The following is a 222,630-nucleotide window of genomic DNA, read 5'->3' on the forward strand; positions in this document are numbered from 1 at the left end:
CAGACCGGATCTCTTAAAAAAAAGAAAGAGCTGGGTATGGTGGCAAACCTATAGTTGGCTACTCTAGGCAGAGATGAAGGATGGCTTGAGCTTAGGAGGTTGAGGCTGCAGTGAGTGGTGATTGCACCACTGTAATCCAGCCTGGGCAACAGCAATACTGCTGTGTAAACATAAAAAATTAAAGACTTAGGGCTAGGTGCTGATTTCTGGCAAGTTCCAGGTGGGAGACTGGCAGGCAGAATTATAGTCCTCCAAGAGAATTCAAACTCTAATTTCTGGGACTATGAATCTGTTACTTTACAAGGCAAAAGAGCCTTGTGGACAGGTTTCTAATCAGTTGACTTTAAAATAGGGAGGTTATCGTGGGTTTATCTGGGTTGGCCTGATGGAATCACCCTTAAAATCTAAAGAGCAAGACAGAGGGGAGAGGAGACATTTGAAGCTTATGAAAGACTCAGTGTGCCTGGATGGGATGCTGTTGCCTTGAGGATGAAGGGAACTGCAAGGAACTAAGTTCTGCTGACAATTTGAATGAGCTTGAAAATGAATTCTTCCCCAGGGCCTTCCAGAAAGGAACACAATTTGCTGACACCTTTATTCCCACCTTGTGAGACACCGAGCAGAGAATCCATGCGGTAATGTGTTATGCAGCATAGAAAACTAATACAGGACACTGACCTGCATTGCAACACCAGAATTGTGTCCTAGCTGGAGGCTGGCCTGCAATGAGAACTGCATGTGGCCACAGTTTCTCGGCAGGCATGCCAGGCATGGCACTTCACCCCTCTCCTCTGACTGTTACCACTCAGTTCTAACATCCCCTGAGAGCCCTTCCTCAACTTCTCCAGGCCAACAGGTGGCTTCCTTTCTGTGCTCACCACACCCTTCATGAAAACAGTTACTTGGTGCTTCCTTTGATCTATGTGCACATGTTGCCTGCTTCCCACCAGGCCACAAGCACCTGTGGGAGGAAGGGAACTGGAAACATTTGTCTTTGAATCCCAAGCCCCGGGCAGACAGCAGGCATATGGTGGCTGAAATGGTAAAGTGAAATTTCTACCAGTGTGTAATCAAAGGTCCTTGTCTACAAGGTATCTTAATTACCTTTTTAAAAAAAGAAATTCAGTAGTTGTGGGGGAACTGGTGGTTTTTGTTACATAGATAAGTTCTTTAGTGGTGATATCTGAGATTTTGGTGCACACATCATCCGAGCAGTGTACGTTGTGCCCAATACGTAGTTTTTTTATCCTTAACCACCCTTCCCCCATTTCTCCGGTGTCCCCAAAGTCCAATATGTAATTCTTATGCCTTTGAATCCTCGTAGCTTAGCTTCCACTTATAAGTGAGAATATACAATATTTGGTTTTCCATTCCTGAGTTACTACACTTAGAATAATGGTTTTGAACTCCATGAGGTTGTGAATGCCATTATTTCATTCATTCTTATCACTGAGTAGTATTCCATGGTGTATATGTATATATATGTACATATATACACCACGTTTTCTTTTTCCACTCATTGGTGGATGGGCATTTAGGCTGGTTCCAAATTGTTGCAATTGTGAGTTGTGCTGCTATAAACATGAGTGTGCAATATCTATTTCGTATAATGACTTCTTTTCCTCTGGATAGATACCCAGTGGTGGGATTACTGGATCAAATGGTAGTTGTACTTTTAGTTCTTTAAAAAATCTCCACAGTGTTTTCTATAGTGGTTGTACTAGTTTACATTCCCAACAGCAGTGTAAAAGTGTTCGCTTTCCACCACATCCACATCAACATCTATTGTTTTTTGATTTTTAAATTATGGCCATTCTTGCAAGAGTAGGTGGTATCTCATTGTGGTTGTAATTTGCATTTCCCTGATAGTGATGCTGAGCATTTTTTCATGTGTGTGTTGGCCATTTGTATATCTTCTTTTGAGAATTGTCTATTAATTTCCTTTGCCCACTTTTTGATGGGATTATTTGTTTTTTTCTTGCTGATTTGTTTGAGTTCCTTGTAGATTCTAAATATTAGTCCTTTGTGAGATGCATAGTTTGAGAATATTTTCTCCCTCTCTGTGGGTTGTCTGTTTACTCTGCTGATTATTTCTTTTGCTATGCAGAAACTTGTAACTTGATTAGGTCCAATGTATTTATTTTTGTTTTTGTTGCATTTGCTTTTGGGTTCTTGGTAGTTAACGAACTCTTTGCCTAAACCAATGTCTAGGGGAGTTTTACTGATGTTATCTTCTGGAATGTTTATGATTTTGGGTCTTAGATTTTAAGTCTTTTTTCTTTTCTTTTCTTTTTTTTTTTGAGACAGAATCTCACTCTGTCACCCAGGCTGCAGTGCAGTAGAGCAATCTCTGCTCACTGCAACTCCCAACTCTCAGGTTCTCATGCCTGAGCCTCCCTAGTAGCTGGGATTACAGGCACCCATCACCATGCCTGACTAATTTTTTGTATTTGTGGTAGAGACAGGATTTCACCATGTTGGCCAGGCTGGTCTTGAACTCCTGACCTCATGTGATCTGGCCACCTTGGCCTCCCAAAGTGCTGGGATTACAGTTGTGATCCCCCATGCTCGGCCTAGATTTAAGTCTTTGATCCATCTTGAGTTGATTTTTGTATAAGTTGAGAGATGAGGATTCAGTTTTACCCTTCTACATGTGGCTTCCCAGTTATCCCTGCACCATTTGTTGAATACGGTGTCCTTTCCCCACTTTATGTTTTTGTTTGCTTTGTCAAAGATCAGTTAACTGTAAGTATTTGGCTTTATTTCTGGGTTCTCTATTCTGTTCCATTGGTCTACTTGCCTGTTTTTATACCAGTACCATACTGTTTTGGTAACTACAGCCTTGTAGTATAAAGTCAGGTGATGTGATGCCTCCAGATGTGTTCTTTTTGCTTAGTCTTGCTTTGGCTATGTAGGGTCTTTTTTGGTTCCATTTGAATTTTAGGATTGCTTTTTAAAGCTCCATGAAAAATGCTGATGGTATTTTGATGGGAATTGCATCAAATCCATCGACTGCTTTTGGCACCATGATCATTTTCACAGTATCGAGTCTACCCATCCATGAGCATGGAATGTGCTTCCATTTGTTTGTGTTGTCAGTGATTTCTTTCTGTCTTGCAGTTTTCCTTGTAGAGATATTTCGCCTCCTTGGTTCAGTATATTCCAAAGTATTTTATTTTATTTTATTTTTTGCAGCTGTTGTAAAAGGGATTGAGTTCTTGATTTGTTTCTCAGTCTTGTTGTTGGTGTATAGCAGTGCTACTGATTTGTGTACATTGATTTTGTATCCTAAAACTTTATTGAATTCATTTATCAGATCTATGAGCTTTTTGGGTGAGTCTTTAGGCTTTTCTAGGCATATAATTATATCATCGGTGAACAGCAACAGTTTGACGTCCTCTTTACTAATTTAGATGCCCTTTATTTCTTTCTGTTGTCTGACTGCTTTGGCTAGAACTTCCAGCACTACGTTGGATAAAAGTTGTGAAAGTGGGCATCTTTGTCTTGTTCCAGTTCTCAGGAAGAAAGCTTTCAACTTTTCCCCATTCAGTATCATGTTGGCTGTGGGTTTGTCATAGATGGCTTTTATTACCTTGAGGTATGTCTCTTGTATACCAGTTTTGCTGGATTTTATCAAATGCTTTTTCTGCATTGATTGAGATGATCATATGATTTTTGTTTTTAATGCTGTTGATGTGATGTGTCACATTTATTGACTTGTGAATGTTAAACCATCCTTGCATTTCTGGTATGAAACCCACTTGATCCTATTGTATTACCTTTTTGATATGCTGTTGGATTCAGTTAGCTAGTATTTTGTTGAGTATTTTTGCATCTGTGTTCATCAGGGATCTTAGTCTGTAGTTTTCTTTTATTGTTATGTCCTTTCCCAGTTTTGGAATTAGGATGATACTGGCTTCATAGAATGATTTATGGAGGAGTCCCTCTTTTTCTATCTTTTGGAATAGTTTCAGTAAGATTGGTATCAATTCTTCTTTGAATGTCTAATAGAATTCACCTGTGAGTCCATCTGGTTCTGGACATTTTTTTGTTGGCAATTTTTTTTATTATTGTTTCAATCTTGCTAATTATTGGTCTGTTCAGAGTTTCTATTTTTTCGTGATTTAATATGGGAGGAATTTATCCATCTCTTCCAGATTTTCTAATTTGTGTGCATAAAAGTGTTCATAGTAGCCTTGAATGATCTTTTGTATTTCTGGGGTATTGGCTGTAATATCTCCAGTTTCATTTCTAATTGAGCTTATTTGGATCTTCTGTCTTCTTGGTTAATCTCAGTAATGGTCTATCAATTGTGTTTTATCTTTTCAAAGAGACTGCTTTTTGTTTCATTTATGTTTTGTGTTTTTAATTTTAATTTCATTTCGTTCTGCTCTGATCTTTGTTATTTACTTTTTTTCTGCTGAGTTTGGATTTGGTTTATTTTTGTTTCTCTAGTTCCTTGAAGTATGATGTTAAATTGCCTACTTGTGCTCTTTCAGGCTTTTTGATGTAAGCATTTAATGCTTTAAACTTTCCTCTTAGCACCACTTTTGCTGTATCCCAGAGGTTTTGATAAGTTGTTTCACTGTCATTGTTCAACTCAAAGAATTTTTAAATTTCCATCCTGATTTCATTGTTGACCCAAACATCATTCAAGAGCAAATTATTTAATTTCCATGTATTTTTATAGTTTTAGGGGGCTCCTTTTGGAGTCGTTTCCAGTTTTATTCCACTGTGGTCTGAGAGAATACTTTATATAATTTCAATTTCCTTAAGTTAACTGACTTGCTTTGTGACCTATCATATGGTCTATTTTGGAAAATTTTCTATGTGCTGAAGAAAAGAGTGTATATTTTGCAGTTGTTGGGTAGAATCTTCTGTAAATATTTGTTAAGTCCATTTGATCCAGAGTTAGTTAAAGTCCATTGTTTCTTTATTGACTTTCTGTCTTGATGACCTGTCTAGCACTGTCAATGGAGTATTGAAGTCCCCCACTATTACTATGTTGCCTTCTATTTCATTTCTTAGGTCTACTAGTAATTATTTTATAAATTTGGGCGCTTCAGTGTTCGGTGCATATGTATTTATGATTGTAATATTTTCCCATTTAACTATTTCTTTTATCATTATATAATGTGCCTATTGTCTTTTTTTTACTGTTGTTGCTTTGAAGTGTGTTTTGTCTGATATAAGAATAGATACTCCTGCTCACTTTTGGTTTCCATTTGCGTGGAATATCTTTTCCCACCTCTTTACCTTAAATTTATGTGAGTCCTTATACATTTAAGTGAGTCTCTCAAAGACAGCACACACTTAGTTGGTGGATTTTTATTCATTCTGCCATTCTGTGTCTTTTAAGTGGAGCATTTAGGCCATTTACATTCAACATTAGTATTGAGATGTGAGGTACTGTTCTATTCATCATGCTAGTTGTTGCCTTAATAATTTTTTTTCATCGTGTTATATAGGCCCTGTGAGATTTATGCTTTAAGGAGGTTCTATTTTGATGTATTTCAATGTCTTGTTTCAAGGTTTAGAACTCCTTTTAGCATTTCTGGTAGTGCTGGCTTAGTAGTGGCAAATTCTCTCAGCATTTGTTTGGTTGAAAAATACTTTTCTTTTTTCATTTATGATGTTTAGTTTTGCTGGATACAAAATTCTTGACTGACAATTATTTTGTTTCAGGAGGCTAAAGGTGGGACCCCAATCTCTTTTGGGTTGTAAGGTTTCTGCTGAGAAGTCTTCTGTTAATCTGATAGGTTTTCCTTTATAGGTTATCTGGTGCTATTGTCTCACAGCTCTTAAGATTGTTTCCTCTGTCTTGGCTTTAGATAACCTGATGACTATGTGCCTAGGTTATGGTCTTTTTGCAATGAATTTCCCAGGTGTTCTTTGAGCTTCTTGTATTTGGATGTCTAGATCTCTGTCAATGCTAGGGAAGTTTTCCTCAATTATTCCCTCAAATTAGTTTTCCAAAATTTTAGGTTTCTCTTCTTCCTCAGGAACACCAATCATTCTTAGGTTTGGCCATTTAACATAATCCCAAGTTTCACGGAGGCTTTGTTCATTTTTTAAAATTATTTTTCCTTTGTCTTTGTCTGATTGGGTTAATTTGAAAGCTTTGTCTTTGAGCCCTGAAGTTCTTTTTTATACTTGTTCAAGTCTATAGTTAAAATGTTCCATTGCATTTTGTGTTTCTCTAGGTGTCTTTCATTTCCAGAAATTGTGATTGTTTTTTCTTTATGATATCTATTTTTCTGGATAAATTTTAATTCATATCCTGTATTTTTTTATTTCTTTATTTTATTTATTTATTTATTTATTTTGGGTCACTCTGTCACCCAGGCTGGAGTGCAGTGGTGCAACCTCGGCTCACTGCAACCTCCACCTCCTGGATTCAAGCAATTCTCCTGCCTCAGCCTCTCGAGTAGCTGGGATTACAGGTGCCCACCACCACACCCGGCTAATTTTTGTATTTTTAGTAGAGACGGGGTTTCACCGTGTTAGCCAGGATGGTCTTGATCTCCTGATCTTGTGATCCACCCGCCTCGGCCTCCAAAAGTGCTGGGATGACAGGCTCGAGCCACCACACCTGGCCTTCAATTTCTTTATGTTTGTTTTCACCTTTCTCTAGTATCTCTTTGAATAGCTTAATAATTGACCTTCTGAATTATTTATCTGACAATTTAAAGATTTCTTCTTGGTTTGGATCCATTGCTGGCGAGCCAGTATGATCTTTTGAGGGTGTTCTAGAACGCTGTTTTGTCATATTACCAGAATTACTTTTCTTCCCTCTCAATTGGGTAGACTAATACAGTGGGGAGATCTGAAAGTCAAGGCCTGCTGTTCAGATTCTCTTGTCCCACTGGGTAACCCCTTGATGTAGTGCTCTCCCCTTTCTTCTAGGAATGGGGCTTCCTGAGAGCTGGACTGCAGTGATTGTTATTTCTCTTCTGGGTCTAGCTACCAGTGAGGATACCAGGCTCTGGACTGGTCCTGGGGGATGTCTGCAAAGATTCCTGTGATGTGATCTGTCTTCAGGTCTCCAAGCCATGGATACCAGCACCTGCTCTGGTAGAGGTGGCAGGGAAGTGAAGTAGACTCTGTGAGCGTCCTTGGTTATAGATAGGTTTAGTGTGCTGGCTTTCTTGAATGCTGGTTGTCATAACAGTGAAATTGTCACGTGGACATCTTCAGGACCTCTGTTTAGCCAGGATGTTGCAGGCAGTAGAATTAGGTGTTGTCTTCTCCTTCCTAAGATCAGCATTATTCTGTCATGAGTTGCTGTAATGGCTTGAGTTGGTTGGCCTCCAGCGACGAGGTGGCACTTTCAAGAGAGCACCAGCTGCCATAGTAGTAGGGGGCTCTAAGCTTGTCCTAAGGTGGCCAGGGTAAGCATTTTGGTTTCTCAGGTGATGGGCATGGCCATAAAGCTCCCAAGAGGTTCTGTGTTTTGTGCTGGGCTACCAGGGTGGCTAGGGAAATACCATCAAGTGGGGGCAGGGTTAGGTGGGTCTGGGGTCAGACTCTCCTTGGACAGGGCTTGCAGTAGCCACTGTGGGGAATGAAGGAGTGGTTCTTAGGCTAATGGAGTACTGTTCTAGAGTGGATCTTGGCCCTCTGCTGTGTTATATAGTTTGCCAGGAAAGCATTGGATAGCCCTTAATACGAGGCCTCGCCCAGTTCCCAAGCAGTTGGCGAGGTCAGTCTCACTCCCACAGTGCTCCTGCTCAGGCCGTGAGCTACCCTGCTGAGAAAGCAAGCGTGGCTTAAGGACCTCACCCCTCCCTGTCTACCCACTCTGCCAGCAGCAGCTCCTGCACTCCTGCACTCGCTTGCTTGTATCCACAGCAGCTCTCGCTCATCCTCCAGACTCTGCTCGAGAAAGTTTGTGCCCGGTCAAAACCACTACCAATTTCAGTTAGAGCTTCCTTTGCCCTGCAACTCCTCTCCAGTTCCACTGGCTGCCTTCCCTGAGTGGCTGTGTGAGATACAGTCAGGGATGGCTTCCCAGGGCTCAAGCTGGAGACTGGGAGTCCATTCAAGGCACTTCCCACTACTACTTTCATACTTTTATTTTTCTTACATCTCCCTAAACTCATTTCATCTCTGGTTAAGGTTAAATCCTTCTCCTATGATCTGGATTTTTAGATTCCCCAGTGGGGATGTGTGTTCAAAGGTAGGTTCCCCCCTTCTTACACTTTGGGAACTCACAGTTTTTCTCCTGTTCCACAGAATTTACAGTGGTGTACATCTTCTTTCAAAGGATCCGTGAATTCTTTTGGTTTTCCCAGTACATTCCTATGATAGTTCTTGGAGCACAACAGGGTCACAGTGTGAGTCTCCACATGGTGTTTTGTCCATCCATGTGGGAGCTACACATTAGCACTGCCTCCTATCTGCCATCTTCCCCTGATCTCAACAATTACCTTTTATAACTGTTTATTGCGTGGATTACCAGAAAACTCTCTGGTGCTCTTGAGAAAGGACAAATATTCTAGGTCTATCCTAAGTGGTGACTTAAGGAATGATTGTTTTATGGCAAGATCTTTTAAAATGGCTTTATTTTTTTAAAAAGATAAATATGTTCATTGTAAAGAGTTGAAACTACTAATCAAAGTTAATCACTTGCACACACTTAAACACACTTGTATGCAGCTCTGTGGAGATGGGATTACATCCTACACCACAGACACTGCTGACCTCTGACCTACTATCCACACCCTTCCCACCCAAGATCCCAGACTTGGGTCAGGCATTCATCTCATCTCTCTCTTTAGAGGAGGATCCTGCTTAGTCCAGGCCAATCCACACAGGGCATTTTCCTGGCAACAGTTACCTATCTAAGGGAAGTACATGACTTAGTTGGCTCAGCCTGACTAAAAAGAGCCATGAGCTTAGGGAGAGAGGTTTTCTTCTTCTCTTCCCTCCCCTTTTCCTATGAATGTAATTTTTAAAAAACCACATATTCCTAACAGCTTCTCCAGCCACCTTGGGTGAAGATGACACTGTGGATGGCAGAGGAGGAAGATACAAACAGCCAGGTCTCTGATGGCCTCTTCGAGAGACTACTTTTTGGTACCTGCATTCTTGGAACCATTTGGACCAACCTTCAGACTTAGAATTATGTGAGCTATATTGTATGACCCAGGAGACAGAATGAGGTGATCTGTACAGCCAATAGGAAAAGATCTACAAAATATCAGATAAGGATGGGAAGATAGTACCCTGCAGAGTTTGATTTATGCAGAATTTTAAAGGATCCATATACTTACATTTTCTGATAAATGCATAAAATATTTTCCTGGAAAGATCCATAAGTAAACTGTAATCAGTGCTTACCTTTGAGAATACAGCAGGAAGTAGAGGCATGAAGGGAAAGGGACTTTTTCTTCTCATTTTGTACTTGTCTATAAGTTTTTTTTGTTTTGTTTTGTTTTGTTTGTTTGTTTTGAGACGGAGTTGCGCTCTGTTGCCCCGGCTGGAGTGCAGTGGCCCGATCTGGGCTCACGGCAAGCTCCGCCTCCCAGGTTCATGCCATTTTCTTGCTTCAGCCTCCCTAGTAGCTGGAACTACAGGATAAGGTTTCATTTTTAACTGTATGCCTACATTACTTTTATGTGTTTGCAGAAAGTAAAATCAACAGAGATGTGGTGATAGAATCTAATAGCAATTTTGTCATTTTCATGAACAAATATTTTATGCAATGGAAAATATTAAAACTCTGGGAATAAAGCGTGTTAATGCCTGTTCCTGGTTGCATATCTGCCAGTGGGGAGAATGCATCCTTGCAGGGTGAGGAGTCAGCCTTAGAAAGCAAGGCCTTTAGGAACCAGTTACCACTAAGCATACCTTATAACAACTCTTTGAGGTGCTGGTTTAGTCTGCTCAGGCTGCCATAACCAAGTACTCCCGGCCAAGTGGCTTAAACAGTAGAAATGTGTTTCCTTACAGTTCTGGAAGCCAAAATTCTGAGATCAGGATGTGGCAGGGTTGGTTTACAGTAAGGGCTCTCTGCTTGGCTGGTAGCTGGCCATCTCCTCTCTGTGTCTTCACACGGTGCTCCCTCTGTGTGTATCTGTGTCCAAGTTTCCTCTTCTAATAAGGACAGTCCTATTGGATCAGGGCCTGCTCTAAGGACCTCATTTTACTTGGATTACCTCTTTAAAGACCCTACCATATTCTGTGATACTGGGGGTTAGGACTTCAACATATGAATTTTGAGGAGATACAATTCAGCCCATAACAAGTACTGATTACAACATCCACATTAGAGCTTAGGAAATGCAGGCTCAGAGAGGAGCATTGAAATTTCAAGCACACAGCTTGAAAATGGCAGCACTGGGATTGCAAACCCAGACCTACTAGCACAGAGGCATCTCCACTCTACTCTGCAGCTACTAGGTAGTTTCAGCTGGGAAAATGAACAAAGTCCATATTCAGCCTGAGAATTCCACCCAATTCTATTTGCCAGTTATCCCCTAGATTCCACAGGATTTTGTGGAATTCTTTTTAAAACACTGCAATGTGACAATCAAGAGGTAGGGGCAAAGTCAACAGTGGTGGTTGAAAATAGAGGCCAAACCTTCTCCAATGCCTTCACAAGGCAGGGCACGCAGGAGCCCTGCTGTCTTTGGCTCCATCTCCTTCCCCTTCCCCTCACTCACTCCACTCCACTCCAGCCTCAATGGCTTCCTTTATGCTCCTCAAACATTCCCCAGGGCCTTTGCTCTAGCTATTCCCTTAGCCTGGATGATGCATTCCCCAGACACCCAAGTGTTTGCTCAGATCGTACCTTCTTAGGGAGGCAGACCCTGATCCCCACCCTACTGAACTCTTCAGCCCACCGCTGCCCTTCTGCTCCCCTCCCCCTTGATCTTTTACTTCCTTGCATTGCCCTTATCACCTTCTGCCACACGATATGATTCTTTATATCTTCCATTTATTCTTAACTATCTGTGTACTCCTGATAGAACACAATCTCCACAAGGGTGGAGATCTTTAATTTGTGCACAGGTATTTCCCAAGCACCTAAAATAGTGTCCAGAAAACAGAAGGTTTTCAAAAACTGTTTGTTGGATGAGACTTTCTGTAAGTGGTGTGGAATGGTTTCCATTAAGAGAAGACTGGTGGGAAAAAGTGGAACCTTCACATAATGGAGTACTGTTCAGCCATAAAAAGAAATGGAGTCTGTCTCTGGATACTATGAAGTGATGGCCAGGATATATTCAGTGAAAAAGCAAGGTAGAGACAAATGTGTATAGCATATTGCTATTCATCTAAGAGAGAATATGAATATGTAAACATATTTGCTTATATGAAAATACCAAAGGCAGGACATACTAGAAACTTCTTTCAAAGTTATCTTTGGGAGAATGAGGAAAAGGACTCACCCTTAATGCTCAGACTGTAGTCCTTAAATAGCCTATTTTACAAGAAGAAGCAGAGATCCTTGGAGAAATGGATGATTCCAGGTCTGGAGAAGGAAATACACAAATAAACCTAAAACATCTTGTCATACCAGGAACCAAGGAGGCTGTCTGAGACTGCTAGCAGCATGTCCGAAGGGCTCAGGGACAAAATTAAAGAGCTTCTGCTAGCCAGAATAAGGCCATTTCTCCACCAATAAGGATAATAATGGCAAAACATTGAAACACATTAAGTATGCTAAAAGTCTGTGCATTTCTAATGATACAGATGTATAACTAGAGAATGCTTAGAAAATCACTTCATTATTTAGAAAACTGGTAAGCAGAGGGGAAGATTCAAGCATCTTGAAAGGTGGGATACTGCTTTTCTGAGTCAAACTATATTCAGGGTAACCAAACTGTAGATAATGGAAAGCTTCTCTTTATTGAAGTATTCCAGCTGAGAAATGAAAAAGAAATGTACAATTAAAATATAACCACAAGCAATCCCTGATGAGTTAGTGGATATGGGCAATGACCATCAGTGACTACTAACATCACACAAAAAAGAAAAATGTCTTTTTCTTCCAATGCGAGAACACACTAACACCTAAGACACACTTTTGCCAAAAATTAGAACTTGAATCTATCCAGGTCTCCAGTTCTAATGCTGAGTTTTGAGGAATACAGGCAACCAAGGAATGTGCTAAATGACACCAGAGGGATGTAATTAATAAAATCCAGATTGCGGAAAACTCTAGAGGACAAACCATCTATTTTCAACAAACAAAGAAACAAAGGGGAGTGGAGAGAAATCTATAGATCAAAAGAAATTTTTAAAAAATTTTTTGAGACAGGGTCTCACTCTGTCACCCAGAATGGAGTGCAATGGTCCAGTCATAGCTCACTGCAACTTCGAACTCCTAGGCTCAAGCCATCCTCGCACCTCAGCCTCCAGAGTAGCTGGGACTACAGGCATGTGCCACCATGCCCGGCTAGTTTTTAAAATTTTTTTTGTAGAGACGGAGTTTCACTCTGTTGCCCAGGCTCATCTTGAATTCCTGGCCTCAAGTAATCCTCCTGCCTCAGCCTCCCAAAGTGCTTGGATTACAAGCGTGAGCCAGCCTCAAAAGAGACTTAAAAGACATATTGGCCAATTGGCCAATTTCAATTTGGATCCTAGTTTGAACAAAAAAATTGTTAAAAAAATTATGTGACAGAGAAAATTGAACTAACTGGATATTTGATAATTTTAAAGGATTATTACATTTTTAGATGTGATAATGATGTTGTTATTACATTTTATAAAGAAGTCTTACTTTTTAGAGATGATCATATCTTTTTAGAGATGTTTATGCATAAAATGATGAGGAGTGAGGGGGCATACAAATGGAACATGGTTGACTATGAGTTAATCAGTGTGAAGCTGTATGACAGTGGCATGAGAGTTTATTATATTTTTCTTTCTACTTTTGTATATATTTTAAATTATCCATAATATATTTTTAAAATGTACAACTCTTTCCAATTTGACTCTTTAAATTTAGCAGCATTAATATTGAGAGTTACTTTAAGATATCCCCTAAAATTCCTGGGATTTTCATGGTCACACATCAGGTACCCAATAGCTACATGTTCCTGTCTCTAAAATATGGTGAAAAACATCTGACCTGTTTGGAGGCATCACCCAGTTGTTTGGAGGCAAACTTGTGCACAGTAGTGATCTCCTCGGTTCACTCTGAGTCATCAATTCTGGAGCTCTCAGTTTGTGGAGAAATTTTCTAGAAACTGGAGAGAGAGGGGTAAAATAATAGGAGACATACAATAAAGCCAATGACACCATAATGGGGCTGTCAGGAGGCAGAAAGGGAGAAGAGCAAAAAGAAACAAACAACATAAACATACGGATACATAATAAGTAAGAGTTACATCAGCGTTTCCCAAACCTGGCTGCCAGGTAGAATCATTTGCAGCACTTGTTTAAAGTTTAGATGCCCAAATCCTGTCTCTGAAAATGCTGACTTAGGTCTGGTGTTGGGTCCTCTGCACTGTATTTTGAAACAAGTCCACAGGTGGTTTCCATTCCTGGTAGAGTGGGGGAGCCACTGATCTGCACTGCTAATTACAAACAATTCACCAGGCTTTCTGGGGGGCTTACAGTGGCTGTAGTCTTCAAACCTGGTATTTTCAAAATCCATTACCTCAGCATGGGAAAAAAGACTAGAAAAATAAAGCCCTGGTGAGCAGGGAATTAGATTTTTAGAAGTGTATTGAAACTCAAAAGTTGAAATACATTTGATTCTCATTATTCTGGTTATAAAGTGACCACAAACAGTGAATTAGCAAATACTGAACCATTGCTCCTAGAGGACATACAGGTTTGGGTTCCTGCAAGTCTCTGGTCACAGTATTTTCATCAATCAGTCAATATACAACGTTGTTTTATGTGCCAAATTAACCGACGCAGAGCTCTAAATTATGCAGCTCAACTTCGTGTGAAATACAGGACAACAATCAGGTCTTTGGGGTGGAGGTGGGAGGATGTATTGCTGTGCATTCAAGCAGTAAAAACATGTGACACTCAAATTAGGAGGATATGAGGAGAGTTTAATCAAAGGACTACTTACAAAGGTGGGGGTGGGGGGTGAAATGTAGCGGGTCCAGAACAATCTCTAGGGCTGGGGAGGCAGAGCTAGCACCACCCTCTCAGCCCTGTCCTCAGGCCCCAGGGAGAAGGGGGAGGAGCAACTCCTGCCTGGAGGAGAAGGGAGTATGGAGAGACACTGCCCTCAGAGGGGCAAGTGCAAAGTGAAAATGTGAGCCCTTCTGTCCAAAAAGCAGGCAAAACGTGACATTAAAGCATAAATTTTTTTGTTGTTCCTCAGGTAAGTCTCCCCACTTCTCCCCTCTCCTTTTTCTCTTTTATCCTTTTCTCTTCCTCTCTCCTTGTCACGTTGCTATTTATTTGCTATTTAATGTTACAGTCCCTCTTCCCTCTGGCATGGGGATAGTGCATATCTTAGGGGACAGTGCAGACCCTCAAAGATGTCTATGGGCCCCACCCTGCATCTCAATCCATACTGCTTAGCCTTATTCTTTCCCAACCATTCATTTTAAGTCTCAGCTTTTTGGGAGACTGAGGCAGGATAATTGCTTGAACCTGGGAGGCAGAGGTTGCAGTGAGCTGAGATGGAGCCACTGCACTCCAGCCTGGGCGAAAGAGCTCAGAAAAAGAAAAAAAATTACTAGTATGCTTAATGAAGATTTGTTCAGGTTTAAATGAGCAGTTAAGGCCAGGCGTGGTGGTTCAAGCCTATAATCCCAGTGCTTTGAGAGGTCAAAGGGGGAGGATCACTTGAGGCCAGGAGTTTAAGACTAGCCTGGGCAACACAGTATGACCCTGTCTCTACAAAAAATTTAAAATTTAGCAGGGTGTGGTGGTGTACACCTGTAGTCTCAACTACCCAAGAGGCTGAGACAGAAGGATCACTTGAGCCCAGGAGTCCAAGGCTATAGTGACTTATAATTGCCACTGCCTATCAACCTGGGCAACAGAGCAAGACCCTGTCTCTAAAAAAAGTAAAATAAAATAAAATAATTAAACGAGCCATTAAGATATAAATGATTTATGCATGCTGTGATTTAGTCTATGGATTTATTCTAAAATTGCTAAAATGTCACCATGTAGTGACCATGAAAAACCCTTCAAAAAATCAATGAATCCAGGAGCTGTTTTTTTGAAAAAATTAACAAAATAAATAGTCTGCTAGCTGGACAAATAAGGAAGAAAAGACAGAATAACCAAATTGACACAATAAAAAATGATGAAGGAGATATCACCATTGATCCCACAGAAATACAAACTACTCTCAGAAAATACTGTAAACACCTCTACGCAAATAAACTAGAAAATCTAGAAGAAATGAATAAATTCCTGGAAACAAACACCCTCCCAAGACTAAATCAGGAAGAAATTGAATCCCTGAATACACTAATAACAAGTTCTGAAATTAAGGCAGTAATTAATAGCCTACCAACCAAAAAAAGCCTAGGACCAGATGGATTCACAGCCAAATTCTACCAGAGGTACAAAGAGGAGCTGGTACCATTTATCCTGTAACTATTCCAAACAATTGAAAAGGAGGGACTCCTCCCTAACTCATCTTGTGAGGCCAGCATCATCCTGATACCCAAACCTGGCACAGACACAACAAAAAAAGAAAACTTCAAGCCAATATCCCTGACGAACATTGATGTGAAAATCCTCAATAAAATACTGGCAAACTGAATCCAGTAGCACATTAAAAAGTTTATTCACTATGATCAAGTTGGCTTCATCCCTTGGATGCAAGGTTGGTTCAACATATGTAAATCAATAAATGTAATCCATCACATAAACAGAATCAATGACAAAAACCACATGATTATCTCAATAGATGTAGAAAAGGCCTTTGATAAAATTCAACATCACTTCATGTTAAAAACTCTCAATAAACTAGGTATTGATGGAACATATCTCAAAATAATAAGAGCTATTTATGACAAACCCATAGCCAATATTATACTAAATGGGCAAAAGCTGGAAGCATTCCCTTTACAAACCACCACAAGGCAAGGATGCCCTCTGTTACCACTCCTATTCAACATAGTATTGGAAGTTCTGGCCAGGGCAATCAGGCAAGAGAAAGAAATAAAGGGTATTCACATAGAAAGAGAAGAAGTCAGATTGTCTCCATTTGCAGATGACATGATTCTATATATAGAAAACTCCATCGTCTCAGCCCCAAAACTCCTTAAGCTGATAAGCAAGTTCAGCAAAGTCTGATGATACAAAATCAATGTCCAAAAATCACAAGCATTCCTACACACCAACAATAGATAAGCAGAGAGCCAAATTATGAATGAATTCCCATTAACAACTGCTGCAAAGGGAATAAAATACCTAGGAATACAGCTTACAAGGGACCTGAAGGACCTTTTCAAGGAGAAATACAAACCACTGCTCAAGGAAATAAGAGAGGACACAAACAAATGGAAAAACATTTCACGCTCATGGATAGGAAGAATTAATATTGTGGAAATGGCCATACTGCCCAGAGTAATTTATAGATTCAATGCTATTCCCATCAAGCTACCATTGACTTTCTTCACAGAATTAGAAAAACACGACTTTAAATTTCATATGGAACCAAAAAAGAGCCCTTATAGCCAAGACAATCCTAAACAAAAAGAACAAAGCTGGAGGCATCATGCTACCTGACTTCAAACTATACTACAAGGCTGCAGTAACCAAAACAGCATAATACTGGTACCCAAAACAGGCATATAGACCAATGGAACAGAACAGAGAACTCAGAAGTAGCACCACGCATCTACAACCATCTGATCTTTGACAAACCTGACAAAAACAATCAATGAGGAAAAGATTCCCTGTTTGATAAATGGTGCTGGGAAAACTGGCTAGCCATATGCAGAAAACTGAAACTGGATCCCTTCCTTAAACTTATACAAAAATTACCTCAAGATAGATTAAAGACTTAAATGTAAAATCCACAACCATAAAAACCCTTAAAGAAAACCTAGGCTATACCATTCAGGACATAGGCATGGCCAAAGGCTTCATGATGAAAACACCAAAAGCAGTGGCAACAAAAGCCTAAATTGACAAATGGGATCTAATTAAACTAAAGAGCTTCTGCACAGCATAAAAAAAAGAAACTACCATCAGAGTGAACAGGCAACCTACAGAACAGGAGAAAAATTTTGAAATCTACCCATCTGACAAAGGTCTAATATCCAGAATCTACAAACATTCTTAAATTTACAAGAAAAAAACAACCCCATCAGAAAGTTGGCAAAGGATGTGAACACTTCTCAGAAGACATTTATGCAGCCGACAAACATATGAAAAAAAAACTTGTCATCACTGATCATTAGAGAAATGCAAATCAAAACCACAATGAGATAACATCTCACTCCAGTCAGAATGGCAATTATTAAAAAGTCAAGAAACAATAGATGCTGGCGAGGCTGTGGAAAAATAAGAATGCTTTTACACTGTTGGTGGAAATGTAAATTAGTTTAACCATTGTGGAAGACATTGTGGTGATTCCTCAAGGATCTAGAACCAGAAATACCATTTGACCCAGCAATCCCATTACTGGGTGTAAACCCAAAGGAATATAAATCATTCTACTATAAAGACACATGCATACGTATGTTTATTGTAGCATTATTTACAATAGCAAAGACATGGAACCAACTCAAATGCCCATCAGTGATAGACTGGATAAAGAAAATATGGTACATATACACCATGGAATACTATGCAGCCATAAAAAGAATGAGTTCTTGTCTTTTGCAGAGACATGGATGAAGCTGGAAACCATCATCCTTAGCAAACTAACACAGGAATGGAAAATCAAACACCACATGTTCTCACTCATAAGTGGGAGTTGAACAATGAGAACACATGGACACAGGGAGGAGAACATCACACACCAGGGCCTGTCGAGGGGTGGAGGGCAAGAGGAGGGAAAGTATTAGGACAAATACATAATGCATGCACGGCTTAAAACCTAGATGACAGGTTGATAGGTACAGCAAACCACCATGGCATATGTATACCTATGTAACAAACCTGCACATTCTGCACATGTATCTGGAACTTAAAGTAAAATAAAATAAAAAATTTTTTAAAAATTGCTAAAATATCACCATGTCATGCAGTGTCAGAATATATACACACACACACACAATCACACTATATATATTATACTACATATATACACACACAGTATATATACTATACTATATGTAGTTTGTGTACACATAGATAAATATACATAAATATATATGTTGAGTGTGTGTAGATGTATATACACACACAGCACAAATATACATGATTGTAATATGTAATAAGAATGAGGTAGTATTACATGATTCCTAATAACAGAGATAATGCTTTTAAGTGTCAGTAAAGAGTAATATTGCTCTCTTCAGTTAATGGCCCTTTTATTTTGAGGACCAGGCTTTTCTTTTCCCTGATGTTTCTATTTAATATTCTTTTTTTCTCTCAAGAAATATTCTTTCTTCCTTTACTGTCCCTAACAGACCAAATACTATCTCCCTGCCATAGACATGTACTGTCAATGCATGCTATAATTTGACATCCTGAATTACAGACACATGGTATTTAAAGTGCATGTATACTTTATAAAGAGAGTAGATGTTACTCAAAACTTTCTACATTACTTATTTCAAAAAACTATACTTTAGTCCAAATTTAGAACTATTTAGTAATTAAAATTTTCAATCCAGTTAATAGGAATAATTCTGTGGTTTTATCTTTCTGTAATTAACTCAAAGAATAAATAGGTCATATTCTAGTATTTTCTGAAATATTTAAGACTGATCTCAAAACTAATTTCTAAGATGATTCTCCTTGTTACTAAATAAGTAAAAGTTTACATTTACTTATTTTGTATGTATTTTTGAAGCCAACTACTGTAGAAAATCAGCAATCTATTAGAAAATTTCATTATTTTATTTGCTAATGAACTTATTTGAAAATTTCACTTTTTGAATAAATAATATTTAATTTTTAATTTTTCTTTATTTTTTATTTTTTAAATACTAGAATTGACATTCTGAACGTATTTTTAATTTTTTTCTTTATTTTCTAAAATATTAGCATAAATGACTTAAAAATTAGTATTTTGTGCAACCATAAAATTACAATCATTTGCTTCTAAATAGTCAAACTTTTCAGATTAGTAAAAATTATTTGAAAACAAATTTGTGGATAATAAAAATTAGCTAGAACTGTGACTGTATGGTGTAGTTACCACACAGTTTATTATGCAGCAAAAATGTATGCTTGAGATTTCTGAACTTTGCTAATTTTTCTGCTGTTTTCCAACTGACCAAAATGATGTTAGGAATGCAACTTTGTAAATGGGTGCTAATTGATAATAGGAATAATTTTGTAATGGACTATAAAGGATGTTAATAATGAAGCCATATGTTTATGTCTGGATTTAAAACTTTTAAACTATTATTTGCTAAGTCATTTTGCTTTACCTTGAAGAACATAAACTGTTGTTTCAGTTATTCAAACTAACAAGATCTTATTTACGGCAAGAAATAGTTCATTAAGATGTTGTGCTGTAATACGGGAAAATGTAAATCCTTTTCACAGTTTATTTCAATGTGAAATAAAATTTAATTCTGATAAAAAAGGGAAAAAGTGTAATGCTTTCCCCCTAAGATTGAGAACAAGGCAAGGATTTCCACTCACTCCACATTGTACTGGAGGCTTAGCAAGTGCGATAAGGTGAGAGAGGAAAACATTTTACAGATTAGAAAGGAAGAAACAAAACTGTCTTTATTCATAGACAACATGATTGTCTACATAGAATGCTCCAAAGAATCTAGAGAAACAATACCAGAAGTTTAGCAATATCAGAGTATATAAAAGCAATATACAAAAATTAAATGTATTTCTATATGCTAGCAATAAAAATTATAAATTACAAATTACAATGTAAAAAACACTACCATTTATGGTGGCATCAAAAATCATTACATATTTAGAGAAAATCTAAGTGAAAATTTTTTATGAAGAACACTACAGAACATTAATGAAGAAAAATAAGTAAATAAATAAATATAGAAAGATACTTTGTTTATGGATCAGAACACTCAGTATCATTACGATATCAGTTCTCCCCCAATTTATCTGTAAATTCAATACAATTATAATCAAAATCTCAGCAGGCTTTTTGAAATAGAAATTGATGATTTAATAAATAATTCTAAAGCTTATACATAAAAGCAAAGGATCTAGAGTAGCTAAAACAATTATGGAAAAGAAGGCTGAGGTTGAGGAATCATGGTATCTAATTTCAACTTACTACAAAGCTGCTCCAATCAGGGCAGTATGCTATTGGTGTAAAGACAGACATAATGGTCAACTTACTTTTGACAAGGCTACCAAAACCCATCCAATGGTGAAAGGATAGTCTTTTCAACAAATGGTGCTGGGACAACTAAGAGAAAAGGCAACCTGTCCACCTTAGGTAGACTTAGGAAGTTGTTGACTCAACAAATCTGAGACTTGTCTTCAAGCCTGAGAAAACACATTGGGTGATTGGTTTCTAAGTGCCCACTAGTCCCATCTTATTATTAGTTATTTTTGTCTCTCTCATAGCTCAGTGTCTGTTATCTAGTGTTACAAATGTTTATTGATCAAAGACAAAACAAGATGAATATGTTGATTGATACGTAACAGAAAATCAAACCACTGAAAATAAAAACCATCTTTAAGAAGAATCAGGAAGAGTGGTAAAGCTCTGGAGAATTCCTAGATTATTTTCTGCAACTCTGACTGATGGAGGATTATAAAGGGGGATTGAGAAAAAAAAAATTCTATCCTCCTAGAAAGGAATTATTATTATCTGACCATGGCAACAAATAACGACCAAAGCCAGTTTTAAACCCATCCTAATCAATCATGACAACTTCACATCAGTAAATACACTTCCTGAAATCAGCCAATTAGCAACAGTTTTTCACTCTATTCAGTGAACAAGCTTCTGAAAGTTAGCCAGCCATCAATGGTGTTACTTGCTTTCACAGTTAAGCATTAAAAAACAACAACAACAAAAAACACCCTAAACACTCCTGGGTTTTTTGTTTTTTGTTTTGAGACAGCGTCTCACTCCGTCACCCAGGCTGGAGTGCAGTGGCAGGATCTCAACTCACTGCAACCTCTGCCTCCCAGGTTCAAGCGATTCTCATGCCTCAGCCTCCCAAGTAGCTGGGGTTACAGGCATGCACCACCATGCCCTGCTAATTTTTGTATTTTTTTTTTTTTGTAGAGACAGGGTTTCACCATGTTAACCAGTCTGGTCTTGAATTCCTGACCTCAAGTGATCGGCCTACCTTGGCCTCCCAAAGTGCTGGGATTACAGGCATGAGCTGTCGCACTCAGCCAACATTCCTGTTTTTGAAAATCCTCCAATCCCTGAACTCTGTATTACAAGACCAACTCTGCATTGCTGAGAGAGACTGTGCTTTACAGGTACAGCTGTAACTTTGCTTACAAAGTAATCAATTCAGCTTTTTTATTTCTGATATTAAGAAGTGGCCTCTTCCTTCAACATAATTACAATTTTATATCATTTGTCTGGACATTGTATTATTGATGGTATTTGTTAAATTTTTTAAAAATATGATTTTTGTGATTCCTCATTCTAAATAAGTATTTTTGGTCTAAAAATAATTGTCTTATTGTACAAGTACTTATTGAGCACATACTATAAGGAAACATGTTAAACAGAAACAAAAATGGTCCCTGCTCTCATGAAATTTACAGTCTAGTGGAGAAGGGCAGACATTAATCAAATAGGCATACCAAAATATATAAAATGTATAACTGTGTCCACCCATGAAAGATTATAAGCTATAGGAACTGCCTGCCCACCATAAATAACTATTTAAGAATTCACAAACTTCATTGAACAACTAATTTCAGACATGGTGCAACAGGTAGCACAGAACTATGATCCCCAAAGGAAAGAAAACAAATGAATTCAGTCCTGTGATTGCTCCGGTTTACTGCCTGGAGAGAGTTTCCAGGCCACCGTGCAGGGACAGCAAAAGCAAACAGAGCCCCACTGAGTGGAGGAGATGGAGATTGGCACCCTGGGAGGCACAGGTGGCTAGAATTTACAGGCAAAGTATAGGAAATAAAGTTGCCGAACAGAGAGAGAATAATGCCTCAGTGACCTGTGGGATATCAGTCTAAGATGCACGTAATTGAAGTCAGAGAAAAAAGGGAGACATAAAATATTTGAAGGAATGATGGCCAAAAGTTTTCTAAATTTGGTAAAAACTATAAGCCCATGGATATAGGAGACTCAACAAATCTGAAACAGAATAAACTTCGTAAAACCATACTAAAATATATCATGACCAATTGCTCACACATCCTTATAAAGTCTTAAAAACAGCTATTGGGAAAAAGATACATTATATACAGATAAGAATTTCAACAGACTTCTTTTCCAAAACTACATAAGCCAGAACAATGGAACATCTTTAAAGTGCTAAAAGAAAAAAACTATCAACCATAAATGTTCCATGGTGAGCAAGTCTATGCAAACTTAACCCCAAAGCCCAGGAAGCTGAGAGGTGAAAGAAGAAGGCTGACACATCCGGCTTATCAGAAAGAAATATTTAAGGGGGACTTACAAACAGAAGTGATATCCTTTGGCAGCCATGAGAAGGGATAGTGGATCCCTGAGCCCCTATCCCCCAGGTCCAGGGATTATATACCACAGGGAAGGAATGTGTAACAATTGAAATCAACCCCTCAGAGAGAGGCAAGAATGAACAGTAGAAAAAGTAGAAATCTCAGAGGCATTCCCAGAACAAGGGTTAATCAGAAGTCAGTATGGTAGAGTAGCGTCCAAGATGGAGTTGCTTTATCATCTACACCTGTGGAGGAAAAGTTAAATATTAAATTTGAACTCAATTGAGCATGGACACAAACAATGGTCACCAAGTCCTAGAACAGGTTGTGTGAGCCCCTTGAGGCATTCATCCAGTGCTGTTTCAGAGAAATATCTATTTCAATCTGTTCCTATACGTTAGTTATTGAAAAACAATAGACAATCATAAAACCAAGTTGACCTTTTTGTGTTCCTTGAGCCCAGTCATGAAGGGCCCTCGTGACTTGTTACAAAAAGAGCTAGGGTCTCAGACCGTGCCTTAGCTTCATGAGACCTCTCCTCATCTGTGCATGGATGAGTGGCCGACTTTGGAGCCCAGGCTGTTGCTTCCTGGTCTGGTGGTGAATCCTCCATAGTCTGGTGAGTGTAGTGTCCAACTCTGGGGCCCAGGCTGTTGCTTCTCAGTCTGGCAATGAATCCTCCATAGTCTGGTGAGTGTATATATACATATATATATATATGTATCATTTTCCTTCTCCCCTTCCCATTGCAATTTGCTTATTATATCAATTTGCTTATTATATCATTTGCTTATTATATCTGCATTGCCATTTATATGGGATAAAGGTTGTTTACCATTAAAGGTATTGTGCATGTGTCTTTTCTTCTCCCCTCACGTGTTTCCCACACAGAACAACTCGAAATCTACCCAACATCACCTACCACAGGCTATACTACTATTGTCTCTTATGTGAACTACTGGAATGGTGTCCCAACTGGCCTCCCTGCTTCCATCCTTGGTGACTTCCAATCCATTCTCCAGCTGAAATCAAATTAATGTTTTTACTATGTAAACAGGATTATGCAATTCTCCTGCTTAAGAAAAAAAAAGGCTGCTGATTTCACTGTGAATAAAATCCAAAGCCATTGACATGGCCTGCAAGCCTCTGTCTACTTGTTCTACCTTTCTTCCACTCCTATTCTTCTAACTCTTGCTGATTCCGCATTTTTTAAACATATAATTTTGTTTGAGACAGGGTTTTACTGTCACCCAGGCTGGAATGCACTGATGAGATCATGGCTCACTGCAGCCTCGACCTCCCAATCTCAAGCAATCCTCCCACCTCAGCCTCTCACATAGCTAGGAATACAGACATGCACCACCACACTTGGCTAATTTTTTTATTTTTTGTAGAGACAGGGTCTCACTATGTTGTCCAGCCTTGTTTCAAACTCCTGGAGGCAAGTGGTTTTCCTGCCTGGGCCACTCAAAGTGCTGAGATTACCAGTGTAAGCCACTGCACCCAGCCTGATTCAGCTTTTTGCAGCCACAGAATATTCACAAATGCATTCTCTCAGCCCACAAAAATCCCTTCCCTCTCATTTCTATTTCTGTTTCTCACTTAAGGTCTTAGCTATAGGAGGCCTCCCCTGACCATTTCCACCCTCCCAGTCTCAGTTAGGTTCCTCTGTGCACCCTCATGGTACACAGACATGGCACACAGTACTTTTTATCAGAACACTCTTCAGTGTTTGTACCACTGTGTTTATTTGTGTGAGTATTTGATTGTTGTCATTCTCTCTCCTAGAGAGTAAGATCCTTGAGACTGGCTCAGCATGGAACATCTGGCACACAGTATGCACTGAGGAAATACTTGTTGGAATAATCAGTGAATCATAGATGAAAACTTAACCTTGGAATTAATTATGAGACTGGTGGGTGTGTTACTTAGAAGGATTTTCCTGTTCTTCCTGAAAGGGTTATAGAAGGCTATTGTACACTGTGTCTTCAGAATTACAGAATGGAGAGGCAGACTTGAAGTGCTTGTTCCTGTGAAAAAGAAGGATCAAAGCTCGAGGCTCAGCCTTCCCTTATGGAACCCTTTGTGTTCTTGCCCTGCACTGGGAGAAAATTATCCACATTTGGAAATCACGCACCTAGCCCATCTACTTAGTATTCCTGCCTACTTCCTCTAAGTCTCAGCCTTGTGGGGTGTGTGTTTGCTGGTACTTGTGGGGGCAGGTGAAGAACTTGAGCATATCACCCAACCCTGCAGGGATTTCCCTTCCCATTCCCAACAGCTCAGAGGAAGAGAATGGGAGACAAAGGACCTGGTGACTAGACCCCCAAGACACTGGGCTGTCTGCTTGTGTCTCGGGTGGAACAGGCCCAGCGAGAGTCTTTAGGGCCAGAACTCAAGAATTTATTGAGGTGAGTGCTCCATTTTAGTCATGGCAAAGCTATACCTTTTATGGGGGCTAAATTAAAAATATAAAGTGATCATTTTGTTGTTTATGGTCTGGGAGTTGCAGAGGAAACTGATTTCTTTTATACACTTTAAATGAACTTATTTACAATCAATAAAGATCTAACACTATAAATGATAAAATCTTTCCCCTTGGCAAGCCCTTCAAACAGCAAACTCAACAGTAGCAGCTAATGTATCTTTCAAAAGGCATTCTTGCAATCAATTAACTTACTATGCTTGACTATTCAGCCTGTTAATCCAAATTTAAGCATTACCTCAAAGCTGGTTTACCATTGTGAAGTCCACTAAAATGCTCCATTGAAACAATTCACTCAGGGGAAAAACACAAAGTGGCAAGCTGGGGACACAGTGGCTCTTTAAGAGGGATTTTAACATTTATGTCCCTGCCTTCTCCCCAGTAGCTGTATTCTCCCCAGTGGCCAGAGTTTCCTTCTGCTTCAACAAAGTCATGTCTATAGTCTCTTCCAGTTCTGTGTGTCTAAGGTTTTCCCATACTCAAGACTCTGGTATACATGATCTAGCTTATTTTTAGTCTAAAGACATCTTAGGGATGAGGCCAGAATTCCAAGTGAGGTTCAAATTTGCAGTAACACCAGTGGCCCAAGTATGCATCTTGAGGCTGCCAAAAGTGGCTCTTTAAAATGTCTTAGAGCTGTTGAGTAACACTAAACTCCTTATTTTACAAATGAGTCAAGTGAGACACAGAGAAATTTAGTCTCTTCTCAATTTGTGACTTATCTTTCAAGATACATTTCAGCCATCCACTCAGAAGCCTTCCCTGACCACTCTCCACTGTCATCAACACCAAATATTTACTGAGTGTCTGTTATATGCCAGCCCTTGTTCTAGGCACTTGGGATTCACCAGTATACAATGGAGACAAAAATCCCTGCCCTGGAGCAGCTTACATTCTAGCATGGGAAACAGGCAGTAAACAGTGAGTATAATAAATGTTGAAGGCAGTAAGTTCTGGAGGAGAACAGAACAGGGTCATGGGGATCAGGAGTGCCTGAGTGGGAGATGGTTGAGTTTGTGATTTTTAAATAGTTGAGTAGGCTTCGTTGAGAAGGTGACATTTGGCACAAACTTAAAGGAGGTGAGGAAGTTATCCATGCAAGGATCTGGGGAAGAGTATGCCAAGCAGGAGGACCACACATGCAAATGCTATTACGCAGAACCATGCCTGGGGAGTTCAAGACACAGTGAGCAAACGACAGCTTCAGGGGTGGAAGGGAAACAGGCTTACGGAACACTTGGGATGACCATAGGGGCTTTGACCACTGCAGAGTTCTAGCAGAAGAGTGTGTCAAAGTCAAAACATGGAGACAAATCTCTGAAATTTGGAAATCTTATTTGGAAAGAAAGAATTGCAACTTGGGACATACATGCAGACTGGGTGGTCTTCGGTATGTCTGCAGAACAAAGAGAAGCTTAGAGGTTTCATTGTAAAAAGAGAAATGTTATGTTTTGCTCTCAGGAAGTTCATTGGCACTAGTAAGGTTTTGAGGAGCTGACAAGTTTTGATTGGTAAGTGACAGCAATGGGTTAAACTATTCTTAGAGTTTTGGGAGATTGTTTCAGTAGCTATAGATAGGACTGGTTTCAGGTTATAGCAGGTAGTTTCAGCAGCCAGGCTTGCAGAGAATTTTTACATTCTTGGAGCAATGTTTCGTGTCCTAAGTGCCTTACCCTCTGCCCTCTCAAATCTATTTTAATTGGGTATGACAAGAATGACCCAAATGGTATGATCAACTTTCACAAGTGACATGATTCAACTTTTTCTGATTTCAAAGGCCCATTCTGGCTGCTGTATTGAGAAGAGAATGTGGTGGACAGATATAGAAGCATGGAAACCTGATAGGGCTATTGCAATCACTCAGAAAAGAGGCGATGGCAGCTTGGACCTGTTGGTAGCAGTAGAGTGGTAAGAAGCGATTTCATTCTGGCTATGTTTTAAAAATAGAACCAATAGGATTGGCTGAGAGATTGGATGGATTTTAAGAGAAAGAATGTCTCTGAGGGTTTTGTTTTGTTTTGCTTTCACAAACTAAAATGATGAGGATTTTTTTTTTCTTTTTTTAAGTCTAAGCAACATGCTTACACACATATTCCAAGTCATCACACTGTGTCATAAATTTCTTTTCTACCTCTTCTACTTTGTGCTAAGCTAAGGGCAGACCTTGTGTTGTATTCACCTTTACATTCCCAATGCCTACTGCAGCGTTCAATAAATATTTGTTGAGTAAATGAACATTAAGTGTGGCAGATGTGAATTCACATTGGACCCAACACTGTCCTTATCATCTCCCTCCTAAGATACGTTTTGCCTCAAGTATGAAAGTCCATTTGCTGATCTCTGCAGAGAGGCTGAGTTCAGGCTCCACTTGCTGACCTTCCTTTCAGGACTTTATTCATTTTCTATTACTGTGTGTGATATTGTGAATGTGTGTGTGTGTGTGTGTGTGTGTGTGTGTGTGTGTGTATGGTCTTCATTCTTGTTTCCTGGCATACAGCTCCTAAAATCCTTGGAATCTCAAGTGATTGATAAGAATGACTTTTGTATGCTAATAAGATGACTGCAGGTCCCTAGGACAGGGACTGGCCACAGGAAATGCCAGGGCATGATTAGACTTTCAGCCCTACTCTCCAGCTTCCAGGGAGGAGAAAGGGCCTGAAGGTTAATTTGATCACCAATGGCCAATGATGTAATCAGTTATGCCTATGTAATGAAGCTTCCGTAAAAACCAAAAGGATTGGGTTTGATTGAGCTTCTGGATAGCTAAACATGTGGAAGTTCCTGGAGGATGGTGGTCCTAAACAGGGTATGGAAGCTCCATGCCCTTTCCTATATGCCTTACACTATCCATCTATTCCACCTGGCTGTTTAACTGTATCCTTTGTAATATCCTTTATAATAAGTGGGTAAAAGTAAGTAAAGTGTTTATCTGAGTTCTCTGAGCAGTTCTAGAAAATTAATCAAGCCTAAGGAGGGGGTTGTTGGAATTTCTGATTTATAGCCAGTTCTTCAGAGGTATAGGTGACAACCTGCTATTTGTGACTGGCATTGGAAGTAGGAAGAAGTCTTATGGGACTGAGCCCTCAACCTATGGAGGCTGATGCTACATCCAGGTAGGTAAGTGTCAAAATTAAATTGAATTAGAGGACACCCAGTTGTTGTCTGCTGCAGAATTCATTGGTGTATAGGAAAAAGGTCTCCCTCACCCCAACTCTGGTGTCAGAGTATTGAATGTATTGTTTAGTGAACAGAGGTGGTCTGTATTGAGAGTTAAGGTGGGAAAAACACTCTGTTTTGTCCCATATCTTACACCATGTAACAGATTACCACAAATGTAGTCACTTAAAACAATACACATTTATTATCTCACATTTTCCATGGATCGGGAATCCAAGCACAATTAAGCTGGGTCCTCTGTTATAATCTCACAAGACTGCAATCAATGTGTAAGGCTGTGTTTTCATCTGGAGGCTCAAATGGGGAAGAATCTGCTTCCAAGCTCATTCAGGTTGTGGGCAGAGTTCACTTCCTTGTGGTTTTGGGACTGAGGGTTCCAGATTTTTGCTGGCTGTTGGCTGGAGGCTTTTCCTAGAGGCCACTGCAGTTCTTTGTTCTGTGAGCTTCTCCAGCACGTCCACTTCATCAAGCCACAGGAGAGTCTTTAACTTGCTAAAAAATGTTATATACACAGTGACATGTTTTGGCTGTGTGCCCACCCAAATCTTGAATTGTAGCTCCCATAATTCCCACATGTCATGGGAGGGACCCAGTGGGAGGTAATTGAATCATGAGGGTGGGTCTTTCCCGTGCTGTTCTCGTGGTAGTGAATATGTCCCATGAGATCTGATGGTTTTATAAAGGGAAGTTCCCCTGCACAGGCTCTCTTGCCTGCTGCCATGTAAGATGTGCCTTTGCCCCTCCTTTGCCTTCTGCCATGATCGTGAGGCCTCCCCAGCCATGTGGAACTGTGAGTCAATTAAACTTCTTTCCTTTATAAATTACTCAGTCTCATGTATGTCTTTATGAGCAGTGTGAGAACACATTAATATACGTAGTAATCACAGGAGTGACATCCTCATCCCCTTTACTTTATTATATTAGTTAGAAGCAAGTCACAGGTCACACCCACACTCAAGGGGAGGGGATTACACAAAGGCCTGAACACTAGGAGGTGGAAGTCATGGTGGGGGGGTGTCAAAATGACTTTCATCATTAGAAATGTGTTTGTTTGTTTCCTATCCCAACAATTTTGACCCCACGTTAGTTCTGGTACAGCATGGCCCCCAGACCTGGGTTGTCCAATATGGTAGCCACTGGTCCCATATATGGCTAGTGTGACTGAAGAACTGAGTTTATAATTTTTTAAAAATTTTAATGAATTTAAATTTAATCTAAAAATTGGTACTCCATTCGGTTATTGGAAAAATGTTTGTGTTTTTAGAACAGCTTGGGTATATGAATCTACTTTTTCAACTGTACATTTTATGAAATCTAGACACTGATAGGTATCTCCATTGAAAATTCAGTGTTCAAATTGAGATGTGCCTTTCGCTGTAAAATACAGACCAGTTTTCAAAGACTTGGTATGAAAAAAATAAAGCAGCTCCTTAATAATTTAAAAACGAGTTACATGTTGAAATGATAACATCCCCTATATGTTGGGATAAGTAAATATATTATTAAAAACAATTCCATGTTTTTGTTTTTATTTTTTAAAAAACAGGTTACCAGAAAATTTAAAGTTACGCCAGTCACTCCCATTCTATTGCTGAGAGAAAATACAGAGCGGTGAAGAGCTTACAGTCGGGTGAGCAAGATACGCCCCCAATGTTAGCTGATGATGTAAGGCATCAACAAGAAATGTTGTGGGGGTTCAGGAAAGTGGAAGGTGGGGTCGTCCAAAGGCTGGGAAAGTCTTCAGTTGAAGGCGAGACAGATGGGACTATTAGTGAGTTTCGAGAGAACCAACGCCTCGCCGCCTTCGCTTCATTTTTGTCTCACGCCCGACCCTTGAACGCGCGGCGCCTTTTGACCCCGCCGCCGCGCCGTAGACCGCGCTGCACGCCGGCGGCAGCCATGGCGGATGTGTCAGAGAGGACACTGCAGTTGTCCGTGCTAGTAGCCTTCGCTTCTGGAGTACTCCTGGGCTGGCAGGCGAACCGACTGCGGAGGCGCTACTTGGACTGGAGGAAAAGGAGGCTGCAGGACAAGCTGGCGGCGACGCAGAAGAAGCTGGACCTGGCCTGAGACTCTGCGCCTTCCGCCCCATTCTATCCCCCTCATGGCCACCTTGCCATGTCCGCGCCGGAGCCCCGGTCCGCCGGCGCCCAGAACCAGGCTTGCCACACAGTCCCCGCCTGCCATGGCCGGCTCTTCCTGGAGTGTTGGTGAGCAGTACACATAGTGACATTGCAAAGGGAGACTTTGGGGTCGGGCGGATATCTTAGGATCAACTCTGGCTAGGTCGCAGAAGACAGGACTTGTTCCCACAGACACCAGAAGGTGGAAGTTTTGTCTTCCCTGATAACTTGCTCTTCGGTATCTTGGTTTGGTTCACTGGGTGTTTAATGAGAATGTCTTACCAACGTGCTATGTCGTCGTTCATCCTGACAACATTAAACATCAGTATAGAAAATACTGGAAAGAACAAAAGAAAAAAAGAACCAGGGAGGTGATCTTGCCACCCCCAATTCTTTTCAGTAACATCCTTGTTAGCACATCTTCGCCTTGGCGATTGTAAACTCCAAACTGAATTCTTAGGTTGTTGGCAGCCTGGTAAAGTGGAAAGAGCAGTGGCCTGGAAGTCAGGAACCTTGCATCCGGTCTTAGCTCTTCAGAAGAGCTGTGCATGATAAATTTTCAGGACCTCAGTTTTCTTGTCTTAAACCAGATCTTATGGTTCATGGTTTAATACCACAGTACGGCTTGAAGTTTCAGATTGTGTATTTCTAATTTTTTTCTCTTTTCTGTTTCTAACAGCTTGTTGAAGATGCATATAGACTACCGGAAAGAAATGACTTCTTCTTGCACTTTATGAATCAATTTTATTTTTAAAATAAAAAAATTAAACATCTTTGAACCTTTTATTTTTTCATAAGGGGAAGTATCATGTTTTTCATGCACCTTACTGCATCAAGAGATCTGCATTTTCAAAACTGACTTACTAGTGTTTTTGAGCAGATGTGTTATGTAACTCGTGCCCCTTCTTTGGTACAGGCACAAAGCAGACTTGGCCGTGGGACCATTATGGGTTCTTTTACCGAACTTTTTGGAAAGCAGGGGGCTGTGTAAACATAACTGAGGTAAGGGTGCTATATGTAAGACCTTTGAACTTCCAAGAGTAACAGTGTATTCCTTGGCCCTGCTCAGGCCTATAATCCCAGCACTTTAGGAGGTTGAGGTGGGAGGACCACTTGAGCCCAGGAGTTGGAGACCAGCCAGGGCAACATGGGGAGACCCAGTCTCTACAAATAACTTACAAATTAGCTGGCCGTGATGGCACACACCTGTGAGTCCAGCTAATTTGTAAACCAGAGGCTGAGGCAGGAGGATCACCTGAGCCTAGGAGGTTAAGATTGCAGTGAGCTGTGATCTCACCACTGCACTCCAGCCTGGATGACAGAGCGAGACCCTGTCTCAACCCAAAACGAAACAGTGTGTTCCAAGTACAGAGTATAAGTTTTTTCTTTTTTCTTTTTTCTTCGAGACAGAATTTCACTCTTGTTGTCCAGGCTGGAGTGCAATGGCACAATCTCGGCTCACTGCAACCTCTGCCTCCTCGGTTCAGGCAATTCTCCTGTCTCAGCCTCCCAAGTAGCTGGGACTACAGGCATGTGCCACTATGCCTGGCTAATTTTTGTGTTTTTAGTAGAGATGGGGTTTCATCATGCTGGTCAGGCTGGTCTCGAACTCCTGACCTCAGGTGATCTACCGGCCTTGGCCTCTGAAAGTGCTGGGATTACAGGCATGAGCCACTGTGCATGGCCAGTGTATAAGTTTTTATTGGCAAAAATCTCTTTTACGTGTCATTATGGAATACACATGAAGGAGAAACCCTCCTGAACAGAGCTTAGTGATAAATCCTACCTATATCTAAAAATCAAGAGTGAGTGCCTGGTTCCTTTGATTTGCAAGGAGTGTTTCTAGAACACCACCCTTGCTCATTCCTACAAAGATTAATTCCGTGTCTCAACCTCATGTTAACATAGGAAAGTTGTTTCCACATGAAGCACCCGCCACCGTCCCCCCATTTTAGTGGGGCTATTATGCCTTATTACCTCCAACTTTGTTTTCATTCTGCGAATGTAGTAGTCAAGGACTGAAATGGTTCCTGGAGCTCAGTCCCATCTGGGCTGCAGTTTGCTGAAGCTTCCTAGTGTCCGCCCCTAATTGAGGCTCCAAGAGTTGAGACTCTTTGAGACAAGGTAGGTTTCTTGAGGGACATATTACCCCCAAACTGTTGGAATGTGCCTGGTTAAGCATCTGGATTGTGACTGGCCTAGTTCTGCCTGTTTGGACCCATTCTTGTGCCATGTTCCTGGTGGACCTGGTCCTTCCAATGTTGATTCTTTCTTTCTCATTGCTTATGTACAGCACCCTGACACAGTCATGCCCCTCTCCTGTCTCTCCTCTAGGTATCCCTGCCTCTGGGCATGTGCTACTTCCGAGTCCTGTCCATATCCTTATGGGATTTTTAGCCACTCTGTGCTGCTCCTAATTTTCTAGTTTTCTGCTTACTACCTTTTTACACTGTGACTGTACTCCCCAGTTCTGTAGTGGGCAGTTACCTTTGACGTTACCTCTGTCACTTTTTCTACCTTTGCTCTACTTAAATGTGGTAGTTTTTCCGCCCCCCAAAATACTGTGGAGATAGTACTTTTCCTACGTTAGCCAAAACTGGAAATGGAAAGTTGGGAGCCAGGAGTCAGTGCCAGTCATAACTTGGAAATGACACACTGTTGACTCCTTGAATCTATATTCCCCCACCTCCATTTTTCACTGCCATTTAGTCATGGCATCTACATGTCTTGGCCCACTTTTACTACCCTACCCTGCCTCCTTTTCTCCCCCAATATGGGCTTCCCAGACCACCTGTTCTATTCCACATTGCTTCAGCCATACTCCGGACCTTATCGTCAACAGGCTTGGACTTTTTTATATTGTACTTGTCTGTTTAGTCTCGGGGTAACCCCACCTCATTAGGACAGCTTACATCCTCTACATCTCCTATAGAACTGCCCACTCTGGAGACTATTAGTTGTCTCACCCTTCCAGTTAACCTCATAAGTCATCCTGGGCTCCCTGGTCAGATTAGACTCCATCCCTGCTTGTACATTTACCTTCACCACGGCTTTTGCTCTTTTGAGCCACTGAACTTGAAAGAAAGACTTCACCTTTCTCACTTGGCTCACTACAAATTCGTTCTAATGTGACTGCATCTGTCTCATTTCTTAGCACCTGAGTTCCTGAAACTCCCAGTTTTCTTGATGCCTTTCATTCCTAGTAGATCAACCATATGAGAAGATAAAGGATGTTAGCTGGGAATTCCTTCGTCTTTCTCAATAGTTTTGTCTAGAGCAGTAGTTTTCAACAGGGCTACACATTATAATCATCTAGGGAGCTTTAAAAATACTAATTCTTGCATGCCACTGTCCAGACATTTTGATTCATGTCATTTGGAATATGGCCTGGGTATTAGAATTTTTAGTTCTTCAGGTGATTGTGATGGTCACCTGAGGTTGAAAACTACTGTTTTTGAAGCTCTGTCTCATTAGGTTTCCTTTACCAGGAGAGAAGACACACGGGCCCTTTCCAAGGCTGTCTCGTCTTTGGCCTCTGCAGAATTCTGCATCTCCCTCAGGACCTTCCTTGTTCTCCAGTACATCATCTCTCTTGCGTCTGCAGTCTCTGCCTGCTTTCTATTTACAAATGCATATTTTTTCTTTTTTTTTTTTTTTTTTTTTTTTGAGACGGAGTCTCACTCTGTCCCCCAGGCTGGAGTGCAGTGGTGTGATGTTGGCTCACTGCAACCTGTGCCTCCCGGGTTCAAGCGATTCTTGTGCCTCAGCCTCCCCGAGTAGCTGGGATTACAGGTGCCTGCCACCATGCCTGGCTAAGAAATGCATGGATTTTGACTTAAAATTTATTTTAGTTGATGTTATCATTTGCCAATATTTTCTTTCCAAATATTTTGCCCATTGGTCTGCTGTGATCTGCCCTCTGCACCTTCCAGAAACATTAATATCTATGGCTCTTCTGAATCCTCACATTTTACCTTGAGGGTATTTGATGAGGCCACTTTGTCCCTTGAAATTCTCCTTCCCTTGCTTCTCTAATACAAAAGTTTATTGAGTTTCCAAACTGCTACTATTGCTGCCTTTCTCAAGTTCCTCAAACTTTTGCCTTGGTTCTCTGCCCTGTCCTCTCCTGTGATTACCCTAGCCATTCTCTTGGCTTAACTAGCACATCCAAGCAGAGCCCCCTCCCTCTGATCCTTTCCTTCAATTCCAGCTTCACTCTTTCAGCTGTCTAGTGGACATATTCAATGCATGACCTTACTGTAGAGCTCAGTGTATTTAATCATAAGCTGTTCATTTGGCGGGGAATTCTGTACACCAGGTAGCACTTCTGTGGTAAGTGGTTGGTACAATTTTCATGTTTCTAGTCTATTACTGTAGCTTGGAAGCTCTTTGAGAGCAGTATTAAACATCTTGTACCACAGGCCTAAACAGTGCCTTGCACCAAGGTATATATTTGTCATTTTTATTTGAGGTGGATTGTTTTCTTTTCTTTTCTTTCTTTCTTTTTTTTTTTTTTTTTTTTTTTGAGACACAGTCTCACTCTGTTGCCCAGGCTGGAGTGCACTGGCGTATCTCAGCTCACTGGAACCTTCACCTCCCAGGTTCAAGTGATTCTCCTGCCTCAGCCTCCTGAGTAGCTGGGATTATAGGCATGTGCCACCACACTTGGCTAATTTTTGTATTTTTAGTAGAGACAGGGTTTCGCCATGTTGGCCAGGCTGGTCTCAAACTCCTGACCGCAGGTGATCCACCCACCTCGGCTCCCCAAAGTGTTGGGATTATAGGTGTGGGCCACCGTGCCCAGCCTGAATTTTCTTTTAAGGCCCTAAAACTGCACACTTTCTCTATTCTCTTTGCTATAATCTTTTTATTGATTCCAAGTCATCTTGTTCTACTGGTTCTGTCTACATTATGAGTCTCTTGGAAGCTGTTAAATTCTTTTTCAGTATCACCTGTGAGGAAGCAATTCAAAATTGTTACTCATTTTAACACACTGATAGAAATCATGATGAGTTTTATGAAGTAGCTTGCTCTCAGGAGAAACATTGGCCATGGTTTGCTTTAGTTTCTTTTGGCTACCTCACTGCAGATCTCTCTTGTTTTAGGTTATGTTGTTTTTTATAATGGCATCAAGGTATAACTACAGAGGAGCAATGACTAGTATTAATGTGACTGTCCTGAATATGACAGTTATTAGTGAAAAATCATTAGCTGAGTAATATCATTTATAGCACACTGAATACCTCAGTGCTACTTCTCAAACTGGAATGTGCACATGAAACACTGGGATATTGTTGAAATACAGATTCTGATTGTCCTAGGACTGTGGTGGGGCTGAAAATGTGAAAATGTGCATTTCTAACAAGGTCCCAGGTGGTGATGATGCTGATCTAGGAATCGCAAGTAATGAATACTTGTAACCGAAACAATATGGTGCAAAAATGTATAAAGTCAAACATCTTCACACCTGAGGTGAATGAGTAATACACTTTTTTTGCACCTTTCCTTATTGTTCATATATTCACACATATTTAGGGGGGTTTATTAGTTTATTTTTACCAACAGAATTAAACTGTATCCATGATGCTATTAACTTTTCCATTTAAAATGTGGAAATCCCTATAAATAAGTAGATGCAGAATAATTTTTTCTAATTTATTTATAGACTGAGAATTTCATAAGTAATAGCTGTATTTTAGAGCAATTTTTTTCGTTTTGCTCATCTCATCACCTGTAATTATTGATTTAATGATCCACTTAGAAATATTTTATAGCATTTGTATTGATTTAATGATCCACTTAGAAATATTTTATAGCATTTTCTCATTTGTTGTAAAGATTTTTAATGGAAATCCTATGTTAGGCTATTTAAGTGAACTAATTATCATGAGCCATAATAGAGAAATTAATTCAAAATAAGACATGAATTACAACAAAACAGACAATACCAAATCTTGCCAAGGACATAAAGAACAAAAACTCATACACTGCTGATAGGGTATAAATTAGTACAACCATTTTGGGAAACCAGGTAGTAGTATCTACTAAAGCTGACGTATAACATGCCTGTGACTCAGCAGTGTTATGTGTTTGCCAGAAGACTTGCACCAGGATGTTCTTAGCAGCGCTATTTATACTAGCCCTAAGCTGGAAACTGCCCACTTACCCAGCAACAGTAGAATCAATGAGTATGTTAGGGTATATCATATGTGAAATATCAGCAATGAGAATGAACAGACTACAGACACACACAGTATAGATGCATCTCACAAATGTGATATTTAAAGGACAGGAGAAGCCACCACACCGTGCATAATTTCATTGTATAGTACAATAAAAGGCAACACAAGTTTGTGCTCTTATAAGTTAGGATATTGTTCACCTTTGGTGTGTGGTGGAGAAGTGAGAGGGTTGAGAGGTTGGGGGTAGGCAGGGACTAGAAAGACAGGAAGAGTGTGAGTGGGCAGATAATGTTCTGTTTCATAATCTGGGTGCTGTTATGGGGTGGAGGGTTTTCAGAGCTGCACACAAAGTCTGTAGACTTTTCTCTGTATGTATTATACTTGAAGAAAAAAGTACATAAATAATGGTTCATCCTGGCCTGTGGCTGTTCTGAAGAACATTCATTTGTATTAATGGGGTCCATCATTTGGAAGGTGAGCCCCAAGCATCATCATTCTTATTCAAGTTCAATTTTGGTGTAGTGGAGTTTTGGAATTGGATTCATGGGATGCAGTCCCATATGGGGGAAACATGACAACCTTCCTGAGAGTTGATGTAAACTGGGAATCATAATGAGAACTAATAATTTGCTCATAGATTTGCTGTAGAACAATTACCATCCTTACAGAATTCAGAATTGACAACGTGCAATATTAGAATGAAATGAAACTTCAGTAGCCTAAATGGCAAAGAATTAAAAACTGCCTTTTGAAGTGACAGTATGGAACAGAACCATATATTCCATAGGAAAGCTATCCTTGGAGTTAATGAAAGAGTTTAAGATACTAAAATTGTATCTTAACATTAGCTTACAAAATTGGTATCAGAAAGCAAATGCCATAAAACAGGTTTCCCAGCAAGAAGGTGGTGTTATTATTGATGTATTGTGGGGAATGTAGTTTCAGACGCCGGGGGACGTTCCCCTATCCTTAGGAATTGCCGAGGAAAAGTGACTCCCCCGGCTGTGATCTGCCTGGTGGCGTGGGATGACCACCGCAAGAGAACATTTTGACCCTTCCCGGGACCGGCCCGGGCGGGGCGGGGCTGGGAGGCGGGCGCACATCGATGGCGTCACCTTCTGGCGCCGCCGGTTGGTTTCCCTGGCAACTGGAGCAATCAGAGCACCGCAGCGAGGGAGATGCTGGCGAGACGACAGCGAGATCCTCTCCAGGCCCTGCGGCGCCGCAATCAGGAGCTGAAGCAACAGGTATGGTCAGGCTGTGCAGAGGGCCCTGGGGCGGGCGACAGGCGGACGCAGCTGCGCGCACTGCGCCTTCCCACCGTGACCCCACCTAATCCTGGGAGCTTGCCCCCAACCTACTTACCTTCCCAGGTTGTAACGCCCCCTTACCCATAACATTCCAGCACCCAACCCCGATTCAAACCCCTCCTGATCCCAACTCAACCCCCAGCCAAAGGCGAAACCTCCCAAAATTCATGACCATCAACTAAGCGCCCCCTCCTCCGACCCTCACTCCCACCTAACGTCTCAACCTCCTACCCTAACAACTCACTAACCCACCTTATCTCCCAATCTAAATTTAGTGGTGTAACCATTTCCAACCCAACTCTGAGCCTAGCTCCTCTCCTCCACTTTCCAAGCCCATTTCCTTTCAGCCTTCCTCAAGTGGAGATTATTATTGCCTCCGTGAACTCAAGCGAAATAGGTGTCAAGGAATAGTCTTAATATGCAAGAACATTAAGATCTGATGAATGAGCAAAGGAGGTGAACGAGAGAGGAAATACAAGTAACTCATAAACATACGAGGAATGTTAACTTCAAAGATACTCAAGTAATTGCAAAGCACATAAGGTATCACAAAAATTTTAAAAATCACAACACTCTGTCTTGAGGAAGGTGTGATGAAGCAGGCACATTCACTGCTCCCGTGTATAAGGTGCTTGTACAGCATTTCAGGAAAGCAGCTTGACAAGGTGTAACATATGTGTATGCACCTAGGCTCAAAAATTACATTTCCAGGGATCTACTATGTGTAATAATTAGAAAGTAGGACAGAGATTGATGTATAAAAGTATTCATCACATTGTTACTTATATAATATACACAGAACAGCATAGAAGGGAACAGGCTAATATGGTATTTCTGTGTGACAGGATGCTGATGATTATTATGATTTTCTTTATTCTTTTTCATATTTATAAAAATTTTTAGGCCAGGTGTGGTGGCTCATGCTAGTAGTACCAGCTACTTGGGAGGCTGAGACAGGAGGATCACCTGAGCCCAGGAGTTCGAGACTAGCCTGGGCAACATAACAAGACTTGGTCTCAAAAAAAAAAAAAACTTTTTAAAAATACACTGAGTTCTTATTAAAAATAAGAAAAAAGTAAATAGCAACCAGTGGGTTTATTTTCTGACATTTTAATTTCACTTTAATTTTTTTCATGTGATCTATTACCAAGTATTTTTCCACTGAGTAAAATTATTTTATAATCTGAGGCCGGTAAGAGATTCACTGATGCTCCTATTTTATCCATTTTTGTTCTCTTGTTTAAAGTAAAAAGGATTTGGAAGGTAAATATTTAGGTGACTGTGTATTGGAATCACAGTGGTGCAACAAAAGCTAAATACTCTTCTGGTAGAAATAAAAAATAAAACTTGATGGGGCATTGACTTATGCTGAACTTCGGTGGATCTTAATATGGTTCTGTGTCTTATTTTTAAATGTCAACTTTTATTTTAGATTCAGGGGGTACATGTGCAGGTCTGTCACATGGGAACACTGTGTTATGCTGAGGTTTGGGGTACAGATGAGCCTATCACACAAGCAGTGAGCATAGTACCCAATAGGCAGTCTTTCAGTCTTCATTCCTCTTCCCTCCCCCACCCCACTCCAGCAGTCACCAGTGTCCATTGCTCCCATCTTTATGTCCATGTGTACTCAACGAGTGAGAACATATGGTATTTGGTTTTCTGTTCCTATGCTAATTCACTTAGGACAATGGCCTCCAGCTCCATCCATGTTGCTGCAAAGGACATGATTTCATTCTTTTTTATGGTTGCATATTTTTCATAGTGTATATGTACCACATTTTCTTTATCCAGTCCACCATTGGTGGGCATCTATGTTGATTCCATGTCTTTGCTATTGTGAATAGTGCTGTAGGGAACATACACATGCATGTGACATTTTGGTAGAATCATTTCTTTTTTGGGGGTATATACACGGAAATGGGATTTCTGGGTCAAATGGTAGTTCTGTTTTACGTTGTTTGGGAAATCTCCAAACTGCTTTCCACAGTGGCTGAACTAATTTTCATGCCCACCAACAGTGTATATGTGTACTCTTTTCTTGTCAGCCTCACCAGAATCTGTCATTTCTTGATTTTTTAATAATAGCCATTTTGACCAGTGTGAGATGGTACCTCATTGTAGTTTTAATTTGCATTTCTCTGATGATTAGTCATGATGAGTTAATTTTAAATTTAGTGGGACATAAGGAGAACCAGGAAAAGTTTTAGAAGGAAACTATAAAAATGATTATTAAAACAAACCATTAGAAAGATTATTCTCCCTGGAGAAATATTGGCTCTGGAGCCTTTTGATACCTTGACTATCTGGAAAGTTTGTTTTGATAGTATTAGCTAATTCTTCCCTGTCTTCACAGAGGACACCTGAAGCTGAATATGGAACAGATTTTCTATTCGGTGTCTGTAGGACAAGTAATCAACAGCCCCTCTGAGTCAGGCCTGTGATGACTGGCTTTATCACTAGGTGTGTGAATTTTGTAAATAACACTCAGATGGATGCCAAATTGCAAGAGTAGAGAAGAAACTAATGGAATTTTCTCTTTTTTCATCCACTTTATCTTCTCTACGTAATCTATAGAAAACAGACCAAAGAAGTATGTGCCTTTTTGGAGAGTATATTGACAAAGTTACATATAGCGTTAGTAAACAAACTACTAAGTCAAGAGAAACAAAGTCATGATACATTCAATACAATGGATACCACTCAGTAATGAGAAGGAATGAACTAATGGTACACACAACAATATGGAAGTATCTCAAAAACATGCTTTGTGGAAAGGTTACACAAGAGTGCTTACTGTATGAGTCCATTTATATAAAATTTCAAGAACAGGCAAAACTAATTTATGTTGGAAAAATATCAAAACAGGTTTGTCTGTGGAGGAATAAGGAGGGGATTTACTGGCAAGGGCATGAGGGAACTTACTAGGGTGATGGTAGTTTTCTACATCTTGATAAGAATTTTGGTTACACAGATGTATGCATTTGTCGAAACTCAGCAAATATATGCCTCGTATTTGTGCATTTCACTATATACATATTTTACATCAACTATTGAACTTTAGTTAGTGACATCCATAGTCCATTATTTAGGGAGAAATGTATTGATAACTGCAACTTACTTTGAAAGGCATAAGGTGGGTTGATGGATAGATCAAATAAGTGTAGTATAATGTTAATGTTTTTTCTAGGTAGCGGGTATATGGGTTTTCACTGTAAAATTTTTAAAACTTTGTTGTATGTTTAAAAGTGTTCATTATAAAATATTGGATAAAAAAAGAAGTTTTCTTTCCTAAGGCGATATGGTATTTAATAATGTGATATTTTAAATGGTCTCCATAGGTTGATAGTTTGCTTTCTGAGAGCCAACTGAAAGAAGCTCTAGAACCCAATAAAAGACAACATATTTATCAAAGGTAAAGTATGCTAAATTATATAAGCTTTACAGGAACCGCACTTACATTTCAATGCATAGTATTTAAGGCATAGAGATTGGTCCTTTGGAATCAAATGGAAGAATCACATAGTGTTGTAAGTTGAATGTAGAAGAAACCAACCTAAACCTGATGGTTGCGGACTTGCTATTGTGACAGCAACTATAAAAACTGCTTAATGTAAACATAGGTGACTTGGGCAGGATTACCCTAAATCCTTAGCCTATGTAGCCCAGATCCTGCGACCTGGTCAGAAACCTCTGTCTATAAGCAATTAGTACTTCATTGGGATGTCAACTTTAACTCCCATGAGAAGACAACACTGTTTTCTAGGTGGGTGTTTTTTGTTTTGTATTTGTTTTTACTTAAAAAAAAATCCTTGGGAGAGTTTAAATAGACGTGATGAACTACATCAAATTTAGACTATTAATTCATAACATTTGTATTAAGTTTAGGACATCATTAAGATAATCTTTGTTTTTGAGATATTTAAGGATTTTATTACATTCCAAAGAACATGAGATTCATTCTATTAATTTAAGTGAATTGTAATTGTTTGGAGAAGTTTTACTTAAGTCAGGCATTCAGAGTGCTTAAAGGCAAAACAAATGAATTTTGAAATGTCAAATGAATTTAATTTATAATAGTAGGATTGATTAAGCGATTTAGTTCAAGTTGAATTAACAGTAATGAAAGAAAAGCAAAGGTTATTGTTCTTGCTTTACTAGATTTAAAAACAGAGTAAGATTTATAGACTGAATTTGAAGGCCGAGGGAAAACTACGTTTTTAAATTTTATGTTAGTAAACTAAAAATCATAATTATTATTATTTTATTTTTTGAGACTAAATTTCACTGTGTCACCCAGGCTGGAGTGCAGTGGCGCAATCTCGGCTCATTGCAACCTGCACCTCCCAGGTTCAAGCGATTCTTCCGCCTCAGGCTCTTGAGTAGTTGGGATTACAGTCGTGCCCCACCACACCTGGCTGGATTTTGTATTTTGAGTAGAGATGGGTTTCATCACGTTGGCCAGGCTGGTTTTGAACTCCTGACCTCAAGGGATCCCCCAGCCTTGGCCTCCCAAAGTGCTGGGATTATAGGTGTGAGCCACTGTGCCCAGCCTAATAATTGTTATGTTTTATTTTTTTTGAGATAGAGTCTCTCTCTGTCGCCCAGGCTGGAGTGCAGTGGCGTGATCTCGGCTCACTGCAAGCTCCACCTCCCAGGTTCAAGCAATTCTCCTGCCTCAGCCTCCCGAGTAGCTGGGATTACAGGTGTGTGCCACCATGCCTGGCTAATTTTTTGTATTTTTAGTAGAGACGGGGTTTCACCGTGCTAGCCAGGATGGTCTCAATCTCCTGACCTCATGCCCCCTGCTTTGGCCTCCCAAAGTGCTGGGATTATAGGCGTGAGCCACCACGCCCGGCCCCTAATAATTATTTTTAAGCCCAAGTAACCATAGTCTTCTCTGTGCATGAAAAGAAGATTGTTACTGTCATTTAAAAACTCACTTTGACATTTGCATATCTGAAAATGTCATTTAGGTATCATTTTTATCTGCTCAGTGCTCTGAGTCTTTTCAGTTTGAAAACTCATGTCTCATGAGCTCTGGGAGATTTTATTTTACAAAAAGATTATTTCGTTAATTCCATTTGTCTGTTTCTTCCTGAAACACCTTTGAGTCAGGTATTGAATATCCTGGACTGATCCTCTATATCCCATAACTTCCTGTTAATAGTTTCTGTTTCTTTATCTGTTTGTATGGGAGATGTTTTTTTGGGGAGATGTGGGGGGTCTCACTCTGTCGTCCAGGCTGTAATGAAGTGGCACAATCATGGCTCACTGCACCTTCTGCCTCCCAGGCTCAAGGGATGCCCCTCTCCCCCGCCATGAGCTACCATGCTAGCAATTCTCTTGACTTTAACACTTTTCTTTATTACCTATTTCAACAGCCATATTGTTTTATTTCAGCAGTCATATTGGTTTTTTGTTTTTTTTAAGATGGAGTCTCACTCTGTCATGATCTTGGCTCACTGCAACCTCTGCCTCCTGGGTTCAAGCGATTCTCCTGCCTTAGCCTTCTGAGTAGCTGGGATTACAGGCTCACGCCATCACACTCGGCTAATTTTTTGTATTTTTAGTAGAGACGGAGTTTCACCATGTTGGCCAGGCTGCTCTCAAACTCCTGACCTCAGGTGATCCACCCATCATGGCCTCCCAAAGTGCTGGGATTACGTGAGCCACCGTGCCTGGCCATCATCAGTCATGTTGTTAATTTACAAGTGTTTTCTCTTGTTCTCGAATTGTTCTTTTTTCATAGCATCATGTTCCTGTTTTCATATTGATTGCCTTCTTACTACTTCCATGACTAGGAGGCTTTTTTTTTTTTCCTTAAGTTCTCTTCTGTTCTCTGAATTGTCTTTGCTTTCTCTGGGCTCAGATTCCTTTTAATTAGTTAATTAATTAATTTATATTTGGTTATTCTTAAATTTTATCTTCACGTTGCCGGTTTTCTTTATTAGGTCTGGCTTATCTATTTTTATTGAACAATGAGGGACTAGGTTGATTATTCCAGAGAGCTCTCATGGGCTTTTCTACTGTTAGATAGAGAGGGGTCCTTCCTGCTAGTACCATCCCCTGAATAAGAATGAAATTCTGTATGTTGACAGGGCTTATCAGAGGCTGGGAAGTAGCTTTTAGTCTGAGGAGCCCCCAGTGCCAGAATAGGGCGGGCTCTAACCCTGGTGTATGGGAAACTTCTTTAGCAGTCATGATTCTCTTCAGGTCATTTGTTAATTGTTTTTGTTTGTTTTTTTGTTTTTAGGGAAGAATCCCCTGGTAAGGAGGGAGAGCAGAGAGGGGAAAAGGGAGCTAACTGGCTCAGGTTTTCTGTAAATAGACTTAAAAGAAAGAGCCCCAACTAAATCTAAACGTAATCAGTATCATTACTCTTCCCTTGACTAATATAAAGACCTTAGATTGCTTTAACATTGATTTCCCTCCTCAAAGCTTAGATGTATGCATATGATTTAATTTACACAATATAACACAATAATATTAGATAATGTATAAAGTAAACCCCAGCCACTGTGCATGTCTTTTCATCAGCAGAATTTCATAATGTGTCCCTCTATGATTTAGTTTAGTTAACCTTTGGTCCTTTATGTCTGCTGACTCAAGTCCTGGAGTTTTCGGCCTGGCAGATTATCTCCCTCTTATGCTTGTGTTGCGTCTTCCACCCTTTATAGGAGAACATGCTTCCAGCCTTTTCCCATGGAGCAGAAATTTGTTGAAATCTCTTGCTGGCTAGTTGTCCCTCTTTCCTTCTTTGCAGTGTTCAGAGTTTGTTACCTTTTCAAACGTTTTAATCATTTTTTGTGGGGTTTCAGGAGCCAGTGAAGATGATTGTGTGCTTAGTTTTTATCCTGAACCAGGAGTCTTAAAATATCAACTGTTTGAGGATTTTAATAATTACATAGTTATAAAGGAGGTAATTGTAATAAGTAATTTATTTTCTTGGTACATTATATTAAAATAGTTTTCCACTCTGGGCTTTAAGCGAAATTTCTGAGTCTAAGTTTCAGTAGAGATTTTTTTGGTCAAGTAACATGACACCTGCCAAAATAAGCGGCTTTACTGTCAGTCTCATTTGACAAAAGCCTGCAGCTAGGTTCTCTCAGGGTGGATTCATGGCTTGTGATATCCTCAAAGACCAGCCTTTGATGTCATTCCACTCTGCCATCCTTTGCTTGTTGGTGATGTCTCTCCTCATGGTTACAAAGTCCATACCCTCAGTCTCTCCTCATGGTTACAAAGTCCATACCCTCAGTATCAAAGAGCAGATGTAGGAGAGATTCTTTTCATGCCTGGTAAGGGAGGATAAAATGGGAGGCAATCCCAATATACGTGTTTTATGTCACACTGGCAGCCCTGGGCCCCCTGCTCACCCTGCCTGCAGTGGAGGCTGAGAACATAGGTGCCAGTGGGAAGCTGACAGCCAGCAAAGAGGAAGGGTGGGAAAGGGGCTTTTGGGGAGGTTGCTAGTAGGGTCAGCCCCAGTTTGATGTTTCCCCTTCTCTTTTGCTACCCTTTTGACAAAGGACTTTTGTTCCCTTTAAAACGTTTTTTTATTTATTACTGTTTTTTATTTTTTTCTTTAAGTTCAGGGATACATGTATGGCATTGTGCAGGTTTGTTACATAGGTAAACATGTGCCATACTGGTTTACTGGACAGATCATCCCATCACCTAGGTATTAAGCCCTGCATTCCATTAATTATTCTTCCTGATGCTCTCCCTCCTCTAATACCTCCTTCCTACAGGCCCCAGTGTATGTTGTTACCCTCCTTGTGTCCATGTGTTCTCATCATTCAGCTCCCACTTATAAGTGAGAACATGCGGAGTTTGGTTTTCTGTTCCTGCATTAGTTTGCTGAGGATAATGACTTCCAACTGTAACCATGTCCCTCCAAAGGACATGATTTTGTTCCTTTTTATGGCTGCACAGTATTCTATGAGTGAGAACATGCAGTGTTTGGTTTTCTGTCCTTGTGATAATTTGCTCAGAATGATGGTTTCCAGCTTCATCCATGTCCCTTCAAAGGACATGAACTCATCATTTTTTATGGCTGCATAGTATTCCATGGTGTATATGTACCACATTTTCTTAATCCAGTCTATCATTGTTGGACATTTGGGTTGGTTCCAAGTCTTTGCTATTGTGAATAGTGCCACAATAAACATATGTGTGCATGGGTCTTTATAGCAGCATGATTTATAATCCTTTGGGTATATACCCAGTAATGGGACGGTTGGGTCAAATGGTATTTCTAGTTCTAGATTCCTGAGGAATCGCCACACTGACTTCCACAATGGTTGAACTAGTTTACAGTCCCACCAACAGTGTAAAAGTTTCCTATTTCTCCACATCCTCTCCAGCACTTGTTGTTTCCTGACTTTTTAATGATCGCCATTCTAACTGGTGTGAGATGGTATCTCATTGTGGTTTTGATTTGCATTTCCCTGATGGCCAGTGATGATGAGCATTTTTTCATGTGTTTTTTGGCTGCATAAATGTCTTCTTTTGAGAAGTGTCTGTTCATATCCTTCGCCCACTTTTTGATGGGGTTGTTTGTTTTTTTCTTGTAAATTTGTTTGAGTTCATTGTAGATTCTGTATATTAGCCCTTTGTCAGATGAGTAGATTGCAACAATTTTCTCCCATTCTGTAGGTTGCCTGTTCACTCTGATGGTAGTTTCTTTTGCTGTGCAGAAGCTCTTTAGTTGAATTAGATCCCATTTGTCAATTTTGGCTTTTGTTGCCATTGCTTTTGGTGTTTTAGACATGAAGTCCTTGCCCATGCCTATGTCCTGAATGGTAATGCCTAGGTTTTCTTCTAGGGTTTTTATGGTTTTAGGTCTAACATTTAAGTCTTTAATCCATCTTGAATTAATTTTTGTATAAGGTGTAAGGAAGGCATCCAGTTTCAACTTTCTACATATGGCTAGCCGGTTTTCCCAGCACCATTTATTAAATAGGGAATCCTTTCCCCATTTCTTGTTTTTGTCAGGTTTGTCAAAGATCAGATAGTTGCAGATATATGGCATTATTTCTGAGGGCTCTGTTCTATTCCATAGGTCTATATCTCTGTTTTGGTACCAGTACCATGCTGTTTTGGTTACTGTAGCCTTGTAGTACAGTTTGAAGTTAGGTAGCGTGATGCCTCCAGCTTTGTTCTTTTGGCTTAGGATTGACTTGGTAATGTGGGCTCTTTTTTGGTTCCATATGAACTTAAAGTAGTTTTTTCCAATTCTGTAAAGAAAGTCATTGGTAGCTTGATGGGGATGGCATTGAATCTATAAATTACCTTGGGCAGTATGGTCATTTTCACGATATTGATACTTCCTACCCATGAGCATGGAATGTTCTTCCATTTGTTTGTATCCTCTTTTATTTCCTTGAGCAGTGGTTTGTAGTTCTCCTTGAAGAGGACCTTCATATCCCTTGTAAGTTGGATTCCTAGGTATTTTATTCTCTTTGAAGCAATTGTGAATGGGAGTTCACTCATGATTTGGCTCTCTGTCTGTTATTGGTATATAAGAATGCTTGTGATTTTTGCACATTGACTTTGTATCCTGAGACTTTGCTGAAGTTGCCTATCAGCTTAAGGAGATTATAGGCTGAGACAATGGGGTTTTCTAGATATACAATCATGTCATCTGCAAACAGGGACAATTTGACTTCCTCTTTTCCTAACTGAATACCCTTTATTTCCTTCTCCTGCCTGATTGCCCTGGCCAGAACTTCCAACACTATGTTGAATAGGAGTGGTGAGAGAGGGCATCCCTGTCTTGTGCCAGTTTTCAAAGGGAATGCTTCCAGTTTTTGCCCATTCAGTATGATATTGGCTGTGGGTTTGTCTTAGATAGCTGTTATTATTTTGAGATACGTCCCATCAATACCTAATTTCTTGAGAGTTTTTAGCATGAAGGGTTGTTAAATTTTGTCAAAGGCCTTTTCTGCATCTATTGAGATAATCATGTGGTTTTTGTCGTTGGTTCTGTTTATATGCTGGATTATGTTTATTGACTTGTGTATGTTGAACCAGCCCTGCATCCCAGGGATGAAGCCCACTTGATCATGGTGGATAGGCTTTTTGATGTGCTGCTGGATTCGGTTTGCCAGTATTTTATTGAGGATTTTTGCATCGAGGTTCATCAGGGATACTGGTCTAAAATTCTCTTTTTTTGTTGTGTCTCTGCCAGGCTTTGGTATCAGGATGATGCTGGCCTCATAAAATGAGTTAGGGAGGATTCCCTCTTTTTCTATTGATTGGAATAGTTTCAGAAGGAATGGTACCAGCTCCTCCTTGTACCTCTGGTAGAATTTGGCTGTGAATCCATCTGGTCCTGGACTTTTTTTGGTTGGTAAGCTATTAATTATTGCCTCAATTTCAGAGCCTGTTATTGGTCTATTCAGAGATTCAGCTTCTTCCTGGTTTAGTCTTGGGAGGGTGTATTTGTCGAGGAATTTATCCATTTCTTCTAGATTTTCTAGTTTATTTGCATAGAGGTGTTTATAGTATTCTCTGATGGTAGTTTGTATTTCTGTGGGATCGGTGGTGATATCCCCTTTATCATTTTTTATTGCGTCTATTTGATTCTTCTCTCTTTTTTTCTTTATTAGTCTTGCTAGTGGTTTATCAATTTTGTTGATCTTTTCAAAAAACCAGCTCCTGGATTCACTAATTTTTTGAAGGGTTTTTTTGTCTCTATCTCCTTCAGTTCTGCTCTGATCTTAGTTATTTCTTGCCTTCTGCTAGCTTTTGAATGTGTTTCCTCTTGGTTCTCCAGTTCTTTTAATTGTGATATTAGGGTGTCAATTTTATTTCTTTCCTGCTTTCTCTTGTGGGCATTTAGTGCTATAAATTTCCCTCTACACACTGCTTTAAATGTGTCCCAGAGATTCTGGTATGTTGTGTCTTTGTTCTCGTTGGTTTCAAAGGACATCTTTATTTCTGCCTTCATTTCGTTATGTATCCAGTAGTCATTCCGGAGCAGGTTGTTCAGTTTCCATGTGGTTTAGTGGTTTTGAGTGAGTTTCTTAATCCTGAGTTCTAGTTTGATTGCACTGTGGTCTGAGAGACAGTTTGTTATAATTTCTGTTCTTTTACATTTGCTGAGGAGTGCTTTACTTCCAACTATGTGGTCAATTTTGGAATAGGTGTGGTGTGGTGCTGAGAAGAATGTATATTCTGTTTATTTGGGTTGGAGAGTTCTGTAGATGTCTATTAGGTCCGCTTGGTGCAGAGCTGAGTTCAATTCCTGGATATCCTCATTAACTTTCTGTCCCGTCGATCTGTCTAATGTTGACAGTGGGGTGTTAAAGTCTCCCATTATTATTGTGTGGGAGTCTAAGTCTCTTTCTAGGTCTCTAAGGACTTGCTTTATGAATCTGGGTGCTCCTGTATTGGGTGCATATATATTTAGGATAGTTACCTCTTCTTGTTGAATTGATCCCTTTACCATTATGTAATGGCCTTCTTTGTCTCTTTTGATCTTTGTTGGTTTAAAGTCTGTTTTATCAGAGACTAGGATTGCAACCCCTGCCTTTTTTTTGTTTTCCATTTGCTTGGCAGATCTTCCTCCATCCCTTTATTTTGAGCCTATGTGTGTCTCTGTACATGAGATGGGTTTCCTGAATACAACACACTGATGGGCCTTGACTCTTTATCCAATTTTCCAATCTGTGTCTTTTAATTGGAGCATTTAGCCCATTTACATTTAAGGTTAATATTGTCATGTGTGAATTTGATCCTGTCATTATGATGTTAGCTGGTTATTTTGCTCATTAGTTGATGCAGTTTCTTCCTAGCCTCGATGGTCTTTACAATCTGGCATGTTTTTGCAGTGGCTGGTACCAGTTGTTCCTTTCCATGTTTAGTGCTTCCTTCAGGAGCTCTTTTAGGGCAGGCCTGGTGGTGACAAAATCTCTCAGCATCTGCTTGTCTGTAAAGGATTTTATTTCTCCTTCACATATGAAGCTTATTTTGGCTGGATATGAAATTCGGGGTTGAAAATTCTTTTCTTTAAGAATGTTGAATATTGGCCGCCATTCTCTTCTGGCTTGTAGAGTTTCTGCTGAGAGGTCAGCTGTTAGTCTGATGGGCTTCCCTTTGTGGGTAACCCGAGCTTTCTCTCTGGCTGCCCTTAACATTTTTTCCTTCATTTCAACTTTCGTGAATCTGACAATTATGTGTCTTGGAGTTGCTCTTCTCGAGGAGTATCTTTGTGGCGTTTTCTGTATTTCCTGAATTTGAATGTTGGCCTGCATTGCTAGATTGGGGAAGTTCTCCTGGATAATATCTTGCCTAGTGTTTTTCAACTTGGTTCAATTCTCCCCGTCACTTTCAGGTACACCAATCAGATGTAAATTTGGTCTTTTCACATAGTCCCATATTTCTTGGAGGCTTTGTTTGTTTCTTTTTATTCTTTTTTCTCTAAACTTCTCTACTTGCTTTATTTCATTCATTTGATCTTCCATCACTGATACCCTTTCTTCCAGTTGATCGAATCAGCTACTGAAGCTTGTGCATTCGTCACGTAGTTCTTGTGCCATGGTTTTCAGCTCCATCAGGTCCTTTAAGGACTTCTCTGCATTGGTTATTCTAGTTAGCCATTCGTCTAATCTTTTTTCAAGGTTTTTAACTTGTTTTCCACGGGTTCGAACTTCCTCCTTTAGCTCGGAGAAGTTTGATCGTCTGAAGCCTTCTTCTCTCAACTCATGAAAGTCATTCTCTGTCCAGCTTTGTTCTGTTGCTGGTGAGGAGCTGCAATCCTTTGAAGGAGGAGAGGCGCTCTGATTTTTAGAATTTCAGTTTTTCTGCTCTGTTTTTTCCCCATCTTTGTGGTTTTATCTACCTTTGGTCTTTGATGATGGTGATGTACAGATGGGGTTTTGGTGTGGATGTCCTTTCTGTTTGTTAGTTTTCCTTCTAACAGTCAGGACCCTCAGCTGCAGGTCTGTTGGAGTTTGCCGGAGGTCCACTCCAGACGCTGTTTGCCTGGGTATCAGCAGCAGAGGCTGCAGAACAGCGAATATAGGTGAACAGCAAATGTTGGTGCCTGATCATTCCTCTGGAAGTTTTGTCTCAGAGGAGTACCCGGCTGTATGAGGTTTCAGTCTGTCCCTACTGGGGGGTGCCTCCCAGTTAGGCTACTCGGGGGTCAGGGACCCACTTGAGGAGGCAGTCTGTCCGTTCTCAGATGTCAAGCTGCATGCTGGGAGAACCACTACTGTCTTCCAAGCTGTCAGACAGGGACATTTAAGTCTGCAGAGGTTTCTGCTGCCTTTTGTTTGGCTATGCCCTGTCCCCAGAGGTGGAATCTAAAGAGGCAGGCAGGCCTCCTTGAGCTGCGGTAGGCTCCACCCAGTTTGAGCTTCCAGGCTGCTTTGTTTACCTACTCAAGCCTCGGCAATGGCTGGCGCCCCTCCCCCAGCCTCGCTGCTGCCTTGCAGTTTGATCTCAGACTGCTGTGCTAGCAATTAGCGAGGCTCTCTGGGCGTAGGACCCTCTGAGCCATGTGCGCGATATAATCTCCTGGTGTGCCGTTTGCTAAGACTGTGGGAAAAGCGCAGTATTAGGGTGGGGGTGACCCGATTTTCCAGGTGCTGTCTGTCATCCCTTTCCTTGGCTAGGAAAGGGAATTCCCTTGTCCCTTGTGCTTCCTGGGTGAGGCAATGCCTCGCCCTGCTTCAGCTCATGCTCGGTGTGCTGCACCCACTTTCCTGCACCCACTGTCTGACAGTCCCTAGTGAGATGAACCCAGCACCTCAGTTGGAAATGCAGAAATCATTCATCTTCTGCGTCGCTCACTCTGGGAGCTGTAGACTGGAGTTGTTCATATTCGGCCATCTTGGAACCGCCCCAAGTGTTCCTTTTTCTCTGCAATTTTGCCAACATCTGTTTTTTTGACTTTTTAATAATCACCATTCTGACTGGCATGAGATGGTACTTCACTGTGATTTTGATTTGCATTTCTCTAATGATCAGTGATGTTGAACTTTTTTTCATGTTTCTTGGCTGAATGTGTGTCTTTTGAGAAGTGTCACTTCATGTCCTTTGCTCACTTTTTAATGGGGTTGTTTTTTTCTTATAAATTTGCTTATTTTTAGACTCTGGATATTAGACATTCATCAGATGGATAGATTGTAAACATTTTCCCCCATTCTGTAGGTTGTCTGTTCATTCTGATGATAGTGAGAGGTGACAGCATGCTGGCAGTCCTCACAGCCCTCGCTCACTCTTGGCGCCTCCTCTGCCTGGGCTCCCACTTTGGCGGCACTTGAGGAGCCCTTCAGCCTGCCGCTGCCCTGTGGGAGCCCCTTTCTGGGCTGGCCAAGGCCGGAGCCAGCTCCCTCAGCTTGCGAGGAGGTGTGGAGGGAGAGGCGCGGGTGGGAACCGGGCCTGCACATGGTGCTTGTGGGCCAGCGTGAGTTCCAGGTGGGCGTGGGCTCCATGGACTCTGCACTTGGAGCGGCCAGCCGGCCAGCCCCACCGGCCCTGGGCAGTGAGGGGCTTAGCACCTGGGCCAGCAGCTGCTGTGCTCAATTTCTCACCCAGCCTTAGCTGCCTTCCCATGGGGCAGGGCTCGGGACCTTCAGCCCGCCATGCCTGAGCCTCCCCGCCCTCTGTGGGCTCCTGTGCGGCCCGAGCCTCCCTGACAAGTGCCGCCCCCTGCTCCACAGTGCCCAGTCCCATCGACCACCCAAGGGCTGAGGAGTGCGGGCGCACGGTGCGGGACTGGCAGGCAGCTCCACCTGCAGCCCTCGTGCGGGATCCGCTGGGTGAAGCCAGCTGGGCTCCTGAGTCTGGTGGGGATGTGGAGAACCTTTATGTCTAGCTAAGGGATTGTACATACACCAATCAGCACTCTATATCTAGCTCAAGGTTTGTAAACACACCAATCAGCCCCCTGTGTCTAGCTCAGTGTTTGTGAATGCACCAATTGACACTCTGTATCTAGCTACTCTGGTGGAGCCTTGGAGAACCTTTATGTCTAGCTCAGGGATTGTAAACACACCAATCGGCACTCTGTATCTAGCTCAAGGTTTGTAAACACACCAATCAGCACCCTGTGTCTAGCTCAGGGTTTGTGAATGCACCCATCGACACTCTATATCTAGCTACTCTGGTGGGGACTTGGAGAACCTTTGTGTGGACACTCTTTATCTAGCTAATCTAGTGGGGACCTGGAGAACCTTTGTGTCTAGCTCAGGGATTGTAAACGCACCAGTCAGCAACCTGTCAGAACAGACCACTCGGCTCTCTGTAAAATGGACCAATCAGCAGGATGTAGGTGGGGCCAGATAAGAGAATAAAAGCAGGCTGCCGGAGCCAGCAATGGCAACCCGCTTGGGTCCCCTTCCACACTGTGGAAGCTTTGTTCTTTCGCTGTTTGCAATAAATCTTGCTACTGCTCACTCTTTGGGTCCACACTGCCTTTATGAGCTGTAACACTCACCGCGAAGGTCTGCAGCTTCACTCCTGAAGTCAGTGAGACCATGAGCCCACTGGGAGGAACGAACAACTCCAGACGTGCCGCCTTAAGAGCTGTAACACTCACCGTGAAGGTCTGCAGCTTCACTCCTGAGCCAGCGAGACCACGAACCCACCAGAAGGAAGAAACTCCAAACACATCCGAACGTCAGAAGGAACAAACTCTGGACACGCCGCCTTTAAGAACTATAACACTCACTGCGAGGGTCCACGGCTTCATTCTTGAAGTCAGTGAGACCAAGAACCCACCAATTCTGGACACAATAGTTTCTTTTGCTGTGCAAAAGTTCTTTAGTTTGATGAGATCCTATTTGTCAAGTTTTGCTTTTGTTGCAATTGCTTTTGGCTTTTTGTTGTCATGAAATATTTGCCTGTGCCTATGTCCTGAATGCTATTGCTTGGATTTTCTTCTAGAGTTTTTATAGTTTTGGGTTTTACATTTAAGTCTTTAATCCATCTTGAATTAATTTTTGTATATGGTGTATGGAAGGGGTTCTAGTTTCAATTTTCTGCGTATAGCTAGCCAGCTCTTCCAGCATCATTTATTAAATAGGGGGCCCTTTCCCCATTGCTTGTTTTTGTCAGGTTTGTCAAAGATCAGATGGTTGTAGGTGTGCAAGTCTTATTTCTGAGTTCTCTATTCTGTTCCATTGGCCTATGTGTCTGTTCTTGTACCAGTACCATGCTGTTTTAGTTACTGTAGCCTTGTAATATAGTTTGAAGTTAGGTGGTGTGATGCCTCCAGCTTTGTTCTTTTTGCTTAGGGTTGTATTGGCTATTTGGGCTCTTCTTTTGTTCCATATAAATTTTAAAATAGTTTTTTCTAATTCTGTGAAGAATGTCAATGGAAGTTTAATGGGAATAGCATTGAATCTATACATTATTTGGGGCAGTATGTCCATTTTCACGATATGATTCTTCCTGTCCACAAGCATGGAATGTTTCTCCATTTTTTTGTGTCATCTCTGATTTCTGGAGCAGTGTTTGTAGTTATCCTTGAGAAGGTCCCTCTCACTTTCTTTGTTAGCTGTATTCCTAGGTATTTTATTCTTTTTGTAGCAGTTGTGAATGTGAGTTCAGGATTTAGCTCTCTGCCTGCCTGTTGTTGGTATATAGGAATGCTAGCAATTTTTGCACATTGATTTTGTATCCTGAGACTTTGCTGAGGTTGCTTATCAGCTTAAGAAGTTTCTGGGCCAAGACAATGGGTTTTCTAGATATAGGATCATGTCATCTGCAAACAGGGATAATTTGAGTTCCTCTCTTCCTATTTGAATACTCCTTATTTCTTTCTCTTGCCTGACTTCCCAGGCCAGAACTTCCAACACTGCATTGAATAGGAGCAATGAGGGAGGGCATCCTTGTCTTGTGCCTGTTTTCAAAGGGAATGCTTCAAGCATTTGCCCATTCAGTATGATATTGGCTGTCGGTTTGTCATATATGGCTCTGATTATTTTGAGGTATATTCTTTCAATATCTAGTTTATTGAAAGTTCTTAACATGAAAAGATGTTGAATTTTATTGAAAGCCTTTTCTGCATTTATTGAGATAGTCATTTTTTTTTGTCTTAAGTTCTGTTTATGTGATGAATCACATTTATTGATTTGTATATGTTGAACCAAACTTTCATCCTGGGGATGAAGCCAACTTGATCATGGTAGATAAGCTTTTTGATGTGCTGCTGGATTCGGTTTGCCAGTATTTTGTTGCGGATTTTTGTATTGATGTTCATGAAGGATATTGGCTTTAAGTTTTCTGTTTTTGCTGTATCTCTGCCAGGTTTTGGTATCGGGAGGATGCTGGATACAATCAGTTAGGGAGGAGTCCCTCCTTTTCAGTTGTTTGGAATAATTTCAGTAGAAATGGTTCCCACTCTTCTTTTTACCTTTGGTACAATTCAGCTGTGAATTCATCTGGTCCTGGGAGTGTTTTGGTTGGTAAGCTATTTGGTAAAACTGCCTCCATTTTAGAACTCATTATTGATCTGTTCAGGGATTCAATTTCTTCCTGGTTCAGTCTTGGGAGGGTGTATGTGTCCAAGAACTCATCCATTTCTTCTAGATTTTCTAGTTCATGTGCATAGAGGTGTTTATAGTATTCTCTGCTGATTGTTTGTATTTCTGTGGGGTCAGTGGTGATATCCCCCTTATAATTTCTGATTGTGTTTATTTGATTCTTCTCTCTTTTCTTTATTAGTCTAGCTAGTGGTGTATCTATTTTATTAATTTTTTTCAAAAAACCAGCTCCTGAATTTGTTCTTTGTAGGGTTTTTCATGTCTCTATCTCCTTCAGTTCAGCTCTGATCTTGGTTATTTCTTGTCTTCTGCTAGCTTTAGGGTTTGTTTGCTCTTGGTTCTCTAGTTCTTTTAGTTGAGATGTTAGGTTGTTAACTTGAGATCTTTCTAGCTTTTTGATGTGGGCATTTAGTGATATAAATTTTCCTCTTAACACTGCTTTAGCTGCATTTCAGAGATTCTGATACGTTGTCTCTTTGTTCTCATTAGTTTCAAAGAACTTCTTGATTTCTGCTTTAATTTCATTATTTACCTGAGTCATTCAGGGACAGGTGGTTATTTTCCTTGTAGTTGTGTGATTTTGACTGAATTTCTTTCTTTCTTTCTTTCTTTTTTTTTAAATGTGTTTATCAGAATGACTTTATTTCAGTACACTGAGCCCCATCAGGCAGTGTGGTTTGTGCAAGGCTGTGCGAGGGACAGGCTTGGGCTAAGAGAAGGGAGGTGAGTTGTTAAGTGCACTGCAGTCTGTGGGGTGCTACATCGCTTTCACACACACCTGCTGCTTTGGCCCATACCTGGCAGGGGCCTTTGGTCATAGGACAGCATGGGGGAGACTACTGCATGGAGTCTGGGATTGGGGTGGGTCATGGTGTCACAGGTGAGGGTGCCGGTGAAGACAGGCTGGCCCCAGCTTTGCACCACCTGGGCTAAAGGCCTTTGGACTACTCCTAGGAGTCAGGCCTGGTTCCATTAGCTCCTGGCACTCTGGTCTGGCCCTCTCCCTCCTTAACCAAGCAGGTCCAAGGTCAAGAGTGGCCCAAGATCAGCCAAGAGGGGGCCATCCCACCTCTACAGCTTAGTTGCCTGGTCAGCTATAGTGGCAAAAGGCAACATGGTTAATTGCAGCTTTCTCCAGTCCTAAGGACACTGGCTCTCCAACACCCCTTTCTTGTTTAGGGGCCTCTGCCAAAGAAAAATTCTACCTCCTGTTTCAGAAAATCTAACCAGCAACCAGCCTGTTGATTCTATGGCAGTGAGCAAGAGAAAGAGGGAGAAAGAGGCTGGTGGGAGTGTCTTTGAGTATAGCTTCCAATTTCAAATGGTCCTGCAACCTGTGGACACTGTCCGCTTACCATCAGCAGGGAGAGGCGGGGCCCTGGAGGCTAGGCTAAGCTTAGGTGCTGTAAACTTTAGTGTGGCAGGGCAGGAGGCAGTGAGCTCCCTCTCTCCATCCCCTTACTGAACAAACACTTCAATAAATAAAACTGTTTGAAGATGGCATTGCAACAAGAACGGATGGAAAGCAAGGACCTGGAATCAGCAGGCACCTTAAACTCTCCCAAGGCCCCTGGAAGGGGAATGGGCTGGGAACATTATCTCTGCAGCCATTCAGGGGGAGTACTACTCCTGCCCTCCTCCAGTGGCTGGTGTGGTCCTGTTCCCTGGTGAACATGAGGGCTTCCTGCTCTCTCCTGACTTTCCAGTCTCTGTATTAGCTCTTGGGATGCTTTTCTAGCCTCCCAAACCAAAATGGCAACAAAACCAGACAGAGCTCAACCCCAGCCCCAGTCCTCAGTGCCCAGTCAGGGGGCATTGATAGCGGAGTGACCAGCAAGGGGAGGCAGCAGCTGCCTGGGGCCTCAGGGCACCCTGGTGGGTGGGAGTGAGGGTGGGGCCAGTCCAGCCTAGGATGGGCAGCAGCAAGGTCTCCCAGGGGGTGGTTTATCTCCCTCTGTCTCCCCGTGGTAGTAAACGGAGTTCCCTGCAGCCAGTCAGAGGCCCACCTGAGGAGGGAGTGCGGCCTCTGCCAGTGTTCTTCCCTGTCAGGAGCCAGTTAATGGTCACCCCCAGGCCTCAGGCCGTCACCATCGTGGGTAGTTCCTCATCCTTTCTGGGCCTGGGGTCCCTGGGCCACATGGCACTTGCATGTGCTCACACACTTGTATACACACATGCACTCACACACACAGGCAATTCCTCACAAACACTCTGACTCAAGAAAGCGAGTTTTAAAGTGGAGTTAACTTCAGAGAGAGGTGAAGATGATATCCCAACATTAGAAGGTTTTCCTGTGGATAGATCAGGCACTGTCTTCCTCATATTCCTTCTTGGAGACCCACGTCTTCTTAAAGGTGTCCATGGAGGCAAGGATAGAGCCCCCAATCCACGTGGAATACAGTCTCTCCTGAGGTGCAAATATCCTGATCTTCACTTCACTCAGTAGCCTGTCACCAAAACCTTTGAACAAGGTAGAGCCTCCCAAGAGGACGATGTTGGAGAAAAGCGTGAACTGCAGGTCCATGTCTGACTTCTGGATGGCGAACACCAGGACCTTGTGGATGCCTTCACTCTCCTCCCTGATCAAGTCTGGCCTGAAGAGCAGCTCAGGGGCCCGGAATTGGGAAGGACCAATCTCAATGGTGCTGCCATCAGGCAGGTAGTACTGAGCCTTCTCTGTCTCTAGTGTCTCTTCCTTCTGGGGGTTTATGGATAGGTAGGAGGGTCTTTCTTTTATGGCCTTGACAATCTCAAACTCAAAGGATGAGTGGAAATCTCAAACGATGAGTGGAAATCATAGCCCTCCTTATGCAGGTAGAGGTGCAGGAAGCGAGAGATGTTCCGGCTTGCGATGTCAATTCGCATGATGGAGTGGGGCATGGCAAAGCCCTGATAGATGGGCACAGCATGGGTGATGCCATCCCCAGAATCCAGCACCACCCCCGTGGTCCTGCCTGTGGCATAAAGGCTGAGCACAGCTTACATGGAAATGAAAATAGCAGGCACATTGAAGCTCTTGAAGAAAACGTTGGCAGCTCATTCCTGGTGTCTTTGTGGGTTTAAAGGTGCCTCAGTGAGGAGCACGAGATGCTCCTCTGAGAAAGTCTGCAGCTGGTCCTTAGAATAGACATATTGCCAGATGTGTTCCATGTCATTCCAGTCCTTGACAATGCCATGCTCCGTGAGATAGCAGATCGAGAGCAGCCCTTGGTGCTCCTTGGCTTTGAAGCCAATGAAGATGTCACCTTCCAGGGCTCCTGCCATGATACGAATATGCATGGGTAGGCCCACATACTTTGGAAAGCAGTATTTGTGGATCTGATCACCAGCAAAACCAGCTTTAATCACACCAGATTCATTGTCGATCATGACAGGCTGGTTGGTGATTGTATCGTAAGACTCCACGGCAGAGGAATCTCTCCTGGGGAAGGAACTACCAGTTGGGTCTGCCGCTAGTGCCATTCATGAATTTCTTAATCTTGAGTTCTAATTTGATTGCATTTTGGTCTGTTATAATTTCAGTTCTTTTTCATTTGCTGAGGAATATTTTATTTCCGATTACTTGATCAATTTTAGAGTAAGTGCCATGTGGTGATGAGTAGAATGCATATTTTGTTGTTTTTGGGTGGAGAGTTCTGTAGATATCTATTAGGTTCACTTGATCCAGAGCTGAGTTCAGGTCCTGAATATCTTTATCAATCTTCTGTGTGGATGACCTGCCTAATATTGTCAGTGGGGTATTAAAGTCTCCCACTATTATTGTATGGGAGTCCAAGTCACTTTGAAAATCATAAGAACTTGCTGTATGAATCTGGGTTGCCGAGACCAGCTTGGTCATGGAGACCCTAACCCAGCGGCGCTAGAGGAATTAAAGACACACACACAGAAATATAGTGTGTGGAGTGGGAAATCAGGGGTCTCACAGCTTTCAGAGCTGAGAGCGTTGAACAGAGATTTACCCACATATTTATTGACAGCAAGCCAGTGATAAGCATTGTTTCTATAGATTATAGATTTACTAAAAGTATTCCTTACGGGAAATAAAGGGATGGGCCGAAATAAAGGGGAGGTTCTGGCTAGTTATCTGCAACAGGAACATGTCCTTAAGGCACAGATCGCTCATGCTATTGTTTGTGGTTCAGGAACGCCTTTAAGCAGTTTTCTGCCCTGGGTGGGCCAGGTGTTCCTTGCCCTCATTCTGGTAAACCCACAACCTTCACCATGTGCATCATGGCCATCATGAACATGTCACAGTGCTGCAGAGATTTTGTTTATGGCCAGTTTTGGGGCCAGTTTATGGCCAGATTTGGGGGTCTCTTCCCAACATGGGTGCTCTTTTTTTGGGTGCATATGTATTTAGGATAGCTCTTCTTGTTGAATTGAACCTTTTACCATTGTGTAATGCCCTTCTTTGTCTTTTTTTTATCTTTATTGGCTTAAAGTCTGTTTTGTCAGAAGCTAGAATTGCAACCCCTGCTTTTTTCTGTTTTCCATTTGCTTGGTAAATTTTCCTCCATCCCTTTATTTTGAACCTATGTGGTCTTTGCAAATGACGTGGATCTCTTGAAGACAGCATACCGATGGATCTTGACTCTTTATCCAGCTTGCCATTCTGTGTCTTTTTAATGGGGGCATTTAACCCACTTACATTTAAGGTTAGTATTGTTTTGTGTGAGTTTGATCCTATCATCATTATTCTAGCTGGTTATTTTGCAGATTTGTTTATGTGGTTGCTTCATAGTGTCACTGGTCTGTGTACTTCAGTGTGTTTTTATAGTGGGTGGTATCAATTTCTCCTTTCCATATTTAGTCCTTCCTTCAGGAGCTCTTGCAGGGCAGGCCTGGTGGTGACAAATTCCCTAAGCATTTGCTTGGTCTGAAAAGGATCTTATTTCTCTTTCACGTATGAAGCTTAGTTTGGCCGGATATGAAATTCTGGGTTGGAAATTTCTTTTCTTTAAGAATGATGAATATTGGTCCCCAGTCTCTGCTGGCTTATAGGGTTTGGGTTTCCACTGAGAGGTATGCTGTTAGTCTGATGAGCTTCCTTTTGTAGGTGAGCTGGCCTTTCTCTCTGGCTGCCTTTAACTTTTTTTTTTTTCATTTTGACCTTGAAGAATCATGATTATGTGTGTTGGGGTTGATCTTCTCATGGAGTACCTTACTGGGGTTCTCTGGATTTCCTGAATTTGAATGTTGGCTTGTCTTGCTAGGTTGGGGGAATTCTTCTGTATGATATTCTAAAGTATGTTTTTCAACGTGGTTCCATTTTTCCTGTCTTTTTTAGGTACCCCAATAAGTCATAGGTTTGGTCTCTATACATAATCCCATATTTCTCTAAGGTTTTGTTCATTCATTTTCATTCTTTTTTCCCTATTCTTGTCTGCCTGTCTTAATTCAGAAACATAATCTTCAAGCTCTGAGATTCTTTCCTCTGCCTTGTCTATTCTGCTATTGATACTTGTGATTGCATTATAAAGTTCTTGTGTTTTTCAGCTCCATCAGGTCAGTTATGTTCCTCTCTTAATTGGCTGTTCTGGCTATCAGCTCCTGTATTGGTTTATCATGATTCTTAGCTTCTTTGCAGTGGGTTTCAACATACTCCTTTAACTCAACAAAGTTTTTTATTACCCACTTTCTGAAGCCTCCTTCTGTAAGTTCAGCCATCTCAGCATCATCCCACTTCTGTGCCCTTGCTGGAGTGGTGTTGTGGTCATTTGGAGCAGAAGAGGCACTCTGGCTTTTTGAGTTTTCAGCGTTTTGTGTCAATTATTTCTCATCTTTGTGGGCTTATTTGCCTTTGATCTTTGAGGTTGCTGACCTTTAAATAGGATTTTTGTTGGGTTTTTATTGTTGATGTTGTTGTTGTTGTTTTCTGTTTGTTTTTCTTTTAACAGTCAGGACACACTCTACTGTAGTGTTGCTGTGGTTTGCTGTACCCCAGACCCTAATTGCCTCAGTTTTTCCCATACCTGGAAGTATCACCAGTGAAGGCTGCAAAACAGCAAATATGGCAGCCAGCTCCTTCCTCTGGAAGCTCTGTCCCAGGAGAGTACTGATTTGTTGCCAGCCCAAACGCACTTTGTAGGAGGTGGCTGGAAACCCCTTTTGGGAGGTCTCACCCAGTCAGGTGGAATGGGATTACAGACCCACTTAAAGAAGCAGTCTGGCTGCTTTTTGGTAGAGCACATATGATGCATTAGGAGGGGACTCTTTCTTCTGGACCATTTGTATTCTCCAAAGCCAGCAGGCTAGAATGGCTAAGTCTACTGAACCCCAGAGATAGCAGCCACCCCTGCCCCGGTAACTTGGAACTGCCTCAGAAAGATTCCAGACTGCTTTGGTTGGCTGGCTGGAATTCCAAGCGAGTGGGTCTTAACTTGTGAGTTGCCATGGAAGTGGGGGCCATGGAAGTGGGGCCCACGGAACAATGCTGCTTGGCTCCCTGGATTCAGCTCCCTTTCTAGGGATATATACAGATGGATATCCCCCCTTGCTGGGGATCTTGGGGCCAGAGTATATAAAATTCCTGGGTCACTGTATGTGCCTGAGCAGCTGCTCTGCCGTGACACCACACAGTTCTGTGTATTGGACCCAAGGTCCTGGTGGCATGAACTCAGGAGATCTCCTGATCTGTGGGTTGCAGAGATCCGTGGGAGAAACATGGTTTTCTGGGCAGGGTTGCATGGTCACTCACCACTTCTCTTGGTTGGGGATGGGGGTTCCTTTGGCTGCATGCCACTCCAAGGTTGGCTCTTGTTCCCCTTGTTCCCCGGCTTTTCTACATTCTCATGGGTCAAGGTGTTTGCCTTGTCAGTCTCAATGTGAGAACCTGGATATTTCAGTTTAAAGTGCTGAATTCACTTGCCCTTCTTCATTCCTCTCAGTGAGTGCCATAGACCACAGCTGCTTCTAATTGGCCATCTTGGATCAACGTTGTTATTCCCTTTTTCACTGCTTATTTCATTTCACTCACATCTATAAGCAAAAAAAAAAAAAAAAAGACTCAAACGGCATAAAAAAGTAACTTTTGTAGGTTATTGTTTAGTAAAGCATTTGAATTAAAAAAATCTCATCATGAGCTATAGCTCATATTTGGTCATTTTTTGTACTTCTCATTTGGGTATCTAAGACTTAATGCTGAATTGAGGCATCTGTGGAATAAATAAAACTCTGGACCTGTCTGGACAAGCCAAGCTCAAAGCAGGAGTGTGCTGTGGTGGGAATAGGCCAACTGTGGAATCCTAAACTGCCTTCATATTGTTGCTGTACCATTGAGCAGCTATGTGGACTTGGTACACATAGCTTGAGAAGCTATGTAGAACTTCTCTTTCTTTAAGTGGAGTGAGGGTTGTTATGAGGCTTAAATGAGGTAATGTTTGTAAACTGCTTAACATGGTTGGCACACAGTAAACTTTAGGTACTATTATCAGTTTTGTCTCTGAGGCTAGTTCCTAGGTTTATGGAGTTGTAGAGCTGGAGAAGCATTTTAAAGTCCAGCGTTCTTCCTTATTTTAGAGAGAGGAAACTGATGCCCAGAGACACTGAAGGTTTCTGAGGCTTGGTTATCATGTCTATGTGTTTTACAGCTTGGCTATGAGGATCATCTGAGCTAATAGGTGGAAAAGCATTCATATGTCAGTTTTTTAGTATTGTTCATACAGTGGCTAATTGCCTTGCCTGCTCAACGACTGAATGATTTTATAAAATAGCTTTCTGGTTCTGATAATAGAAAAATCAATATATTTTCTTTTTTTTCTTAATTTAGATGTATCCAGTTAAAGCAGGCAATAGATGAAAATAAAAATGCTCTTCAAAAATTAAGCAAAGTAAGTATTGAGGTTAATCACATTATTAAAACATCTCTTCCTATACAAGTATTTTTATTAAGTGGAAGTTAATTCAAGTTGGTAAGTTCCTGGGTTTACGTTAGTGATATAGTCTAACTGCAGCCAGTGCTGGCTTGCCAAACAGGCTTGCTAAGTCTGTGCTTGGGAGCAAAGCAAAATCCAGGGCTCCAACTACCGAAAAATGTTCAGCTTTGATGAACTCACCTGCTATTAAGGATTCAGACAATCCTGGAAGGAGCTATTTTTATTTTTGCATTTTGTGAGTTGTTTTACAGTTTAGAATTATTTTTATTTTAATTTCTTTGTGGGGAAATAATGCATAATCTGGCCCTGAGGGTAAGTGGTAAAGAAGCTTCTTGTATCAAATGGCAGCTCTGATATCAATGTCTCTGCAGAAACAAGAGGAACAGGAATTTAACCTTGACAGTCCCTTCAGGATTTTTTTTTTTTTTTCCACATGAGCCTTGGCTACAGCTAGATGTCCAGGTCCAGAGACTCATGGAGTCTTTAAAGTGGAAGGTACCTGAAAGTCAGCTCTCCAGCTGTATATTACTCCCCTTTACTGCATCTGAGATATGTGGTCACTGAAGAGCTCATCCAAATTTCTCCAGTGACACAAAACTTTTCAACTTAGACTGTTTGAAAACCTAATTATTCCTGTTTCACAGGTGAGGAAATTGAAGCTCTCAGTGGTGAAGCATCCATGCCTCTTCTGTCAATAAGTGGCAGAACTTGGGATTGGTGCCTGTCTCATTGACTTTAAAGCCAATCTTCTGTCAGAACATATCTCTTACTGACTATGGAAGGTCTATAATACTTAGCAAGAAAATAAAAGAGAAACCTAAAACAAGTGGTATAATTTTATTTTTTCATTTGGTTTGCATTCCAACACAATTGCCTGTTTCTTTTAAATCTAATTTATTTCCCTAAGATAGGTGTAATGTCACACTGATATTTACTTTGTTATATAGCACTTATTGGAATTTTTTGTTGTTCTTTTGAAATTAGGAAACTGAAATTAATTTTTTAGTGAAATAGACCTATATTCTCTCATAGGCTGATGAATCTGCACCTGTTGCAAACTACAATCAGAGAAAAGAAGAGGAGCATACTCTTTTGGACAAGCTTACCCAACAACTGCAGGGTCTTGCTGTGACAATAAGCAGAGAAAATATAACTGAGTATGCTTCCTTTCTACCTTTCTTTTTTAAAGATATATCACCAATAGCTTTAATGTTTAACTCAAAGACATATAGCAGTATAGATATAAACAAATGACACTAACAATAGAATCAGTCAACATTTATTTATTGTGTATAATAGAAGGTGTTAGATCCCATGAGAGATGGAAAGAAGTGTAAGTCATAGTCTCTGCCCTCAGGCAATTTATAATTTAGTTGAAACAAAACAGAGATCTGAAAAGCTAAATGAACAAATGTTAGAAAATAAAGATGATATATTTAATGTCAATGTTGATGTGTAAAAGGGAAATGATTTGGAATGTCTACTTGCATTGTTCTCCCTTTCATAAACATTCTTTAAAAATTTGAAGCAAAGACTGAGTGTGGTGACTCATACCTGTAATCCCAGCATTTTGGAAGGCTGAGGCAGGAGGATCACTTGAGGCCAGGAGTTCAAGACCAGCCTGGGCAATACAGTGGACCCCATCTCTACAAAAAAACCCAAACTAGTCAGGCTTGGTGGCACGTACCTATAGTCCTAGCTACTTGGGAGGCTGAGGCAAGGAGGATTGCTTGAGCCCAGAAGTTCCAGGCTGCAGTGAGCTATAATCACCTCAGTGCACAGCCTGGGCAACGGAGTGAGACACTGTCTCTATTAAAAAAAAAAAAATTGAAGTAGGGACATGCATTGTTTGTCTGCCAGAGTGTATGTTAATAATAGCTTCTGAAAGTTGTAAAGAAGACTTACATATACAAGTTGAGTATTCCTTATCTGAAATGCTTGGGATCAGAAGTATCTTCAGTTTTGGATTGTTTTGGATTTTGGAATATTTGCATTGTACTTACTTGTTGAGCATCCCTAATCTGGAAATCTACATTTTGAAAGACTCCAATGAGCATTTCCTTGGAGTGTTATTTTGATGCTCCAAAAGTTTCAGATTTAGGAGTATTTTGGATTTTGGATTTTCTGATTAGGGATACCCAACCTGTACGAACAAACCCAATTTGTGGGAAGCAAAAGAAAAAAATCAGTTATTCAGACTATTTCAGTGTTGTTCTCCAACCTTTATACTGTATCCTGGGAAAAAATGCTGAAGGTGGTAGATGCAAGGATCTAGAATTTCCACCGATTCTTAGTACTGAGAATGGCAGAGTAGTTGGTATTGGACTTACCTTCCCACCATAAATGACTATAAAGTCTGGACAAAATATACAAAGCATCTGTTTGAAGCCATTGAGCATCTACCAAGCAGGGTTGATATTCTTGATATAGGGAGACACATGAAGCAAATCCTACGTTCACCTAGACCTTTTCCCTGGGAATAATTTATGAGCTGTGGTGGAGGAAGGTAGATTCCAAGCAGGGAATAGTAGTCTTACTCGACTGAGGAGACAGAGATCACACTTTGGAGCTGCTCAGTTCACTGAGAGTTGTGGAGCAAGGTGCCATAGAGAGAAGGGAGCTGCACAGAAACAACTCCAGCAATCTGAAAGGTCTCCTGGGCTGTATAGGGCATGATGCCTGCAAGGCCTGGCAGAAAGTACCTGCTGGGAGACTGAGAGCTTAATGGATTCTGGTAATCATATAGTCCTGGAAAAACACTGGAGTTTGTACCTAGTTCTAGGAAAGAGACTTGGGAAATGTTTCAGGCATTTAGTAGAGGACACAGAAGGCCCAGGCCCTGGGAGTAAAGAAAACACCCTGAGAGTAACAACCATGATCTAGGAATAAAGACAAAGCTGAAGTAGGTCTTCTCTAAAAGAGCCTAAAAGCAGACCTTATCAGGAACAAGATAATTTAACTGTGTAACATTAAAATAATTTAAAATTTCTTAGAGGAATATAACATAATCCAAAGTCTGTAAGTGAGTCGTGTAATGTGTCCATCACAGCAACCAGTATAAAAAAAATCAGAAATGCAAAAAAGCAGGGGAAAATACATGATCAATAAGTGACAAGATGGTCACTAAAAACAGACCCAGATATGATCCAGATATAGAGTTAGCTGACAAGGACTTCTAAATAAAATGATTAATACAGTAAAGAAAATAGAAGAAAAGATGAATGAAATGGGAAATGGGTGTATTTAATTCAAATATAGAAAAATCAAATGAACATTCTATAACTAAAAAATACAATATTTGATAAAGTAATGACTGAGAACTTCCAAAATCTGATTCAACGTATAGACTCAAAAATCTGGGAAATATATTAAAATCAAGAGAATAAATAATCAGTAGCTCGGAGATGTGAGAATTAGCAAATAACCATAAAACAACAATTTTTAATATGTTAAATAATTTATAGGAAAAGATTGATAAGATGAATAGAGCGAAATCTTAAGCAGAGAAATGGGAACTAATAAAGACCAAAATGAAAATTCTGGAACTAAAAAAATACAATATGTGAAATAAAATTGCTGAGTGGTTTAATAGAAGATTGGATACAACAGAAGAAGGGATCAGTGAACCCAAAGACAGCTTAAAAGTTTTTCAAATTGATACACAAAAATAAAAAAATGCAAAGAACAAAACAGAATGTAAGAGAGAGGTGGGACACTGTTAAAAGTTGTAACAGATTTGTAATTGAAGTCTCAGAATAAGAGGGAGAATGAAGCACAAGAAATATTTAAAGAGATAGTGACTGAAAACATTTAAAAATTATGATCTAAGAGAGATATCAATCCACTGATCCAAGAATCTCAGGGAACCCCAAACAGAATCAATATAAAGAAACCCACACACAGGTACCTCAAACTACCGAAAACCAAAGATAAATAGGAAATCTTAAAAGCTGCCAAGGGAAAAAAGGAAACATGTAGAGACAAATGACAGAATTACAGTTGACATCTTATGAGAAAAAATACAGGTCAGAAGACAATGCAGTAACAGTAACATCTTGAAAACGTTGAAAGAAGAAACCATCAACTCAGAATTCTGTATCCAGCAAAAGTATAAAAAATTAAAGTGAAATAAAGACATTTTCAGGCAAACAAAAGCTGAGAAAATTTGTCAACTGATCTGCAGTATAAGAAATGTTAAAGGAAGTTCTTCAGGCTAGCAGACAATGATCCCACATTGAAATTTGGATCTTCAAAAAGGATTGAAGAAGATGGGTACGTGGGTACATATAAAAGCCTATTTTTTCTTTTCTATGTGCCTTTGAAAGACACTCAATTATGTAAAGCAAAAGATATATTTGGGGATTTATAATATCCAGTTGATTCTCATTATTTACAGTAGTTATGTTCTATAAAGTTGCCAGGAACACTCGATTAGTAAATGCTAAACCATTGCTCCTGGGGAAATGCAGACTTAAGACTCCTGTGAGCCTCTGGTCACAATGTTTTTGTCAACTGAGTAACATACAACCTTGTGTTACTGTTTAAAGACACCTTATTTCATATATTTTATTGATTCATTAACATTGAATTCACACCAACAGCACTATCACTGATGCATGAACAAGTCTTATCTAACACACTTATTTTCTCCAGAGGTACATTATAGCCTTCTTGTGCTTAGGAATACCACATGGCTCTTCAGCGCTATGTTTGGGAGCCATTTTAAACAACAAAATCACCAAAAAAAAAAAAAAAAAAAAAAGCACAAAAATGCAAAAACTGTGGCACTAAATAGACTGCAAAAAAGGGACACTTTCCTGTATGAGAGCTGAAAAAAAAAGGCAGGTGTCACCATATTCAACTTCAGTTGGGAATGTGTATGCCAGACAACTCAAATTTTTTGCTGCTTTGTGTATGTCCACAAATGACCACAAAAGCACTGTGAGTATTAATTAGGAGGTTACAAATAAAGTTTAGTGAGCCAATGAATTCATAAATACAGAATCTGCATGTTACAAGGACTGACTATATGTAGAAGGAAAATGTGACAGTAGCACAGCATAGCACAAAGGCTGGCAGGTAAATGGAATTATTTATCTTAAAGTTATTTTATCTTTGGTGAAATGTGATATTTAAATTAGACTATGATAAGTTAGGGATGCATATTGTAATACCTAAAACAATCACTAACAAAATAATACAAAGAAGTGTAGCTTGTGAAACAACACAATAAAATGGAATACTAAACGTGATTTGATTAACCCAAAAAAGGCAAGAAAGGAGAAATAAACAGATGAGACAAATAGAAACCAAATAGTAATGTGGTTTCAATGCAGCCATTTGAATAGTTACATTAAATGTAAATGGAGTAACACTCCAATTACAACAAAGATTGTCAGATTGAATTTTTTTAACCCAAATATATACTATTTAGAAGAGATAGACTTTAGTATGCAGTTATAGAGAGAGTGAAAGTAAAGAACTGGAAAAAGGTATTCCATGTTCTACAACAAAGATATTATTTGTTTTATAACCAAAACAAAGGTGATACGGTTACAATAATATCAGATATTTAAGGCTAAAAGTAATTTACTATTTAAGAAAGGACATTTCATAATGATAAAAGAAAGGGTCGATTCAGTAGGAAAAAAAATCTTCCTAAATGAGTATGCATTTAATAATATGGGTTCAAATGTAAAAGCAAAAGTTGCCAGAACTAAAACAGAGCTAGATAATTCACAATCCTTAGCCACCTTGATCTAATTACATGTATAGTCAAGCCTTTCTTAGTGATAGGGATATGTTCTGAGAAATGAGTCATTAAGTGATTTCATCATTGTACAAACATCATAGAATGTACTTGCACAAACCTAGAAGGTGTAGGTTACCATACACTTGGGTTATATAGTTATAGTATAGCATGTTGCTCCTAGGCTACAAACCTGTACAGCATGTTACTGTGCTTAATACTGTACACAATTGTAACACAATGGTGTATTTGTGTATCTAAACATATCCAAAAATAGGAAATGTACAGTAAAAATATGGTATTATATGTATGGGACCATCATTGTATATGTGGCCCATTGTTGACTGAAACATTGTTGTGCAGCACGTGACTATATATGTGTAGAACACAGCACCTAAGTATGTATTATGTAAATACATATTCTTTTCAGTGCATCTGTAACATTAACCAAAATGAACCATATTGGACCATAAAGTAATTGTCACCAAATTTCAAAAGTTTGAAATTATGTAGAATATATATATATTTTCTTTGATGACTTGGAATGACATTAAAACCCAATGACAGAAAAATAATTAGAAATCACTGCATGTGGCCAGGTGCGGTGGCTCACGCCTGTGCTGAGGCGGGCGAATCATGAGGTCAAGAGATAGAGACCATCTGGCCAACATGGTGAAACCCCATCTCTACTAAAAATACAAAAATGAGCTGGGCATGGTGGTGCACACCTGTAGTCCCAGCTACTCGGGAGTCGGAGGCAGGAGAATCGCTTGAACCCGGGAGGCGGAGATTGCAGTGAGCCAAGATCATACCACTGCACTCCAGCCTGGTGACAGAATGAGACACCGTCTCAAAAAAAAAAAAAGAAAAAGAAAAAAAAGAAATTACTACATGTTTGCAAATTGTCACACACTTCTATATAAACTGTGAGTCAAAGAAAATATAACAGTGGCAATTAGAAAATATTTGGAATGATAATAAAATGACTGGGTTGCAACCAGCATAGTGCTTAAAGGGAAAATTTCTATCTTTTGTTTGTTTGTTTTGGAGACAGGGTCTCCGTTACCCAGACTGGAGTATAGTGGTGCAATCTTGGCTCACTGCAACGTCCACCTCCCAGGCTCTAGTGATCCTCTCCACCTCCGCCTCCCTGAGTAGCTGAGACTACAGGCGTGTGCCACTACGCTTGGCAAATTTTTTAAATTTTTTGTAGAGGCAGGGTCTCACTATATTGCTCAGGCTGGTCTTGAACTCATGGGCTCATGCAATCCTCCCACCTCAGCCTCCCAAAGTTCTGGGATTACAAGTGTGAGCCGCCACACCTGGCCAGAAATTTATATCTTTAAATGTATAGTTTGAAAAAAAAGTTGAAAATCAATTACTAAAACATCCAACTTTAGGGGCCAGGAAAAGGACAACAAACCCAAGGAGAGCAGGAAGGAAATAATAAAAATAAAAGCAGAAAACAGCGAACAATAAACAGACATACAGTAGGCAATATCAACAAAGCCAAACTGGTTTTTGGAAAATTAATTAAATGGATAAGCTGCTAGCATTACTGATCAAGAAAAGAGAGAGAGAAAAAAAATCAATACAGATTCCACAAGCATTAAAAAGATACTATGAAAAGACTATGAACAACTTATGTGAATAAGTTTGAAATTTAGATAAAATTAGTTTCTTTAAAAAGAAAATGTACTAAAATTGACACAAGATGAATAGAAAATCTTAAAAGTTCTACTAAAATATTCACTAAAGAAGTTGAATCTGTAATTAAAAGTCTTTCCACAGATTAAACTCTCAGGTGGCTTTACTGGTGAATTTATTGTAAACATTTAAGAAAGAAATAGTGCCAATATTAAAAAATCATTCCAGAGAACAAAGAAGAAACACTTTCAAATCATTTTATAAGCTTTCAATAACACTGATATCAAAACATGACAAGAACACTAGAAGAAAATTGCAAGGCCCTCATGAACACATGCACAAACTCAGTATAAAATATTAGCAAGTAAAATCTAGAGGCATTTCAAAAGGGTAATACATCATGACCAAGTGGAATTTGTTCCAGAGTGTGAGGTTGGCTTAACATTAAAAAAATCAATCATTGAAATTCACTACATTAATGAAGGGGAAAAACCGTATCAAATTCACATTATTTTCGGCAACATTTTAGAATAATTGACCCATATAAAATGTGTGCAAAATATCTCCTAAAGAAGGAAAGAGACACGTTGAAAATCAATATGACATTTTATGGATTTTTTAGTCTTGTGGTATAAAAATGGTTGTTACATCCCTGTTTATGTTTTAGATCATTGTGGTATAAGAGTGTCCTACCATTATTTTAAACAAAGTTCAGCTAATATTCCTTTTTATTCCAGAGAAAATCTTGTATTTGACTAGTTTTATAGTTAATGATGTTCATTTGCGTTAGTCTAAGTATTGTTTTCCCATTTTAAAGATAAGCTTCTCTCATGTAAGCTTTAGGAGGGCAAAGATCTTGGTTTTGTTCATTGTTATAGCCCAAGCACATAGTGTCTGTCACACAGTAGGTGCCCCCCAAAATTTAAACTTTGCTGAATGTTGAATGAATAAATAAAATTCAGAAAGATTTAGTGACGTGCCCAAGCTAACATTATTTGGCATTTCTCTCTTCCTCACCCTCAGATTCACCTCCTTCTCTTCATCCCTGTGCTGTTTTCTTAGTTCATAGTGTTGTCACTTCTCACTTTCAACAGCCACCCTCACCTTTAGCCTTTCTTCTAATCTGTTCCCCACATTATATCTTTGTCTCCTTTCTAAAGTGGGAATCATATCATGTCCTTCCCCTACTCATTTTTAGGGACGACTTTAAAGGTAAAGCTTACCTGGGCTACTTTCTGTGTACCTCTTTTCAGCCTCAACTCTCACTCATTTTCCTCAAGCCTTGCCCTACCATTCATGAGCTACTTGATGTTTCCTAATCTTAAATCTCCTTTCTCCTCTCCCTGCCCTTCCTTTCTACTCCCATTTTACCTGATTAATTCCATATCATCTCTCAAGACCTAATTATAGCCTTTTATGATTCCCATTCATGCAACCTGGGTTAGGTGTCCCTCTTGTGTGATTGATTTCTTAGTATCCTGTGTATACCTCTACTCTAGTACCTATTGCACTATTTTATAATTCTCCATTTTCTAGATTGTCTCACTGCAAGCTCCTTGAGGATGGGGACTCATGTCTGGTTTACCTTTGTGTCCACTGTGTATCTCTCTGACACGGAACTTGACCTACAGCATCAGTGTCATCATCATAACTGACTTTTATGGAAAGCTTGCTATGGGCAAGCACTGTTCTAAACACTTTGCAAGTAGTAACTCATCTTAATCCTCATGACAATCTTAGAAGGCAGGTTCTATTATTATCTCCACTTTACCAGTGAGAAATGGAGAGCTTAAAAGAAGCCTACTCAAGGTCACCCAGCAAAGAGGGAATAGAGCCAGAATTTAAATTTAGCAGAGCCTATGCTCTAAGTACTTCATAATAATGCTTCAACAGCATTTTCTGAATGGATGAATCCAAGACTTGAATTCGGAGTCTCCTGGCCTCAAGTCCAGTGATGCTCTGCCATCTCACATACATGACTCAGCTCCCTCTCCGCCTCAGTCTCTCCAGGCACACCGTCTTAGCTAGATGGTAGAAACTGTTCTTTGTATTTTCCCTTATTTCTTTTATTTGCCAGCTCCAGATATGGGATATTCATGTATATATAGAAGTTACACTCATGGCTGGTCTGTTCTTGTATATTATTTCAAGTAGTCATACTCAGAAACACTTTTTGTAGAGTTGGGGCACCTACTGAAGAAGAGGAAGAAAGTGAAAGTGAAGATAGTGAAGACAGTGGTAGGGAGGAAGAAGATGCAGAGGAGGAAGAGGAAGAGAAAGAGGAAAATGAATCTCACAAACGGTCAACCAGTGAAGAACACATCGCTGTTGGAGATTTTACTGCTCAGCAAGTTGGAGATCTTACATTTAAGGTAGGTAGAATAAGACTGAAACCTAACCTAAGGGTCGATGTCCATACCTAACAGAATAAGAAAAGTCTGCCTGTACGCCTGTATTACAGATTCTTAAAATGAAGTTTTATAACAATCTATTTAAATAAGTAATAATTACGATTTACAAGCAGTAGTAATATGAGATTGTGTTACTAAAGTTACCTCTTCTAAAGATTTTTGAAAGTAGCTTTAATGTTGAGAATTCCTAATTTAGGGGTAAAATTTTATAATTTGTTATTGAATGTCATGTATAAATTCATTCAAGTGAGTTAGGCAATGTCCATAGGTGGAGGTAGAAGGGAGCACTTCCTGCCGTTTTGTAGCAGTCTTTCCTGTTAGCTTAGATGTGAGAGGGGCTTACATCCATGCTTGCTTGGCCTGGGCATAAATAAGTGGCAGGTGGGACAGAACAATAAAGTTGTGATTTTTAAAGTTGTGATTTTGAGCCTGTGTTTTCTGCTAGAGAAATGAGCCAAAGAAATTTAAGTGAATATATGAATTTTAGTTCTTATATTAAACTTCAAAGTTTAGTAACTGATTAATAATAAAATACATAAGAATATTATGCAAATAATTATATGGTTTGATTTATAGATTTTTTTTTCAAATTCTCCTGGAAAATGGTATCAATATTAGACAATAATGTATATTTTAATTAAGTGTTTGCTTTTGTAGTGTCCTTAGTGGTGGAAATGCTTTTGTCTTCAAAGATGAATTTTATTTTTATAAATGAGTGAGTGTTATTCAAAACATATCTGGTGAATTAAGTGGGTAATTGTATTCAGTAAATACTATTTTTGCTCAAAAACAGGGTTTAACTTTAATGGAATTGATATTCTTTGGGAATTTATATGCTGCTTCTGAAAGACACTTTTCCAGAGATATTAAAACATTCAAAAATATTTTATGCAGTAATTGAATTTTTGGAATAAGTATGGGGCCTTAAAAATGATTGTGAAAAATGGTTCCCATTTGCATAAATGGCTCAAGTGTATGTTAGGTAACCAAAAGGAATGATTCATTAAACTATGTCACATTTATGGTTTTAGGTGAGTTAGGCAGAATACATAGGGGTCGGGTGATAGGGAAGCTTTTGATAAACCTTAGGATAAATATTGGATTAAAAAAAGATTTTGCCTTTTTTTCAGCACATATTTTGAATCATTGGTATTGATATATACTCATGATTATTGAATTTTATTTAAAATGGTTTACTTTGTTTTGCTTTAAGAAAGGGGAAATTCTCCTTGTAATTGAAAAAAAACCTGATGGTTGGTGGATAGCTAAGGATGCCAAAGGAAATGAAGGTCTTGTTCCCAGAACCTACCTAGAGGTTAGTCTTGGTTTATGCCTTCCTTTTCTAAGACTTTTTTTTTTTCGCTTTTAATAAAACATTTAGCTGTGTTCTTTTGTCAGTTGACTAGTGAATGACTTGAGATATAGAATTTGCTTTAATTTTGGAGGGACAGGACCTGGGAAAAACATTGTGTATTAATGGTCCTGGGGACCTGTGAAGTGCTCTTACGCATGTGAGCCCTGGAACGTGATCTCACAGTGAGGGGATGCTTTGTGGATTAATGCTGATCATAACAAATAATAGGTGTCTATTGTTTATTGTAAAACATAACTGCAGTTAACTTTGTGTTAACTTCCACAAATATGTGATCCCCTTACTAAAATGTGAACATACTATACATGTGTGTTTGTAGCTTGTATTTTCTTATTTCATAAAATAACATGGTAATTTTGTGTGCCAAGATATATAGATTTCTGTCTGGATCAGCACTGTCCAGTAGAACTATGATGCAAACCACATATGTAATTTAAATTTTTCAGTAGCCACATTGAGATATCTTTTTGCTGATGCCACTTCTGACACCAAGTATGTGGTTTTTCTCTGACACCAAATATGTGTTATTACATCAGTTCTTCTACACCAACCGGTGTCAGCAATTCAATTCGATTCTGATGCTAATGCCTGGAGCTAGCACAGACCCCCACAGGTTAAAGGCTCAGTCCCACAAGATTGCTGCTCACTTCCGTTGCCAGTCACAAGTCCCAAGAGCCACCCATACTTCTGACTGACTGGCTATACATTCACGAGTTCCCATACCATCACCTCAGGGGTTCAGTAATTTACTAGAATGATTCACAGAACTCAGGAAAACACTTTCCTTGCATTTACCAGTTTATTATAAAGGATACAACTCAGGAACAGCCATAGAGTGAGGTATTGGTTGGGGGTGGCTGGCATGCACTCTCTGGGCCTTCCACCTTCCCAGCACTTCGCTGTGTTCACCATCCTGTAAGTTCCTGGAACCCCATCATTTAGGGGTTTTTCTGAAGGTTTCATTAGCCGTGTTTAACTAAATCATTAGCAATTGGTGATTAACTCAGTCTCCAGCTCCTCTCCCCTCTTTGAAGGTTGGAGGGTGGGGCTGAAAGTTCTAACCTCTAATACCTGGGTTGGTTTTTCTGGTAACCTGTCCCCTTCCTGAAGCTGTTTAGGTGCCCACCTAGAATTACCTCATTAGCATAAACTCAGGAGTGACTGAAGGGGACTCTTGATGAGTAAGAAAACATACTCCTATCATTCAGGAAATTCCAAGGGTTTCAGGAGCTCTGTGCCAGGAATCAGTGACAAAGAACAAATACATGTTTTTCATTACACACATTTTTAAAAAGTAAAAAGAAACAGGTAGAATTATTTTTAATAATATATTTTATATTATCCAGTATATCAAAAATACTATTTTGACATATCAATATTTTAAAATATTGAGTTGTTTTGCTTTTTTAACATTAAGTTCAAAATCCAATGTGTGTTTTACATTTACAGCACTTCTCAGTTTGGATTAATTTCAAGAGCTCACTAGCTACATGTGGCCAAAGGGCTATTGTATTACATAGGGCAGGTCTAGATCATCTTTTTCAATGGCAGCAAGTCTTCTAATCTCATTTAGATGGTCATTTAAGTTGTTTCCAACCTATAATCACTATCGATTATGTTGCAAAGAACATGGGATTAGCATCCGCTGTCAGTTTCAAAAAGATCCCCCCAAAAAGTAGCTTAAATAAGGTAGAAGCCTATTTCTCTCAAGCATAAAAGTGTGGAGAAAAGCAATCAATAATTGGTTAAGATCCTATCCAATATTTTATCCTGTTTCTGATGTGAGGCTGCTCTGCCTAGAGTTATCTCTTTAGTTTTAAGTCAGCTGCTGGATCTTTTAAGGATTCCAAGGAGCAAAAGGGGAAAGAATTCAAAAGGCATAAGCTGCTGCCTTTTTAAGAAGGTTTCTTGGAAGTTACACAAAAAAACTTTCAACTGTTGCTCATTGACCAGCATTTAGTTCTCTGGCAACAGTTAGCTGCAAGGAAGTCTTGGGAAATGTAGTCTTTTAACTGGATCATTGTTAAATCAGGGATTTTGTTTGAAAAAGGAGGTGGGGAATAGGTGGTAGCCAGCCAGCAACTTGTGTTGTCATCAAGCCTGCGTGCATCTTTGCACACTTGCCCGATTATCCCCTTAGATAAATTCCTAGATGTTCATCACTGGTTCAAAGGGTTTATAGCTTTATATTTTGATTTATTTTTCCAATTTGCCTTTTAGAAAAGTTATGCCAATTTGTACTCCCACCTCTAACAATCAGTGAGTGCTGTTTCCTCACACAATTGCCAGTGATGGCTGTTAGCAATCTTTGAAATTTTTGCCAATATGACCAGCAAAAAAAGTGTCATTAGTGGTTTAATGTGCATTTACTGTACTCCTAATGAGGTTAAGCATCATCTCATATGCTTTATGACCATTTGTATATCTTCTTTGCGAATGGCACTTTCGGTTTTCTTTATTGATACATAATATTTTATGTATTTGTGTGAGTGCTTTTTACTTGTATGGAGTGTGTAATAATCAAGTCAGGGTATTTGAGATTTCCATCACCTTGAGTGCTTATCATTTTTATGTGTTGGTACCTTTTCAGTTCTTTTGGATATTTTTTTCTAAGGGATTTAAAAAACTCTTTCATTGATTTCTAAGAGCTTTTGTAATATTTTAATAATCAGGATATTAATCCTTAGATATTTGTGTGAGCTATTTTCTTTTTTTCCCCTCAGGATATGCTTAAGTTATGTGTTAGATATTTTCTTTGTTGACTTTAGGTCATGTTTGTTTATTATGTAGCTAAATCTGTCAGTGTTTCCACTTATGATTTTTGATTTTGTATCATGATTGGAAAGGGCTTCCCCATCTCTAGATTATTTTCTTCTAATGCTTTTATATTTCTTTTATTTTTATCTTTACGTCTTTTCTTTTTTATTTAAGTAAATTCCATCTGGAATTTATTTTGATTAAACTTGCTGTCTATCTCAGTTCTTATTTTTTCAAATAGCAAAGTTATTAACCATGTGTTGAAAATTTATTTCCCACTGAGTTTTATATGCTCATCATATATACTAAATTCCCATCTATGCTCAAGATTTTCTGAAAGTACTGATGCTTTTGTTTTTTGTTTTTAAACAGAAAAGCTTGTTTTTGTTTTTACTGGAGGGTTAGGTGGCAGTACTGGTATTTTTATTGGTTGTTTTTTGCATTAGTTAAAAAGCACCTCACATTTCAATGGTTTTTTAGCCTTATAGTGAAGAAGAAGAAGGCCAAGAATCAAGTGAAGAGGGCAGTGAAGAAGATGTAGAGGCGGTGGATGAAACAGCAGATGGAGCAGAAGTTAAGCAAAGGTACAAAAGTGGGAAAGGATATCAAAGTAGGTTTAGGAAACATTTTATTTGTTTATTTTTATTATTATAACTAATTCAATGCTTTCTTGAAATGGAGACAACTTGTACCTGGAGAGCTTTTCATACTATTGTCTGCTTAAAGATCATTACTATTTTAATTTTGTAATTATTTTTAATACATTTAGTTCTACCTTGTTTTCATCTGGAAACTGTTAGATTTTCAAAACTTACTGATGATTATAAACTGTGATTAAAGAAGTTCCCTAATTGAGTGAATAGGCATAACCTGACCTGACTCACTTTGCTATTTTGTCTCCCCAGAACTGATTCCCACTGGAGTGCTGTTCAAAAAGCGATTTCAGAGGTGGGTATCTTCTGTCTTATTAATGATGTCTTGTTTTGTTACCTAATAGTTCTGATGCGAAATAGGATGGAGACTGTGGAAGATAGCAATGGATCTGAAACAGGGTTCAGGGCATGGAATGTACAGAGCAGAGGACGTATATTTCTGGTTTCTAAGCCTGTGCTCCAAGTAACATTTCTCATTAGTTTTTTTTTTTTTTTTTTTTTGTACAAAAAGAATAGATAATTCATGGTGTCACTTGAGGACTTGGAAACATTCTCATTGATCCTGCTTTCCTATCATTTGAGTGGAAACAGATGTTAAATTTTATTTACTATTCGAAAAATCCTGAAAGCCTTTAATAAAAAGTAAGAAATTGGCCAGGCATGGTGATTCACACTGGTAATCCCAACATTTTGGGAAGCTGAAGCAGGAGGATCACTTGAGGCCAGGAATTCAAGACCAGCTTGAGCAACATAGTGAGACCCTATCCTACAAAAAATAAGAAAAATTAGCCAGGTGTGGTGGCTCATGCCTGTAGTCCCAGCTACTCGGGAGGCTGAGGTGGGAGGATTGCATGAGTTTGGGAAGTCAAGGCTGTAGTGAGCTGTGATTGTGCCACTGCACTCCAGAGCATGAGTGACAGGGCAAGACCCTGTCTTAAAAAAAAAAGTAATTAATTACATTTTTTTAAAGGAGAAATGATCCATAATTCTGTCATTAAAAAAAAAATTACAGGCCGGGCACAGTGGCTCATGGGCACAGTGGCTCACACCTGTAATCCCAGCACTTTGGGAGGCCAAGGCGGGTGGATCACCTGGGGTCAAGAGTTCAAGACCAGCCTAGTCAACACAGCGAAACCTCACCTCGACTAAAAATACAAAAATTAGCTGGGCGTGGTAGCGCATGTCTGTAGTCCCAGCTCCTGGGGAGGCTGAGGCAGGAGAATTGCTTGAACCTGGGAGGCGGAGGTTGCAGTGAGCCGAGAATACTCCACTGTACTCCAGCCTGGGCGACAGAGTGAGACTCCGTCTCAAAAAACAAAAAAGTAATTACATAGCCAAATGAAAATTCTCCTCCTCAAACTCATAAGTAATCACCATTAACAATTTAGTACGTGTCCTTCCTGACCTTTTTCGTTATTTATTACTTATAAGTACATCCTTGTATGTGTGAGGGTGTGTGTCTATGAGTAGTGTGTATGTGTATACAAAAAAAATCCATTAATTCTTCAGTGCATGTGATTTGCCAATAGACATTAACTTACCTGTGAAATGGAAGCGCAGGGTGGAGCAGGACAGGAGCAGGGACATTTTGATAAGGGTATACTTGAAGCAGCTGCTCCGGAACACACAGCTCTGCACGCTGGGCACTGTATGGGGCTTAGGTCCTTAGGAGAGGCCAGGGTGCTGTGATGGCATCCTCTCAGGAATTTGGGGCCAAATCGTATTATTCTTCCACTAAAGTCTGTATGTTTATATTTTTCTTTTTTGGGTTAGAGTTACTCTAGTGATAAAGTATTATAGAGATGCAGAAACATGACTGAAAACAAATCCATTTTGATGTTACTGTCTTCAGCAGATAAACACTGTTGATGTGTTAACTACGATGGGAGCTATTCCTGCAGGGTTCAGGCCTTCCACGCTCTCACAGCTTCTGGAGGAAGGTAATGCGTGCCTATCAGCCACTGCACTCTTTCAGCAAAGCAGTCAAGATCCACGTCTAATTTTTCTATCACAGGCAAAACACATTGTTGAAGAAGATGTTGAATCTCACATCTCTTTGGTGCTCATCTTTTCCTCATCCTTCCTATGACAGTGAGGAAAGATCCCTGATCCTATCAGAGGCCAGCCTGTTTACCAGTGCTCTGGGTTCCAGCCCCTTTCTTTTTTTCAAAAATGTGACTCCTTTAATTTTCAGCCCTTTCCTGTGTCTTTAGCTGGCCCACCTTCCCCACACTGGTTCATTCCCTCATCTGTGCTATCAGCACACCTAATTCTCCCCACCTTTAAGGATCAGCCCCTTGAATCCTATCCCATTCTAGCCAAAACCTCCTTTTCTCTGATCTTCTTCCAAGCAAGGCTTTTCCAAAGAATTATCTCCATTTGGAATTTTCATTTTCCTTACTCATTCTTGGCTTTCCCTGTGTTTGGCAACTTTTGTCTATAAGCTCATTTTAAAGAGGATTCATGCTGGGGGACAAGGGGTGTCCTGTATACCCTGAGTTGTTGAGTTGTCATGGAAGGGCTGCTTTGAGGATGCCTTTGCTGGGAAGGTTCTTCCCAGTACTCCCTAAATTCCCATCTTTTCATCCTTCAGGTCTCGCGGTAAATTCTGCCTTCCCAGAGATGCCTTCCTTGAGTAATGTGGGTTTCCCTTACTCCCATTCATGTGAACACCCTTTATAGCTCTATGTCCCCTAATAATTATTTTATTTATTTGCTTGTCTACTTATTTTCTAAGAAAATTTTCCTCCCATTCAACTGTAAACTATGGAGGGCAGGGGACATATCTCTGATTTATCTTTGTATTTCTAGAACCTGGTGTAGTATCTGGCAAGAGTAGAAACTCAAAAATTATTTCTCGAATGGATAAATGATGTTATTAAAAGTATTATTCATGACTAAAGCATGGAGGAAGAGCATAAAATGCTTTTGTGTTAAGAAGTAAAACTAACGACTGTGTTTTTTCTGAAGTCTCCAAAAAGTGCTCATAGATTTCTGCATTTTACAAAAATATTTGAATGAATCCTTGTCATCATGGGGCATATTATTGGCCTAAAAGTCTTTCTTAAAGGTGCTTTAAGATGATCTTTTATGTGTTTGTATCTGTAAGTTTTGTACTGCTGTTTTTATCCATAAATCTATATTGGTGCTTCTATTTTGGAAAGCAAGTTCTTAGTAAGCAGTGTGGCATTTTGGAAGTGCCTGTACTCTAGTTCATAGCATAACATTATGGATTTTTGATTTGGGGTTTCCTTCTTTGTAAGAAAATGAAGAAAAAATGATTTTTTCAGGGAATCAATTTCGAGCAAATTACTTCTTACAACCAGAGCTCATGCCGTCACAACTGGCCTTCAGAGATCTGATGTGGGATGCTACAGAAGGCACTGTAAGTATAGTTACTATCAGTAAAAGTGTAACTCTTCCAGATTTTGTCATAGTTGCAATTAGACAAACAACATGTTAATTGACTAATGAATTATAAAAAACAAAAAAATTGTTTATGATAATTTTGAAAATAGCGATATTTTTATAACTAAGGCAGAATTTGGACTTGCTACCTTGACTTTATCTTGTTTCTCTTCTCCATTGCACTCTTCTCTCATTGTTAGAAAGGAAATAATACTAGGTTTCTATCTTAATCATTCTTTGCCTCAATTTCTTCATCTGTAAAGATGGAGTAATAGTAATGCTTACAACATAAAGTTATTTTGATAATTATGTGTGTGAAGGGTTTTGAATAATGCCTGGCATATGAAAAGAACTCAATAGATGTTAGCCATTATTATCATTTATAGTAGTAGTAGCAGTAGTAGTAGTATTTTTGAGACAGGGTCTCCCTCTGTCACCCAGGCTAGAGGGCAGTGGTGTGATCATGGCTCACTGTAACCTCAAATTCCTGGGCTCAAGCGACCCTCCCACTTCAGCTTCCTGAGTAGCTGGGGCCACAGGCCTACGCCACCATGCCCAGGTAATTTTTGTATTTTTTGTAAAGATGGGGTTTTGCCACGTTGCCAGGCTGGTCTCAAACTCCTGAGCTCAAGCAATCTGCCCTTCTATCCCTCCCAAAGTGCTAGGATTACAAGTGTGAGCCACCAGTCCCAGTCTAATATAAGTTATTTAAATGAAAAGGCTTATGACCGTAAAGCAGAATGTAAAGCTTAATGAATTGAAGCTGTTCTTAAAAAATAAAAAATCAGAATGCCAATTTATTTACTCACAATCTGAATTATACCTATGAAGCAGATCTGAATAAATATATCAGATAGTGCATTCTCTCTGTTAAAACACCTGTTAAGAAACTAAGGAACTATGTAGATAATTGCTTGGAATAAAAAATAGTGGGATAATCTTAATGCCAGGTGGTATTGGTTTTATGCTGTGTTAGCCTTCTGCACTTACCCACATTCTGTAGGAGTGAACCGGGACTGGAATACAGTGATTCTATAGTCATAGATCATATACATTTTGCCTGCCAATATTTATTGTTCCTTTCATCACAGCTTTTAAGTATTTAAGAAAAATGCAAATATTTCAAATGTAACTCTATGAAAAATTTACCTAAAATGACTGATTTAATTTTCAATGAACAGAGTATTGAAACTTTTATTGTATATGTGTAAATTTTTTCTTTTTTAAAAATTCTGTATACATTTTCATAAGCCGAATTCACAAAAGACAGATTTGTGTTAGAAATCATAAAAATAAACTTTTTTATAACTAATTTTTCTTTCAGATTAGGTCGAGACCAAGTCGTATTTCATTGATTCTGACATTATGGAGCTGTAAAATGATTCCTCTTCCAGGAATGAGCATACAGGTTCTCAGCAGACATGTACGCCTCTGTCTATTTGATGGTAATAAGGTAAGCTTACTGAGAAGTAAATCAATTCATACTAGGATTATGGAGAAACATTCCCTTAGATTCTTTTCCATTCAACTCCTCCCCAATTCCCAAGAGAGTATTTTTTACCTAGTACCAAAGAAAAATTTGAATGACTCTTTGAAAAATTCATTTTTTAAATGAGATACAGGTTAAACAGTACTTAGATGGAAATTTATAGTTTTAATTGTGTATATTAAAAAAAGATAAAAGATTTAAAGTCAGTGATCTAAGCTAGCAAATCAAGAGGCTAGAAAAAGAAGAGTGAGTTAAACCTGAAGAAAGTAGAAAGTGGGAAATAATACAGATAAGAGTAGAAATTAATGAAATAGAAAACAGATGAACCAAAGAGAAAATTTTAAAAAAGACAAAAGTTGATTCTTTGAAAACATTAATAAAACTGAAAGATGCATAGTGAGACTATTAAGACTTTTTTAAAAAGTAAAAGAAAACAAACTATTAACATCTGACATGGAAATAGAGACATTATCAGAGATCCTTCAGACATTAAGAGGCCAATAAGGAGATATTATAAACAGCTTTATACCAGTAAATTTGACAACATTGATGAAATAGATAAATTCCTGGAGAACCATAATTTACTGAAACTGGCATAAGAAGAAATAGAAAATGTGAATAACCTCTGGTAAAGATATTAAACCTATAATTAAAAAAAATCTTGCCACAAAGAAAACTTCAGGCCTAGGTGGCTTCACCTGTGAATTTCTTCAAACATTTAAAGAAGAAATAATACCAATCTTATACAAATTCTTCCAAGGAACAGATGAAGGAGAAATGCTTCCCAACTTATTTCATAAGGCCAGAAAAAACATGACCCCAGAATATGACAAGACATTACAAGAAAGGAAAATTACCAGACAGTATCCTTCATAGATAATAGAAAGTAAAATTCTAAACAAAATATTATTAAATTGAATCTAGCAATATATAAAAAGGACATTATGTCATAACCAATTGGGGTTTATTTCAGGAATTCAAATGTACATTCCTGGGTAATCACATTTAACACTTGAAAATCAATCATTATAATTTGCCATAAGAAAAATCATACGATCATCTTAAGAGGTAAGGAAAAAACATTTGACAAATTTCAACACCCATTTATGATTTTTAAAAAATTATCTACAAACTAGGAATAGAAGGGAGAGTCCTCAAATTGGCAAAATGCAACAAGAAAAAACCTAAAACTAGCATTATCTTACTTAACAGTGAAATACTGAACACTTTTTTTCTAAGACCAGGAACAAGTCAAAGATATCCAAGAAATAAAAAGATAACTCAGTTTTCTAAAGGGACAAAAGACTTGAATAGCCTCTTCAAAAAAGAAGTATCAAAAACCACTAGAAGTATAAAAAGATAGTCAACATGTAAGAAGTCATCAGGGAAATGCAAATGAAAACCACAGTGAGAGAGACTGACCTATATGTTATATATAAGAAGCCCACCTTAAATATTATGCTATAGGTAGCTTAAGAGAAAAAAAGGATGGGAAAAGATATACCATTCAAAGTAGACTTCAGGCACTACATAGTGATAAAAGAGATCGTTCACCAAGAAGACATAGTAATCCTAAGTGGGTACATACCTAACATCTGAAATTTAACATACAAGAAATAAAAATGGTTAGAACTGAAAAGAGAAACAGACAAAGTCACAATTATAGTTGGGGCCTCTATTATAGTTGGGGAGTTTAACACTTCTCTCTCAGTAATATAGGACAAGCAGACAGAAAATTAGTAAGGATGTAAGAGAACTGTATAACATATCAACAAACTGGATTAGATTGATATTCACATAACACTTCACCTCAAAATAGTAAAATATACTTTCTCTTAAGTACATATGGAATAGTCACCAATATAGACAGTCCTGGGTCAGAAAACAAACCTAGACAAATTGAAAAGAATTGGAATCATACAATATATGGTCCTTAATTACATGGAATTAAATTTGAAATCAGTAACAGGAAGATAAATGGAAAAATACTTAAATACTTGGAAATTTAAAAACTACTTCTAAATAATCAAAGGGTTAAAAGGAAATTTCATGGGAAATTAGAAAATATTTTGAACTGAACAAAAAATGAAAATGCAACATATCATAATTTGTGGAATGTTAGCTAAAGCATTGCTTAGAGGGACATTTATAGCACTAGATGCTTATGTTAGAAAAGAATTCTCAAATCTACAGTCAAAGCTCCTTCCTGAGAAGACAGTGCTGCTTGAGCTGATAACGGTCAATGTGAAATTAAATGAGTTAATGTAGGGGAAGTTATCAGAATGATGTTATACATGGAAAGAACATAGTTCTTTCAAAGAGTGTCTGGATGAGAGGTGGTGATGATAACTTAGAGAGGTGGAGGTGGAGATGAGAGATGTGGATAGAGATATCTGGGAGTAAAAATCAACGAAGCTTGGTGATGGACTGGATATGGAGGAGAGAGGAGGAGTGGGGTATAGGCATGACACCTAGTCTCTGACTTCCGCATCTGGATGGATGGTGGCAACATTCAGTGAGATGGGGAACACTGGAAGAGGACCACGTTTGGAGGAGCTGACATGGGCTTGGTTTTGCACATGCTGAGTATACTGCTAACCCCCAGCATGAAGAAAATGCCTTTATTTCATCTGAACTTGGGGTAAAGAAATGAACTTATGTTATGACGGTAATCCTCCCTCACTTCCATAATACATTCTGCACAAAATCACTGCCACAAATGAGCCAGTAGGTGTCCTCAGTGACCAAGAGCTGAATTGGTTTCTGTTTCATACATCTGGTTTGATACTTTTTCCTGTACCTCTCTGTGTTCTCATATATAAGAACATAAAAAGGAATGGAATTTTATTTTCAATAATATATCAAAATAATGAAATTTACTTTATGAAAGAAATTTATGTGAGATTTCCAAATTGAGAGTTATGGAACATATTTAATAGCTGCACAGATACTCGTGCTATTTATGTAAGAGTGCTTCTTTAATAAATCTAAACCTAGTTATGAATAAAAAGCATTGGGCTGGGCGCAGTGGCTCACGCCTGTAATCCCCGCACTTTGGGAGGCCGAGGTGGGCAGAGCACATGGTCAAGAGATCTAGACCATCCTGGCCAACATGATGAAACCGCGTCTCTACTAAAAATACAAAAATTAGCTGGACGTGGTGGCGTGTGCCTGTAGTCCCAGCTACTTGGGAGGCTGAGGCAGGAGAATCACTTGAACCCAGGAGGCAGAGGTTGCAGTGAGCCAAGATTGCGCCACTGCACTCCAGCCTGGCGACAGAGCGAAACTCTGTCTCAAAAAAAAAAAAACCAAAAACCAAAACACATACACACACACAAAACCAAAGGCATTGTTGCCAAAACTAACTAATGAGACACAACTTCCAGTAATGTTTGAGTCAGCTCCTCTTGGACCACCCCACCCAGAGAGGGTAATTGTAAACTCTGGGCAAAGTAAAAAGCAACTACCTGAAGGCACTGCAGAGCATTCAGAAGCAGGCAGACACTGGAGAGGAGCCTCAAGCCTTTAGTCCACTGATTTATTTTTTTTCTCTTTGTTTTCTCTCTTTTTTGTTTGTCTCTTTTCTTTTTCCTATCTTCCTGTATTAGTTTGTTCTCACGCTGCTGATAAAGACATACCCAAGAAAGGGCAACTTACAAAAGAAAGGTTTATTGGACTTACAGTTCCGCGTGGCTGAGGAGGCCTCACAATCATGGCAGAAGGTGAAAGGCACATCTCACATGGTGGCAGACAAGAGAACAGAGATTGTGCAGGGAAAACTCCCATTTTTAAAACCATCAGATCTCATGAGAATCATTCACCATCATGAGAACAGTGCAAGAAAGACCTGCCCCCATGGTGGCATGTGCCTGTAATCCCAGCTACTCAGGAGGCTGAGGCAGGAGAATTGCTTGAACCGGGACCTGGGAGGTGGAGGTTGCAGTGAGCCGAGATCATGTCACTACACTCCAGCCTGGACTACAGACTGAGACTCTTGTCTCAAAAAACAAAAAAAAGAAAGACCTGCCCCCATAATTCAATCACTTCCTACTGGTTTCCTCCCACGACATGTGAGAATTGAGGGAGTTACAAGTCAAGATGAGATCTGGGTGGGGACACAGCCAAACCATATCATTCCTCCCCTAGTCCCTCCCAAATCTCATGTCCTCACATTCCAAACCTATCATGCCTTCTCAACAGTCCCCCAAAGTCTTAACTCATTTCAGCATTAACTCAAAGTTCACAGTCCCAACATCTCATCTAAGATAAGGCAAGTCTCTTCTGCCTATGAGCCTGTAAAATCGAAAGAAAGCTAGTTATTTTCCAGATACAATGGAGGTACAGGCATTGGGTAAATGCAGCCATTCCAAATGGGATAAACTGGCCAAAACAAAGAGGCTACAGGCCCCATGCAAGTCCAAAATCCAGCTGGACAGTCAAATTTTAAAGCTCCAAAATGATCTCCTTTGACTCCATGTCTCACATCCAGGTCATGCTGATGTAAGAGGTGGGTTCACATGGTCTTGGGCAGCTCAGCCCCTGTTGTTTTGCAGGGTATAACCCCACTCCTGGCTGCTTTCATGGGCTGGCGCTGAGTGTCTGCAGCTTTTCTAGCAGCACGGTGCAAGCTGTTGGTGGAGCTACTGTTCTGGGTTCTGGAAGATGGTGGCCCTCTTCTCACAGCTCCACTAGGTGGTGCCCCAGGAGGGACTCTGTGTGAGGGAGCTCCAACCCCACATTTCCCTTTCGCACTTCCCTAGCAGAGATTCTCCATGAGAGCCCCGCCCCTGCAGCAAACTTATGCCTGGACATTCAGACATATCATACATCCTCTTGAAATCTAGGCAGAGGTTCCCAAACCTCAATTCTTGACTTCTGGGCACCTGCAGGCTCAATACCACATGGAAGCTGCCAAGAGTTTGGGCTTGCACCCTCTGAAGCCACAGCCTGAGCTTATCTTGGCCCCTTTTAGTCACAGCTGGAGTGGCTGGGACACAGGGCACCAAGTCCCTAGACTACACACAGCATGGGGACCCTCGGCCTGGCCCATGAAACCATTTTTTCCTCCTAGGCCTCCTGGCCTGTGACGGGAGGGGCTGCTGTGAAGACCTCTGACATCCTCTGGAGACATTTTTCACATTGTCTTGGGGAGTAACATTTGGCTTCTTGTTACCTATGCGAATTTCTGCAGCTGGCTTGAATTTCTCCTCAGAAAATGTGATTTTCTTTTCTATCGCATTGTCAGGTTGCAAACTTTCCAAACCTTTATGCTCCACTTCCCTTATGAAACAATGCCTTTAACAGCACCCAAGTCATGTCTTGAGTGCTTTGCTACTTAGAAATTTCTTCCAACAGATACCCTAAATCATCTCTCTGAAGTTCAGAGTTCCACAAATCTCTAGGGCAGGGGCAAAATGCCACCAGTCTCTTCACTAAAACATAACAAGAGTCACCTTTTCTCCAGTGCCCAACAAGTTCCTCATCTCCATCAGAGACTACCTCAGCCCGGACCTTATTGTTCATATCACTATCAGCATTTTTGTCAAAAAGCCATTCAGCAAGTTTCTAGGGGATTCCAAACTTTCCCACATTTTCCTATCTTCTTCTGAGCCCTCCAAACTGTTCCAACCTCTGCCTGTTACCCAGTTCCAAAGTTGCTTCCATATTTTTGGATATCTTTTCAGCAACACCCTACTCCTGGTCCCAATTTACTGTATTAGTTCATTCTCATGCTGCTGATAAAGACATACCTGAGACTGGGCAATTTACAAAAGAAAGAGGTTTACTGGACTTACAGTTCCACGTGTCTGAGGAGGCCTCACAATCATGGCAGAAGGTGAATGGCACCTCTCAAATGGTGGCAGACAAGAGAAGAGTGCTTGTGCAGGGAAAACTCCCATTTTTAAAATCATCAGATCTCATGAGACTCATTCACTATCACGAGAACAGCACAGGAAAGACCCATCCCCATAATTCAATCACCACCCACTGGATTCTCCCATGACATGTGAGAATTGTGGGAGTTACAATTCAAGATGAGATTTGGGTGGGGATACAGTGAAACCTATCACTTCCTGTGTGTCACTTGAGCATTTTTTTTTTTTTTTTTGAGATGGAGTTTTGCTTTTGTCACCCAGGCTGGAGTGCAATGGCGCAATCTCAGTTCACTGCAACCTCTGCCTCCTGTGTTTAAGCACTTCTCCTGCCTCACCCTCTCTAGTAGCTGAGATTACAGGTGCTCACTACCACACCCAGCTAATTTTTTTGTATTTTTAGTAGAGATGGGGTTTCACCATGTTGGCCAGGCTAGTCTTGAACTACTGACCTCAGGTGATCCACCTGCCTTGGCCTCCCAAAGTGCTGAGATTACAGTTGTGAGCTACCGCACCCGCCCCACTTGAACATTTTTTAGAACTCCATTCTGAGTTATCTGTAGTGTTGATGAGTGTATCTTTTTGGCTAGTTTCCTTAGTGGTTGCTTCTAGGTATTAAGTTTATACATGCATAGCTTACCACAGTCTACTAGTGTTAACATTCCAGTTGGAGTGATGTATAAAACCTTACCTTCCTTTAGTTCTTTACTTTCCCTAGCTTGTAATATAGTTGTCTTAAATATTTCCTCTACATACATTAAGAATCGTATCACACAGCACCAAACATAATTTGGAAAACCTGAAAGAAGATCCATAGTATTTACCTATATTTTTACTATTTCCATTGTTTATTCTTTCTTCCTGATGCTCTAAGAGTCTTCTTTTTATCATGTCCTATTTAGAGAATCTCCTTTAACCATTCTTTTAGGGTAGGTCTGCTGGTGACAGATTTTTAGACTTTATCTGAGATTGTCCCTGTTTCCTCTTCATTCCAAAAGGATATTTTAATTAGATAGAGAATTCTGAGTTGACAGTTATTTTTGTTTGACACTTGAAAACTATTGTGTCATTTCCTTCTGTTCTCCGTGGCTTCTAATGAGAAATTCATCGTCATTCAAATTGTTTTTTTCCTGTTGGCTAACCTAAATGCTGTTTCTTACTGTTTTCAAGGTATTTTCGTTGTGTTTCAGTTTTCAGAAGTTTACGGTGTATCTGGCATGAATTTCTTTGGTTTACCCTGCTTGGGGTTTGCTCAGCTTCTTCAATCTATAGGTTTATGTCTTTTGCCAAATTTGGGGATTTTTTTCAGCCATTATTTTCTCAAATACCTTTGCAACTCCAATTATTTCTTCCAGTGCCGTTTCCCTCTATCTAGTAGTGTTGTGGTTTTTATTAACAGTACATCACCCTCCTCTCCCAACCCCAGTTCAGAACCAGATCTTGACGTAGAGTTTAGAGTTCTTGATCTAAGATGATGTCAGATATGTCACTGATCCATTAAAAGGCCCACTTGTTGACATGGTTCTGCTTCTGGTGTCATGGCTATGTCTTTGTCCTCCTACTTGCTTAGGCTCACTACTTTTTATGAGAAGCAGGGGCAACCTTTTTTTTTTTTTTTTTTTTAACCCTACTGGCTTCCAGCAACAATAAAGCAATATCTATTTCTCTATCATGGGGTGATATATAGCATACAAATCCAGCCCCTTGCTACCCCATGCTCCTTCTGGACTCAGAGCCCAGGAAACCTCTAGTTTTTGTCTCACTTTACTCTTCTATCTTCTATTTGTGGTCCATTGACATATTTATCTTACTTTTGGGTATTACTCTGTCTTTTTAACTATCACTGCTTCATTGCTTCATATATGGAGCAGAATGGTTGTGTTGAAGCATAAACTGGTTGAGAAGTTCTTGTACATTCTTAAAAAAAAAAATAGAGCCAAGGTTTCACTATACTGCCCAAGCTGGTCCCGAACTCCTGAGCTCAAGCAATCTCCCTGCCGTAGCCTCCCAAGTAGTTAGACTACAGGCACGAGCCACTGCACCCAGCCCCTCTTGCGTTTTTAATGCAGTTTGCTGAACGAAATCTCTGTAAATTATTTTGACTCTTCAGTTCTTCATTCTTTGGGTCTGGTTTTGCACAGAAAGCAGTGTGAGTCTAAGCCAGTCATTCACCCTCTGTGGCTGCAGTTTTCTGAAATGCATAGTGAGATGGTTGGACTAAGTCCTTTTTAGTTCTTAGAGTCAATATGTCAGGAAAGATATAAAATTATCAAACAGAAGAAGTTACTCTTGATTCCAAACTTCAAAATTAGGATTCTCCAAATTGAAAAGATAAAAGCAGAGGTAGTATAGGATTTCAATTTTGATTATAGCAAAGGACTTCTTGGCCATTAGAAGTAGAAAACATTTCTTGAAAAACGAAGAAGAACGTTAGAATAACATGCAGTCTTACAGTAATCACAAGGTGGTAATTATAAGGAGTTTGTATTCCAAGAGTCCCGGTGGTAAATATACATAATTTCAGGAAAAGTTTAAACATGTATGTATTAGTAATCGAAGGAAGTGGGATTTTGTTAATGTGGAAAACAATCCAGCTGCCCATAAAATACTCCTATATTCCTACTACTAGGGATGTGGAATACAGTGAGTGGAATTTGACCTAATATAACACATTTGGGATTATTTTAAATTATTATTTTAAAGCTTTGTTTTGGAAGTGTTATAATAAAATATTTTCATCTAAAATAAAAATTAACTATTATCCATTCCTTTGGAAGATGTCAATTTTGGCCATAACATTTTAGAATTTGAATTCTTCATTCCATAAATCCCTTTGTATTTCATTGTTTTATGTAAGTTTTATGATGAACTTCTTGCATAGAGCATTTTATAAGAGATTGAATTTCAAGAAAAATATAATTTATGGGCCTAGAGATCTTGAGGAAAAATATAACTGTATCTGAACTATTAGGACTGTCTGTCTTAGTGACAGAGTAATGAACTGCATGTGAAATGCTTGTATGGGTCACATCTTTTTTTTTTTTTTTTTTTTTTTCTTGAGACTGAATCTTGCTCCATGGCTCAGGCTGGAGTGCAGTGGTGTGGTATCAGCTCACTGCAACCTCTATCTCCCAGGTTCCAGCGATTCTCCTGCCTCAGCCTCCTGAGTAGCTGGAATTACAGGCACACACCACCACACCCAGCTGATTTTTGTGTTTTTAGTAGAGACAGAGTTTCATCATGTTGGCCAGGCTGGTCTCAAACTCCCAAATTCATGTAATCCACCTGCCTCAACCTCCCAAAGTGCTGGGATTACAGTCGTGAGCCACTGTGCTCAACTGGGTCACATCTTTTCTTTTAAAAGACCATTTTTTTGCTGGGTGCGATGGCTCACACCTGTAATCCCAGCACTTTGGGAGGCCGAGGCAGGCAGATCACCTCAGGTCAGGAGTTCGAGACCAGCCTGGCCAACATGGTGAAACCCCGTCTCTACTAAAAATACAAAAATTAGCTGGGCGTGGTGACAGGGACCTGTAATCTCAGCTACTTGGGAGGCTGAGGCAGGAGAATCACTTGTACCTGGGAGGCGGAGGTTGCAGTGAGCCTAGATCATGCCACTGCATTCCAGCCTGGGCGACAGAGCGAGACTCCTTCTCTAAACCAATAAATAAATAAAAGGCCATTTTTACCTAAAATTTCAATTACTTTTCTGGCAAACCTATCTCAGATATTAAGGAATTCACTTAATATAATTTATTACTAGCATAGGACTCCAACTCTGAATTCATTTATGTCATACCTGATATAAAAAGAAAAACATTACAGAATTGCATGAAGTAAAAAGTGAAAGTTCTCCCCTTGCCATCTTCCTCACTTAGTGTAGCCACTGTTAACTCTTTGGGACATGGAAATGGTGACGTTTCAAAGAGCTTTTTACATGATTTCAAAAGGGAAAATCTCATTTCAGGTTCTGAGCAACATTCATACAGTCAGAGCCACATGGCAGCCTAAAAAGCCCAAAACATGGACCTTTTCTCCCCAGGTAAGTAATCTGCTGAATGAGTGGAGTGAGTGAATTTCAAAGTAGAACATATTCATATTTCTATAAATAGCACAGAGTATGTGGGAACAGATATAAATCTTTAGATTCTTTGGTGTTCTTTGAGGACATTGATAAAAATTACTCATGTTTCTGACTCACCAATGTTAGTAATTCCTATGAATCATCCCATTCAATCAGTTTCAGGGTTCATTTTTAGAAAATTCTCATTTGATGAAAAATGAAAACATAAAGATAACATTTAGGAAGTGGGGTGTTTTTCAAAGATGAAATCTTCCAACTGTGCTAATAAAAGCTGTGCTTTCTTCAGATAAAGTCAGGGATGACACCTAAGGGACTGCTACATTACACCCACATACTGTCAAGACTGGAATGGCATTAGGTGGGTTTAAACCACTGAGTCAGCATTGCATAGACGTAGGGAGGACAGAGATGTCTTCGTGTTGTTTTTATAGTATCAATTGTCTATATTTTATTTTACATTACTTTCGTCTACCGCCAAGGTCTCATTAATTTAGTATTTACTTCCTTCCCACAGCTAACTCCCTTGTATAACTGCATCCTGAAAACCCTTAGTTACCTTTCCTCTTATTGCATCAAAAGATCTTAAGGCAAGATGGAGGTTCAGTGAGAGGGCTCAGGGTGTGGATGAGGCCAGCCACCTCAACTGTGTGCTGTGCCTGTCCAGACTTGTCGAGAGCACACCTCCTAAAAGTCCATCTTGATCTTCTTAGCACCCTTCCCCTGGTGAGAAGCATGGCCTCTCTTTTGGCACAGTACTTCACAATTCTGTTATTGCGTCTCTGTGTATGTGAAGAGTTTAGGGTAGAATTTTTTAATGTTTCTCCTGGGGTAGAAGGAAGAACTGTTGGGAGTATGTGTTATTCTGTTGAATGAAATTAAACATCAGTTATGTGCAAGCATTTTTTCCTAGGCATGTGGAAACTTTTTCATGCCAGTGAAGTTCCTATTCCAGCAAAATTAGTAGGGGAAAATACATACATGAAGAATAACAATATCGTCTACTTATGGAACCCTAACTGTGTGCTAGGCCCTGTGCCAGGCTCTTATGTACATTACCTTATTTAATCAGAGTAGCCATGTGGGGCAAGTACTGTTGGTAACTACCACTCAGGCAGATTGTAATGGCTTTGGAGCTCCAAGTGCTTTGGAAGCACACAGGAGGGTAAAGTTAATTCTAGTCCTTTGGCTCAGGGAAAGTTTTCTAGAAGAGAAACTAGATCTTGAAGGTTGGATAGATTTTACAGTCAAGAAGGGAGGGATACAGTTGTCGAGGGAGAGTGAATTGAATGAAAGAGAAGAGAAATGAAAATTCACAAGGCACACATTAGGAAAGTTGAGCAAATATGTGTATTCAGTCTTTAATTTTTGTTGTGTTTATGAAGAACAGTGGTTAATATAAATATCTTATAATGTCTATAAACTATTATTTGTAACACCTCTGGAGACCTAGGCACAGTACTATTAGCCTCTACTCTAAGCAAAAAATAAGCAAAGGTAAAGGTATTTTCCCTTTAAAAGTGAAGTTAAATTTTTAAAATTTGTAATCATTGGCATTGATGAATTCAGTCCGTCTGCTTTTTGTTTTTCTTAAAAGGCTTTTATTATAATGCAAAGGCGTAAACTATTTACTAACAAATAGGGCTGAAACCCTGTGTTAGGCCGTTCTTGCATTGCTATAAAGAAATGCATGAGGCTGGTTAATTTATAAAGAAAAGAGGTTTAATTGGCCCCTGGTTCTGCAGACTGTACAGGAAGCATGGCACAGGCATCTGCTCAGCTTCTAGGGAGGCCTCAGGAAGCTTCCAATCATGGCAGAAGGTGAAGGGAGAGCAGGCATCTCACGTGACAGTGCAGGAGCAAGAAGGAGGAAGGAGGTGCCACACACTTTTAAAAAAACTGATCTCCTGAGAACGAACTCACTGTGGTGAGGACAGTACCAAACCATGAGGGATCTGCCCTCATGACCCAAACACCTCCCACCAGGCCTCACCTTCAACACTGGGATTACAATTCAACATGAAATTTGGTGGAGACATTTATTCAAACCATATCAAAACCCCTTCCCATTTTTTATTTTTATCAATAACTTTAATTTCTTTATCATTTCAGGTTACTCGCATCTTGCCATGTTTGCTTGATGGTGATTGCTTTATCAGGTCTAATTCTGCATCTCCAGATCTTGGAATATTATTTGAACTTGGAATTTCTTATATTCGCAATGTATGTCCGTTGAAAGATAAGGCTTTCTAATGTATCAGTTAAAAGGGAAGGTTAAAAAATGTGTCTATTGACAAGGAAATCCTTGAAGTCTTTATGTGTAATTGAATTTTAATCCCTTGAGGAATGAGAATGCCAGTGATTCTAATTTTATGTGTGCTGATTTGTTTTCGTAGCATTTAAAATAATAGTACTTATTCACATTTATAGCTTGAGTGAACTCCAGTGCTTTTAAAGAATAAAAATTCAAAAAGGATGGGACTTTGCAGAAAGTGATAAAAGATGCTCACTGGCATCCCAGCGCCATGGTTCACCTCTGTCTTCCAGGGGCAGAGTATACTTAGCCTTGTAACTGAGGTTTCTAATTAAGGGACTTAGCAGAGTAGTGACTTTTATAAAGTGAGTTTAACTTATGTCATATAAACTACTGAACCAGTGGGTGGGGCTCTGTGCTAGTAATTAAATGTTTCCACATACTAATAATAGCTTGATAGGTATAGTATATATAGTTGACCTCATGGTAACCCAGAGAGCATTACAGAGATGTTACATTAATGGTATTACACTGTCCATTCATTTGTTTAAGGCAAATTCATCCATATGTATTGTGGAGGGGGTAGGACTGGGGAAAGGAGCAGGCCCCCCAAAGGAAGCCTTAGGGGCCTCTAGCAACTGACAGTGGGGGTAAAATTCCAAGCAGAAAAGCCCTTGAATGATTAATATCTGCATTCTATCTGTCAGTGAAACAAAAGTTCATCATCCCATGTAGTACTGATATGATTTGAGATCACTCCACAGAATGCTTATATCAGTCAAGAGACAATGGCAGCAGTTGCCACATCATTGGTTTAAGGGATTTTCGAGAGCAATTTTGACAAAATATGATTATCACTTGATATACTACCTTTAATATCTGACCCGCAGGCAAAATGAGATTCTACTGTGTTTCATTTTATTTTCTTGTGAAGAACTTTTTAGTTCTAAAGGTGAATACTAATTTTGTTCCTTTAAAAGGACTTGGTATGTGCTTATAAATTTGACTAGTTCAGACCTTAAGTTTCATATACTTGTCTTATTTCCTAGTCAACTGGTGAAAGAGGAGAGTTAAGCTGTGGCTGGGTGTTTCTTAAACTTTTCGATGCCAGTGGAGTTCCTATTCCAGCAAAGTAAGTTGGCTATATATTCCTAACGAATGAATACTTCTGTAAAAATTCATTTTTTAGACTCTTGATACCTCAGGTTTGTTCTATGAGAATGCCAATAACTTTTGGGGAGAGGGCTTTTTATGTTGACTTTAGTGTTGTTTAGGCAGTGTATGAAAACAGCATGCACAGTCTCATCCTAAGGAGGAAGAAATGACTCCTAGAGAAGAGGTGTTTTAAAAGATGTTTGCACTAGCTGTCTGCTGAGAATATTCTTTCAGTAATTTCCTATGGTATTAACACATTTCACCATGCTGAAAACAGAGCCTAGTTGTCTTCAAAGAGTGGGAAAGTTAAGTCCAGAGTCCAGAGGTCCTCTGTGAGTCTCTACCCTTCCTCTGTAGGTGGGACATTGAAATCACAGTGGCAACCACGGTAAATGATTTAAACTTTAAGATGAAAAGGCAGACTGGAAGCAAATACTGCAATATGTACAGAAGAGTTAGAAGACCATTATCCCTAATATAAAAGGAACTCTCAAAAATTAATAAGAAAAAGATCATCTAAATTTTAAAATGGAGGAAAAGAAAGATCTAAATCTAGGATATAAACAAGAAATTCAAGAAGGGACACAAATGGGCAGGCAGTAGGATGGTGATTAAGATCCCAAATTTGGATTATAAAATTTTGGGCTCCAGTCCCAGCTCTACCCATGTAACTGTAGGTGGATTTCTTAACATCTCCAAGTCTGAATTTCACCTATCTTTAATCTGGAAGATTGTAATAATTCCTACTCCAAAGGCTTGTTGTGAGGATTAATTTAGATAATGCGCCTTATGTAGCCTCCTGCCACATTGGCAGAGGTAGAAGTCCTGACTCTACAAGTCCTTTGACATCATCCTAGAGGGTGCATTACCTGGGGTGCCAGGTTTCTTGTGATTGTTATTTGCTTTTTTGTTTTTGTCTTTTAATATGCTCAGGGTTTTTAGTTGTGCTTAGTGGAAGAAATAAGGAATTGTATATCTATTCCATCTTTCTGAAAGTGAAGTCACAGCTATTTTTTTAAATGAGGTAGAGCTCTGTGTATTAATATAGACACATTTTCAGTGTATTAGTATATGGAAAAAGTTGCAGAATATTTTGAATACTGTGACTCCACTTTTGTTCATTAAAAACTATTTGTGGGCCAGGTGAGGTGGCTCACAATGCCTGTAATCTCAGCACTTTGGGAGGCCTTGGCGGGAGGATCACCTGAGCCTAGGAGTTATAGACCAGCCTGGGCAACATGGTGAGACCCTGTCTCTACAAAAATAAAAAAATTAGCCAAGCATGGTGGCACACGCCTGTAATCCCAGCTACTCAGGAGGCTGAGCTGGGAGGATTGCTTGAGGCTGAGAGGTCGAGACTGCAGTGAGCAGTTTTCATGCCACTGCGCTCTAGCCTGGGTGACAGAGCGAGATTCTGCCTCCAAAAAGCAAAAACAAAACAAAGCAAAACTGTTCTCAGAAGTTGCCTCTGAGGAGCAGAATTGAGGAGGTGGTGCATTACAATTAAAGGGCTCTTTTACCTTCTTCTTTCTACACTTAGTATGTGACTTCAAAAGAAAAGCATGTAGAGTGTTAGTTTTGAAGCATGTGTTAGTTTTGAAATTCACCGTGTTTATACATTTGTTTGCATTTGCATAGAAAAGATAGGGCAGGAGATTAACCAAACCAGAGAAGGCGGCATGGGGAGGGATTTTTCACTTTTTACTTATCATTCCTCTGCCATTCAAACTTTTTATAATAATCTACACGTTACTTTTATATTTTAAAAATAATATAAGTTCATAGTGGCCTCATTTCAAATAATGATTTAACACATTTGAAAAATACATTAAAAAACAATCACTTGTCATTAATGTAAGTCATTAAGGTCTGAACACGTTAATGACGAATTAATTTTTCTCATTTTCAAGGAAAAATGTATTTTCTACAGTGTATAGTTAGGAAAGATAATTTTCTGCAGCTTATAATTAGGAAAGAAAGACTGTTTATTTGCCCAGATAGTACCTCATGGAGGGATCAACAATTATTCTTTTCATTTACCAACGAGGCATAAATGAAATGTCTGAGTATATTAGTGCTAAAAAATACTTAACTACTGACTCCAGTGTTTTCTACATGCCCACAGCTTATATCTGTCATTGTATGTTATTCTTTTATAGAACTTATGAGCTTTTCTTGAATGGTGGTACTCCTTATGAAAAAGGTATTGAAGTGGACCCTTCAATATCCAGAAGAGGTATGGCTCTCATGTGTTGTCTTCCTTTCCTTAAAGATTAAACAAATAGAAGCATCTGAGAGGTAGCTACATTCTAATAAGCATAGTGCTTTTTACTTGAATTCACACTTTTAAAAATATGTCATTTGATATAAAAATTTTAGTCATTTTTAAGTACTTATTTTCTTGGTAACACATATGAGACTCTAAGAAATCATGAAGAATGAAATCATGAAGAATGAGAACTAATGCATTAGTTCCTTTTCATTGACCACTGAACTGATACTTGTGACTAATACAGAGACTGCCTATTGCTGGGTCAAAGGATGCAGACATTTGAAACAGTAATATGCATGCCAAATTGCCCTCTAGAAATATTGAGCATCTTTTACTATGTTCATTAACCAGGCACTGTGCTAGATAATGGGAGAATGAAGAGCAAGACAGATAGGTCATTGCCTCATGGGGCTCAGAGCCTGACAGATTTGGAATTCCATTTCCACTCCTCAGCCACCCCTCTATTTGTTTGGTGATTCAAGACATGCCACCTCTGCTGACCCCACAACGCCAGTCCTGCCTTCTTGGAACAGAAAGGAGTTTGGGGTCTGGGATGCAGTTGGTTCTACCTGGAGTCAGACATGCTGTTTTCCTTTGTAATCTGGCAGCAATAATGCTGTAACTCATCTGATTTAGCAAACAATCCTGTGCCCTTAGGGAGGTCTCTCAGCTCATTTAGGGTATATGGATGACTCTTGCCTTTCATTCAATTCAGCACTACTGGGTGGTATATTTTCATGAAATACTTGTTTTATTATACTCACTGTCTCAAGTACTTAAAGTTTCGTGAGTTACTTTTGATTTTTCTTAAAAGCACACGGCAGTGTTTTCTACCAGATGATGACAATGAGAAGGCAGCCTCAACTTCTAGTGAAATTGAGATCCTTGAACAGAAGATCAAGAAATGTACTAAGGTTGGTACCTGCTTTTACCTGTCCAGTGAATTTGGGATCATTCAGCACTTGGAGACCATCTCTGCTTTTGGCTTTTCCTCATATTTAGTCATCTTTTGTTATAATATTTTTGTCCTCTTTAATTCTTCCCCCAAAGGTCAGTAGGGAAATGGGTAACAAAGCTGAAATTAGCTTACTCTTCTATTTACTAGTTAGCTCTTCTAACCAAATCTGTTATTTGAGCTAAGTAGTAAATAGAAGACTTGACTAAATGGGGCTTACCAATGCATGATTCTACCCTCAGGGAACTTTTTTAAATGTCAAGTTTATTGAGATATAATTTACATGCAGTAAAATTTACTCTTTTTAGTTTATAATTCTTTGTGTTTTGACAAATGTATACTGTCATGTAATTACCACTACAATCAAGATAGAGAACTTTCCCTCACTCTAAAAAGTTATCTCATGCCCCTTTGTAGTCAGCTCTGTAGCCCCAGCCTCAGGCAGTCACACCTATTTTCTTTCTCAGCAGTTTTGCTTTGTCCAAAATGTCATACAAATGGAATCATAACACTCGGGAGCCTTTTGAGTCTGGCTTCTTTCACTTAGCCTAGTGCATTTGAGACTTACCCATGCCATTGCATGTGCCAGTAATTTGTTCCTTTTTGTTCTAAATAGTACAGACTGTCCCTGACTTACTCAAGATTTTTCAACTTTACCATGGTGCAAAAGCAAAACCTGTTCAGTAGACACTATACTTCAGTACAGATTCAATGAATTACATGAGATATTTATACTTTATTACAAAATAGGCTTTGTATTAGATGATTTTGCCCAACTGTAGGTTAATGTGTTATGAGCATGTTTAAGGTAGGCCTGTCTAAGCTCTGATGTTCAGTAGACTAGTTGTAGGCTGGGCATGGTGGCTCACACCTATAATTGCAGCTCTTAGGGAGGTGGAGGTGGTAGAATCGCTTGAGGCCAGGAGTTCAAGACCAGCCTGGGCAACATGGCAAGACCCCATCTCTACCAAAAAAAAAATTAGCTGGGTATGGTGATGCACACCTGTAGTCCCAGCTACTTGGGAGGCTTAGGTGGGAGGATTGCTTGAGGATTGCTTGAGCCCAAGAGGTTGAGGCTGCAGTGAGCTGTGATGGTGCCACTGCACCCCAGCCTGGGCAGCAGAGTGAGACCCTGATTAAAAAAAAAAAAAGTCTAAGTGTATTAAATGCATTTTCAACTTATGATATTATCTTCAACTTATGACATTTTCAATTTATGATGGGTTTCTGGGGCTACAACCCACCATAAGTTGAGGAGCATCTGAATTCCCTTTGATAGATATACTACAATGTGTTTATTCATTCACAAACTGATGGGCATTTGGGTTCTTTCTAGGTTTGGGCAATTATAAATAAAGCTGCTTTAAACATTTGTGTACAAATTTTCTGCATGTGGATATATGTCTTCATCTCTCATGGGTATAAATACCTAGGAGTGAGATTACTGGGACATATGGAGTTTAACTTTATAAGAAACTACCAAACTGTTTTCATTTTTCTTTTTCTTTTTTTTTTTTTTTTTTTTTTTTTGAGACAGAGTCTGGCTCTGTCCCCCAGGCTGGAGTGCAGTGGCACCATCTCGGCTCACTGCAAGCTCCGCCTCCCGGGTTCACGCCATTTTCCTGCCTCAGCCTCCCGAGTAGCTGGGACTACAGGTGCCCGCCACCACGCCCTGCTAATTTTTTTGTATTTTTAGTAGAGACAGGGTTTCACCATGTTGGCCAGGATGGTCTCGAACTCCTGACCTCGTGATCCGCCCACCTCGGCCTCCCAAAGTGCTAGGATTACAGGCTTGAGCCACCGCATCCGGCCCTACCAAACTGTTTTCAAAATGACTGTACCACTTTGCACTCTCATTAGCAATGTATGAGAGTTCCAGTTACTCTATATTCTTGACAGCACTTGATATGATCAGTTTTTCTGTTTTGGCCATTCTAATAAATGAGAATAGTGGTTTCTCATGGTGTTTTAAATATACATTTTCCTCAGGGAGTTTGTAAACTAATAAAATCTCAGATCTATCAGTTTCTCATTCAGTACCCTCCTAGACTAGTCATTTAACATCTCTATCAGGGTCTTAATGTCTACATCTTTAAAATGGACATAATAATAATAATATCAACCCCATAAAGGTGTAATGAGGTTTAATGGAAAGAAAATATATAAAACAGCCAGTATTTACAGTGTGTGGCACATGGTAACTAACACAATAGTGTTAGCTATAATTATTTACTACTATAATTATCTTATATATAGATAAATGTAAACATAAAGCCAGGTAGATGGTGCTATATCATAAAATTTGTTCAAATGAAGATGTGTAGCTGGTAAAATCAGGGGGCATTTGAAATCACCTTTGAAGGATTGGGAAGATGCAGAGGAAAGGAGCTCCACAGAGGAGGCACAAGGCCAAGAGGGGGAAGGAAGAGCATGGCATGGGACAGAGACTGTTGCAGCTGAACTGTCCCACCATGACCTGCTCATTGCTCACAGATTATTAAGAAGTAGGGAAGTCAGTGAAGACTTGGCATGCTCCTGTGAATGGTTTTTCTCATTCCAGATCATAGTCTTAGCTTAAATATCCCTTGTTCTTACCACTACTACTGAAATTTATTTTATAATTATAGTGTTAACAGTTCAATCTTTCAATAGCCATTAATAATGTGTTCATGGGTATTATTTACTCTCTTAGCTTTTTTCCCCCTTGGATGTTCATAGAGCCTGTAAATCCTCTTTTTTGGCCAGCCTTTCCTTGGAAAATTGTTATTTTTCAAGATTAGAAAGAAAGCAGCACAGTAGTAGTCTTTGTGAAAGAAAACCCAAATCTTGTTTGGCCTCATTCTTCCTACATCTTTGGCCTCCCCACTCCTCATCTTGTTGATAAGCTTCCAAGAGTCAGAAGCACTCCCATGTGTATATTTTAAGTACAGCTCTTAATAGTGTTTCTTTGGCCCCCAAATACTGGTTTTCAGACACTTTGTATGACCTCAAGATCAAATTGGACTGTGTGGTGCAGAAGTTAGCAAGGCAGCCCCTTCTTCTTAAGCAGTGAATGCTCTACTGTATGCTGGGTTCTTAAAGGTCCTGTGTCCTTGTGCTCCATACCTCAGGACTGCGTCATTTGTTTCATTACAGTACAGAATAGGCACCCGAAAAATGTTTGTGAAATAATTTCAAAGCAGAGCTCTCCCTGCTAGTGTGAAAGTACACTCCTCAGGACTTCCGCTCAGCTTCCACCTGTCCCTGGCCTCCCTCTGCCTTGTCTTGGTGTGTGCTCTTCCACAGAGAGACTTGAGTGCTGGCTTGAAATTGCCTCTCCACTTTGCATGACCCCAAAATATACATTCCTGGGAATTTCAAACGTGAGTTGGGACACACTGCTGGTGCAACTCCAGGCTGGCTCGCACAGAAACCAGCTTATGGGCAGTGAAACCTGGGCCTTGCAGCAGGGCTGGGGGCCGTAGTCAGGGGGCGGGGTGGGGCTGTGCTGTGGGTTCAAGGTAAGAGACTAGGCACCAGCCTGGGCCCTTTTGGACGTCACTGAGCCTGTGCATCCTGGATGTGGAGACTGAAGCAGGACTGATCCATTTCAACATCCTCTCTCCTCCCCTGACCCGAAACCTTCGGTAGGTGGGAGAACAAGACGGGTAATGTCACCAATAGTCCTCCTCCTCTCCTTCAAAGGCACGCCCCGCCTCTATCCTCACCCTCCCTTCTTTACAAACTTCACCTTTGTTTATGCAAACTTCTCAGCTCAAAGGAGAAAGGACAGGGGCTCTTTCCATTATGCCAAAGGACATGAGACAGTGGAGACAAGGCCAAGGGCAGAAAGCCTAGTTAGAGTTTGCATTAGTGCCCATTTTTACCCAGTGCCCTTGCTGTTTGGCTTTACACTGCCCTCTCTGACTCAGCCAGCAGTCCTACACATGTATATCTTTTGGATATCAGGAATCCTGTGAAAATGTGAATTATTTGGTGTAGACCACTGGCACCAGAGTCCTGCTCACGGGGCTTGGCAGTCTTCTTTTGTGGAGTAGGTTGTGATCATGGCGACCTTGTCAACATAAGAAAAAGAGAGCAAATAGATGCTTCAGTTTCACCAAGATTTGTCTTTTGGAGCTGTTTTTCAAAAGGGTTTAACTTGATGTGATTTGACCAAAAGCATGTGTATAAACCCCTGAGGAGGGAAAGCCCTGAATTTGACTTCAGATTTTCAGTGCATGAGTTCTAAATATCAAGAAACCCTGATCTGGAGAAGTAGGTTGCGTGTGTGTGTGTGTGTGTGTGTGTGTGTGTGTGTGTGTGTGTGTAAATTTGCTATAAATTCATTATCCTTTTTTTTTGATGCATTCCATCTTTTTTTCTCCTTTACTTTCATTATATCGTTGCTAAAAATAAATAAGGTAATAATGTTAGTTGCTTGAATGCTTGAGACCCATTCATTGTGTTCATTGCCAGAGTTTGCTGGTCTACATGTGAATTCAGGAGGAAGTATATTTTTACTTACTTAATTCAGCTAACCTTTAGCAGCCCAGAACTTTCTATTCGTCTTAAGTTTGGGAAAATCAGATGCTTTCTCTAAAGAAGATCTAATAAAGGGCAAGCAGCATTGCTTCATGTTGTGAGAAAGTGCCAGAAGGAAAGGAGTGCCCACACTGGGTGGACCCATGCCTGCCAGGCAAAGCAGGCAGGTCTACGAGAAAAGGAGAGGGCCAAGCAGAAGGAAGGAAGTTCCCACCCCTTTCCCTGGCAAAACCTTGGCTGTTCTTCATCATGAGCCCTGAGTTTGGGCATGCAGCTGAAACACTGTGCAATGGGACCGTGGACCAAAGGGCAGAACATGAGCATGTTGTTCATGCTCAGGTCGTTCTGCCCCTTGCTCATGAACATGTCCATGGTCCCAGAACAACCCAGAATCAGAGCCTGATCCCTGAGAAAGCATGTGGTGACGCTGAGGCAGCTGAAATGGTCCCCTGCATCCCGTCTTTAAAATGTAGGTCAAATGTATACAAGATCAGAATTTAGCCAGGTTGAAAAAAGACAGTTTAAAAAAGACAGTTTCTAACCTTATGTATCACATGCTGTATATCAAGATAACTGTGCTAAGAGAACCTGTATTATATTTTTAGATGTTTCTAGAAATTCAGGATTTAAAGAGTGGTCAAGGATACTTCTTTAATTCCATGAAACTTTTTTTTCTTTTTTTTTATTATAAGTTTTAGGGTACATGTGCAGAACGTGCAGGTTTGTTACATATGTGTACGTGTGCCATGATGGTGTGCTGCACCCATTAACTCATCATTTAGCATTAGGTATATCTCCTAATGCTATCCCTCCCCCACCCCACCCCACAACAGGCCCCGGTGTATGATGTTCCCCGTCCTGTGTCCATGTGTTCTCATTGTTCAATTCCCACCTATGAGTGAGAACATGCGGTGTTTGGTTTTTTGTCTTGCGATAGTTTGCTGAGAATGATGGTTTCCAGCTTCATCCATGTCCCTACAAAGGACATGAACTCATCATTTTTTATGGCTGCATAGTATTGCATGGTGTATATGTGCCACATTTTCTTAATCCAGTCTATCATTGTTGGACATTTGGGTTGGTTCCAAGTCTTTGCTATTGTGAATAGTGCCGCAATAAACATACATATGCATGTGTCTTTATAGCAGCATGATTTATAATCCTTTGGGTATATACCCAGTAATGGGATGGCTGGGTCAAATGGTATTTCTAGTTCTAGATCCCTGAGGAATCGCCACACTGACTTCCACAATGGTTGAACTAGTTTACAGTCCCACCAACAGTGTAAAAGTGTTCCTATTTCTCCACATCCTCTCCAGCACCTGTTGTTTCCTGACTTTTTAATGATGACTGTTCTACCTGGTGTGAGATGGTATCTCATTGTGGTTTTGATTTGCATTTCTCTGATGGCCAGTGATGATGAGCATTTTTCCATGTGTCTTTTGGCTGCATAAATGTCTTCTTTTGAGAAGTGTCTGTTCATATCCTTCACCCACTTTTTGATGGGGTTGTTTGTTTTTTTCTTGTAAATTTGTTTGAGTTCACTGTAGATTCTGTATATTAGCCCTTTGTCAGATGAGTAGATTGCAACAATTTTCTCCCATTCTGTAGGTTGCCTGTTCACTCTGATGGTAGTTTCTTTTGCTGTGCAGGAGCTCTTTAGTTTAATTAGATCCCATTTGTTAATTTTGGCTTTTGTTGCCATTGCTTTTGGTGTTTTAGACATGAAGTCCTTGCCCATGCCTATGTCCTGAATGAGATTGCCTAGGTTTTCTTCTAGGGTTTTTATGGTTTTAGGTCTAACATTTAAGTCTTTAATCCATCTTGAATTAATTTTTGTATAAGGTGTAAGGAAGGCATCCAGTTTCAGCTTTCTACATATGGCTAGCCAGTTTTCCCAGCACCATTTATTAAATAGGGAATCCTTTCCCCATTTCTTGTTTTTGTCAGGTTTGTCAAAGATCAGATGGTTGTAGATATGCGGCATTATTTCTGAGGGCTCTGTTCTGTTCCATTGGTCTATATCTCTGTTTTGGTACCAGTACCATGCTGTTTTGGTTACTGTAGCCTTGTAGTATAGTTTGAAGTCAGGTAGCATGATGCCTCCAGCTTTGTTCTTTTGGCTTAGGATTGACTTGGCAATGCGGGCTCTTTTTTGGTTCCATGTGAACTTTAAAGTAGTTTTTTCTAATTCTGTGAAGAAAGTCATTGGTAGCTTGATGGGGATGGCATTGAATCTATAAATTACCTTGGGCGGTATAGTCATTTTCACAATATTGATTCTTCCTACCCATGAGCATGGAATGTTCTTCCATTTGTTTGTATCCTCTTTTGTTTCATTGAGCAGTGGTTTGTAGTTCTCCTTGAAGAGGTCCTTCACATCCCTTGTAAGTTGGATTCCTAGGTATTTTATTCTCTTTGAAGCAATTGTGAATGGGAGTTCACTCATGATTTGGCTCTCTGTTTGTCTGTTATTGGTGTATAAGAATGCTTGTGATTTTTGCACGTGGATTTTGTACCCTAAGACTTTGCTGAAGTTGCCTATCAGCTTAAGGAGATTTTGGGCTGAGACAGTGGGGTTTTCTAAATATACAATCATGTCATCTGCAAACAGGGACAATTTGACTTCCTCTTTTCCTAATTGAATACCCTTTATTTCCTTCTCCTGCCTGATTGCCCTGGCCGGAACTTCCAACACTATGTTGAATAGGAGTGGTGAGAGAGGACATCCCTGTCTTGTGCCAGTTTTCAAAGGGAATGCTTCCAGTTTTTGTCCATTCATTATGATATTGGCTGTGGGTTTGTCATAGATAGCTGTTATTATTTTGAGATACGTCCCATCAGTACCTAATTTATTGAGAGTTTTTAGCATGAAGGGATGTTGAATTTTGTCAAAGGCCTTTTCTGCATCTATTGAGATAATCATGTGGTTTTTGTCATTGGTTCTGTTTATATGCTGGATTACATTTATTGATTTGCATATGTTGAACCAGTCTTGCATCCCAGGGATGAAGCCCACTTGATCATGGTGGATAAGCTTTTTGTTGCATTCCATGAAGGTTAATTACTCGTGGAATCCATTGCTGTCACCTCATCACAGTGGTCACATTCATTCTGTTCTCTTCCAACAGGCTGGAAGCCTGAATATTACCTCTGTGATAATTTTCCCTTCTAAAAATCTAATCTTAGGAATTAAGATAAAGGATTAATTTACAAAAAGTAAGATCTCTTTTTAAATCTTTGGTGATTTTTCTCAGCCCAAAGACATCTTCCTTTTGATAGAAGACAACATATCATTTGTAAGGTTTTTGAGATTTTCTATATGGTCCTTCCTCATGCTTAATGACAGAGTTTATATATTTCTAAAAATAGTAGTAGAAATATATATTAGAATGATCTAAGATATTTTCTTGAGTACTTTCAAAGGTTAAATCTTGTGCATGATACATTCCCAGTATTTACTATACATCATGTGTGAGGGTCTTAAAGAACTCACTTTTCATGTTTCCAGATTATTATTTTGAAATCTAAATTTTGAAATTTTTTATATTTTTAAATTTCTGACTATTTTTTGATGCTATTGTAAATTGTTTTGTTGGTTTCCTTCTCAAATTGTGCATTGTTAGTGTATAGAAGTATGATTTTTACGTGTTGATTTTGTATTCTGCAACTTTGCTAGTCATTTATTCTGAAGGTATTTTTCATGGAGTATTTAGGGTTTTCTACATATATTCTACATATTTCTACATCATTTTGTCTGCAAACAAAGACATTTTTCTTTTTTTAGAAAAATATTTCCATTACTGTGTTGAGTAAAAGTGGCAGGAGCAGGATCCTTGTCTTGTTCCTTGTCTTAGAGGAAAAGCTTTCAGTGTTTCACCATTGAGTATGATGTTAGCTGTGGGCTTTTCATATATGGCCTTTATTATGTTGCAGTAGTTTCTTTCTATTCCTAGTTTGTTGAGTGTTTTTATCATGAAAGGGTGTCAAATTTTATGCTTTTTCAGCATCAATTGAGAAAATAATGTGGGTTTTTCCCCTTAATTCTGTTAATGTAGCACATTATGTTGATTGATTTTTGGATGTTGAGCCATCCTTGCATTTCATTAATAAATTTGACTTGGTCATAGTGTACAAGCTTTTTAATGTGCTGTTGAATTCACTTTGCTAGTATTTTGTTGAGGATTTTGCATCAATATTCAGGAATATTGGCCTGTAGTTTTTTTTTTTTTTTTTTTTTTTCTTGTAGTATTGTTGGCTTTTTTACTAGGGTAATTCTGACCTCATAATGAGTTTGATAGTGTTTTTTCCTCTTCATTTTTTGGAAAAGTTTGAGGAAAATTGGTGTTAATTCTTCTTTAAAGGTTTGGTAGAATTGTCCAGTGAAGCCATCTGATGCTGGGCTTTTCTTTATCAGGAGATTTTTTAAATTACTGATTCAATCTCCTTACTTGTTATTGAGATTTTCTATTTCTTTGTGATTCAGCCTTAGTAGGTTGTGTATTTCTAGAAATGTGCCTGTTTCATTTAGGTCATCCAACTTGTTGGCATACAACTATTTATAGTACTCTCTTACACATTTTTTATTTCTGTAAAATCAATAGTAATATCCCCTCTTTCATTTCTGATTTTAGTTGAGTGTTCCTTAGTCATTCTCACTAGAGGTTTGTCAATTTTGTTCATCTTTTCAAAGAACAGAGTCTTGCTTTCATTGATTTTCTCTATTGTTTTTCTATTCTTTATTTTGTCTGTATCTGACCTAATCTTTATTATTTCTTCCTTCTGCTAGTTTTGTTCTTCTAGTTCCTTAGGGTGTAAAGTTAGGTTGTTGACTTGAGCTCTTCCTTCTTTTTTAATGTTAAGTATTTATAGCTATAAGTTTCCCTCTTAGGACTGTTTTCACTGTATCTTGTAAATTTTGGTATGTTGTGTTTTCATTTCATTTCTCAAGATATTTTCTAGTTTCTCTTGAGATTTCTTCTTTGAGCCATTGGTTGTTTGAGTATGTTGTTTAATTTCCACATATTTATGTGTTTTCCAGTTTTCCTTCTGCTTTTGATTTCTAGTTTCATTTCATTATGATTGAAAAAAGATATTTTGTATGATTTCAATCTTTTTAAATTTATTAAGACTTACTTTGTGACTCAACATATGGTCTTTCCTGGAGAATATCTCATGCGCACTTGAGAAAAATGTGTATTCTGCTGTTGCTGGGTAGAGTGTTTTGTAAATGTCAGCTAGATCCAATTAGTCTACAGTGTTATTGATCTTCTGTTTCATTGTTCTATACCTTATCGAAAGTAGGATATTGAAATCTTCTCTATTATTATAGATCTATGTATTGCTCCCTTCAATTCTGTCAGTGTTTGCTTCATATATTTAGGAGCACTGATGTTTGGTGCATATATGTTTATAATTGTTATATATTCTGAATTGACTGTTTTATGATTGTACAATATCCTTTGTCTCTTGTAACTTTTGAGGGGCTTGAAGTCTATTTTGTCTGATATTAGTATGGCTAAACATGTTCTCTTTTAGTTGCTATTTGCATGAAATTTTTTTTCTGTTCTTTCACTTTCTACCCATGAGTGTCCTAAGTCTACCGTGAGTCTCTTATAGATAACATATAATTAAATCGTGTTTTTTTAGTGCATCCTGCCAATCTGTATCTTTTGATTGAGGAGTCTAATTTATTTACATTTAAAGTGATTACTAATAGAGAAGGACTTACTTTTGCCATTTTATTACTCATTTGCTGCTTATCTTATAGCTTTTTTTGTTCTTAATTTCCTCCCTCACTGATTTTCTTTGTGTTTGATTTTTCATAGTGACAAATTTTGATTCCCTTTTACTTTCCATTTGAAAATATTCTATAGTTATTTTCTTTGTGGTTACCATGGTATTACATATAACATCCTAAAGTTATAACAATCTATTTTAAACTAATACCAACTTAACTTGGTATTGCATACAACATCCTAAGGTTATAGCAGTCTATCTTAAACTGATACCAATTTAACTTCGATGTTGAATTATTTTCTGTTTTTTAGCCCTTACTGTATACCAGACACTACATTAAGCACTCCATACTTATTTCATTTGTTGTTGTTGTTTTGTTTTGAGACAGAGTCTTGCTGTGTCACCCAGGTTGGAGTGCAGTGGCACAATCTCGGCTCATGGCAACATCCACCACCCAGGCTCAAGGGATTCTTCTGCCTTGGCCTCTGAGTAGCTGGGATTACAGGTGCCCGCCACCACACCTGGCTAATTTTTGTATTTTCAGCAGAGATATGGTTTCACCATGTTGGCCAGGCTGGTCTCAAACTCCTGACCTCAAGTGATTCACCTGTCTCGGCCTCCCAAAGTGTTAGGATTACAGGTGTGAGCCACCATGCCCAGCCCACACTTACTTCATTTTAATCCTTTTAGTAACCTTCTGAAATGCAAGTATTACTATTGGTATCCAATAAATGAGGAAACCAAAGCACAAGGAGATGAATTAATTAATTTAAAGTCACATAGCTAAGAAGTGACAAAGTCAGGACTTATTCCAGGTCTGTCACACCCTCCCATGTTCCACTCAGTACTGTGAACAGCCTGAATTATTTCTTCTGCATTCACCAAATCAGGCATGGCAGCCACATGCCTTTGTTAAAGCTTGTAGCTGACTAGTCCCCTTCTTTCCAAAACATAATTAGTGGCTTCCCTTTTTTATTTGACATTTAACATAGGTATATATGCTAACATGGAAGCACAAAAATGGCAACACAGGGTTGAGACTCGAAAGTGTAAACAAATATAAAAAGTTATCTGAAATTTAATGTGGCCTACTTGTAGTAGAAATTTTTCTTTAAATAGTTAAAAATGTGTTCCAGTAATGAAGCAAAATTTGGGACTGTTTATTAAAGTAATATACATCAAAACATTATAAGTTGGATTGTAGGGGATTGTCTAATGAATACATTTTTTTCTTCTTTAATAGTCTACTGCCAGAAACATTAATTGGAAATATGTGTTCTATTCACTTGTTGATATTTTATCGACAAATTCTTGGAGATGTGCTCCTGAAAGACAGGATGAGCTTGCAAAGTACTGGTAAGTGGGCTTTGCCACTTCCTTATGTGCAGTAATGCTTCATACTCTGAGTAAAGGTAACCTATACCATCTTGTATCTTCTGTTTCTGGTTGTGACTTTTGGAATAAAATATTTAGAACAGCATTGATGTTAATACATTACTTATGGGACATCTTCAGATCCAAAGCATTGAGCTTTGTGAACTCAACACATATTCAGTTCTTTCAAACATATGTATTTTCACATTTCAAATTCTAGAGTTTTGAGATCCCAAGAGTCAGATATAGTCATATTTTCCCTTAATGTCTCTGAGTAATCTGTTTTTTCCCATGTGTTTGGTATGCACATAATCATTTTGAAGAGAAACCAAAATCAACCAAAATAGCTGGTTCTTAGTGCATGAAGTATAAGTATCAAATGGATTAGTTTAAATTGGTGAATCCAGATATGGAGTATTTGGGTGTCCTATGTACTGTCTTTATTCTTGCAACTTTTTTGTACATTTGAAATTTTTACCAAGTAAAATGTTAAAAAATAAGTTTAAAAATCAATGAGTCACCATACATGATTGAACCTGCAAAGATAAATGCATGTGTTATAGTAATTGCCTTCAAAAAGAAAAGCAGTTTAATTTTATTGGCTCTTCTTTCAGTTCAATAAATCAGTAACCAGATATGTACTGAGTACCTGGTATGTGCCAGATATTATGCTAGGCCCAGTGATGAATGAGACAGGCATAGGCGTCCCAGGCCTCAAACACATAATTTCATGAATAATCCTTTCCACCCTTTTGAAATAAGTGCTGTGAAGGAAAATACACAATGAGAACATGCACTGGGAAGACTTGATTAATGTGTAGGGTAAGGAAAGGCTTCTTTGAGTGAGTAATATTTAACAAAAGATGTGAGAGAGGAATTAGACCTATGAGGGAAGTGTGTGGGGAAGGATTCTTTCTGGGTAGAGGGGCCAGCATGTCTGAAGACCCAAGGAAAGAAGACATGCATGTGTTGGAGGGCTTGAAATTGAGGCAGGCCAGTATGGATGGAGCAGAGTGAGTGAGAGGCTTAGCACTTGTGGACAAATAACATTCATAGGCAGGAGTCCTCTCCTAGGGACTTATCACCTGGATAGATAGGTAGAAGTGGAACTCAAAGGCAGAGAAGCGCAGAAAGTTCTCAAGGAATCATTATAACTCTAAGGGGGAGGACGGGTAAGCCTTTTAATCACCATTGCCTTTGAATTCATTTTCATGACTCTTGAGAAACTTCCTGAATGATGTGACCTCTTAAAGAGGATAAGGCTTGTTAGTTTTCCCAATAGGTAAGAAGTTTACTCAGAATTGTTGACTTCATTTGAGTTTAATCATTAGAATAAAATATCCTAATAATATCTAAAGAATGAATTTTTCTCTACTGAGGACACCAGATTACAGAATACCTTGCCCTTGCCATTTCAAAAGTGTCTGCTATGGTTTCAGTGTGTCCCACCTAAAATTCATATGTTACCAATGTAATGGTATTGAAAAGTGGGGCCTTTGAGTGGTGATTAGGCCATGAGGGCTGTTGCCTTATGAATGGGATTAGAGACTCTTACAGAAGGGCTTGACAAGGGAATTTGTCTCACCCTTTTGCCTTCAGCCACATGATGGCACAGTGTTCCTCCCCTCTGGAGGATGTTGTAAGAAGGCCCTTACCAGACACTAAACGCCATTACCTTGATCTTGGATTTCCCAGCCTCTAGAACTTGGAGAAATAATTTTATTTTGTTTATGTTACCCAGTCTCAGGTATTCCACTACAGCAGTGCAAACAGACTAAGACATGTCTTTCCTGATGTGCTTCTTTGCACAGATTTTTCATGTGCTGTTATCTATTGTGAAATGTCAATATTCTCCCCCACTGTGTTTGGTCATATGGCCAGAATCCTCAATTCCTAATTCTTCCAGTTTCACCTACCACTGTCTGCTGGCTCCAGACACAAGTTTGGGTCCTTCCCTGAGCACTGGTGGCCTGGAATCAGACCTGAGCAGCAGGCCCTCTGCCTCCTTTCCCCCCAATGCTTCCTAGTTTCTGCTCAGTCTCCCAAGAGCAGGGCTACCTGTAAGGGGAAGATTCCTTTTACCATGCCACAGCCATAAGGAAGAAAGAGAAGTTGAAGAAAAACACAGAACAAAATTTTCTAGTCTTATTCTGTTCAGAGCCTCCTTGCCCTTACTCTAAAAGCTCCATTAATTTGGTACAGGAACTCACCAGGATATGGGTATAGGGGCAAATGAAGGTTGAAGGGACAGCTTTGAGCTCTCCTAGAAGTCAAAGTGTGTAGAATGTGTTATCAACAAATCATTTGGCACAATAATTTTCATCTGAATATTTTTGTGTCTATTGCAATAAAATCCATTGAGTGAAGTTTGCATAAAATTCTTTCCGTTGTTTTGCATTTCAGATTTAATTAGCCATCCCATGCTGGCCACCTTCCCCATGCTCTTGGAGCAGCCTGATGTGATGGATGCTCTCAGGGTGGGTAGCATGCATTGCAATGGAAACCTGCTGGCTTATGGAAGCAGTTACACACTCTGTGTTAATGAGTTCTGTCATCTGGTCTAGGCCCTTTTTTTTTGTTACTAGGATGATGTCTCCCAATCCCTATCCATTTTCTAGGTAACTCAGTCCTCATCTTTCCCATCTTAGCATAAATTCCCAAGGGCTGCCTTCCCTGACCCAGGGAGCAGGTGGAGTGCCTGCTATGTACACTATTGCAATCTTTGCCCATTTTCTCCTTGACTTAGGATGGCCACTGATTGTGTCCTAAGAGCAAAAATCCAAAATGGTCTGTAAGATAAATCAATTGAATTTCCAGGGGAGAATCAGGGCTTGCACATCATCTTTAATTCCATGTGTGCTGTTTGCTGTCTGAAATAACTGTTGAGTATTACGTTAAATCGTATGAAATCTCCAATTTTCAGCCATTTTTGGCCTAAGTGGCAGTTTCATATGGTTTAGCCTAATACATCAGGGTCAATAAGTAGAAGAGCTGCATGCGTGCAAGGCAGATACACAGGTAACATCACAAGTGCCATGGGGGAGGTATAACCCAGGACCTTGAAGATTTAAAGAAGGCAGCAAAGAAGGATCCAAATTCTGTTTCATTAGAGAGGTCCTGCATGAGAGAGCCTAATAAAGGCCAGGGCCAAGAGGATTTTGACCTGCTGAGATGGGGGTGAAGACGTTGCAGGTAGAAGGGTTAGCATGAGCGGACGTTTGAGGCAGGAAGGAATAGAGCTGACAGTCCAGCTTGGCATGTCAGATGCAAGTAAGGGAGTGGTTGGTAGATGGGCAAGGTAAGCCTGAGTCTCGGTGTGGGGCTGAGGGCGGTGGTAGGTGGTGGGTAACCCAGGAAGGTTTCTTCTTTAGGCAAACTCTGCCAAGTGCAAAGAGGCAGAACATGTGCAGGAGGGAGGTGAGCATATTAGGGGGTGACTCCTGCTGATAAAAACTAGGCCATATGCACCTGACAGCAGAAACAGAAGGAGGACTCAGTCATCTACAAAGATTCTTATTAGACTTTGAAACCAATTCATATGCTAGCTTGGCTGGGTTGGGGGGTGTCAATAGTAATAATGACATTTTCAACAGAGATGTTTAAGAAAATGTTCATGGTACATATGATCTCCTGTAATTTTAGATAAGTTCGTCTGGCACTATAGCTAGATAATGCAGAATTTCTCTTTCTTCTCCTATAAAGTCACTAGTATCATAATAATTATTCATTACACAGAACATATATACACTGATTCTTCAACAAAGATTCCACAGGAGCCTACTATGTATTAATATAAGGCACTGTGCTGGCCACAGGAATATTTCCCTAGGTGTGTAACAGGAATCTGCACCTTGTTCTTAGGAGGAAACTTAGGATCCCTAATCTAGTCTAAAATCTGCATTTCCCTGATGAGCAGACAGCTTGGAGATGTGCAGTGACCTGGCTGGCCATGGAGCTCAGCCATGACCCAGCCGGGGCTGTCCCTGCGGGTCAGCTCTGGGTGCACCTAGAATGTGCCACGGGCTGCTTGAAAGCATGAGGGTAAAGTTGTGCACATATGTTATTTAGCAAAAAGGCCCCATTTGAGCCATAATAAGTATAAATATATATACATTTATATACCTGCCTGTGAAAAGATCTGGAAGAATATATTCCAGAGAGGTATTGGTGAATATCTCTGGATCTTGGATTATTTTATCTACATTTTCTTAATTTTTTCACATTGAATTATTTGTGTAATGATAATTTTAAAAAAGAAAGTGGTGGTTGTTTCTACGCTCATGAGACTTCTTCTCTCCGTGGCATAGTGTATTACTTAGGAGAAGCTTGGCTGTGCTGTGGTGGTTAGCACAGGTTTATTTCTTACCCATGGTATGTATCCAGCATGGATCAGTGGAAGATGCTGCTCCACAGTCACCCAAGGGTACAGGCTGGTGGAGCCTCCACTGTCTCACAGCACCGTCTGGAACAAGTAGCTGCCTCTGTTGCCAGTTTCCCTGCAGAAGAGGGAGAATGGAGAATTGTTCTTGGGCTTTCACTGCCTTTGCTTCAAAGGGGCCTGGGCCACTTCTGCTCACATTGCATTGGCCAAAACCAGTCCCACGGTCCATTTAACTTCAAAGGAGGTATAGTCTTCTTTTTGTTCCGGAAGAAAGGAAGTGGATCTTGGTGAGGTAATAGTGACCTTTAGCACCTTTGCTATTCCCAAGTGAGTTACTCTAAGTGAAACATCCTACTATTTGCTGGTGGCTGAATGAAAAATAAGGTGGGACATTGACATGTGACTAACAAAAATAGACAAATTTTACCAGACACGAAGTCTACATTTGCTAAGTGATACTCACGTTAAACCATATTATTAGGTTGGTGCAAGAGAACTGTGGTTTTTGCCATAAAAGTAGTAGCAAAAACCACAATTACTTTTGCACCAACTGAATAAAATTTAAAATGTACAGCGTGTGAGCCTCCTAGAGTTTACTTACCTAGCACAGTTCAGTTTGTGGATGACATTTTAATAATAAGAAGAATGGCACTTGGCCTGTTTAGTAAAACACTCTGGTTCTGTAAGGGTCCTCTTCAAACTCCTAAGGACCCATAGCACAGCAGTTAATAGGGTGGAGGACCATAGTCCCCTCATGTGGTAATAGGTATGAACATTCCAAAATGTTCTCATGAGTGGCATAGTCTGTTATCTCCTGCTGAGAAACGCTCTATCAATGCATCATTTATTTTATGGAGAATCTCTTTATTGGTGCCATATGTTATATTCATCCCAGGGCCTCCCTGCTGAGAAAGGTCTGATGCTTTCAGGTTACTCATGATATCAGGTGCCAACAGGAGGATACCTACTGACATGCACAGAACCCAGACCCTGGAACAGGCAGCCGTGAGACTGGTCATATTCCACCCACGCGTTCAGTTTGCCAGGAAATGGCACAGTGAAAGTCTTAAATTCATACTTCTGTGGGACTAATTGAACTCTGGGGTTTTTATTTATTTGAGGAAATTTCTGTGAAGCCTTGTGGACATATTAGAAATATTTACTTACAAAATCGTACTTCAGTCTGTCTCATTCTGACCATTGTCATCATCATGACAGAGAGAATTGTAGAAAAGTTTGGTATTTGGCAGTGTTTTCTATTTTCATTACTGTCTTACTTGGAAAGCTTAATACTATTTTATTATTCAGGTGCTGTGGTTGTATAGTTTTCATGGATGTGTTAGTGTTTCACTGATTCTATTCTTAAGTTAGTTTTGATTTATAATTATCATGGGCTTCTACGGCATTTTTCACAGATACATCTGCCTGGTCATTCTGGTGCTGGGTCATTTGCAATAGATTCCTAATTACAGATTCACTTCTTGCTTGTATAGAATCTGTACAGCATTTTTAACCCTGTCCATAGGTTTATTTACAGAGTAAATTTGCATAAGTGTTGCAAGGACTTGTTACTACTTGGACTAACATAATATTTCTGTTGGCTCTTTAGAGTTCGTGGGCTGAAAAAGAAAGTACATTAAAAAGATCAGAGAAGGTAATATGATTTTCCACACTGAACTTCATATTTGCAGTACCTGGTGTTTGCTTGCCTATTCTAATAATGTCTCTTTTTTAGCAAAAGTAGCCATAGTCATAATCCCTCTTAACCAGGGAAACTGTTTCATTATGGCTGCAAAAACACATTCTAAGAGGGTCACGCATGATCGTTAGCTAATGTGAGAAGGAACACTTGTTCAAGACAGCCATTTCAGATTACTGAGTTTTATTTAAATAAAGGGGAAGTTTCTAAGCCAAAGTCTCTCAGTTGTGTATCAAATTTCTTTTATTTTTAAAAAACTTCTCTAGCTCTCAAAGCCTGTATCACAAAGAGAAGGGGGAAAAAAATGGCCTGAGCTGTACCATATATTGAAAACAATGCATTGCTCCTGCTTACATTGCTATAAAATCATGGTAATTACCAATCCGAACTTGCTTTAATCAGTGAGTAGTGGTTTGACTGCTCTCATCCAGGATTTGGCAAATGGGAAGGGCTAGATGGAAAATCTTCTTGGCTTTTCAGGTCTTATGGTCTCTGTCACACTACTCAGCTCTGGTGTTGTAACACAAAAGCAGCCACAGACAATATGTAAATGACCAAATGTGACTGTTTTCCTATAAAACTTTATTTATGAAAAGAGGTGAGAGTCCACATTTGTCCCACAGTCCATACTTTACCAGTCCTGATCTAAAGTATTCATTATCTACAAGGAAAATGAAGTAACAAATGAGCTGAAAACCCTAAAAATTAGGAAACAATTTATACATTGTATCCTTATTTCAGCCTCCATTTGATCAGTACCATCTACATACATATGACTTTGCCAAAACTGCCAGGCTTAGTGCTATTCTAGTACAGCAGCCTTGGGCCTGTAGACATTGCTCTTATGTGGACATGTGTGGTGGGATGGGTGATATCTCTGTGTAGACTCTGCTGCCTGTGGACAGCTCTGCCCTCAACTTGCTGTGCTCTCTGAGATTCCCACCATGGCCTGTGGGCCTCGGGGCTTGACATGGGTACAGCTGATACTGCACCATTCTTATCTGGGAAGGGTCTGACATCCTCTTCACCAAAGGACCCCTCGACCTCCATCCCAGGCATTGCTGGAAATAAGCCAACAACTCTGGATCCTATGCAGAACACCTGCTACAATTATCTTAGATAACATGACAGTTACCTCTGATATGCTGTCAGTAAGTAGGTTCAGCTGACTTGGCATTGTTTTAGTTATATTTACCCCTAACCACACTGGTGTCACCAAAATTAGACTGCAATACCTTGACAGAATGTGTGAGACACCCTCCATGGAGCTTAGGAGACACCCTGGTGTCATGGAGCCACGTAGAGGCTCTCAGGGAGAACTGCTCCACTGTACTCTGTGTAACTCTGCTCACTTCCACTTCTGAAGTGCCATGTCCTGCCTGAGCAGCTGGCTCAGAGCCGATACCTGCCAGGCACTAATGGCACCCTCCATCCTACCTCTTAGGTGGCTTTTAGTTAATAGAGTTCACAGAATTTAACACTTTAAAAATAACAATGTTATTTGTGGGGGTGGTGTTTCCCCAGAGAGACAAAGAGTTCCTGAAGTCCACGTTTCTCCTGGTTTACCATGACTGCGTGCTCCCACTTCTCCACTCCACACGCCTACCCCCATTCAGGTGGGCAGAAGAAGAGACTGAGACTGCACGGTGGAGAGTTATCACTGACTTCCTTAAGCAAAACCAAGAAAACCAGGGCGCCCTCCAAGCTCTGCTGTCACCAGACGGAGTTCATGAACCTTTTGACGTTTCAGAGCAGACCTATGACTTCTTGGGTGAAATGAGAAAGAATGCAGTGTGACAGTGGCGGCCTCTAGCCCTCAGCTTCCCACGGAATCAGATGGATCCTCCACGATTACGTGAATAAAATGATGGAACCAAAAATCACTGTCACTTTACAACTTAGGTTTTACTCTTTTCTTTCTACAGACCATATTAAAACCATAAAATAAATTTTTATAAGGAATACTGTTATATCTAAATTTAAACAGTATTTATTTTTTCAAAAACAGCTACTTAAGTTAATGGTATAGATTTCTATAAAAGCAAGATTTTGTCAAAAACTAAATTTATGATTATTCAAGAAAGTGAAAAAAAACAACCTACAGAATGGGAAAACATATTTGCAAATCATCTAACTGATAAAGGTCTAGTATCCAAAATATTTAAATTTATGAGTGTTAATAAAATTTATCTTGTTCAATGAAGAGGAAGTTAAAGTGATCCATTTGAGAAAGTTGTATCACTTAATTCAGTCTGATACTTGAATGTGATTTACCCCTAATTAAGTACAAAAACAGAGTCGCTTTTGCCTTTTCAAATCAAGAAAATAAGTGCTCTGTCAAAAGAACAAAAAGAAACTTTCAGGCACTGGAGAGTGGAGTTGATTCACCCTTTCAGGTTTTGTTGCATTTCAGATAAACTTGTGACTGCTGGTAAAATGTCCCAAGCCTTTCCTTTTAGTGATAAATAGTAGCAGCCTGCGTTAATTGAGCACCTACTGTGTGTCTGAGCATTTCTCATTAGCCCAGTTAATCCTCACACCTACTGTAGGAGATAGGTACTGTTTTTTTTTATTACTGCCGAAGAAACAGGCCAGATAAGTGAAGTAATTTGCCTAAGGTCACAGCTAATAAGTGGCACAGCTAATATTCCAAGTAAAGATACCATGTATAATTTTCTACAACCTAAGATGTTCTGCCTTATCGGTGTGAACCTTTTAGGATTCCATGTGAAAATAAAATATGAGGAAAAGTTTAACCTAAATAATTAGAATCCCATTAGAGGTACTTTTTTTTTGATGGCATGCTGCCTTAAAAGAGCCATTTATTTTTAGAGATCTGTCATATTATGAAAGTTCTGGGCTATCTTAGCTAACTTATCCTAAACCCTTAACCTAAATTTAACTTGAGCCCCAGTCTTAGAAATTAACATGGTATGAAAGTGTTTCCAGGCCAGGCGCGGTGCCTCACGCCTGTAATCCGAACACTTTGGGAGGCCGAGGTGGGTGGATCACCTGAGGTCAGGAGTTTGAGACCAGCCTGGCCAACACTATCTCTACTAAAAACACAAAATTAGCTGGGCGTGGTAGTGCGTGCCTGTAATCCCAACTACTTGGGAGGCTGAGGTAGAAGAATTGTTTGAACCTGGGAGGTGGAGGTTGCAGTGAGCCAAGATCGCGCCATTGCACTCCAGCCTAGGCAACAAGAGTGAAACTCCATCTCAAAAAAAAAAAAAAAGAAAGTGTTCCCAGCCACAAATGTGACAAGTGAGAACTGGGCCTTGGAAAAGAGATTTCATTCTCCAGGAACTCATTTCAGGAGATCTCTCCCTGTGCGTGCCCTTCTGCCCTCAACCACACAATACAAGGCTGAGTGTGGCAAACACCTTCCTTTTGCCCATCAGCTGCCTGGGCACACTTACAAAGTGGTGCCCCCACTTCTCCAGCACCGCGGCCCTCCCCAGCTCCTGCTCCCAGGGAGAGGGCTTTGCCTTTCAAATGGAGGCGGTAAGTGTGCACAGAGACTTTTTCCTACTCTGTTACTGAGTTGCCTCCTCTTACTCTTAGTCCCCTGCAGTCCTGTTTTTGAAAGAACATGAGCCCATATCACTCCTCACTGTGAAAGTCATTTCTCTGTAGAAATGACTTTTAATTTCTAAGCTCCACCTTTTTATTTTTTATTTTTATTTATTTATTGAGGCATTTATTTATTATTGATTTATAATTTCTAAGCTCCACCTTTTTATTTTATTTTTATTTATTTATTTTTGAGGCATTTATTTATTATTTTTTATTATTTACTTATTTTTATTTATTTATTTATTTCTGTCACCTAGGCTGTAGTGCAGTGGTGCAGTCACAGTTCACTACAGCCTCAACTTCCCCGGGCTTAGGTGATCTCCTACCTCAGCCTCCTGAGTAGCTGAGAGCACACACACGTGCCATCATGCTTGGCTAATTTTTGTGTTTTTTATTGTAGAAACAGGGTCTCACTATGTTGCCCAGGGTGGTCTCGAACTCTTGGACTCAAGCAATTCTCCTGCCTCAGTCTCCCAAAGTGCTGGGATTTCAGAGCCACCATGCTTGGCCATCTTTTTATTTATTTATTTTAACCACTTGGCTTATTCTTAGCGTTAAGCCAGGGGTGGGGCATTTTGAGTGAAAGAAAATGCTAGTGAATTTCTTTCAGTGCATGTACAACATGAAGGAAGAGAAGGCTTTTTATTAGAATGCATTTTCCAAGACTGTCTTCCACGTTCACTTGAGAATGTGTCATGAGCTGACAAATATGGACAACTTCATAGTTTCTGACACATTAGGAAATCATAGGGACACCAGAGAAAAAGCTTAAGTGAAGCTTAGGCCAGAAAGTGAGGTACATAACGGAAGGGAGAGACCCAGGGGTGTGGGCATTTCTGCCATTAAGAGACTCCACCTTCTCTTCAATCAGTGGAATCTTTTTTTTTTTTTTTTTTTCAAACAACAAAATCTCTGTGACTTTAAATGCCACTTACTGGCTTCCACAACGGAAAAGGTTGTCAAGGAGCCAAAAACATCCTGGAAATGAGTCCTCGTGGGTCTGTCTCAAGGAGTGTGACTTTAGCAACTCACTGAATTAATTGTAAGAGTCGTGGTGGTGGGGGGCGGGCAGCAGCAGGGTGAACGGCAGGCCTTTGCCGAGTGACCACACGTGTGGTGCCTACCTCCAAGGCCGGGGGGACTCACCACACCCGAACCGTGGGAGGGCGGCCGGGGCGGGGAGTCTGAACTGTGAACTACATGGCCCACTCCTCCCCACCCTCCCAACCTCTTAATTGGTTGAGTGTCATATCCATCAGGTCTGCAGAGGTGAAAAATGTTGCAACTCGCTTGCCTGGGTGCTTGGAATGAAAGTCTAGGGGCAGAGGCAGATATTAAAGAGCAGGTATAGTCTCTGTCTTCAGTGTTTGTGATCTAATGCGCAAGGCCAGAGCAACTCACATAAAACCAGTTGACATACATAACCCTGTGTACAAATGGAGCAAGTTTGACTTGCCAACCCAGTAGCAGTTGGGAAACTATCAGTTTAACAGAGGAAGCCAGCAGTGTCCTCTGCCAGTTGAGGGCTTTGTCAGTTTACAGTATTATAGGATATCCTTTGCTGTGAACTGCCTCAGCTTCTTCTTGTGTGAAGCATTCTAAGTTGGGAGGCTTTCTTGGGGTGTGGAGGTGATCAAAGACAGCTGTCACCTAGCTGCTGTGATCTGTTTCCTCAAAACAAAGAGGCAGAGAAAGAACCTTACTTAGGGCACTTTGCATCTAAGTGTTACAATTATCCATTCATCATTTACTCAACAAGTGTTGAGCACCTGCCATGTTCCAGGCACAGCACTGGGCTTTGAAGATACAGTGAGAACAGTCCTGGCAAGATCTCTGTCCTTACAATGCATGAGGTGGACAGTAATCAGCCAAACACAAAAATTAATTCCAACAGTACAATGGTTGGGGCTGTTAGTGGCCCCGTGGCAGGCATGAAGTCAATGGTAAGTGTACAGGCATTCCTTCCTATCCTCACTCTCCCTCTCCCAACCCCACTGTCTGTTGTTGGGGACCAGTTAGATTCAAATACATTTTCAAATGAATCCCTCACTATTTGAACTCCCACATTTACTCTCTGAAACTCAAGGACACATGGATTTGGTAATACTGTATCCCTCAAAACTCAAACTTGCTCTCTGAATTCTGATATTTGAATGCAGTAACCAAGTCAATTTGGATAAAGAGGGATGGGTATAAAGATGAGTGAATGGGCCAGGCACAGTTGCTCACACCTTTGGGAGGCCAAGGCAGGCAGGGTGCTTGAGCCCTGGCATGCAAGACTAGCCTAGGCAACATGATAAGACCCCATCTATACAAAAATTAGCCGGGTATGGTGGTGCAGGTCTGTAGTTCCAGCTACTCAGGAGGCTGAGTTGGAGGATGACTTGAGCCCAGGAGGTTAAGCCTGCAGTGAGCTGTGATCATGCCACTGCACTCCAGCCTGGGCAACAGGGAAACCTTGTCTCAGAAAAATAGTAAGTGAATGGCAAGTGAAAGGCTCTAGGCTATACTGTCTCATAGGCAGGAAAATGGAGGTTGAGGATGTTCTGCTCAGTGATGACTGATACTGAATGAGGCGTGCAGGTCTGTGTGCAGCAATATAAAACAGAACTCATTAATGGAATACAGCTCACATTTGGGACTTTGATAGTGTGCCTGTCATTTAGCCCTTTTCTGATACTCTGTAAGACAGACTGGACCTTAACCTGCTCATTTGCATCTGACTTTGCCAGCAAAGATTAACTTTGCAGAACTGTGTCCTTTCGAAGAGGCCATTTTGGGGAATAAAAAGGTCTCCATGCTTTCTGAGCTCTTCTCCAGGTAGGAATCTCTGGATGACCCAGACATTATCCCATTGAGTCCTTCCTCTTTCCGGGCAACTGTTCTGTACTTGCCCAACTCCAGAGACACAAGAAGCCAGACTCAATTCTGCCTCATGGCTACGAACATTAATCACAGCATCTTCCTGAGTCTATCAGTGTGTGCATTCTATCTACCCCATTTGAGAGTTAAAGAGACCTTGATTTGTAGAAATAATAGTTGCAATCTAGTTGTGTCTAGCAGGCGAGAGCCAGTGGGACATGTGTGTTCTTGCAGCAGAAAAGGGGAGAGCTCTGCTCCTATTTCTACAGTGGGAGGCTACTATAGTGGACATCTGGTGTTTCTGCTGCTCAGCCTCCATATACTTCTCTCTTGGTAACGTCACCTCCACCTTGAGTGGCATTGTTCAAGTCACTGGATGAAGTCTCACCCGAAGCCATTATTACCTCTTAGCTTCTCACTTCCTAAGGTAATACGTTCCTTTCATCACTAAAGCCAGTTGGAATGGGTTTTTCTAACTTTTGTTATTGAAAGAATCCCAATGGATACAACTGTCTATTCTTTCCCCCAAGTATCTCTGGATTTCTTCTGGCTTGTCTCTTCTTTTTCATGCAACTAGTAAATTGTTTCTGAAATATAGATAAAGCAATTTCTTAGTGGGAAATAATAAAGAGGAGTCAAAAAAAAGAGATAAGCAGTTGTCTCCAAAGTCTTTATGACTGTTTTCATGACTGTTTCAATCATTTAAAAACATTTATTGAGTACCTTTTGTGTATCAGACAGTATTCAAGATGGTGGACATGGCTGTGGTTCACCACATGAACAAAGTTTTGGCTCTCCTTAAGCCCACATCCTAGAGAGGGACAGGGGCAGGGAGACAAACAATAGGCAAATTAATCAATCAGGGAAATCTTGGGTAGTGAAAAGTGCTTGCAGAGTTAAGCAGGATGTTGCTATTTGGGCTCTGGTCAAGTAGAGAAGGATACTCCTCCTCTTCCTTTCATGAAATGCAATTAACAGCCCTGGACAGAATGCATGGAGAAGCTAACTGAGGATTCTAAAAAAAAAAAAAGGAGCAGGAATATTTGGGAAGGAAACCAGAATTCAAAACACTACTAAGCTGTTGGTGAGTTTCCCATTTTCTTTCCCCTGGTACCTGTCAGCCAGCGTCAGAGACCACCTGAAACCCAGAACTGTACACAGGATGCAGACAAAGACATCTCCAAAAGAATCCATGTTTCTGGTCTGAGGAATGGGAAAGAGAGCCCCAAACAGTCAGAGAGAGTGTAGAAAATCTCTGTTTTTTGTTTGTTTGTTTGTTTATTCTTTCCTTCCTTAGCCCCTGTGCAATCTCGTGACAGTGGTGGTGGCAATGGAAGTAGCAGCCAGGCAGGTACCTGGAACTCTGAGAAAGGGGAACCTTTGTCTCTGACCAGAGGAACCATGATCCTAAAAGCATAGGGGGAATAATTTTCACATTTGTGTTTCACACACACACACACACACACACACACACACACATTGCTTTGGTCCTGAAGATAGACCCAGTCAGAAGAAATGCACAGCAGAGAAGGAAAATGAAAACCCTGGTCTTTAGCCAGAAGACCAAGGCATATCTTCATTTCTTAATATACTAATTGCTTCAGAAGGTGGAAATGGCTCAGGGCCTCTCAACTTAAGAGACTAAGGCGTTATGGGTTGTATTATTTTCTCCATTTCATAGATATGAGCCTAAGAAGGTTGTTTTTCTTCTTAAACTTTTCCTACTATGCCATGTTGTCCATGGGCAAGTCAAAGGTATCCTACAGCCTGTAAGAGTGGCACAGTGCTTATTTGCAACCTTTAAGAGAGGTGGCAAGATGTGGGATTCATGGAGAAATCCCTCCTTTGCTTGGATTAATCCTGTAAACAAGGTGGTGTAGGTGAGACTGGGGTTGGCAGGTGGGATTAGTGTCTCCCTTACTTCCTAGTTTCCATAGCCTGGGAAAAAGGGATGATGAGTCTGGTTTGAGATCCACTGGGGGGTTCATTGCCTTTCTTTGCAATGCCTTTGGTCTTAGCTTCATTTGTCCAAACTCCTCTCTCCCTTGGCTCTCCCCAGACCAGGCAAAGGCCAAGCTGGCTGGTCTCCCCACCTGTGGCCCTGAGGGCAGGACCTGGCATTCACCGTTTCTGCTAATGAAATCAAGACATGGCCTCTTCTAATTACTCCAGCCCTCACACAATCTTCCCCACATGCTCTCCACACCAGGGAGCAGCAGGGGGCAGGAAGAAGGGACCCTAACCCGGAGCATCCTGAGCAGACTCTTTCAGGGCGGGTCGGGAAAATGAAGGTTCACCAATTCAAAGGTGGAGGGGAAAATGGTTCAGCCTTTGGGACTTGTATTTGGTGTGAAAGGAGTTGCTTGCCTCTGGGTCACAGCCCTGCATTCAGCTCCCCTACTTGCCTAGGAGTCAGGAAGAAACTTCTTGGCCTCAAGCCCAGTTAGGGGCAAGGCACTGGCTGGAAGGAAGGCCAGGGAAGGAAGGAGGTTGTCCACCAGACGCAGCAGCCAGCCAGCCCAGCCCTTCTCTGGTGCCTGCTGGTGTGGTCCTCTCCCAGAGACTGGGGGGCCTTCATCTGCCCCATGAGGAAAAGAGGAGTGGAGGACCATGGAAAGGGATCCAGAAAAAGAAGGAAACACCAAGTCCCAGGGGCATGAGCTGGAAGGGAGGGCTGCTCCTCCCAGGGGAGGCTGGGGACTGAGAGCTGTCCCCAAGAGTGGAAAAGGAGGGAGCTGGGCAAGACCCAGCGTTGTTAGTAACCAGCTCTGTGGCCTTGACTTGACCTCACTGATTCTCAGTCTCCTCACTTGGAACAGGGCAAAACAGCCACGTGCAGGCCGTGGTGGGCACCCGGGCTGTCTGCAGATAGCTTGGCTCATTGTTGGTCCTCAGTACACAGCCCTCGTAGCCAAGCAGCTTGAGCCTACACTCTGGGCCCAGGGGAGTGGCTGTCGCTGGCATCCCCTGGAATAACATGCTCCAGGGGTCAAAGATTCCTTAGTTGGAAAGGTCTAGGAAGAGACTCCCGCTCTGCTCCCTCCTGCACCAGCGCTGTGCCCCCCGCCGGCCAGGCAGAGCCATCCGATGCCGCTGGGCCGCTCACTGAGGAGGTGTTGGCTGCAGCGAGTGGAAGGACCTGCTCGGCTGGAACGTTTTTTTTTTTTTTTTTCCCCTCCCAGGCGACGTCCGATGGGTGTGTCGGGCAGGAGGTGATATTTGACAGGCTGCGCGCGGGCGAGCTGCCGCGGAGTAGCCAGCAGGGGCTGACAGCATGGCCTCGCCCGACCCGCCCGTCACCAGCTACGCCCCGTCCGACGTGCCCTCGGGGGTCGCGCTGTTCCTCACCATCCCTTTCGCCTTCTTCCTGCCCGAGCTGGTGAGTGCGGCACCCCCCGGCCACCTGCAGAGAGGGAGGGGGAAACCGGCCTCGGACCCAGACCGGACCGCGCCGAGAGAAGGGGGAGCAAGCACAGGGGCTGCGGTGGCTGCCAGTCTCCCACCGGGCGCACAGCGGGGTGCAGCTGTACTCAAGAGGCAGATCCCACTCTGTGCCCCGTCTTATGCCGCCAAGGGGGCTCCTCCCTCCAAAATAAAACCCACTTGAGTGTGGAGGCCTGGGGGGACGTTGCTGAAATATCCAGGATTCCCAGGAAGATGTTGGAAATGAATTTTAATGACATGGCTTCTTTTGTCCGACTATTTGTGCCTTTCTGGTTTGAAGTGAGGAGACTGTGTTTCCCTCTGAGAGCAGGTCTTCCAGTGTTTTCTTAATTGTCATGTCCGCCGACTTTGAACTTTGACTTTTGTGGGGTCTCCCACACAAGGTAGCTGTGGCAACATCTGCCATAAAACAGTCGTGTGAGGCACCCTGGTTGCAAATGAGAACCTGTCGCTGTGTTACTCTCTGGGGCGCCCTACGACTGAGTCGTGGCCCTGATCCCTGGGGATCCTGCCTGCTCCCATCTGCAGAGCTGTGCGTATGCAGTGTTCCGCACTGCACAAGTCCCCTCGGAACTGGCTGGTACCACATCCTCTTCACAGAGGAGCACACTCAAGTCTGGGGTCCAGTCAAGGCAAAGGAGTGTTTTCTTTTTCCAGCACCTTCTGAAATATCTAGCTTGTGGGTGATATTTTCTTACCTGCCCTGAATTTGGCAGTGCTGTCCCTGAGCAGGGGGGAAAAGATAGAAAGTGCATCAACTTTTTAGCCCTTCTCATTCTCGTCTTCTGCTTGCAAAGTTGGGCCCCCTCAAGCCACTTTTAGGCAAACTGGCGAACGGGTAGCCATTGATGGCGACCAGAAAGAGAATCAGGCAGGGTGGGCCTAGGATCTGAGTGGCTCCAGCTGAAACCCCACCTAAGAGGCAGGTTTCTGCCAAGGCTACCATCCCCAGCATAGCGTGGGCATCCTGCCAGACTGATGACATAACCGTGCTCTGATGAGTCCTACGTGCCAGGCCCTGGGTGTGCCCCTCACCTTGGAGCAGCTGCATGGGTGGCTGGGGTACTGGTTGACTCTGCCTCTTTTTATTGAGCCTGTGGTTCATGTCAGTCCTGCAAGCCCCTGGTGACAGGGCACTGCCTCCTGGTGGTTTCCTGTCTGCTGGGGAGAGACTCATGAGCATTTCCTCCCAACAATTGGATGGTGGCCTCAGCAAGGAGGGACCATCTGAACTCTCCAGGCCAAGGAGGGGTCCAGGCCCGCCACCAAGAGTTGGACCTCAAAGAACAGGCATTTACAGGCTGGGGGGAAAGAGAGGGAAAGGCCTAGAGGCCAGGGGAGAAGTCCTGGAAGGAGGCTAGAGGCACGGAGTTTCTGGAACCAGGACAGCACCCAGGGTGAGAACCATGAGAGGTCATGTTGGCCGCACCTGCCCTGCTCCTGCCAGTGAAACTCCTGGAAGAGCAAAGTGCACGCTGGTGTTGGGCTCTGGGGCCTTACGTGTTGTGGGGGGTGAGGGGCTCAATGACAATCAAAATTGACATTGGCCCAATTTTCTTCATTTATTTGTACTGTTAAGTAACGTGAGATTTACAGTAAAGCTGCAATAATAGTAGAGAAAGTTCTGTGTACTCTTCCCTCAGCTGCTGGTAATGCCTGCATCTTCCATGGTACAACTCTTGAAATCAGGAAACTAACACTGATACTGTGCTATCAAGTACTCTATAAACCTTACTCCAGTTTTGCTAATTTTCTCACTAATGTCCTTTTTCTGGTCCAGGATCCCACATGGCACTTAGTTGCCATATCTCCTTCATCTCCTTTAATTTGGGAAAATCTGGGTCCTTATCTTGACACTTCTGAAGAGTACTGATTAGGTTTTTTTCTTTTTTTGTGCTTTTGAAAAATTTATTTTTCCATAAATTATTGGGGTACAGGTGGTATTTGGTTACATTAGTAAGTTCTTTAGTGGTGATTTGTAAGATTTTGGTGCACTCATCATCCATGTATACACTGCACTACATTTGTAGTCTTTTTTTTTTTTTTGAGACAGAGTCTCACTGTCATCCAGGCTGGAGTGCAGTGGCGCGATCTTGGCTCGCTGCAAGCTCCACCTCCCGGGTTCATGCCATTCTCCTGCCTCAGCCTCCCGAGTAGCTGGGACTACAGGTGCCCGCCACCATGCCCAGCTAATTTTTTTTTGTATTTTTAGTAGAGACGGGGTTTCACTGTGTTAGCCAGGATGGTCTCGATCTCCTGACCTCGTGATCCGCCTGCCTCGGCCTCCCAAAGTGCTGAGATTACAGGCGTAAGCCACCGTGCCTGGCCCATATTTGTAGTCTTTTATCCCTCACTCCTCTCCCACTCTTCTCCCCAAGTCCCCAAAGTCCATTGTATCATTCTTATGCCTTTGTGTCCTTATAGCTTAGCTCCCACATATCAGTGAGAACATATGATGTTTGGTTTTCCATTCCTGAGTTACATCACTTAGAATAATAGTCTCCGAGCTCATCCAGGTCAGTGCAAATGCTGTTAATTCATTCCTTTTTGTGGCTGCATAGTATTCCATCATATATATGTATACATTTATATATATATATATACATATATATATCTCACAGTTTCTTTATCTACCCATTGATTGATGGGCATTTGGGTTGGTTACACAATTTTGCAATTGTGAATTGTGCTGCTATAAACATGTGTGTGCAAGTATCTTTTTTGAATAATGACTTCTTTTCCTCTGGATTGATACCGAGTAGTGTGATTGCTGGATCAAATGGTAGTTCTACTTTTAGTTCTTTAAGGAAACTCCACAATGTTTTCCATAGTGGATGTACTAGTTTACATTCCCACCAGAAGGGTAGAAGTGTTTCCTTTCACCACATCCACACCAACGTCTACTGTTTTTTGATTTTTTGATTATGGCCATTCTTGCAGGAGTAAGGTGGTTTCACAATGTGGTTTTAATTTCCATTTCCCTGATCATTAGTGATGTTGAGCATTTTTTCATGTTTGTTGGCCATTTGTATATCTTCTTTTGAGAATTGTCTATTCATGTCCTTGGCCCACTTTTTGATGGGATTGTTTGTTTTTTCTTACTGATTTGTTTGACTTGCTTGTAGATTCTGAATATTAGCCCTTTGTCAGATGTACAGATTGCGAAGATTTTCTCCCACTCTGTGGGTTATCTGTTTACTCTGCTGTCTGTTCCTTTTGCTGTGCAAAAGCTCTGTAGTTTAATTAGGTCTCAGCTATTTATCTTTGCTTTCATTGCATTTGCTCTTGGGTTCTTGGTCATGAAATCCTTGCCTAAGCCAATGTCTAGAAGGGTTTTGCCAATGTTATCTTCTAGAATTTTTGTAATTTCAGGTCTTAAGTTTAAGTCCTTAATCCATCTTGAGTTGGTTTTTGTATAAGGTGAGAGACGAGGATCCAGTTTCAATCCCCTACTTGTGGGTAGCCAATTATCCCAGCACCATTTATTGAAAAGGATGTCCTTTCCCCACATTATGTTTTTGTTTGCTTTGTCAAAGATCAGTTGGCTGTAAGTATTCGGATTTATTTCTGGGTTCTCTATTCTGTTCCGTTGGTCTATGTGCCTATTTTTATACCAGTATCATGCTGTTTTGGTGACTATGGCCTTATAGTATGGTTTGAAATCAGGTAGTGTGATGCCTCCAGATTTGTTCTTTTTGCTTAGTCTTGCTTTGGCTATGTGGGCTCTTTTTTGTTCCATATGAATTTTAGAATTTTTTTTTCTAATTCTGTGAAGAATGATGGTGGTATTCTGATGGGGATTGCATTGAATTTTTAGATTGCTTTTGGCAATATGGTTATTTTCACATCATTGATTCTACCCATCCATGAGCATGAGATGTGTTTCCCTTTGTTTGTGTCATCTGTGATTTCTTTCAGCAGTGTTTTATAGTTTTCCTTGTAGAGGTATTTCAACTCCTTTGTTAGGTATATTCCTAAGTATTTTATTATTACTATTATTATTTTTTGCAGCTATCATGAAAGGGGTTGAGCTCTTGATTTGATTCTCTGCTTGGTCGCTGTTGGTGTATAGAAAAGCTACTGATTTGTGTATGTTAATCTTGTATCCAGAAACTTTTGCTGAATTCTTTTATCAGTTCTAGGAGCTTTCTGGAAGAGTCCTTAGAGTTTTCAAGTTAAACGATCATATCGTCAGCGAACAGTGACAGTTTGACTTCCTCTTTACTGATTTGGATGCCCTTTATTTCTTTCTCTTGTCTGATTGCTCTGGCTAGGACTTCCAGTACTATGTTGAAGAGGAGTGGTGAGAGTGGGCATCCTTGTCTCGTTCCAGTTCTCAGAGGGAATGCTTTCAACTTTTCGCCATTCAGTATTACGTTGGCTGTGGGTTTGTCATACATGGCTTTTATTACATTAAGGTATGTCCCTTGTATGCCGATTTTGCTGAGAGTTTTGACAATAAAGCAATGCTGGATTTTGTCAAATGCTTTTTCTGCATCTATTGAAATGATCATGTGATTTTTGTTTTAAATTCTGTTTATGTGGTGTATCACATTTATTGACTTGCATATGTTAAACCATCCTTGCATCTCTGGTATGAAACTCACTTGATCATGGTGGGTTATCTTTTTGATACATTGTTGGATTCAGTTAGCTAGTATTTTGTTAAGGATTTTAGCATCTATGTTCATCAAAGATATCAGTCTGTAGTTTTCTTTTTTGGTTACGTCCTTTCCTGGTTTTGATATTAGGGTGATGCTGGCTTCATAGAATGAATTAGGGAGGGTTCCTTCATTCTCTATCTTGTGGAGTAATGTCAAAAGGATTGGTACCAATTCTTTTTTGAATGTCTGGTAGAATTCTGGTGCGAATCCATCCGTTCTTGGACTTTTTGTATTGGTAATTTTTAAATTACCATTTCAATCTTGCAGCTTGTTATTGATCTGTTTAGTGTATCTAATTCTTCCTGATTTAAGCTAGGAGGGTTGTATTTTTCCAGGAATTTATCCATCTCCTCTAGGTTTTCTAGTTTATGTGTGTAAAGGTGTTCCTAGCAGCCTTGAATGATCTTTTGCATTTTGGTGGTGTCAGTTGTAATATCTCCTGTTTCGTTTCTTAGTGAGGTTATTTGGATTTTCTCTCTTCTTGGTTAATCTTGCTAATGGTCTATTAATTTTATTTATCTTTTCAAAGAAACAGCTTTTTATTTCATTTATCTTTCATGGGTTTTTTTGGTTTCAATTTCATTTAGTTCTGCTCTGATCTTGGTTATTTCCTTTCTTCTGCGGGTTAGGATTTGGTTTGTTCTTGATTCTCTAGTTCCTTGAGGTGTGACCTTAGATTTTCTGTTTGTGCTCTTTCAGACTTTTTGATGTAGGTGTTTAGGGCTATGAACTTTCCTCTTAACACTGCCTTTGCTATATACCAGAGGTTTTGATAAGTTGTGTCATTATTGTCATTCAGTTTGAAGAATTTTTAAATTTCCTTCTTGATTTTGTTTTTGACTCAATGCTTTCAGAAGCAGGTTATTTAATTTCCATGTATTTGAATGGTTTTGAAGATTCCTTTTGGAGTTGATTTCCAGTTTTATTCTACTGTGGTCTGACAGAGTGCTTGATATAATTTCAATTGTCTTAAATTTATCAAGTCTCATTTTATGGTCTATCATATGGTCTATCTTGGAGAAAGTCCCATGTGCTGTTGTATAGAATGTGTATTCTGCAGTTGTTGGATGAAATGTTCTGTCAGTTGTAATATCTCCTGTTTCATTTCTGTTAAGTCCGTTTGTTCCAAGGTAGTTTAAATCCATTGTTTCTTCATTGACTTTCTGTCATGATGGCCTGTCTAGTGCTGTCAGTGGAGTATTGAAGTCCCCCACTATTATTGTGTTGCTGTCTATCTCATTTCTTAGGTCTATTAGTAATTGTTTTATAAATTTGGGAGCTCCAGTGTTAGCAGCATATATGTTTAGGATTGTGTAATTTTTCCGTTGGACAAGGCCTTTTACCGTTATATACTGTCCCTCTTTGTCTCTTTTAACTGATAATGCTTTAAAGTTTGTTTTATCTGATATAAGAATAGCTACCCCTGCTTGCTTTTGGTGTCCATTTGCATGAAGTACCTTTTCCCACCCTTTTACTTTAAGTTTATTTGAGTCCTTATGTGTTAGGTGAGTCTCCTGAAGGCAGCAGATGGTTGGTGAGTTCTTATCCATTCTGTGGTTTTGTGTCTTTTAAGTGGATCATTTAGGCCATTTACATTCAATGGTAGTATTGGAATGTGAGGTACCATTGCATTCATCACGCTCTTTGTTGCCTGTCTACTTTGGTTTTGTTTTTGCTTTTTAACTTGTATTTTTGTTTTATAGGTCCTTTGTGATTTATGCTTTAAAGAGGTTCTGTTTTGATGTGTTTCCAGGATTTGTTTCAAGACTTAGAGCTTCTTTTAGCAGTTGTTGTAGTGGTGTTTTGGTAATGGCAAATTATCTCAGCATTTGTTTGTCTGAAAACGACTATATCCTTCCTCCATATATGATGCTTAGTTTTGCTAGATATGAAATTCTTGGCTGATAATTGTTTTGTTTGAGGAGGCTGAAGATAGGTCCACAGTCTCTTCTAGGTTGTAGGGTTTCTGCTGAGAAATCTGCTGCTAATCTGATAGCTTTTCCTTTATAGATTACCTGGTGCTTTTGTCTCCCAGCTCTTAAGAGACTTTTCTTCGTCTTAACTTTGGATAACCTGATGACAATGTGCCTAGGCAAAGATCTTTTTGTGATGAATTTCCCAGATGTTCTTTGTGCTTCTTATATTTGGCTGTCTAGGTCTCTCACAAGGTCAGGAAAGTTTTCCTTGATCATTCCTCCAAATATATTTTCCAGGCTTTTAGAATTTTCTTCTTCCTCAGGTACGCCAATTATTCTTAGGCTTGGTCGTTTAACATAAACCCAGACTTCTTGGAGGCTTTGCTCATATTTTCTTTTTTTTTTTTTTCTTTGTCTTTGTTGGATTGGGTTAATAATTCAAAGACCTTGTCTTTGAGCTCTGAATTTCTTTCTTCCACTTGTTAAATTCAATTGCTGAGATTTCCCAGAGTATTTCACATTTCTAAAAGTGTGTCCAAAGTTTCCTGAATTTTTGACTGTTTTTTCTTTAAGCTATCTATTTCCATGAATATTTCTCCCTTCACTTCTTGTATCATTTTTTGGACTTCCTTTGCATTGGGCTTCACATTTTTCTGGTCCCTCCCTGATTAGCTTAATAAGTAATCTCTTGAATTCTTTTTCAGGTGAATCAGGGATTTCTTCTTGGTTTGGATCCATTACTGGTGAACTAGTGTGATTTTGGGGGGTATTGAAGAGCCTTGTTTCATCATATTACCAGGGCTGGTTTTCTGGTTCCTTCTCATTTGCATAGGCTCTGTCAGAGTGAAGGTCTAGGGCTGAAGGCTGTTCAGATTCTTTTGTCCTACAGGGTGTTCCCTTGATGTAGTATTCTTCCCCTTTTCCTATGGATGTGGCTTCCTGTGAGCCAAACTGCAGTGATTGTTGTCTCTCTTCTGGATCTAGCCACCCAGCGAATTTACCTGGCTCTGGGCTGGTACTCTGGATTGTCTGCACAGAGTACTGTGATGTGGACTGTCTATGGGTCTCTCGGCCATGGATACCAGTGCCTGTTCTGGTGGAGGTGGCAGAGGGTGCAGTGGACTCTGTGAGGGTCCTTAGCTTTGGTGGTTTAATGGTCTATTTTTGTGCTGGTTGGCCCCCTGCCAGGAGGTGACACTTTCCACAAAGCAGCAGCTGTAGTAGTATGGAGAGGGACCAGTGTTGGGTGGAGCCCTAGAACTCCCAAGATTATATGCCCTTTGTCTTCCACCAGAGTGGATAGGGAAGGACCATCAGATAGGGGCAGGGCCAGGCATGTCTGAGCTCAGACTTCCTTGGGTGGGTCTTGCTGTTGCTGCTGTGAGGGGTGAAGGTGAGATTCCCAAGTTACTGGAGTTGTGCACTTAGGAAGATTATGGCTGCTTCTGCTGGGTCATGCAGGTTGTCAGGGAAGTGGGGGAAAGCTGGCAGTCACAGGCCTCACCCAGCTCCCACACAAACCAAATGGCCAGTCTCACTCCCTCTGTGTACCCCCCAGCAGCCCCAAGTCTGTTTCTAGGTGGAGGGCAAGATGGGTTTGAAAACTTGCCCCAGGCTATCCTCCTCCCAAAGCAAGAGAAAAGGGCTTTAGTTCTTCCCCCACCTGTAAAGTCTGCACACTCGATTCGTGACCTCCCCTGAGTTCTGGCCAGGTCCCCTGAGTTCTGGCCAGGAGGCATCTCTCCCCATTCAAATTGTTACAAAGTTCAGCTAGAGAAGTCCTTCTCCCTGTGGAGTTTTACCCCTGCTCCTCTGGCCACCCTCCCAATGAATCCCTGTGGTGCCAGGCAGGAATGGGCTGCTTGGGGGCCCAATGAGCTCCCAGGGCCTTTCTGCTGCTTCCTCTACCCTGTATTTTGCTCGGCTCTCCAACTTGACTCAGCTCCAGGTAAAGTTGGAAATTTCTCCTGCAAACAGACCTTCAGCTTCTCCAGTGGTGGGGTGCGTTTGGAAGAGGAGGGTCTCACTTTCCTACTTCCTCATTTGGGTCACTCACAGTATTCGAGGTGTCTCCCGGGTCCTGCAGGAGCAGTCTGCTTCCTTCAGAGGGTCTGTGGGGCTCATTACTGGTCTGTTCTTGCAGTCGATCTGTAGCTAAAATTCACAATGCAAGCCTTCGCATGCTGCTCTGTCTGGAGCTGCAATCTAATCCTGCTGCCCATCCGCCATGATCCCATCTGCCTTCTGATTAGTTATTTTTGTACAAGGTCTTTTAATTTGATCTTCTCTGATGTTTCCTCATTATAACTTCATTTATTTTTAATTCAGGAGTAATCCTATTCATTACTGATAACTGAGAAAGTTCAGAAATAAATATGATCCATATGTGTGCACATACTCATATATGTGTACACACCTATTTAATGGGGTTATTCTGTACCTGCTGTTCTGTACCTGGTTTTCCCTTAAATAAGCATTCCTAGCACAGAACTAGAATCACATGTGCCTTATATGTGGGGTGAGGAATGGGAGGTAAATGGGAGAGAGGGAGAATGTTGAGGTGGGTGGGTGATTCTGATCCCATTGAACAGAAGACATGCTGGCTGGAGAGGTGAGTACAGAATCAGCCTAGCACAGTCTCCTCTTCTGCCTTGGTCTCTTGGGGGTGCAGCTGCTGCTGCCCACTGGGGCTGACCCCAGAGCACCAGGCCTTGGGGGCCCAGCAGATTCTGTCTCAGGGCCTAAGACCTCACGGACAGGCCTGTTTTTCTAAGGATGTGAGTACAGAGAGTGGGTTGTAAAACCAGGCCAGCAAAGGGACAAAGAACTCGAAATCCAGTAATGGGATTCTGATGCTATCCACGGTGGGGGCAGCCCAGGGAGGACCTTTCCCTCCAGCTGCTGCTGACGAGATACCCCAAGGACTTGAGAGCAGGCCCGTGCTGCAGACTTTCCATATGAACAAGAGGCCAGATGTGCCAGGAAAGCATAGTCAGATGGGCTCAGACAAGGCCCCGGCTCCTCTCCCAGCTTCCCTAGGCCCCAAGCCACCCTGCTGGCCAGTCCAGATCCCCTGTTTCTTGGTGATGACAGACAGGGATGGGCCAGGCCCTGGGGAGTCTGCAGTTTCTCTACCACCTCTGCTCCCCTGAGCTTGCTCTCATGGATCATTGCCTGAAATGGTTTATTTTCAAGTCTTTGCCAGTAAAGTTCACATTTTTAAACTTATTTTGTAGTAATTATAGATTCATAGGAAGTTGCAACGATAGTTCAGAGAGGCCTCCTGTCCCGGTCCCCAGCTTCCCCCGGTGGCTGCATCTTTCCTAACAGTAGTACAGTATCAGAGCCCAGAAGCTGCCCTTGGTACTTGGGGGCTCCACTTTTCTCACGTGTGTAGATTCAGGGAATCCCCACTGCATCAAGGCACAGGGCTGCCACTCACCACAAAGAGCTCCCTCGTGCTACCCTTTCAGAGTGCACCCCCTACCCTGCCCTCCCTCACCCCCTCCTGAACAAACCCCTGAAAACCACAAATTTCATTCCTACAATTTTGTTATTTCCAGAAAGTTATATAAATACATGAAATCACACAGTATATGGGTCTTTGAGGTTGGCTTCTTCCACTCAGCCTAATGCTCTTGAGCACCATCCAAGCTGTGGCCTATGTCAATAGCTCCTTCCTTCTTACTGCTAAGTAGCGTTCCGTGGTCTGGCTTTGCCGTCATTTGTTTAACCATCCACCTATTGAGAAACAGTTTGCCTGTTTCCAGTTCTTGGCTATTCCAAATAAAGCTGCTGTGAAAACTTGTGTGCAGGCTTTTGTGTGGGGGTAATGCTCAGTTCTCCAGGGAAAATGCCCCCGTATGATTGCTGGGTGGTGTAGTAAGTGTACGCTTTATTAAGAAACTGGCAAACTATTTTCCAGAGTGGCTGGAGAATAACTTCTGTGTTTTACATCCCCACTAGTGATTGATGAAACTTTATCAGTAAAGTTCATGTTTTATGTAGTTTACTGGTGAATTTAGATTTCTTATTTAAAGACAATATTAATTTTGAAACATAATCTCCAAGTGCAAAAAAGGTTTGAATGGGTGAATTTTAAGATGAGAACAGACATCCATTTATTTTCTCTCTCCTTCATGTAGCAAGTGTGTGTGCCTCGGGGGAGCCTGGGGTGGGTGCGGCTCACACCCATGCCCTGCTCTGGAGCCAGCTGTCTGCGGGTGCTGGGGGCTGACCATGCCATTACCTGTATGATACGAGGTGACTCATCAGCTTTTTTATAAGCTGAATTTTATAAGCCGAAGGGTGGAAGCTGCAAGCTCACCCAGGGTGACTGTGAACAAGGAAATGCTTTATGAATATGACTCCAATAAATTATTTTAACTGTCAACCTTGTCACTAGTTGACTTATGAGATTTTTGACTAGTTTAAAACAAACAGCTAAGATTTCTAGAGGTTCAGAAAGTTAAAAGGGGAGACCATGCAAACTCTTTGTTTGATGTTAGATGTTTTCCTTTCAGCTGCTTAACTCGCCAGCACATTAGTCAGAGATAAATCCTCTGAGCCCTTAGAAGTTCATCCTGAGCTCTTCCAGTTCGGCAAGTTCATTGTATGTCTTACCCAAATGGCCAGTGCCACCTTCATTCCAACCTGCTGCTGCTTCTACTCTGTTTATATGGAAGAGCCTGTCTGAAGCTCACTGAAGCCAGGGGCCTCCCGGGAGCCCCCTAGGGCCAACTCTGTGCGGACTGAAAGTGAATGGGTGGGGCTGGGAGAAGAAATTAGGGCTCCTCTTAGGCCTGACCTTAGGGCAGGCATCTTCCCCTTCCTTCTAACTGTGCCTTAGAAGTTGAGTTTTCCAGGAGGAGAAATCATCTCCCTTGCTTTCCTCTGCTCCCCTGTCAGTTCTCCATACTTCCAGGAGCAGCAAAGTTAACTCAATTTGCCCCAGTTTATTTTATAATTTTCTTTTCATGCTTCAGCCTTTCTGTCTCTGTCCCTTCACTCCCCTCACTGCCATGTGGCCTCTTCCTGTCCTTGGTCTAGCTCCCACAGGGCTGCACCCTTCTCTTCTGTTCTCCTGCAGGACATGGGAGCCACCAACCTCTGTGCCCCGTGGGACCATGGGGTCCCGTTGGAATAATGGCCAAGGATGTCCCCTGGAAAACAAGGATGGGAGAACATGAGGAAAGGGAAGGCCTTGGGCTGGGGAAGAGCAAGGCCTCCCAGGAGAGAAGATGAAAAGGGCCATGCGACAGGAGTTGGATGTGAACCTCCCCACACTGCCTGTGGCCACCTTGGCCCCTTGGCCAGGCCCAGCCCCTACTCTGGGAGGCCACTGTGTATTCAGGTTCAGTAAAATAGAGTCAGTCAGGATGGGGCCTAAAGTCTGGCTCTGCTTCTTCATTGCTGTGAGACCCTGGGCAGATTACTTCATCACTCTCAGCCGCAGTTTCGCCAACAATGGAAAGAGTAACAATAAAGAGAAACAAGGATCCTATAAGACAGCTGTGGGGTTTGAATGTGGACTTCATAGGAAATGTCAGGACATGGTGAGTGAGTGCTCCATAATGCCAGCCCATACTACTTTAGCGTTGGCGGTCATTGGACCTCTTACTAGAAAGCGCATTGTAAGACAAGTAACAATTGTAAGTCAACAAGTGTTTATTGAAACACTACTGCCACTCTAGCCCCATGCTCTGCTCTTAGGGGCATACAAAAATAAGACAGTCATTGAGGGGATAAGGTAAGGCATGAGCCTCTCTTAAAGGAGTGGTGCAACTAACACACTGAAGATGCAACGAGCACTCCAGGACAGGAGACAGGTGAAAAGCAGGGGCTGCACAGCCACAGCTGCCCAGAGGCCCTGGGAGCCAGGTGGTGTCAGGACAAGATGATTCAAGGAGGAGCTTGACATTCTTGGAGGGCTTGGATTGATGGGTGACGCATTTTCTTGTTCAGATTAGGACTGCCTAGGACCAGGAAGTTAACAAATATATAAAGTCAGGGTACAAGAAAGACTTAAATCTCCCACTGAAATTCCAAGTATTCATTCAAGCTGAGCACCTACTCTCTCTCTGCCAAGCACTGGCGATACAAAATAAACAAGACAGACATGGCCCCTGCCTATGGAGCCTGATGCGTAATGAGGGCGATGGGGAACAGCCAAGGAAATCTGTGCCTGTCACGGTCCAGTAGGAAACAGAAAGCATGATAGGTGCTTCACACAGAGGGGATTCAATACAAGGACTTGTTGACACAGTCATTGGAAGGCTTGATGAACAGAAAGGGGCCACTGAACAATCCAGAGAATAATAAGTGCTCACAGTGCCTGCTGCCCACCCCCAGAATCAGGGACAGAGGGGCAGCGATGCTGATGCTCAAACCTATAGATGAAGCTGTCTCTGTCTTGCCAGTGCTCAGACCAGTGTGGGGGTGCTGGGAGACAGTGGTCACCCTAAAGAAAGGGCACTGGGACCCTCATCTCCAGCTGCTGCTGCTGATTCTGGAGAGACAATGGCAAGGCCTGGAAAAGGCAGCAGGAAGCCCCCACTTCTCTCCTAACATCCCAGCCTCCCTCCAAGTCCTCCCCTGCCAGAACCTAGCAAGGAATCAGCCACCGAGGGAGCCCAAACCACACAGCAGAGAGATGCTGGGAACCACCTGGCCTGGCCCCGCATCCCTGGCCACTCCGGCCCCCGTCTGAACTTCCAGCCCTGGTCTTTCCCTGGCCGTCCAGCAGGACCATGAGCAGCCGTCCCTGAACCAGTGGTCTCTTTCAACTTGGCCAAGACAGGCAACCAAGCACACTGTCAGAAGGCCAGCCCACCCGGAGGGGTCCACAGAATTGACGGCTGCCCTGAAGGAGCCACCGGCTGCTGGCATGGAGTCTAACAGAGAGGCCCCGGGCAGTCTGACCCACTGGACCCAGGGCGAGCCCTAGATAAGGAGCCTTGCCAGTAGAAGTGCTGGCTGTCTCCGCGCCATTCCCAGGAGCTGTCTCCCTGGAGAACTTTCCCCTGGGCGGGGCAGATCTGTGGGAGTCAGGAGAGGCTCCTAGAGTGTTGTCCAGATTGGCAACACTCAGGGCAAAGGGCCCTAGTGCGGAGGAGCTCCAGGACCCTGGCCTTTGCCCCCTCATCTCTTTCCAGCCCCTCCCCTGCCTCGTCCATCCCTGCCAGCCAGCCCCTAGCCTCGGGCCCTCTTTACCTGCTGAAGAGACCAGCCTGTCCCTCAGTCACCACCTGGTCAAGCTCCCCCATCTCAGCCAGAATGGATGGCTGCTCAGGCCCCACACAGGCCCCACCCCATCGGACAGGGCCAGCCCTCGTACCACGTTCCACAGCACTAACTCCCCATGGCACCACTTCCTGTCCCCTGGCCACAAACTGTCCCTAGAAGATACCAGCGGGGTCCCAGAGTACAGTCTCAGTGGGATCCCCATCCAGAGGGGCCGGATGTCATGAGTCTGGGACTCCAGAGTCTTTGGACCTCTTTCAAAGAAGACTGGATTCTTTGAGCTTCACTTTTCTACTTCAGCACTATTCACAGATACCCCCACCAGCCTCCCTCCAACACTGCCCATCTGGACTCTTTCTGCCCCAGTGATGTTGGGGGAGGTATGGAGGGGGATGTGTATTTATTTGAGCACCATCCTCTCTGACAGCACATTTTTTAGTAGTCTGTCCTACGTACCAGGGCGGTGGGGCATCTCAGGATGACAAGGGGTGCCGGTGGGGTCAGGGAGGAGGCAGGGTGGTGGGAAAAGCCTTCCCAGGGAATCCTGAGGGACGGTTGCTCCCTACCCTACTGGGAGAATTTCTGGGGCCTGGGAGGTGATGGAGCAGGAAATAGGTGAGGATGAAACAAGTACACGTCTGTCTCCATTTGGTTCAGGCTCCTGGCAGGAATGCCGGTCTGTGGCTGGGCCACAGTGGAAGGCCCAGAAGGCGGCAGGCGATGCCACTTTCATGGGCGTCTGTCCCAGGAATCTGAGGCTGTGAGCAGCTAGTGAGTGGTGTGTCCAGCAGCCCCCTCCTCCTTTCTCAAGTGAGTCAGTGACATGTACCAAGCACTTGCTTTATGCCAGGCTCCATGCTGTACTCCAGGGACAGAGACCTCAGGGCACACAGTCCTGCCTCCAGGAGCTCAGAGTTTCAACAGGAGGCAGGGAAGAGAAGAGAGACAATGACAGTGGAGAGTGATCCTAGGGGAGGTATGCTGGGGGGCTTGGTAGTCAAGGGTGGCTTCCTGGAGGAGGTGACATGGTCTGGTCCCTGCCTTTCAGGGTCTAGTCATAGATAGACTGGGGATCAGCTGGGGAGAGCCAAGCAGGCAATCCATCAACCAGAACTAAGTGACCCGGTGCCTAATGAAGGGCAGGTTATTAGTCACAAAATGTCTGTGGGCTCTTGAGGAGAAAGGAGGGTATGGGGACTTCCCCTTAGCCTGAGTCCAGGGATCATCAGGCAACTTCTTGGGGGGAACATGGGCAGGAACATGAAGTTAATCAATGTACAGGGAGAGTGAGAAAGAGGACACTGGGGCAGGGGGCCAGGGAGAGTGGGGAAGCCCAGCCACCGGGCCGCGGTGGAAGCAAGATGCCTTCCCCTTGCTGCTTTACAGCATTTCTGTGCTTTTCTAAGGTACACAGGTAGTCAAAAGGGAAAATACGCCCCCCAAATGCTGTGTTTAATTTTGTCCTCTTCCTTTTTTTTAAGAGACAAGAAGGAAAAGGGCTTTAGACTTTGGATGGAAAAGAATGTTCTCATTAGTCAATTTTATGTGACATTGCAAATCTGTGCTGTTTGGTCAGTAAAAAGTGAAGGCAGTCAGTCTGAATGGGCGGACGTGGTGCTGGGGGAGGAGGAAGCAGGAATGGGGATGCCTGGCCCTGACTCAGGGCCCCTCCCAGACTGCACTTCCTGCCACTCTGGTGCGCCCATCCCAGGGAGGCCGGGCCCGCTGCCAGCCCCATTCAGTGAGTGCTTATGAGTACCAAGGACACCCTTACATGACTCACTCAGCCAGGAGCAGCTGCAGACGCGAGTTCCCACCAGTGCTGGATGGAAGTTCCTGCCAACACTGTTATCCAGTGGGAGATGAGACCTGGCCCTCACTGGAGGCCTTAGGGGCCTGGGCTGGCAATTTCCTGCTAGCCTTAAAGCCACAGAAAAAGAAAATTCTCCCTCCATGAGTCAGGACGCAGTGACTCAGGGTTTGGAAGTGTGCTAGGTTGAACTGCAGAGTGTGGAACTTTCGTGCAATGCTACTTGTTTTCAGGGTGCTCTTGGGGTGCTGGAGACAGACCTGCCACACCCCTACTGGGTAACTGAGGATGCCCCTCTGCCTTTTAAAGCCAGCATCCTCCTGTATTCAAAGCACAAAGGAGATAAGGATGGCTGCTCAGGCTTCATGAGGCTGCAGGGCCAGTGACACGGGGGTGGGAGCTGCCTCATGGGCTGTAAGCAGCACCCAGGTGGACTCTGGGTCTCTGAGCCACCCACAGGGAGACTTGCAGTCAGGTGAGCCCTGCCCAGGAGCACCCAGCACAGCCTGGCTGGGTCCCTGACCTCCAACTGTGGCACTTGGGGTAGGAGCATGCGTGTGGAAGACCCTAGCTCGGGTACAGGGAGTTCCAGCCCCACAGAGGTAGGGCACTCCAGGGCTCCTCCCACTCTCCCTGACAGCGGGCCTGTCATCTCACCACATTTCCCTTCACCTTCCTCAGCGGCTCCCACTCCCACCCAGACCCCCGCATGGCCCCTCAGGCCCTGGGATGGGGCTCCTGCTGCAGCCGCCCGGCTGGGGCCTGTGCTGGGCTGTGGCCTACCCATGGGACAGTGCTGTGAAGGGGAGGAATGGTCCAGGGGTGGGCAGGAAGGAAGGCACGCTGGAGCAAGGGCTTCCACAAACTCATCCATAAAAAGAGAGAGATTTCCATCGCAACCTGGTACACTACAGGCGGGTGTGGGTGTGTGTGTAAGTGAAACAAAAGATCCAGGAAACAGTATTTCCCTTTCCTGTACACAATACGCTCCTAAACTTTACATCCTAGTCTGCTTAAGTTCTTTTTTTTTGGGGGAGGGGGGGGACAGAGTCTTGCTCTGTCACCCAGGCTGGAGTACAGTGGTACAAGTATAGTTCACTGCAGCCTCGAACTCCCAAGCCCAAAGGATCCTCCCCGCACTCAGCCTTCCAAGTAGCTAGGACTACAGGTGTGATCGGTTAATTTTTTGAAACGTTTTCTAGAGACAGGATCTCATTTTGTTGCCTAGGCTGGCCTCAAATGCCTAGCCTCAAGCAATCCTCCCACCTCAGCTTCCCAAAGTGCTGGGATTACAGGTGTGAGCCATTATGCCCTGTCGGCTTCAGTTCTTAATGCTGGTTGATAATCCACTAAATGGAGTCACAATCCATGAATGAGTCTCACTCATAGTTTGCCAGTCCCAGGACTGGGGGAAGTGGTGGAGGCTTGGGGAGCCTGGCATAAAGGTGAGGGTGGGTGTCCTGAGTTTGGCCTGGGAGTCAGGTGAGGCAGTGGAGTGTTTGAAGAGAGGGTGAGGGGTATGGGCGACCCGCACAGACTTGAATCCCAGGGGCTCCTCAGCAGTGCTGTGAAAGGGCTGTCGCTGGCTGGGACTGGCCTTAACAGAAGGGAAATGCACTATCTCGTGTCCTGCGATCTGGGTCAGCAGCTCGGTCATGTCATCTGGGATGCAGGCTCCTTTCCTCTTTCTCCTCCTCCATTTCATAGCTCCAGGTTCACCACTGCACAGTAATGGCCAGAGCAAGAAAGGGACCATTGTGCCCTGTGCCCCCTTCCTTCTTAGGCACCAGGTAGACTTTCCCTCTGTCTCGTTGACCAGGACTAAGTCAAGTATGTATCCCTAGTAGGGAATGTGATGAGCCTAATGGCATGAGCAGTGACATCCCCTTACTGGTGAGATCCCAGTTGGGGAGCTCACTCCACAGAAACAGTTTATAATGAGAGAACTCTCTCTGCAACAAGGTATTTGCTAGAACACTCTACATACCCTGACTAGGGCCTAATTGAGTAAATGAGGTTTTATCAACTTGATGGAAGATAATTTTGACACTGAAAACACAGTGGACCCTCATAACTCCTGGATTCTGTATTTGCAAATCCACCTACTTGCTAAGATGTATTTGTAACCCCCAAATTAATACACTTGGCACTTTCACAGTCATTGACATGCTCAGAGCAGCTAAAAACTTGAGTTGCCAGGCACGCACACACATTCCCAGCTGAGGTCAAGCAAGGTGACGCTCTGCCTTCCTGTTTGAGTTCTTGTGCTGTAAGGTGTCCTTTTCGAGATCCCCTTAGTGCTCCATGTTCAGAACCAAACTCCCACTCATTTTGCGTGAACAGAACCAAACTCCCAAGGGATGCTACGGTGGCAGGAACATGCGCACAACTGTTTGACAGAGCTGTGACTCTTGAGGCATTTTGCATGGCAACTGCCTGATGGGGTCTGAAGCACAGCCCTAGGGTAGGCCTTGTCTTGTTTTTCCTTTTTTTTTGAGACAGGGTCTTTCTCTGTCACCCATGCTGAAGTGCAGTGGCACAATCAAGGCTGTCTGCCTCCCGGGCTCAAGTGATCCTCCCATCTCAGCCCCCCGAGTAGCTGAGACTACGGTAGCATGTGCCACCGTGTCTGGCTAATGTTTGTATTTTTTTAGAGACAGGGTTTTGCCATGTTGCCCAGGCTGCTTTTGAACACTTGGGCTCAAGTGATCTCCACCTTGGCCTCCCAAAGTGCTGGGATTACAGGTGTGAGCCACTGCACCCAGCTGTTTTTTCCTTTTCAGGAGTGTGCATCAAAGAGCTATTTGGACACTCGTGGTCATAGCAGCATTATTCACAATAGCCAAAAGGTGGAAGTAACCCAAATGTGTATAAGCAAATGAGTGGATAAACCAACTGTGACACACATATGCAATGGAATATTATTCAGCCTTGAAAAAGAAGGAAATTCTGACACATGCTACAACACAGATGAACTTTGAGGACATTATGCTAAGCAAGAAAGGCAGTCACAAAAGGACAAATACAGCATGATTCCATTCATATCAGGTACCCAGAGTAGACGGAAAGTAGAACGGTGGTTGCCAGGGACTGCGGGGAGGGAAGAGTGGGGAGTTGTTGTTTAATGGGTACAGAGTTTCAAATCTGCAAGATGGAAAGCACTCTGGAGATGGATGGTGGTGATGGGTGCACAACAGTGTGAATGAACATGAATGCCACTGAACTGTACACTTAAAAATGGTTAAGATGGTGGATTTTGTTATATGTATTTAACCACAATTTTTAAAAAGAGAGAGAGGTATCTAGTAGGCGAGAGAGCCTGGACTTAAACAGCATGCACTCTGCATACGTGAATGCGAGGGACGATCCTTTCCTTCATCCTGAAATATCACAATGGCAGAGGGAGCCTTCGGGACATCCAGGTTCCCGCCGTGGGCAACGCCCGCATGTGTCCTTTGCAGAGCCCATTCCTGCCTGGCCCGTGGTGGGACCAGGAGACCCCGGCTTACCTGTGTGCTGATGACAAGAGCCGCACCCATCTTGACTGGGGTCTTTTCCTCTCAGCCTGAAGTTTTTTAGGCTTTATGAAGCCTGTGGTCACCTGAGTGCCAGGGAAGAGAAGGAGAGGCAAAGCTGTCATAAAAATTAAGAGACGCATTAAGAAAAGGAATTTGGGGTTGGCAGTACGTGAAACCTGCCATGCTGAAGCAATGCCCAGCTATGCAGAAAAACCTGCCACCGGGTACCCACCCCTGGCACTCCTCCCTCCTTCTCAGCTCCTTGTCTGCCCCACCCCAAACCCACACCTCCCAGCCACAGCCCAGAGCCCTGGCCACACAGACCTGAGACCATGTATCTTTTTGACATATCCTTCACGGTTCCCAGGGCGTCATTACTCAGGCAGTGTCTGTCTCAGAACCTCAGTGTGTGATCCCGGCCCCTGCAGCAGCCCGTCTCCCACCCATGAGGGGCTTCCAGCTGCTCTGTGCAGGTGAGCAGATCCACTCTCCCCAAAGGCCATCCTCCTTATCTCTTCCCATTCAGAATTCTCCGTGAGACTCCAGTGCCCACGCGACTTTCTTTTCTTTTTAAATTTACATATTATTTGTTTGGGGTTAGTTTAAACGTGAACAGGGTCCTACATTCAAAACTGTCTCCAAGCCAAGAGGTTCTGCTTCCCCGAGACCAAGGCACTGACTGGCTGATTGGGTCTCATTCTGGAAATATTCTGTTCACCCACAGCAAACGCACATATACACAGACACTCGCACATGCATTTTCTTATTTTTCTGCACAAATCGTAGCACCCTGGGTACACTGGTCTGTGCCTTTACAAATTCTTGGAGTTTGTTCCATTTTGGGATATAGAATTTTCTCTCTCTTTTTTTTTTCTTGTTTTGTTTTGTTTTTGAAGATTGCAGAGTGTTTCACTTTGCAGACATAATTGATTTAACTGGTCCCCTCTGGATAAAGGGGTCATTTCCTAGCTTTTCTGTAATCAACAGGCTGCAATAAACAACTTTTATATTTGTCATTTTGCTCACATGCATCATGTGTAGGACAAATTCCATCAAGTGAAATTACTGAGTTGAACAGTATGGGCATTTAATGTTTTGATCAATATTGCCAAAATAATAGAGTCGTTGATGGCACAGTTATTTAACCTGCAGGTGGCAGTGGACTTCAACTGGGAGGTTGCAGACGGACACTGGGGGTCTGTGAGTCCCCAGATTCGTAGGCAAAAATTGTGTGTGTGTGTGTGTGTGTGTGTGTGTGTGTACATTTTTCTTGGTGACCAAATCTATCATCAACTCATAAGAAGAGTCTGTGCCCTCTAAATGTTATCTCACCCACCAGCTGATTGATCTCCCATCTCTCCTTTCCAAAAGTGAATTTCCCATCCTTTAGAGAGGCCTCTCTTGGACATTCCCTCCTCTGTATCTTTCTCATGGAATGTCCCTTCCTGCCCTCTGTGCCGTTCCAAATGGTTATGGCTACTACAGCCAACATTCACCATGTGCCAGCAGACTCACCAAACCCTCACAAGGGCCAGATGATAGAGGGGCCAGTGAGACCCCCACCTCTTCTATTTGATAGATAGGCACACAGAGGCACAGACAAGCTAAATGACCTACCCACCAGGCAGAGCTGGGATTCAAACCCAGGAGGAAAGGCGCTGCATGGTGCATGGACTGGAGGTGAGAGTAGAAGCAGAGAGCTGGCCTCAAGCTTTCTCAGCCCTGGCCACCCCACCTGGGGAACAACGCAGCCTCCCTTACCTGTTCAAGCAGACTCTCTGGGGCAGGACCCCAGACCCTGGGGCTTTCTTGAAGTCCCCAAAGGGTTCTAGGAGTAGCAGGACTTGGAGTGCCACCCGGAGGGTAGTGCTCAGGTATGCGTATATTTGAGAAGCTCTTTGCCCCCACACCACGTTTTTTGCCGGCTTCTCTTTCTTTTAAAGCAGTTTTCAAAATAATAAGCATCCTCCAAAAGTGACCAAATAAGTTTTTGTTTTAAGTATCATTTTGAACTCATGGATTTTACCTTAGTTGATGCATTCCAATCCATCATAGCTGTAAGAAGCTCAAGCGGTCCCATCTTTGGGCAGCAGGAGTCTGCTGAGTCCTTTTGACTGGACCTCAGGAGCCTTTGGAAATTTTCTCACTATCTGGTGTGGTAACATCCAGGCTCAACCTCCCTCTCCAAACCTGGCATCAGCCCTTTCTTCCTGGACACCAATCTGGGTGTTTTTACCCCAGTTCTTATATTCTAGTTCTTTTTTTTTTTTTTAATGATGACACGATTAGATTTATTGGTTAAAATAAAGTTCACACTAGATCGTTAAATTTAAAATGCAGGTTATAAGACGGTAATTTGACAATATTTTTTTTTTAGTTGGAAATTTTATTTTATTATATTCTAGTTCTTAACCAACTTTCTAAACATGAAGGAGCTCTTCACGTTCTAGAGAAGAATAGGTTTTAAAAACTTATTGTTCCGCTCCATCTTTCCTTAAGACGTCCTTTCAAGTTTCAGTTCAGCCTCTTGGAAAATTTGTATATGACTGTGTGTGTTTGCTTATAAGAAAAGGATCTGCCAAAGTTGTGCTTGAAATCTACTTGCTCTAAATGGCTCGCTATAATCAAATATTTCTCCACTTTGAGGGCCAGCCCCAACCATTGAAAAATATCTCCTGCTCTGAGGAAATACAAAAATAAGCATTAAAATGGGAAAGCAGTTTAGGCCACCAGGAAATTTGGAAAGCCAAATATGAGCTTTAAGAAAAAGTAAAAACAAATACTCAAAGTTTTCACAACTATAAGGAATCCAACCTAGACTACTTGAGACAGAAATGAGATCACGAACTCTACTGGGTTTCAATCCACCTGCAGCCCTTGGCTCTGGTCCCTCCTCCTGTTTAGGAGGTAGAGGGGTGTGGAAATAAGAAGTGAGTGACTTTCTTCTGCAGAACATTGATTCTGCAACACTGAAGCCATTGCAGGAAGGTTCCCATGACGTTTGAGCAGATTCCCAAATGCTCAGAGGCCCCTGGCCTGTTGTGAAAGGTAGGACAAGGATCCCTAAGCTATAGCTGGAACCCAGAGAGAGGAGGCCGCTGATGGGCTCCCTGAGACTCCAGGTGTGATGTCCCCATCAAGGCCTCTAATGCCCCAGGCAGACCTTGGCTAGGACTGTAGCAGGCCACCCTCTGGCATATTCTAGGAGCCTCTACCTGGCCCTGCCCTTGGCCTTGAAACCTGGTTTTTAGGGCAAGAACCACAAGTGTCCTACACCATGTCCGAGTCTCACCATGCACTGCCTGTGTGACCTCAGGCCCTAATCCCCTCCGGTACAGTATTACCTCATGGACTGTGGCAAAGATTAAATGTGCAAATGTAAGTAACGTGCATATGGCTGTGTCTGGCCAGGGAAGCTTCTGATGGCAAGAGGGGCACCGGGACCCCACTGCAGGCACTGACTGGCAAGATGGGGCTGAGGTTCCCTTGCTGTCCCCATGCCTGGCACAGGTGAGCTGGCAGTAAGCAGTGGAAGGTGTTGAATGGTAGTTCTCTGGTCTTTCCAAGGGAGTTAGAATTGTTGTGTGGTCTAAATGAGGCAGTCTGAGTGAATGCATTTTATCAACTGTAAAGTACCTGGTGAACCACTAATAACCAGCATTGTTTGGGTGCTGTTCATATGCCAGCATCTTAATGCACTTCTCATGGCTTCTTGGCAAGCGCCTTAAAGCTGAGCCCTGGTACCTTTCTGAAGCATCAGCAGCCCTTGTCACTGGGATTGACATGCAACAGCACAGTTGACGGGGAGCCAGAGGACAGCGGCTTCCGTTCCTCACCACCCCCTCCTTAGGACAAGCCGGCCTTGACTCATTCTCCGGCAGTCTCAGACCAGCCTAGTACTTCCAAAATTCACTTGGATATTGATTGTTAAGGAGGAATTTGCTACCAGAACTGGTGCTTTAAGAGGTGGCCACGCTGCTGGAGTTGTTTTCCGGCCCCATAAAGCTATGACTGTACTCCTTGCTGAGGAGTCTCTGCCTTGTGGTCAACTTCCTGTTCTCTTCTGGCTTCTCATCTCCCTTTTCTTTTTTCTCCTTAAAAGACTGTGAATATTCCATAAATCCAAAGACAACTGCCAGACAACAGCATGTGGAAACCTCAGAAGGGAAAGGGTGACATATCTATGTCTATGTATTGGCCAGTTGTAAGATAAGAACTGCTGGTCCCAGAAAGCTAAGGATATAGTTCGGAAAGCAGAACTGAAGTTGTATATCTTTTGGCTGAGCTATACAGAAGGGTGTGAAGGCAGGGCACAGTGGCTCATGCCTGTAATCTCAGCACTTTGGGAGGCCAAGCTAGGAGGATTGCTTGAGGCCAAGGGTTTAAGACCAACCTGGGCAACACAGCAAGACCCTGTCTCTACAAAAAATAAAATAAAAATTGGCCAGGTGTGGTATATGTACCTGTAGTCCTAGCTACTTAGGAGGCTGAGGTGAGAGGATCATTTGATCTCAGGAGTTGGAGGCTGCAGTGAGCCATGATTGCACCTCTGCACTCCAGCCTGAGTGACAGAGAGAGACTCTCTCAAGAAAAAAAAAGTGAGTGAAGTTGTTTGGTCTAGAAAGTTTCTAATACATCATTCAGAACTGAGCTACCTCCACGGACATGAGCTTCCAATCAAAATTCACTAAACATAAGAGGAAACAAGTGAACAAGAATAGAAGTTAATGGAAGCCACAAACTGCAGAATCAAGCTATTAAGGCCAAGTGAATGGAATTTTCAGATATTAAATGTAGAATGAATACTAAGCAGGAGTAATAAAAAGATATCCACATCTCGACACATGGTATCACTGTTTCACAAACTGCAGAATGCCAAAGACAGAGTGAAGACTAAATATAGCCAAATAAGGAAGACAGATTCCTACAAAGCAAGAGTTCAACTGACGGCTGACCTTTCAATGGCAACAATGGAAGCCAGAATACAACAGAATATTATGGAAAAATATACAACACAGTGGAAATATATCTTGGAATTGCGGAGAGAAAATAATTGTCAGGGGAAATTTAAGGACATTTTCTAATAAACCAAACAGACTACTACCCTCTGACCTTCACTAAAGAGACTACTAAAGGTTGCACTCCAGGAAGAAGGAAAATTATCTCAGGAGGAAAATCTGGAATGCAAGAATATCTTCATGACTCAAAATAGAGAAGCATTTCTTTATTATTATTATTATTATTATTATTATTATTATATACTTTAAGTTTTAGGGTACATGTGCACAATGTGCATGTTTGTTACATATGTATACATGTGCCATGTTGGTGTGCGTGAGAAGAATTTCTTAAACTTGATAAAAAACATAGTCAATAGAGGAAAAGATTGACATATTCAACTGCATTAAAATTGCGGGCTTAGTTAATCAAAGGAAACCAGAAAGTATGTGAATGCTAGCAGAAGATATTTGCAATGTTTATGACTGTCCATGAAATCCACACCATTAGCAAGAATTCCTATGAATCAATAAGAAAAAGAAAAATCAATTTTAAAATATCTAACTGATTAAAAAATAAAAAACTTTACAGAGGAGGAAATATTAATGGCTAACAAATATATAAAAATAAGCTGTATCTCATTAGTAAACAATTACACAGTGTCAGTGAGCAACACTGTGGGAATGTCCCATAGCATGGCGTGAGGTTAGTGGGGTGAGGGGATGTGGTCCACTGAGGACTCCAGGTCCTTTTTAAAGAGATAGTCACTACTCATTTCAGCCTACTCTGGCCTGAGAAATGGGTACACTGTGGCCAGAACCATGGATTTCTAAAGAAATGTCCCAAATCTGGATTTTCCATGTGAAATATCCTGTTTTGAATATTGGGAACTTATTCAGAATTGTTTAAAAAGTGTATATGCCAATACTGCTTGAGCCAAAAGACACATTCACAAGCTAGACTTGGCTGAGAGTCCCTCTGTTCATGACCTCTGCATTAACCCCTTGAATTTTCTAACAATCAGACCTGACTTTACCGTGACTCAGCGGGGCCAGCCTTCCTTCCCCATTTTCCTCTTGGTTCCCTCCTAACTTCACCTGAACTTGTAACTAGAGACAGAAAAGAGACACCCTGCAAAGGGAAACATACTCCACACTAGCTAATGAAGCCCCTTCTTTTATGCTTTTATCTTCCAGATATTTGGGTTCTTGGTCTGGACCATGGTAGCCGCCACCCACATAGTATACCCCTTGCTGCAAGGATGGGTGATGTATGTCTCGCTCACCTCATTTCTCATCTCCTTGATGTTCCTGTTGTCTTACTTGTTTGGATTTTACAAAAGATTTGAATCCTGGAGAGTTCTGGTAAGAACCAGCAGCATGGCTCTTCCTGGGTGGACGTTCTGGGTTGGGTGAGGACAATTGGCCTTTCTGGGCAGGGAGGGATCCTGGGCTAGGCTCCTATGGAACCAAGACTTTTTATCTTACCATTTTTACTACCACGCTAAAATGAAGACATTTATCCGCAAGAGTAAATAATTCCTGGTATTCCCCTTCACTGGCTTCCCTGTTAGGAGAATACACAATGACCTGTGATCAAGCATATTCTGATGTGTTTCCCCTAAATTTTCTTCCTGGTAAAATCCTTGGAGCAACACTGAAGAAAAAGCTAGTAGGAAAAAAATCACTCCATTCTCAAGGCTAACACAATCCCTGCAACAGGGTATTTCTTCCATATCCCACATGAATTATATGCAAAGTATATACACATATGTATGTATATATATGTATATATATACTTTAATTGTACTCTACAAATAATTTTGGATGTAGATGCTTTCATTTAATATTACATCACTAATTTTTATTTATCACGTCATCTCAAAAAACCATTTAAAACTGTTCCACACTGAACAATTGAAGACATATTTAAAAGTACAGAATATTGTATTATAGGCCCTCATGTAGCCATAACCCAGATTCCAGCATTATCAAGACCTTACCACATTTGTTTCATCTAGCCTTTGTCCCCACTAAGGAATTTTAAAGCAAACCCCAAACATCATGCCATTCTATTCCACACACTTCAGTATGTTTCCAAAAAAACTCCGCAAACTTTCTCACATTATCACATGTATACGAAGTAAACAATTCCTCAGCATACCTAAGACAGTATACAGTGGTCCCCCATCTCTGGAGGATAAGTCCCAAGACCCCTAGGGGATGCCTGAATCCTCAGAGAGTACTGAACTCCGAATTTGCTATGCATGCACTTCTTTTTTCTTCTTCACAATTTCAGATAGACAATTCATTCTTACTGTAGATCTTAACAACCTCAGCATATTTTTTTCTTTCCTTATTAAGCTGAAAACTTATACTTTTTAACTTAAAGAAAGCACCCTATGACTTCTCTTTGGCATATCCAAATTGCCAGCATCACTACTCTTGCAATTTGGGGCCATTATGAAGTAAAATAAGGATTCTTTGAATGCAAGCACTGCAGTGCCACAACAGTTGATCTGATAGCCCAGATGAGTACAAAGCGACTAACATGGGTGGCACAGACAGTGTAGACATGCTAGACAAATGTCTGATTCACATCCCAGGTGGAACAGGGCGGGACAGTGCAAGATTTCATCATTGTACTCAGAAAGGCACACATTTAATTGTTAATTTCTGGAATTTTTCATTTAATATTTCAGACCAAGATTGACTTTGCGTAACTGAAATATACTGATCTTTATTAATCTGCCATTGCTTACGACATAGATATTACATTAAAAACACTGTGTATTAGTCTATTCTCACATTGCTATAAACAACCAGAGACTGGGTAAATTATAAAGAAAAGAGGTTTAATTGACTAGTTCCTCATGGTTAGGGAGGCCTCAGGAAACTTACAATCACGGTGGAAGGTGAAGGCTAAGCAAGGCATGCCTTGCATGGCAGCAGGAGAGATGGGGGAGGGGGAAGTGCCATACTTTTAAACCATCAGATCCCATGAGAACTCATTCACTACCATGAGAACAGCATAGGGGAAACTGCCCCCATGATCCAATCACCTCCCACCAGGTCCCTCCCTTGATACATGTGGATTACAATAGGAGATGAGATTTGGGTGGGGACAAAGAGCCAAACCATATCATTATACCACTGGCCCCTCCCAAATCTCGTCCTTCTCACATTTAAAAATACAATCATGCCTTCTCAACAGTCCCCCAAAGTTTCAACTTATTCCAGCATTAACCCAAAAGTCTAAGTCCAAAGTCTCATCTAAGACAAGAGAAGTCTCTTCTGCCTATGAGCCTGTAAAATCAAAAAGCAAGTTAGTTACTTCCAAGACACAATAAGGGTACAGGCATTGGGTAAATGCTCCCATTCCAAATGGGAGAAATTGGTCAAAACAAAGGGGCTACAGGCCCCATGCAAGTCCTAAACCCAGCTGGGCAGCCATTAAATGTCGACATTCCAAAATCTCCTTTGACTTCATGTCTCAGATTCAAGTCACACTGTTGCAAAGGGTGGGCACCCAAGACCTTGGGCAGCTCCACCTTTGTGGCTCTTCACAGTACAGCCCCTGCAGCTGCTTTCACAAACTGGCATTGAGTGTCTGTGCTTTTTCAAGGTGACCAGTGCAAACTGTCAGTGAACCTACCATTCTGGGGTCTACAGGACAGCTCTTCTCACAGCTGTACTAGCCAGTGTCACAGTGGGGACTCTCTGTGGGGGGTCCGACCCCACATGTCCCTTCTGCACTGCCCTAGTAGAGGTTCTTCATAAGGGCTCCACCCCTGCAGCAGACTCTGCCTGTACATCCAGTCATTTCCATACATCCTCTGAAATCACGGCAGAGGTTCCTAAACCTCAATTCTTGCCTTCTGCATGCCTGTAGGTCCAACACCATGTGTAAGCTGCCAAGGCTTGGGGCTTACACACTCTGAAGCAATGGCCCAAGCTGTACCTTGGCCCCCAACTGCTGGAGCTGGGGCAGCCGGGTTGCAGAGTGCTATGTTCCAGGACTGTGCAGAGCAACAGGGCCCTGAGCCTGGTCCACAAAACCATTTTTCCCTCCTAGGTCTCTGAGCCTGTGATGGGAGGGGCTACTGTGAAGATCTCTGAAATGCCCTGGAGATATCTTCCCCTTTGTCTTGCGGACCCTCATTACTCATGAAAATTTCTGCAGCTGACAGCTTGAATTTCTCCCCAGAAAATATGTTTTTCTTTTCTAACACATGATCAGGTTGCAAATTTTCCAAACTTTTATGTTCTGCTTCCCTTTTAAACATAAGTTCCAATTTTGGACCATCTCTTTGTGAATGCATATGATTGTACACTTTCAGGAAAAGTCAGGTCACATCTTGAATGCTTCAATGCTTAGAAATTTCTTCTGCCAGATACCCTAAATCATCTCTTTTAAGTTCAGAGTGCCACAGATCTCTAGGACAGGGGTAAAATGCCACCAGTCTCTTTGCTAAAGCATAGCAAGAGGGACCTTTATTCCAGTTCCCAATAAGTTCCTCATCTCCATCTGAGACCACCTCAGCCTGGATTTCATTGTCCATATCACCATCAGCATTTTGGTCAGAATCATTCAACAAGTCTCTAGAAAGTTCCAAACTTTCCTACATCTTCCTGTCTTCTTCTGGGTACCCCAAACTGTTCCAACCTCTGCCCATTATCCAGTTCCAAAGTTGCTTCCACATTTTCAGGTATCTTTATAGCAGTGCCTGACTCCTGGTACCAATTTTCTGTATTAGTCTGTTCTTACACTGCTGTAAAGAACTACCTGAGACTGGGTAATTTATAAGGAAAAGAGGTTTAATTGGCTCACAGTTCTGCATGGCTAGAGAGGTCTCAGGAATCTTACAATCATGGTGGAAGGCGAAGGGGAAGCAAGGCACACCTTACATGGCAGCAGGAGTGAGAGAGGGAAGTGTCACACTTTTAAACCATCAGATCTTATGAGAACTCCCTCACTATCACGAGAACAGCATGGGGAAACTGCCCCCATAATCCAGTCATCTCCCACCAGGTCCCTCCCCCAACATGTGGGGATTACAATTCGAGATGAGATTTGGGCAGGGACACAGAGCCAAACCAAATCACACTGCAAAAAAAAAAAAGGCAGGAGTCTAGGGGGCTGGCCTGCCTCATTTGCTCATTCTTTACTGCTATGTAGCCAGAGAGGAAAATGTTCACCTGATTGATGTGGCCATGCGTGGCTCTGCTCTGCATTTCCAGGACAGCCTGTACCACGGGACCACTGGCATCCTGTACATGAGCGCTGCCGTCCTACAAGTACATGCCACGATTGTTTCTGAGAAACTGCTGGACCCAAGAATTTACTACATTAATTCGGCAGCCTCGGTGAGTGGGCTGGCCAAGGACAGCAGTCTTGCCTGGAGGATGTTTCGTGCAGGAGGCCTAACTTTGCTTGTGCTGTATAGACCCTGAGCCCTCAAGTGGAAGGAGCCACGGGGGCAGGGGATAGGGATGTGTGTCCCTGTAAACATGTGCACCCACGTTCAGGGGTCCTCTTTTACCTTCTATTGTTCCCACTCCAGCTTTCCTCTCTCTTAGACACCCCCCCCACGCTGTCTGCAGAATTTTCTTTTTCCAAAACACAAATTGGAACAGATGTCTCTCTCCTACTGAAAATCCTTCAATGGCACCCACTGCCTTTGGAATGGGGCCCGCATCCCTCGGCATGGCTGAACTATTGAGAGATGAAGCAGGGAAGGGGAAAGTGGAATGTCAAGGTCTCAGGGGAGGAGGCATCAGGGAAGGCCCTGTCAAGAGGACAGAAGGAGGCAGGGGCCACCAGGCAGTTACCCCTGCTAAGGTCCCACCAGGCAGTTACCCGTGCCAAGGACCCTCTGTGTGCTCAAGGGCAGCCAGGAGGGTGGTGTAGCTGGGACAGCTGGCCATGGAGGGCTGCAGGGGCTGTTGCTGGTCTTGCAAGTTTAGGAAGTTAAACTCACCTGATGAGGAGGGAAGGGAGGCAGACAGGCCGGAAGGCAGCTGAAATATCTTGTGGCCACCCCAGAGGGTCACAGTGCACTCCACAGTGGGTGGCATTTACCTCCATCTAACCCATGTATGTGCTACTCATCTATCTTGCTGCTATCTGCTTCTTATCTCTCAAATGTAAGCTCCATGAGGGCAGGAATTTTCGAATATTTTCTTCACTGTTATACCCACAGTTGCTCTTGAAGGAAAGCAGGTCCTTAAAAGATATTTGTTGACTGACTGACTGAATGAGGAGCGTGTGAGTGGACAGTGGGGCAGAGTGGGGCTGGGATGTTTGGCAGGGCCTGAAAGGTATTGAAGGTGACGGCCCTACCCTGAGAAAAGAGCAGAGCCATCATACAGCTTCAACGTGGGGCAGCATGATTGTGTTCTCCCCATGAGTGAGAAGTGTCCTCACTTGTCCACTTCTGCCTGCCCTGCCCAAATGGTGGAGCAGATTCGAGGGGCAGGGCAGGAAGAAGTGGACAAGTGAGGCCATGAGGAGTCCTGCCGAGGGATGCCGGTGGCTGAGACAAGGGAAAAATGAATGTCCCGAGAGCTAGGCAGGGAAATCAGTAGCCTTTGGGGTGGCTTTGCATATGGCTGGCAAGGGAGGCAGGAGGAGCCAGGGGCCACAGGGGTCAGGCTCAGGGAGTGGGGTGAGAGGAGGACCCTGGGGCCCATTGGGCTTGTCAGGCTTGTGAGGAAACGTCAGGGGCTCAGTGTGAGCCAGGAAGAGCTGGAGGAGGTCTGAACATTCACAAGGAGCTGATAAGCAGCCGCTCAGGGCAGAGTTCTGGACCAGCGAGGGGAGCTGTAGGAGTGTTCAGAACACAGATTTGCTGGAGGTGGGCAGAGGAGAGCGGGCCTCGGGCAGGAGGTCAGCATGGGATATGGGCCCAGAGCTGTGGTGGAGGTGAGCCTGCTTCACAGCCAGGTGCAGATGAGATGGAGACTGCAGTCGGGGCAGGACACCAGGATGGCCCCAGGGAGGCCCTGATGGAGAGTTTCCAGAAGAGGGAGTTGTTGGCCAGGGGTTGCTGCCCTCAGGCCAGGCAGGAGACGAGGAGGCAGGATCATGCGTGGCCTCCTGGGCAGTGGGGCTGAGGGTACCTGAGGGGTGGGCAGGAGCTGGCGCTGCTGTCTCTAACAGTCACCCTCCACCTCCTTCCAGTTCTTCGCCTTCATCGCCACGCTGCTCTACATTCTCCATGCCTTCAGCATCTATTACCACTGATGCACAGGCGCCAGGCCAAGGGGGAAATGCTCTTTGAAAGCTCCAATTATTGGTCCCCAAAAGCAGCTTCCAACGTTTGCCATCTGGATGACAAACGGAAGATCCACTAAAACGTCCACGGGATTAACAGAACGTCCTTGCAGACCGAGCGATGACACCACACTTTGTTTGGACATTTAAATTCACTCTGCTGAATAGGAGGAAGCTTTTCTTTTTCCTGGGAAAACAACTGTCTCTTGGAATTATCTGACCATGAACTTGCTCTTCTAGACAACTCACATCAAAGCCCTCACTCCACTAATGGAGAATCCTAGCCCCACTAATGCCAAGTCTGTTTGGGGCTTTTGCCTCAGCTATGGGCTTCCCTAGAGTAGGTCCAGGGGAATACTCAGTCTGATCTCTCTTTTTTTTTTTTTGTTTTGTTTTTTTTTTTTTTGTTTTTTTTGAGATGGAGTCTCGCTCTTCCTCCAAGGATGGAGTGCAGTGGCGCGATCTCCACTCACTGCAAGCTCCGCCTCCCGGGTTCCCACCATTTTCCTGCCTCAGCCTCCCGAGTAGCTGGGACTACAGGCACCCACCACCATGCCCGGCTAATTTTGTTGTATTTTTAGTAGAGATGGGGTTTCACCATATTAGCCAGGACGGTCTCGATCTCCTGACCTCGTGATCCTCCCACCTCGGCCTCCCAAAGTGCTGGGATTACAGGCGTGAGCCACCGTGCCCGGCCTGATTCTCTTAAAATTGAAGAGGTGCTGCCAAGGCCTTCAGATCTAACGCAGATGCATAGACCTTGTTCCTGGTACTTGTTCAGCCTGTGCTGGGGAGCCGTGGTCCCGAGTTCCCTGGGAGGCTGACAGGGTCAAGCCACCCTGCCCACCACCCTCCCACTTCCCCTCCCCTTTCCTCTCCAGCATTAGGATTCAAGGGAAATCTGCATGAAGCCAATTTTGAGGGTAGACGTGTGGGGAAAATAAATCATTATACAGTAAGACCTGGGGCTTGAGGGGTGGGGAATGGGGAGGGAAGGGCATAGCCTGCTCCTCCATGAGTCTGACGTCTCGGAAACTGAGCAGCTGCCGGACGCCTGGGTCAGGAATCCAAGACCCCACCTCTTAAGGACTGGTTCCTCAGAAAACACCCTCAGGGAAAAAGGTGAAAACATTACATCCGTGGATTCTCCTGCCACAACCACATTGGAAGAAAAGGCTGCCGCAACATCTCAGCGAGGAGTGAAGGACCCATGTCCCAGGAACCGCGCTGCGCCACCTGCACTCACCCCCCCTCACATTCTCTTAAGCACCCGGTGGCCCTCCGAGGCCTGGCGGAATGGTGGTGCCCACGGGGTTGGGCAAGGGCTCACCAGGACCTCAACGGGCAAAGTTGTGCACACTAAAATATCAAATCAAGGTGCTTGGTTTTAAAGTAAATGTTTTTCTAAAGAAAGCTGTGCTCTTCTGCTGACCCAGACGAGTAGGGCACAGCCCTGTAACTGCACGTGCCTTCTGTCATTGGGAATGAAATAAATTATTATGAGAAAGGGACTTGTCCTAACTGGTTTGAGGCCTTACAGTTTTGTATCTACATTTTTCCCCTCCTGGGGTTTGCGGGGACAGGGACAGAACTACAGGAGTCATGGGAAAGAAAATTCTGGCTTCACTACTGCTCACTGCTCACTTTCTGATCACTCTGATACTTTTTTTTTTTTTTTGCAACCTGATACCTTGAAAAGCTTCTATGGGTCTCTCCTTTTGTTGTCTGGCAGCTGTCTAGGATGATCACTGATTAATATTTACTACGTAGCCACATGCAAATAAAAGTTGTTTGGTAAAAAGGAGCAGTTGGTCGACTTCATCTTGTTAGCATCTGGAACTGGCCATCAGGTACTAGGTGCTGTCAGTAATTTCAAGAAAAGCACCCCTTGGAGCATTTCACAACCTAAGTTCTCTGAGGGTGGGATCCCAGCCCACCCGGCCTTGCTTCTAGAGCAAGAGCGAAGGGAGGTCACATTTGTCTCCAGGGCTTTGGGTTTATAATGTCATTTGTACTTCAGTAAGGACAGTTTGGGTGCAAGTTCCAGAAACCAAACTCATACAGCTTAGGCAAAAATGGGAGTGCACCAGTAGGGGCTGGGAGAGGTGAAGAGGGCTCAGTAGGAGGAGAGCTGACCCCCGCATGGCTCTCTGCTGCACACTGGCCATCGTCTCTTGCCACACTGCAAGACTTGTCCAAGTCTCAACAAACACCGGCCTCCCATCCCACGTGCAGACACTAGAGGCTCAGCCTGGACCCCCAGAGTCCATCCACCCACAGCTGTTGCAGTGCTGCTTTCTGCCTTGAGGGGCAGCCCTCCTCTCAGTGTAGGGGTCTCCCCAGGCTCTTGTCTTCTGGAGGGAACACCCCGAGGCTCTTGGCAGGCTTCTCAGAGGCCCCAGCAGAAGTGGGCTATCAGGGAACCTGCCCCGATAGTCACGTAGGTTCTTTTCTATTTTTCCTAAGTGTCGGCTGGCTTGAGAAATAAAGGGACAGGGTACAAAAGAAAAAATTTAAAGCTGGGCATCCAGGGGAGACACCACATGTCAGTAGGTTCCGTGATGCCCCACAAGCCGTAAAACCAGCAAGTTTTTATTAGGGAGTTTCAAAAGGGGAGGGAGTGTGCGAATAGGTGTGGGTCACAGAGATCATGTACTTCACAAGGTAATAGAATATCAGAAGGCAAATGGAGGCAGGGCAAGATCACAGGACCACAGGATGGAGGTGAAATTAAAATTGCTAATGAAGTTTCGGGATTGTCATTGATAACATCTTATCAGGAGACAGGGTTTTGAGAGCAACCGGTCTGACCAAAATTTATTAGGCAGGAATTTCCTCTTCCTAATAAGCCTGGGAGCGCTGTGGGAGACTGGAGTCTATTTCACCCCTACAGCCTCGACCATAGAAGACAGCCACGCCCAGGGGGGCCTTCTATAGACTTACCCCCCAGGTGTGTATTCTCTTTCCCAGGGATGTTCCTTGCTGAGAAAAAGAATTCAGTGATATTTCTCCCATTTGCTTTTGAAAGAAAAGAAATATGGCTCTGTTCTGCCCGGCTCACCAGTGGTCAGAGTTTAAGGTTATCTCTCTTGTTCCCTAAACATTGCTGTTATCCTGTTCTTTTTTCAAGGTGCCCAGATTTCATATTGTTCAAACACACATGCTCTACAATTTGTGCAGTTAACGCAATTATCACACGGTCCTGAGGCGACATACATCCTCCTCAGCTTATGAGATGACAGGATTAAGAGATTAAAGTAAAGACAGGCATAGGAAATCACAAGGGTGTTGATTGGGGAAGTGGTAAGTGTCCATGAAATCTTCACAATTTATGCTTAGAGATTGCAGTAAAGACAGGCATAAGAAATTATAAAAGTATTAATTTGGGGAACTAATAAATGTCCACGAAATCTTCACAATCCACGTTCTGCCATGGCTTCAGCTGGTCCCTCCATTTGGGGTCCCTGACTTCCCATAACAGTGGGCTCTGGCGTGAGCTTCACAGGCTTTCTCCTTTCCAGGTTCTTCACTCGTCTTTTCCCCTGGGTTTCCCAGGATCCTGCACCCATCTTGTCTCAGGGCTGGCTGGCTACGGGGAAACTTAGACCCAGACACAACCAACTCCTGAGGCCCCAGCATGTGCTGGGCACTGGGGTGCAGTACCTTGAGACACAGGGTCCCACCAGCCACACCAGATGCCCCACACTGAGCAAGCAGCTCTGACTGGCAGCTTTATCCCAAGACAGCCAGAGCCTCTGCTTTGGCCAATAACTGGGCCATGATCTTTAAAAGATAGAGGGAAAAGCACAATAAAATGTTAAAATTTGAAAAACAAACAATATCCTAATCTCTAGGGTTGGCCCCAGCGAAACTGGCAGCCCTACTTCCCTCCCCAGAAGGAATCTGCAGGGAAGCACATCTCAGTAATAACTAGATGCTGGACTTGAGAGTCAAAGGCCAGCTCCTGTTCAAAGGGAGGGACTGTGAGGGAGCATTGCCAGTTCCTCCCCCAAATCTGCAGAGCTCAGATCCCAATTTGTGCTGCTAGATTCACTCAGTTGGATCTGGTCCTCCTTGGCACACCAGCAGGTGATAAACTCCCTTGCTCCAGAGCCTCTCTCCCTCCATCAGTCATCTCCAGTGCTGCATGTGCCTGTGTCCAAGCCTGATTCCTGACACCGTGCCTACCCATCACCCTCCATCACTTCCTGGGCTGGGAGAAGGGTGTGATGTTTCCATGGTGATACTGGACCACCCCCGTGCAGAGGCTTAATCACCATGAACTTTTACTGATTCAGTGGCCCAGGACTCTGTGTATAGGTATGAAATGGGATTGTAAACCCCTCTATCTCCTATGTATGTTTGTGTTCTCAGAGAAGGAATGTTGGAATTAGTGGCAAAATACCTGGGGTCAGTCAAGGCACCACGTAGATGCCTCTTCTGTTCTAACTTACCTGCCAGGAGGGTCCAGGAAACACACTGGTTTCTGAGTCCACATCTAGGATCTCCATCCCCTGAAGGGCCTCCCTTGCTGGGTCATGGCGACTCCTTAGAGGCATCATGTCCTCAACTGACAGATGAGGAAACAGTCCAGATTTCACATCCAGAACACATGGCAGTCAACACTTAGATTAAGGCTTCTTAAATGCCAACCTCTGTATTTCTCCACCTTTTCTTCCTCATCTCAACCTTTAGCCATAAGAAGTTTTTAAAGGACAGACCCAGCTTATCGGAACATACAAAACATCATCCCAGGAACATTAACTGTCCAGGTGCATTCTGTCTTCTCAGGTGATTTGATAAATTAAATGTGTGGTTTTAAGTGTCTGAAACTTCTGTGACAGTCAGTGCCCCAGACACCCATTCCTGCCTTCTCCTTTGCTAGCACACTCCTGAGATTATACTGTGCCTGGGCTCCCTGGCAACCAGGGCTCAATTCTGGCCACTGAGACAGAAGCCAAGGTCTGCTCCAGGGCTGGGGTTGCTTTCCTGATACGGGGCTTAGACTGACTTTCTGGGGACAGAAAGTCTGAGACGGAGAGCCCTGTGCATGCAGGAAGTTTACTGCAGGGGCTTTTGGAAGATGCACCTGGGACAAATGAGGGGGCAGTGGGAAAAGCTGGCTGGCAATGAGGTTGCAACTGCGGCTGTGGCTGACACTGCAGGGAGTTCTGGAGCTGGTTGGCCCTGCAGCTGCCCTGCCTTGAGTAAAGTGGGCAGAGCCTTTGTCTCTCACGTCAGCCGGTAGTTCCCAGGCAGGGGTGAAGGCATCTGTAGCAGCTGCTCTCCCCAGCAGCTGTAGGGAATGCCTTGGCTTGAACAGGTGACCTGGGCAGGATACCACCACATCCACTACACTGCCACCTCCTCTTCCTGCCTTGGACAAGGACTTCATGGCCAAAGAGATGGCAAAAATAGAATCCCAGATGCTGGCAGCTGTTCGACCAACACCAGCCACCTCTTTGCTTGAACTTTGTAAGAAGTCCAAGATGACAAAATCCGTTTCCCACCGTGGTCAGCTCACGATACATGCAGCTCACGATACATGCACTGCAGCCTGGTAGAAGTACTCTTTCCCACCTTCCACTTCCTCCAAAGGCCCACCAGGGCCTTCCCTCCAAAGCATGGTCCTCCCTCAGGCCTGATCCAGAGACTCTACCTCCAGAATGGACCTGGAATTGGTCTTCTTCCTCCTACCTCCCAGCCTGCCCACACCTTCACCACTGGGTACTGCAGAACCTACATCCCAGAGTCAGGCAGCATCTCCAAAGACTTGGGCCAGTCTCTCAGCCATAGTCAGATTCTGCCCATCTCTGGCCCCCAATTCTTCCCTGCCCTCAGGATAAAGTTCGAACCTTTTGGAAAATGACCTCCCATGCCTTAATGACAGGTATGACCTTGCCTTATGTACAGCTGCAGCTCTTGCTACCCGCATCGCCCAGCCCTGATGGTCCAGTGTCAGCATGGCAGCTGCAGCCAGCTCAGCCCTGCTGTTGCATCCGTGCACACGGTGGACATTCTATTCCCTCTCCCTGGGAACATGAAGCCCTCTTCTTGTCTATATGAAAAACTCTTGTTATCTTTTAATCTCAAAGTCTTCCTCAACGCCCCCAGCCCTTCTGTGCAGCTAATCAATCATTGGCTCCTTGGACACCTCTGCACCCGGGGTGCGTGCTGTGCTGTGCTGTGCTGTGCTGTGCTGTGCTGCGTTACCCACTCATTCAGTGCTGGTCTCCCTCACAAGACTATGAGATTCCATGAGCAGGAATTTGGTTCTTGGATGTTTTTATCATCTTTGCCCTTCCCTATGCCCAGCACCCACCCCTGACCCCACCAACCTCAGCTCTGAGTGCTCTGCTCACACTGTTCACAGGAATGGGGACTTGCAAAAGCCACAGCCAGGCTATAGGGACAGATGACATGGCTGGCTCTTAAGCCCTCCTAGTCCTCACCCCCAACCCACGGTCTACATCTCAGGGGAAAAGGGATGTTCTCTGCTTCTTTCCTTTTCTCCTTGGCCTGCACTATGGTGAATTAGTTTCTTTCACTCTAGCTTCCCATCTGTACAAAGAGGAAGAGACTGGCCTGCCACTGCCAGGACCCAGTCCAGCTTTGGTGGCCCTACAGGGCCATGAATCATGCACAGCCAAGGATGTCTTGGCTGTAGGGAAGGCTGGCCAGCTGAGGAAGGGCCCAGCTTGATTCCAGGCCACCCCTGGCTCTGGGCCCAGCACTAGTAGGTGTTGACTTAAAAGGAAGAGTTTGAGGCATAAAATATAAAGAGTTTACTTGAGCCAAAGTAAGGACAGCTGCCTGAAAGACTCAGACCCAAGTAAGCTTGGAAATGAGCTTCATTGGGTCTTTGTTATAAGAAGTTTTTTAAAGGCAAAAAGCGGGGACAACAAGTGGGCTGATATAAATCCATCAGGAATTCCTCATTAGTTTATAGAAATAACCTTGAGGCTGAGTACGGTGGCTCACACCTGTAATGCCAGCACTTTGGGAGGCCGAGTCGGGCGGATCACTTGAGGTCAGGAGTTTGAGACCAGCCTGGCCAACATGCCGAAATCCTGTCTCTACTAAAAATACAAAAAAATTAGCAGGGCGTGGTGGTGGGTGCCTTTCCCAGCTACTCAGGAGGCTGAGGCAGGAGAATCACTTGAACCAGGGAGGCAGAGGTTGCAGTAAGCCAAGATTGCGCCACTGCACTCCAGCCTGGGTGAAAGAGTGAAACTCCATCGCAAAAAAAAAAAAAAAAAGAAAGAAATAACATTGATTCGTGATTGGCTCTACATTGTGAGGCCATACTACGTGGTTTAGTGCCTGGTGTGGCTTTATTAGGTTAATTTATGGCTCCTTATCCTTGGCAAGCAGTTTCAAGAGCTGAATACATAGCTCAAGGTTGATTACTATCTCATTTTATTGTCTCTCTGGGCCTGATAATTTAAATGGACTCTCATACCTCAGGTAAAAGTTCTTTTCTTTCTTCATAGTGCTGATAAAAATGTGTTAAGTGCCCCCAGAGCCCCAAGGACCTGTGTGTGAGGACCTGTTCTGAGGGAACTGCTAGAACAATGGCTTTAAAAATGCCAGAGCTGAACTGGAGAAGCAGCAGGATCTGGGGGCCAGGAGTAGCGATTGTGGCCTTTGAGTGAGATGGAGCAGGGGTCTTCACTTTCCCCCTGGAGGAAGCTGGAGCTGGCTGGAGCAGCTCTGCTCAGGGCATCTCCTTCCTCTGCCTTTGCTTCTTATGTGAAGACTGACATTGTGACATATAATAAGAAATGGAGCTCCTAAAACCCTTGGGATCTCCAAAGTCATATATGGCTTTTTGTAACTAATGAGATGACTAGGAGGGTGGGGGCTCCTGGGTGGCCTCGGGATGGTGCTGGTTGCGAGGGAAACCAACTGTGTGATTAGACGGTTGAAATACTCAGCCCTACTGACTGCCGACTTCTGGTTTGGGAGAGGAGCTGGGGATGGAGTTAATCACCAGTGGCCAATGATTTAATCAATCATGCCTACAAAATGAAGCCTCCATTGAAAAATGCCAACATAATGAACACCTCCAAAAGGATGGTGTTGGGAGAGCTTCTGGGTTGGTGAACACGTGGAGGTGATGGGAAGGTGGTGTGTCTGGAGAGGGCATGCAAGCTCCATGCCCCTTCCCCATACCTGGCTCCATACATCTCTTCCACTGGCTGTCCCTGAGTTTTATCCTTATTATTATTATTATTATTATTATTTCAGTAGTCTAGGGGGAACAGGCAGCATTTGGATACATGGATAAGTGCTATAGTGGTGATTTCTGAGATTTTGATGCACCCATCATTCTTATGCCTTTGCATCCCTGAGTTGTATCATTTATAACTAAACTGTTCCCATGAGTTCTCTGGGCCATTCTAGCAAACTATCCAGTATAAAGAGGGGGTTGTGGAAACCTCAAGTTTATAGTTGGTCAGAGCACAGGTGCCAACCTGGACTAGAATTTGGCATCTGAAATGGGGGTGGTCTTGTGGGACTGAGCCTGTAATGTGTGGGATCTGATACTAACTCCAGGTAGATAGTATCAGAGCTGAGTTAAATTATAGGACACCTAATTGGTGTTCCAAGAATTGGAGAAGTGGTTGGTGTGGGGAAAATGCCCACACTTCTGGTATCAGAAGTGAAGCATTGAGAGCAGCAGTAGGAAGGAAACAGGATTTACATCTCAGAAACATGCTGTCACTTTTAGGAAGAAGGGAGCATGGGGAATGACTCTCTCAGGGTCAACTCCCACAAGCTACCTGACCCAGGCTCCAAATTTAGAGATCAGGGAAGCAGGAAGGAGAACATGAAGGAGGCCACTTCTGCTTCTTTCTGGCTTTGCCAACTCAGGAAAGTCATGCCACTGCTGAAAGACTCAAATTTTTGTTCATAAATTGGGATGCGTAGGGATTCCTACACCGTATGTCAAGGTATAGTTACATCAGGGTGGCTAATGCCATCCTGTCAAGGGGTTATTCCAAGGTTAGGTTAAGTCAAGGTGCAGTTAGGTTAGGTGTAATTACAACAAGGTGTAGCAACATCAAGGTGCATTTACTTCAAGGTTTAGATATGGCAAGAGGCAGTTATGTCAAGGCGCCATCATGTTAAGTTGTAGTTATGTCAAGGTGGGGGTTATGGACTGAATTGTGTCCCCGCCGCCAGCCCCCAAATTCATATGTTGAAGCCCTAACCCCCAATGCAACTGTATTTGGAGACAGAGTTTTTAGGAGACAATTAAGTTTAAGTGAGGTCATAATGATGGGACCCTCATTCAATAGGGCCGGTGTCCTTAAAAGAAAAGGAAGAGAACTCGCACTCTCTGCCATGTGAGGACACAGTGACAAGGCTGCCACCTACAAGCCAGGGACAGAGCCCTCACCAGGAATGGAATCCCCTGGCACTTTGATCCTGGACTTCTAGCCTGCAGAACTGTGAGAAATAAAATGTTGTTGTTTAAGTCATCTGGTGTTTTGTTATGATGGCCCAAGCTGTCCAAGACGGTAAGGTTATGCCAAGGTGCAGGTGAGAGGTACATGTGCAAGTATGCCTGAAGTAGGTTTGAAAGCCTATGAAGGATCATTACTGATTTGCATCATCACATCTGGCAGGAACCTACCCGGTGACATTCCCTCAGCCATGAAAGGAAACAATCCTGCCGCTTTTACATTAAGATCGTGGAGCTATTACTCACTGCAGAGTTAAGGCCCTTTTTTTTATTTTATTATTATTATACTTTAAGTTTTAGGGTACATGTGCACAATGTGCAGGTTAGTTACATATGTATACGTGTGCCATGCTGGTGTGCTGCACCCATTAACTCCTCATTTAGCATTAGGTATATCTCCTAATGCTATCCCTCCCCACTCCCCCCACCCCACAACAGTCCCCAGAGTTTGATGTTCCCCTTCCTGTGTCCATGTGTTCTCATTGTTCAATTCCCACCTATGAGTGAGAATATGCGGTGTTTGGTTTTTTGTCCTTGCGATAGTTTACTGAGAATGATGATTTGCAGTTTCATCTATGTCCCTACAAAGGACATGAACCCATCATTTTTTATGGCTGCATAGTATTCCGTGGTGTATATGTGCCACATTTTCTTAATCCAGTCTATCAGGCCCTGAACAGGGCCTGGCCCACAGTGGGGCCACATAATTGCTCGCCCGCAGCCCTAGCTGCCCTCCCTTGGAATCTGGGAGAGGTCTGAGTATCAGGTCAGGTCTGAGTTTCAGAAACGGGCCTGAAACCGCCCCTGGCTTTGAGGTTCTGACAGGTAACTTGGCTGGGATACAGGTGTTCATCATTGCTTCCTGGGGGCTAGTCTGGGACCTTTAAGTCAAGCCCTTTAAGTCAAGCCCTTAGGGATATGAGTCAGACTTTGGCATCTCTGCCTCCCCCTCACAGCCCCTCTATTCTGCAGGCAAACAGCAGGTGCCCAATAAATGCCCAGGGCATTGAAAGGTGAATTAGTAATGATGCCGAGTGTGCCTGTGCAGGCGGGCCCCACTCAGAGGACTCCTCCTTTAGCTCACAGTCTAGCAGGTGGGCTGTCCCAGCACCGCTGCTTGCCAGGCAAGGAAATTGAGACAGCAAAACAGTAAGTTATTTCCCAGACCCCATAGCCGGCAAGTTCCCAGGGGACTGGAGCCTGGCAGTCTGGCTCTTCTGGAAGGACAGGGCAGGAGAGCAGAACACAGAACACGTCTCCCCTCTCTCTTCTGATGCTCTCAGGGAGGTCACATTTCCCTGGGGCCCTGGGAGAATCCTGGGTCAGATTACAGCAGCACAGGTCACCTGCTCCAGCCTAGACAGGCCCAGGATCTGGCCCATCCACTGGCCCGGCCCTTCCTGGCCACCACTGTAGCATGTCACAGCCTGGGCTCTGGGTGGGCCTGGTCCCTCTCCTGGTTGCCGCCACTGCAGGTGAGTCAACAGCGAGACAACACAGTAACACCCTGCACAGGGCCTAGAGCCTACACCTGCGTTCTCTGTCAGCCTCATCAGCTCTATGCAGTGAGGACGCGAGGCTAAGAGAGGTAAATTGCTTGGCTGAGGGCATGCCTCCAGTAAGGATCAGGTCCAGGTAGGAAACCAAGACATAGCCTTCACTGCTGCTGGGGAGGTGCCTGAGGATGGGGCGGGAGGGGGCACATGCTCACCAGCCTCCCCTTTCTGGGTTTCTCTGACCCACCCTCTGTTCCTCGTCTTCAGGCTTCAGCTCTCATCCCTGACCCAAGGGAGGCATTTCCCACACAGCTTTCCTCCCTTCCGGGGCTCTCAGGGATGGCGCCCTCCCTCCACCCACTCTGCACCTTTTCTGGAGCCCCTGAATCCCATGCAGCCTCAAGAGGTTCCTGATGCCCTAATGGATGTTAGCTTTTCTCTGTGAATTGTCTGTCTCCTTTCCTTGGGAGGGAGCAAGGCTGGGCTTCACATGACACAAGTACTAGGATTTTGCTTTGTCAAAGGAATGCATATGATTTATGTGTGTGTGTGTGTGTGTGTGTGTGTGTGTGTATATAGTATTTTCCACTTATTGCCTATAATTCAGAGGTAGGTATCGTGTCCCAATTTTGCAAGTGATAAATCAGTCTGAGAGAAGTTGCTAACTTGCCCAAGGTCACACTGCAAGTGGGTGGTAGAGCTGGGATTTCAGCCAGATCTATCTGTCTGTCCCCAAAGCCTGCGGCTTCCCCACTGGAACCTGGAGCCTCTCAAGGCCTCCAGAAGGATTTGCTGAGCAGTTTCAAGATAAAGCTCAGTCAGCCCTCGCTTGGTCTTCAGTCCCGAAGGAGGCCACAAGCTGCCTTCGTGCCCAGCACAGGTTTGGTTTGCGTGAGTGGCTGAGGATGAGGCAGGAGCCCACACCAAGCTTCCTGACTTGCCAAGGGCACAGACAGGGGCTTGGATGCACTGCACCCACACCCAGGCCAGCCCTCCCTCCAGGGCTTCAGGGTAGCTTTGTGAGGTCACTCAACTGCTTTGGGTCTCAGCCTCCACAGGTGTAAATGAGAGTGTTTCTGTGCCAGGAGATGAAATGTCAGCTCCACTATTCTATGATGTTGATTGCAAAGCACCCTGAGCTCCTGGAAACTCTAGGAGGTGATGATGATAACCGAGCCCCTGTGGCTTCCTCCCAGCTTAGGTTACCAGGCTCCTGGGCCTCACAGCCAGCCTGTGGCCTGTGTTACATGACCTCTCTGCTTTTCTCTCCCTGCAATTCATGCCAGCTGTGTCCTGAGCAGCCGACCTCGGCACCAGCCACCACGTCCCGTGTCCTCAGCGCAGGCTTGCTGTTACAGCTGTCAGGAATTGCAGTGTTGGGCTGAAGTCACACCAATGGAGATGGCCAGCTCAGAGGGGCCATCTGCAGAGATGAACGGGAAGCAGGGCTATCATACAGGCTCTTCACTCTTTGCAGGAACGGCTATCCCCTTCCCCCAAGGTAGAGCTGACAGCCACTGCCTGTGCCTTGTTGTCTGCCCGGCAGGCCAGCACTCCATGGCTGGGAGCAACCTGCAGTGCCCCATGGGCTTTTAGTAAGGAGCAGACATCCCGGTGTTCCAGGAAGATAGGAGGGGAGGGAGGGAGGGGCAGCACTGCCTAGGCAGGTTCGTTCCACAATGGACCTGAGTGCAAAGGGCTCCCAGGGGGATGAACACTGCCTGGAGATGCGTGCCAGGAGTCTGGTGCCCGAAGCCACCAGGGCCCACCCCAGGATATAGCCCCTGAGACTTCTGACCTTGATGGAGGGTGGGTGCTATGCCAGAAGTGAGCTGTGGCCTGGCTCTGCCTCTCACCTGTCCTGTGACCTGGGCGACTCCTCACCTGGGAAGTGGGGCTGGCGGTCAGAGGTGCCGCTTCCAAAGGACATTCTCTCCCCACTCACCATCAGCAGTTCCTGCTGCTGTGGCCTCCACCCTTGGACCAGATGAAGGAGTTCATCCCTCTGCCCATGACCCCACTGCTCCGACCCCTCCACCTGGGCCCCCACGGTGAGTCCAGATTGATCACACTGGTCTGGAGCCTGCACTGACACCCCAAGGTCTGTGTGGAAAGACCCTGTCCTCAGGCCTTTCGGCATTGACACCAGCTCTGAGTCATCCAGTTGGGGACACCCTCCTTTCTCCATCTCAGCCCATCCAGTTGGGACAGGCAAACATTCAGCCAGGCAGTGGGGCAGGCAACTGTACATGCCGGTTTATGTGACGGGCCTCCATGCCATCTTTGCTGCCCTGGCTGGGCACCTCCTCGGCACACAAGGCTTCTCCTCAGCCACTTTGTTTTCTCTGGTCTCTGCAGCTGCTGGAATGGAGTGATGGCTTTGTGGCTGGGCCCCAACAGCACCTGCAGTCGGCTCCCAGAACTCACAGACAGCGAGGACTGCCAGGTGACCCCAGTGGGAGGGCAGCTCTGTCTCAACCATTCTTTGCTGGGGAGAGAAGCAAGGAGGTTATGGGGAAGTCCCCAGAAGAGGCTAAATCTCTGGGAATCAGAACTAAGCCTCATTCTCCATGCCTCACTTATGAGGTATGCATGAGGTGTCCATGCTGTCCTTGGGGAGCAGTCAACACCTCCTGCCCATTCTGACCTTGCACCGCGGGACTTGCCTAACCTGGAAATGAGCTTAACCCACCTCCAGGGCTGCTGTGGGGATGGAATGGGAGGATGCACAGGGAAGTGTGAAGAGGCTCAGAGCGACCATGCCCACACAACACTCAGGAGAGAAGCCATGGAGATGTGGGGTGCACAGTGATATGCACACTCGTGGCAGCCGCCTCGTGACCCAGCCATTCCCACACATGCCATGTGTTGCCAGGTGCCCCGTGTGTGCAGTACAGGTGCAGAGGAGGACCAGGCAGGCCTCCTGGGAGCTGGCTATGCCCCTGCGGTGTCCTAGAACAGCTGCAACTGTTGGGACTGCAGAGCCACAGAGAGGTGGAGGAGAAGGCGAGAGCCTTTCCTTAGCCCCAAAGCTCCACAGACCACGTGGACTAATTCCTGCTCACTTCCATGTGCAGGGAATTTTCTTTTTCAGAGGAAGTTGGAGGGACAGAGAGCTTGGGGGATCCACAAAGAGTCTCGGCAGAGTGAACACCTAAGCTGAGGCCCTGACTCAGCTATGTGCAGGTTTGGGTATCAGTCACCATCCCGCTGCCTTCTCACCCCGGGCCCTGTTGTCCCTCAGCAGTGCCCACCTGAACAGGAGCCAGGCCCACAGTGCTCCAGCTGCATTTTCTGCTCTCTGCACTACTTCACAGGCAGAAGCCCCAGCTGCCAGCCCTGCCCCTCAGGTAGGTGTGACTGGGCTTCCCCAATGACATTCGGGAGGCACCAGACCCTGGAGTGAGCTGGGAGGGTCCTTGGGTCTCCTGTGTTTGGACTAGCCTGTCCATACCCCAGGAGCCCAGGTGGCCTCTGAGGGGTAGAGCCCAGCTAGCCCTGGGCCCAAACACACAAAGAACTATCAACACAGGAAGTGGCACAAATGAAATGAGATGATGCAGAAGAAAGAAGTATGCAGAGTGTTGGGGAACGGGGCATTGGAGGATGGCTGGAGTCCTGTTCTGCTCCTGGCTAGGGTGTAATCTTGGCAGACTGTTGCAGTTCTCAGTGTACAGGTCCTGTTAAATTTACCCCCAAGTAGTTCATGTTTCTGGATGATGTTGTAAGTGGAACTGTATTTTTTATTTCCATTTCCAGTTGTTCATTGCTGGTAGTGATTTGTGTGTATTGACCTTGTATCCCTCAACCTTGCTTACTTCATTTATTTGTTATGGTAGTTTTTGTGTAGATTTTTAAGGGTCTTCTCTGCCGGTAATCATGTTATCTGTGAATAAAGATGGTTTAAATTCTACTTTTCCCTTTTTTTTTTTTTTTTTTTTGAGACGGAGTTTCACTCTTGTCGCCCAGGCTAGAGTGCAATGGTGCAATCCCAGCTCACCGCAACCTCTGCTTCCCGAGTTCAAGCGATTCTCCTGCCTCAGCTTCCTGAGTAGCTGGGATTACAGGCATGCGCCACCATGTTTGGCTAATTCTGTATTTTTAGTAGAGATGGGGCTTCTCCATGTAGTCAGGCTGGTCCCGAACTCCTGACCTCAGGTGATTTGCCCACCTCAGCCTCCCAAAGTCTTGGGATTACAGGCGTGAGCCACCACACCTGACCAACTTCTACTTTTTCAATCCATTCACCTTTTGTTACTTTTCCTTGCCTTATTATACTGTCTAAGGACTCCACTACTGTTTTGAATAGAAATGAACATCCTTGGCTTCTTCTTGATCTTAGGGAAAAAGCATTCAGTCTCTAATCACAGCGTATGCTGTTAGCTGTAGTTTACGGGTGCCTTTAATCAGGTTGAGGACATTCTCTTCTATTTCTTGCTGAGTTTTATCAGGGATAGATATCTAATTTTGTCCTGTGTTTTCCTGAACCTATAGGGGTAAGCATATGGATTTTCTCTCCTTTGCTCTGATAAGATGGTGAGTATCATTGTTTTTTGGATGTTAAACCAATCTTGCATTCCTGGACTTCATGTGGTTATGATGTTATCATTTTTACATATCATTGAATTTGATTTGCTAATATTTTTGTAAGTTTCTTTTAATCTTATGTGTATGAGAGATATTGTTCTGTAGTTTTTTCTAGTCTCTTTGGTATCAAAGCAACACTGGCTCAACTAATTTTCCCAGGAAATTAGTTGCAAAGTAGTCCCTGCTCTTCTCTTTTTCTGGAGGAGTTCATGTCTGTCTGGTATGAGTCTCTTGAGTATTGTATAGAGCTTAGTAAAGCCATAGGGCTTAGAGATTTCTTGGTGGAAAGATCTTTACGAATTAAATGTCTTTGACACGTTTAAGGCTATTCAGATTTTCTATTTCTTCTTGCAACAGTTTGGGAATTTGTGTCTTTCAAGGAATCTGTTCATTTTCTGTTAGGTATAAGGTTGATTGTCAGAGGGTTCAGGCCATATGTTTACTACCCTTTCAGTGTGTCATCTGCAGTGAGAGCTCTTTTTCATACCTGATATTGGTACATTTTTTTCTCTTTTTCTCTTTATTAGTCTAGTTAGGGCTTTATCAATGTTATTTATCTTTTCAAAGAACTAGCTTTTGGTTTTATTGATTGTCCTTTTTGATTTTTCTGTTTTATTAATCCTGATTTACATTTGCTCTCCTCTTTTCAGCTTCCCAAGGTGAAAGTAGATAGTTGATTTTACATCTTCTTTGTTTTCTGATTAGGCATTGAATCCTGTAAATTTGAATCTATGCACGGCTTTAGTTACATCCCACACACTTTATGATGGTGTGTTTCTATTATTACCCTTTGAGTTAAAATGCTATCTAATTTCCCTGTGATTTTTTGTCTAATGGATTGTTTTGGTGTGTGTTGTTTAATTTCTAAGTGTTTGGGGCTTTTCTGGGTGTCTTTGATTTCTAACTGAACTCTATTATGATCAGAAAATATACTCTCTAATATTTCAATCTCTTGAAATTTATCAAGACTTTCCTTATGGCAAACTGTGTGAGTTTGGAAGGTATTTAACTCTCCTCAGGCCTCCCTTTCCTTATCTCTAAAGTGGAATTGATCATAACGGTGCCTGAATGCTTCTATTAGGTGAAGTCCTACATAGAAAGCTCAAAGTCAACACTCAGTAAATGGTAGCTACTGCAGTTAGAGCCAGACTGGTTAGTAGCTACCAATTTAAATGCAGAGCTCCCAGTTGGGGCTGGACCTCTGCGTCTAAAGAAAATAACAGGCATGGAGCACCTCACCTCGGAGACAAGAGCTTTGTCATTTCTCATAGGTAAGGAGCCCCTTGGCCGACCCTGCAGCCCCCAACACATGCAGCCCCTGTTCTTCCCACCTCTCCAGCTCCTGAGTGTTCCACGGCCCCACCGTTGCCTGTGTTCTTAGAAGTGGGTGTAGGTAACCCAGACAGCAGCAAGCTGGGGAGAGGCCAGGTTGGGTCAGTCTTCATTCCCAACCCACAGATGACAGGCAGGAAAGATGAGTGGTCGCCTCACCAGCCACCGTGGATGTGAAGTAAGCACCTTCTCAGGGAGGATGTTGGGCATCCCAGCTCACCCAGAGGTGCACAGACGACAGCACTGCTGTGCAGAGCTGGGTGTGCAGTGACAAGGACCATGGGGGACACTGAAGCCTGTGGGAGGCGATGTTATGGAGAAAATGCGGACACCTGAGACTGCCGGATTCTGATAACCAGGGCTCCCCAGGCTCAGAGGGGTGGCTGGAAGAGAGCAGCCCAGGAGCTGGGCTTCCAGGCACCCCTGCTGACCATCAGCAGTGCTGCTGAATGCCAGGAAAGTCACACTCAGGGGTGCAGCCAGGGTCTGGCAGGCCCCAGCCCTAGGAATTCCATGTTCTCTGGGCTCAGCTAGGAAAATCAGGACCCGTACAAGTTTAAAGGCAGCCTGGATTATTCAACTTAGAGTTTTAGCCAAGACAGAGGAATGATGTGGCTGAAAATCACTAGCTCTGAGGATGTGAGCCATGGAGAAAATCCTTCCAGATCCTGAGGATTAGGAAGGGTGGGGGAGGGGAAGGGCATCTCAAAACATTCGTTATTTTCATTATTGTTAACTTTAAGACTGTGTAGGTTCCCCCCCAACACCCCCACAACGGCAAAAGATTTACCTCCTCAGTTTTGTTCAGGGTGGAAATGAAATGTGTCATTCATTCCCAGTGCTCTGGCCACAGGGCAGCAGCGGCGAGGGCACGGAGGGGAGCCCAGCACAGGAGGGCAGGAGGGAAGCGGCTCAGACACCATATGATCAAGGTTCTCTCATCAACTCACCTCCACTTCTGCAAGGCATCACCGCCCCCACCTTGAGGCCCTCGGCTTTCCCTTTGCCCACCCACTCTGGTGTGTGTTGGGGACAGGCCAGGTGCCAGGGCTGGGAGGGGGCCCCTGCAGAGGAGGGGGCATGGGCTACAGAGCTGCTCCATGGGAAAGAACAGGCCCTGGTGCTGCTTTGCCTGTCAATAAGAAGTGGGGGCCTCAGCTAAGTGTCTGGTGGTCTTGCAGGGGACCACAGGTTACACTGCAGTGACAAGGAGGGGCTGAAGGGGCAGAAGGGGAAGAGAAGCAGAGCTGACAGGGGTCCCAGCATCCTTCCGGCCCTCTGTGCACCCCCACTTCTGTCTCATGTGCCAGGCCCTGGGGCAGCGCTGAGGGTCCAGGTGCTCCCCATCCAGGGGAGAGGCAGACGCCAGAGCTTCCCTAAAGCTGCGACCTGGGAAGTATTGAATCAGGGTGGAGACAGGGCCCTTGAGGCTCAGACGAGGCACCCCTGAGAGTCTGTCTGCTCAGGGAGGAGCCCAGGAGGCTTCTTCCAGGCTGGGAGAGCTCCCCACAGAGGAAGCAGCACTGTGCAGAAGCAGAGAGTAGAGCCTGTGCTGCTCTACCCTGCTCCCTGGCAGTGATGGCACATGGGCCCGGGGTGGGACCCAGCCTCACCCTGCATGGTGCAGACCCCCCCGAAGCCCACTCCAGGTGCCAGGCTTCCAGCTCACCCTCCACAGCCAGCAGACTCCCCAGGGGATGAGGACCCCAAGCCCTGGTGGGACCCACCCCATGAGGCCCCCTCACAGGCTACTTCCACCCACGTGGTGCTGCCTTTGCGCCACGCCATGCCGGAAACTTCAAGGACAGGAGAGAGGTGCCCCACCAGGACACCAGCTTCTGCTCAGCAGGTCAGTTCTGGATTCTGCCTTCTGCTTGCAAGACAGGAAGAGTGGCCTTGACTCTGACCTTGCTGATTGGGTGCTTATCAAACGCTAACAGAGGCTGATGTTAAGGGACTGACAGCAGCCCGGGCAGTGAGTCCAGGCACCAGTCAAGGGGTGAGCCCCAGGAAAGCCACACCCGGGGTGCAGCCAGGCCTCATCAGGCTCCAGCTCTGGGAACTCCATGTTCTCTGGGTTCAGCTGGGGAAATCGGGACCTGTATAGAAAGTTCAAAGGCAGCCTGGATTGTTCAACCCAGAGCTGCCAGTAAAGACAGAGGGTTGACGGGACTGGGAATCACCAGTGCTGAGGACAGGAGAAAAAGAAATGAGAAGTTTTAAAGTAAAAAGTGAGAGTGTCAGTAGGTACATAGGAGGCCTTTCTTGGGAGCGGACAAAAGACTGGGCCTAGAAAATGCCAGGCCAGGGATGGCCCAGATCTGGTATGCACAGGCTGTGTGATATCAGCAAGGTCCTTCACCTCTCTGAGCCTCATCTTTACACTAGAGGCAGTGATACCCCTTTCCTGGTAACCAGGGATGGTGGCAGCTCCTGCACTCCCAGGCCCATGGGAGGGTCAGGTGTGGCCAAGGCCTGTAGAGCTTTGGCTGCTTTTCTTGTCACTGCTTCCCTTGAGAGAGAAAACTGCTGTCTCCCCAGTTCTCAGCCTGTGTCTTCGGTGCCCTGCGGGACACTTCTGCCCCAACAGAGCCACCCGCCCCATCCCATGCCAGCCGGGTACATTTGGCCCCCGCTTAGGCCAGGATGAAGCCACAGACTGCACCCCTTGCCCAGCAGGCAGGGCCTGTACCCAGGCTGGGCTGACACAGCCCGACGCAGCGTGCTCACCGGGGTAAGTGCCCGCCATTTCTCAATGATGAGTGTCCCGATGGGGGCCAGAGCCATCCCCCTAACACCCTTAGAGAATCAGTCCCAGGTCAAGGCCAGACTTCTCCCAGCCTCTGACCCTCTCAGAGTTCAGAGAGGGCTGTGCCTTCAGATCAAAGCTCTGTCTCAGCCAGCCCAGGGCTCCAGGACTTGCCCCCGAGCACCGAGGCCCAGCACTGTCTCAGGTCCATCCATGCTCAGGAGGCATCTAGGGAGCTGTCTTCCTGGCTTTGTCCATGGAGAAAGCAGCTCAGAGAGGCCAGGTTACCGTGCAGACTCACAGAGCAGGCCAGGGGCACGGCGGGATCTGGCCATGACTCTCCAAGATGCCGGGCTCTGCGTGGTGGGCACCAGGTGCCAACTCCCCTGCTGCTGTAGGTACGTGTGCCCTTCAGGCTCCTCCAGTCCCCACGCTCCCTCCCATGCCTGCCCTCCTGGGACCTTTAGCAACCGCAATGACCTCTCCCACCCGTCGCAGTGTGAGGTCTGCCCTGAGGGACTAGCCTGTCCTGGGGGTAAGTGAGGAGGGGGACAGTGGCCTCACCACCTCAGGACCCTGCCTTTGGGTGAAAAACCAGTTCCACCCCGGGACAGGGAGGCCAGGACAACAGAGCCTGACCCACAGCCCCTTTGTTCCTCACAAAGAGCATTGCGCACCCCTCCATGGGGAGCCCAAAGGATTGGGCCATTAAAAGCAGCCTGAGTCCCGACCCTGCTGCCTCGGGTACGGTGGCCTTGGAGGTTGTTAATCCAGATACCCCCTGCCCCGAGGCAAGGCCCCAGCCCGTGTCCCTGACGCCTGCCAGGGGTTGTGGCTGGAGAGGGGCAGCAGCCCTTCAGGTCTAGTTCAGTACTGTGTTTGCAGGAACCGGGGGCCCAGACCGGCCCCCCATCCCCTGCTCAGCTGGCCATTATTGCCCTCCCGGCACCAAAAAGCCAACCCAGTTCCAGTGTCCTCCCGGCATCTGGAGTAACCAGACTGGATTGACCATGAGCGAGGAGTGTATGCCCTGCCCCAGGGGCTGGTTCTGTGTCAGTGGAGCTCAGGTGCCCTCAGGGACATGCAGGGCCGGGCATTACTGCCCATGAGGTGAGTGGGGCCAGACTCTGCCCTGGCAAGGTTGCAGGCAAATGCCAGGAGAGGGTGCCATGGGCTGACCTGTGCACCTCCTCTGGAGCAGATGCAGCAGGAGAAGCCTGGTGTGCAACGGGAGAGGTGAAGGTTCCATTTCAGGACCACCTTCCCGAGAGGAGGGCTGGGAGCAGCAGGAAGCTCGGGGAGGCTGTGGGGACAGAAGCCACCGGCAGGCTGGGGGCTGGAAGGGATTGATAAGCCTCAGAGCCTCCTAAATGGGGGTTCCCAGGTGTCTCAGCCCAAAGCACAGCTTCCTAAAGACTGTGTCCTGGAGAGTGACACCCCCTCTCCCTGCCCCATCCCCAGTGGCCTCCCCTGGGAACTGTCTCCAGGCAGCAGGTGAGGAGCTGGTGTGCCAGTGATGACACAGGTCCGACCCCTCTTTCTTCCTCTGAACCCCTCTTCTCTCTGAAACAGGGACGAAGTGGGGGACACAGTTCCCCTGCCCAGCAGGCACCTACAGCTCCCAGGCAGGCAACGGCCAGCTCGAGGACTGTCTGCCCTACCCCCCAGGGGCCTTCTGCCCCAGTGGGGTCCCTGAGCCGGAGCTCTGCCAACGGTAAGGAGGCCGCATGTGTGGTTGTTATTGAGGCCAAATCGCCACATTCATTGTGTGCCTGCTGGAGCCCAGCACTGGACACTGGTACCAAGGGAGAGGAGGGCCCAGCCTGCCCTCAGGACCTGGCCACCTTGTTGAAACAGGACACACAGGAACAGGATGAGCTGGACCCAGGGCTATAGGTGCCCCAGGTCAGGGGCACCCCTACAGCCAGGAAGTTGAACAAGAGAGAATCACTCTGGGTTACAGTCAGTGGAGAAGCCATCAGCTTGTGGTGACTCGATTCAGCCTTAAAAGATGGGCAGAGTGCCGGGCATGATGGCTTGTGTCTGTACTGACTGGAGTAACTGGCTTGGATTGACCATGAGCAAGGAGTGTGTGCTGAGGCAGGAAGATTACTTGGGGCCAGGAGTTTGAGACCAGCCTGGGCAACATGGTGAAACCCCGTCTCTAAAAAAATATAAGAATTAGCCAGGCATGGTAGCCTGTAGTCCCAGCTACTCAGGAAGCTGAGACGGGAAGATTGCTTGAGCCCAAAAGTTCCAGGATGCAGTGAGCTATGATCATGCCATGGTACCCCAGCCTGGGCTACAGAGCAAGACCTCATCCCTAAAATTATAAAAAACTTATTTAAAAGATGAGCAGAGTCCAAGGAGGGATGTGAAGGTATCCCTGCTGAAGCAGCCGCGCACCAGCCCACCATCCTGAAAAAAGAAGCTGTTTCAGAGCTGCCCACTCTAAAGGCCAAATCCCTCCTAAAGCTAATTGCTGCAGAGATCTCAGCAGAGATCATTTGGCCCAAGCTGTGGGATTATCTGTGGATTTTACTGTTTTATTAAAATGTGCCTTTTATTCCTCTGGTCAAAAAGAAAACTTAGGGTTTGTCTTACTAAAAACAAGCAATACACATTCTTCATGTAAAAAGTGGAAATGACATTGATCAAAACAAATTTCAGATAAATGCAGATTTCAATTTTAAAAAGCCAAAATCACAAAATCACAAAGCATAAATAGATATTTATAAAACTTGAGAGAATGTGGAAAATCTAAGCCTGGGCAACAAAAGTGAAACTCCGTCTCAAAAAAAAAAAAAAAAAAATGAGCCGACCTCCCTGGCAGCTTACAAGCAAGGGTTTATAGAGGCAGGGGTAAATGTCAGGAGAGAAATTTACCCTTATACAGGCAAAATTGTAAATCAAGACATGAAGGTTACACACTGGCCTAAAAGGGCAGTCTGTCTTGAAGCAGGCACTTCCGCGTCATAGGTGGAGTCAAAGATTCCCCGTTTGGTTAAGGAATTGAAGCTGTGTCTAAACTTTTAGGGTCAGCAGAAAGGGATGTTAAGGTCTGGCCTGCGGGCGTGCCAGGAGCCCCCAGGCAGAAATTTAGAACAAAGCGCTGAGGCAGTCAGAGTTCAGCCCTCACTACCCCCTTATCTGAGGTCTGCCTGCCAGCGGGTCCATTTGCTGGGGGTCCTGGTTTCTGAAAAGCAATCAGGGACATATGCTAAGATGGCATCTTTAGCTTCCAGAGAAAACCAAACCTCTCGTGGCTCTGACTTCCTTGGCCACTGTTCAAAGCTGCAGTTACCTTCTTGCTTATCGGGCTGCTCATTTACTCCTCAGGGCTAGTGAGGTGCTGGACTTTCCCTTGAAGGAACTCAAGATTTGTCTTTATTTCCATGCTGGGAGGGTCGGGGGTAGCAGGATCCTAAGAGGGGTCCCTGCTGCATCTCACAGACAACTTTAGAAAGAAGCACAATTAGCTTGCTTTTTAAATCTCCTGCCCTGCCTTCTCCAGCTGAGGCCACACCCTCAGCCTCCCCTACAGGGCCTCCTAAGGCTCAGGCGGGCTGGGAGTTCTGCTCTTACACTCTGAGGGGAAGCTGGGGGACAGTGGAGGGATCTGGCCTTGGAGAAATGATAACTTCATGGGTGGGGACTCTTCCCCAGGAAGGCTGTGGGCATCCACCTTCAGCTCTCTCTACCCCCTCTAGGGGAACCTACCACCAAGGTCCAACAGCCAAGCTGGCTTTGGCCTGTGTGCCTTGCCTGGCCGGTCACCACTGCCCTGAGAGAGGCACCCCCACGCTATGGCCGTGCAGCACTGGCAGCTTCTCTGTAAGTGTTCCCAGAACAGACTCCATCCTCAGAGGGCTCTGAAGAGTGGGGGATCCTAAAGTTGGGAGGTGCCTGCCCCAGCCTGCCCTGATGGTGACTCCCCAGAGCTCCTCTCAGGCAAGGGAAACACGCAACCGCAGGGAGAATCCTCTGCTCCAATGTGGGCTTGGGAGCTGGGCAGGCCTCCAGGTGCTTCTTCTAGGGCAGAGGGGGCAGGCCTGGGCCCTTGTTCTGTGGGCCAGCCTGGCGCCTGTTGGGGAAGGGGAAGGGGAAGAAGCAGAGGGAGGGAGATGGGGGGACAGAGTCATTGCCCTGAGCCCACTGGGGTAGGTGTCTGCATTTAGTTCCCTCTGCAGGGAGCTATGGGTGATGAAGGCAGCACACTTCCATTTTACCTCCTCTTCCCCCACCACCCAGGTAAGCAATGAGCAGGAGCCTGGGACATTGCATGACATTGGCCTTCCAGACCCAGAGGAGCTATCGGCACCCTCCTTCCCACCGCCTGCCATGTGCACTCAAGTGTCAGGAAGGGGGTGGCATTGCACGAGTCCCTCACTGTTCTGCTAATGCCATCTTTGCAGGCTTCTTCAGTGAAGCTTGGTGATTATTCCAAGAAATGATGTCAAGCTTAGGGAAGCCACAGGTGGCCCTGGGGAGTTGTGCAGAGTCAAAGAATGTGCAGTTTATTCAGTATCTCGCAGCTTTCCACACAGGGCAACTGTGGCCAGTCGCTGCAGCCCAAAGAGCCCAAATTGTGTTTCAGACACAAAATCTTCCCCTCCTTCTCAGGAAGCACCGTCATCGCCCCTTACAGTTACCTGGAGCTCTACCATCTACAGCAAATTGTGTTTCAGACACAATCTTTCCCTCCTTCTCAGGAAGCACCGTCATCCCCCCTTACAGTTACCTGGAGCTCTACCATCTACACAGCACTCACTGTGTCAGCTCAGGGATGCCCACACCCCCAGCATAGCTTTCCCCTTTAAGATGAGGAGGGGTCTGCAGATGGCACAGCTGGGAGGCAAACCCAGCAGAGCTCCAGCACCAATACTCATCTGGCATGGCAGCCCCCAACCTTCTGAACTGAGTCTTCCCAGTGAGCCCAGGCCTCTATGTGGACACCTCGAGAGTGCTGACAGGCATGGGAAGGTGGCAGGGTGGATGACCCAGAACCCACAGTATGGCCCACTGTGCAGCCATCGTGACTGCCCTGCCCAGACCACTCATGAGTGCAGCCCTGCAGGGCCACATCGGCCTCTCCTGACTCATGCAGAGGCCTCCCCAAGGATCAGTAGCCCTGAGAAGATAGAAGGAGCCTCCAGCCTGGGCCCTCCTCCTCCGGGCATTGCCAATCCTGCAGCCATGTGCTTGGAGAGCTCCCTGGTTCTGTGGTATCCGCCTTCCTCATAGGGGAGGTATGCACTGAGCCAGGCCTGGCCAACAGCAGCCCCACATACCTTTCCTCAGTCCCTGTCGTGCACCAGGCCCACCTACGCATTCCAGCTGTGGATGGAACCTCGACCTTATTGTCCACACCCCTTTCCAGGGTCCAGGTCATCTCTGGTGCCAGGAGTGCTCAGGAGGAAAACTCTGCAACCAGACAAAGCTGCCTGGCCCCATGACGTGTCCCCCTGGGCACTACTGCCCAGCCCAGGGCCTGCTATCCGTTCCCTGCCCCATGGTGAGCCTCTCCCCTGGGATCCCCGGCCGGTGTTTCTGATTCTGCATGGGAAGGCTCTGGAGCCACTGGCCCCATACTGGTGGTTAAGAGGGACAACGTCCCTTCAGCATGACATGGCCACACCCAGCCCCTGCCTCCCCCACCACTCAGATAAGGGCTGGGCTGCTCACATTCCCACAGCTAGTTTCCCTACGGTGCCAGACCAGAAGGTCACGAGGGACGGAGTAACCCAGGCCCAGGGAGCAGGAGGTGGGGAGGAGGAGGGGATGGGGAGGGAGCTGGGGAGTTAGGTGCAGGTGGCACTCCCCGTGGGGGCAGCCTCCCCTCTGTTTTGCAGCCAGACTTCAATCTATGGAAACCTCAATCTCACACACTAGTGGATGGGTCCTGAGGGCTCTGTCTTTGGTGAGGACAGATTGTCTTCTCCCTGGTTCTGTGTGCCCAAGGAGAGAGGGTGGAGGGCCCTGCTCTGCTTCCTCCCTGGCCCCACTGTGGCTTCCAGAACCTTGACCCTGGTGACGTCCCTCTATCTGCCCAGGGCACTTTCCGAAAGGCCCCTGGGGCCGCCCGCGTGGAATACTGCCAGCCATGCCACCCGGGGGCTTTCTGTGGCAAAGCTGGCCTGGCTGAGCCCCAGGGCCTGTGCCACCCTGGGCATCACTGCGGGCCTGGCTCCAACACCTCGTCCCTGGTGAGTGCGGTCCTCATCAGGCCTTCCCAGGGCGGGGGTCAGGGACACCACAGGGCAAAGGCCCAGCACCTGCCTACCCCGTGAGGGGCAGAGTAGCCCTGAGAAGACAGAATGAAATCACTGCAGAGCGGGTAGAACTGCAGCCATTATACATGGCCCGTGAAAACATGTAACCAGTGAGGAAGGGCCCAAGAGGCTAGCATCCAGCACCCACTGCAAAAGGCACCAAATACAAACATGTCTTCAGCCAGGAAAAGGCTCAGTGGGCTGACATTAAGGGCACATGAAGCAATGCCACTTCAGTACCCGACGCATCTACTAACTACTGATAGTAAAGCAAGTGCTGAAGGCCTCATAAGACGTCCGTGTGGGAGAGTCCATGCTCTCATGCTCTCCGCTGCAGCCTGGGCCCAGGGCTGCTGCAGTCTTGCAATACCTAACGAGAGCCTAGGGCAGCTTGGAATTATTGGAATTGATCCAGTAATTCCAATGTGGGAAAGAATCTGAAATGGGAAAAAAGTCATTTGTGAAAAAACGTTCAAAGCAACAACAAAACACCATAAAGGCCCAACCATAAAAAAAAATCTAGACAGAGATATGGCTTATCAACCTAGAGGGATACTAGGTAAGCATGAATAATTGTTGTAAGTACATCGTTTGATGCATAGATGATTGATAGATGATAGATAATTGATTGATTATTTGAGAAATGATAAATATAGATTGATTAATTGATAGATGATAGTTGCACCTCATCACAATTAAAGCTGTGTGTTGGTGATATTAGCAGACAGTTGGAATTGGTTAGGTTATTTAACAACTTAACAATCAAAATTTACTTTCTTTTTCTGAACTTAAATTCCTGAGTGTTTCCCAGAGGGTTCCTGGCGGTGCAGAACAGGTGTGGCTGGGCTGAGCTGGGCAGGCTTCCCTAGAGAGGGGCTCAGGGAGGAAGAGGAGGGAAGCCAGTGGAGAGAACCCACTTGCTCTCAGCCCCCTCTTCCTCTAGAAGGGACTCCCCTTTGGTGACCTCTGTCCCCCGGGTCATTTCTGCCCTGCTGGCACCAAGGACCCCAGGCAGTGGCTCTGCCCGGCTGGCACCTGGAATGCAGAGAGAGGGGCACAGGACATAAGCTGGTGCCTGCCTTGCCCACCTGGGCTTTTCTGTGCCACCACAGGCCAGGCTGCCCCTGGGGGCCCGTGTGCACCAGGTAAGGACTCCTACATCCCTCTGAGCATGAAGCAGAGCACGGCTGGGACCTGCCACCCTGGGAGCCTCAGTTCCTGGGGGAGAGGCACGCTGGAGAGAGCCCAGGGCAGGTGTGCCTGGGCGGTGTGGCCAGGCTTGTGTGAATGAGGAGGAGGCAGGCTGGAGACTGGGCAGAGGCAGATACCGAACATGGTGGGGCGGGGTCTCAGATGGCAGCATCCAGCTGCTCCCAAGCTGCTCACATCCTCCCAGCTTGAGGCCCGGGTGTTGGGGGAGGCGAAGGGGATGGGGGGAGTGTCCTGGAGGGTGAGGGGAGGGTTCTTTCTGCTTGGCCCAGGGAGGCCTGCCACCTCTCCAGAGAGCACTGCCCATCTGTCCCTGGGACAACACTTGGACCAGCCTCTGAGAAATGGGCTGAAGTTTCCTCAAGAGCCTCTGGGCTTGGGGTCCCCATGCACAGCAGGCTATCCATGGGTTTAGTGAGGGGCAAAGTTTGGGTCCAGACAGACAAGAGGCGGGCACCGTCCTCCACTATGCTGCTGCCCACACTGCCACCTTCACTTGGCCATGTGGGAGACACAGATTTGAAGATGTGGATTTGAGAGGGTCCCACATTATGAGCTTACTGGGGCACCTCCAGAGCCCGATCCCACCACAGCAGTCACGGGTACAGCCGGAGCCTCGTGCATGGGAAGGCGGGAGCCAGGCCTCTCCGGAGAGCAGGCCGGCCTGGTGCTTCCCTCCTCCAGGATTCCACTGCCCAGGAGGGGCGCAGACCCCGACACCCCTTGGTGGGCTGTGGGGACACTTCAAGGGCTCCCTGGCGGCCACACCTCGGCAAGACGGGGAGCACAGCTACGGCACAGGTACTCGGCCTGCTCAGAAAGCACAGGAGGACACCTACACACTGGACGGGCGAGGCCTTGGGATGACTGAGGTCACCTTTTTCCAGGCTGAGAGACCCACCAGGGGAGGACCTGCTCCCCAGGTCATTACTGCCCCCAGGGCACTAGCCACCTCCCTAGGCCCTGTCCTCCAGGCGTGTCCAGTCCCTGGGAGGACCGAAGCCAGGCCCACGGCTGCCCGCCATGTCCTGCAGGTGAGGAGGTGGGGCAAGGCTGTGCGGTGGGGCCCGAGGGACTCAGCTCCTGGGAAACCTCTTTTGCTGTCCCAGGGCCCAGAGGTCTGTGATGCGAGGTTGAGGGCAGGGCCTTTGGGCGGAGTCAGAACCCACTTCCTGACTGTGGGAAATCCCTTAACTCGGGAATCCTGAGTTCTCCCCTCAGATGAGAGCTGAGATGAGCATTAAATAAGACTGAGCTCAGGAAGGGCAGTAAAGAAACACCTGTCCTGAAGGAGGCTGCAGAGGAGAATAAGCCTGAGGAGGGGCAGGGCTGGGCGTGGACCCCACCGCCGCGATGGCCCCTCCCGCAGGGCAGGCGAGCGGCAGGGACGGAGGGCGTAACAGAGAAAGGTAGGATCCGGTCTCTGCAGGGTCTCTGAAATGCAGGAAATGTCCCATCTCTGCTGGTGCCTGGCCAAGGCTTCCACGCTGCCCAAAAGATGAGAGCAGCATCAGGACAGCTTTCCCGGAGAAGTTAAGGGCTGAGCTAAAGAAGGAGGATCATAAAAAGGTCAGTCGGAGGGCGCTGGGCTGGAGGAGCTTTAGGAGCAGGACTTCCCACAGGTCCTTGCAGCCACAAGAGGCAGCCCGGACCTGTGTTCCCCGAGGCCCTTGAGCGGCAGGCCCAGCCTTCAACCCTGGCATGGTCCCAGCATGACCTTGGTGGCCCCCAGCCCACAGGCAGGGCTCTGAGGACTATCTTGTGGGATTAACATCCACCCAGCAAGCCAAGTGACGCTTTGGCTTCACAGGCAGTGGCTCCAGGACAGGGTCCAGGGACACCTCAGGGTGGAGAGGCTAATAAAACCACCCCTGGCCCGAACCCCAGCCCCACCCTCCCTCTCCCTGAGACAGCTCATGAGGTGAGGTGACCTCTCCCGCTACCGAGTCACCTGAGGGCTGGTGGTTGTGGAGATAACTCTCATGCATGCTGTGAGGCCACCAGTGCTTTCACCTGAGCTCCTCCACCTTCTTTTTGCACCTTTGGCCACCTGTGTGGGGAGGGTGAGGTGTCGTCTTCCACAGGTGTCCCTACCCTCCCATATAAGACATGTCTTCACACAAAGCTGTTGGCTTTAGGGACAGTCACACATTACTGTTTCTTTTCTCTTCCCATAGAAATATAAGGGCCCCTTCTCCTTAGAGTACATGTCAGTGTAATTTTTATTAAATTAGGTCCATCTCATTCAGAAAGGGTTTGAGCAAACCATAAGTGATGACATAATGAATATGTAAATGAAAACAAGCTTAGCTGGAGTGGAAGCAGGTTTCTAGAACACTCATCTGGAGGCTCCCTGAGTGGGGTCTGGAGCCCCAACTCTTCAGTGCCTTGCAGTGCCCTCCACACCAAGAGTGGGGCTGAAGGCACCACACCCACCTTTCCACAGGATGGGCAAGTCCTGGAACCCCCATGCTTTCTCCCCAGCTTTGGGCTCCTAAGCAGGGTCTGGCCCAGATAGCCAAGAATTAATTCAGAAGGGGCCGCATCTCAGGGCCCACTGCCGTCCCTGGGCTTGAGAGCCACCCTGGCAGTGGAGGGCACTGTCACTCCAGCTCGCAAGCTCTGCTCCCTTATTCTGGGAAATGTCCCACTGCAGGGGTGTGTGAGCTGGGGGTGGTTGAGAGCCTGACTGGGGGCCAGGGAGGGCTGCTCTGCAATCTCAGCCGCTTCTGATTCTCTGGGCAGGAGCTGAGGTCACTCATCCCAATAAAGGCATCCATGTGACTACGGGAGGGCCCTGCCCTCCAGGTCACTTCTGTCCAGTGGGCACAGGGGTGCCCCTGCCCTGCCCTATGGGCACCTTCTCAGGTTAGTGAGTATGAGTGCCACTGCCCTGCCCTATGGGCACCTTCTCAGGTTAGTGAGTATGAGTGCCACTGCCCTGCCCTATGGGCACCTTCTCAGGTTAGTGAGTATGAGTGCCACTGCCCTGGTCCCAGGGGCTGAGCCCAGACCTCCTCTCGGTCCTTTCCACTTAACAGCTGAGCAACAACATCCCCCAGCCATGGGAGAGGGTGAGGCTTGGAGAGCAGGACTTCCACCTGGGCTGCGAGGGCAGAAAGCCTTGGGGAGTGTCGGTTGGAGGGGCCAGATCGAGGGCAGGCCATGCGGGCTTCGAGGGGCTTGAGAACACGTCATACTCAAGAAAGCAAAGCCATTAGGAATTTGTGTCTGCCGATATCTCTTTCGAGACCAGACCCATCTCCTCATCTTTAGGACCCTCCCAGCTCCCAAGAGAAGACAGCCCAAAGCAAGGGCCAGTCGTGGAGCTGATGGCTCAGGGGAGGGCGGGGGGTAGTGTGGGGCACTGTTAGATGTTCTGATTGTAGCTGCCAGATCACAGAGGTCTGTGGCCCTGGACGGCCTGAGCTTGAATTGGGATTAAGACAGAGAAGAATTATAACCAGGTGCATATCTCAGAGGGGAAAGAGAGACAGAGAGAAGAGCCCTGCCACACTTTCCCTCAGGCACCTGCCGGAAACGCTACCTGGAGCCAGTGTAGGCAGGAGTCACAGGGAGCCTGAGAGAGGAGAGATGAAAAGGAAATCACGGAAAGGTGGTCCCTGCCAGGGTGCGCCTGGGTCCACCCTTTCAGAGAGGCCTGGTCCCACAGCCTCTTCCTCCCGCCTGCTCCCCTCCCTGGCTCATCTCCTGGGTTTCTTTCTGTCTCCCCAGAATGTTTCTCTCCATGGTCTCTGAGGGCCTGTCCTGTCCCCCTGGCCATTTCTGCGGTGCCTCTGGCCTGGTTGCGCCTCCGGCCCCTGCTCCCCCAGCTACTTCTGTCTGGCAGGAGCCTCCTCCCCAACCCCAACAGGTGTGGAGCCCCCTGGGAGCGGGTGAGCCCTGTACCACCCAACGCCCTGAGGTGGGGGCTCTCATGGTTTGGCACCGATGGGCTGTGGGTGGTTTGAGGATGGAGGGGACGTATGTAAGAGGGGCTGGAGTCAGATGGCTGAGGTGTGCTGTGGTCTGGCTGCCCTGCCCACTTACGGTCACACCTGCAGCCTCCCAGCCCACCTCTGTCTCACTCAGACCTGCTGAATCCACCACAGGTTTGCCGGGAGGTAGACAGAGAGGACGGGTGTTGGGGGGAGGGGGTTGCAGTCAGTGGACACCGAAATGTGCCCCATGGGCCACCCAGAAGCTGAGCTGATCGTGGGCATTGGCTTTCTTGGGTAGGTGGGGGCTACAGCCAAGACTCCCAGAGCAGACCCTCTACACATCCCCCTTGAGGTGCAGGTCAGGAGAGGCGGCAGAGCATTAGGCCCTGGAGGTCAGCGTCCAGGATGCCTGCTCTCTCTAGAGGCTGCTGACCATCTTCCAGAGGACGCCCCCTTTGCAGCCATCTCCAGTGGTCAGGGGGCAGCCTGGAGTCTCTGGGTCCTCAGGAACATGTGAAGGCAGATAGGGCAGCTGATCCTTGGCCAGGACCCTTGAATCCCTCTGCTCTGACACTTCCATTATTCAGAGAACATTGGAGGCGCGAGTTCAGCTCTCAGATGGAAGGTTGAGTTCTGGGGCATCATGGATGAGGGCTGGAGAGCCAGAGCCAAGCCGCTGCTCAGGCTGCTGAACCTGGACAAAAGACCAAAACAGAAGCAGCCGGCCTGGCTTAGTACAACTCAGTGGGAAAGCCCTGGTCTGTCAGCCTGTTTTACTGAAAAGTGCACAATCATGGTGTGTCCTAGAAAGAGCACTGGGAGGGATGTCTGGAAAACCGGCTCTGAGCCAAGGCAGAGTCCAGGGAGATCCGGGCTCGCCCACTAACGTCTTAGGACTTCATCCTCAGTAAAAACCAATCATTGCTCTTGTCCACCTACCAAACAGGGATTTTTCTGAGGCCCGAATAATGTGACATTTGTGTAAAACACATGCTTTTTGATCTGTAAGGTGTGGTACAAATGCCAGTCACAAGCATGGCTCCTCTCAAAAACAAACCTCTGACCTAAACTGGAGTCCACATTTGGTTCTGGTGCCGGGGCACAAGCATCCCCCAGCTCTGGCACTCTCTGCTGGGACTGGGGTGTGCACTCCTCACTCAGCTTCCTTCCTCCCCTCAGGCCCCTGTCCCCGAGGCCACTTCTGCCCCAGGGGAACCAGCCTCCCACAGCCCTGCCCTGCCGGCTCCTACAGCTACCTGACTGGCCAGGCCTCCTGCTTCCCTTGCCCCACTGGCTACTACTGCCCCGAGAACGTCACCAACTACAGCAGGCACCCCTGTCCCGCTGGCTTCTACTGCCCCAAGGTGAGCGCCTAGGCCACAACTTCCCGGGGCGAGGCTGGGCAGAGTTGTACAGCCGCTCTAGGCTCAGCTGGGGACTTGGGGGCTCACAGCAATGCAAACTCTGTGGCAACAGACACATGCATAGGTGTGTCCTCTGCTTCCGGGCTTTCCCACCACCCGTCCTGAAGGCCAGGGATATAAGGGCACTCCAAGGATGAGCTCTAAGCAGCTGGTGACAAGTATGAGTTCCATCCAAGTCTCCAGCTGTGTTTTAAAATGCCCGAAGGTTTTACACTGTATTCCATAGCATATCCGTGTTGGCTAAAAAACAAATATGTGAAATTACTTTAGCAAAACATAGAAAGTTTGGGTCCCGTGCCTTTCAGTGAAGTTGAGCACCAGGAAGGGGAGTAGTGCACATGCTGTGGCTTTGTGGAGCCTGGGTCTAGGGCCACCCAGCCCAGGGGCTGAACTCTCCGGCCTGGAAGGCCAGGAGTGAGTGAGTCGTGGGGCTGAGGTGGGGAGTCTGCCAAGGACCAGCCCTGCAGGAGGAGGGGTGCAGGGAGCAGCTGGCCACATTGAGCCTCCCCTGCCCCAGGCCCTGGAGCAGAGGGCGCCTTCAGGAACCAGCAAGCTGGGCTCCCCTCCTCTGAACTTTGCTTCTCAGGCACGAAGTACGCCACCCAGTTCCCCTGCCCTCGGAGCTACTATGACCCAGACCCACTGACCCAGAGCCTGGACAGCTGCCTGCCCTGTCCCCCAGGCCGCTACTGCGGGTAGGAGAACCTGACCTGGGCTTCTGGGCCTTGTGCGGCAGGTGAGTCTCCTGCCTTGCCCTAAGAAGCCCCCTGTCCATCTCTGCACTTCCCATTTCTGCCCCTGGAACTGGGGTCATCCAGACTATCTCCTGGAGCAGCTACTGGGAGGGATGGGTGGGCCTGCAGCCTGGTAAGCCTGGCCTTGGACTCCTTGGCCCACCACCCACTCCTCCCCACTGGTTTCTACCCCAGGATGGTTCTGTGTGTCTGCGGCATGGACCGCCCGCCCCTTCGACCTGGACAACTACACCAGCACCAATTGCCTGTGCCCAGCCACGGCCACAGGGGGAAAGTGCCCTGCTGGCTCCTACTGTCCAGAGGGCAGCCCAGAGCCCATGCCCTGCCCACCAGGCTCTTTCTGTGGCACCTCTGGTAAGGACCTATCGTGCTGTGGCCCAGGCTGTGGCTGGTGGGAGAACCAATGTGAGGGTGAACATGTAACCGCCATCTTTCCCTGTCCAATGAGAAGCACTGCCTGCCTACCTCAGGGGGCTGTGCCTGGCATGCTTCCTGGCAGGACTGTGCTTCATAAACTGTCACTGTTGCTGTCACTCTGGGTGAACACAGGCCAGCCACCACAGAACAGCAAGGTAGGGAGGAGTGGCCAGGCCAGCAGGTCTCTATGCCCAGGGAGGGGCTCAGTGGCACCTCCCTGATCCCTCTCTGTACTCCCCATGTCTGATTGCCTGCATTTCCCAAGCACCTGCTGTGGACAACCCTGCTGGGCACTGAGCACCCAGGCATGCACCAGGCTCCTTCTGCCTTGGGAGGCTCTCAGCTCTACAGCCCCTGAGGTCAAGACCTTAGGCTGCGTTGGCTAAACTTGTACTCTAATGTCAGCTCTGCACCTTACTGACGATGACCTGAGGCTCTTTGTGAATGAGAGTAGTACCCATGTCACAGGGTTGGGCAGGAGCAGATGGCACACTTAGCTCAGGCTCAGCCCAGGCTCAGCCCAGGATCAGTACAGGCTCCACAAAGGTGCAGCACAGACTCAGCCCAAACTCTGTCTCAGGCCTCAGCACAGGGCTTAGCACAGGCTCAGCTCAGACTCAGAATCAGGGCTCAGCACAGCCTCAGCCTCAGGGCTCAGCACAACTCAGCCTCAGGGCTCAGCACAGCCTCAGCCTCAGGGCTCAGCACAATTCAGCCTACGCTCAGCACAGGCCCAGCACAGGGCTTAGCACAGACTCAGCAGAGGCTCAGCCCAGGCTCAGGACAGAACCAGCACAGGATCAGCACATGCTCAATGCAAGCTCAGGACAAGGACTCAGGCCAGGCTCAGCATATACTCAGCACAGACTCGGCACAGGCTCAGCACAGGGCTCAGCAGAGACTCAGCACAGACTCAGCAGAGGCTCAACACAGGCTCAATGCAGGCCCAGCAAAGGCATAACCACTAGTATAACTCTCAGTTCTAGCTGAGTACTCTAGTCACACCCCGAGTCCTCCGAGGACTGATGCCCACAGGGATCCCAGTTGGCTCCAAAGGCCAATGTCTTTTATAGTGAGTCTACTCAGCATTTAACCCAGTTCCCCTCCACCTCCAGGCCTCTCCACCCCCAGCGGGCCCGGCCAGCCTGGCTACTTCTGTGCAGAAGGTGCATCATCCCCTTCTCCAAAGGGCGGGGTGACAGGGGCTCCCTGCCCCCCGGGATCCTTCTGCCGTGACTGTATCCTTGGGCTCCGCTCTCAGCCCAACTCGCCCTCCTGTCCCAGGACTGCAGACAGATCTGATTCCTCTGGCTTGCACCTGTGCCCCTGAGCAGGTGGGAGGAAGCCAGAGGAGGGGTGCCCCGCTAGATCAGGCCTGAGGCAAGAAGGCTTGCAGAGGGTTGTGGTTGTGGTTAGAGTACATTTTGGGCATTTGCTGTGGCTTGAGTTGTTTGGTGGGGACGGCTGAGGGATCACCTTGGCTGAGGGATCACCCCAGCCAAGGGCCTGTGAGATTGGAACCTTCCAGCCCCACATCTGGGGAGAAAAGTGAGGGCAGCCCTTGCTCTGCAGGCACCCCGGCCACCCAGGCCTGCCCCTCTGGCCACTACTGCCCTGGAGGAAGTGAGACCCACTCGGGAGCTCCCCAGGCCTGCCCTGAGCATACCTACCTGGCAACAGACGGAGGCCATAGTCAGGCGGAGTGCCTCCCCTGCCCTGCTGGGTACCACTGCCCATGGCCAGGTAAGAGCCTGTCTGCAGGCTGGATGTGGGGGCCTTGGGGAGGAGAGGGAAGAGGCTGTCAGGAGCCCCTCGGGCAACCCTTCTTAGCCTGATGCTTTTGCCCCCAGGTCTCTCTTCCTTTGAAGACCACGCATGTCCTCCGGGCCACTGGTGTCTAGGTGACCAGGGTGCCTTTTTCCGCCCACCTGGCACCTTTAGGTCAGAGCCAGGGGCATCAGCACAGGAAGACTGTGAGCTCTGCCCTCCTGGCTACCACTGCCCAGACCCTGAGCTTCAGGGTCATGCAAATGTGTTTGCCATCCCCTGCCCAGCCGGATCTGAGTGCCCAGCAGGCGAGGCTGCGGGATGACCCCAGCCCCTTCCCATCCCTTCCCTCATCCCTGAGGGTCATGCCTGAGCTCTGCAGGAAGCCCTGATTGAGCTCAGGCCACAGAGGTGGCACAGCCACACCTGACCAGCCCCCACAAGGCACACCCAGTCTCTGGTGGCATCCACACCACCTGGATGTCCCCAGACCAAGGTGCCTTCAAGCCACCTCTTCCTCCCCGTCTGGGTCAAGGAGGAGGCCGGCCAGAGGTTTAACTAGAAATAGCATGCCCCGTACAAAGTGTCCAGTACCTGCCACACCTCAAGGCACAACCAAAAGCACCCTCCTGTTGGCTGCCCTCAGGTGAGCTGTGGCCTCAGTGCCACTGCCCTGTGCGTCCTCATCAGAGCTCCCACCTCCACCTCATGAAATGCATCCTCCTTCCCCACCGCGGCTGCTGGCTGCACAAAGACACGGGAACTTCCTGCCATTGATCTCTGTTCATGACACCACCACCCGCACGAGTCACCCTTCCTGACCACACGAGATCTCCCTTCACCTGCAAGCTCCCCACTCCTTCCTGGTTCCCACACTGTTCCCCACCACCTCAGAGGCCTCACCCTACTGCTGTCCTCCCTGCCCAGGCCTCACCTGGGGAGCCTGGGGGCCCTCCTGAGTTCTCCTCCAGCTCTGGACCTCTCCTGGCTTCCAAGTGCCATTGATGGGTGAAGAAGGGACTTGGGGTGTCCTCCAAACGATGCCCACATTGTGGCCTGCTCTCCCGCATCCCTGGCCCTGTCTCTTCAGGTGCTGTGGCTGAGGTCCCTTGTAGGCCCGGCTCCTACTGCGGGCCTCAGACGGGGCTGCCCCCCCTCTGCCCCGGGGGGCTATGCCTGCCCTGTCAGCTCCTCCACCTACAGTGGCCTGGGGCAGCGGTGAGTTCCTTCCCCCCACCCCCCAAGGGTCTGAGCCCCAACCCCAGCCCTGGAACTGCTGTCAGCACCCTATGTGAGGCCCCACCATGACAAGCGTGTGTGCCTCAGAAATCCAGCCAAAGGGCAGGGCCCAAAAGCAAGCCCTGGTGACCCTCTGCCTGGGCTTCCCAGCTAGGGCCAGCCCCTGCCTCTGCCCCAGGGAAGGTGGGGTGAGGAAGCACATTGCCCTGGGATGCCCCATCAGAGTGCAGGCTCATCCTGGTGGGGCAGCCAGATGGAGCTCACAAAAATACAGCACGCCTAGTTACATTTGAATTGCCGGTAAAAGACAATACATTTTTACTATAAGTATGGCCCATGCAATATTGGGGGTGCACTTCTACTAAAATCATGCTCATTGTTTATTTGAAATTCGAATAGGACTGGGCATGGAGTATTTCATCTGGTAAGCCCCATCCCGTGTCTGGGACTAACACCCTGACATCAGATCCACTCCACAACACCCCTCTGCCCAGGGTGGAATGGGCAGGCAGTGCCGGCCTGGTTAACTGGGCATGGCTCATCCACCACCAGAAAGGCAGCTTGGTGCTGTGGCCCCACCAGACACAAGGCAACCCCAGGAGCCCTGACTGGGACAGTAGCAGAGTCCCCGTCCCCTAGCAGCTGAGGCCCCAGGCCAGGGAAAGTCGGCCCCTGCTAGCGAGAGGAGAATCCACCGCACACACAGGTTCCGGCAGCATGAACCAGCCGGGCTCTGTCTCTGCAGCTGTGTCTTTCCCCATTACTGCCCCCCGGGCAGTGCCCAACCTCGTGCCTGCCCTGGGGGCTCCGAAGCCCTGAATGGGACCAGCCTCAGGGTCTCTGAGGAGATATGCTGCCTGCCGCCTTTGTGAAGCAGGCACCTACCGCAGCCGGGCCCTGGATGCTCTACCCTTCCAGCCCTGCCCGCCTGGATTCAGCTGCCCCCAGGGTGAGTCCCTGGGAGGCCTGGGCAGGAGCAGGGGGACCGGGACTGGAGGTGACCCAGAGTGGAGATCAGTGAGGCGGGTGGAGGTGCAGGCAGGGAGGGACCCTCAGAGCCTGGGGACAGCCCAAGACACAGACCCAAGAACATATGGAGGATGGGGACACAGAGCAGGTGAGTGTCAGCTGCCTCCGTGTCAGGTTTAAAAGTCCTCTAGACACAGGGCAGAGCAGCACGCACACAGATGCGTCGGAGCCAGTGGCCCAGGCACTCTGGAGAGTAGGAAAGCCACTGCCCAGCGCCCTGCACCTGACTGAGAGGGAGACCAAGGGGCTGTGGGGGGGGGATGAGGGGTTACAGGGTACAGAGCCCTCTACTGCCCCCACAATCTAGATTCTTCCCCCATTTACTGCATTGTTTCCCCACTCCCTCAGCAGGCACATCCCTACCCTGGACACCCCCAGTCCACTCTCAGTCCCTGCCTTGGCTGGGGCAGAATTTCCCCTCTGTGTTCCTCCAGGGTCAGAGAGCTACCAGGGCCATTCCTGCCCGGTGGGCCACTACTGCCCTGCAGGGACTCGCAGCCCAAGGCCCTGCCCAGCAGGGACCTTCAGAAGCAGCAGCGGGGCCAGGGCAGCTGAAGACTGCCGGCTGTGCCCTGCAGACACCTTCAGTGCCCTGCCTGGACAGGTGGGCTGCCTCACCTGCCGGAGCGCCACTTTCTCTCCACCAGGCGAGTGTCAGGTCTGCCTGCTCCAAATGCCCTGTCTGGGGCCTGCAGCTTTGAGGGCCCAAGATGTAAGGTTTCAGGAAACAGCCACCTATGGCTGAGTGGAGCTGTTCTAGGAAAGCTGCAGGTGAGGGCAGGAGCCTCTTGGTGACTCCCATGCACTGGGTTGGGTGTGTGGATGGAGCAAGTGTGTATGCAAGGAGTCCAGCAGGCAAAGGGGTGGGTGTGAGGGAAGCAGCTCAGACCAGCCTCAGCCACTTGCTCAAGGTGGCTCGATGGATGGGGCCAGCACCGCTCTGAGGCCGTCTAACAGGCTGCAATGCTGCGTCACCCTCCGGGGAACACCCTCGTTCTGCTCACCCAAGTTAGTCCCCGGTCATAGGGCCAAGGGCAGAGCTGCAAGTGCAGCTCCCAGCTTTGAGCCAACAGTGCTGCTGATGTCTCCACTTCTCCCCATTTTGAGGTGTGGTCTTCTCATGGTCTTCGTTGTGGCACCCATTTGTAGGCAGTCCACTGTACAAACAGAAGTAACCAGATAATCTTGCGATAGATAATCCAAAAGTTACATGCGTCATACATAGTTAGCCTCAGTGGGGGCTCCAACTGAGGGCTGACCCCAGATCTCTGCTGATGGCGTTGGCAAGCTTCCTCTCTTAAAGCAATGGGAGTGCTTACCACATGCCAGGCATGTTCTAATGCTATCTAATGTCAGCTTATGTGATCCTCATGACAACTCTATGAACCAGACACAGTTATTATTATCCCTGTGTTATGAGTATGTAAACTGAGGCACAGAGACTTTAAATAACTTGCCCACATCAGACGGTTAGTGATGGCAGAACCAGGATTTGAACCCAGTCTGGCTGACTCCCAGGTTCCTGCGGTCAACCGCCACACCATGACACCTTCAGATGGTGTGATTTGAGGTGCCCAGGGATCTGCCATCGTTTCTTATCTTCCAGCTGAGGTATTCTGTCTCTGAGGTGACCAATCCCTGAATCTTGTGACCCCCCACCCATTTACCTGGAGACCAGGGGCTGAGTAAAGTGGGTCCCAGAGGTGGTTGTGTCCAAATTACATTTCACTGGTGGGTTCGTAACAATCACGTACAGCCATTTGTGCGCTTTTCCATTAATGAGGGGTATATTTTTAACTGGGTTGGACACGTGATCGTAATATTGGTAGTGAAATGACCCTTAGATAACACTAAAACCTTTTCCAGGCTAATATTATTGCAGCCATTCTCGGTGACATGGAACTCTCTAGGCTGTGTTTGTCTGCTCTGTCTGCCATAGCTTAATCCCACAGATGGTGGGGCTTGAACAACAGAAACTTACCTCCTCAGAGTTCTAGAGGCTACAAGTCCAAGATCGAGGTGTCAGCAGGGTTGGTTTCTCCCAAGGCCTCTCTCCTTGGCTTGCAGCTGGTCACCTTCTCCCTGTGTTCCCACATGTTCTTTTCTCTGTGCCTCCATCTGGTGTCTCTGTGTGTGTCCAAATGTCCTCTTCTAATAAGGGCAACAGTCACATTGGAGTAGAGCCCCCTCCCACATCTTCATTTTGACCCAGTTATCTCTCAAGAGGCCCCACCTCCAGAGACTGTCACATTCTGAGGTACTGGGGGATAGGGCTTCTGTGTGTGAATCTAAGGAAACACAATTCAGCCCAAAACGGGGACCCTAATCGCCTCTGGGCTCAGCACCGGAACAAACAATGTTCTCCTCAGGCTGTGTCCCAATTATGCTTCTTTGCGTCTACAATAAATCCCACTCCAGTTGATATACTCTCCTTTTTTATTTCCTGCAAATTTTGTTGATTTGTTATATATACAGGGTATGAGTTAAGGTTCAAAATAAATTTTTCCCAAATAGATATCCAATTGGCATGGAACCTAACATGAATTATTACCCAGGTTTGTCATTAATCAAACATTTCATAAACATGCAGGTCTGTTTGGGAATCTCATGTCTCTTCCGCAGGTGTTGTACTCTATTCTTGTATAGATATCACCCTGTCCTAATCACTGTAGCTACATAAGTCTTAAATGAGTAGTCTGTCTTGCAACTTTGTTCTTTTCAACAACAATGGCTATTTGTGGTCCTTGCATTTCCATATAATCAGATTATTAACATCTACAAAGGAACCTGCTAGGATTTCTATTGGGATTTCATAGAAACAATTGATCCATTGGCAGAGAAATGACATTATTACTATTTTGAGTCTTCTAGTTCTTGAACATGGCTTATCCTCCCATTTATTTATGTCTTCTTTTATTTTTCTAAACAGATTTTTGTGGGTTTTTTTGGGGGGGTAGAGATGGTGTGTATCTCGTTAGATTTATTATTGGACTTTTTATGTTGTAAATGCTATTAGGTTTTTAAATCTTTATCTAGTAATGTTTTGTTTGTCTGAAAGGTGTGTTTTTTCAGCTTTATTCTTTTTTTATTATTATTATACTTTAAGTTTTAGGGTACATGTGCACAATGTGCAGGTTAGTTACATATGTATACATGTGCCATGCTGGTGTGCTGCACCCATTAACTCCTCATTTAGCATTAGGTATATCTCCTAATGCTATCCCTCCCCCCTCCCCCCACCCCACAACAGTCCCCAGAGTTTGATGTTCCCCTTCCTGTGTCCATGTGTTCTCATTGTTCAATTCCCACCTATGAGTGAGAATATGCGGTGTTTGGTTTTTTGTCCTTGCGATAGTTTACTGAGAATGATGATTTGCAGTTTCATCTATGTCCCTACAAAGGACATGAACTCATCGTTTTTTTATGGCTGCATAGTATTCCATGGTGTATATGTGCCACATTTTCTTAATCCAGTCTATCATTGTTGGACATTTGGGTTGGTTCCAAGTCTTTGCTATTGTGAATAGTGCCGCAATAAACATACGTGTGCATGTGTCTTTATAGCAGCATGATTTATAGTCTTTTGGGTATATACCCAGTAATGGGATGACTGGGTCAAATAGTATTTCTAGTTCTAGATCCCTGAGGAATCGCCACACTGACTTCCACAATGGTTGAACTAGTTTACAGTCCCACCAACAGTGTAAAAGTGTTCCTATTTCTCCACATGTTCTCCGGCACCTGTTGTTTCCTGACTTTTTAATGATTGCCATTCTAACTGGTGTGAGATGGTATCTCATTGTGGTTTTGATTTGCATTTCTCTGATGGCCAGTGATGATGAGCATTTTTTCATATGTCTTTTGGCTGCATAAATGTCTCCTTTTGAGAAGTGTCTGTTCATGTCCTTTGCCCACTTTTTGATGGGGTTGTTTGTTTTTTTCTTGTAAATTTGTTTGAGTTCTTTATAGATTCTGGATATTAGCCCTTTGTCAGATGAGTAGGTTGTGAAAATTTTCTCCCATTTTGTAGGTTGCCTGTTCACTCTGATGGTAGTTTCTTTTGCTGTGCAGAAGCTCTTTAGTTGAATTAGATTCCATTTGTCAATTTTGGCTTTTGTTGCCATTGCTTTTGGTGTTTTAGACATGAAGTCCTTGCCCATGCCTATGTCCTGAATGGTAATGCCTAGGTTTTCTTCTAGGGTTTTTATGGTTTTAGGTCTAACGTTTAAGTCTTTAATCCATCTTGAATTAATTTTTGTATAATGTGTAAGGAAGGGATCCAGTTTCAGCTTTTTACATACGGCTAGCCAGTTTTCCCAGCACCATTTATTAAATAGGGAATCCTTTCCCCATTGCTTGTTTTTCTCAGGTTTGTCAAAGATCAGATAGTTGTAGATATGCGGCATTATTTCTGAGGGCTCTGTTCTGTTCCATTGATCTATGTCTCTGTTTTGGTACCAGTACCATGCTGTTTTGGTTACTGTAGCCTTGTAGTATAGTTTGAAGTCAGGTAGCTTGATGCCTCCAGCTTTGTTCTTTTGGCTTAGGATTGACTTGGTGATGCCGGCTCTTTTTTGGTTCCATATGAACTTTAAAGTAGTTTTTTCCAATTCTGTGAAGAAAGTCATTGGTAGCTTGATGGGGGTGGCATTGAATCTATAAATTACCTTGGGCAGTATGGCCATTTTCACAATATTGGTTCTTCCTACCCAGGAACATGGAATGTTCTTCCATTTCTTTGTATCCTCTTTTATTTCACTGAGCAGTGGTTTGTAGTTCTCCTTGAAGAGGTCCTTCACGTCCCTTGTAAGTTGGATTCCTAGGTATTTTATTCTCTTTGAAGCAATTGTGAATGGGAATTCACTCATGATTTGGCTCTCTGTTTGTCTGTTATCGGTGTATAAGAATGCTTGTGATTTTTGTACATTGATTTTGTATCCTGAGACTTTGCTGAAGTTGCTTATCAGCTTAAGGAGATTTTGGGCTGAGACAATGGGGTTTTCTAGATATACAATCATATCATCTGCAAACAGGGACAATTTGACTTCCTCTTTTCCTAATTGAATACCCTTTATTTCCTTCTCCTGCCTAATTGCCCTGGCCAGAACTTCCAACACTATGTTGAATAGGAGTGGTGAGAGAGGGCATCCCTGTCTTGTGCCAGTTTTCAAAGGGGATGCTTCCAGTTTTTGCCCATTCAGTATGATATTGGCTGTGGGTTTGTCATAGATAGCTCTTATTATTTTGAGATAAGTCCCATCAGTACCTAATTTCTTGAGAGTTTTTAGCATGAAGCGTTGTTGAATTTTGTCAAAAGCCTTTTCTGCATCTATTGAGATAATCATGTGGTTTTTGTCTTTGGTTCTGTTTATATGCTGGATTACATTTATTGATTTGCATATATTGAACCAGCCTTGCATCCCAGGGATGAAGCCCACTTGATCATGGTGGATAAGCTTTTTGATGTACTGCTGGATTCGGTTTGCCAGTATTTTATTGAGGATTTTTGCATCAATATTCATCAAGGATATTGGTCTAAAATGAAAAGAGAACTTATTAAAGGAAGTTTGTGTGTGATTAAGTTTGCTGTAACACAAATATTTATCTCTCTAAATATGGAGCTTTGATATTAAAAATACACTAAAAATTGGTCCCCTATGTTAGAATAAGATCTTCTGAAAGTATTTATTTGTTCTTAATAAAATTACAAGAGGTTTTATCTGTTTCTTTTTGAAATTTCTCAAATTTATGTCTCAGAAGTTCAAATTCTGCTCTCTCTCACTAAATGTGATTTGCAGTTTATATATCATTGCCTTCTGTTCTTTACTCCCTTAAAAGGTATATCTGTTTGCTTATCTGGGATAAGTCTCTTCTTCAATCTTTTTATTAACTCCCATAATTATTTTCTTCTACTCTACCTCTGATGTTGTGGCTGGACACTAAAATGTTTATCTAGAATAGCAGTGTTTTCCTCTAGAATAATTTGATTCTGTAGTCTTGGCTTTTCTTCAGTAGAGGGGAATTCTCATGCTGTTGCTGAGAGCCATGTATTTCTGTGCTCAAGGTGTGAGTTTTCTTGTTTACATTCCTTTATACTATCGTGTACACATATAACCCTGAACACACTGTTCTTACATCTGATTAAGCTCAACTACCCTTTTTATCAGGCTTGACTTCCGGGATATCTAAATGGGCTTCCCATAAGGAGAATTAGTCATATTTGTGTTAGTCCATTTTGCATTGCTATAAAGAAATACCTGAGACTGGGTTAATTATAAAGACATTTATTTTGGCTCACAGTTCTGCAGACTGTACAAGAAGAACAGTGCCAGCATCTGATTCTGGTGAGGGCCTCAGGAAGATTACAATTACATTTATGGTGGAAGGTGAATGAGGAGCAGGCATGTCACATGGCAAGAGAGGGAGCAAGAGAGAGGAGGAGGTGCCAAGCTCCTTTAAACAACCAGCTCTCGCATGAACTACCAGAGCAAGAACTCACACATTGCCATGGGGATGGCAATGAGTCATTCATAAAGTATCTGCCTCTATGGCCCAAACACCTCCTACTAGGCCATCTCCAACACTAGAGGTAACATTTCAACATGAGATTTGGAGGGGACACACATCCAAACTAAATCAACACTATAGGAGGCTTTGTGGGGATTTTTGTTTGTTTGTTTACCTTTACAGTAGCTGGTCTAAAAAGCAAAGATTTTATGTTTTATTAAAACAATTTCTGCACTATTCTTATTAGGTTTCATATTACTTAGGAAAACTGAAATTTAAAAGGGTTAAGGATTTTACATTCATAAAAATTTCTGTATTTCTTTTGAAGTATTTTGATTACCACTCTACTTGTGTGAATAACTTTTATTTTCCAGTGACCTATGGTTTTATTTTGATCTAGTTTTTTGAAACTTTTGACATCTTTGTCATGTTCCCCCAGGATGAAAATCCTAAATTAAGTCTCTTTGTATTAAATAATTAGACTTATTTGGCAGATTATTTGTAAAGTATTATCAAATGATAATTGATACTAGATCTTTCTGTTACAATTATGGGTACATTATTGACATAAATGTTCCAAAACTTATATAAATTTACAAAAAGCTAATTTGTTATCAGTCATAACTTTGATTACTATATTAAATCTTAAGTTATATTTGTAGGGGTATGTTATTAATGTGAATATTCTAAAGATGATATAAAATTTATGAAAGCCTGATGTCTCTAACATGACACTGTCATAATGATTCTGGTTGTTATCTTAAAATGCTGCAAATAATAGAAATAACAAAATTTCCTTGTCTATTGGGAAGTTTCATCAAATCTTAACCATAGCTACACCGAATTTTGGTCATCCAGTGTTACCATTCTCAATTCTTCTCTACAAACATTTGCAATCAGCTCTAGCCAAAAATTGCTGCCGTGTATGGTGGCTAACACCTATAATCCCAGCACTTTGGGGGGCCAAGGTGGGAGGATCACTTGAACCCAGGAGTTTAAGACCAGCCTGAGCAATATACCAAGACCCTGACTCTACAAAAATAAAATAAAATTAGTTGGGTCTAGTGGCACAAACTTGTGGTTCCAGATACTTGGGAGGCTGAGGTGGGAGGATTTGCTTCAGCCTAGGAATTCAAGGCTGCAATGAGCCATAATCACACTACTGCACACCAGCCTGGGTTGCAGAACAAGATCCTGTCTCAAAAAAATAAAGAAAGAAAACTTCTTTTTTATGAAAAAGATTCTAATAAGTACGGGCACAAAAAGAGGAAAAAACTAATACAATTAGTGAAAGAATATACAAATGTATGTTATAGTTTTGTTGAATATCATGATTTTTCTCCAATGTGTCACTACTTTGATGATATTATGTGTAAAATTTGTAGTATTCTTGTAATAGTCTTCTTGAAGTGTTATGATAGGTGCAGAAAACTGCAATGTCAGAAAAAAAAACTGAATCATACTAATTAGAAAAACAGATGAGTGAGGCAGAAAACTAACAAGGAAATTCTGACTTAAATTCAACACTTCACCAATTGGACCTAATAAAAATTGACAAAATGTTCCACCCAACAACCACAGAAGATACATTCTTTTCATTTGCACGTGGCATATACTCTAAGATCAATCACATATTTGGCCATAAAGCAAGTCTCAATAACTTTTTTAATGAAGAAACAACACCAAGCATATTTTTGGACCATGGAGAATAAAAATAGAAGGCAATATCAAGAAGATACTTCAAAATCACACAATAAAATGGAAACTAAAGAACTTGTTTCTTAATAACTTTTGAGTTAACAAAATTAAAGCAGAAATCAAATAATTATTTAAAATAAATGAAAACAGACACAATTTACCAAAATCTCTGGAATGTAGAAAAAGCAGTATTAAGAAGAAAGTTTATAGTGCTTAAGTGGTTTGCCTACCTCAAAAAGCTAGAATGATACCAAATTATCAATCTAACATCACACCTAAAGGACCTAAAAAAAACAAGAACAAACTAATCCAAAGCTACCAGAATAAAATAAATAACAAAAATCACAGCAGAAATAAAATTGAGAACCAAAAAGCCATATAAAAGATTAATGAAATTAAAAGTTGGTTCTTTCAAAGAATATGTGAGATTGATAGAATGCTAGGTAAACTAACAAAGAAAGAAGATTCAAATTAATACAATCAGAACTGATACCCACGGAAATACAAAAAAGCCTCAGAGACTATTATGTACACCTCTGTGCACACAAACTAGAAATCTAGAGGAAATGAATAGATTCCTAGAAACACAAAACCTCCCAAGGGAGAATTAGGAAGAAATTGAGATCCTGAACAGACCAACAGCAAGTTCGAAAAATATAAACCAGTAATAAAAAACCTACTAACCAAGAAATGTCCTAGACCAATTAGTTCACAGCCAAATTCTGCCAGACATGCAAAGAAGAGCTGGTGCCAATCCCATTGAAACATTCCCCAAAAAATTGAGGAGAAGGAACTCCTCCCTAACTCATTCTATAAAACCAGCATCATCCTGATACCAAAATCTGACACAGGCACAACAAAAAAAGGAAACTACAGGCCAATATTCCTGATGAACAGACACAAAAATCCTCAACAAAATACTAGCAAACTGAATCCAGCGACACATCAAAAAGTTAATTCACCATGATTGAATAGGCTTTATTCATGGGAGGCAAGGTTGGTTCAACATATGCAAATAAATAAATGTGATTCACCAAATAAATAAAATTTACAAAAAACATGAACACAAGTAAAAACTTCATGATCATCAATAGATGCAGAAAAAGTTTTAAATGAAACCCAACATCTCTTCATGATAAAAACCCTCAACAAATTAGACATCAAAGGAGTATACCTCAAAATAATGAGTTACCTATGACAAACTCGCAGCCAAGCTCATGCTGAACTGGCAAAAGCTGGATTCATTCCCCTTAAGCATCAGAACAAGACAATGTTGCCCATTCTCACTATTCTGACTCAACATAGTACTGGTAGTCATAGCAGAGCAGTTATGCAAGAGAAAGAAAAAGAGGAAATTCAAACAGGAAAAGAATAAGTCAAATTATCTCTCTTCATAGATGATATTACTCAATACCTAGAAAACCTTAAAAGACTACCAAAAATTCCAACAACTGATAAATAACTTCAGTAAAATTTCAGAATATATAATCAATGTACAAAAGTCAGTAGCAGTTGTATACACCAATAACGTCCAAGCTGAGAGCCAAATCAAGAATGCTATCCCATTTATTATGGCCACACAAAAAAATACCTAGGAATATATCTAACCAAGGAGGTGAAAGAACTCCACAAGAATAACAAAAATTTCTGCTAAATAAAATCACAGATGACACAAACAAATGGAAAAACATTCCATGTTCATGGATGGGAAGAATGAGTGTCATTAAAATGGCCATACTGCCCAAAGCAATCTCTAGATTTAACACTATTCCTATTAAATTACCAATGTTGTTTTTCACAGAATTAGGAAAAACACTACTCTAAAATCCATATGGAATGAAAAAAAGAGCAGGAATCACCAAAGCAATCCTAAGCCAAAAAAAAAAAAAGAAGAAGAAAAAAGAAAAAAGCCAGAGACATCACACTATCCAACTTTAAACTATATTAGAAGGCTACATAACCAAAACACTACAGTACTGGTACAAAAACAGATACATAGACCAGTGGGACAGAATAGAGAACCTAGAAATAAAGTCACACACCTACAACCAAGTGAACATCAATGAAGCTGACAAAAATAAGCAATAGGGAAAGGACTCTGTATTCAATAAATAGTGCTGGGATAACTGCCTATCCATAGGCAGAATGAAACTGGCTCCTGTTCACTGCTCTGTGTCTTCTGTTCCTAGAAGCCCAGTCTCTATGGACCAGCAGGTATTGGGAGATCCATAGCTAAGACATCAGAACCTGCTGCAAGCCTAGAAATGGAACTGTTGACATTCAGGGATGTAGCCATAGAATTCTCTCCAGAGGGGTGGCAATGCCTGGGCACTGCACAGCAGAATTTGTATCAGCATCCGATGTTAGAGAACTACAGAAACCTGGTCTCTCTGGATTTGTGTTCTCATTTCACCCAAGATTATTGACCAGAGCAGAGCATAAAAGATTCATTCCAAAAGGTAGTACTAAGTAGATATGGAAAATACAGACATAAGAATTTACAATTAATGAAAGGCTGTAAGGGTGTGGATGAGGGTAAGATGCAGAAAGGAGGTTATAATGAACTTAGCCAATGATTTTCAACTACATAGAACAAAAATTTTTTTTCAAATGTCCCACGTTTATTTACATATGAAATGTGTTTCATACAGTTATGATGGATGGAGTGTATAACACCTGACAGCAGCAAGACCTTTCGAGGAACCGAACATTGACTACAGTATATCATGCAAGTATCTATATATACACAAAATAATTCCTTTTCTTAAAAAAAAAAGTACAAAACATGTTCAGGGATAAATACAAGATATAAAATTCAAAAGAAAACACAAAACGAAACCAAAAAATATAACTCTCTCAGAGAACTATAAACGGAAGGGACAGAAGAGTACCTCTACTGCATTTTAGTAAAGCAGAACTGCCGACGTTAAATATACCTCTTGAAATGGCTGAACTAATCCCGTGTGGCTCAGTGCTTAAGGTAACGGCCAATTGTGACACACAGCCGGCTGCATTGATAAGTTGGTGGTTGACGTTGTGCATCCCACCTCTAAGCACCAGAACGTTTGGCAGTAGCACCCACAACGGGAAACGCCAACTCTTTTGACAGCAAAGGATTAAGTCAGCTGATTTTTTTTTCTATCAAGAGCCAGAGAAATACTTGATATTCTTAGTTGTGTTTCTGTAATAGTTAATAAATTACATGACAAAAACCTGACTATATAGATCTATTGGTCTAACTACGTGTTTGTAACTTTTATAGTAGTCCAGCCCTTTCGTTACTTTCCCTCCTTGTGCTCTTAAAGCCAGCCTTGCAGATCTACCCAGAAAACCTGTCCCATTTTTTTTTTTCTTTAGAATAGCCTTCCCCATTCCTCAAAATGGAATTGAGGAAATCAGCATTCCTTATTAGATTCCTGGCTTCAGTTTTCATCCACGGCTGGGAAAGGAGCGACCTGCAAGGCTGCTTTAGACACCCTTCGGCGTGGCCTGAAGACAAAGACACGCCCACACTGGAGTGCAGTTGTCTCAAACGTGTACTCACTCCCTCAGGGCAGGCACATGGAGGAGGTGCTAAGACACTTAAAAGTTCCTAGTGTTTTTGAGACCCACAATTACTTCCAATTTATGTAGTGAATTCTAAAAATTAAAAACACTAAAAAAGGCGTTATTTTAGCCTGTAATTAGTTAACCCATTCAAATTCGAAACATACAAAATGATTTATTTGAATTCAGGAACTGCCCCTGTTACTAAGAACTCTGTTTTAAAGAAACAGTACAAAAAGAAAAATTCTAACCCAAAACAACTCAAAACGTTTTCCACTGAATACTGATACAAACATGTAACAAAGAGTATAAAAAGTTATTCATTTAAATATATACAAACTCTTTTAAACTCAAATTCTGTTTTAATACTTAATGAGGATATATATGACAAGATGAAGAAGGAAGGCACGTTGAAAGAGAATATATTGCAACAGCCTAGACAGTACTGTTAACTCTATTATACTGCAAACTTTGTGTAACGAAAGTGTCTTATGCCAATGTGGACAGGGATTTTCCTCATGGAGCGTCTGTGGCTATTTCTCGTCTGAGCTCATCCTTTTGGATTTGATGAAGGCCATACCATGTGTCTGTATGTGAGTGTTTAAGGCAGCTTCAGTTTCAAAAGTTTTTGTGCACACTTTGCACTTTCTGTCTGACATGGCGCTATTGGGAGATTCATCCTCGTGACTGGGTTTGTTCTGTTGGTTATCTTCCCCAGCCCCATTTTGCTTGGACACTGGCTGAGGTTCCTTTAACTTGTGTACAACAAAGAGGTGCCTGGACAGAGAGACGTGACATGTAGCAGAGGCCACACTCCCGGCACTGGTAGGAAGAACCATCCGATTTGTGCTGAGGGATGTGTTCATGGAACTGCAGCAGGTTTTCGGTGGTGAAGCCACACATGGCACACTTGTGAACCTTAAAAACATTGATTTTCAGCTTTGGTTGAGTGATTGCTCCTCTGGGAGGCCTGAACTCCAGAACCGGTTCTTTCAACTTCCACTTGGGACTGGGGACCTTGGGGTCTTCTTTTATTTCTGTTTCCTCCTCATTGGTAGCGTCTGTCATTTCTTTCAGGTCAGGGTCCTTGATGCCATGCGTCAGCTGGACATGCTTCTCCAACATCAACTGTTTGGTAAAGGTACCTCTAGAGTCTGGGCAGTGTGAGCAGGTGTACACTTTCCTGATGACTTTGTGCTTGATCCGGTTGTGCCAGCACAGGCTGTGGGACAAGCTGAAAGGCTTGTCACGCTGGCAGCAGGGTTGTTTCTTCATTTGTTTCCCATGCTCCTTCCTGACGTGGGATATGTACACATCTCTCTGCATGAACAGGCGGTCACACTCCCAACATGTCCACCCAGGACTGGCCACTTTCTTGGTTTCCACTGATTTTTTTCAAAGGAGATGGAGATTTCTTTTCCAATTTCTCTTTCCCATTCATGGATATGCTGTCCTCTTTGTTCTGATATGCTGAATTATAAGTTGCAGGCTTAATGCTCAAAGGCAAGTTTACACCCAAGTTGGCCCTTCAATGCTTTTCAATGTCCCATGCATAGACTTGATATGGTCCACCATAAGTTGCTTCTGTGCATATAAAAGAGAACAGTATGGACACCTGAAAACAGACACCTTCTGGTTTTCAATGTGTTGGTCAAAGTGGCGATACAGCAAGGTTTGCAGGGTGAACACAGTGTTGCACATGGAACACTTATATATTATTTTTGGTTCTCCTATCTTGATGCTAGGATGCTGTGTGTAGGTGTGGGAATGTGTGCTTGGGGCAGACTTAAACGTCATTGGACAAATAGGACACTTGTAGAAGACTTCACAGTGAGAACCTTGAATGCGAGACTTCAGAGCAGCCACATCAGAGTACACAACATTGCAACATACATGTCGAAAACCAACTCTCCTTGTGTAGTGCAGACAGTTCTTGGTGACGTGGGTCTGGAAGTGCACCAACCTGCAGATGGCCCTGCACTCAGGGCAGGTGTATGGAGATTTGTGCTGATGGATTCTCTGCATTGGTTAGGAAGCAGCATCTGGCAGATAGTACAAGTCTTTTGTCCACTCATATCTGCAGCCTGCTGGAAAGGTGTAGCCAGCGATGTCTTGTCCTGGAAGATTTCATTACACTCCAAACATTTTAGATTATGTCTACACAGCTTGGAGGGGTCTTCATCTAGGGGCATGGCTGTGGTGATGGGAGTGCTTGAAGGAGATGGTATGACTGTCCCAGTTATGCCAGACTGAATTTTTGTGACAGTGTGTATGCCAGCTCCCACAGGGCTCTGAAGAGTGGATTTTTTCCTCTGATGAAGAAGAAGTATTGCTTGATGGAGAAACTATCGTTTGACCTGCTGGGACTGGCTTTAAAATTGAGTAGGAACATTGCATTACCACCCCTTTCTCCTTATGCCCACGGGCATGGGAAAGGAGGCTGCATTTGTTGTAAAAAACGAGGTTCTTTGTACAAAGGTTGCATGTTACTTCGATGCACACGCTACATCTGTCATAGTGCTGGGTCAGACTCTTTTCAAGTTCAAAGGAGTCCCTACACTCCAAGCACTTGTACCAAGGCATCAGTAATGTGATCCCTGCATTGGCAGGAGGACTGAGGTTTGGGATGTAAACAGGGACTGGATTGACACTGCTCAGCACCTTGTTGAAAGTTTCCACCACAGAACTCTGCAAGGACAACACCACCTGGACTCGAGACACCTTTCTGGGGGCTTGTGAGGCTGCTGCATTGATTATTGCCTTCTTTATTTGTTGCTGAGTTTTGGTTGACACTTGGCAGAGTTCAGAGGTGGCCTGGGCAACCTGAGGCAGAAGGTTGGCAAGATGCACAGCCTTTGGCACAAGTTTGGCATTGGCCAGGCTGGATGCTGGCATCATGACAGTTTGCTGCTGGATGGCATTGGCGGCTTTAATGATGGTGCTGCTGGCACTCTGGACAGAGGCAGCAGGTACGACCATGGCTTTCACCGTGGTGTTGTTAGCAAGCTTCAAATTAATGACTTGGGATCCTGCTGTCTTCACAGCAGACACTGGGAGGAAAGCAGTAGCCACAGGCTTGATTGTGACCTGTTTAGTGGTGGGCTCTGCAGAGGAAACTGCATTGGTCACCACCGCAGACTGGAGAGGCACCCTGGCGGGAGAGGAAAGGGTGGCAGCTGATGCTGGAGACGACAGAAGGGATGTCACAGAGGCCATCACAGACACCGTCTGCTCGGAAGGTTTCTTCCCAGAGTCAAGATCCACTTCTGGCAATACCCTGGTCACTTCTCTTGATTTCCCCAGAAGACATCTTAGTGGTTTTTATGCGGACTTTGGGGATTGGTGGTGTGGACCCTGAGGGAGAAGCCGGGGTTCCTTTGCTGCTGTTCTCACTTGAGATGTTTCTGGGACTATCCAGTTGCTTTAGGGATGTTTTTTTGGTCCCGTCGATGAGATTCTGGGATTCAGGAGACTTGTCGGCGGCTCTCGGACTGTCGTTTACTTCTTTTGGTAACGAGGAGGATTCCCTCGAATTGGCCACTTGTTCTTTGGAGGAGTCTGAAGCCACCTTTTTAGTGCTGAGGGCTGCGATGGCAGCGATGCAGGACAAGAAGTTGGAGGACGACTTTGTCTTTGATGGCGCAATGCCGGGGAGGCCAAGAATTTCATATACAGTCAAACAAACTTCATAAGCAAAAAAGATACTTTTCAGACAAGCAAATGTTAAGGGAATTTATTACCACCAGACCTGCCTTAAAAGAGATCTTTAAGGGAGTGTTAAATACAGAAACAAGCCAGGCCCAGTGGCTCATGCCTGTAATCCCAGCACTTTGGGAGGCTGAGGCAGGCGGATCACTTGAGCCCAGGAGTTCAAAACCAGACTGGGCAACATGGTGAAACCCCGTCTCTACAAAAAATATAAAAACTAGCTAGGAATGGTGGTATGCGCCTGTGGTCCCAACCACTCAGGAGACTAAGGCAGGAGGATGGCTTGAGCCCAGGAAGCAGAGGTTGCAGTGAGCCCAGATCATACCATTGCACTCTGCCTGGGCAGCAGAGCGAGATCCTGTCTCAAAATAAAATAAAATAAATATGAAAACAAAAGACCATTACCAGTCATCACAAAAACACACTTAAATACATAGACCATTAACGCTACAAAGCAACTACAAAATCAAGTCTAGTCTGCATAATAACCAGCTAAAAAATATATATAAGGACAAGATCAATTCCATACATAGAATTATTAACTTTGAATGTAAATGGGCTAAATGTCCCAATTGAAATGCACAGAGTGGCAAGTTGAATAAAGAAGCGAGACCCACTTGGGTGCAATGGCTCATGTCTGTAATCCCAGCACTTTGGGAGACCAAGGTGGGCAGATCACTTGAGCCCAGGTGTTCAAGACCAGCCTGGGAAACATGGGAAAACCTCATCTCTATAAAAAATATAAAATTAGTCAGGCATGGTGGCCTGCGCTTGTAGTCCCAGCTACTTCAGAAGTTGAAGTGTAAAGATCACCTGAACTCAGGAGATCGAGGCTGCAGTAAGCCATAATTGTGCCACTGCATTCCAGCATGGGTGAAAGAGACAGATCGGTCTCAAAAAATTAAAAAAAAGAAACAAACAAACAAGACCCAACTGTATGCCGTCTTCAAGAGACCCATCTCACACATGCAATGACACAGATAGGCTCAAAGTAACGGGATGGAGGAAAATCTACCAAGTAAACAGAAAACAAAAACAAAACAAACAAAAAAATAGCAGGGGCTGCTATTCTAATTTCAGACAAAACAGACTTTAAGTCAACAACAATCAAAAAATACAAAGAAGAGCATTACGTAATGGTAAAGTGTTCAATTCAACAAGAAGACTTAACTCTTCTAAATATATATGCATCCAACACAAGAATTATGTGTGCACCCAGGGAGCACCCAGATTCATAAAAACAAGTTCTTAGAGACCTGTGAGGAGACTTAAATTTCCACACAATCATAGTGGGAGACTTCAACCCTCCACTGACAGTATTAGACAGGTCATCAAGGCAGAAAACTAAAAAATATATGTGTGACCTGAACTCAACACTTGACCAAATGGAACTAACAGACATCTACAGAATTCTCCACCCCAAAACAACAGAATATATATTCTTCTCATCACCACATGGTGCATACTCTAAAACCGACCACACAATCAGACAAAAAACAATTCTCAACAAATTTTTAAAAATTGAAATCATACCAATTACACTCTCAAACCATAGCACAATAAAAATAGAAGCAAATACTAAGAAGATTGCTCAAAACTATAAAATTACATGGAAATTGAACAACCTGCTCTTGAATGACTGCTAGGTAAATAATGAAATTAAGGCAGAAATAAAGCTTCAAAACCAAAGAAAAAAAAGATAAGACATACCAGAATCTGTGTGACACAGCTAAAGCACTGTTAAGAGGAAAGTTTATAGCATTAAATGCTCATGTCAAAAAGTTAGAAAGATCTCCAATTAACAACATAGCATCACACCTAGAAGAACTAGAAAAACAAGATCAAACCAACCCTAAAACTAGAAGAAGACAAGAAATAACTGAAATCAGAGCCGAACTGAAATAAAGTGATGCATGAAAAAACATACAAAAGATCAATAAAACCAGAAGTTTTTTTAAAAGACTAAATAAGATAGATAGAACGCTAACTAGACTAACAGCAGAAGAAAGAGAGAAAATCCAAATAAACACAATCAAAATTGACAAAGGAGACATTATCAATGACCCTACAGAAATACAAAAAACTCTGAGACCATTATGAACGCCTCTAGGCACACAAACTAGAAAACCTACAAAATGTGGAAAAATTCCTGAAAACACAACTGCCCAAAATTGAACCAGGAAGAAACTGAAACCCTGAACAGACTAATAATGAGTTCTGAAATTGAATCAGTAATAAAATAATTTCCATCTAATTTTATGATTTTGAGCAAGAAAAAGCCCAGGATCAGATGAATTCACAGCCAAATTCTACCAGACGTATAAAGAAGAGCTGCTACCATCCCTGCTTGAAACTATTCCAAACAATTGAGGACCAGAGACTCCTCCCTAACTCATTCTATGAGGCAAGCATCATTCTGATACCAAAGCCTGGCAGAGACACAGCAAAGAAAAAACTACAGGCCAATATTCTTGATGAACACAGATGCAAAAATCCTCAACAAAATACTAGCAAACTGAATCTACCAGCACATCAAAAAGCTAATCCACCATAATCAAGCAGGGTTTATCCCTGGGATGCAAGGTTGGTTCAACATATGCAAATCAATAAATGTGACTTATCACATAAACAGAACTGAAAACAAAAACCACATAATCATCTCAATAGATGCAAAAAAGACTTTTGATAAAATTCAACATCCCTTTATATTAAAAACCCTTAATAAACTAGGTATTGAGGGAACATACCTCAAAATAATGAGAGCCATTTATGACAAACCCACGGCCAACATCACACTGAACAGGCAGAAGCTGGGATCATTCCCCTTGAGAACAAGACAAGGATACCCACTCCCATCACTCCTATTTAACACAGTACTAGAAATCCTAGCCAGGACAATCAGGCAAGAGAAAGAAGTAAAGGCATCCGAATAGGAAGACAGGAAGTCAAACTATCTCTGTTTGCAGATAACATGATTTTATACCTAGAAAACCCCATAGTCCCTGCCTAAAAGCTCCTAGATCTAATAAACAACTTCAGCAAAGTTTCAGGATACAAAATCAAGGTACACAAATCAGCAGTATTTCTATACACCAACAATACCCAAGCTGAGTGCCAAATCAAGAATGCCATTTAATTCACAATAGACACACACACACACACACACACACACACACACACACACACACAAATACCAAGGAATAAAGGGAACCAGGGAGGTGAAAGATCTCTACAACAAGAAAACAAGAATTACAAAGCACTGCTGAAAGAAATCAGAGCTGACCCAAACAAATCGAAAAACATTCCATGCTCAAGGATAGGAAGAATCAATATTGTTAAAATTGCCATATACTATCAAAAGCAATCTCTAGATTCAATGTTATTCCTATCAAACTACCAATGTCATTTTTCACAGAATTAGAAAAAAAACCTATTCTAAAATTTATAAGGAACTAAAAAGGAGCACAAATCACCAAAGCAATCCTAAGCAAAAAGAACAAAGCGGGAAGCATCACACTACCTCACTTCAAACTATACTACAAGGCTACAGTAACCAAAACAGCATGGTATTGGTACAAAAACAGACACATAGACCATTAGAACAGGATAAAGAACCCAGAAATGAAGCCACACGTCTACAAGTAACTGATCTTTGGCAAAGGTGACAAAAATAAGCAATAGGAAAAGGGCTTCCTATTCAATAAATGATTCCAGGATAACTGGCTATCTAGATGCCAGAATGAAACTAGACCCCTACTTATCACCATATACAAAAATTAACTCAAGAGGGATTAAAGACTTAAATGTAAGACTTCGAACTGTAAAAACTCCCAGCACTTTGGGAGGCCAAGGCAGGTGGATCACCTGAGCTAAGGAGTTCAAGACCAGCCTGGGCAACATGGCGAAACCCCATGTTTACCAAAAAAAATACGAAGAATTAGCTGGGCATGGTGGCACACATGCCTGTGGTCCCAGCTATTCAGAAGGCTGAGGTGGGAAGATTGTTTGAGCCTGGGAGGTGGAGATTGCAGTGAGTCAAAATCTCATCACCACACTCCAGCATAAGGGACAGAATGAGACCCCTCTCAAAAAAGAAAAAAAATTCTGGAACTAGAGAGTGTTAAGAATGTCCTAAATGTCACCGAATGATACACTTTAAAGTGCTTAATCTTATGTAAATTTTTCCTCAATTTAGAAACTTTTTCAAATTCTTGAAAAAAAGAACTATGTAACATATATAAATATATACATAAACATAATATATATAGTATAAACATTTATAGCATACATATGTAATCTCTCTGCCATTTTGGGCTACCTTACAAATAAGGCAGAAGCAACACATAAAAATTAAATATACATATATGTACATACACACACACACATGAATATGCATATTTATAAATTTAGAAATATAGAACATAGGTGACTATTCGAGGAAACATATATATTTATGAGCATATAAATATATAGGTAACATACATAAATATATTTAATATAGAAATTTACACATATATATGTAGCACTCTGCCACTCTGGCATACTTCGCTCATACAGGGTAGAAGCAAACATATATACTCACATACATGTGTATGCACACACATAGGTATGTTTTTATATATGTACATACAGCTACTTATATTTATTAATATATATAGAAATACATAAAAAGCATAAATATATACATAAGGGTATTGTTAAATTGAATTATCTTTGTCCTAAAGCTGCCTCCATACTTATTTTAAGTTTGGCCTAATGAGTTCTCTATACATAGCTAGTTGAAACCTAACTTAATGTGTAAAAATAACTGTAACTTAACCCAAGACTGTAGTCTTATAACATGTAACCATGTCTCAGCCAATGAAAACAGCTGAGCCTTCAGCCAATCAGAGGCTGAAAGCTGCCAAAACATGACTATATAAGGTAAATGCCAACAGCAGCCAATCAGGCTGTTTCCGTGCACTTCTTTTTCTCTAGCTGTAAATATAACCTGCACATACGGTGGCACGGAGTGTTCTGAGCCATTTTTGGTGCAAACTGATGCCTGATTCCTAAATTGTTTCTTTGCTCAAATAAACTCTGCTAAATTTAATGTATGTAAAGGTTTTTTGTTTTTTTTTTTTAACAGATTCGTGTAGGAAATGCAATCTGAAGTAGAACTTCCATCAAACCCCAGAAGCATGGAGTGCCCAAGCACAGCGACCCACCAGGCCCATTGTGCACACAGATCTCTGACAGCAGCAGGGGTCCTGGGCAAGTTCTCTCTCAAATTTTGAAGCTCCAAGAATTTGTGTTTTGAGCTATGCATTTGTTTAAGCCATTTTTTTTTATCCAGACTGGGTTTCGAAGTTGATTCTGAAATAATAAATAAAAGCTAAATAAGATCTTTAAACTAAATTTGTTGTAATTTTGTCTTTTGAGAGTTCTGGCAAGCTGAATGGGATCCACCTCCCAAGACCCCTTGAGGAAAGCAGGAAAGACACTGCTGGCCCCTTTGCCCTCCTTCTGAGGTTGTACATTCCTCTTAGGCCAGACTCTGTTCTTTTTGCATTGAACCTTGATCCTTTTGGGTTTCAAATCCAGGGTTTTGTGCTGTGAGAGGGCAAATTATCTTGGGATGGGTGCCAATGGCCAGTTTCTGCTGTGAGATAATATACGGCCTTCTGAGGTTTGGGTAGCTGATGAGTCATTGGCAAAAACTTGACTGAGTCCAGCATCAAATTGGATTTGATTGTGAACTGCATTGGATCGAGGTAGGAGGCCACTCAGTCTGATGATCAGATGGAAACTGGACTGGGTTCAGTAGATAGATAAGTTTGGCCTCCCTCAAGATAACCTAGAGTTACAGTGGTGACAGTGGGGAAACCCTTACAAACGTAAATAGGTGCATGTCTTCCCAGTTACAACAACTGCAGGGATTGAGAGTACTTGTACTTGTGCATGCAAACTAAACACCCCTGTGCCCTAAGATGTCTGCCTTTTTTGCAAATAGCAGGCCACTGGAAAAAGAATTGTCCACTTTTACAGCAGCCATCTCACGGGTCATCCCTTTGGCCTGGACTGTTTCCCCACTAACGGAAGCCCTCAAAGGCATCACTCTTGGGACAACTATCGACTAATCTAATTAGCCCTCCCTGTTTTCTCTCTCTCTCTCTTTGATCCTGCTTCTCCCATGGGAACCTCTCAGTTGACTGAAACCACTCTTTTCAAACCCTTGCTGCCACTTCTTTCTTATTGTCATGAACTTTGCTATGTTCCCGAAGTCTTACTTAGTGAAAATAAGCCTTTCTGACTTAATTTCCTTGTTGAGAAGGGTGGCCAGTAGCCAGGCTAGTGATAAAATTAATTAAATATGCCACCGAATTAATTCCTACAGTGTTAGAAGCACCAACAATGTCAGTGACCATGTAACATGGATTTAAGCTACAAGTCGTAGAACTGTGATAAGAAGCCTCAGCGCTGTAAAACAGAGGGTGGAGGAAAGCATTTCCTCTCTCAAATGAGCTTTGCCAGGTATGCTTCTTGAAGAGTAGGAAGTTGAAGTGTTCAGGACTTTTATATCTATTCTACTTTGGCTTCATTTAAATGATTCTTAGTTTATTAGCCTAGAAATGGCCAAGAAAACTTAAGTCTCAATAATTAGTTATAAATGTGAAATATCCCCAATTTTTAAGGTAAAAACAACTTATAAATGTATTTGTAAAAATTGCGTATATTTTTAGAGAATGTGTATTTCTTTAAAACGGAGGGGAGTCTCTCATTTATATTAGTTTTCTTCATACCCTTCTGAACTTTGCAATTTCTATGTGTAGGAACCTATTTCTTACAGTTTTTCTATGCTAAACTCTGTCCTGGTCAGTTCTAGAGTGTATGAAGAACCAAATGATGTAATTGTATGCGACCTGGCTGTAGTGGAACAAATTTGACTCTTAAGTATGCAGGCTCTAATTTTCCTGTCTGGTTTTTGTAAGTATTCCTTAGATAGGTTTTTTCTTTGAAAATCTAGGATTGAGAGGTTGATGAATGAAAATTAATCCTTTCACTTTGTTGTATATAGGTTTGCAATAATTAGGTCAGAGTAGAGTTTTAAGGTCATGAAGGGGGCTGATGACTTACAAATAATGGGCTCTGATTGGGCAACTACTCATCTGAGTTCCTTCCATTTGACCTAATTAAGCTTGTGAAATTTACACTAAACCACGAGCTCATCTTTAGAAAGCTTTTACTAAAAGATTTTCAGCTGTTCCAAATGGGACTTATTAGTGGAATGTGTTTTAAAGAATCATATCAGATGAATGAAAGGTATTTGATCCTTTATTTCCTAAATAATTAAATGATGGTTTGGAAAATAGGCTAGAGTCTAACCACAGTGCTCTTATTAGGCTTTCTTGTTAAACATAGGTCTGAGCCTAAGTACGTCAATACAACAAATACTTACTGTTTCATTTCTATTAATGAGAAAAAAAAAAAAAACAAGTCTTTCTGGCATAAGGATGATTTTCATCTGGTTATTTTGAAACATTTTTGTAAAATAAATTTACGTCTATAAAGAACATTTTTATTTGTAAGGAGGGGTATGTCTCTGTGCACTGGAAGAGAGGGAGGGCTAAATCACTGGGAAGTCTTATGATAAAGAAGCCATTGGCTTAAATCAGCAAAGCAAGCCGTCCCTTGGTTTAAGGTGTTTTTCCTGGCCATCCTGTCTTGACTAGAACTTTACCTACACCTTCCTTTTTGGTTTAGGCAAATGATAGTGTCTAAACCTGAAGTCTCAGCTCTGTGTCTTTGAGATATAAATGTTCTACCATGTCTTCTCTGGAACCTGATAACTATCTATCTCTTTAAAATGCAAGTCTAGGGAGATGACTCATCAGAAAAAGAAGAAAAAAGAGGTATTTGGAAATTGTGCAAGTTAAAGCAGCCCCTGATGCCAAAGTCTACACATTCCTGAGTGAGTCAGTTCTGGCCAGTTCTAGCTGGATCAAGAGAGCCCTGCTGGGCAGGCCTGAAGAGCACCTGGATGGCACACACCTGAGGAGCCAGGTGCCTGAAACTTCCTCCACCTGCCTGAGGAGCGCCAAAGCCCAGGTGCTGGCTGGACAACCCCTTCTGGCTGCCTAAGCAGGTGGCAGAGGAAGGAAACAAGGTCAGAGGCAGAGTGTTGAACCCTGCCTCCCAGGTGGGTGGAAGATGCCTGTCACCAAACTAGGGCCCAGCTTGCCAGGTGAGGTGGGTGAACTGGTGATCCCCCGAGAGAGTGGATGTCAGAACTATATGGTCCCAGACTTCACCTCAGCCAGCAAAGGAGAGAGAGGGTTAATGTTAACTGCACGAGGCCCACGCTAGCCTTAAATTCTGTAATGCAAACCCTTCCCTTGGAGACAAAACAAACATGACAAGGAATTCTGAGGTCAGGGGACAAGAACCACAAGTTCCCTAGTGGGAGACTGAGGAGGCAGTGTCCTTCCTGCCATTGGTCTACTGGCAAAGAACCTTCCTCAGCCTGACCTTTCCACATTGCACTTTCAGCTCTGTTTGCAATTTTCCTCCTTTAGTGCTGAGGGAATCCCAGTGTTTGATCCTGAAATCTATAGGTTCCTAATGGGTGGTTAAAAAAAACCTCAGCGAGAGAAGCAGAAAATGTTTCCTCTTCCTGAAAAACTGTAGAAAGGCAGGCACCATTCTGGGTGAGGACATGGTCCTTGCAAATGTCTTTTTTATGTTTTTTTTTTTTTTATTTTGAGATGAAGTTTTGCTCTTGTTGCCCAGACTGGAGTGCAGTAGTGCGATCTCTGCTCACTGCAACCTCCGCCTCCTGGGTTCAAGCAATTCTCCTACCTCAGCCTCCCGAGTAGCTGGAATTACAGGCACCTGCCACCACACCTGGCTGATTTTTGTATTTTTAGTAGAGATGGGGTTTTGCCATGTTGGCCATGTTGGTCTCGAACTCCTGACCTCAAGTGAGCCATCCGCTTCTGCCTCCCAAAGTGCTGGGATTACAGGAGTGAGCCACCGCGTCCAGCCTGCAAATGTCTTTAAAGACAGCGTTTCAGAGGCTGTGACAGTGCCCTGTGAATGTGCCAAATCTCGCAGTCCCGGGAGCTCTGAGGGGCAGATCCAGCTCCTTGCCAGGCTGATGGTACTGAAACCCTGCTCTCTAAGACATAACTGATGGCCCTGCAAGATTTCTTAATCGACTGTGGACCGTGAGAGTCTGCATCTCATTTTAATTAAGACAGGAAAAGAAAGAACAAAAGAGCAACTCCCAGGTTATAGAGAAACTGGATTTTAGTATAATATTCAAGTGTAGCATTGCTAATAATAACAAACCTTTCCCCTCCCAAATGGTAAACACTTGCACTGCCTATTATACAAAAATTCAACCACCCCTCTTTCCCCCCATATCTCCTCCCTAGTGACCCTCCCCCTCATGTGGCCTCATGAGCCTGGCCAGTGGTGAATGGCACTTTCAGGGGCATGAGACTTCACGTGAGTGGGACTCAGCTGGGACCCCTCTCCACGTGGGAGCCGGAGAAGCTGCCCTAGTACCAGCTCAAAGTGTCCGTGATGTCCCTGCTGCTGAGGTAGGGGCCGCCTCTGAGCTGGTCTCGGGGTGTGAGCTGCTGCTGGTAGTGGGCTCTACCCTGAGGGCCTGGTGGCTGGTCGGAAGGGCAGGCACACATGGGTGCCTCCTCAGGGACCCAGGCCACCTCCCCACCACAGCCCTGCACTGTATGCTCCAGGCATGTGCTGAGTGCCTGGTCAATCACCAGTGCCCCATTGATCCCAGTCTCCAGAGAGATCATTTAGCGTCACTCCACAGAGGGGGAAACTGAGGCCCAGAGAAGTAAGGTGACTCTCCCCAGTCACAGGGCTGGTCAGCAGTAGGATGGGAGGCTAGTCCCTTGCTCTCTGACTCCCTGAGCCCACCCATAGCCCAAGGCAGCCAACCTCTGCCTGCCCTGGTTCAGGCCCCAACTGGCCCCTGTGGTGCGTGATGTCTACCTTCCTGGCCTTTGTGCTCCCAGCCAACTGGGATGGAGCCTCCAGCTGGCATGACAGGTTGTAGCTACAGACAGAAGAGTGGCTGTGAGGCTGCCAGGAATCTCACCAGGGCCCCCTCCCAGGGCCTGTCCAGAGTGAGGTCTGGGTACCCCAGGCATTGCCAGACCACAGGATCTGATGTTGACCAAGAGGCCATGGCCACAGGCTTTCTGAGGCTGGCCCCCAGGGAGAGTTCAATCCTACTGTCCCAATTCCTGCCCTGGCCTTCCCTCTTGTCTCACCGAGCCGCTTCATCGTCCCAAACCAGGACCCAAAGTGCTGCTTGGGCTCAAGGTTGTAATTATTTGCAGCCAACTGGAGCAGCGGACCTCCTTGCTTACTTTGAATTCCTGGGTCCAGAGGGAAAAAGTGGGTGGTGACAGGGACTGGACAGGGATGCCACAGGGGCCCTGTGGGGGTGTTAGATGGGGTGGTGGCCAGTCTTTGCTCATAGGGGACCCCCTCCTCCTCTCCAGTCCTGTCCCCACCTGTTCTCAGAGCTAGCTCAAACAGCAGCTCCTCCAGGAAGGTGTCCTTGGTTTCAACCTGGTACTCCCACCTGCAGGTCTTCCTGGAGTGTCTCCTCTTTCTCTCTGTCTCCCCATAAATCTAAGATGAGGGGGATGGATTTGCCCACCGCTACTCACCTTATGACTCTTGTGAGGTTGATCAGTCTCCCCTGGAAGGCCAACAGCTGAAGTCCATCAGAAAGGGTCCTCTGGCCCAGAGCCAGCCCCTGCCCACCCCTGTCATGCTGCACCCAGGGTGCAAGACCCAGATCAGGTCTGGGTGACAGGAGGGGGATAGAGGGGCTGAGGCTCAGGGGCCTTCTAGCCTAACTTGTCTGGAGACAGCTGGGGAAACTGAGACCCCAAGCAGGGAGGTATGGCTCCAAGAGATTATTCTCATTAACCTGAAACATTTTTGCAAGCTGTTAGGTATAGGAAGTCTGTCACAGGTAAGAGAAATGCTTTTTGAGAGCATGAGAGACAGCAGGGTTGTGATAATATTGAAGCACCA

General features: G+C 43.6%; 3 protein-coding genes and 2 pseudogenes across 10 annotated transcripts; 3 read left to right on the forward strand and 2 right to left on the reverse strand.

Annotated features, from left to right (window-relative positions):
• The first annotated feature begins 29,962 nt into the window (after positions 1–29,962).
• Positions 29,963–31,223, forward strand: MTLN (mitoregulin). The gene is made up of 2 exons (XM_008951756.2): positions 29,963–30,537; positions 31,130–31,223. Exon 1 carries the CDS (start codon positions 29,978–29,980, stop codon positions 30,395–30,397), a length of 420 nt encoding a protein of 139 aa, XP_008950004.1. The 5' UTR covers positions 29,963–29,977; the 3' UTR covers positions 30,398–30,537; positions 31,130–31,223.
• A 6,489-nt stretch (positions 31,224–37,712) lies between these two features.
• NPHP1 (nephrocystin 1) lies at positions 37,713–119,316 on the forward strand. Of its 8 annotated transcripts, none has more exons than XM_055107426.1 (21): positions 37,713–37,879; positions 41,284–41,357; positions 63,215–63,275; positions 64,353–64,477; positions 72,896–73,088; positions 74,341–74,442; positions 77,737–77,840; positions 78,162–78,204; positions 79,762–79,849; positions 81,200–81,294; positions 82,642–82,770; positions 86,415–86,528; positions 92,647–92,721; positions 94,873–94,983; positions 96,064–96,146; positions 98,329–98,405; positions 99,256–99,355; positions 110,903–111,015; positions 113,437–113,510; positions 117,024–117,068; positions 118,638–119,316. In XM_055107426.1, the coding sequence occupies exons 1-21, from the start codon at positions 37,811–37,813 to the stop codon at positions 118,908–118,910; spliced, it is 2,148 nt and encodes a 715-aa protein (XP_054963401.1). In that variant the 5' UTR covers positions 37,713–37,810; the 3' UTR covers positions 118,911–119,316. The 8 variants fall into 8 exon arrangements, with proteins under 8 accessions (XP_054963401.1, XP_008950154.1, XP_003804357.1 ...); XM_055107427.1 differs by having other exon boundaries at positions 37,729–37,879; positions 79,765–79,849; XM_008951906.4 differs by lacking the exon at positions 86,415–86,528.
• On the reverse strand, positions 57,725–63,157 carry LOC103782928 (alpha-centractin-like; annotated as a pseudogene).
• Positions 119,317–125,909: 6,593 nt separating the features above from the next.
• Positions 125,910–160,758, forward strand: MALL (mal, T cell differentiation protein like). Its single transcript, XM_003804311.4, has 4 exons — positions 125,910–126,930; positions 152,340–152,507; positions 156,384–156,509; positions 158,326–160,758. Exons 1-4 carry the CDS (start codon positions 126,826–126,828, stop codon positions 158,386–158,388), a joined length of 462 nt encoding a protein of 153 aa, XP_003804359.1. The 5' UTR covers positions 125,910–126,825; the 3' UTR covers positions 158,389–160,758.
• A 47,633-nt stretch (positions 160,759–208,391) lies between these two features.
• LOC100980544 (zinc finger protein 532-like) lies at positions 208,392–211,573 on the reverse strand (annotated as a pseudogene).
• Positions 211,574–222,630: the final 11,057 nt, after the last annotated feature.

This window comes from Pan paniscus, chromosome 12, assembly GCF_029289425.2.
Source record: "Pan paniscus chromosome 12, NHGRI_mPanPan1-v2.0_pri, whole genome shotgun sequence".
Lineage (NCBI taxonomy): Eukaryota > Metazoa > Chordata > Mammalia > Primates > Hominidae > Pan > Pan paniscus.

Bases quoted from the DNA above. Each gene is read 5' to 3' on its own strand.
- MALL (XM_003804311.4), top strand. From the start codon at position 126,826: ATGGCCTCGCCCGACCCGCCCGTCACCAGCTACGCCCCGTCCGACGTG. The intron at 126,931-152,339 runs GTGAGTGCGGCA...TTTATCTTCCAG, and splicing joins CCTTCTTCCTGCCCGAGCTG to ATATTTGGGTTCTTGGTCTG. The intron at 156,510-158,325 runs GTGAGTGGGCTG...ACCTCCTTCCAG, and splicing joins ACATTAATTCGGCAGCCTCG to TTCTTCGCCTTCATCGCCAC.
- MTLN (XM_008951756.2), top strand. From the start codon at position 29,978: ATGTTAGCTGATGATGTAAGGCATCAACAAGAAATGTTGTGGGGGTTC.
- NPHP1 (XM_055107426.1), top strand. From the start codon at position 37,811: ATGCTGGCGAGACGACAGCGAGATCCTCTCCAGGCCCTGCGGCGCCGC. The intron at 41,358-63,214 runs GTAAAGTATGCT...TTCTTAATTTAG, and splicing joins AGACAACATATTTATCAAAG to ATGTATCCAGTTAAAGCAGG. The intron at 63,276-64,352 runs GTAAGTATTGAG...ATTCTCTCATAG, and splicing joins CTCTTCAAAAATTAAGCAAA to GCTGATGAATCTGCACCTGT.